Source organism: Xenopus tropicalis, chromosome 3 (assembly GCF_000004195.4).
Source record: "Xenopus tropicalis strain Nigerian chromosome 3, UCB_Xtro_10.0, whole genome shotgun sequence".
NCBI lineage: Eukaryota > Metazoa > Chordata > Amphibia > Anura > Pipidae > Xenopus > Xenopus tropicalis.
This window is the reverse complement of record NC_030679.2, coordinates 111,834,711-112,123,068: the sequence shown is the minus strand read 5'-3', so window position 1 is coordinate 112,123,068 and position 288,358 is coordinate 111,834,711. Positions and strand designations below refer to the sequence as shown.

The window sequence follows — 288,358 nt, the reverse complement described above, 5'->3', positions numbered from 1 at the left end:
CAATCTATACACTCACATACATACACTATATATACAACCACTAGTACTAACTGTAGATATTAGTATCACAATAGCCTTGGATATTCTGATTGATCAAGAACTCATCCAGGCCCCTCTTAAAGGCATCCATAAAGCTCCAAATAACGTGAAGACCCCATTTAACCAAATAATTGAATTGAAATCCATGCATGCTGAAAAAATTCACTCATCACTAGTCTTTAAATCATTTTGTTTATTTAGAAAAAAGGAAAAAATTGGATGACACTTTGTGTGTATGAAGAAAAAAGTAATGGTAAGAGATAAGGACACGGAAGGACACTTCATTTTAAAGCAATTTAAAGATTATCATCACATATATGGATGGCACAAACCCTTAAAATGCTATCACATATATGTGAGAATGCTCCAGCTTTTATGAACAGAACAATATAGAAAATCCTTTAATAGAAAAATGAAGAACGGTTTCTAATGGGAACTCCAAACTGAGGCAAATGCACCAAGATATAGTGCCAAAATGAAACAAGACAACCAATGCGAGTGCTTACCCTATCCAGCTTCTATATTGCCATCACCATGAATAATATAAAAATGAAAAGATGTAACTAACATCATTAATGATTTGAAAAGAAGGGGAAAAGCAAAGTGTGGCAATGGTGAAATATGTAAGCCCCCTTCCAAGGCCTGATTCAATAGTCACTCACATAACCAAGATGAAAATGGGTCAGAAAAGAAAAAGTTGAATAAATAAACACACAGATAACACAATATTGATGAACAGATGACATGTTATATATAAAAGACAGTTAATTCAAGCACTGAAATACTATCCATCATCTCCCTAATTACACCATAGAAGTGCAACAGAACAGACCAACAAATAAGATCTGCCCCCCAGATTGTTACTCTCACACATTGCAGTCTAAACAAATAGTAAGGGGTAATTTATCAACATTTAAATTCAATTTTTTCCACAATTCAAGGTTTTTGCTAGTGATGAGCAAGTCTGTCCCATTTTACATTGCCAAAAATTTCAAGAAACTGCTGAACAGCTGAAAAGTTTATGTAACAGAGCTACTGTGCATCTTATTAACCATGGCTTATTTGATGCGACCGCGATGTCAGGTAGGTGGCGGGGGCCCTTGCAGGGGGATTGGGGGGGCGCAGCGGTGGCCCCTGGGGGGGGTGCAGGTGATGCGGCCGGCAGGGGCACTTTTGGGGGTGCGAGGTCCCTGGGGCAGCAGTCCTGGTGGGCCCTGCGCCCCAGTCTGACCCTCTTCACAGTCAACAATAGGGTTAGTAAAAAAATCATCTCGTCACATGGCATTGGTCACCCATCCTAAACAGCAGGGTTACCTGCTTTGGTCCTCCAGTTGAAGTGGGAGTTTAAGGCTGATGTACTATGTAGAGATACCAAAATGCCTTGCCACTGACAACAATACAAATCGCTGGTGGAAAGGCCTACGCATAGCGCCCGTTTCCTGAAGTCATGCGAAGTTGCTTGCAGGAGGAAAACCGAAGCAATGCGTACAATGCGTGGGCATTAGTCGCAGAGAGTAGCAGAGATCTATCGTGAGTGACTAAAACCCTCCATGGGACATCAGCCTTAGGGGCAGATTTATTATGCTGTGTAAAAAATTCACCATATATCGCTGTGTAAAAAAACAGCGTAAAATCTGCAGAATTTACAAAAATAACAGTGTAAAATCTGGCGTTCAGATGGCGAACTTTTTTTTATCAAACTATAATTCCTACCCCCTCCCCCCTTTCCTTGGGACTTCCTTTTTGTAGATTTATTTAGTTGCAACTTGAGAAAGGCTGCCCAGAGAGCTGAATTTCTTGTGTAATAATAACACAATCCTTTGCTTTTAAAAAATACGTAAGTGCATTTATACAAGGGGGAATATTCCAAAGCTATATAATTACAGTGTAATGGTTTGGCTACTGATCTGGTTAACACTGCTAAACACATATAAAACATATATTATTCAATGCATATTCATTGTTCTATGTTTTACAGGTATGGCACCTGTTATTCAGAATATTTGGACCTAAGCTTTTGTGGGTAAGGGGTCCATACCTTAAAGGACAATGAAAGGTTAATATAAATTAAAAGTAAGTCTAAAGGCATTCTTTTTAAGTACTTACTGCATATCTAAATTCCCTGACCCCTGCTTGCTTCTCTGAGATATGGTGCTGGCAGCCTACAGCAGTGTGAAGACTCCAGTGACATCACTGAAATCTCTCTCCCCTTCCTGTAGGTGCCAGCGGCAGCCTTCCTATTCTCTGAGCATGTGTGTAACTTGATCCTGTCTCCTGTTCTGAGCTACACATGCCCACCAGCCAATCAGAAGCGGATCTGGCAGAGGGGAGGGGGGAGGGAATGAAACACATGTGCAGTATGAAGCAAGGAGGGAAAGGAAGGGAGAATACCTTTTTAGAGATGGCTGCCTGTTCTAGAAAATGTGAAGTAAGTGTGGCTGAGTAAATATTTGATTAGGTGAGCCAAAAGTGTGGCGTTTTTACTAAACAATAGGAGGACTATTGGGCAGTATGCTTTTTAGATTTTGACTTGCATTCTCCTTTAAGTCTAATGAAAAAAAAATAGGATTATTTTGCATCAAATAAGAATTCATTATATCATAGTTGGGATCAAGTACAATCTACTTTTTTATTATTACAAAGGAATTAGTAAATTATTTTTTAAAATGACAATTATTTGATTAAAATGGAGTCTATGGGAGATGGCCTTCCCATAATTTTGAGCTTTCTGGATATTGGGCTTCCAGATAGCAGATCCCATGCCTGTACCAGTAATAAGTACACACATATATTTAAAATAGGAGATTTTACAATTGCTAAGCCACTCTACCCCCATCAGGTTAAATGAGACCTGGTAGTGTTAAATAATTACCTCTGCCACATTTTTCCAAGACTGGCACCTCCCAGTTATATTGGGATTAGAGCAGGGATCCCCAACCTTTTATACCCGTGAGCCACAATCAAATTGAAAAACTGTTGGGGAGCAACACAAGCATGAAATAGGTTCCTGATGGTGCTAATAAGAGCAATAATTGGCTATTTAATAGCCCCTATGTAAACTGGCAGCCAACAGAAGGCTGTGTTTGGCATTATACTGGGTTTTTATGCAACCAAAATTTGGGTTGGGGAGCAACATGTTGCTCATGAGCCCCTGGTTGGGGATCACTGGATCACTGGATTGTTTTCTTACTGATTATGCACCTGGACAATTAACAGAGTATTAAGTATATATTATACTGTATGTTTTTCTGGAATCATGGCAGTTATTTACGGTATAATGATAAAAACTATATAGAGTTGGCATGGTAGGAAAATCAATACATGGGTGCAGGGAATTCTGGGAATGTAATTGTGACGGACCTTTCAAATGCTGGTTCTGCAGACATTTCCCCCAAATGCAATTTCTGGAGCACAGTGATCAAATTGAAACTTTGTTGCTGGCAGCTCTTTCTGTTACAGAGCCAGTGACTCTTCAGCACATGACGTGCGCAGCATCCAAGCATCTTCTAAACCTTTCTCGAAATTTGTGATGCATGATCAGATTTTAACCTTTGTTCCTTGAAATACTTATAGCAGGAAAATTGTGCTTTTTTCCCTCATTCGTCGCTTCAATATTGCTTCTCCTGCTAGCCGAATGTCACCTTTCTAACCACTGTTTTCTTTAGACACATTTCCTTTGTAATTACATGTCAATTATATATGTCGCTTCCCGATGTTAGATTCATTGTTAGGAAATTTAGCCTCACTTTTTGCACTACACTCTTTCATACACCTGACAAAGGATTCTTTTGTTGTCAAGTGTGCTCTATTATAAATCACACTTTATAGAATAGGAAATAAAGAATGCATCAACCAGTTTATAGGAAGCTACTCCATGAGCCTCTTATCTGGCTCTGTCTTCAGTTTATCTCTATGACTTTGCCAACCCTTCCTGTCTTCATTTGTCTTAGCCCAGTGGTTCTTACCCTTCCTAATGCCGTGACCCTTTAATACAGTTCCTCATGTTATGGTGACCCCCAACCATAAAATTATTTTCATTGCTACTTCATCTGTAATTTTGCTACTGTTATGAATCGTAATGTAAATATCTGATATGCAGTATGTATTTTCATTGTTACAAATTGAACATACTTAAAGCATAGTCAATAATCACAAAAACAATATGTAATTATAAATTGTGAAATATTTATTTCTAATTACAAATAAATGAAATTTTGTCTTGAAGCATGGTATAGCATGGGTAACAATCTTAATATAACAACAGTAAACTACATTGCGTAAAAAGCCAACGTCAGTGTGATTGTGATTGCAGCCAATCCCTCATATTGTCCCCATCTGTACCTGCGCCAGCACCCAACATATTGCCCCCGTCTGTACCTGCGCCAGCAGCAGCCAATCCCTCATATTGCCCCCGTCTGTACCTGCGCCAGCAGCAGTCAACCCCTGCATATTGCCCCCATCTGTACCTGTGCCAACAGCAGCCAATCCCTCATATTGCCCAATTTGCCCCCAATCTGTACATATGCTAGCAGGCAGCCAATCCAAATTGCGCCCAAAATCTGTATACTTTGCCTCCAAATCATATGTACCTGTGCCAGCAGCAGCAATCTAGGATTGCCCCCCCTTCCTGTACCAGCAGCCTGCAGCGTCAGAGAACTACCAGCCAGGTCCTGCTCGGGCTTCAGGTTTTCCCCGCACGGCGCAGCGCTTATGTCGCCTTGCTTGAATGACGCGCATCTGTAAGGTGCGTCACTGCCTACTACGCATGCCCACAGCGCCAACGTCAACACAGAGGTAAGTGCCTTTCATCAAAAGTTCCTGACCCTGTCACAACACCCTCAAATCTTTTTGTATACCTATATATGTTCCTGCTGCAATATAGATGCAATATTAGGTCTTCGGTCAAGATTCTGCTTTTTTTCGGCAGGATTGCGATTCAGCCGAATTCATGATCCTGGCCTGGATTTTTCCCAGTGTTCCGGCGGCCCAGTCCGACCCTGCACGGAAGTTGAACTTTTTTCACTGCAGTGCTGACAGTTAACCCTTCCAAAACCCAATTAGCATATCCTAATTAGGATTTGGATTTAGTTAGGCCGAATCCTTTACAAAGAATCCGGGGGATTTGTGCATCCCTATACATATATAAAAGCATTTAAAAATCCCAGCTGTCAATCATATATAGCCTGCCCTGCCTCCATGCCTTAGGCGGTGCAAACAATCACTTTCCCCCTCCCTCCTCACCATCTAATTGTGTAACCAGTGCATGGGCCCGGGCTCTAGGGCCCCCCATTCTGGTACATACACAAGGTATTGGGGTAATACAATCATTCTGCCTGCTTGCTGTGATTGTGAATTCCATGCCTGAAGGAGACAATATTTATATTATTTATATAGTTTATTTTGCTTGACAAGCACAATAGAAAATAATTTTGAATTATTTCCAAGGGTGACAGGTCCCCTTTAAGAATGCATGGTTTTACATACAGTGAAGGATTTATGAACCAAAAGGTACCCTCTTAAGGAATTCTTGTCCAAGAAAAACCACCCCACACTTTCCAGAGATACCTACTGAGTCAGCTGCAAAGCCCCTAGGTATTTAGGTGGCTTGCAAAGCTGGATAAATTATCACCACTTTGCTAGATCCAAGCCTGCAGCAAACCAGTTTCAAAGCCAATCAGCTACCAGTCAGTCCCATCCAAGTGGTTCAAGGGCTTCCCCATGGGGGCTGAGAGAATTTCCTTGTGGTGGTTGGTCTGTACCTTTGTGCCTATCTCCATAGCCTGTGAGTGAAATGTGAAAAGCTGAGGATACCTATAAGTAACTAGATCCTGCAATAATAGGTTGATGCTAATTTCTACAGTGGTTACAGGCATGTATAGGGTTAATTCTGATTATCAATTTCTACAGTAATGATTGGCATTTCCAGGGTTAATGCCGATTATCCATTTTCTGCAGTGATAACTGGCATTATAAATATAATTCAGCTTGCACTGACAAAAAAAAAAATACATACAATACATTTGGCCAAAAACAACACTATAGGCAAATGTGTCAAAACTGTAGACAAAAATGTAGGTAAAATAAAGGATTATATTGCAGTCCATATTGAATCCATTTTATTTAGTAAACATGTTGGCATGTATGAGGTTAATACTATGCCCTAAATCCATTTTTATGCAATGGCATTACTAGCATATGTGTGGTGAATGCAAAGCTTTAGAAGTAATGCACATACTGTATATATATATATATATTTGCAGGGGTTCCAACAAAACTTGAACTGATTTTTGCTGAGGCCAGACTTAAACCTAACTGGTGTTTTAGTCAGAAATACTGGTGCATAGGGTTAAGCTAGACAGGTCAGGTTTTTATATATCAATTAAGCAGTTGTTAGTATGTTGTGTAAAATGATAAGTATAAATCCAAAAGTAAGTATTAGTCTGGGGTGAAATAGGCCAGGAGAGGGCATACATTCCTTTGTTTCCAGCCTCTTTGCTTAAATGCATCAGTATCATCCATTATCTGTAAATTGTAGAATCATATGCCTAATATGCACTTTGGAGCAGAGCTGATACATACTGCCTCCACATCCCTTTAAGGCCGACCACATATAATATTTTCATTAGACCTCATATTTTGTTAAAATGGCCCTGGCCTCCATAGAGCAAACATTCCACCACCAACTGTGACTGAATTATCAGGCTAACCAATTGGAGTGCACTGAAAAGAATAATGAAAGTGCAGAGGGACTGGGGAGCTAGTGATATGCTAATGACCCCCCCGCTGCGCTTAAGGGGTTAACTCACCGGTTCAGCTTTCCCGCGCAGTACAGGGAGGTTGGGAAGTCTCACCCTTGGTTTATTTCCTGCCCCTCCTCTACCGCCTGGCTCTTTATCCCGCTCTGCGCTTCTCTCCCCCACTGCTGTGACCAGAGCCACATCTACCACCCTCCCACCCTGTTCTGACCTCAAATTGTCAATGTTTGTTAAATAAAAAAAATCTATATATATATATATATACATGCATATATAATCTATAAACCATGGTTCATTATACTTGTTGTAAACTTGTCACAGTATATGGCGGGTGATAGTCCTTGGCCAGTTAATTTCTGGTGTTAATTGATGGCTGTTATTTGCCCGCTGGGTTCGCAGTGGGTTTGCAGTAAATGTGGAAAAACAGTTGGCATGGACTAAGAAGGAAGTGTTTTTTCTAATAAAGCTGTGGCCGGCCTGCACCCCACTCATGTGTCCTTGGTGTTCTTTTTACTGGTTCAGTTAGATCATTTTCGGTAGGGGAGGGAATAAGTCTCCACAGTTCTTTCCTCCAGATAAAACTCCATAAAAACTAAACAGTCATGCAGGCACTCTGACAGAGTGCCCACAGCCCCATCACTTCCTGCCTCCACTCCTCTACTTCCCCCTAGAACCTAATTCTACGTTCTGCTTCCTTCCAGCTCAGTCATTTGCCTGCTATCCTTATGTGGCCTAAGAAAAGGCCCTATTCTCATCTGTATCTTTCTTTGTGCAAATCACACACCACACATAAGGGAATACAACTGCTTCTCAGAAAATTTAGTGGCACCAACTAACTAGACAAAAGAACACCATTTATTTTACAGCTTTTATCAGATAAGGAACGGAGGGAGGAAAGTATATTTGTATGGCACTTGTGTTTTTTGGGACTCAAATTGCTTTACAGCAATCAAGGCAGCCTGCTGGGACAGCAGGAAAGTAAAGGAGTTGTTTACCTTTACTTTAACTTTTAGCATGATGTAGAAAGAAATATTCTGAGGCAATTTGTAATTGGTCTTTATTGTGTGGTTTTTGAATTATTTAGCTTTTTGTTCAGCAGCCCTCAAGTTTGAAATTGTAACAGCTATCTGATTGCTCAGGTTCAAATTACCCTAGCAACCAAGCAGCGGTGTGAGTAAGACATTGAAATATAAATAGGAGAGGCCTGAATAGAAAGATACGTATTAAATATAACAATAAAATTGTAGCCTGACAAAGCAACTGTTTAGGGCTTTCAGGGTCAGTTACTCACATTTAAAAGCTGGAAAGAGTTAGAAGAACTCGTCAAATATTTCCAAAACTATCAAAAATAAATACTGAAGACCAGTTGAAAAGTTGCTAAGAATTGTTCAATTTATACCAAAAGTTAATTTGAAGGTAAATTACCACTTCAAGGATCACAAGCAGTTGCCACAGAGAATTAGTCTCTAGACTAAAGGTCCCCATACACTGGCCGATTATAGCTGCCGATATCGGTCCCTTGGACCGATTCGGCAGCTTATCGGCCCGTGTAGGGGCAGAACCGAGGGGCCTGCCCGACTGATATCTGGCCTGAAATTGGCCAGATATCGATCGGCCAGGTTAGAAAATCCAGTCGGATCGGGGACCGCATCGGCTCGTTGATGCGGTCCCCGAACCAACTGCCCCATTGCCGCGTGCAGAATTCGATCATTTGGCCCCAGGGCCCAGTCATTTATTAAAAGATCTGAATTGAAAATATACGAATGAAAAAAACCTCACATATTTCGTATTGTCGCACAAATGAATAAGTAAAAAAAAACCCCAGAAAACTCTAAACCAGGAAGCCAAGAAAGTTTCCAATTGTAAGAAGGACACCTGCCATTGATACTAAATGATCTCGACAGGTTTTAGATGGCATATTTTTTTTGGATATATTGCAGCCTTGTCGCATAATAAATGGCAAAAAATGTTTTTTTGCCACAACAAAAGCATAGTTTTGTGTAAAAAATTATTAAGCGTGAAAAAAAATTGGAATGTTAGTAAATGCCCCTTAACAGTCTATAGCAAAGGCACGTAAAATATATCCGTGCCTTGAACTGATATCAGGAGCAGAAGAAGTTACTTTGCTCCAATCTGTGTTGGCAGTAAAGAGTTACAGCAAAAAAAACTGTTAATTGATATAAGCTATTGGCACCACTCAACAGAACACACATTAAGATTTCTAAATGAATATAGAGTAATTAGAATTATTTATAGATACATATCTGTAATTAAAGATGGATAAAAAAAGACCAAATACCTTCTGAAAAGTACATTTTTTTGTATTGTTATATACAGTAATTTACAGTAACTGTGATTAAAGATAATACTACTCATTTACAGGTAGGCAGTAGGTGCAAAATTGCTCCAGTGCAGTTACCAACCGGCAATTAACTTTGATTTGTCTATTGCAGTTAGAATAATTAAAGCAAGTCATTGGTTGCTATAGGTTACCTCACCGGTGCTGTTTTGCTAAGACAACACCAACATTTATTTTCTTGTTTTTGGTCTTGCATATTTTCACTCCTTGATAAGCTTGCAAGAGAAATAATGTGGCAAACCCAACTCAACCCAGAATTCTGAAAACCACCCTAAAACCACTTACAAGACACAGCAAAAACTTGCAACTTTTGATTTAGTTGGCACACATACTGTAGGCAGCATTGCCCCAGTCATATTCCCTTGAGTTATTCCTTGGGAAACACTAGGACTTATGCACGTGGCTGGCTATTGACAAGATGGCCACAGTACATTATTGTGCAGACTACCACCTTGCAATAAGTGTTTACAATACCTAATTAATGTATGGCTCCTTTGTATGTATGTATAGCTGTACAGTCTTACAGAATACAAAATTACACACAGGGAGGACAAGTGATATAATAAATAAATACAATAAATACATATCTAGTATAAATAAATTTAAAGCAACTGGACTTGTTTGGTAATGGATTAGTGTTTTAGCTGTCGCTTGTGAAAGAAAGGGGCGTATCTTGGCAATATTGCGGAGGAAAAAGCTGCAGGTTTTGGCAGTGTTATTAATATGGTTAGAGAAGGAGAGGGACTGGTCAAAATTAACCCCAAGGCAGCGTGCAGAATTTACAGGGTTGATGGTCATGCCATCAATAGTAATGGTGAAAGGAGGAGGAGGGCCAGGTTTGGGCGGGAAGACCATGAGCTCTGTTTTAGCGAGGTTAAGTTTGAGCTGGCGTCGGTTCATCCAGGAGGAGATAGCCAGGAGGCAGTTACCAATCTGGGATTATCCAAGTAAAGTTTTCTTAGGCACAGTTCATATCTATCCCATTCTGCTTAAAATGAAACAGCTGCTGTGATGCTAAGATTTGGGGTGGTGCAAAGACCTGATATATTGGAGACACTGTTTATGTCCTGATCCCAGTTACTGCTTCTTTGCCCTGCCCCAAAGGCAAGCTTGAAGGCTGAATGTTCAGTTCAACAGCCACTTGAGGGCGCTGCTGGTATCCAGGGCTGTCACTGCTGGGAGGAAAGCTGAGCAACTAGAGTAGAGAGTAGCAACAGATCTAGAAGTTCTACTCCTGGTCTCTGACAGAGTAAACAGGTTTTATGTGGAGGACAAAGACGTACTGACAAGTTCCAGTAAAAATAAGTTGCGCAATGCAGAATGATTCACACAGAGAACATTTTGAATTTGCATTCGCAAAATTACAGGTAACAGTATTTTTGCGCAAAAAAAAAACCTGCAGTGGCCACGCTCACACAAACACCTTCTGTATGTCACTTGCCAGCCATGTGTGCAATGCTGAATTCACAAGAAAAGGAAAGAGGAGCATAGCAGTGCAATATTTAAGCATTTAGGGGAAAATATATATACAAAACAACCATATGTGAATTATTATAAGCTGCACAAACTTTATAAATGACCCCCAATGTGATAACTAAGTAAGTATTTTTTGAGACTCCCCCCCCCCCAAATACAGTCTTCTGCAGTGAGCCAATATACCTGCTTCCTCTACCAACTTGCTGCAACGTTGTGCTTCACCCGAATATTCTCTTTTCTTCTAAACACAGCAAGATGTATGTATGACTGTAGAACGACGGCAGGGAAATTGGTTGCCCTTGTGGCTCTGGTAGGAAAAAATACAGATTGCAAGCAAATTACTCAGCTGCCAATATCTATTTATATTTTGTACATCTCCATTCACCCCATTTGTGTGAAGGAGTTTAAGGTGGAGGGGGTTCAATAAAATTCTGGATTTAAGTGCAACTGATTCATTTCATCTAGATTTTTTTTATTGTGTTACATGTTGTACTAAAACACCAGATGCTTAAAATAGTCATATGGGTATGTATACACATTTTGTTCATTATTACCATGCAAAATATTAAAATATAAGATGTTATCTTACATGATGATCTTATAACAGAGGTTAGGGAATCAAGCATTTTAGTGTTTTTTTGGAGGTTAAATATTTAAAATGCACAGAGATGGGAAGAGAGGTCTCACCGCAGGGATGTCACCTCAGCTGAATTATAAGTCACTCTGAGGTCTATTCATCATTGGCAAGGTCTCATTTAGCCTCAGGAATTTAATCAAATATTTCATTATGCCAGTTTTCATATGAAACTTTTCATACAGCCTGGTAGCCTTCACAGTAAGATTTTTCCCATCTGCCAGTCATTTTATTATATATATATATATATATAGCATGATAGGGGACTGGCAAACGTTGAAATCACATCATGATGGTGAAAACAAAAGATTTGATTATTCATAGACTTTAGAGTGCCGGTCCCCTATCTTGCTAGTTTATTTTTTAGTTTATTTTAACCAGCGTCCTGGCAGTTAACTACATTTTTAGGGTTGTGCTCCTCTTTGCACCTGTGTGTATATATATATGTAGGGATCCCCAAGATTTGGGGCCCCTAGGATGGGTTCTCCTTAGACAGGCACTAGAGGGTGGCCTTAGGGAATTGGACACCTAAAAGTGGTCCTGGATGTTTTTCTGCTGAAAGGGAGTTTCCCCTGCATTTCTCACCAGCAACCACTAGATGGGGTGCTGGGATATATAAAGGGATGCAGCCATGTGCTGGGAGACATTTTGTTAGTCCAGAGAGTGCACAGGTAGTGTGCACTCCTGGCACAGTTAATAGATAGCAGTTTCTATATAAGAGGACATTCTAGGAGTGTCATGTAGGACACCAGAGGTTAGAATGGGCAGACATCGCCCCTCCAGGAGTGGTAGCGAGGTTAAGACCTCCCAGCATTACATCTGCTGGAGTGCAGGGACACAAGTGGCTAGGTAGGTGGACAAGGTCCCCATTAGTCCAGGAGGCCGGATCTGAGGGTGCCTTATGTGAGTACCGGTGTGGGTCCCTGGGGTGTAACGTCCTAGCGGAGTACCGGGGGAACTCTATGAGAGAGTGTCTCTGCCGTGAGTACCTGGGAGAGCACCCAGAGGGGAGCATATGTCGGGAGTACCGTAGGGTATGCCAACAGGAAAAGGTTCTCAATGAGAAGTAAGGAGTATATGCCCTGCACTGTGTATGATTGATATGCCGCTCCTGGAGAGGTTTCTGCCTAATAAACCATTTCATCTGCTTTACTCATACCACTGTGTTGTGAGATCTATCCAGCCCAGAGGACCACTACCAGCTGGTAAGGAATAACCCCAGGGTGGGGTACATCTGCCAGGAGTACGTGGGTCCCAAGAGGGGCATAACAAGCTATTAAGTTCCCAGGGGGTGGATTATAGTTCCACAACACTATCCCTGGGTGGAGGCACGCCAAATAGGGGAGAATCCCTTGTAAACCCCCATAGTAAGCGGGGGCTCAGGACTCCTGTAGCGCCAAGTATAGTGCTCCAGCAGGTAGTGCCACACAAGCGTTTAATAAGTGGGCTACATTTGGAGGCACTGCTGAGATCGTTTTGAGAACTACCTCAATATGTCTGGAAACAGTGAGAGCGGTAGCGAGGGCCCAGAGTCCCTACCGGAGAGACCCATGGAAGGCATGATGTGTGACGGAGGTTACCGCTACATATGGCTGGGGTCTTTCACGGAAAATTCCACCTCCAAAAGGGGAGCCGGTAATGGTGCCCCTGTGCGGGGAGTGTGGAGCCGAAGCATTTCAGGCCTTGACTGTAGCACTAGGGCGCTGTACCTGATGTGGCCACCGGTGCTGGATGGGTCCCCTGAGAGAGGAGCGGGTCAGCAAGGAGCCGAGTGCAGCTATGGCGCTGATGCCCAGGCGGCGTATCGGTAAGCTGGGAACCGCACCATTAGTCACCCGAGCTAGGGGGACCAGCAGTGTCACAGCTGTGATTGACTGAGTTAAAGGGGAAGTAGCACCTACAGTTTTGGTGTACCCCCCAGGAGGGACTTGTGTTCTCCCAAGAAGGGACTGTTGGGGGATGGGAGAAGGATACCCACACCACAGCCAACCGGCTGGTTGGGAAGCAAGGACTGCTCCTGTTTGACTCCCGGAGGGGAGCTTTTTGTGTTGGCCATGGAGGATGCCAGGCCCAAAGTTGACCCAGGAGGGTCCATCAGTCTACAGAGGACTGATCAAAGTACCCACCCGTTGGTGGAAGGTATCCAAGGGTGCTGATCACCTTGGGACATGGACTCCCTCAAGGAGAGGTGGAGATATGAATGATTGAAAATGTTTATGTGTTTACTATTTCCTTGCAGGCAACCCATTGTACCCTTGGCAGACCTCAGGAGAGGCTGTTGAAGTGTGATGTGAACAATATGGTAAAAGTATTGTGTAAGGTATTTGGGTTGTGATGGGATGTGTCAGCCAGGAGGTGACAATTTTTCAGCAGGGGGAGAATGTAGGGATCCCCAAGATTTGGGGCCCCTAGGATGGGTTCTCCTTAGACAGGCACTAGAGGGTGGCCTTAGGGAATTGGACACCTAAAAGTGGTCCTGGATGTTTTTCTGCTGAAAGGGAGTTTCCCCTGCATTTCTCACCAGCAACCACTAGATGGGGTGCTGGGATATATAAAGGGATGCAGCCATGTGCTGGGAGACATTTTGTTAGTCCAGAGAGTGCACAGGTAGTGTGCACTCCTGGCACAGTTAATAGATAGCAGTTTCTATATAAGAGGACATTCTAGGAGTGTCATGTAGGACACCAGAGGTTAGAATGGGCAGACATCGCCCCTCCAGGAGTGGTAGCGAGGTTAAGACCTCCCAGCATTACATCTGCTGGAGTGCAGGGACACAAGTGGCTAGGTAGGTGGACAAGGTCCCCATTAGTCCAGGAGGCCGGATCTGAGGGTGCCTTATGTGAGTACCGGTGTGGGTCCCTGGGGTGTAACGTCCTAGCGGAGTACCGGGGGAACTCTATGAGAGAGTGTCTCTGCCGTGAGTACCTGGGAGAGCACCCAGAGGGGAGCATATGTCGGGAGTACCGTAGGGTATGCCAACAGGAAAAGGTTCTCAATGAGAAGTAAGGAGTATATGCCCTGCACTGTGTATGATTGATATGCCGCTCCTGGAGAGGTTTCTGCCTAATAAACCATTTCATCTGCTTTACTCATACCACTGTGTTGTGAGATCTATCCAGCCCAGAGGACCACTACCAGCTGGTAAGGAATAACCCCAGGGTGGGGTACATCTGCCAGGAGTACGTGGGTCCCAAGAGGGGCATAACAAGCTATTAAGTTCCCAGGGGGTGGATTATAGTTCCACAACACTATCCCTGGGTGGAGGCACGCCAAATAGGGGAGAATCCCTTGTAAACCCCCATAGTAAGCGGGGGCTCAGGACTCCTGTAGCGCCAAGTATAGTGCTCCAGCAGGTAGTGCCACACAAGCGTTTAATAAGTGGGCTACATATATATATATATATATATATATATATATATATAGCAAGAACAAACGGATCACACCCTAGCTAAAAAATATAAAGCAAGAAAATGAGCTGCACTCACCAGGACTTGGCAAAAATATAATAAGTTTATTTAAGAAAAGAGATCTCTTTTCTTAAATAAACTTATTATATTTTTGCCAAGTCCTGGTGAGTGCAGCTCATTTTCTTGCTATATATATATATATATATATACTGTATATATATATATATATATATATATATACTGTATATAAAAACCAGTAGTAGAAATGTAGTACTGCAAATGTTGTCATCGCCCTCTGGTCTGAGAGGTGACAGTGGAGGTCCCTTGAAAATATGATAATCTACAGTGATAAATAAACAATATGCACTATATGCATTTTTACTGTACAGCGCTGCATACATGAGTAGCGATTTATAAATACAGATATACATACATATTGTCTATGTACATGAGTACATTACCATGACAGGATATTATACAGCACTGAATTACTTATAGATGCTGTGTGTCTATGTGTGTGTTATTTTGTAAATAAAACAATGCACTTAGAAAACACATTTTCTGTTCTCAGAATTGTTTGCCAATATTGAAAATAACAGCAAAGTGACAGGCATAAAGATACACAGATCAAAACAGTGTAAAGACTTTGGAAATGTATCCTATACAACGCAAACACATGAATGCTGGGGGCCTGGGGACTTTCAATAATTTGGCGCACCATATTTTGTCTAATAAAAAATAGTATAAACATTCTTTTCCCTCCAATAATGATTGTATAAAGAATTATATCTTAGGGTAAAGCACAAACTGTGAGAAATTTAATTAAAATGGAGTCTATGTGAGAGAGCCTTCCTGTAATTTGGAGCTCTCTGGATAATGGTTTTCCTAATAATGGATCCCATACCTGTATTCCATTTCAAATAAAGGTACAGTATTTGTCTTAATGCAGTATGGAGAAAATCATTCTTAACCTTTTGCAAGCCAATATTTTGCTAGTGACCTCTGTACATAGTATTAAGGGTACAGGTAAACTATATGAAAACATTTCCATTGGCAGTAAAATTATAATAATATCTAGGACAGCAACTAAGTGTTAAACTTTAACTAAACACGTCTTATTTTTGGGATCCCAGGAATATCTAGGAAATTATCTAGACATCTACAACAAATGTTAGCACAGCTGCCTGTGGTCCCCCTTAGGGTAATACCACACAAAGCACCCAAAATAACCCAATGTTACATTTCCCTTAAAAGACCAACCTGCCTAGTTTTACAGTCTGCCACAGACCAAAACATTGTGTCTTTCACTCTGTTTAAATGTGTACCAACCTGACCAAAAAGCCCCTGCATGAGAAGCTTGGTCTTGCTCTTATTTTTTTATTATTATTTGATAGAATTCTCCCATCACATGTTCTATACAAAGCAGTAAAGCTGCAGTTTTTGCAAGGACCCTAACCTAGTCCTGTTAGGGTCCCATAGTATGGTGAATACTCCTCCTTTCTCCTGTATACATTTGTGACAAGCTATGCTTCCACAGGGCAGTGTAATGAAAGTGGTTTGTACCAGGTCTAGTAACCTAGCTGTTTTTTTGCTTTCAAACAGGTGATGAGTAAATGCTAATCGCTGTTATGGCTAACTGGTTGCTATGGGTTACTAGACATTGAGGGAGTTGATTAATATGATTTACCTATCCATAGTAAAGTAACTCTAGTCTTGTAAATCCCTCATGGAGCAGGTTTTGTGACTTTTTTAATTACCTCAAAAAAGTAACAAGTTGTGATTGCTGGAGTCATGATATTATGATTTCCCCCTTCTTTTACATGAGCAGTGCCAAGTTGATTTATTTTAATGTGGAGACGCACTCATTGTCTTTCATTGGCACCTGTCATTAAGTTTTAGTAGTCAAAACATTTATTAGTTAAAAGGCAACTAGAGTTAATGGAAAAGAATCACTAATTATTATATAAATTGGTATATCCTTTTGCCTTTTGGTAAGCTATTCTTTTTTTTTTGTTATTCAGTCTAAATTCATAAAGAGATACTTGGGGGTTTTTTGTCGCCCACGTTTTTGTTTTGTCGGCCACGCCTATTTTTTGCCACCGGCACTTTTTTTGATGCGACCGTGCCCAATATTGACGCAATCGCACCTTTTTTTACGTGCCCAATTTGACGCCCAACAAAAAAATTTCCGAGCGACTAATTTTTTTGCGCCAAATTTTCACAGAAGTTTCGTGAAACAATCCGCTAATTGCCGAAATGCGGAAATTCACTGCGAATCCATGCCTGGCGAAAAAATTTGCTCATCACTAGTTATATATCAACATTGGCCTTTTTTTACCTACAGCTGATTGAAAAAACCCATTTACTGGTTGGTTGTTTTACATTACCTATCTGATTCCCCTGTAGATTGTAAGCTCTCTTGTAGATTGTAAGCTCTTTTGGGCAGGGTTCTCTTCACCTCTTGTATCGGTTATTGATTGCTTTATATGTTACTCTGTATGTCCAATGTATGAAACCCACTTATTGTACAGCGCTGCGGAATATGTTGGCGCTTTATAAATAAATGTTAATAATAATAATAATAATAATAATAATAATAATATTCCACTATGGGGGGCTGCCATATTTGTGCAACAGTAGTCCATTTACATTAGAAGTTATAACTGAGAGGGACAGGTTTAGGAACTTCAAGTAACAGTTACTTACAAATGCATACCTATCAGTAAAAAGTTTTAATGTTTTAATGTACATTCATATTTTGAAGATAGTTTTTTGGTGACGGTATCACTTTATGGAAACATTCCGGGGCTCATTTATTAGCAGTGGGCAAATCTGCACTGCAGTAACATATAGTTTATTGTGGTATTATAATTACACTCTACTGAACATGCCTTAAGCAATATCCAACAAAGGTTTGTCACTCAGTAAGCTACATGTATGCTTATTGGTGCGGCCACTCAAATTGAGGGTTTGCACTCCTAGGGGTTTACTATAGAATTACTGGTGTCCCTTGGTTGCTAAATAATATTTTGTGACTATTTAATGGGTAAATATTGCCTACAATTAAAATAGAAGAAGCATTCATTCCTAGTGGCCCTAAAGATTTAGGGACTACTGTGATGGTTATACAGGTATAGGACCTGTTATCCAGAATATTTGGGGCCTGGGGTTCTCCAGTCTTTCCATAATTTGGATATCCATACATTTGAGTCTCCTGAAAAATCATTAAAACACTAATTAAATCCAATAGGATGGTTTTGCCTTCAATAAAGCTAATTATATTTTTGTTAGGTTCAAGTACAAGGTACTGTTTTATTATAACAGAGAACAAGGAAATAATTTTCGTAATTTGGAACTTTCTGTATAATGAGTGTCAGGATAATGTATCCTATATCTGTATGAGCAAATATTGTTGAAGGGACTTATTTTTTTCTAAGGGGTCAGCAAACATATAACCATTATGTTTTCTTTTGTTCTGGTTACTTTACGATCTCTCTCTTTCTAGACTTATAATTTCTTGAGTTTTACAATAGCCCTATGAACAATGTCCTTGCCTAAGTAGCAGCCCATCTACATAAATAAAGGTTGGAGGAACGAATGCAGAGTGTATACAAATCCTCTTAGCAGCTATACACATTTTCACTGCCTAATTGCTTAGAATTAAATAGCTGGTAACAAAGAAAATTACAATGATCAAAGTGCATTTACAGAGTTTGGTAGGCAGTGCCTTTGAAAGTTCTGCATCATTTCTGGACCATATGATGGATTTATTTACAAATGCCTATTGCTACTTATTGTTGGGGCAGGTTTTGAATATGTATGGTTATTTCTGAGTACCCTGTACATAATAGTGGGGCTTTATTTAGACAGTAGATAATAGATAGCTGAACACATCAATGCTGATAGCAAATGCTCTGTAATAAAACTGGAAATATAACTGAAGTCTTTAATATAAAAAAAATGCATAATTTTTTCTTTGTGTGGAAAAAATATTGCATGTTTTATAGTTTGCCCCTATGTGCACTGTATGTAATATAAGTTCCTTCCAAAAACCTTATTGCGCCAAAAATAACACCACTTTCAATGCTATGGGGCAGATTTACTAATGTATGTATGTATAACTTTATTTATAAAGCGCCACAAGGGTACGCAGCGCTGTACAATCTTACAGAATACAAAATTACACACAGGGAGGACAAGTGATATAATAAATACAATAAATATATATATATATAAGTGCCATGTGGTATGAGATACAGTAGGAAGGAGGTCCCTGCCCCGTAGAGCTTACAATCTGAATCCCGAAAGGGAAAAAATCACATTGGAAACGAAAACTTTTTCGTCGCCCTCGCGTATTTGTATTTGTTGCGACTTTTTCGGTGCCGTTGCGATTTTTTTGTATAGCGCGATATTAAACGCCGGAAAAAACAATCCGATTTTTTCACAACGGCGATGAAAAAGTAGCAGAAAATATACGAAAAAGCGATGGCGACGAAAAAATTGCGGGACATAGGAAAAAGTCGTGACGGTGCCGAAAAAGTCGCACAAATACCGATCATTACGAAAAAAACGCGTTCGGATGCTTTTGCTCCGTTCGTGGATTAGTAAATCTGCCCCTATGTGTAATTAAAATTCAGAATGTATAATAAAGAGTATTACATTGCAGTGTTGCATTTTTATTTTTGGAAGGATTTTAAAGTTTTATTAAATGCCAGAACTTCTGCTGATGGCGAAGGCCTTTCACAGCTACTATCCAATAATGACATAGTTACTTATTCAAGCAGAACTCTCTCAGTTTGGAGGATCGTATTAAACCACCAAGTTCAGCACTGTTTGTACTTAAAAATGAAGGCACAAAAAGTGTGGGTCAGCAAGGAATGCTTACACCCCTTTAGCCTCAAAGGGGGGAATTCAATTAGAAATGTAACCCTGTGCAGTTCTGTTCCAGCAAGAAGATCCAACTGTCACTCTAACATCATGGTACCTTTCTTGTCTCCCTTCCTCCACATTGCCGGTCCCAAATGTATTATCTTTTTTTAATATAGTTAGATATTTAGGCATGTTCAGAAATTCTATGCTCATTTACAAATGACCTTTATCAGGACTTCTGCAACTTTCATGTCATAAGGATATTTCCTTTGATCATATTTAAACCATATTACATCCAGTTGCATTGGAAACAATTTTACCAATATTCATGTAATTAACTATCTCCTTTAATTCGCAGATTTAACTTGCAGTGCACAGGATAGCAATTTCATCTCTGAAGGAAGGTGCTAAGGTTTTACTGTTGGACTGTACAGTAGGAGGGATTGGGAAAGCATTATATGTTCACCCCAGACCAATATAAAAGGCTTTGGTGTGTCTTTTTCCTCCTTGAGTATTTTTTTTTAATAAAATCTTTATCAGATTTGGATGGCCTCTTGCAGTCAGTGCCCTAAGGGACACTGGGAAAAAATCCCACTGGGCCCCTCCACACATGGCCCCCTGCTAGCCCAGGATCTGCAGGGCAGAGCAGAGGTATGCTGCTATGCTGAGTTGCAATGAACAGAAGAAAGGTGCCCATGACAGTAGGGAGTGGTGCATACCCCAGTCTGACGCTGGTCGGAGTGATGTAACTAGATGTTACAAGACCCCACATTTTAATTTCGGCCCCCAAAATATTTTTTTGAAATTGCACAATAATTAGGGCCTCACTGGGACCTCGGCATTCCTGGGCCTCCTCTGCATTTATGCCACTGCCTGCTCTATAGGGCAATATAAAAACCAAAACTGAAAGACTGAAAATATCCTGTTACAGTAAGTCCCTGAGGTCTCCCTGCCACTGACACCTTTTCCTTTCACATGAATCGTTAGAAGCCATCACCTGGTACAGGCGTTTTGAAGGAGAACCGCAGAAATCTAAAATGCCTATGTTCCATTAACCTAAACTGCTTAATAACTGGCATCTGGATTGCTTTTTTTATTATCTTGTGTTGTAACCCCATTACAGTTAAAAAAGGGCTTTGTATGCCTTTTCTTTTCAAAAGATTTATTAGGCACCTGAGCAAGTGTGAGCCAGAATAAGTTGCTCTAGAATTATTTAGTGAAGGCCACCATGGCTACTGCATTCATACGTATAAACCCAGATATGGCAATCTACACATATGCATTTTACTGAATATGTAGAGAACAAAAGTTATATGAGACAGTCTTTGAGTCATACAGTAAAGTTGGCCATATATGCAAAAATTACAATCTTTCCCACGGCTGTTGGTCGTAGGAAAGATCATTCATCTACTCTACTAACATCAAGAGCTGAATCAGTCAGATATGAAGGTAAAAATAAAGGAATTAGTACCCCTATCTGACAATTCAGCATTAACATTACTAAGTTTGAGCACCTTCAAAAGTGCCCACTCAAAATTTTCAGTCCGGCCCGATTAACGAAAAGCGACCTATATCCAAGGTTTCTACCAATATTGGTCGCCTCTTTTTCCACCATACACGCACTTCGTTTCATACAGAAATATTGGTGGGTGTATGACCACCTTGAGTTTGTTTGACTTTAAAAGCAACACTTTTTCATTTATACATTAAATATTTGTCAAGCTTTGCCATGAACTATTGTGAATTAGTGAAAACATCAGTGGTTACTTTGTGAAAAGTGAAAGGCAAAGTTTTGGGCCTTTTATCAAGCCTTTATTGAGCCAGAACAAACCTTTTCCATTGATTTGTATTACTGAACCCTGGCAAAGGGTACAGATTGCACCGGTGAGGGGAGAGATGGTGCTGTAAAAAGACTTTCCCACTATGTAGCATACTACGACCAGTTCTACCTGTTAACAGTCCTATGTACTGCTATTAATTTTCATTTATGACCAACTGTGAGTATAAAATGTACATGCGTAGCTACTTAGATGAGAATGGTATATATATTTTCCTCACTGGTTCAAAGCAACTCAGCAAAAACACACTTACAATACCACCGGCACAGCTGAACAGAGATTGTCTGCCATCCTTGCCCTCATATCTCAGATGTGTTATTTTACAGCAGAGAATATTACAAATGAATGACATTTAATGGGATATATACAACTTGTTAATCTCTGGGGACTGGAACATTAGGGGATAACCTCTGCCACGCAGATGATCACATTTTTCCTTTCATTAATTAAACTGGCATTATATTTCTTACAATGTATTTAAGATGCCAGTGGATGTCAAAAAAGGATATTTGAATGACTTTTAGAATATGAAAATATTTATCCTAAATGGAATTTCAAATAATGAAATGTAGATAAGCTGTTTGAGCCTGTAGCATATGATGTCTCTTAGTTAATTGCCACTGAAAGACCCTACCCAATCTAGTGACCTTTTCATTTTGTCATGCAACCACTTGTTTCCAGATAAGATAGAATCCCAACTGGAAATCTGACAGCCTGGTAAGGTACAGTAGCAAGGCAGCGGTCATATTCTGCCAAAAGCTGAGTACTTAGAGTAGATAGAGACTCCAGAAAGAAGTGTTTCCCTTTTGAATGGCCACCTACAGTATAAGATCCAGTTGAGACAAGACTCTATCCAAAATTTCCAGGGTTCAGGTTTAGGCATTCATAAACCTCCAACTATAAAGTGAGGAAAAGTTGCTTCAATATCATTTGTGCTCCTTTTATAAACTTTACTGTGTGTCCAAGAATTAAAGGGGTGGTTCATCAATTAGGTAACTTTTAGTATGTAATTTCGGGCACCAAAGTGGTTTACGGAGGGTGCCTTGGACTGTGGGGACATGCTGGGAGCAGTGAGGACCCCTGGGAACTACTACGTGGGAGTACAGGATTGGTGGAAGGTTTTGGGAGAGATAGTAGATAAAAGAGGAGATGCTTACCCACCTTTTCCCTCACATCACGGGCACCTGGAGCGCTGTGCATACACCTGGCACCCAGTAATGGCGACTGATCAACCCACCCACCCACCCCCTTGTTTCCTTTTTGTTTCTGGTTAAAAGTACATACTGTTTATTGTTTCTTGCACAATTATCTTGTTTTATACTATTTGTTTATGGATACTTAGTTTACACACACTGTGGGTGGGTATTTTTTTTTCATTTGCTCCTTGCCCTTTCGGGTATGTTGTAAGAGACTGTACTGTTGCGGTTGCGGTGGCTGGCATATGGGCGTATACTATTTTGGTTGTTATGGGGCAAGGACGTTTACCAGTTTAATCATTCTATAAAGCTGTGGCCGACCTCCACCCACTAAAAAAAAACAGAGTCTTGATTTTTCCTTTTAATCTATTTAGTATGATCACTTATATATGTGACTACCTCTCCACAGTCTAGAATGTCCAGTTCCTAGCAACTTTGAAATTGCTCTTCATTGGTTATTTTAATTAGTTTTTGAATGTTTTGCCTTTTCTCACTTTTCTACCTATTCAGCCCTTCTCATACTCATATACCAGTCTCTCATTCAAACCACTGCCAGGTTGCTAGGGAAAATAGCAACCAGAGAGTTACTTAAATACCAAACTGGAGTGATGTTGAGCAAATCTTAATAACTGAAAAATCTTTAAAAAAGAAAAATGAAGACCAAATGCAAATTGCCTCAGAATATTACTGTCTACATCATACTAAAAGTTAATTTAACGGCAAACTACCCCTGTAAGTGAGTCAGGGAAATCTAACTATGCAGGATTAAATTTATGGCAATAGCAGAAGGGTTGTTTTCTGTAGCACACATTTAAGAATGTTTAAGAAATATAGACTTGGATTGTGTTAAAACTGTGTGGAAGTTCCTTCAGGCTGCACGAATGCTGGAATTTACGCCATTATTTTGCACAACCTGCTGTAAGCCATCATAGTCAATGAAGTATTCAAGCAAGGCAAAAATTCTGGGATAAGAATTACTGTTATAAAAAGTTAATGCCAAGCACCAATTTTACATAACATTTTTCAAGTGGGCACGGCTTTTTATGACAGAATGCTCCACATACACCTAAAATTAGCACCAGGGTCGGGGGTGCAGGGCCCACCAGGGCTGCCAGGGGCCCCACACCCCCCAAGGTGCCCCCACCGGCTGCCTCACCGGCACCCCCGCCACGCCCCCATGCCGCCCTCCTGACGTCCTCCCCTGAGCACGCGTAAGTGAAATGCGTCAGGGGAGGACATCGGCGCCCAGGGAAAGCAGTAACAGGAATCGTGTCTGGCCCAGTCGGGCACTGATTAACACACAAATTTATAAATTGGAAGGATTTACATGGTCTGTTAGTTGCCCCATTTCCTTTGGAGTTGAGCTCATTAGTCATCCCACAGATATATTATAAAAGGTTCCCTTTCCTAAAACCAGGAGACAAAAAGACAGGAAGGATCCTGGAGATCCATACCCTTGTGTATTATAAGGGAGCCTAATATTACATGGGGAGGCCCATTTATCAAAATTAATTTTCAAATGCAAAGTAATTTATTAACAGCGTTTTTTTTTTTTTTTAAAAAAAAAAGCACAAACAAAAAAAACAGAAAAATGTGAAAACCGCAACTTTTTTGTTTTGTTGCACAAATGTAATCAGCAAAAATCCCTGAAAACCTCTAACACCACAAAGCAAAGAAAGATTAGTCATTTCAAAAAGGACAGGTGCCATTGACTTCTGCATGAACTTTACAGCTTTAAGATGTTGTATTTTTACTTTCGGATCTCTTGTAGTTTTGACGCATAATAACTGGCAAGACAAATCACGTTTTTTTTGCATAACAATCATATTTTTGCGCAAACAGATAAGAATCATGAAAAAAACAACAGCCATTAGTAAATTGCCCACATAGTTGTATGCTTTACGAAGAAGGGCCACTATCTTTACATGTATTAAAATAGTCAACAGGCAAGTGCAAAATGGTGACACACATGCTCATTAATCTAAACTATAATTAAAACTATATGCCCTACTGAACCCGGAGGCCCCCAATTGTCATAGTGACAGATATAATGTCAGAGGTCCCCAACCTTTCTTACTCATGAACCACACTCAGATATAAAAAGACTTGGAGAGCAACATGAGCATTATAAAAGTTCATGGAGGTGCCAAATAAGGGCTGTGATTGGCTATTAGGCAGCCTCTATGCACACTATCAGCTTACAGGGGGCTTTATTTGGTAGTAAATCTTGTTTTTATTCAACCAAAACTTGCTACCAAGTCAGGAATTCAAAAAAACTACCTGGTTTGGGGGCACTGAGAGCAACATCCAAGGGGTTGGGGAGCAACATGTAGTTGAATGGTTGCCAATTTGTGCAAATTTATAGAAGAATATTGTAGCAGTACATTGTACTGTAAATACTATATTGTTAAGATGTCAGCTCAAAAGCAGATTGTGCCACCAATGCAGCCAGGTCACCCTTAGTAAGGCCTTGGCATGTTATATTTCACAGAGTACCAATGGGTCAACTTTAACCCTTCATGTGTCTGTTCCATCATCGTGCATTAACCTCCCCACCAAGTGCTGTTATTCAGTTAATTCCAAGCTCGCTGGTACAGTCACCCTTCGGAGTACTTGAGTTCTCATATTTTTATTCAGTTATTAGCAAAACTGTGCAGATGGCATTTGGACGATACTAGAAGCTTTAGCTCAGCAGTAGCTGGAGAGGGTTGACTTTGGAGTTCCCCGCTTTATAGTAATTTTTCATGCATAATTCAGTTTGCACTGCAAACACAATGAGGCTTTGAATATATACATTGTATTTGCAACTCATAAATAGAGAGTTTTTAAGTAGAACTTCTAAAAAATTGAAAAGGACTTTTAAATTGGAGTCTGGAAAGTAATTGTCAGTATTACACTTGAAGTGGGTGCTGAAAGAATATAAAGTTTGTTTATGTAACATTTTGAAGGAATAAGAAGTGTGTTATTAATAACAGAGGATTACATTAAACGCTGAAACACTTTGCTCTCAAAGGCCTATGTTGGCTAATGATGGCTACTCCATAGGAGGACAAGGGTTACATTACACTCCTTGCAGTATGGATGGAGGAGGCAAATATCTTTATTTCTTCAGTATTTCTATATTGTTGCCCATTAAATGTTTCACATTGATGCCACTCTTGGTTTTTGTGAAAAATACCAGTTATGTTATTTTGAGCAAAAATCTCAGCAATGGTCAGTAGAACAAAACTGACAACTTTTGACAGTAGATTGACTATATGGGGCACTCTGGGATTATGTTTGGGGTATGACCCTTGTCTGTTAGCCTTGAGGTTAGTATAGCCCTAATTGGTATGATTTCTTAGCTTAGGATCCTGCCTGTACATTACCCTTTATTTATTTCACTTTATATGATCCTGTCTCTTACATGATTTGTAAATAGGAAAGACTAGTGTTCTATTTTGGATAATATACAATGTTGGTTGGCCAAATCTAAAGAATCTATTATATGTTTAAACAGAACAATGCTTAGCTGCAGCGCCAAACTAAGCCGCCCAGGCATCCTAGCCAACTTAGACAGCCCCCATTGACGTCTTCATGACCTTTTTAGAGGGCATATTTTTATATTTGCAACTTTGTAATAATAAATGGCAAAAAATTATTTTTTTGTGAAATAATTGTGTTTTTAGCTAAAAAAAAAAAAAAAAACCCAACATGAATATTGGGGAAATAAATGTATGACCATTGGTTATTCTGCCCATTTTTGACAAATGGGTGGGTTATAAGTCAAAAGGAATTGAAGAGCTGAAATTAGAACAGTCTAATTTCTTCAGGAAAATCTAAAAACATTCTTTTGTGTTTTCAAATACAGTATATATATATATATATAAATATATATTTCTGTACATATGTATTCCAGAATATAAGATCAGATAGGCGAATTTGCTCTTTTCTGTGCCTGGTACCTATTGATAGAGATCTGTTCGGATGGGGAAAGGGCATTGCTGTCTGATCACTATATTGCCCATAGTGTATAAGAACTTGGCACCGCCAACATGCAATGCACCACAAAGCCCAAACATCACATCCTCACGTGCTGGGGAGTAGAAAGTGAGAGCTAGAAGCCAATTGTTGAAGTCTATGTAGATTTAGTAAAAGATCAAAGTTTATTAAAGCTTGTTTTTTTTTCCCTATTTGAGATTTTTTTGCTCTAAAAATCATGAATTTAATTAATGGTTAAAAAAAACATGAATTTTCAATATTTATTAAGAGTGTAAAACATTGGCATCTAAAAGCTTCAGAGATCATGCAGAAGTCAATGGAGCTGTCCTAGGCGAAATTGTATCTATTTAATAAAAAATGTTAAAGGAACAGTAACACTAAAAAATGAAAGAGCTTTAAAGTAATAAAAATATAATGCGCTGTTGCCCTGCACTGGTAAAACTGGTGTGTTTGCTACAGTAACACTACTATAATTTATATAATAAGCTGCTGTGTAGCCACGGGGGCAGCCATTCAAGCTGGAAAAAAGGAGAAAAGGCACAGGTTACATAGCAGATAACAGATAAGTTCTGTACAATACAATAGTGTTTTATCTTTTATCTGCTATGTGCCTGTGCCTTTTCTCCTTTGAATGGCTGCCTCCATGGCTACATAACAGCTTATTTATATAAATTATAGTAGACTTTCTGAAGTAAACACACAACTTTTACCAGTGCAGGGCACTAGCACATTATATTTTAATTACTTTTATACACTTTCATTTTTTGTTGTTACTGTTCCTTTAAGGTTATTTGAAGTAGAAAAAAAAAATACAAACACAAATCCAAGCTTTGATAACCCCCTTAGGGTTCATTTTCTTCAAACAATCCAGAGGCTGCTGTAAAGTACATGTAATATATACAGTATTAGCAATCCCTTTCATATAGAATTTTAGAATTTTTATATTCTTCCTAAACAGACGAAGCCAAGAATAGAATAAGCAAGTAATACTGAAATAGATTGTTCCGTTCAGTTAAATTTTTCCAAAGCCGTTTGTACTATATAACTAAGAATGGTTTATATTATATCTGGTATTGATTTACAGGAAACAATATCCTGCTTTATAATTAAAACCAAACAGACAATTGCCTCCCCTTTCATTTTATGCCACTGGCCTAGAAAAATAATAGTAATAAAATAATAAATCAGTAAAAATGTTTTCAGGAGGAGGGGGTCAGGTTTAATATAAATACTTAATCTGCTGGAGATGGCAAGTTTATTGGTAAAAAACAGCAAAAGTTTAATAATGCCATGTAAATCGGTGAAGCTGCGGATGGCATTCTATAATATGGCTTTGCAGCAATGTTCCATGGCTTGCTGGTAGTGTTGAGCAAATCTGTCCTGTTTCGATTTGCGGGAAAATTCGCAAAACGGCAAAAAATCCGTGAAACACATTTGTTGTTTAGGTGACCGTGCCTATTTTGACGCGACTGCTCCTATTTTGATGTGACCACGCCCAATTTGATGCACAATTAATTTTTCCAGGGCAAATTTTCGCTGAAGTTTCACAAAACAATTCGCCAATGCCGAAATGCAGAAATTTCGGTGAGAATGCATGTCTGGCTAAAAAATTCACTCATCACTACTTAGGGGCACCTTTACTAAGATGCGCTTTTTTCCAGCCTTGAAACGAGATAAAATTTGAAGTAACCACGATAATTTCTGTAGTTCTAAAACATCTCGACGATGCTTTTATCATTCGTACGAAAATATTGCAATTGCGTTCTGAAAGTCACAAAATTTTTGTGCCGAAAGTTCGTAAAACAGTTCTGGCTTTGAAACCTTCCATGTCTGGCTTTGGTAACCTTCCATAGGACTCAATGGCACTCGACAGATCAAACCTGGTGAAAAGATAGTCCTGATGAAAGTGTAACCAAAGCGTTAACAAATTCCGAAATGTTCATATTCTTTGCACAAAATACGATTTTTCGTGGCAATTTACCGAAAACCACGAAAAACTCATGGAATTTTAACTAAATTTTCACATACATTCCGAAATGTTCTATAATTTAGAAAAAATACATATTTATCTGAAAATTGTTGAGTAAATGGGCCCCCAAGTGTTATAGAACCCTTTACACTTTGTCATAGGGCACAGCATAATATAGGTAAGAGTCAGAAATCCATTATACTGTAGGTGACCGAGGTATTCCAAATGCCTCCTATCCAGTGCCGCTGATAGGGATTTGTACTTGATTCAGCAAAAGCACTTAAGTATTCAGATGTAATAAACATTCTGTGTTTTTTCCTTCATATACAGATTATATCAAACAGGTCTTTACTTGTCAGTTTTTCTTGTTTTAGGTTACTTGTAACTTGTTTATTAAAGATTACTGGAAGGACGGAAGGATTCCTAACAATTTAATCAACAACACTTTTCTGACTGTTAGGAAACAATTTCAGACTGTAGGAGAGTGTTAATGAATTGACTCATTTATCAAAGCAGATAGATGTGTCAGTTCTGAAAATTAAGTTTGGCTGCTTTTAAAATATTGTGAAACCATTTTAAAAATCAGGACAGTTTTGAAATATTAATGGGGGAATTTAATGAAAAATTTCTATTTGTGTCTGTATGTTACCCACCCACCTAGATTGTAAGCTCTATGGAGCAGACCCTCCTTTCTCTTGTCTCTTTGACACTAAGGGGCAGATTGTTCAAAATGTGAGTTTAGAGCTCAATACATAAAAACTCACCCATGTTCTATTCATTCCTATGGGATTTTTAGAAGGGTATTTATCAATGGGTGAAATTTAGAACTCACAATTTGATAAATAAGCTTCTAAGAATCCCATAGGAATAAATAGAACATGGGTGAGTTTTTATGTATTGAGCTCTAAACTCTCATTTTGATAAATCTGCCCCTAAGAGGCTCATTTACTTTTTTGCTCTAAAACACTATTCATTGTGTTATAAACGCAAATTTTTCACCAGTTATTAAGGGGGCATTTACCAACATTTGATTTTTTTCATGATTCGTATTGTTTGTGCGAAAATACAACTTTGTCACGGACACCCCCCACAATTTTTTCACAATATATTATTCAACAAAACCATAACAAATCCAAAAGCAAAAATATGCCATCTAAACCTGTCAAGATCATGTAGAAGTCAATGGCAGATATAATGGCAGATGTCCCTTTTACAACTGGAAGATCTTTCTTTGCTTTGTGGTTTTAGAGGTTTCCAGGGTTTTTGACATTTGCATTTCTGCAACATTTCAAAAAAAGTTGGGTTTTTTCCCATTTTTTTGTCTATTTTCTTTCTTACTTTTTACATTTGGATCTTTTGATAAATGACTGACATTCATGGAAATGAGTTTAATCGTGTCTTCAAAAACCTTTAAAACTACAAAAATGTTGATAACCGAGCAGAGAAAACTCATTTTAGAATTTATGCCACATAGAACTGACTTATGTAGGATATTAGTATGGGGTGTTGATAAAGACAATCAGGCTTAAATCTGCAAACACAGTGGATAACTTTCACTTTTTCCTGCAATGAATTGTGTGTAAAACCACTTTCATTAAAGGTATTTGCACTCTTCTCACTTCCGTATAGTGGCTCTCAGTGCCACTTAGTGCTTCCCGCCTTCCATTCCAAATCACGTTCCCCTATTGATGCAGGGGGAATTGCTGCCACCTCCTGACCAGGCGGTAGCTCCAGAGTCCCCTTTACACCCTGCATTAATAGGTACAGTACACTTGCGCCTACAGAAACGGGTGCAGACGTCACAAGCCAAACAACATATATTATGTCAGATGGACTTTTATGCAGTAAGAGTGATTGTGCTTGAAATGAGATGCAAAAGTGACTTCTATATCTTTATAATAACAGTTGACCAGCCTCAACCTGGAGAAATGTCTTCATTCTTGTGCTCTTCGTACATTGACAAATATTCACTGGAGACATTTTACTTAGGCAAAAGATGTGAATTTAGACCAGTACAAAGAGTGCAAGTGCAAAGGTTTACAGCACCCGTAATCCAGAATGCTTGGAAGCTGAGGATTCTACTAAACATTAAATAAACCCAATAGGCTTGTTTTGCCCCCAATAAGGATTAATTATATCTGAGTCAGGATCAATACAAGGCACTGTTGTATCATTACAGAGAAAGGGGAAATCAATTGGCCTTCCTGTAATTTGGAACTTTCTGGATAACAGGTTTCCAGATAGTGTAACCTATACCTGTATTGACAAAGACAGTCAGCAAACTAAATACACATGCAGATACTGCAGTAAAAAATGTAATTGCAGATTAATTGCAGATTAGATTTATGAAACATCTACTACAGTGGGAAAGAGTCTATTAGTCAATTGCTTTGCAAGAATAGCTGCTAGACAGGAGAGATTAGAACCTCCTTCTGGTTAAACGGTGGGGAAATTATGTTTTGAATACATAACTACCTTACTGGATACACAAATTAATATAATATGGCATATCTTTATAGACAGGTGATTGATTGAAAGATTATTACACTTGTTTTATCTTCCATTTGACACTTTAATAGCGTACATATTTACTTCTGTCCTTTTCTTATACGGTAATTACTGTATTTTCTCCCCTTCTCTCTTTCCTTTTTTCTTAACAGACTTTATAAAATGCTGTTGTTACATTTCTCACATTCTTCTTATTGGTAACATTGTATTACTTTATTATTAGATCCCCCTTAAAAGTGCTGAATCTATATTGTATAGAAATAAGATTGAAGATCCATTACTGTAACTAAATCCTGATTTAATTGCTTTATGAATGTGCTTGCAAATGTTGGTTATCATTGAATTAATATAATGAAAGAGCTGAACACAGTTTGACTCAAAGGTCACATTCTAATTCCTGTGAGGGAAAAAAATCTTTATGCTCGTGTATCACATTCGGCAGAAAGAGTTTCTGCCATCTAATTAGGAACCCAGAAAAGTGTAACAAGCCCCACTATTTGGAGATCAAATAATCATGGATAGCTGCTGGGCATGCAGTTGCGCCTATATCTGTACAGGGAGTGCCGGCATCATCACTCTTCAATATCAATGGATGCCTGACACATAAAGACATGTTTATACAAATGAATATATGAGGGTTCCCATTAGCTCTTGTTATCTAAACTCTTTCCTGTGCCCCCTCATATATACAAATAAAGGTATCAGCTGTCTTCTGATATTCAGGAGAAAACTCAGAGCCTTGTTAGTACAACCTTTAATCATCAAGGGCTTGTGTAGAAAACACACAGATCCATCCATACACACATTTCATAATGCTCTATTGACTGCAAGATGATTCTGAATAATGCACAGTAAATTGCTCCTAAGAGGTAAACCTCCACTTATGTGTTGCCTTGTATTCATCTGTGAAATATCACCAGGCCATGAATAGATGTGCCTCACCATGTAATGGATCTTGTTCTAAGTGTTTCATTTACTAGGAGGGTGCCTATGAATTTCATTTTAAATATCTTGCACTTGGGATCCATTAGGGACGTGATTCAGCTATAAACAGAGTGAACCCACGGATATAACTATCACCAGATAATAGTAATCTTGGGTTTTATGGGGAAAGCTATGCAGTGTGAGCTTATTGTATAGGTTAAATGAATAAACCAAAGATAAAAACAAATAAACAGGATCAGTACATGCCCTGCCCAGATTAATGCAACTTGCTCCTAACTGACCTCCTTAACGTTAACTTTTCCTTACTTCAGTCCATCTTTTAATTGTGCTGTTAGATAGAACAGTATCCTCCACCTCTCTATCCAACAATAACATGCAAGATATTCTTATGATTTTCAAAGCCCTCCATTTTTCTGTACCTCTACATTCCTTCACTTGTGTCTTTCATTGCTGGCTGACTTCTAAATACCTCTTGAAGCCACCACCTGGCCATACCACCCACTTCCACCACTGCTTCCTGCTTGCACCTTTCTATCTTATTCCTCAACTTTAGAATTCCACCCCTGAATTTTTCTGTAGAGGATTCTCCATCAAAACTAAATTTAAAGACTTCCTCTTGAAACACTGGAATATTATGATTCAGTCAATTTCTAGGCTATGCCTCCTTTACTGTAGTGTAAATTCCATTACTTATTACCCTCCTATAGTCATGAGCGTTTGGATTTGACGAACCGCGGTTTTTTTGACGCTACTGCAACTTTTTCCTCTCTCTGCAAATTTTTGTTGTGACTAATTTTTGTGGCAGTTTTGCAAAAAAAATCACCAGTGGCAAAATGCAGAATTTTGATGCAAATCCATGCCTGGTGAAAAAATTAATCACTACCCTCCTATTTCTAAATAAAAATGCTTTCCCTTTATTTTGTTTGACAAATTAAGGGAGCAGCGGAGCCAATGGTATGGCATCATAGCTCTGCCTATTGATATAACATGCCCCCTTTTGCAGACCCTCCCTCAGCCCTTGCCTGTAAAATAATTATAAAAGGTGGCAACCCTACTACCAAGAAATATTGAAATTGCTAACAAATTAGAGTCTTGCTGGCCTCCTACACTCCTTGGTCCCCCTGCAACTGCAGGGTCTGCCTCCTCTGTAGTTCAATAATGTTCAGTGCAGAGATCCGCCAATTTAAGGGTCTTGAAACATTTCAAAGTGACAAGGCACAATGGAAGGTGCTAACAAATCTCATATGAAATATAATAATGATATCTACAATAGTTAGAATGTGCGATAGTAAAGCCTTGATAATAATGCATTAAACATGATTTTATTTGAGTAGAGCAAGACAGCTTATACAGATATTAATGGCAAAAATACATGTCCCAAATATTTAATGAATGATATTTAATAGCGAGCATGTAACAGCAATGCCAAATGGAGCTGATTATAGCTCATTTTGGGAGGAAATCTAGCATAATGAGTATACTGTAAGTCAAGGTAATTGCAAACCTTTATAATATGCTTTGAAAATCTCACATAAAGGTCGAGAACACTATCTTTTTAACTGCTAATCAAAGAAAAATAAATTAGACAATATTTCGCAACTAATTCTTATAAAATCAGAGGGTGAAACAGGCCTACTACTGCATGTGTTTTTCCTCTGATCAGTGCTGGGCCAAAGGTTTTATATGCCCTAGGCAGGATTAATTTGTACCCATCCACCCGCTGCTTGTTACTAACCACCGCAGATTGCTGCTTATTAACCACCACTGGCATCAGTATTAAAACATGGAGCTATTAGCGCATTAGAAGAGGTGCTGGGGGGGGCGGGGGCGGTGAGACTGAAGGAATATTAAGATAAAAACTGGAAATGCTTACCTGAGCTTAAAGTATTATAAAAAGTATTATTGTACTTTAGAAGAGGTGATGGGCTATTGTGTATTATATCCCATAAATAAATATCCCACTCTGTAATAGATTTACAGTTAAATCATTCAGCCTATGGGAGGACAATAGGGGGGAGCTGGAGGATGTTAGGGAGGATGCTGCGGGGGAGCTGAAGGATGCTGGGGAGGAGGATGCTGGGGAGGAGGCTGCGGCGGAGCTGAAGGATGCTGGGGAGGAGGCTGCGGGGGAGCTGAAGGATGCTGGGGAGGTTGCTGTGGGGGAGCTGAAGGATGCTGGGGAGGTTGCTGCGGGGGAGCTGAAGGATGCTGGGGAGGTTGCTGCGGGGGAGCTGAAGGATGCTGGGGAGGATGTTGCGGGGGATCTGAAGGATGCTGGGGAGGATGCTGTGGGGGAGCTGAAGGATGTTGAGGAGGATGCTAGGGGGTAGCTGAAGGTTGTTTGGGAGAATGCTAGGGGGGAGCTGGAGGATGCTGGGGAGGATGCTGCAGGGGAGCTGGAGGATGCTGGGGAAGATGCTAGGAGGGAGCTGGAGGATTCTGGGAGGGAGCTGGAGGATGCTGGGGGGAACTGGAGGATGCTGCAGTGGGGAGTGGCTCATAGGGGACACTGGGGGTCCCTGCCCTGGCACCAATGCAAAACGTAACCCCTGGCTAGTGGCTACCAATGTTTTAGGGGGGCCCTGGCTACCAATGACTGTGTGTCCTTTGTACTGATGGGAGGGGTCACTGGGGGAGGGGCCATTGGGGGACGGGGCATAGGAGGAGGGGGCCCAGAAAATTTTGTTGTGAGGGGCCCTGTGATTTCTGATGGCGGCCCTGCTTCAAGATACTGGGAAGATCTACGGTGAGTGTCAGAGTTGTGACCTATGCAGTGAGGAGAGAAGCCCAGCTGTATTGGTATTATTGTGCAAGCTGATTAATCAGGCAGTGAGGGATAATTCCTATCAATGTGCTACTTATGTATCCTATGTCTGTACTCTACTAGAAGAATGATGAGAGTATTTTCATTGTGCGGAGAAGCAAAACAGCAGGTTTGACTTTCTCCACTAACGGTGACCAGAATAATGGCATAATCCATAATGCCGGTTTCCTACATTAACCCAATGTCATTTGCTTTCAACATGTCCGCTTTTTAAATGCAGTGCCCCAAGCAAATAGTCACTGGGATCCTATCTAGAAATAGTATTTATGGAGGGAAAAAGGGGAATCTAACAGCAGGGGAACTTTTCATTTTGCGTGTAAAACATAAGAGGGTAATAAAGGCACAGATGGCTTATGATATAAAAAAATAAACGTACATTGTATTCAGCAATGAAAATAAATATTTCTTTATAAATGAAGGATTTTTCAGACAACATATTGGATATTAAATACTATGCCATTAAAAAAAATAAAGTATTAGGATTACATAAACAGAAAACTGGTTATATCTAAAACAAATGAATGTTGTCATGCTGCATTTAATGTGCTAAAGGATAAAAGGATGTACAGTAGCAGATAACACTTATCAAAATCAAATATTGTATGCTTTAAAAAAGGATGGCAAGAAATAAAGGGGCTCATTTATTTAAGGGGTAGTCTATCCTGGATAATTTTTTAGAATTGCCCAGGTGCAAACGCCTTCACCAGATGTTGCTGTATGTCAGGGATAAGCAATCATGGATGATTTGGCTTTAGCACGTCTGGTGAAGAATTGTGCAACAAGAGTGGTGGTTTGCCTATGGGCTCCTGTCACTTCCACATCTACAAATGCACCAATCATTTGGAGGAAATAGTACTGGCAGATTAAATTTTCAGCTTAGAGAGACCACCAGTAACCCGATATTCTGAAAATATAATGAAAACCTTAACCCAGCTGGCACAAACATTCATAGCTTAATTCTGCTGTCTGAGCAGTTTGCATGTTTTTAGCTCCACGTGTCATAACAAGGCAATTAGCATCCAAATATTGCTCTACTTTCATAAATGAGCCCTCATGAGTAATGGGTTATGTTGATACTACACTTCATAAATATAATAAAACATATGGTTCACTGGTGTAACTAGAAGCTATTGGCCATCACAACATAATGGTTTTAGAACTCACATCCATGAAACATTGGTAGAATTGTACTGATACTTATATGTTTTGAAGTTGCTCATCAGTCAAGACCCAAAGGGACCAACTCTCATTAGACAGCACTCCAGTGTACTATTAAAATGCGCTATTTGCAGTATGTGGCAATGAGCAATATTTCAAGCAAAAAAGGCTTATAACATTGCTCTGTGCCATATTTTGCAATTAAAGTGAGCTACAGTACAGAAGCTAACCTTGTATTTGTTTTCATAATTCTAGCTACAGTAGAAGAATAAAAGCTAACTAGTCACAGTGGGATACTGCATTTCTATAAAATCTCAGTCCTGTCCTATATACAGTATATACAATTAACCTGATTATTTACACTGTTGGCACTACTTCTCTGGGCACCCCCTCCCGAGAAATCCCGAGTATAATAGGCTTGGTTCAGGTCTCGACTGACCAAGTTACTAGGACAAAGATAACATGGGGGCACACTCTATAGCAGGGGTCCCCAACCTTTCTTACTCATGAGCCACAGTCAAATGTAAAAAGACATGCAGAGCAACACAAGCATCATAAAGGTTCATGGATGAGCCAAATAAGGGCTAAGATTGGCTATTAGGCAGCCTCTATGCACACTATCAGCTTACAGGGGCTTTATTTGGTAGTAAATCTTGCTTTTATTCAACCAAAACTTTCCCCAAGTCAGGAATTCAAAAATAACTACCTGGTTTGGGGGCACTGAGAGCAACATCCAAGGGGTTGGTGAGCAACATGTTACCCCCGAGCCACTGGTTGGGGATCACTGCTCTATAGCCTCCTCACTTGCAGAACAAATAAATTGTAATTGAACAATACTGCAGTGTAAACCTAAAATGCCTGCCCTAGGGCTTATGTATAAGGATAGTATTGTTTACTCAGGTTCCTTTTGTTTGTATTTGCACTTCATTTATGAGCTGTTCTAGGTAGTTTAATAGTTAAACAATGTGTCCAGAAAAAAGGTAATTGCAAAGGCTATTAAACAATGTTCTAGAATGCTGATCAGTCTCTTTCCTAAGGCAACGTCATTGAGTCGAGCTGCAATTTGCACAGCAGTGCATGTTCTGCACTTTTCAAGTTTAATAAATGCCTTTCAATTTGTCTAATGGGATAGGAAGAAGAGGATTTGCAGATAATTAAATCATTAATTAACATCTCAGCATCAGCTAATCTCCACAAATAAAGCAAAGCTAATCCTAGAATACAACATGCTATAACATACAACCTTTCAGCAGTTTTTATATTCAGTACTATATAGGTGAATATGATCAGGTTTCCATATTTTGACAATGTATAATATCCCATGAGGCTAGATTTAATTAGGTGTGCTAGTTTTTCTCTCATGACCTAATTTTGTTCAGAAGAAGGAGAAAAAACTATTTGTGAGGTCTGTTCAACAGTGAATATATTTCTTTATCTCACTTTCTGCTCCATTAGAAATATAATATCTTGTAATTAACATATTAAACCCAGGATGAAATTTTTTTTGCTAACGGTTTCATATGGAAAAGCATGCTTAGAAACTCGCAACCTATACCTATAACACTGGAACAGGTATACAAAATCCATCTCTCTCTGGACCAAACTTTTACATGTGGTAGGTTTCTGAAACTATGGTCTAACTATAGATTGATCAGTATTTCAAGAGCTTTGGCTATGCAGACCACTTGTTGATTTATGAAGAACTTTCCTTGGCTATATCCTCTAATGCAGAATTATACTCATGTGCTTTACTTTTGAAGGCCAGACAAAATAGTAAATCCTTCCATAGGTATTTATTGTACAACTGCCAGTGGAATGTCTGGTGTCTATCTAGATAACTAGAATAGCACAAAGCTAACCAATGAAGTACATTTAAATTAAGCTTACTAAGAAACTCCAAATATCCAAATATGCAGATTGAATGCAAGGATCAGTCTGTATATAATGGGATATCCAAAGAGCTTGTATCAACCTACGGTATGGTCATACTATCCTTACCAAAGTACCTTTCTTTGACAAAGGCAGCTCCTGATAGTGGCTTACTATTAGTGGGGCCCAATCAGGTCTCACTGGAGATCATAACCTATCTCATGGATAGAGCATACACTATAGGGCAGTGATCCACAACCAGTGGCTCAATAGCAACATGTTGCTCCCCAACCCCTTGGATGTTGCTCCCAGTGGCCTCAAAGCAGGTGCTCATTTTTGAATTTTTGGTAAGGAGGCAAGTTTTGGTTGCATAAAAACCAAGTATGCTGCCAAACAGAGCCTTCTGTAGGCTACCAGTCAACATAGGGGCTATTAAGTAGCCAATTACAGCTCTTATTGACACCTCCAGAAACCTTTTTCATGCTTGTGTTGCTCCCCAACACTTTTTCCATTTAAACGTGGCTCATGTAGTATAAAAGGTTGGGGATCCCTCCTATAGGGCATGTGTATAGTATCCACGATAAAGATCAAAAAAACCTCATCAAGAAGATTCCCTTGTTTCCCTTCATATGTATAATATATTGTTAATGTATCACAGATATATATATATAAATTTAGAGGCATCCATGGTGCACCATTGTAGAAGATAAAAAATCTGTTTCGGGTCTCCTGGCCATTCACTTGTACAAGCTCTGGTCCTCGTGTGTATATATATATATATATATATGCTACAGATGCAGCCAGCATGTTTTCACATTTTGTCTTACCATGTCCAGACACCATTTTTTGAGTGGTTAATCCGACTTCTAGATGGTACAAGAGTGCAAAGACTTGCCTGCAAAATACAATAGACCATGCACCTGTTGGATGCTTCTGTATATGACATTTACTGAACACTTTGCAAAAAAGTGTATTGCAGGATCGTGATGTGTCCTATCAAGTTTGAACACATCTATTGAACATAATTCTGGGATCCCAGCAGTCAAAGATACAGCCACTGTATACGTAATCAGTACCCTTTAATAAAGACTTTTCATTTTCAAGACTGCAGCTGGATCCTTGCATGAATGATGACGTTGGCAGGTCCAATATTGTGGCCCCAATCTTAAAAGACAGCAGGAATTTATCTGGAGCGATCTATTCAAAGTAAGTGGTTTCCAGCAAGATAAATATAGCATTTCATTAGGTGCGAGGGCGATCTATTATATGGCCACGTTTCATTAGTGGAGCTTTGCTCATCCTTTGAGACCTACTGGAAATCATGTTCTGCTATGACATCATTTATTTCATATATATAACTATTCTAATGACCACATTCTGTTAGCCTATTACATTTTCAGGTTATTGATTTAGTGGAGATACCTAAATGATACGTAAATGAGAAGGCAACAGAACATTTATCTTAAATAAATTAGTGCTACAGTGGATAAATATACTTGATAGGCTGTTACCATGAGGACTTAAGATTGAAATTTTATACTAGGGTTTTAACTTTATTTCTTTAAACTGATCTATATCAAATTAAAAAAAAATGTTGATACTGTCGTAGTTATACTCCTATAATTCTCCAGGGATATAAGGTTCTCACCCACAATGAGTAAGTTACTATTGGACTTGAATAAATGCTTACTCAAATCGAGCCTGGCCCCGAAGTTCCCCCTGGGCCTGACTATAAAATTCCAATATCTACAGATACCACTCTAAACACACGCTCAGTGCTGTATGTTATATATAATAAGCCTGTAATAAAATTTGCAGATATGATTTTATCACTGCAGTATTAAGTAATGATTGATATTGTTTGATAAAAGTATTTTTCATTCCCACTACTGGTAGCATCCTGAAAAAAGCAAGGTGGATTCTTAGGCCTAGGCCCTTTTTCCAGTTATATACTTGTAGCACACTTGTGAGTGTTGGCTTTAAGAGAGATGAATGTGTGTGTATTTGAGCCGTATATAGATTGTGTAGGCCCCTGGATTGGCAAAGCAAGTGTGCAACTTCCTGGAGTTCTCAGTCTCTCTCCACACGTGTTAGCTTTACTCCTGTACCTCACAGGCTCCAGTTGGTGTGTAGGAGGGAATCACCAATCAGGTGTTTGTCACTAGTAGCTGTGGTAAAATAACCAGGACCACCAAATTGATAGAGTAAATATACTTTTTGTTTTTTGAGCAAAATGTTGTTATGTCCTTTGATATAATGATATGGGAAAGTTAAGTCTGTAAGATGGAGCACAACATGTTTTGTTTGAATCATTAATAAAGTTGAATAAGAAAGGAATAACTCCAGAAGGAAGTGGAGGGGAAGCAGCCATTCTGGCGGTGCTAGAGACAGGGTAAGAAGCTTGGGTTCTTGGGTAATTGTGTGTTAGCCACGAGTGTATATAAAGTGTTGAAATAGTAAAGTTATGATCTGGTTAAGAACCAAGCTATCCATATATTCTTCTTGAACTTTAAATGTCAATTCAGTCTTCTCTTTGGACTAACCCTATGTGTGGCTTTTTAGTTAATTTTGAGAAAAGCCCTTGGTTACCCACATACACACAACCAAAGCCACCACTTACGTAACCTCATTTTCTTTGAATGAGTAACATGCTATATATATGTATATATACTGTGTGTATATATATATATATATATATATAAAAACGACAGTAAAATAAACTGATTTTAGTAGTTCATTAAAACTACATTTGGCCACCACATTACTGGCGGTTGCATGCTCTACGCACATATGTAGAACTGGGGCGCGCATAGATTTTTTCTTTTCATAAATATTCTTTTTTATGTGTTCAGGAGGGATAAAGGGAGATAAAATGCCACCTTAAGATACCAAATACTGTGTTTACCCTTTGTACAGCTTAAAAATCCTATTTAGCTGTTGCTACAGTGTATGTTTTATCCCACTTTATTTCCAGCAATGCCCAAGTTTCAAATAAATCTCATATTCCTTTTGTCTCCTTTCTCCTAAAATGACTTTTGAAAATGGAGGATCCACTGACCAGTTTGCATCAAAAATTTCCGAGGTCATCCCAGACAAGTACCAAAAGATATTTCCTTCAGACAAGAGATCCTTGAGGCTTTTTCGTGCCGCTTTCAGCTAATCTGTGTGCATTTATTTGCTATGGCCTTTAGTTCCATTATTTACTTCTTGTCACTCAATAATGTTCCAAAAACCGTTTGAAAATCTTGAACAAGAAATGTTTTGTTGAGCACTTTGGCATTTCCCTTCAAAACTCAGCAGCATGATTGTCTCTGAGCAACACTGCAGGAACATCAACAGAAAGAAGTTTCACAGTGATGTATACAATAAATTGACAGCAGTATAACAATACATGCCACGTCTGTAAAATGAATCTTCCTAGGAAGCATGAAACTAAGCTCATGTAATTCATAATGATGCTTAAAGAACATTTTTAATCTGTCTTGTTTATTTCATTTGCCTGTAATTATGTTCAGTCTTGGTTTGACATGTGCATATCCAGGGCCACTCAGTGCTGAATTTAGATGGAAACTTTTTGCTCTTGGATAAAAAAAAATGTAAATTGCTGCTGAAGAGTTCACAAATTTAAAAGGTGAAATTGCTAAAGTGTACATTAGGAGTTCTTGCAATCAGTAAACATTGTTGCACAAAAATATACTCTATTTAAATCAGTTGTTTACTTTCATTAAGGTTTGAACCAAAACTGACTTTATTGCAGGCTTCTCAGAATGCAGACCAGAGCAGACTGGCAGTGTTGGACTGGGGTGCCAAGGGCCCACCAGAAACTTTAGACCTTAGGCCCACTCTGCAGACTACCCTTCCTTCCATTTTCACTCACTTTCTTTGATTTCTTAATTACTTCTTTTTACTTACTATTATCTATCCTTACTTCCATTTATTCTGTTACTTCTCAAATAGAATTGGTAATGGCCATGGAAGAGGCATACAAGTCAAATGGTTGGGTGAGCAGAAGGAAGGGCCCACTGACCCCCGGGCCCACCGGGAGTTTTCCTGGTATCCTGGTGGGCCAGTCCGACACTGCAGACTGGAGTAAACTAACCAGGAAACTCTATAAGTTTCACGAGATTGAGTCACACACACTTTACACAGCGTATCATCCCTGAAGGCTCCAGGGCCCCTGTCTCCTTACAGTCCATGAGTTTCACCGAGCTGTCTCTTTATAGCTTTGCCACAAGGCTGCTGCCCTTATCCTACATACTCACAATCCCTATTTGATGTACAATCACCACTGGGGCTCTACCCCAAATACTGACTCCTCATTGGGACCCAAGCTGTCCTCATTACCCATCTAGATATCGTTACCAGAACAAGCCAGTTTAACCTTCTCTCCAAAAAAAAATCAGGAATTCAGACCCAAAGACCAAAATACTATGAAAAATAAACACTATAGTGTGTGGCATAAAGAGAGCACCCCCTAGTGATCTCTAAAGGAACAAAACAACTTAGAAAACATCTCAAATACCACTGAAAAATATACAAATTTATTTCAATCCATTAAAACCATAAGTAACCCCTTACAGATGCATGTTTCATGCTTACCCAGCATTAAATCATAGGCTGTGATTAAGTGGCTTATGATTAAGTGCTGGGTAAGCATGAAATACGTTAGGCCATGAGGGGTTACTTATGGTTTTAATGGATTGAAATACATTTTTTATATTTCTCAGTGGTATTTGAGACTTTTCTTAGCTAGTTTAACCTTCTACCTCTCTATCTTCCCTAGTAAGGAACCAGTGGCCCACATGTTTTAGCTGCTGACCTTATCAGGCTAAAAAAGGAAGCTCATGCTTTGCCTTAAATGGGCTCTACAGGTGGACTTGGTTCCACCTGCTGGCTGACCCTGCACATAGCTAACTATTTACATTGTTGGACCAATAAGACATTTTGCCGGGGGGGGGGGGGGGGGGGGGGTCCAACTATGGTATGCCAGTATTTTTTAAGGTTTGCTTTGTGATTTATTGTAAGTGCCATGTTTATTATTATATTATTACAAAGCAATGTGTTTCATAATAAAATATATTTACATAGCAAATTAGCCATTTAACATTTTAACATTTCTTTAGTCTATAAAGTGCGAATAAATACTGTCAAAATCTAACAAGGTGAGGGCAAAACGGCTTTACATTATTATATGCAGCTGGTATTTAATCTGAATTAGCAGCTCAACCACTGATAACAACAGGTGGCCACTAGCAAGGGCACCTACAATGCTTTCTGTGGCATGTGCCCAGGGTGTCCAGATATATATTATGCAAGTAGCGCACAGGGTGGTATTGTGGGGGGGGGGGAGCTGCCCAGTTTATATTTAGGAAATTTCTGCAATACCATAGGTTATTTTTAACATTCAAATGCATGCATTTTGGGTTAGGCAGGGCCATGAGAATTCTGGTAGCAGCTCTGGCTGAGTGCTCGGCTAGAGATTTATTTCCGCACTTACATATTCATGCAACATAAGCTGTAAGATTAACAGTGTTATTCACCAAAATGTCAGAAGATTTCCACCTTTTAATGTTAAGTAATACTCAAAACTCTATGCAGGTAGCAGAGGCTGCAATTATTTCTTGATGGGAATGAAATCCTATCCAGTGTTTAGTGTCATTAATGGGATAAATGAAAAGATGTGCCTCGTTCTCCAGGGAGAGCTCTGGATTCTCATGTGAAATTCCTTAATGAGAAGAATCTTTTGTTTCTAGCAAATTATTCCAAAAACGTGTGCTGCCCGCTTACTCCATAAAATTAGAAAACGAGATGAAAACATCACAGCTTCTGGTAGCTTAATTCTTTCTATACCTGGGGGGGCACATCTTGCATACAAAGGTAGATTTGCTCTGCAAGGTTGGCTTTTAACTCTTCATAAATAACTGGAGCCTTTGCAACAAGAATTCATCTACTAACGATTGATTTTCAGTTCTAGAACTGCAAATGTATGTGTAGGTAGGATTTATTTTTAAAAAACGGTGCTTATTTACTGCCATCACAAGTGATTATGGTTTTGTGATAACAGACCATTTCACTTTGATGCACAAATTGGTTGAAGCTGTTTGGAATTGGAGCTTTGTAGGAGCTAGACATCAAGCTGACTGTATTAATATCATGCCGTGTGAGTGATTTACTATTCTCATCTTTAACATCTGTTTGCCGGTAAGGTTTCTACATGGTTTGATACATTCCATGCAGGGAAACAGAAGCCTTTATTGCATGAATTTAAAGAAACTCATCCTCAAGTTGATTGTGTTCCAAACATTTGTAAACAGAATCCACTTTCAATGCTAGCAAACAAATAAGTAGAATGTATAGAGAAGTGAGTATGCGTTTGTTTTTCTGTTTGTTTTTTTAAATCATGTCAAATTCAGAATATAGCCATGGTGGTTGTTGAGGAGGTTTTGGTATAAATTTTGAAAAAAATGTTACATCCAGAACATAATATTAATCTAACAAAAAAACAGAAACGCGCATACTTTTTTTTGAGGGGGGGGCAAGGTTTGTCTAGTAACTCATAGTTACCATCACCAGTTAGTGTTTATTTCCTTAATGCAGAATGATAATTAACATTAAACATTTGATTGCTATGGCTGATTAGACCTAGACCTTTTACTACATTATGTCCTTTATATGGAAATGCAATAAACAAATGTTTACCTAATCAAACTCATTTAGTTTTTTGGCTCACCTTTTTCTTCTAGTAGATTTTTTCATTTACTCCCAGAAAACATTATGCTGCTCTCTCTCCTATATTATTTTGAGATTGTTATCCTAAACCCTATGATTCTCTTCTGTCTATTCTCCACCTGTCCTTCTCCACTATCCTGCTATGTCTGTTTCTTTCTTCTAAAGGTCCGAATCTTAAGATCCGAAGTGATTGAATCAGCCCTCTGTACATTCTCATTTATATATATATATATATAATTATTATTATTATTAGAGTTATTAGGCTGTATCTGTGCTAATGTATCCATGCACATTAAATGTATCTTCTCCTTGACGGCACTCACCACTCTCAGCTCGATATAATTCAAAAAATCCAAAAGAATTTTATTGCTCCACACTCACATTGACGCATTTCGATCCACCAGGGATCGTTGTCCCTGGTGGATCGAAACGCGTCGACGTGAGTGTGGAGCAATAAAATTCTTTTGGATTTTTTGAATTATATTGAGCTGTGAGTGCTTTCAACTGGCTACACATGCACATTATATGGATGTAAATGAGTGATTTACATGTCTCCGCCCATAATTCCTCAAGTGAGAGTTAAGGCCTCTTGTTTCTTGTTTTAAGTCTGTTCAAATGGTTTGCCATGAGGCATGTGTTGTATGCTTTAACATTTAGTAACAATATTAAATAAATATGTGGATTGATCCTTCCTACATATCCTCCTGTGCTCCTCTGAGTATAGTCTGAACAAGCAGACAGTGGAGAAGGACCTGAGGCAACTTTTCAAACTCACTAGACCTTTGGCACAATGCATCAAACTAACTAACTGTTATATTATTGTACTGTTTAGTTAATGTCTCTGTTCATGTCCCTTATACAGACTTTTTGGGAGATGTATCATGTATCTGATAGCAATTACTGATGTCAAGTAACACAAAATGCTCCCCACGTGAAGAGCTGTATTTCTGTAAATGAGAAGGTGAAGTCCTGGTGTGAAGGTTCTGTAACCATTTCAGCCAAATGGATAAGTGGAGCTGAAGCTGTTTCTGTTACAGCCTTGAGCATAGTGGATGCTGTTTCATTATTGATACTTTTTATTTGGGGTTGTGCATTTCTTTATCCTTTATGCAAGAAGAAAATTTTGAATAACAACAAAATAGTCCAATTGGGGAAAGTCCCTAAGAGCAATGACCTGGACACCAAATGTCTTTTAAAGGAAAAATGGCTTTTAATAATTTGGCACAAGTATATGAAAAATAGGCAGTTTTTTGTGAAAACAAGTAAAATCCGCTGAAGCTGTTTTGGCTTTCGCCTAATCTGGAAAGTGCTGCAGTACCATAATCAAACCTGGATAGTTAAGAAAGGTATTTGTTCTGGCACACAACATATTTCATCTACAACATATTAATTCAGAAACTTTTAGTGCAATAACCAGAACAAATCCAACTTCATGAACAGTTACCCTTGGAGACCTCCAATTACCTGGTATAACCAGCAATTAGAGAATCAGTATTAATTCATGTTCAGATCCATTAAAAATTCATAAATGGTGTAGGGATCTAACTATGCTTTACCAGCAGGAGTTAAAATGGGACTTATTTATGAACGTCATGCAAATTTGCACCTGGGCAGTACAATGAACAATGAAAATAAACATTTGACTGGTTGTCATGGGTTACTGCCCAGTGTTTATAAATGACCCCCAATCAAGCTTCCTCAGGATGGCTGCTGGTTTCTTTGTGTCACATTGAGGTCACTCCCAGAGTAGCAGAGAGGAAGTAGAAAGTGAGAACATGAGGAGGTATGGATGCCACCTGCCCAGTATTTCTCTGCTAAAATACTAGTGAGGGCTGGGATTACAAATTTACTGGTAATGTATTTGGCAGTAAATTTGTAATTACCTGGCATTCCACCTCTAGCCAACCCCTATATGTCACTTCTAGGTTGGCCCCCTTCAGTCCTTTCCTCTGCTGCCTGCCCAGTTCACCGAATGTTTATTGGACCCAGTCTGTGTCGCTGGCCCACCCAGCTATGTCATTACCCCTCATTACATCATCACCACGGTACCTCATCACTCCGCCCCTCACAGTCCTGCCCTCCTCCAAATAGAAGTATTGGAAATATTTCAAGAAGAAAGGTAGCAATGATACAGTATGAGTGGGTGAGATCCCTGACTTGAAATGAGAGCATCTTGCAGGTGGTATTAAAGAATAAGTAAACCTTTTTTTCTATCAGTAAAATTACTCTAAACAGCTTACTCTAAACGGCTGTTTAGAGTTATTTTACTGATTGGAAAAAAAAAGGTTTACTTATTCTTTAACCTATACTTTTGCACAGGGGACTGACTTTATAAAACCTTAGAACAATTATTTCTGATCAGATGTTTTTCATGCTTGTATTGATTCCTCTGTTAATACACTGTTAATACACTGACTGTTAAACTGAATCTTCTGTGGATCCAGTACAAACCTTGCCCCGCCACCCAAAAAAAAATTACATATTGAGACAGAAAGAAAATTGTGTACTGGATCTCAATAAGTAAGGATAATTGTGATGCACAATCCCATATTTAGTGGAGACACCAGCGCTACATTCCGTTCTCTCAAAATAAGCAGAGGCTCAGGTCTGCAGTTACCTAACAGTGGTGCCATATCACCACCAGTGTTACAATCAAGTGCATTGAAAAATAACTATTAAATCAATAAACTATCATTGCAATAAGAAAATTGCAGGGGTAGCAAACAATTATACTAGAAAAAAACTGCACTGCATACTCAAGGTGAGGCCTTACCAAAGACCTTGAGACAGCACTTTATTTGCTTTAGTAGCCACTGAATGACATTGCCTGGAAGTAGATAACTTGTTATTTAGAAAAATCCCCAGGTCGTTCTCAATAAAGGATCCCCCCAACACACTTCCATTTAGTGTATAACTCACATTTATATTATTTATACCAAAGTGCATAAATTTGCACTTTTTAACATTGAACCTCATTTTTCATTATGCTGCCCAGTTTTCCAATGTTATCAAATTGTCAGCATCCTTTAAAATCAATTTAGTATCATCAGCAAAAATAGAAACAGTACTGTCTATGCCCACCTCCAGGTCATTAATAAACAAGTTAAAAAGCAAAGGCCCAAGGACTGACCCCTGCGGTACTCCACTAACCACACTGGCCCAATTAAAAAATGTTCCATTTACCACCACTCTTTGTACTCTATCCTTCAGCCAGTTCTCTATCCAATTACAAATATTATGTTCCAGGCCAAATTTATAAGATCGCTCTCAATGTCCTTTACAGGGTACGATTTCAATATGCCGTCCAAATCATAATAGTGGTATCAAATATTGTAATGATTAATTTTATATTATGCAATTCAGTGTAGGTACAAACACTAGGTACAACACTAAATAATAATTACGCTGTGAGATTCTGCACTCCAACTTCTTTAACACTGTTCAGTTCTGTCTCTTGTTGTTTTATAAACTGATGTTTAAAATTATAGCTAAACTCCACAATACCCACTCCTTGGCTCTCCATGACAGCTGCTCTGAGTCAGCTCTATGTAACCGGCTGCTTCTGGAACTGAATACTGTAAACCAGGGGCGTAACTACAGAGGAAGCAGACCCTGCAGTCGCTACTAGACTAGGGTTGCCACCTTTTATAATTATTTTACTGGCAGGGGCTGGTCCACAAAGGGGCATGTCATGATATAAACAGGCGGAGCTATGATGTCACAGGGGGTGGAGTCATAACATCCAGAGGGCACCATCCTGCCCTGAAGAATGGATCAGATGCAGATTTGGTAAGTATATGAGATAGGGAAGGGAATAAGGGGGTAGATTAGATAAATTAAGATAAATAGATAAATTAAGTGGCACACTTAAAATTTCTTTTTTTTAAAAAAAAAAAGATTCAAATAAACTTGTTTCCATGAATGTCTGAAAAAGTCAGCATTAGAAAAGTCACAGAAAAGTCGCGAAGACCCCGAATTGACTTTTTCAAATTGCCCCCTAAGGGTACAAACAATTTTTTTGTAAGAAGCACATATCAGTATATAAGTGGTTATGATGGTTCAGGTACATGGGCTGAAGGTTAAAGAGGTGTCAAATATATTTGCAATTAACCACTGCTTATTGTATATTTATGGAATAAGTTCTCCAGATATTTAGTGCTACAGCTGCATTTTTCTTCAGCGATTTCTCTCCTGCTCTTTGTACAACGGCAAATTTCCATATTTTATCAGTGGAGCTTGGCACATTTTTCAAGTATCATTGTTAATTTGGAATGCACGCTAGACAGGAAGCTTTTGGCAAACTCAGGAGAGAAATATATCCTTTTATTTTAGTTTTAACATGCAAAAATGTACTTTTAATGCCACTTTTACAAATGGCTTAAAAAACCCACGCAGCCAGACCTGCAATCTTTTCCCAGAGTCTGTGGAGTTGCTTAGGAAATATTACGTTTTCTGGAAAGCAAGATATGGTGAGTTCTGGGGTAAATCCTCACTTTGTCTTCTAGATTGTCCTGGCGATACAAACTATCCAAAGGTGGTTGAACTAAATAGTCAGAAAACTACTTCCCTTCTTTGATGAAGTGCAAGTAATTCCTGCCCTTCTCACTTGACAAAAGTAGTGGTCTACTACAGGTTTTCTGAACCATTTAAATACCTTCTTTACCTCCTCTATCAGTTTTTGTAATGTTTGCTGTATACACCCATCTGTATTATTATTATTATTATTAGTTTATGACAGATAAGCGCTTGCCAAATTACCTTTTAACAGCATCTGATTCCTCAGTTATTTTCTCCAGTGGAAGTAGAAAAGGGCTCTAGATAATTTCCTATATTATTTATGGTATAAATAAATTATATTCTTTATGGTATGTGGTTGCATGGCACATAATAATAAAAATAACTTGAAAAATAACATTGGTTATTGGAGTGCTTCATTCTCTCGTTTCCGCTCTTGTTGCCTTGGATTTTTACTGACAGCAAAAATATTATTAGCTATTGAGTTGTTTTGTTAAAGGCAACATACCACTGGGAATCATATATTTGTCAAAACATTAAGAAGGGCATGTAAGTAAATGGACCTATTATGGAAATTGACAGGTTTTTCTTCTAAAGACAGCTGTTATAAAAACTTTTATACAAAAAGATACAAATGTGTGCTTTTTTGAATATGTGTGTTTTTACATAATATGTGTCACCTGATCTCATTTTATTTGGGTTATAAGATTGCTCTACTTATTGGTCCACATTTTTGAGACATTATTTTATGTTACCATAAAAATAAGGTAAAATCAGATTTTAAAAAATCTAGGACCCTAAAGCAGGGGTTCCCAAACTGTGGGGCTGGCCCCCATGGGTACAACGGTACTTTAAGATTAAAGGCCACTAAGGGCTAGATTTGGCGCAAATGCCAAAAAGCAAAAAAAATCTGCTCTTCCGAAACACATAAACCCTCAGTTAAGGTGAACTGAAAACTGATAACCACTACCATGACATGAACATGTTTGATGTCTCTGCTACACATGTGAGGGTTCTACTTTACTTGCAAATAATGGTGTAACAGGAACTCACTTGGCCCAGAAAAATTTTTTTTCTTTCCACTCCACCTACCTTGAGGAAAATACCTAGTTTTCATTGAAACTTAACATTAATCAGGACCCCCACATTGTCCTTTATGTTATATGGAACCCACATAACTGTAACAACCAAACTGAAGTTCAGCTATCTCAATGTAGCCAGACTAAGGGGGAGCAACCACCTGATCTAACTTGCCCCTGTTCTTACAAATAATTGTATACTGTACTTCATTGAATCAGCAAACAAAATGACACTCCATTTGCAGTCTAATTATTGTCTAACAATCTTTCTGAGAAAGTGAGTTTGGTTATACCATTATGGAAGCATGCTGCACACATGTATTTCTAGCCTCAAGCCCATTTATAGTTGGATAAGTTATTCCCCATTACCTCCAGGGGAAAAGAACTGAATACAGGTGGTCTCATTGTAATATCTCAAAACCAAACTCTATAAAGACCTTGACTTTCTTAAATGTATATATTACCACCCAATAAAGAACACTTTATTTAATTTTTTTTATTTTTTATTTCTTGTGTATATGTATAGTTACTACTGAGTAAGAGAGATACATATCAAGGATGTCAAACGTGGGCATACTAACAAAATAAATAAAACCTAACAAAAAGAAATAGCAAAGAATACCAAATCTAGAAAGCAATGTTGGTGGACCTGTTACTGTATGAGACATCTTAGGTAAAAATATGGAAACAGGCATTGCATCATGGACATATCTTGAGAATGAGTATTATGGCTATGAGCAGATCAGGGGGCACTTGCTCCTAACAATTTTCTAAGGGATAAATCCAGACAAATTCCAGCTTTTCCATGTAGAGATCACAGAAATGAGTTTTTTCTTTAATGAGATGAGGCTTGTTAAGGGATCACATACAAAATTATGTAGTGGATGTAAGGCCACTCACCGCTCACGAGGGCTCCGGCGATGTCCGGGCGAACACACGCGCCCCACACCGGCGTCGCAATTGCCGCGGTCACGAGCGCGGTCACGCGCACGACTTTACGCGCGCGTGCACCGTAACGCACGCGCCTTGAAGCGCGCACGTACGCGCGTATTGACGCACGCTGCGCCGACGTATTAACGCACGCTGCGCCGGCGTATTGACGCAAGAAGGCCTTTAAAAGGTCAAAATAGCTAACCATCAGTGCTCGGTTATCTTACCAGCTATCTAGTGTTTATACTATTTGGAAACCTGTTTTTTGACCCTTGCCTGTTTCTTCGACCTGTGAACCTTGCTGCCTGCCTCGACCCGGACCCGTCTGACCACTCTTTTGCCTACTCCACGGTACTTTGTCTCTCGGCCTTCCAGCCTCTCTCCACTGCTGTGCTTCCTGTCTCATCTCCAGGTTAAGCCTCCAGCCTAGTGCGAGGTGCTTGCGGGTGTCATTCTCATCTGACCAGCTCGGCCTGACAGTGGAGAATGCCATTATGAGCAGTAATCAGCATGGCTTTATGAAGGACAGGTCATGTCAGACCAATTTAATTGCTTTTTATGATGAGGTAAGTAAGAAGCTGGACAGTGGGGATGCAGTAGATGTGATCTATTTGGATTTTGCCAAAGCATTTGATACCGTTCCCCACAAACGACTGCTTTCTAAACTAAGGTCTATTGGTCTTAGTGAAGTCGTTTGCACATGGATAGAAAACTGGCTACAGGATCGGGTACAGAGGGTGGTTGTTAATGGTACATTCTCTACTTGGAATAAGGTTCTCAGTGGGGTCCCTCAGGGTTCTGTACTGGGTCCACTTTTGTTTAATTTGTTCATAAATGACTTGGGGGAGGGTATTATGAGTAATTAGTGATGGGCGAAATGTTTCGCCAGGCATGGATTCGCGGCGAATTTCCGCATTTCGCCATTAGCGGATTGTTGCGCGAAACGGATGAAAAAATTCGCCGCGGAAAAATTCGCCGCACGTCCAAAAATTGTCGCCGGCGTAAAAAAAAAAAATTGTCGCGGGCGTCAAAAGAATAGCCGCGCGACAAAATAATAGCCGCGTGCGACAAAACAATAGCCACGCGACAAAATAACAGCCGCGTGCGACAAAACAATAGCCACGCGACAAAATAATAGCCGCGTGCGACGAAACAATAGCCGCGCGACAAAATAATAGCCGTGTGCGACGAAACAATAGCCGCGCGACAAAATAACAGGCGCGCGCGACGAAACAATAGCCGCGCGACAAAATAATAGCCGCGGGCGACTAAACAATAGCCGCGCGACAAAATAATAGCCGCGCGACAAAATAATAGCCGCGGGCGACGAAATAATAGCTGCGCGACAAAATAATAGCTGCGGGCGCCGAAACAATAGCCGCGCGACAAAATAATAGCCGCGGGCAACAAATTTTTTTTGTCGCACAACATTTTTGCCGTTTTGCGAATTTTTCGCCGTTTCGCGGATCTTTTTAAAGATTCGTGAATTTTTCGGCGAAGCGAAACGGAACAGATTCGCTCATCACTATGAGTAATGTATCAGTGTTTGCAGATGACACAAAACTCTGCAGACCAGTCAATTCTATCCAGGATGTGACATCCCTGCAGCAGGATCTTGACCAACTGGCAATCTGGGCAGCTAAGTGGCAGATGAGATTTAATGTGGATAAATGTAAGGTCATGCACCTGGGATGTAAAAATATGCAAGTCCCGTATACCCTTAATGGGACTGCACTAGGCAAATCCATAATGGAGAAGGACCTTGGAGTCCTTGTAGATAATAAACTTGGCTGTAGCAAGCAATGCCAGGCAGCAGCTGCAAGGGCAAACAAGGTTTTGAGCTGTATTAAAAGGGGCATAGATTCACGGGAGGAGGGGGTTATTCTTCCCCTTTCCAGAGCGCTGGTAAGGCCCCATCTAGAATATGCTGTTCAGTTTTGGTCTCCAGTGCTCAAACGGGACATTATTGAGTTAGAGAGGGTCCAGAGAAGGGCAACAAAGCTGGTAAAGGGTATGGAAAGTCTCAGTTATGAAGAAAGACTGGCCAAGTTGGGTCTGTTTACACTGGAGAAGAGGCGCTTAAGAGGTGACATGATAACTATGTATAAATATATAAGGGGATCATATAATAACCTTTCTAATGTTTTATTTACCAGTAGGTCCTTCCAACGGACACGAGGGCACCCACTCCGTTTAGAAGAAGGGAGGTTCCGTTTAAATATTCGGAAAGGATTTTTTACTGTGAGAGCTGTGAAGTTCTGGAATTCCCTCCCCGAATCAGTTGTACTGGCTGATACATTATATAGCTTTAAGATGGGGCTGGATGGATTCTTAGCAAGTGAGGGAATACAGGGTTATGGGAGATAGCTCTTAGTACAAGTTGATCCAGGCACTGGTCCGATTGCCATCTTGGAGTCGGGAAGGAATTTTTTCCCCTCTGCGGCAAATTAGAGAGGCTTCAGATGGTTTTTTTTGCCTTCCTCTGGATCAACTTGTAGTTAGGCAGGTTATATATAGGCATTATGGTTGAACGTGATGGACGTATGTCTTTTTTCAACCCAACTTACTATGTTACTATGAGGCAAATTAGCTTTCTTTCAGACTGTTGCTTGAGGCACCCGCCTGCTTTTCATTATATGATATCAGTAGTATCGGCTTGTAATAAGTCTAGATAGAACCAAGGGGGAGATTTAGTGTAAATGTGCAGGCAGCAATACGAGTGGGTATGCTCATTCAAAAAGATACATGTTATTGCGGAACTTTATTGCATTATATTATTGAATGGATTTAGATTATAACGGTTTATAGGCCTGTGGCAATATTCACTCTATTGAGACAAATTAACCAAAGCTTCTTGTATTACTTTCTAGCATTCTGAAGAGAAAGCAATCCCTACCATTTTTTGCGAAGTGCTAGGAGCAGAGATGAGCAGAGCGGTGTGTTACAATTGCAACTAATAAACAAAAGTGCTCCCTTCCTCAGAGCATTCTGCCTGCTGGTCTACATCTGAAGAAGCCAAAACTAAAATGTTTTGCTGTTCCTGTAATTCAAAATGTCATTATATTTATCACATAATACATAGTTTGAAGAAATGTTTGAGCTCTATCTTGAAAATGGCTCACGTCAATAAATAATTTGTCCACAATAGTTTTTCCAGTATTGAATCTGCCCACAATATATTTGATGCAATCTGTTTGCTTTTGTAGATGCCTAACAAGCCTTTCTGTGGTTACAAATTGTTCCATCTTAACTATTTATTAAACCAATCCCTCAGGGGAACAGAAATACATATTTTCAGCTGCTGCCTGGAGAATTGCCGTGCTGGTTTCACGTGCAGAGCCGTCTGCATTTTAAATACACATGTATATGTTCGGCAGCTTTTTGAAGGAACAGCATTTTCAAGACATCTAAGAAATGTCTGATGTAAGTTTCAAAGCAGCTACGGCAGTTAGATAAATCTAGGGTGCCAAGGGACTTCATTTTAAATGGGGTCAATAGGAATTTAAAATTGGTGGTATTTTTTCCAAGCTAATCAGGAAAAAAGCGACTGAAACCTCAGTGATGAAAAATCCGTAAACCAACCGTGCTAACTATATTGAAGAATTATAAATAGCATTTCAATAGGCCACTACTAAAAACAGCATTTGCTATCACATAGCCAAAAAAAAAGGTAACAAGCAGATACCAGTTTGTGATACTGCAAGCTTTACATGTCCCCTTAGTACCATTGGCCTCTGTTTAGTGGTGGAACCTGGAGGTGAATTTGGCATTGGCCTAGCCTGACTGGCTGGACTGAGATATGGAATAAAATGCATTTCTACATGTATGTATGTATGTATGTATGTATGCATATCTTTATTTATAAATCGCTACTTATGTACGCAGCGCTGTACAGTAGAATACATTAATACAAACAGGGGGTTATTAAGATAATAATAGATAAATACAAAGTATAACAATAAATACAGATAGATACAAGATAAATACAGTTGCAATAAGTTAAGAGTCAAAGACACAAGAGGATGGAGGTCCCTGCCCCGTAGAGCTTACAATCTACATTCGTTTTGATACAGCCAGTTTGACACAAACATCTGGACAAAATGTAGTAGTGAGATTGTTTTAGCTTACCTTAAAATGTTTTGCTATCCTGTTCCAATACATGTTCCTACTCCTTTATTAGCCTGATCCATGCCTAATCTCTTCCTACCTTGTACTTTTATCAGTGCCTACATTCTTTCCTGTTGTTTTGGAATGTTGCTGCCAGGCTATTGCTAGTCTTGCCTCTCTTCTACCCCACCCTAGTTTCCAGCTTTCTGGACATGTGGAGTTCTTGTAGGAGCTCTGAGAATTGAGTGCTTGGCAGCACCTGGCAGCAGAAGAGTAGGGATGTTGTTTCTAGCATTGGTGTGTGAATATCTCCTGTTTACTGCATCTAAATACAATTTGTCATCAGGCATATATTTTTCTGGGAGCAGTTATCTCCATGAGTATGGCATACCATTCTTCACTATGGTCAGTGGTAATCAGAATATGGACATTATTTTAATCTTATACATATATAAGGACCATGATACTATCATTAATTCCTTTCAATCCTCTATTATCACAGATTTCAGTGAGATATTTCAGTTAACTAACTTTTCACTCTGGTGTCCATTAAATCATTTATTTATAGTTTTAGATCCTACTTACATGATCTTGCAGCTGATAGGCTTTACTGCTGTTGAACATATAATCACTAGTGTGATGTAGAAGTGATAACATATTACACATATGAACCATTTATACATTTTCATATTGGAAAAGCATAAATTACTGCTCCCAAAGTGAGAAAGCCATAATATACTAAGGGGCACATTTACTAATCCACGAACGTCCGAAAAGCGTCCGAATGCGTTTTTTTCGTAATGATTGGTATTTTGCGATTTTTTCGTAAATTGTCACAACTTTTTCGTAGCCGTTACGACTCTTTCGTAAATTGTCGCGACTTTTTCGTAGCGTTATGACTTGCGCGAATTGTCGCGACTGTTTCGTAGCCGTCGCACCGAGTACGAAAGGTTCAGATTCATTCAAGCTTCAGTATCGTGATTTTCCTTGGGCCAGGTTGGAGCTGCAGAGTGCCATTGAGTCCTATGGGAGGCTTCCAAAATCATGCAAAGTCTGAAAGTTTTGCCCGCCGTTTACGAGCGCTCAACGAAAAAGTCGCGACAATATACGAGCAAATCCTAACGGCTATGAAAAAGTTGCGACAATATACGAGCAAATCGTAACGGCTACGAAAAAGTCGTAATGGCTATTTACAAAAAAGTCAGAACGGCGACGAAGAAATCGCAAAAAATACGAAAAAGTCGCAAAATGCTCGTTTCGCAATTTACAAAAAAGTTGTAACGGTGACGAAAACATCGCAAAAAATACAAAAAAGTTGCAAAATGTTTGTTTCCAATCCGAATTTTTCCCATTCGGATTCGTGGATTAGTAAATGTGCCCCTAAGTATACATACAACAACCAACCAGTCTAGTAGCCTTCTTGCTAAGATGGCCTTCATTGATTGATTATTGTTAATTTTCAAGACACACAAAAAAAAGTTTCATAGTACATCAAAACAGATTACAAACTTTTGAAATAAGCTGTGTGATAATAATAAGCTATGATCCCATATACTTACCTTTTATTTCCAACCATATCAAGTCCAATACAGTGCAAGCTCTATCAAACTGGCACAATACGGACGCACAAAATAGCAAGCGTCACAGCATGAAATCCGTCTGATTTTCAGAGCTGCATTTGGTTAATTAGCTATCTGATTACAATTTCAAGAGCTTTCTTTTCAAGCAGAATGACATAAGAGATCTGGAAACGACACAAGTGAAACGACACAACTTTATTTCTGTTTTTTGGAGAACATCATGATATTTATCATAATCAGTGGAAACATCTAGTGTTAGAAGAAAGTAGAGGGCTCTCTGGTGACATACAGTATTCATGGCATCGAATGCCCAGCACCTAATCAACTGCCTCATTAAATCTGATTCTGCGAGTCTACTAATGAAGAGAAAGCCATTGTCTCGCTCATGCTTATACTGGAAGGTCTATAATGAGGACATATTTTGCTTATCGTGCTGTAGCTCTGCTCCCTCATTATTGTTGTACCTTACAAATAAAAGATGAAAACTGGGTTAAATGTTAGGAAATATGTAATTCAGAAACTAAAAGACCATTTGTACTTGGTATTTGGACTGGGTAGAAACCTACATGGAAACAGGGCTTTTAGATGCAGAAAACTTGCCATTGAGCTTTCTAAAAACATTCTGTTTAATAATTTAAATCAGGAATTTTCTAGGCTCGGGCATTTGATCCTGTATTTCTCTGACTATTGCTACATCCTCTTTTGCATGAATACTGCTAGTATATACGAAGAAAATTAAAAGATTTATCAGACCTTGTGACCTTGAAGCTTGGTATATACTGTGCAATTATGTGACTTTTCAGTGTTGCCAGAAGAATCTATTAGAGTCATTACATTCTCTATGCCGAATTTCTCGAAAAATAAAATGAGAGGGCAACCTGCATAGATATAATCATAGATATAATCATAGACATGAGTCACTACTGGCAGAACCAACAAAAAAGTCATAAACAGAAAGAAATAGCAAAATTAAGCACACAAATTATGCTGTATTCTTCATTAAGTGCATTTTTAAGACCTGCAAGAAAATGGCATCTTTTTTGGTGCAAAAATATATATATATATATTTTTGTCACATGTTACCTACGCATTATACTGGCGCAGACTATAATATATGAAATCTTTATTCAGGTCCCGGGTTGGGGTAATGTTCTCCTGGCAAACCCAGATTTTTCTATCAGACTGCCAGATGGTAAAATATCATTTATCATTCCACAGTATGTGTTTCCACTGCTCCATAGTCCATTGGTGGTGATCTGCACGGGGCGATAGGTTTGCTAGCCTCTGATCAACCTAAGAACTTGTGATGACTTTGCCTCTAGAGATAGTTTGGAGTTTGGCAGTGAGTGTTTCAGCTTGGTGACATGTCATTTTACATGATTTCAATTTTGAAATCCTCGGATTCTAGAAACACAACAGGGATCAAAGGAGTGTTTGAAACGTCTTGTATGAAACTCTAAGGAGTTTAAAAAGGAAAGAGTCCACTACATTTCACCAATGGGAAACTCTTCAGATTTATTAATTCATATAGGATGTTAGGGGCTTATTTATCAATTAAACAGTACTTTGACTTTACAAACAGTAAATTAGAAGCTTTGTGTCAGAACCACCACAGTAGTAATAGAGTTTGAAACACATGGACTTAATAAAAATAAAGATTAAGCATCGACATTGCATTGACCTATTGGATATACCTTCACCTACACAACACGTAGAGGGACATTGGGTACTTTTTTTAGGCCACCACCCAGCTCACGATGAAACATGATGAAGGGAGAAGGAAAGTCACAATCACAGGGAAGTGCCTTCCAATGATTTTATTCACTTACCAGATACCCAGGTTAGTGCTCCTCTGTTACATAGTTACATAGGGTTGAAAAAAGACCATTGTCCATCAAGTTCAACCCATCCGAGTAAACCCAGCACACAACCTATACTAACCAATCTATACACTCACATACATAAACTATATATACAACCAGTAATACTAACTGTAGATATTAGTATCACAATAGCCTTGGATATTCCGCTTGTTCAAAAACTCATCCAGGCCCCTCTTAAAGGCATTAACAGAGTCTGCCATTACCACATCACTAGGAAGGGCATTCCACAGCCTCACTGCCCTCACCGTGAAAAACCACCTACGCTGCTTCAAATGGAAGCTCCTTTCCTCTAATCTATAGGGGTGACCTCTGGTGCGCTGATTGTTTTTATGGGAAAAAAGAACATCCCCCAACTGCCTATAATCCCCTCTAATGTACTTGTACAGAGCAATCATGTCCCCTCGCAAGCGCCTCTTTTCCAGAGAAAACAACCTCAACCTCGACAGCCTAACCTCATAGTTTAAATCTTCCATCCCCTTTACCAGTTTAGTTGCACGTCTCTGCACTCTCTCCAGCTCATTAATATCCTTCTTAAGGACTGGAGCCCAAAACTGCACCGCATACTCAAGGTGAGGCCTTACCAGGGACCTATAAAGAGGCAAAAATATGTCCTCATCCCTTGAGTCAATGCCCTTTTTTATACAAGACAGCACTTTATTTGCTGTAGTAGCCACAGAATGACACTGCCTGGAATTAGACAACTTGTGATCTACAAAAAACCCTAGATCCTTCTCCATTAAGGATGCCCCCAACACACTACCATTCAGTAGATAGTTCGCGTTTATATTATTCCTACCAAAGTGCATAACATTGAACCTCATTTTCCAGTTTGCTGCCCAGTTTTCCAATTTTGTCAAATCGCTCTGCAAAGCGGCAGCATCCTGCATGGAACTTATAGTTTTGCACAATTTAGTGTCATCAGCAAAAATAGAAACAGTACTCTCTATGCCCACCTCCAGGTCATTAATTTTAAAAAGCAAAGGACCAAGGACTGACCCCTGCGGTACTCCACTAACCACACTGGCCCAATTAGAAAATGTTCCATTTACAACCACTCTTTGTACTCTATCCTTCAGCCAGTTCTCTATCCAATTACAAATATTATGTTCTAGGCCAATATTCCTCAATTTGATCATTAACCTTCTGTGAGGTACTGTATCAAACGCTTTAGCAAAATCTAAGTAGATGACATCAACTGCCATTCCAGCATCAAGGTTCCTGCTCACCTCCTCATAAAAGGCAACTAAATTAGTCTGGCAAGATCTATTATGCATAAAACCATGCTGGCACAAACTAATAGTATTGTGAACTGCAATGTATTCAACTACCCTATCCCTTATTACCCCTTCCAGAAGCTTTCCTACTACTGATGTCAGACTAACAGGCCTATAGTTTTCAGGCTGAGAACGAGATCCCTTTTTAAATAACGGCACCACATTAGCAATCCGCCAGTCTCTCGGCACCATGCCAAACCTCAACGAATCCTGAAAAATTATGTGAAGAGGCTTGGCAATCACAGCGCTCAGCTCATTTAATACCCTGGGATGAATCCCATCCGGCCCTGGACCTTTGTTTACCTTTACATGTTCAAGTCTCTTTTGAATTTCCTCCTGAGTGACCCACGCGTCAGTAGCTAAATTACTAGCACTGGGTATATTAAAAGGGAAGCCTTCATTATCTGGCTCCTCAGATGTATAGACAGATGAAAAATAAAGAGTTCATAATTTCTGCTTTTTCCCCGTTCTCATCAACCAACGTACCTCCCCGTGATAATAAAGTTCCCACCCCTTCTTGCTTCATTTTTTTACTATTCACATAATTAAAAAATAATTTTGGATTCTTTTTACTCCTAGCTGCAATATCCCTTTCCATCTCTATTTTAGCTTGCCTGATAGCTTTTTTGCATGCTTTATTTGCTTCCTTGTACCTGATGAAAGTTTCCGCTGTCCCAGCTAACTTGAATGCTTTAAAAGCACGTTTTTTATTACCAACCTCGACCTTAACTCTTTTATTCAGCCATAAAGGTTTTGCTTTGCGATGCCTCTCCTTGCTTACAAGGGGGATATACTGTTGTGTATACTTGCAAAGCAATGTTTTAAAGATGTTCCATTTTCCTTCTGTGTCTAACCCCATGAAAAGCCTTTCCCAGTTGACACATTGCAGAGATGCCCTTAAACTGGCAAAGTCTGCACGTCTAAAATTGAGCGTTTTAGTTACTCCCTTATAGAGCTGTCTCTGTAGCATTATCTCAAAGGAGACCATGTTGTGATCACTGTTCCCCAAATGCTCACCCACACAAATGTTAGAGATAAGTTCAGTATTATTAGATATTACCAGGTCCAAAATAGACTCATTCCGAGTAGGTTCTTGAACCACCTGAAATAAAAAGTTGTCATTTAGCATGTTTACAAACCTACTAGCTTTTTCTGACTTAGCCACCCCATTACTCCAGTCAATGTCCGGATAATTAAAGTCCCCCATAATAACAACTTGACCCAATTTTGAAGCCTCCTCCATTTGCAAAAGTAGCTGGGACTCATCCCCCTCATCTATACGGGGTGGTTTATAGCATACACCAATGATCATTTTCTTTGTGACCTTCAGCCCTACTGAAATTTCTACCCAAAGAGATTCAACGTTTTCATTTGTAATGTCTTTATTACATGGCTTTAAATCTGACTTTACATAAAGACAAACCCCTCCACCCTTTTTAATCCCTCTGTCCCTCCTAAAAAGCGTATACCCATTTAAATTCACAGCCCAGTCACATTTTTCATCCCACCAGGTCTCAGTGATACCAATTAAGTCATAATTTTCAATACATGCAATAGCCTGCAGCTCCCCTATTTTTCCCGACAAGCTATGCGCATTAGCCAGCATGCAGCGGAGATTACTACTTCTTCCTCTGATGCTTACATTAGCTAAAGGACAGTTAGAGCTAAGGTGAAAATTAGTCTGTTTCCCTTGTAACAATGGAAGCTCCTTATCTGATAAACTATATGCCCCCCTCACTCCTCCCCCACAACCCTTTACTGGTCCCACTGCCCCATCTACACTAGCTCTCCCATAAGAATCTAGCTTACCAACCCCCCCCCCTTGTCTAGTTTAAACACTCCTCCAGCCTCTTAACCATTCTCTCCCCTAGCACAGTAGACCCCCTTCCATTGAGGTGCAATCCGTCAGGGCTGTATAGATTGTACCCCAAAGAAAAGTCAGCCCAGTGCTCTAGGAACCCAAACCCTTCCTTCCTACACCAAGACTTTAGCCACGCATTTAGCTCCCTAAGCTCCCGCTGTCTCCCTAAACTAGCACGCGGCACCAGCAAAATTTCCGAAAAAATGACATTGGAGGACCTTTGCTTAATTTTAGAGCCTAGATCCCTGAACTCACTCTTTAAGGTCCCCCACCTACCGTTCATTTTGTCGTTAGTACCGATATGTACCAAGACAGCCGGGTCATGCCCAGCCCCTCCCAATAATGTGTCGACCCGATCAACCACATGCCGAACCCTGGCACCAGGAAGACAGCAAACTGTCCGGTTGAAGCGATCCGCTCGACAGATTACCCTGTCCACTTTCCTAATGATTCTGCTCCTAGTTCTTCCAGCGAGCACCAGAGCGTGATCCTGTTCCTTTTTTCCTTACTTCTTTATGAGGATGCAGGTGAAAAGCCTAACTTTAATGGAAAAAAAAACAACTTTTTCACTTTACTGCGCATGCATTGGCCCAAGGGTGGTCCCAGAGATCCTTCTCCTTTAAATCCCTAAAAATCTGTCTAAATAAATCATTTTAAGCAGTATTAGATGAGTCCTTGCACTTCATTTGCATTTATCCTTGGTTAATAGTTGAAGCACCTTGTAAATAAAAATGTACAGTAGATAAGCAAGAGGTGTAGTTTGGTTCAAATGGGAAAAGGGAATGACTTTTTGGTGTAGGTATTGTGTGCAGATGCATATTTGCCACTTTCTCATTTTAGCAGCAAGTAAATGGAAGCTGGATACAGTGCCTCGTGGTCACAAATCAAGCTAGTGACGTGTCAAGGAGCTCACTGGAATTAAACCGCATTGTGCTGTTCCCAGGAGAGGGATCCACATACCTTTTCACAAATGAGGTTATTTTCAGACTTACTTGTAAAGCATCTGTGTAATGTCCAAGTTTGAGGATCAGTAACTCAGAAATCTAAAATGATTAATATGACCTGACATACTATTTCTGCCTATTCTTTCCTTGAAGTACTTGTTTATATGCAGCATGTTGGTTATGAGCTGAGCTCTGTACAGATATATTGTATCTATTGCCATATAGATGTCCTACTGGACCTATATGTTCAATAACATCTTAGACAAAGCATATTCGTGGAAGAACTAATAATAAAGAAAAATAGCCTGGTTTCTAGAAATGGTGCTGGATTTTCAAAAGTGCAGACTTTGTGAACATTATCTGTAAGGTGATTTTAGGGCACATTTATCTGCTGGTGCTCCTCACCCTTTTAGTTGACATTATTTAAGAACCATCAATGCTTCCAAAGTGCAAATTAATTTCAAAGTGAACCTCACTTGCTAATACAAGGGGTCATTTATGATCCTGGGGGGCACAAGTGCAAGAGAACTAAGGGTCAGCAGAACATCTACTTGCTTCCCTTCCGCCCACCCCTGTTGCAGTGAGCACTACCTAAGGCAGACAGTGCTTGATCATGGTGCATTCCACTGGGCTAAACACAGACAAAAATTTATGCTGTGTGACATCTAATGCTTGGATCTGTACAAAGCCTTTTTAAAGACACCAGGTGCTGTGTTGCTAAGTGATCCTTAGCTATGTGGTCTTACTAAGCTTACTTGTCATGTGGATTTCTCTGTTGCTGACTGACCTTGAGTTTTCTGTCCATCCACTGCCCACCTCCAGCTTGTCTAACCCTTTCTGGTGGTTATTGGCCTCTCTTTCTTTCTGCCACCTAACTCCTATTTGTAATCCCAGGAGGGAGCTCTGAGTAGTGGAAACTGTGAGAAGGACCATTTCTTCTCATCCAACTTCCATTTTGCTCCCATGCTAAAGCATTTGTTAAAAAATATTCCTAGCTGAATAAGTCGGTTTAAGCAATTTCTTAGTTCCTGCAAGTTTGAGGTTACCAGTTTTTTTATTCATGACCATCTTCTCAACATTTTTAATTGGCTAGACACTAACCCCTATATGTTATATAAGGCAGTAAGTTTGCCCAGGAGCAGTAACCCAAAGCAACCAATAAGATGTTTGCTTTTAAACAAGTGAACAGTAAATGCTACCAGCTGATTGGCTGCTATGGGTTACAGCTCCAGGGCAAACTTGGGCTTTTATTACATAACCCCAAAATTTATTTAGTATTTGAATACTGTGAGCTATAACCTTTAAAAGAAAACTATACCCCCAAATGAAAACCAATAGATAGCTTATATCATTAAGTGACCTGTTAAAGACTCCTTTCCTTTCCCTTGAGCCACCAATTAGTGATGGTCTGCATGCTCCCTCAGAGATCACATGACCAGAAATAATATAGTTCTAACTGGAACACAGGAAGAAGTGTGGGCTGATGGGTCCTAATATATCTGTGCCTTGGCTTGTTTGTGTGCACTGTGATTCCTATGATCCCAGGGCAGCATTAAGGTACTTCCTCATGACTGGTAAGTTGTTTTTGAACATGCATTAAATCTTGTTGCAAATGCACTAAGGAAGATCCTCACAGAATGACACATTCCTTACAGGTTGACTGCACGTGTATTGGCACTTTGGCATCTGCACTTTAGCTTAACACTAAAAACTTTTGCTTGGTGATGTGTCACACACCTTAATGGAGGAGCGAATGTAAAGTGACAGCTAACCTTTCAAGTCTATTTGGCTGATAGGTAGAGGTGCTAGTAAATAGTAGCAGTTAGATCGGCTGAGCAGCTCCCACAAAGCTGCACCAGGTTGGTATGAGGATGGCAGTAAAGTCTGGGTTCAGCAGTCAGCAGCCAGTATTTGCACCAAGGTTGGGTCAGGCATAAAATCAGCGGATTAGATAATCCAGCAACCATAAATATAGTGCTGAGGTAACTCACTGGTAAATAGCAGCTATATATATATATATATATAAATAAATAAGCAGATAAAGGGGCATATTTTTCATGCTGTGTAAAACGAATTTGCCAAAAAACGGCATACAAAGCTGTGTAAAATAAACGGAGAAGATAGCTGTCCGAATGCCAGATTTTACGGCGTTATTTTATGTAAGTTCCGGCAGAAGAAAAAATGTTTTTAAAAAATTACGCTGATTTTTACACGGTGAAACCTGTCGATGTGTGGCGAATTTTCTCACAGTTTTTTACACAGCATAATAAATATTCCCCAAAGTGTAGTACCCTAACAACCAGCTAACTATAACAGCCTCTTGCCTTTAACATGCTTTCTGTTGCTTTGTTAATAGGGACATTCTTTTCATGTGCAGGTTTTGTTGCATCAACATGGACAAATGGCATCCACAGAAATCCATTTTAGCTCTAATATCCGTACATGAGTTGTCCTCAAAGTCAGCAACCCGTGGGGATTAACAACTGTAAGTGTAAAGTTGGCAGCAACTATTGAATAATGTGTAGTGTACCCTATACTTCATGATAAAGGAAATTGGAAATGCCACTCTGAAATATTGTATTTGCCCCCTCATTTTACTACTTGGTGATAGAATTTTCTTTCTGTAGTTAGTGTGGATAAAATATAAGTGAAAAGCAAAATGTTCCAGAATTCCACATAAAAGAATTGCAAAATGCTTGAGTGTCATGGCCCAAAAATCTGGTAGTGCTTTTGAATCTTATTCTAGTATAAAAGTATCATTGGTTACAGATGCTGAAATAAACAAAGTAAATTAAAGTGCAGAATTGATATTGATATCCCATTTATGAAAAGTATAGACACATTTTCAGTTCTTTAATTAGTAAAAAGGTTGACAATAAAAAAAACACCAAAAATGGAAGTTTACATAAGGTTTGAGAAAGTGTTCCGAAACTTCTAAATGCTCAGATTGGAATCTTTGCTTTGACTCATTTGGGTTTCTTAAACATCTGTCTAAAACTTAAGGCAATGCATCTACTGTGCTAGCACTAAAACCAGTTTTAGGAAATGGAAGTTACATGAAATCACTGAACAAAGGCAGCATTAATAAAATATAGGTAAAACTACACCACAGGACCCACGACATCCAAGTGTATATTAGCTACCACTGCAAATGTCACCACAGGCAAACAAATTATTTTCAAGGAACAGCTGACACACAAATACATTGCCAAAGATGCCATGTATAATGTTTGCATACAAATAAACAGAACTTGCCAATAAAAAGAGTGAGGGTTTTATTCTATAGTCTGGTAGAGAGATATTAATTTGTTTAAAAATAAAATTGATAACCCAAGAACATATTGGACAAGTTCTTTGGACCATTGTAACCAAAATTGGACTGTTTGGCCAAAACCATACATGGTCAGGGTTGGACTGGGCTGGCGGGGTTCTGGAAAAAAGCCCGATCCCTGCTGGCACTCCCCTGGGTTGCTGATCTCCCTCTCCCAATGCACCCGAAGGTGACTATATTGCGCATTTGGCGGAGGAGTTGGGCAGGCAGCACAGGGCCCCAGGGGTGTGTGGGTGCCATGGCGGGGGCCCCTGGGGGGTATGGGGGCCCTTGAGCGGCAGCAATGATGAGCCTGGCACCACCAGTTCAACCCTGGAAATGATAAAGCAACTGATGAATTTACAGGGGTCAGATCTATTATTCATAATTTTTACTATTATTATTCTATGGGGTGTGGATTGGCATTGAACATGAGATATATTTCATAGTGCAGGAAAATGGATTACACGTGGAGGCTGGTTTATCAAAATTCAAGTTTGTGTAGTTTTAGAGGTTTTTTTCTACCACAGCTAAACTCACAATGAGAAAAGCATTAATGTTTCCATATTTATTAAAAAGCACAACAACAAAAAAAATGCAGGAAAAAAAGCAAAAATCTTTGAATAGTGAACTTTATATCATTTAAATGGCACAAATATCTCCCCAAAGTGAAAAGCGCCACAAAAATATTGCCTTGGACAATCCCATTGACTTCTACATGATCTCAACAGTCTTTAGATGGTGTATTTTTACATTCACATGTTTCATAGTTTTGATGCATAATAAATAGTAAATAATATGTGCTTTTTGCATGAAAAAATGTGAAAAAGAAAAAAAGAAACCCCACAAAGCACTGAAAAAATATACCGCCAGCCCCTTTAGTCCTGAACTAACTTTTCAATGATCAGTAAAGTAATGGGAGTATTTGAAACTGAAATGAGAGCTCATTTATGAACATACCATACAGCAAGCAAAGGGAAACCTAAACTTACTGCCAGCTTGAAGGTGCTGTAACTCTAGGGTTCTCTTGTTAATTGGCACAAATGTAATTGTACAATTCGGAACAGGAGGCAGGATGGATGTACTGGAGCTAAGCACAACTTTAGGAAAGTGCAAGGAGCATCTTTGGACACTAAGGGGCACATTTACTAATCCACGAATCTGAATCCGAATGGGAAAAATTTGGATTGGAAACAAACATTTTGGGACTTTTTTGTATTATTTGCGACTTGCACGAATTGTCGCGACTTTTTCGTAGCCGTTACGACTTGCGCGAATTGTCGCAACTTTTTCGTAGCCGTTACGATTTGCTCGTATATTGTCACGACTTTTTCGTATTGAGTGCTCGTAAACGGCGGGCAAAACTTTCAGACTTTGCATGATTTTGGAAGCCTCCCATAGGACTCAATGGCACTCTGCAGCTCCAACCTGGCCTAAGGAAAGTCACGATACTGAAGCTTGAATGAATCCGAAACTTTCGTACTTGGCACGACGGCTACGAAAAAGTCGCGACAATTCGCGCAAGTCGTAACGCTACGAAAAAGTCGCAACAATTTATGAAAACATCGTAACGACTACGAAAAAGTTGTGACAATTTATGAAAAAATCGCAAAATACTGATCATTACGAAAAAAAACGCATTCGGACGCTTTTCGGACATTCGTGGATTAGTGAATGTACCCCTAATACTTGAATGAATGGTGTCAATTTGCTCAACAACTATCCGCAACTGCAGTTGTAATTGTAAATGAGTCCTGTAGGTTTAAGGTGCCCAGCTTGGACCAACAGCCCTGGTGAGAGAGGGGATGCCCCTAGCAGATGGAAGTGCCTTGTGTGTGGGCATTTTCTTGAACTAAGAACAAATGTAATCCATGGGACCTGTAGGTTATTTGTGTTGCTGTATATCATGTGCACCTTGTTGGGACTCCTGTGCCTCTCTGAGGATGGACTGCCACTTTGTAAACAGAAATCCGTTGCACTTCCTATGGTGTATTGGGAACATGTGTGGAGAATATACTGTAGTAAAGCCCATATCCAGCACTATAGCTGATAAAAAGAACCAATCTCAGTTATAAATGGCCAGTCCGGGGAAAAAAAAAGCCCTAGCTTGCAATTCACTTCTTATGTAATATCATTTTTAAGAATGCCTATTCCTAGCAGCGGACTTTGGATCAGATAAAAAACTCATTTCTTGTAAGGTGCATTTCATATTGTCTTCTAGGCTCGTGGCACACAGGCATGTATTTATAACCTTCAGTTATAAAAGATACTTTTTGCTAAAGAGCTGCCCTTGTGTTGCATGTTTTCGATCAAAGACCAATTATAAGTAAACGTGAACATTTTTTCAGCATAAACTCCATTGTTTTATAACTATTTCTAATGATATAATATAATAATAATAATAATATATATTGAGTTAGCAGACACTCTCTTCAATGGTATGGAAAGCAGAATCCTTCCCAGGATTCCCTCTGCTTTGGAATTGACATGAAAACACAAGGTGGCTACTATAAAGATCTAGCAGAGACGTCTCCGGCATGGCAGGTGTTAAAAATAATAGAGCCGCCTCTAAAGCCCCTTAGTGCAAAGTGGGAAGTATTTGCATCAGTATCCCACTTTTATATTCTTCTGTTTCTGTAATTGCTCTACTTACGCTTGTCAAGTGTCAGAGCCTTGCAAGCTTTTCACATTGCAAGAAGTGGTATTAGGTGGGAGTGGTATTAGCTAAGTGTTTAGGTTGGCTAGACCGCTGTGCTCTTCATTAATACTGTAGGTAGTGTACCTACCCATTGCTGTTATTATGCCATACTGCACTTCTCAGCTCATTATGCTAACAGGTTGTGACTGTTCCTTCCACTTATGATCTGTCACCTTTGTATAATCTGCTCTACAGATCTCGGTTATACATCAAATACTGCTCTTTCAATTTGCAGGTAGTGTACGTAAAGCTCTTTATCAGGTCAGTTATTTATCTAATGAGAGGTAAAAAGGGAAAATCATGTGTCTGGCAAGGCTACGACTGTATTGCCTGGCAAAAGCTTTTAGCTACAGAAAAAAAAAAAACAGAAAGGTATCATATTAGCAATCTAACAAATACACGGGGGCAAGTTTATCAACCCTCAGTAATGATAGTTATCACTCAGTAAAACATGACCAGTGATTTCAGATGAAACAGTTTTATTTCTATGCTTAAACACAAGGAAATACATGTCAGATGGGTGTTAGTGCACAGTGCAGCTACCGAGCAGTACAACCCAATAGAGTAGAGAACTGCTTGACAATCGAACACAGTCTAAGGCATTCACACAGGTATCAGCTTTGATAAATGCATCAAAAGACAAATATTTTCTTGACAATCCAGAAAGTTCTGATAAATAGCAGATTCCCAGCATTAAATCTGTCCCAAAATTTGCATTCGGTCAGGCTAACTATACACAGTAGTTCATGTTAACTAGTTTGGGGATTACACCATGGTCCTAATACAATGTTAAATTACTGATCAAATGGGCACCAAGAAAACCTAAAAATTACAGCAGAAATCCATTCCACCATGTATAAACATTAAAAGCAGATTACCGTATATACTCGAGTATAAGCCAATCCGAATATAAGCCGAGGTACCTAATTTTACCTAAAACACGCCCCTAGCCACACCCCTAAAAAACACGTTGTTGCTTGCGACATTATTGCCCAGTATTTGCGACATGCGCACAAAAAGAACTGGCGGAACAAAAAAATGAACCAGCGCATTGTAACGCATGCACACGAAATGCAATTGCATGCGAGCAATTGTGTCAGTTTGTGAACTGCGATGCATTGATAAATGAGCCCCAGCGTATGTTCAGCACAAGCCCTATGCATTGCAATTGGGTTGAATGGGGGGGGGGGGGTTACTGCCCCCTTGCATTAGTCATGAAAGAGTGTGTACTTCTTCTATTTCTTCTTGCTTTGCTTTCCCAGGTATTAACATGTACTAACAAAATAGTTGATGATGAAAAAAGGAAAAAGCCATCAATTTTAAACCATCAGTGCACTTGCTGTTTCACAATAGCATTCATTACCCTTCATTAGTCTAAGATTGTCTAGCAAGAGATTTCCTTATCACTTCCCCAGCTTGTAAATGAAGGAACACTACATAAATGGAACATGGCCAACTAAACAAGCTGGTATGGAAACTCTACAGCTGCAGCAGGATGAAGTTTGCACATAACTGGTATCTATACAGTATATACAAATATAATGACTGCATTTCTATCTGCTACAGTATAGATTTTACTCTGTAGCCGCAGGAAAACTGAAGCATATTGTTGCCTTTAATCAATGGGAGGGTTTAACATAATGGCATAGACGATCTAGGAGCAGCTTTCTCAAAGTCAGAAGACACAGATATTCACATAATACTCATCAGCAAACTTGATTTTGGAAAATGCTTTGGAGTATATTGTGCAGAGTTTTCTCTTTTCCCTTGATAATTATATTTGTTGCCATAGCAATACAGAGTGAATTTTCCTTTGATTCTGGCTCTCTCCTGTGTGAGATCCAAACTGAATCTCTTAACTTTTGTATAAGCTGGTTCTTCGTACTCATTAAATTTATACCAGTTGTTACTGTAATAATTAGGATTGTTTATTTATAAAGGTCCAACATATTCTGCGGCACTATCCAAGCCATGTAATAATATACAGTGTAAGGAATTTCTTGTGTGTTTCTCATGTTGCCTGCCCTGCCTGTCGGGGAGTGAAAATGATTGAGCCCTCTTCCATATTCAGAACTCCTATGCTGATTTAAATAATCTAGCAAAAATATTAATCATAAAAAGAAATCATGGGGGTTTTGTACAAAAAAAAGTTTTTGTACAAAAAGAACATTATTTCAGCAAAATTGTGCCCACCAGCAACAGGCTAAAAAGATACAGGTGGCACAAAGTATACTTGCAGTTAGTGAACTGTGGCAACTTGAGCAGCATATGGGTAGCATGTAAGCATGTAAATACAAGTATCTCAGTTGTGCGTTTTTTAATGGAGATTGTCTGTTCCTGGCATAGATATGTTAAACGTAGAAAAAGGGCAGGCACTCCGGTATTTTAGGTGAAAAAAGCGATTGTTCAAGAGAAGTTTGAAGTAAAATCAGAAAATTTATTTAAGTTAACACATAATGCAATTAAGCCTAACGCGTTTCGTACCTTACGGTACTTAATCATTAGCCTATGATTAAGTACTGTAAGGTACGAAACTTCTCTTGAACAATCGCTTTTTTCACCTAAAATACCGGAGTGCCTGCCCTTTTTCTACGTTTTGCGATTATCCATGATGGCTCCCTTTGGCTGAAGGTCTGGGGCATGAGCACCTGGGCCCATCTATACTACGGGTGAGATACTTGTAATACTTATGAGCATATGTTTCATTCCTGTTTTCTATAGATATGTTAAATCAGATTTACCATGGTAAAAAGTTTTTCATAAAAAGCAACTTTGATCCATACTCACGGTTGTTCTGGGGGGGAACGGAGGAATTCATGACGAGGAGAACTGAACGCATGAACATTACCAGGGCCAAGCAGCCTGAAATATTTTTGACCATACATTATTGGCACAGACAATTCTGAAAAGACTGTTGGTATCCTTTTACTACAGTGTGATAGAGGGCAGTAGTGTTGTGTGTGGGCTGGGCCAATGGGTTTACGCAATCTAACACAAAGAACTTTGTCCTTACGCTCATACTCCCCATGACTTCCGTATGCTCTGATTCCTCCTTCTTGTTATAGCCATCACTTATTAATATTAATAATAATACTCCTGACTGTGTGCCGCTCGCAGCCTAGTATCATGTTGTCGCTTTATGTCTCTAACTGGTTGTCAGGGAGAAAAAAATACCTGAATTCACCACCAGGCGGCGCATGGTCTATGGCGTTTTCCATTGTGTTTTGCTGGCAAGTCGTCGCACTTTATCACCATCTAGAGGCAGGGCCCAACACCCAAAAAATGGTGTCTGGACATGGTGCGACAACATGTGAAAACTTGCTAGCTGCACTTCCAAATAGCGAAGGTCCATCCTTTGAAAAAAAGTACATGTACCCCATGTTCTAACTTATCACTAGCTGCACTGATTTCAGCCAAAAGGGGGCTACACTTCAAACTTTGAAAGGCTGGAGAAGGGGGTTATAAAGAAGGACATCTGCAAATCGGTGCCACTCTTCTACTTGAAAAACTGGTCTGCTATATGCTATTATTTGTACGTTTTGGAGTCAATACATGTTAATAATAAAAACCATGGTAAGGGTTTTGTTGTTTCCATTGTATTTCTCTTGACCCCCTTTTTTCTTAAACAGGATTGATTACATTTCCCTCTATGAAACCCCACTGAGCATTTTTGTTGGACTTTTTTTAAAATATTTCTTTGCAGGGGATAAAAGATGAACCAAGCTGCCAAAAAAACACAGTATAGATTCATATGGTTTTCCACAGAGCTAGGTAGAGACTGTATAGATTTGTACTCATGGTTCATTTGAATTCTGCACAATGCAGAAAACATTTGGGCGCGGGAAGCCTTAGAGGTGAAACATAAGAAAATACTCGGAACTTAAAATTCTGCTCCTTACTCTGTGAAACCATATACTTAAATACTTCAGGGTGCACACTAAGTAACAGGAGCTGGCCTAATTACCTTGTAGCTATAATTTATAATGAATCTCTGTGTAATTATATAAAATATGTTTCTCTGCCACAGGCTTTTATTAGTAATGAAACTCTATTACATTTCCATCTAAATGAAATCATTGCCATACGATTCTTGACTTTGAAGAGGGAAAATTATGCTTTTTTTTAAAAAAACTATGCCTGCAATTACTATTCACTAATCATGCAGGCCTTGCATAAAACCTGTGGGCAAAATTGATATTTAATTGATCTGAAATAACAACAGGAAGATTGCGCTCATAGAAAGGGCATATGGCACTAACCTCATTGCGGTTTTGCCTCCTACACCAGTTTAAGACGTCATATTTGGTAAAGTGATTTCTAGCATTAGCCAACCACAGAAAATAACCAGCAGCCGGCATTTATTGGTTGGTTTACAATATTCTGAAACAATTTTGTGAGCTAGTGACCAAAGGAATAGCAGAAAAGGAGTGTTTTGCCATTAATTTCTCCATAGTGGGTAATAGAAATTTAATCAGGGCCAGAACTAGTGGTGAGGGGGCGCTAGGCACGTACTGCCTCTTCCATAATCGGCCATTTTCATAACCTGATTGCTCTTGTCATAAAATATGTATCAACACAAACTGTTTTGCTTAAACCAGAACTCAGTTATTTATGTGAAAGATTTCATTCTCATTGGGAGACAGTTATTTGCAGTAGTTGCTTGTTTGACTCTTTAACAAGCCGTTTGCATTACATATTCAGCCTACAAGTCAGTTGTAGCAGTGTTAGCCATAGAACAAAACTAGAAAATATAGAGTAGGTGATACCTTTTATTGGCTAAGTAGATTAGAAGATGCAAGCCTAGAGGCATTAACTGAATCTGCCATCACAACGTCATCCCCCAGGGCATTCCCCAACCTCACTGCCCACAGCATGAAGAACCACCTACGCTGCTTCAAATGGAATTTCTGTTCCCCTAATCTAAAGGGGTGACCTCTGGTGCGCTGATTGTTTTTATGGGAAAAAAGATCCCCTGCTATCTGCCTATAATCCCCTCTAATGTACTTGTACAGAGTAATCATATCCCCTCGCAAGCGCCTTTTTCCCAGAGAAAACAACCCCAACCTCATAGTTTAATACCCACATCCCCTTTACCAGTTTAGTTGCACTCTCTCCAGCACATTAATATCCTTCTTAAGGACTGGAGCCCAAAACTGCACTATTAAGTGAGGCCTTACCAGGTAGCTATAAAGAGGCAAAATGAGGCTCCAATTACTTAATTTAATGCATTTTTAAATGCAACACAGCACTTTATTTTTTTTAGGTGCCACTGAATAACACTGCCTAGAGTTACACAGATTGTTATCCACTAAAATTCCCAAAGCCTTTACAATTAAAGGAACAGTAACCCCAAAAAATGAAAGTGTATAAAAATAATTAATATATAATGTACTGTTGCCCTGCACTGGTAAAAGTTGTGTGTTTGCTTCTTAAACACTACTACAGTTTATATAAATACCCTGCTGTGTAGCCATGGGGGCAGCCATTTAAATTGAAAAAAGGAGAAAAGGCACAGGTTACTAAGCAGATAACAGATAAGTAGCATAGATTCCCATTGTATTCTACACAGTTATCTGTTATCTTCTTATGTAACCTGTGCCTTTTCTCCTTTTTTCAATTTAAATGGCTGCCCCCATGGCTACACAGCAGGGTATTTATATAAACTGTAGTAGTGTTTAAGAAGCAAACACACAACTTTTACCAGTGCAGGGCAACAGTACATTATATATTAATTATTTTTATACACTTTCATTTTTTGGTGTTACTGTTCCTTTAAGGAAACCCCTAACACACTACCATTTAGTGCATAACTCGCATTCATGTTATTTTACCAAAGTGCACAACCTTGCATTTATCAGCGCTGAACCTCATTTGCCAGTTTGCGGCTCAGTTTCTCTGTTTTGTCAAATCACTCTGCAAAGTGGCAGAACGCTGTATGGAAATAGAAATAGTATTAGACCCCTGTGCTACTCCGCTACCAACACTGGTCCAATTGTAATCTATCCTTCAGCCAGTTTTCTATCCAAGTACAATTATTATTCTCTAGGCCAATATTCCTTAACCAGTAACCTTCTGTGTGGTACTTTATCAAATGCTTTAGTATACAGTAAGTGTTTAAACAACTGTCTTGTTTGAGCTGCAACCTGCCATCTGTATAAAATATGGTTCCCTCTTTATAGCCAATTTTACTGAGACTCGTGACTGTTTAAATAATATATTACATGCAGTGCGATATGGTTTAGTAATCTGTGCTAGTGTATAGCTTTAGTAATCTTGTACTGAAATTGCCAGTTGGAAGGCAGATACATCACAATACCTTGTAGTTGCTCAGTAAGCTATACTATATTATTTAAAGTAAAACAGTACATGCTGAAAAAACATAACCAGCAGATAATGTATATCCTAATAAATGATGTATACAAGAATCTTATAGCATATACATATCATTAAACACTATACCCCTAGGTGTGATTCATTGATCACCTGTCCGGAAATAATGCAGGTTCTAACTGTAGATTTTGCAGTGAAAGATACAACTCTATCCATTCATTGGCTGATATATCCTAGCATGTATGTGTGCCCTTGGTTTGTGTGAGAGCACAATGTGTCATACATAAAAAAAGGGACACCGTAATATCAATTTCACATACTACTGGAAAATGTGTTTTTCATGAAAAGACTTTATTTGTATGAAACAGTGTTTCAATATGGGCTGTTTTATGTGATATATTTTTACAGAGACCTGCAAGGTTTAGAGGTATAGCTTCCCTTAAGAGGTGCCATGTGGTACAAACCTAGCATCTTCTGTTAATATCATTTGACAATAAATTCTTAATTTTGTTTTATTCTGCCCTGAGCCACAACATCACTAGCCCACGGCATAGAGCGTTAATGTTTTATGTTGCCATGTAAGTGGTAATAAAGCCATTAATAATACTAGTTCCACGCAGGACAAGCATAAACTGTAAGATGAGTCTTAATTAGCCCTCTGGGTCCATTTACAAAGAGACAGCATTAAGCACAAGTCCAGTGAAGGTACATGGAATGCTTAAATAGAGCACAAGGGCTAGGCAGAATGTTATCACGGATAAACTTCTATAGTTATTCTGTACTGCTGTTCTCTAAACTGCACTTCCCCAGCTGTTAGAACAGTGTATTTGCAGCAGATGGAAAGATACCTGCAACCAGGGACACACAAAAAAATACTCATAATACTCTGTTTATCGGTTATTATCTCTGTTCTACAGAGCCTTTTCTTTCTTCCCTCCCCCTCTTGTTTTTCTAATTGTCCTTTCATCTCCGCTCCCCTTCATTAAGTCTCCTACCTTATTGCTTTTCTCTTCCTTTCCTAATCGCTTTCAGTTCCTTTCCAACTTCTGCCTTTTTTCCTAGTTTTTCCCTTCTGTCTCTCTACACCCACTTTTGTTTCTATTCAATATTTTATCAACCACCTTCTATTATTTATTTATTTATTGCTTGCTTAAAGGAGCTCTCCAGAACCTGGGCTGCTGTTACCTATATGTTGCCCTTTGGTGCACATATTAGTTGGATTAAACCCCTCAGCGCCTAGCTGTGTACAACTTTCAGGCAAAGGAGTTCATTTAATTGCACAAAGCTGCACTCTATGTTGGGCACGAAGGACACCATTCACAAGGTAGCTGCATCAATACACAATGCCCTACACCCCAAAAATATGCCCTCAGACCCAGGGTTAAACTCAAATGGGAAACCAGCGGCCTCCAGTTGGAACCAGACAACTGGTATGAAGTGGAGTAAAGCCTTTACCTGCCACTGGTAAGCACTAGAGATACACAAATTATTTTAAAAATGATACATCAAACTTATCTTACACCTAAAAGGCTATGATCTATGGGTTGGATTACTGTGGCACTCTACAGAGCTTATACAGTATCTTATTTGCTATGTAACTTGTGCCTTTTATTCTTTTTTTCCAGGTTGAAAGGCTGCCCATTCCTTTAACCATTCCCACACATATATTTTTTCAAATCTTTCCTCTCTCTTACTGTATATTCTTACTGTTTTACTACATAAGAAATAGGAGCCGCACAGAGGAGTTAACAGAGCTTGACCCATTTATAGATATTATAAAGACGCTATTGCTCCAAGTGGAATAGCCAATGCTCCCTTCGCATACACAAAAAGTATTTGGGAAGCTTGTGTTAGCAGAGTGAGAAATGAAGAAAATAGATGTCAATTTTATTTGCCATCATCACAAGTAAAAGTTTGTTTTAAATATGCTTGCACACAGAAACAGTTCTGTATACTGATCCGACAGTGTCACCAATGTGCTTGATATGCAGTAGCTAATAAGCGCATTCCTTGGCATTGCACACATTGTCATTTACTTACCTGTTGTAGGCAGATAATAAAGAGAGCCTAGTGCTCCAATCCCTATTGTGATTACGCAAGTGCCATAAAAATCATGTCATAGCAATGAATTCATAACGATTAAAACACAAGAACTCAAACAGGGGCATTTTTAAATTCAGTTTATTGCTTTACAAATGAAGCGCTTGAAAAATCAAGTAAATGTTAGGCCAAGGTGCTCCATTGAATTTGTACAAAGGAGAAAACAAATGAACAGACATCTTAATTAAAATCTAGCACCTAAACATGGAATGAGATCAATTCTTTCCTGACACCTTTGTAGTAACAAGTGGCCACTCTAAGCATAGTAATGATCTGTAGGAACCACAAAACTGCAGTAACTCCAATTAAGGTGAATGCATAGACGTGTTTGTTCCATTGTTGCAGTGTCTCCCGATAAAGTACATAGTCATCATTTGCTTTGATTAAGGGGGTTCTCTTGTTACATGAATCATTCAAAAGCTCATTTTTCAAACTTGCCACTCGATAACAAGAATGTCTCTGAGAGTGGAAATGAATGGGTGCCTAAAGCACAAAGAAGAATTTGTCCAGTAATGCAGAAGTCTTACTGTAAAGGAGATATGTATTTCCCTGGCTCTGTATCATGGGATTCTGGGCAGAAGATGGTTACTGTGAATGATCAAGTGCTGACCAGCACACTTTTTCCATTCTCAATCATGTCTCGTTGGGAGAAGCTTCAAGAAAAAGCTTTGGAATCATGGACCTTCGGCATCAATGAGTTAAGGTACCTATAGAATGTACTTATAGAATGGCACAGGAGCCTTATGCATAACATACATGGGGGGACTCTAATAACAGACACTACATTACATTGTAACCCCCAGAAACTAATCAGACATTTGCCTTTAAACAACAAACCATTAAATAATAATTGCTGATTGGTTGCTAAAGATTATTATAAGAGATCAAAAGCAGCACCATGCAAGATAACTTCTGGGCTAGTTGTTCATGACTTTTTAGTTAACCTTCAAGATCAGATTTAAGGGCATCTATAGAGGTTTATAGAATTATTATTAATATAATTTTTGATAATTATATTTTTTAGAAACAGAGCAATATGAATGTAAATAATTTTAACTGTTTATGCAATTGTCATTAATCTGTTTTACCCTACATTCTGCAGAATCCACAATTCAAAAGCCATACGGTATCTAAGCAGTGATAGAAATAAAACGTATTGTGAGAGCTGATTTTCATACACAGTAGTGCAATGCACAGTTGGCACCTTGTATTGAACCAGAACCATTTTATTGTGTTCCCTTTACTGCCATGGCAGCCATCAGCGTAATGGGCATGGGGTACTTTGGCTAAAATTACAATATGAGCCAGAGGGCACTGATGTTTTACCCATCTCAAATGTTGACAGTAAAATATTCACTGTGCGTTACTAAAAGAAGCCAGGTTATTAGCTCTTTGACATTCCATAGGGTATGCTGCACCTACAGCAGTGAGTACTGTACACTATTTGTCTGCAATATTTGATAAAGATCTGTTATTGAAATTTCACCCACCTTGGTTTTTATTTTTTTTAACTTCACTTCTTAAAATATGCATAAAAGGAAAATCTGTATAAAATGACCTTGCGTATCTCTAGCAGCCGGTAAACAGTTCTCAAGTCGCTTGAAATTCCACACACACATTTGACTGAACATCAAGAGAGCATATTTTCACAGAGATAAGTAAAGGACTGTTTTCAGTGCTTTATAACATAGGTGTGAAATGTGTGCCAATGCTGTAGATGTTATGCTTTCACATTACAATGTGGCCTTTGGAAAAAAAACGTTACATGGGAATGCCTAGTTCTGCCACGCTCACCATGGTAGCACTTAATGGGTTAATGGTTTTCTCTGCTATGTATTATGTCTAAAAAGCACCACTGCAATGACTGCTCAGAATGAGAGGAAACCATGATAATCTGCCAATGACTAGGAGGGACCATTTCCCTTCCCTGTTGGGTTTACAGAGTGGTTTGTCCCTCTCTACTTGTCTTCCATGTTGAAGTAAAAGGTTCTGGGTAGGTTAGAATATTTTGTCTGCTGATGCACCATGTTGACCAGTACATGGCACACTGGCAGATGGGAAGTGTACTTTTCAATATGAATAATAGGAAGGCAGCCTTCATCAGTTTGGCCCAGTGGACAAGATTGTAGTGTACCTGGTTGGCTCATGTATGACCACCTTTAGAGTTATTAAACTGCATGAGTGTGCTACACTGTAGGATAACTCAGAAAGGTGCCACATAGCAGACATAATGTAGAAGAAGAAGAAGCTGCTAGGCTATTCTGCCCTAGTGCACCATTAGAGCAGCAACTTGCAAGAGCAAGCAAAGTTTGGCACATAATAAGGAGAGATACTAAGGGCTAGTGGATCATGGTTCATGTGCAGGTAAGAAGAACAATGTAAATTCCTTGGGAAAAGACAAGTTTTTGAAATGAATGAAGCCATCAACTGGATATCCAGTCAACTTGGCATCCTTGTAACTTCCTGAAATCTACTACCAGAACTAAACAGGTTTTTTATGCTGTGGATCAAAGAATATTTGATGCTGGCACAGTAGATTCAATGTGCCAGTGCTGTTGATTCTACACATAAAATCCTATGGAATAACACGTGGCATAGACAAATGCTAACCTGTTATCATTGTCTGTATTAGGCAGCCTTCACGGTTTTACTATCATCTACATCAGTAACTACTGTCAGTGTGCACTTGACATCAGTTGGGATCCTATGACCACTAAATGCTAACGGCTGATTGGTGTAGATAGGTGACTACATTACCGTCTAAATCAAATCTAGGAGTACAGTCCTGCAAGGCTGGAAAGCTAACCATGGTAGCAGTTACTGAATAAAGCTGAAAAAGGGGTGAATATTTTACTATCAGTGTCCAGCTGGTAAACTTTGTTTCTATACATATTTTGACATGATTTTTGTAGTTCCATAATTTTTTTTAATACAGGTATGGGACCTGTCATGCAGAATGCTTGGGACCTGTGTTTTTCCGGATCAGGGATCTTTCCGCAATTTGGATTTCCATAACTTAAGTCTGCTAAAAATCATTTAAATATTGAATAAACCCAAAAGTTTGTTTTGCCTCCAATAAGGATTCATTATATCTTAGTTGGGATCAAGTACAATGTACTGTTTTATTATTACAGGGGGAAAGGGAAATCATTTTTAAAAATTAGAATTATTTGCTTATAATAGAGTTTATGGGAGATGTCCTTTCTGTAATTCGGAACTCTCTGGATAATAGGTTTCCGGATAAGGGATCCCATACTTGTACTGTCATATAAATTTAATATTATACTTTTTTTTACTTGAAGACAAGCATTTTATTGTAGTGGCCCAAACAAAAATGTCATAGTTTTGTATGAATATACAGCAGTAACAGTACTAAATAATAGCACCCTACCTTTTCATTAAACCCCTATAAACAAGAACATATATTTGTATATCTTACATTTTTTTATTGATTGATGATTGATAAATCTTCTGCTTTGTTGTGTTCTGTGGCTTGTACATACATTACTTTGAAAATAACTGTATTTATAAATAAGAAAATCATATTTTATAGAAACTGGACAGGAACTGAAATGTACATATACTATGGTACTAGCTCATAAAACATTTATTTTAAAAGCTAGGAAAATATAAATTTTTTTTAAACATATTGTGGTTACAGATATAGAAATGACATCAGTGTCTCCTACCCTAATTGACTGTAAGCTGGGCTTTCTAGTAAAGTAAATAGGCATTTTGGCCTACTGTACTTGCCACTCCACAAAAGCCAACCAGCCCACAGTTTTGGAGCCACAGGATTAGAGAAACAAATTGCTGTAATAGTAGCATGATGAGGTTTCCATTAAAAGTCACTGTGAGTCGGCGAAAGCTTTTTTTTACACCACGTACCATAAACCTCAATGGAGATAGAAGTTAGAAAGTGCTGGGGATTTATATCTGTGAGAATTCAGGACTGCACCACTGATTACATTCTTATGTTTGTGCCAGCATATAATGCTTTGATTCCATAAAATGGAGATAGCGGGGTCACCACTTAAACATCATGTTATCATCATTTTTTTTTCATTGCCACTAGCCTAATACAAAAAAATAGATTACAACAAAAACTGTTCAATTTTGCTTCAACTTTTCTAGCTTTACATGCATTCAGATGTCTCTGTCATTGTCTGAATCTTAACTACTACTCTAAAAGTAATGAAAAGACACATCAAGTGTATCCACTTCACCCAACCTCTCAACTTTGACTTGAGAATGCAGTTTGTCAGTAATGCTTTTTGAATTATAATTTGGAATCTACGAGGTACAGTAAATGTTACAGTGGGTAGTTTACTAACTCAGGTGCTAAATCACACCAGTGCAGTTGCCCATAGCAACCAACTAAATCTAAGTAGCTGTAGGCTGAATCAAACTAATAGCTTGCAGAGATTTGGCACATAAGGTTAAATGAATACAATTTGGCAGCTTTGGTCACCCTTTATATATATTTATAGTAAAAATGTATTCTTTAATACAAGAAGTTTAGATCTCTTACTACTGGTAATTCAACATTTCCATAATATCCTCTGTGTTCCTTGTTATGTGAGCATACATTCTACTTGCATTTTGTGCCCGACAGCTCTCATCCCTGCTCACTGCTCCCAATGTACTGTATGCACAAATTCCTGCCATTAACATTGCATTTAGGTGATGATAAAACTATTGATCTGTCAGCTTACAACTGTATTATTATTGTTATTTTTTATTCCTTTTCTTTATATTCAGTCACCCTCCTATACATATTCAATTCTCTCATTCAACAGAATGCCTGGTTCCTAAAGTAAACAAGACCCTAGTAACCAGATAGCTGATGAAATTCCAAACTGCAAAATGACTGTCCAAAACCTTTCTCCCTGGAAGCAATTTTCATCATGGGAGTAAGGTTTAGGAATGATGATAATGCTCAGTGCTGCTCCTGAACATCACTGAGCTCTACTAACCCACTGAACAGAATAACATCCTCAAATCAGGCAAACTCATTGTGATGAACTGACACAAGAAAATGTTAAAAACTTTCTTTCCAGACTTTCTAGAAAAATGTTCCTGTCTGTAAGGAAACTTGTGGAAAATGTTCCTAGTGATGAGCGAATCTTTCCCATTTAGTTCTCTGAAAAATTAGCAAAACCTAATACAAACTGCTGAAAAATTCGCAAAGCACTGAAAAATTCGCAAAATGCATTGAAGTCAATGGGTGCCGATTTTTCTTATGCGCCCAGCTTTATTTTCTCACTCCACAAAAATCCGCTCATCACAATTCCCCACTATGATATCTGATAAATCTTGGGGGCTGCCCCATAGTCACAGGCCATTATACAAGAAAAGCTATAAAGAGCTGTTACACATAACTGTAATTATTATTTTGAAGACTGATCTTTGCTCTTCAATTTTTTTTTCATTTGATAATGAACTAGATTTTCCATCTTCACCTGCCCAGCCTCTCTAGTTAGCAGCTGGTGGATATTGGTTGGGATTGTGGAGAATAGTTCTAGGGAAGCAATAACTGATACAAGATAAGCATTATTATTTACTGTTCTCATTATATTAATATTCCCTTAACTTCCTTATCTATTCTTTATAATAAGCATCTATGAAAAAATAGCATTAGTAGGATTCTCAATATTAAAAACCTCTGTTACTTCTTTGGTAACAAACACTTAAATCTGCAATAGATATTTTTCATTTATTAGTGCTAATTTGGGAAATATTTCCAATACCATATAATATACTGGTTTATGGAATCACTCTTGTGTGTGGCTACTTGGATAGAAAACTTTAGGATAAGACAGATATGCTGCCCAATAACAAACGCTGTCACAGGCATCAACCAATTGCCGACTACGGAACCAAACAGATGCAACCAGGCGCACTATTTACAACTAATCTTTATTACTTTATCATTTATATCAAGCATTTGTATTTTCAAGCATTCAGCAGGCACAAAGCCACTAACCCCTGAGGTAGATGCAGTGTCCATAAACAGATTTTTTAAGGGAAAAGAAACATACCATCTATGTCACATTATAAGCAAAATGGATGTCATCTATTTTGCTTCCAATAAATGCCTTTCAACGATTAATTTTTATAGATCCTCTGTAGTGATGAGCGAATCTGTTCCGTTTCGCTTCGCCGGAAAATTCGCAAATCTTTCAAAAGAAAAATTCGCAAAACAGCGAAAATGTTGTACGACAAAAAAATTGTCGCCCGCGGCTATTATTTTGTCACGCGGCTATTATTTTGTCGCGCGGCTATTGTTTCGTCGCCTGCGGCTATTATTTTGTCGCACGGCTATTGTTTCGTCGCCAGCGGCTATTGTTTCGTTGCGCGGCTATTAATTTGTCGCCCACAGCTATTATTTTGTCGTGCAGCTATTGTTTTGTCGCGCGGCTATTATTTCGTCGCCCGCGGCTATTATTTTGTCGCGCACTATTGTTTTGTCGCCCGCGACTATTCTTTTTATTACAGAGAAAAAGAAAATAATTAAAAAAAATTGAATTGGACTCTATAGGAGAGTGCCTTTCTATCATTCAGAGCTTGGGTTCCTGATAAAAATATTCCATACCTGTATTTTGTACTGTAAGAAACTTCACTTCATTAATAAAGACACATGGGGCTACTAGTAGCAGCTACTTGTCGTGGCTACTAAAATAGCCAATATTGATCATTTACTGATAATTGTCTCTACATGTGTTTTAGCGGAGGCAATTCTCAGTATTGTCTATGGCAGGGTATTTTCTGGAATCTAGTGGCCATTAAAAAGAAGCTGCTACTAGTAGCTCCATGTGTCTTCACCAGGAAAGGAGATAATAGGGACCCTCTCTAAACAGCATTTTTGGGTAGTGATGAGCGTATCTGTTGCGTTTCGCTTCAGCGAATCTTTTAAAAGATTTGCGAAACGCCACAAAATCCACAATATTTTGACGCGCATCAAGCAAAATGGTGTGAAATTTTTTTGACGTTCGTTACTTTCTTTTACGCATGCAACAATTTTTTGTAGCACAGTGAATTGCAACGAATTTTGTTGCCCGTTTAACTAAACAATCCGCCAATGGCGAAACACGAACATTCGCCATGAATCCATGCTTGCCAAATTATTTCGCCCATCACTATTTTTGGGTCCTGACCCCTTGGTAAAGAATCCCTGTATTATTTGTTCCTTTCTCGCTTACACAATGTTATTTGTACAAGTTAACTTTAATCAGGAACAGACACTTTCTTACAGATGTGGGTTTCTCTCCAATCTGCCAGAAGGTTTATTTTATATATTTATACTTTGCCAATCTGAAATATGTGTTTTGAGATCTGCGATGCTGATTACGCTGCCAGTTCAGAGCGCGCAGGGCAGATTTCTCAGAGTTTCTAAACTTAGCTGAGCTGCCTCAGTTTGTGAAGAGTTCAAATGAGGATGTTTTATCTCTTCCTCCCTGCAAAGAAAATCAAGATTGGTTTATGAGACGTTCAAGTGAGGCTGGTTTATCTCATCCCTGATGAAAGTATCAAGATTTTCAACCAAATCTCAGGAAGCATTTTTTAAAATAAAAATCCCGCACATCAAATCCCTATTTACCATTTCAAATCACGCCATTTTCGTAATGGAATGAAGCCATATTAATTTCCCTTTAAATGCATCAGTGGTCTTCCGTGTGATCTACTGACAGTTACGGTGTTCTAACTTACAGTGCAAGAAAATCATTTCCGCACCTAATTTTCATGTGTATAAAAACATAAACATTTTAAAAAATGATATGCTTTCATATTAGAAATACGGTAGTTATCGGATACATTAAATAAATAAACCATCTTTGAAAATGTACAGTTTGCAAAATACCAAATGAAACCAAACCATAATTCTCCGAAATTAAAAGTACAAAGATCATTACAGGTTAATACGAGCATTTTGTTACATTTTAATCAAAACCCTCTACTACCAATATTTAAGAACAGAGCGAGAGAGAGTTTAACCATATAAATATTTACTCTTAATTACATTCCTTTTGTTTTTGGGAAGGAAGGTAAAAAATAAAATCTGTGGTACATTTGGCCATAGATATTATTTGACCAAGCTGCGTACAATCAAAGCTTTTGGGCCCGTTTGGCACAATAGATTATGCTTTTTATAAAATGTAGTTTTCATATGAATCTAATATCCCAAAATGACCAAGCCTATTTTTCCAGTGGCACAAAGCAGTTTTACTAATGCTAAACACTGAAAACATTGCAAATGTTCCCAAATGGCTATATGAATTGTTCCTCTCTTTCATACATTTACTTGGATACATTACAGATGTAAGAACCACATGTACTCTATATGGCAACAAGTATGTGGACACCTCTTTTAATAAACAGCATTAGCTATTTAAGCCACAGCCAGGCTAACTGACATAGGGGCCAATATATACTGTACTACAGTGATATTCTTGAATTTAATGTGCTTCCTATTTTGAAGCAATAGTTTGGGGAATAATGGGAAAGGCTCTGCACAGATAATAGTACAGTGTACAAAGTACAGTACAGCTCATACAGAATTGGTTTGCTCAGATGGGAATGGAAGAAAAATGATGGGAACACTGATGGGTAGAATGCTGATAGTGAGCCCGGCCTGATCGCTAACATCAGTGGCCAACCTCACAAATGCTCTTATGCCTGAATGAAATGAGATATTAACAGCAAATGGAAAGCCTTCCCAGAAGAGCCAAAGCTGTTATTGCAAAAAAAAAGGAAGGAACCAATTCATGTTAATACCCTAGGTTTAAAAATGCCTTTTTTTGACAGGAAGGTGTCCACTTATATATATTGAGATATCTAAATCCTATCTAATCCAGTAAAATAAAGACATTAAGATAAACTTTTGGCTTATTTTCTCCTTCTGCACTAAATATATAACCATTATCATTCAGAAGCAGAGCAAAGTGATATCAGTACTGCTAGAGTAAGGAGTATGACGCAGACGTGTGCACATGAACGTTATCAGTGGTACAGCGTATGTTCTTCAGTATTAGATGTAGCCAGTCTTACCCTGAAATTATATTTAAGGACCAAACACCAACTCCACATTATGCGACTGGGCCAGCGCACACATTTTTTAGTGTTATAAGTTATCTTCTTAAATTATTAGTGGCATGGTATATTTTCATGGGCATGAATGGTACTAGAGCAAGAGTTCTCCCAGAAGTATATTTCAGGCTACCACATACAGACTCTGTTTACATTTGTTTTGGTGCTTTGCCAGGTGCAGAGGTGTGATGTAACCAGAAATATTTTTTTGGGATACCAATGGCAGCAACTGTATCTGTATAATGAGCCCATATATATGGTATATTTTAAATGCATGTTTTCCTTTACAGCAGTCTCAGTTTTGATGATATACCTTAAATTGGTATTAGTGAATATACCGGTACAAACCAACAAGCTGGAGATGTCTGAAAAACTGTCAATTCTTCTGCAATAAGTTTTTCATAACAAATCCCCCCATGAGTTTCCCAAATACCCAAATCCTATTGGGAAACATTAGCAGAGATGAATCTATAAATCACTGTCTTCTGTTTTTGTGCCAGTTAAAGGAGAAGGAAAGGCTAAGTCACTTGGGGGTACCAAAATGTTAGGCACCCCCAAGTGACTTTAATCCCTCATCTTTTACCCCAGGCTGGTGCCCCTGTTAGGAGAAAACAGCACCAGCCCGGGGTAGCTTCTGGGAGCGCTTCCTTCTTCCTTCTGTGTCAAAATCCCTGGGCTGGCGCATGCACATTAGAGTGAAAAGCTGACTTTTTTTGTTAAAGTTCGGCTTTTTACTCTACTGAGCATGAGCAAGTGCATGAAGAAAGAAGGAAGAGGAAACCACGCTCGCAGCTACCCCGGTTTTCTCCTAACAGGAGCACCAGCCCGGGGTACAAGGTAAGCGATTAAAGTCACTTGGGGGTGCCTAACATGTTGGCCTTTCCTTCTCCTTTAATGTCAGTTTGCCAGAACATTTTCTTGAATGTGAAATGAAATTCTGGAAAGGTTTGTAATAATATAATTGTTGGGCCTATGTGCTATAGACAATATGGAATCTAGAAGTGGCCTTTCTACACTGCAAAAGACATAATCAGGGTATAGGAGAAAGAAAACATGAAATGGTATAGAAAGTCATTATCCCTAAAACCAAGCTCTTCTGGGGTGTATTCAGCAGTGAACTCTTACTTTTACTCTTTGAAACATACAGTATGTCTCATCCAATACAAATGAATGCTAACCAATGGCAGATAGCTGTGATCAACTGATTTCTTGTGTGACTATATAACCACATTACTCATTTTAAGTCAACAATGATTAAAAAGAAAAAAATACAAGAATGTGGCACACATCATTGAGAAAGGACTCCTGGCAATAAAACATATCTAGAGTATAACTCACGTTCTGGTAGTAGAGGGTTGCAGTTAAATCCAAGACACTTGCACACACACACACACACACACAAAATTAACTGTGTTGTTTCATGTTTAGGAAGCCTCTAAGTTGAGTACAGTGTATTAGATTCTGGGTTGTCATTCACAGCAAAGAGAGAGCTGATATTGGACTTGCGTTCTTAGTGTGCCATTTTCCAGAAAAAAATTGTTAGCGCTTGTACCAATCAGAATGCAGTATTGCATAATGATACTAATTTATATACTGGTAACCCGCCAGCTTTGTTTGGCTTTATATCCACTTTTCTTCAAACATCTCAGCCTATTGAGCTCTACTTTTGAAACAGTCATCGTTGTCTGGAGCATTACCATTAGCATTACCATTGCTGTTGGAAGATCAGATGTTAAAGGCCTTAGTTACAATACATTTTTGTTAGTTTGCTAGGCCATTTTGTAGCTAATTCTGAACATCAAGGGCTGTCCAGGCTAAGTCTGATAGAAGCATATAATGTCTTTTTTTCCTTTAAAAAAGGAGAAAGCTCAAATGACACTATAGAATTAGTTCAGTCACCTACTACTATAAAACAGACTCCATATTTTCACACCATTCGTGGTCTTCAAGATTATATATGAATTTTGTCCTATGAGTTTTGTTTTGGGACACAGAGTCTTTCCCCAGGTTGTCCAGGGTGAGTGTAGAGGCAAAGAACTCACTTGCACTCAGTCCACCCTCGTGGTTTTTTATGTATCTTTTATAGTTTTTCCTCAGGCATTGCCATGTTGTGGTATACAAGATGAACGCTAATGATTTCAGTGTTATTGCAATGCTAACATACAAGTATCGGTACGCCACATTGTCATACAGTGCACATGCTCCTTGTGTTCCACAAAATGTGCTCCAGAAGAGGCACGTTGAATCAATTCCTGCTCCAAAGATCAGTGGTGGAGGAATAAACCCTGAAAAACAAAAGATAATGGCTTATATAAACAAAATATAGAAAAATCCACTTTTGACAATTTCTCACATTCTTTTCTTATAAGCACTTACTTTAAAGGGCACCTAGCACCCTCAAATTGTCTGCCCCGCCAGAGGTGTTGGCTAATAGAGCTTTCAATTCAGTTGAGGGAAAAAATAGCCCCCTTAACTATCACTGGCAAAACCTCCCTCACCTCTCACTTATCGCATTGTTTTTATGTCCCTATCGCTAACCTCCTGCTGCCTCCAACTGCGCATGAGCAAGCAGGTTTGTATCGGCGGTGAGACCCGAAGAGTCTTCAGTCAGTAAGAAGATGAATAATATTTCAATTGATGAAAAATATTGAAAAAATATTTCAATTACAAAAACAGCCTTATGCATTCTGTGCTTTATTAAAGGCTTGAAGTACAAAATGCCTAAGGCTATTTTTGTTTCTGATATGTTTTTGCAAAAAATGACTCTTTTCTTACAAGCCTGTTTGTGAGATCTGTGAGTGCCTATACATTCTTTAATGTAGGGATTACCTCCTCAAGCAGTAGGTCTGGGCCATAAACTCCAAACAGCTGACCAGCCACTTTCTAACTGGTTGTTATGAGTTACTAGAGCAAAAATGGTACCTGTGATAATATTACTTCTTGAAATCTGCATTGGCAAGGGATATTAAACTAACCTGCCTTCAACTGTTTTAGACAACAGTTCCTAATATCTGCCAAGGAGACTTGAGGGGAGTGTGGACGGCTGTAGACTATAATAGCAGGAGGGTTTCATGTCTGAACATCTTGTATGCTGCACCTCCAGCATTAGCTATTACAGTGGCCATATTTGAGTTTTGGTTTCTGTACTATTCCTTTTATTGTCAGAAATGAGAAAATCTTTCAAGAACTCACAAACTTAAATGATGCCATTTTGATAGTGGAAACATGAAATTGTATGGAACTCTCCTGGGATTGTATTCCTGCCTATGAGCGAGACTATTTGCCAGTAAGTGAACATCAGCTCAGCATGGTGCCTCATATCTTTCAATCAATTGAAATCCTGCATTATTAACATATTCGCTGCTGGAGGGGCTTGCAAGAGAAAGAGGCTGAATTCCAAGAAGCCTGCGGAGTGATTGCCTTTCCAAGCACCCTGCAGGAGTACAGCTATTGTGCTGGAATGTCAATTTCAGGAGATCGTATTAGATGTGCTGTGCCTGTGGCTCAGTGCTGGAAAGCAAAAGACAGCTGGTGATACAGTTTCTTAGCCATATGTACTCTGAACTTCATATAAAGAGAGAAATCAGAAACGAAAAATCCAAATTCAGAGTCCTAATTAATGCAAAAATGGTTTCCTTTCAAAATTCTGCTCTTTCAAAGACACAGGAAGCGCAGTTTTGCCTCCGGCTAAATAACAAGCGAACAGTATATGAGCAAAGTTTCATTCTTGTAAATAAATTAAGTAAACACAACAAATCAGATGATAATCTTCTATATATTCAGAAGTGAACCAGTTGTTGTAACTGCCAAATCGTGTTGTGCTTCCTGCAGTCAGCCCTGCCAGTCTTGTTATTAGCATGATTTGGATTAAGAGGGTGCTGGTTATGAGGGAAAACATAAACGTACAGATGCTTTTAGACTGAATCTGCAGTCTTTCATCTTAGTATAGATCTACTATACTTCTTCCTATGAATCTTATTTTCTGGTTAGTTTGCTGTAAATTGCTGGTGAGACAGAACAGCGTGTCAGATACTCTGCCTTCCCAGCAAGAGTCTATTCTGTTAAATGAGTGACTCCATACTGTAAATAATACAATACAGACAATTCAGTAACAACATTATATTAACCCTGCTTTTAACATAATTAAAGAGAACTGATAGCTGTTTTACTGTATATGCAGGGTCACCTTTCTTTTCATTTTCTAGCAATGTTTTGCAAGTGGTAGATGCCTATATTGATTAGTACCAAGAAATTACTCTTGAACACAGATTCTTTCTGACAAGAAAAGGGTCATTTTAAAAAAGCTAAACTACATAGGGTTTTTATTGCTTTAAAAAAACTATGCTACTGTACTAAACTACTGTAGTGTCCCATAAAAGACGTGGAAAAGCCTGCAGAGATGTCAAACCCCCTTAAAGGAGAGAAGGCCCTTTGGACTCTTATATGACCATCAGCCCCACTGGATCTGTGCAACCTGGAGGAACAATAACATCAAGGACTGCAGCTTATCAGCCTGTATATGTGGCTTGGCTACACATGGACTATCTGTGGGGCACTCTGGGTAAATCCTGCCACTTGGTGGCGCTAACTCTTTTAAACTTATGGCTTAAAATGGCACCAATATCTTGTGCTACTTACTGATTAAAATTACTAGAAAATTCTATTCCTATTCTATTCTATTCTAAGTTCTCTTGCCTGATAAATATACCATATTATGGTGTATGGGAAAAAAGGCCTGTTACAATATATTACATATTTTTTATGTTTCCATGTTCTTCAGCCTGCTCCGGGGAAGCATCAGCTAAATTATCATCCCCTTCCAACACGGATTCTGTATATATGTCCCTACCACCTGCTGGCGGCTCTGCGCTCACTCAGCAGCATGGCCAGATTTGATGAGCTTATCAAGCCTTTCCTGTCGTTCCATTTCATATTTCTTAACCCCCCCTTTTTGTGTCTTTTGACCTAATTAGCTTAGAAATAGTCTGTTGGTCTCATTATGAATATATAACATTTTTCATAAAAGATCAGTAAATGTAGAGATTAAAGCTTTGCATGATCCACACTGTGGGGGTTTTCACCAAGGTCATGCAATATTGCCAACCCATTTAATTATCTTAAATAACAGCCCATTAGGTCAATAACTTGAAAGTTTTAAATGTAATTTGGTATACAGTGATCCTGTATCAGAAAATTACGAACCAGGCCTTTGTATGGAGAGACCCTGCTCTTGCTTCTAACTTGTCTTCTTCCAGAAAATAATTGTTTCCTCTAAACATATAGGGCTGGATGTCATAAAAGACGCATTTGCTTCTTGCTGCCTCAGCAATGCCTTGGGGAAGTATTTGTCAAGATTTATAGCTAATAAACCCATGCTGATTAGCACTAATAATTTTTCAGTATGATCCTTGTCTGGCAAATGAGGGTGTTCATTCATAATTTCATATTTACTTTACATAAAGCCATTAATGTAATTGTAATGGCTATTAAAGAAATGGATACATATTTCATCTTTGGTTAAAAGCAATACAAAAGGGCCTAAAGTCTGCATAACTGTTTGTACCATTACATTATCATATCGGCTTGCAGAAATAAATCTGAACATTATTGCTCTTTTATAGTTTGTGAGAACATCACTGACACTGGATGGAAAAACCTGCAACGCTGAAATGAAACTTCTAAATGTGTTACCATAAATACTAATAAATGTGTTCTGTATTCATCCCTTTATACAAACGTCAGGTTTGTGAAATCTACATCTTTTGGCTGGACATTTATTACAAGGGGATGTAAACCCCCAATGCCCTCCATGTGTATCAGATGTAAAGAAGCAGAATCACAGAAGTTTTTAAGGCATTGTGGGAATTGGAAGCTTGGAGGGAAGCTGTCTACTGCTACATTGTTTCAATGCTTTATGTTGATTATGACAAAGATAAGTGCTGGAGGACCCACAACCTATTGCTTTGTAGTCGTTTGCAGTCCCCTCTGCCAAGGGGCATCATTACATGTGATAAACCTTTTATATCAGAAAACCGCATTAAATTATCTGCTGCCATAGGCGAAAATGGGTCTACTAAAGAGAGTAATAATGTATACCTTCTTTTCTTGACAGTTGCATTACCTCTCCCGACCTGATAGCTAAACATCCCCAAAAGGAATAAAGTTAAATGATATAAAGCATTTTTTCCAGCCAAGCTTCAGTGATTCTTTCTTTTTCTACTTTAATCCACTTGAGATTTTGATAGGAGATTCTCCCGGTTGGAGAAAACAGTGAGTGAGGCTTAGAAACCCTAATGTAAATATAACTATCTCATGCTACATCACCTTACTCTTATAGATAGGAAGTGCCCTGATGTCTTATGTTACTGGCTTGTGGTGACTGGTTGGCCTCCAATCAGGAGCTGAACATGGCAATTTAAATTTAATTAATCCCAAAGTAATATTAAGTAGAACCATGGAGAAGAAGTGGGGAAGCCACGCAAAGGTGATGGACAATTTAGGGCTATTATTCATAGCTCGGGTGACTACTAATTGCCCCCACTGCTCAGTGTTGCAAAACTGCCCGCCCCTGAGATACTAAAAATTGAGGGAATCAAAGCTCATGAAATTGCCCCTCCAGCTGTTGCCCTAGGGGAAAATGTGAGAAATACGCTACATAGAAAGAAGCAGTGAACTCATCTGTGTATAAACAAACTATGAGTGCAGATCAGCAACAAAATTATCAGAAGTTCAGGGGAATATTTCTAAAGCCGTGTAAAACATTTTATGATATAAAAAAAAGAGTTCATGTAAAATACATATCATGCCTTAGTTCACTGTAGTCAATGTGGCAAACTGAACTTGAATTTTATGGCTTTAAAATCTTGTGTAAAATTCTTTTACGTCAGATTTGTCAATTTGCTACAAACTAAAAAAAAAAAATCATTACACAGCATTATAAATGTATATAAAATAAATAGATACAAGTATGAGATCTGTCATCTGGAAACTCGGTAAAGCTCCAAATTACAGAAAGACTGCTCCCATAGACCCCATTTTAATCACGCAATTCACATTTTTAAAAATGATTTCCTTTTTCTCTGTAATAATAAAACAGTACATTGTACTAGGTCCCAACCAAGATATAATTAATCCTTATTGGAGGCAAAACAATCCTACTGGGTTCATTGAATGTTCAAATAACTTTTTTTAGCAGGCTTAAGGTGCAGACTTTAGATATGGAGATCTAAATTACTGAAAGACCCCTTATCCGGAAAGCCCTAGATCCCGATCATTCTGTATAACAGGCTCCATACTTGTACTGAGTATGCTGCACACTGTGTTTTTAAAGGAGAAGTTCAACTTAAAAATGCATCTTGTTATGATACAGAGAGTGGAAATATAGAACATTATGCAATTCATCATGTATTTTTTGTTTTAGAATTATTTGCATTTTTTGTTGTGCATCTGTCACGCTTGAAGAGTTATTTTTCTTACAGCTTGGTTACTCACAAAGAGTCTTTAGCAACATCGGCTAAACACATGAAGATACCTTCCCCCAAATAGCAACTAGAAATATCTTAAGGTGGCCACACACGTGGCGATTTTCGATCTTTTGTGCTACCAGGTCGTCCGAAAGATCGTTCCAATCCGCCACTAATGTTCAGGGCTGAAACGTCAGATATGGAGGCAGAAACAATAGGATTTCTACCTCCTTCTGCCGATTCAGCCCTGAAGGCAGATTTTGCTCAGGTGACTTCTATGGCACCGGATCAAAATCAGCAGCGATATCAGCAGCCGATATCCAATATCAGCAGCCTCCAACTTGCCATATGATATTATTGGTGCGTGTATGGCCAGCTTTAGACTGAGTGAGAAGCTAGCAAGTAGAAATCCATTGACTTCTTGATTTGATCAGGGAGAGGGATTATGTGGGGGTATCCCAGGCACTACACTATGGGGCACATTTACTAACCCACGAACGGGCCGAATGCGTCCGATTGCGTTTTTTTCGTAATGATCGGTATTTTGCGATTTTTCGGAAAATTGTCTCGACTTTTTCGTAGCCATTCCGAAAGTTGCACAAAATCTGGCGATTTTTTCGTAGCGTTAAAATTTGCACGAAAAGTCGCGCCTTTTTCGTAGCCATTCCGAAAGTTGCGCAAAATGTTGCGATTTTTTCGTAGCGTTAAAAAGTTGCGCCTTTTTCGCAGCTTTCGCGCCGAGTACGAAACATTCGGATTCATTCAAGCTTCAGTATGGTGACTTTTCTTGGGCCAGGTTGGAGCTGCAGGGTGCCATTGAGTCCTATGGGAGACTTTCCTTGGGCCAGGTTGGAGCTGCAGGGTGCCATTGAGTCCTATGGGAGACTTTCCTTGGGCCAGGTTGGAGCTGCAGAGTGCCATTGAGCCCTATGGGAGACTTTCCTTGGGCCGGGTTGGAGCTGCAGAGTGCCATTCAGCCCTATGGGAGACTTTCCTTGGGCCGGGTTGGAGCTGCAGAGTGCCATTGAGCCCTATGGGAGACTTTCCTTGGGCCAGGTTGGAGCTGCAGAGTGCCATTGAGCCCTATGGGAGACTTTCCTTGGGCCAGGTTGGAGCTGCAGAGTGCCATTGAGCCCTATGGGAGACTTTCCTTGGGCCAGGTTGGAGCTGCAGAGTGCCATTGAGCCCTATGGGAGACTTTCCTTGGGCCAGGTTGGAGCTGCAGGGTGCCATTGAGTCCTATGGGAGGCTTCCAAAATCATGCTAAGTCTGAAAGTTTCGCCCGCCACTAACGAGCGCTCAATACGAAAAAGTCGCGACAAGATACGAGCGAATCGTAATGGCTACGAAAAACTTGCGTTTTTTCGCGCAAGTCGTAATGGCTACGAAAAACTCGTGTTTTTTCGCGCAAATCGTATTGGTAACGAAAAAGTAAAAGTAGCGTCAATTTCCGAAAAGTCGTAAAGGCGCCGAAAAAAATCACAAAAAATACGAAAAAGTCGCAAAATTTTCGTTTTCCAATCGGAATTTTTCCAATCGAATTCGTGTCTTAGTAAATCAGCCCCAATGAGTGGTCTGAAGGTAAATGAAAGGGTGGAGGGAGCAGACAGTGTGGCCTAGCAAATTGAAGAGAATGTTGAATGGTTTGTTTTTTTTAACTTTCACTGGACCACACTCTATATTTTTCCAATGACGCTAATTAAAACACAAATACAATAAAATGACTGGAACAAAAAACAAAATAAATCCTAGCTGTGAAACTGATTTACAAACCATGCAGTATAGTCTGGCTGTATTTTTATAGGTATACATTTTGGGTGCTGAAGTTTTCCTTTAAGCTAGAAAATTGGCTGAATGGAAAAGTCATAATGAAGCTCAAAACTAGCTTGGGAATTTCTATACCCAATATCAGCGCCAGAAAAATACTTAATAACTATCCAAATGTGTGTGTTTTCTAGATAGGAATCATCTATCTGATCCCAACAGTTGGTGTTTTGCAAACATTAAAAGCCATTCAATCCCCTGTACCAGCAATTTCACACTTAACAAAAAAGAAATAAATATATAGCTATAAACCTCCTAACTGAGTCATCCAAAAAAATGCTTCTATTCCACAGCTCTCGCTAGCTGAACACTCTAACACGTCTGCCTTGACCTTGAGAACAAAAATGGCAGATCAAGAGAATAAACAAATGATATTCAAGATGGATTTGTGAATTCAGGGATACGTGCCATTAAACTTCCCAAGGCCCAGTAGGTAAGCTAATGGTACCACCTTCTAATGAATTTGTAGAAATGTCACTTGCAAAACACAAAGACAGGACATGTTTTATTGTCAGTTTAAAATGGTGTTAGTGCTATGAAAAAAAACATATGACAAAAGGAGAGAACAGTACATGAAATGCAGCAGGAGCAGAACCATTTCAGATACATTATCTATGGGAATAAAAGGCAGGCTCTCTAAAAACAAACAGTACAACCTTTGTTTCTAGAATTTGCTTTACGTTTATCACATAAAAATTGCCTCCCCCACCAGAGTTGTTGGCTAAGAAAGCCTGACTCCAGATGGGGAACCAATAGAATCCCTTTAAAGGAAATACCACTAGTGAGCACTCTGTCCCCTGCACTGGCGGCCATATTGGGGCACACACATGCACACAGTAATGGAGTGCCCCAAGTCGCCCATTATGCACATACGCGTGATGAGGATCAGTGGACCCGTCAGTTCACCCGAATGTTCATAATGAGTGCGCCGCTGCAATTGCTCATTATGTACCTCTAGAAGCTCCATCCCCATGAGGGAATTTTTGATTCAGTGCAAGATCCAGTGGAGGAAACATTTTTATGTCATAGGTGTACTTTAAAGGAGACATATAGTATAAATGAATAATCTTGAAGGCAATTATGAATAATATGTGGTGCTGGTTTCACTTTGGTTAATAATATCTGTAAAAATGGCCCCTTTATTGGAGCTCACTATAGATCCTACCAGGTCCCAGTCTATGTTTCAAATGAGGGGTGGGTGTGCCCTTACGGTCCCTGCCAGAAGCACAGTAGGAGGGGGATAGCCAATCATAGCAAAGCAAAGCACAAGCAAGGACAGGCTTCAGTTCCCTATCAGGTCAGCCTAGCTGCTGATTGGTTCCTATCGTACAGCTGAGTGCTGCAGGGCCCCCTAAACAGCCTGGAAAAGGAAGCAGCAGGAAGTGGCACAGATGGGTGGGACTAGTGGGGGTTTTGGAGAAATTTTAAATAAATCAGCCCGAAACACTACCACATTCCTTCTGTATATCTAGATGAGTACAATTTATTGACACGCTATTGTTTTTCACACAAAATGTCCCCTTTAAGTACTCTCCATATTACAGGTTCCTTAGCTTCCTCTAGACTCCTCCACTTGCCACTTATTGTGATCATTTGGCTTTTATCCAAGCTCTACTTAGTGCTTTTTGTTACATATAGGGGTAGCGTCTGAGTTACTATGAGCAGAGAATGTTTATGTTTTTTCCACAAAAATGAAGGCACCAATGCACCTTTTACAATTAGTTGTGCCCAGTGCTAGGCATAATAAGAATACTTTTACATAAAGGAGGCAGAATGAAGTAGACATTTAATCAAAATAATAATAACATAATGGCAAATATTATAAATCATTATCCCACCACTAACATAATCATTTACCATTAAGTATTGTTCTTGTGTGCAGTTTTTTTTTGTTTGCAGTAAATTATTTGTGATTAGCTTTTTTATAAGTCAATTATGGACCATCCTGAGCTACACAAAGTAATTCATATACTACCAGCTGAGGAAGATTGACTTACCTATCAAACGGAGAAGAAGGAATAGAACCCCCAGGGCATATGACTTCAGTTCAGGACTTACTGCCCTGTAAAAAGAAAAATGAGGTTGTGAGATAAAGACCAAGGGCTTGGGGGAGAGAGAAATTGGATGAAGGAGAGTATAAGGAAAAAATATGGCATAGAGAGATAAAAATCTCTTATAATGTTGCAGACATGAATGCCTTTTGGAGGAGCTTTAATATTACTCTCAAGGTCAACAGTGTATGTATGTGTATAGATGCAGTATATATATGTGCGTGGGTGTGTGTGCTATATATGCATGCAGGTTTATAAACATGTGCTGAGATTCATTTGTAGGGGTTGAAATAGATGAATTGTTGTCTTTATTCAACCCAAATTAACTATGTCTCTATGTAAAAAGAATGGATATGGAAGGGAGATGCAGTCATACACTGATTGCTATCACATCACCTTAATTAATGGGCCCTTCAGCCACACTTTGCTGCCAATCAGGGTGGGGCTGTAACCTCTTCAGAAATCATTATTGGGTTTTTAGCTGTGGCCGCCTTGTGTCTGAGAAATAATTATGCCTGGAGCTGCATAATAACGTCTGGAATTTAGTAGCATTGTAGCATTGTTAACACCAGATAATGGTGTCACTGGGAAAAAAAAAGTCATACATTATGTTTGGGGGTTGAGGAACGTCTGCATTGTTTTCTTATACTGAACTGGTGAGAAAACTGTTTATCGACATACATTACTGAGCCCTAGTAAGGTGCTTAGAATAATGAAAGGAATTATCCAGCTCAAGCTGAATCTAAATGCCTAGCCCTACTGCAAGGTCCTTAGTATGAGTTTCTGAAGGAGAATTCACATCAGATGCTTGGGTTAAAAATTGGGTTATAAATTACATTTATCAAAGCCACACCCTTAGCTGCCCATCAGTGCTAAGGCCTCTGACTGCCAATGATACAGTTGACGGTAAATGGAAATATGATGGCAGAGGTGGAAATAAAGTTATTAGATACATCTAATATAATAATTATAACAGTGATGCATGGGCTTACAGTCTGGACGAGTTGAAGTTGACATGAAATTGATAAAGTGCCACAGAGAAAAAGGTCTACAGCGCCAGCTACTGCCATACACAGAGCATTCCCATTAGTCTGAATGGGAAGTATATATTTAAAAAGTAACAATAAAGTTTATGTTAAATTAAGGGGTGTTGCACAGTATAATACTGTTTGATCCCTGAACCATTGCATGATTGAACGTTACACCCACCTCCATGCCCCAATACAACACAACATGATTTTTTTATATTTTAAATCTGCTTTTAACCTGAATTCCATAAAGAAATAATAACCCCCCCCCCCCAAAAAAAAATGTTGCATTTAAATTTGATTGGAATCCCACTGTTCCTTACTTGTAAACTAAGAAGAGTGGATGTATCGCCAGGGATTCTGGCTTAACTGAGCCACAATATGGGTGTTTTTTTTTATTTTTAAAGCGTTATTTGTTTCTTCAACTGGAGCTTGAAGCTTTAAGTTTAGTATTTCTGTCACAGATCTAATAAACCACAATATGATGAATGTATGTATAATGTCACAAAGCGAAATCTACTCAATAATCTCTACGATAAAGATGCAAGATAAGTAGCATTGCTCCGATAAGCACTTACTGGTGAATTCCCTCGCTTCTGTTATCAGGTTTCTGGCTATCTACTATGGACACCATCTACTTTAGAGGACTAAGGGGGGTGCAGTGGGAGTTTATGGAGGGTTTAGATCTGTAGATCCTTTCATATTTTACATATGCAAACACATCTAATGCAGTACGATGCTTCTAAAACCCTGAAATCCTGCATTAAACTCCCTTCAGTGCTGCCATTTCCATCATATAACACAGCATGTGGTTTGGGGAAATGTCAGCAAGAGGAAGCAGAGGATGTGCCTAATGTTTTACATTCTGCTGGTTTCTCCCGCAACAATTGTGCTTTGTCCTGCTACAAATCTCCTCTATTTTTAGCTAAGCAATGTAATTTCTTTCCACAACTATAAACCACAAATACCTTGCTGTGATTATTCCTTGTTTGCTACCAGCTGTTTGTGACACTGCTGCAAGCTAAACCCTAGCAGAATGTATTAAAAATATTTCTCTTTTCTTATGATACATCCACAGTACCTCCTTAAAAGTGCATTATACTGCCCTTTTAGCTAGGGGTGGGGAAGGATTGGCAATCAAGACTTATGTCACACAACCTGGCAGAAAATATCACAGTGTAGTGTGCCTGTGGGTTCTATAAACTAGTAAACCAAAAATATTGGCACCATTGCATTTTTTCTCTAAAATTAATTGATCAACTGGAAAATACATTTTGAAGTTGAGAAAATCAGGTCTGCACAATTTCTTGTTTCACTAATACGAGTACATGTTCTCTATTCAGAACTTTAAATATCCTTTCAAAAAATGAATGACAAAAGTATTGACAAACAAATAAATTAGGTTGAGGAGACTGCCTCATACAGACAAAAGCAAACAAAAGGAATTCTGGGAGTGAATTCCAAACTCTTAAAAAAATCCCATTTACATGGGTTTATCCTATAGGCTACAGCTCACCCACTGGGTTTGAAGCTGAAGCCAGGATAATAGCTGATCAGATTCCCAAAAGTATTGACACAAACTTAACATTTAGGGGCCCATTTACTAAGCAATTTTGAGATAATTTCGTATTTTTTCCAACTTTTTTCTAACTTATAGAACATTTCGAAATGTATGCGAAAAGTTTTTGTCGTGGTTTTCATTAAATTTACGCAAAAAAACATATTTTACGCAAAGAATACAAACATTTCGGAATTCGTTAATGCTTTGGTTACACTTTCCTTGGGGCTATCTTTTTGCAAGGTTTGATCTGAGTACCATTGAGTCCTATGGAAGGCGTCCAAAGCTAGACATGGAAGGCATCATGGTTACTTCGAAGCCCAGAAAAAAAATCGTATCTTTGTAAATGTGCCCCTTAGTAGGACACAATTTGGAAAGAAGAGCTGAAGTCAAGCCTTAAATGAGTTCTACATCTCTCTACTGACTCTTCTAACACAGACTACTCCAGTTCTCTCAGATTTAAAACATGCCTTCTCACAGCTGCAGTTTTCGGGTCTCTTGTTTAATGAAATTTAGATCTTGTCTCAGTGATAGATACCTCCAGTATTTAAACTCCAAAATTCCTTGGTATTCTCGGATTCAAGGGGCAGAAAAAGACATCACAGAATCTTCTTCAAGTGTGACTGTAGGGATGGTGTTTGTTTCTTTGAAGACTTTGATTTTTCCCCTATGCAAAGAGATGTGTACAGGACATTCACCTAAAAGAAGTGTGGCTTGCTCTGGTGTATTTAGCAAACTTCATTTGGGTTTTTATGTCTTCTTGGGTGTACTAGCATAGAGCCCCCTTTCATTCAGCCAGTGATGGATGGAGTAAGTTGAAGCAGTAGCACCTTATTTTTGAACATATGCTAGTCTGTCAGTTGAACAAGGTTCCTTTACTACAATTCAAACAATGTTTGATCAATTTTTGTTCTTGTGTCCACATCCAGGGAGCTTGGCTACAGTGCTATGGGCCCCTACTTAAAAACATGGCACGCAGCAGAACTGATGATGAAGATGTCGCCTTGAGATTGTCCATGATTTCTTACAACTTTCTGTCTCACCTCCTCAGCCAGTTCTCTGCTTTTGTCTTTCCTTTCTGCTCAGTGTGATGCACACACTCAATTCTAACTGGCTGGATGTGTGTTTGTTATACCGCAGGGACCGGCAACTCATCACCAGTGAATATACTAACAAATTAAAAAAAATCTGCTTGCAAAACCAAATCTTTTTTTACAGCTTTAAAAATTGGCATTCCTTTTGTTCCTCTCATTTTAGGATTTATGTTTTGAAAAAGATTTATTAATTATTTTATATTTACATATGTGAATTGCTTAGCATTGCTACTTTCAACATTTTTTTTTTGTGGTGCATTATTTGAAAAAAAGTGTAAAAGTACCTATATTTTTGGCTGTAACTGTTACTATAATAGGATCCAACATAATAGCTGCCTTTACAAAATGAAACTATTTGCTGAACTACACTGTGCAGTGTAAACTGAACATATATAAGTCTCTTATTGGCCGAATTAAATGTTTTCAAATATTTAATGCAGTGCAGATTTAGCGTTTATGAATGATACAGAATACATGGGGAATATAATGTATGTTATCAGGAGATACACATATAGTTACATGTATCAAAAGTGACTTGGGCAAATTTGTAAAGGGTCAGTTAACCAGAAACATGTAGAATATAATGTTGGATACCCAATTTAATTCTTACTGTAGCCTCGAGCCAATTTGCGCCCCCCCCTTAAAATATATCCTAAAACAAGGATTACATTATAACCTTCTCTAAGATGTAACCTTTTATTCCTATCTAATGATAAGACAGGAAATTAAAATCTATTTTCTTAGATAGGTTTCTGTCACTCAAAGTCTTTCTCCAATATACATGATAAACATTTCTAACAGCAAGGTACATGATCCTCCATCACCCTTATATATCTGGAAATTGCAAAGTATTGTGAATTTGGTAAGTGCAGCAATAATAATAATAACAGCAGCTATATAATACGACATGGCCTGCAGCGAATCAAATAGAAGCCATTGAAATCCTGAGTGAAATGTCAGCATGGAAGAGCTTTGAAGCACTGACAAGGCTTTGTCATTGCAAATCTCTATTGAATCAGCCCAGCTAACGTGGTCTGAAATATCGTGTGGGCAGGTATACACCATCCTTCATAAGAGGAGATTTGCAGAAGCTTACAGCATGAATGGGGAATATGTCAGCCCACAACGCCCATGTAATCATCTTTCTTCCCCTGGGACTTGGAAACAAATCAGTCTAGACTTTAGTTAATGATACTGGGCTGCCATTATGCAGCAAGTCACTAGGTATCAGCGCTAACTATTTCACTGCCAGAATCTGAATGGAAGGGTGTAGGTTGTGAATCTGTCTGGGTTTTAGAAGCATAAACTTAAAGCAGTTGTTTCTGCTAAATACTCAATGTTAATGTAATAATGTTGACATAATGCAAGGGATTCCTGCTTGCTTTTTGTTCCCCATGCCTCCTGTGTTATGTTCATCCAATCACCACTGGAGGCATTAATCACATTTTGTCTGGATAAGAACAGCTTTATAACTGCCATTCTGATGTTATCAACAACATATTGCTGGTAGGCAGGACTGACATTGTAGAATCCTCTTGAATTTGTAATTAAGGTTGGGCCATCTACTTTGGAGGGCTAGGGAATGCAATGGCATACATTCCAACATTTCAAAATCATAGGCAGCAGCAATTCAGTTGTAAGGGGGGAACCAAAAACTTAATGCATGAGAAGTACTACACTGCCATGTCATGTATGTACAAGTAAAAGCTGATGTTTTGGTTTTTAAACAAGCCCCTTTGAAAAACCCCATTACCCCGCACCTTGCCTACCCCTTGGAATGGACCAAAGCCAGGAAAAATGGTAAAAGAGAAGTATCATGTGGTCAGGCTCTGTAGCTGAATAGGGTTAGCAGCCTTTTTACTCTTCCAAATACCTTTATTATCACAATGCAGGTAACAGCAACATTTTGAGCCTAATTAACTCTTTATCAAGCTTTTTTACTCTTCTCATAGATGTTTTTTAGAGTATTAGTATGTCTGTAAGTGAGGCAGCGTTCTCTTTCTAACAAAGCACAAATACTACTGCAGTGTAAAAGGCAGGACCTTCTGACCTTATATTGTGGTATATTTATGCTTGCTTCTTTGTTTGTAATTAGTCTGTGTTTGTCCTTCTATTTTTATTTTCCCCAAGTTCACTTTGGGGTGATAGAGTCGGAGGGCTCTGTCCTATACCTGTCTTGTATAGGTAAAGATGGGACACCAGTCTTTAAGTTTCTGCTTAACGTAAAGGGATTCTGTTATGGTTTTTAATGTTGTAGTTTTTATTACTTAATAACTCTGTGTTCATTGCAAATTCATTCTACCATATATTCTTATACCGACAAATACGTTTTTTTATTAGATGGTATGAGGCAGTCACTTCAGGTCATTGTGCCTGGGCCTTGGGTGCTTTACTGTTAAGAGCTCTGGCACACGGGGAGATTAGTCGCCGATGGGATGGCAGGGGAAGGCAACTCGGGGAGATTAGTCGCCCGCGAACAGGGAGTTTTGCCGCGGGCGACTAATCTCCCCGTGTGCCAGAGCCCTAAGTGCTATTCTCATATTTGGAGCAGGGGAATATTTTTTAGCAATGCAGGTGTCAGGTAGCTGTTATCTTGCTACCTTCCCATTGTTCTGTGATTGGCTGCTGGGGGAGAAAGGGAGGGGGGTGGCACCTATACAACTTGCAGTGCAGCAGTAAAGCATGACTGAAGTTTATCAGAGCACAAGCCACATGGGGGCACCTGAAAAACTGAAACTATGTATGGCCACCTTGAGAACATATGGCCACCTTAAGAACATATCTAGACCTATGTCCAATTTCAACTTTAAATATAAAAAAATCTGTTTGCTTTTTAAAAAAAAATATATTACAATGCAGGATTCTGCTGGAGGAGCGCTATCTCCTATCTCACTAAAATCCCCATACAGTTTATTTCTATAAATAACTAAATAATGGTGGAATGGCCAATTTACCTTATATTATAAAACCTGATAATTGCTGTTAGGGATTGACTGAAACCCTGTATAAGCCTGAGGGAAGTGAAGATGTGAGTAGTATAAGGCTGTGTAAAAAACTTGCCTATACCTATAGCTAAGGCCCATTTCCCCATAACAACATATAAATTGCATATCGTACTATGGCAGCTACATGGCAGGTAGGGCAGTATATTTATTAACACATGATAAAGATGATAATGATGCTCACTGCTGCTGGTAATTGGTTTAGGAAAGAGGTTAAACGGATATGCTTGTTACTAGAGAACCCCTGCCTTAGCCAGAACACTGAACATATCCTTAGCATACTGTATATTACATTGCCTAACTCTATTGCTATATGTGTCTCCAGACACATTCCAGTTTTGTTTAGAGCGAAAAATTTGGCCACATTACTAACGTGCCTTTGCACAGGCAGACTGAGTTTTTGTTGTTTATGTCGCCTGATTATACCCCAAAGCTGAAACATTCCAAGTATTCCCAAGATTTGTTCATTTATCTGCCAAACTACAGTCTGCACTAGTCATGTAAAAATTAAACACTGTGCCTTTTTTGTAGCTGTCGGGGCTGAATTTGAGCGTGTTTATTTTTCAGCGCGTCCCACTGGGCTAGTGATTCATTTCAATCTTCTTGTAGCAATACACACAGCTGCGCAGAACTCAGCTTGCACAGCATTCTCCCGTCTGCTCGCCCCAGTCCCTTTTTATTAGTTCAATAGGTGACAGGCAAATGCAGAGACAGGAAAGGTCACACTTTGCATTTTAACATCCTACTCTGGGCCCTGGATTTTTTGGCCCTTCAGAGGAAAAGATTACCCTGAGAATGATCACATGAGACCCCACTAAAGTGGTCACCTAGGCCACTCGCTATGGTCAAGGACACTGGCAAAGACAAAGCGAAATGCATTTGTCTACAAATTTCAGATGTTGTAATTCAGAATTCCTGAGACTTTACAAATTAGAGATCAGGTCTAAAATGAGAGAATCCAGCTAAATTCTCTAAAACCGACCCACTATTTTATAACTAGTAAAAATCAAAACTACCAGACACTGATATAGACAGACAAATATATGACACTGGATATACAGTATATTCCCACTATGACCATTGTATATCGAACTAGAGGATAGTTTATTCTTTAGGGTGAAGACACATGGAGCTACTAGTAGCAGCTACTTTTCACGGCTACTAAAACAGACAATGCTGGTCATTTACTGATAAATGTCTCTCTGTGTGTTTTAGCAAAGGAAATTCTCAGTATTGTCTATGGCAGGGTATTTTCTGGAGTTTAGTAGCCATGAAAAAGTAGCTGCTACTAGTAGCTCTGTGTGTCTTCACCCTTAGGTTTAAAACTTAAGAGATAAGGCTCTGCCATGTCACTACACTATACAAGTAATAGACAAGTGATAACCATGCTTCCAGTAATCTTATGGAGCTACATTACTTTATATGAAAATAATATAAAAATACATTTCATAGCAGGACGGTGCTTTATTTTTCTTAAGCTACTCTCAAATATCTTTATCTTAAACTGTATCTCCTCTCAATTATCCAAATTAATCACACAGATAATAAGTACATCCAACTGGGCCACGTAGTTATCTGGCATGCCAAATGTTGTACATTATTCCTTATTCACTGCACAAGGGCATGAAACACATTGCAGACCATAAAAATACCTTTCATCACACAACTAGTAAAATCCATCTGATCCCTGGAATTTAACAAACCACACCGCATGTATATTAATAACACTGCAAATGTCTTGCATAAAATCCAAAGACACGGAGTAGCAGTTTCATCTTTTGCCTCCTTTGTGAATTCTTGATTTAGGAGAGCAATAAAAAGGCATTTAAATCAAATAATGCAGAGGCGGAGCTTCCCAATATTTCAATAAGCAGCACAGTGCATTTCCAAGGCAGAAGCCCAGCGGACACTTCAACAGCTTTGGCTTCTCACCTGATGAGAATGATAACTGACGGCGTCTGGGCCATAGCTCCTATCATGCTGCAGACGCACATGACACACAGGAATGTGAGAAAGGCCTCTTGACAACCAGGGCTGGGACATTTTCCAGGAACGACCGTGTTATTCTCCACAGGGACCGAAGAGAGACAGGAGCAGCCAGCCAGATTCTAAATGAAACACATAGTGCAGAGGTTATGCGCATGATTTATTATTTGCTACCTGGGCATGTATATTTGTTGCTGTCACTTGCAGGCAGTTTACCAAGTAAAGCTGTTGATTGCTAATGAAGTGCCCTGTACTCAAAGCCAATTAACCCCTTCTATTATTCTTTGTAGCCTTACTTCTAGTCCATGTAGCGCTTCTAAAGGCTAGGTGAATAAATATATTACTGTTATTGCCTTTATGCTCTCCCTATCCTGAGTAACAGCGGAAGAGCTTTAAACACCTCACTGCTTCCTGAATATAAAACCTGAAACCTGGCACTAAGCCTAAAATATTCTTCTAATTGTCCATTCACTATAAAAGCTTTCTGGGGGGCTGGCAATTGAAACCCATTACTTAAATCATGTGCTTCCTACCCCACAGAGGCACATTCTTTTCTCTAAGCCCTTTCATTTATCTATTTACAATAAGCAACCAACACGAAGGACTAATAAACTATCTTTCACTAAGCAATGAGCTGTTACCCTAAAAGTTCCGCAAGTCATTCCTTTCCTGCAGGAATGCATCATTGGGTAATGGGGCAGGGTGGCTTAATACTGACATTACTAATTGCCAATCACAATCCCAATGCAGCCGCATTCTCCACAGGGGAAGGAAGAACAAGTGCAGGGCTTAAGGACCTAGTAAATCAAGTGTTGTCCTTTCCAAGCCTTGAGGTTATCGAATGATATAGATTTGAAAGGGGACCTCCGCCCTAAGTCTTTGATGCATAATAAAAGAAAAGAATGTGATTCTAAGAAACTTTCTGATTTTAATTTAAAAAAGGCAATGGTTTTAAGGTTATTTCTAAATGTAACTGTTAATAAAAGCAGTGTCTGTCGGACTGTTCCCATTCTCTGCACCAATACACTTGTTCCAGGGGCGAGATGCTCCTATGAACTTCTAAATGCATTTCTAAATGCACTGTACTTACTGGATGTTTATAAGTAGCCTCTTGGTTGTTTTATAACCTTTTAATAAATTTATTGCACTACTGTAGATTTGGTTTTATCTCTTCATATGACCGTTACAGGATTTTAATGGAATATTGGAGTATCCCCTTCCTTAATGGCATTCTACTGAAATATTGGAGCGTCCCATCTCCCATTGGAGCTTATTGATGAGCCTTATGTTAAGAGTAGGCTGACACACTGTGTGGCTTGTGAAGGAGAATAACTACTGACATACATAGGGGAACTAGTTTTTATGGTACTGTCACTTTAAAATGAAAGTTTTTTCCTTTGGTAATGCACATGCACTATATTAAGGGTGCAAGCCAAGCCCATACACACATACTGCACTATATTTCACTTTTTGTGTGCTTTGTTGTAGCTTGTCTACAGTTTTACTAGACCTTGAGAAGACCTACTGTATGCAGTAAAGTACGACCATTTTGACCTATTACACCTACAGTAACCTTAAATTAACCACATATTAATAAATCTTGATGTACACTGCTTTTTTATCTTTAGAATGAGTGAATTAATTGTTCGCCTTATTTCTTGTTTCAAGATTTTATTTTTACAACTGACTATAATCTACATGGCAGGAAAACAGAGAAGTCTCCTGAAGTGCAAAAAGGATAATTACTTTAAGATCTGTAGAATAAAAGCATTCAGGTGGACGACTGCTTCTGTCCCACCATAATTATTGAGACATTCACCTTATATATAGTGCCAAACACTATGCTGCAATAAATACAGGGTTGGTCCATGTGTGGAGGCACCAGAAGGAGGTATTGGTTCAGGTGCTTTGTGAGCACAAGCTGGAATCTCTTATTTGAGGGCACAATAATAACTACTTGCTCTGACCAACTCTTGTTGGTGAGATATCAGTTGTCCTTTGAATTCTCTGCAGTTTGCTTTATTCAACAATTTGCTTATTCAAAATGTGACTGCAATGCAGGAAAGACAGCTCCTCACCCAAGGGCAATACTTCTGAAACCTTGCACCTTAGGGTGCTCTCCATTTCAAACTTGCCAGATTATAATTTAACATGATAAAAGCTGATAAATATACTAATGTCATACTGCTGCCATATAATCGTGTATTAAATAGTCACAAATCATTGAAATTCTGCAGGAAACCTATTGACATGTAAATGAAAAGCAGTGCTCTGCAGGACACACAGATAATCACCAGTGTCTTGCCATTACGATGTGATTGCAGAATTATTTGTAATAGGGTGATTTTATTTATCCTTTCAACTTCTTTACTGGCAACAAATGGAGTTTTACATCTGCCTTTATAAACATTATTTTTTAGCCTCTCTGTCTTCAGTATTAGTTTTATCGCTGATATTGGATACAAGAGTGAGATTTAGGAGAATAATGTCTTGAGATGGAAGAAATTTTCAACTTTAGCAGACTTTGGGTATAGCTATATAGCAGTTATACTCCGTCATCAGCACTCTAAAGGTGGCCATACATGGGCCATACGATTTCAGCTGCCGATATCGGTCCTTTAGACTGTACATCCTCCATACATCCTCCATTAAATGGGAGAACTGGACAATATTCCCTTAGTTTACTACTAAGTGAGACAAAGTCGCAATTTGCCATGCTTTGTCAACACAATTCCAGTGTAATTGTACCCATTGTAAATTAGTACAACTTTTTTTCACCTGTCTATTCAGCCCTGTACATACATAGACTGGCATATACCTAATGCTCAGCAACAGACTGGAGATCCTCACTAGTGATGGTTCAGCTTGGTAGGAGGAAAATAAAGCTCAAGACCCAAGTCCTACTCTACTATAATCCCTGGAATGCCCAAACCGGTCAGTCAGTGTTCCACCGGTGTCATTTTGATTTTCTACAGATTTTGAGAGCCATTTGAGGCAATTTTCTGCAAACCAATGTTTTTCTTTCTTTAGCTATATATTCCTCAAGAATCAAATCACCTTATAGCCTGCATAATCCATTTTAATGCAAATGCAGATATTTAATATACATCATAAAATGAAATGTTTCATTTAAAGACAGATGCATAATTATACAAGAAGCAGACAAAATTATTGCAAAGGACCCTGGAAATGTAAAAGGCCCACTCAGGATTTGTTTATGAATGAATGTCTTCATGCCAACATCTGGGGAGCACTAAAATTAGTTTGCTATGGGACCAGGTAAATTCTAGTTATGCCATTCTGTGAAAATTATAATAAAATGGCAAACAGAAACATTGGATATTCAGCAGATGGTCTCATTTCTCTTCCAGCTTTTGAAATTTAGAATTCATACCTATAAAACTTGTATTCACAAATGAAACAAAATTATTTCTCGGTTAAGCTGATAAATCTGACAGTAAACATGTTATCCTTCAGTTACATATCAAAATGAAGAATAAAAATGTTTAGACAAGACAAGGACAAGGACAAGACAGTTATCTACAAGTATTGAGTAATTAATTTGTTTGAGGCGAAACATTCACAAATAACATATACACCAGCCCCAGACTGGCAATCTGTGGATTCTGGCAAATGCCAGAGGGGCTGCTGTAAGATGCCACAGACAGTCACTGTGGGGCTGGTTGGGGGGCTGTTTGGGCCTCTGTGTAATTGACATACCAGGGCCTATTTTGAATCCCAGTCTGGGCCTGATTATTTGCAAGCAATGCCACATGAAGAGACATAAAGAAACTCCCCCATTGCATAGGAATCAGCTCAAAAACAAATGTGGATAAACTGCATCCCATAGTAAGACTGTCTATAAGTATTCTTTCCTTAAACACCTAATGAACAGCCTTGTTGGCCACTAGCTGTCGTTGTCGCATCAATTCTGCTAGCTGAATATTCTTGCCCCAGAGAATCTTTGAAATAATAAAAAGACCCTTACCCTTATTTTGTCTTATTTAATTCTACATCTAGAAGTCATACCCAGGTTATTGGGTATTGGGTTCCCTTGCCATGGAGAATGTCTCTGCTGATGGAAGAAATGTTACAGAAGAAGAAGGCACCTAACACTTAGAAGGTTTAAAAATTCATAGGGTTATCAAACCCCCTTCCTGTTCATATAAACTATATTAAAGGTTTGCAATTCTACTGCATGCAGCGTTTTCTCAATGTTTAATGAATATGCCCCTAAGCATGCTCTGCTTGTATTTTACTGTCATTGTAAGGAAATATTAATGGAAGTTAAAATTTAATGGCCCAATTTTAGGCTATGCCAAGAACTGCCGACTTCTTCAAAAGCAGAAAAACTAGGGATTGTCTGTTTCCGAGATGTGCCAGTATAGAATAAATTCAGTGTACTGTTCAATTCTTTAGCAAGCTCACTAATGAAAACCACTATCTACACTAGGTATATGCCAGGCCATAATGGAATATAGTGTGTCGATGAATGCAGATTCTTTAATGAATAGGAAATAAAAGAATTATCAGTAAATCAGCGTAGGTTTTATTCTCAGGTCTGTAATTCCCTCAGTAATAATGAGACATGGGTAGAAGGAAATTGCTTCCTTAGGCTAATGCTGTACTTGAAATGAGCTAGTTGTACTTCTGCACTTACAGGTTAGAAAGAGACATAATTCAAATTAGTGGGATTTCGGCCAAAAATTATACTGTGGACTGACCACAATAGTTTCGTTTCTTTCAATACTGTTTGCCTGTGGGTAGTAAAGCTGCCTTTTAATAAGAGTTTATAAAAATACAGTCAAATACATTTAAGCTCAATTAAAATTGAATCAATTTTAGTCTGAACAATTTACTGCTGTGCATGTAACCAGGTTTCCACATATTAGAATGCCACACACAAAGCAGTTGCAAAGAAACTGCCTCATTGCCAAATACATTGGTTCCATCTATGAATGTAAATAGGGTGCTATGTGTAACACAATAATGTGCACTAAAACAGTGGGACAAAATAAATCAAAATTAAACACTTACCCATATATCCCATATGTGGCTCTCCCATGTCATTGCTGGCACAATTGTGTGCAACTTTAAATCTGTCTCAACATTTTTTTGGTACAAAATGTTGAGCAGGAGTTCAATGGACCTAAATACACTAGAATTTTTGGGGAAATATACTGAACTTTGGGAAAGAAAATAGCGATAGAGCCTTCCTTTTCCACCTGTGCTATTGACAAATCTGTCAGCAATAAAAATGGATAACACGGCAGAACAATTGGATCGGTCAGTATCACAGGGGAATCTCAGTAGTTCAGTGGATCAGCTAGCAACAGTAGTGGGGGATAGGGGATTCATTTATATACAGGTATGAGACCTGTTATCCAGAATGCTAAGGGATCATAAGGGATCTCTGTTCGTAATTTGGATCTCCATACCTTAAGTCTACTAAGAAATTATTTACACATTAATTAAACCCAATAGGCTTGTTTTGCCTCCAATGAGGATTAAGTATATCTTAGTTGGGATCAAGTACAAGGTACTGTTTTATTATTACAGAGAATAAGAATATCAATTTTAAAAAATGTAATTATTTTATTCTGGATAATGGATTCTATACCTGTACAGTTTTCGAAGCACTTTGCAGAAAGGCAGCCAATACAGGAACATTTAGACGCAGATTTATTAAAATGTGAGATTACAGCTCACCACAGAAAATTCACCTACTTTCTGTTCATTCCTATGGGATACTTAAAAGTGTATTTATCAATGGGTGAAAGTTAGGCGGATGATTTTTTCTTTAGAGAGCTGTAATCTCACATTTTGATAAATCAGCCCTTTAAGTAAAACTTTGGTAGGGTCACAAGGAGTAGCACAGGAAATCCTCTAGCATAGGAGCCCACTTCAAACGCTGATCACATAACCTCAGATGAACACATTGGTGACATTGGTCACTACATACACCAACTTTTAGATGCCCTTTTATTAACATGGTTGTATAGTTTTTGAAAACCGCAACTAAACTCATTTCCACAAATGTCATTATCAAAAAATCCCTATTGAAAAAGCTTGAATGAAAAAAAGTAATGGAAAAAATGCGATAACTGTGACAAATACCGCAGTTTTTTCGTATTGTCATACAAAAGCCAGTGTCCGAAAACCCTAAAAACGTCTAAAACCACAAAGCAAAGAAAGATCTTCCAGCTGTAAAAGGGACATTATATCTGCCATTGACTTCTACATGAACTGGTTTTAGATGGCATTTTTTGCATTTGGCTTTGTTGTGATTTTGTTGCATATATATATATATATATATATATATATATACTGCAAAAATTGTGTTTTTTTTCTGTGTCAAAATTGGATTTTGGCGTAAAAAAACCTGAATGCCCCCCATAATATACTGGTTCCTTGGGGATATTTTTACAATAGCTAGGCTGATGAGTTCCAAACTGCACAAAAATACCAGCACAATAGGACTTCAATTTTTTGTGCAATTTAGAACGTGGTGGAGAGTGCCGAAGTCTCTCCAAGTACTGTGCACCAGGTGGAACAGAGTGGAAAGGCCAGGGTGTGCTGGTGAGTGTGGATTGGCATAAAATGAGGGGTTCACCATTTCTAGGGGAAACTTCATGGAAACGTTACAGCAAATGAAAAGTTTGATGGTGGCCCCCTGTCCTATCGCCATTTATTTAAACAGTCCTGCTGCCTCTGTTAGTCAATATCACAGGTGGATCGGTCAGTAACTATATTAGTCTGTTATTTTGAGTATAAAATATTAGTCAATCAATCAATCACACAGCTGAATGTGTGTCTTATCCATCTTTGCTGCACTGTTAGCACTGAGCACATATTTGAAAACCAATGCTCTGGATTATTTGTGGCCCAGATTTTTATCTGTATTGGTTTTGAGTTGTCTATGATCTTCTATCATAGGTGGCTATTCATTAATTACTGTTTAAAGGGATTATGTCATCTCTTGGGGACATTTGAAATTATTAAAATCCAAATAAAACATCATTGCTCAATGGGCACTAGCTTGGCAATTGTATTATATAGGCGCTTCTGTTAAGGATTCATATATGCCATTTGAATGAAACACTTGCACTCACCAAACACTCAGACAAAAATAATACTTTATCAGTGCAAATGACCAACATGTCCCTTCATCAGCAAATGGAATAAATGTTAAGATGTATATAACATAGACACATACTTCATGTACATGCTTTATTGCTGTGAGCTCACCATTTTCGTGCAGCCAGCAAAGCAAGCAGACAGATATGTGATTCCATCAGCACCACACACAGGAGTGAAGGAGTCAGTCTGGCACTCACAGTCAGTGTTGCAGGAAGCGTATCGCTCCACAGAGGCACCAGGGACAGAGCTAGATGAGAAGAACAAAGATATTGAATTTCATCATGTTTTAACTTAATACAGAAACAATGTACTGAAATGTTTTCATTAGTGATTTTAACTTTGGGGGGTTCTATAATTCATAAGGATCAATTTTGGCTTCACGGGAATTAATTAGGTTTTCTTTTCCACCAACTCAAACGATTGTCTTGAAATTGTCTTCTCTGAATTCTGTAGTGCGATCTGTGCTTTACATAGATGTAATGCAGAACCATTTTCTGTGTTAAAATTCTGCCATTTATTTTTGTCCTGTGCTTGGTCAGTCAACCCCACCTATATCACTCAGATATCTGTAAACCTGGTAGTCACCAGCCTTGTTAAATCTGCTTATGGCAACAGAACCAGGCCAGTAGTACTTGCACCCAAGGCAATATCACTTAGACCAGCTCTCTGTCAGCCCTCCCACCCCCATTCTGGTAATTCAACTTTGAACCTCACCCCAACTCTTGGTCCTCAGTCCCTCAGCCATTCAATCTGCACTGCTGACCTATTATGCATGCTCTTTTTCCCCACCACAGTTCTAAAGGCTTACCCCCAGTTCTAGCCCTGCATGTCAGCAACCTGACACTGATTCAGTTCTCTTAATAAGGGCATGTAGCCTTTTTTTATTTATGCTGAGTTTCTCCTGATGGATGTGGCCATTTAGGCGTTCCATGCCTGGCACTGCAACTGATTTCTATCTGCCCTGTGGACAAGAGGGGCGGGCAAAAAAGGTACATGCCTAGGGCACAACAGTGGTGGTCACTAGACCCGTACCTCTTCATCACCAACCCCTAGCCCTCCTAGCCTTAACCCACATCATCACCATATGTGTGAGCGGTTGAGGTAACTGTCCAGGTTGCCTAGGGTGCGTGGCCTGCCTGGCACTCACTATGGGTACGTGGGCGAACAGAATATACACTAATACTGAAAACAGAAAAATAAACCAAGTTTTATATTTTCTGCACTTAGTGTATTTGTCTGCTCCCATGAGTACAGACCCACAGGGCAGAAAGAAATTAATTACCACTCATGTTGCAGTGTGGCAGAACGCATAAAAGCAACTTAAAATGCCCATGGGTACACACCCTTAGTAGGTTTATAATAATTAAGGGGGCTCTTTTGAATCATTAGGGATTCATTATTCATCTCTGCCTAAGGATGCACTAATTTGATAAAATTATTTATGCTAACTTTAATTATAATAAATGCTTATTAATGTTTCAGAAGCCCTTCTTACACAAAGCTTTTTAAACTTTGTATGGTTTTATCTTGGAGGCTGTAGTAGCCTTAAAATTAGTTCAAGGGCCAGTAACACCAGGGAAAAGTACTTTTATATGGAAATGTCAGTGTTTATTTCTGAGATTTTATTCTGTTTTTATTCAAGCCCTTAATTGTGGCTAACAATGTTCTGTCTGTTTGCTGGGAAAACTAAACCCTCGCAAACAGATATCAGGCTTTACCCCCAAGAGACACTGAACAAAATGAGAAGACCACTGCAACTTGCTTTATAACACTACTATCATACTGCATATGGATTTTAAAGTGTAGTACTTGTTAAATAAAATCTACATGCACAAATATAGCAAAATGTGTACTTGCTTATGAAATCAGACTGTAATACCCTGCTTTATCCAAGGTATCCTCACACAAACAGAAACAATGGTACAGAAGGGGCTAAAGTAATATACATCCACCTACTTCCATTTGACAGAATGCTCTACAATGATGAGTAAGCGAGAACAGAGAGAAAGAACTATGTAACCTACATGTTTCCATAGGGAACAGTCACTCCAGCCACAGGGCCTGTGTCACATCCCAGGAAGAGAAAGGACACGTAACATGCCGTGGACACAAGGTTTACCAGCATGGCCATCCTGATAGCCCCCAAAGCAGACAAGCTTAGCTTTTTCACAAGAAGCCCACCAAGGAAAATGCCTAAGCAGGCACAGGGTATGGCTGTCATTCCTAAGAAAAAAGCAAAAACACCTTTGTATCATTTTTACATATCTCAAAGCACAATGCAAAGGCTATACACTGCTTGCATAAAGTTACATCTACATCTAAATATCCTGAGAATATTAAGTCATGTACTAATGCCACCACGCTAAAGCCATGCTTACACTGCAATGATCACAAGGGTATTTATTAGGGGTTAATGGCAAAGATAATCTAAAACAATTCTGCAATTCATAGTTATTTTTTGTGGTTTTGAAATGATTTAGCTTTTAGTTCAACAGTTTTTGGAATTTCAGCAGCTCTTTGGTTGCTAGGGTAGTGTTTGAATGACAAACTCGAAAATAAATAGGAAAGGGCCTAAATAGAGAGATACGTAACAAAAAGCTGCAATAGCAATACAATGTTAGCCTCACAGAGAAACAGGGTTTTTTTGGCTGCCAGGATTCATGACCCCCCATTTATAAACCTGGAAACAGACAAAACAGGCAAATAATTTAAAAAAATGAAGACTAATTAAAAGGTTGATAAGAAAAAACACAGAAAGCAATCAGATTATAATTACTATTCTGCTATATAAAAACAAGCAATTGCCCCCCTTGCCTGTTAAAAGATGCCCTTAGCCAGTGTTTCCCAACCAGAAGCTCATGAGTAACATGTTGCTTGCCAACCCTTTGATGTTGCTTCCTGTGGCCTCAAAGTAGGTGCTTATTTTTTAATTTCTGGCTTGGAGGCAAGTTTGGAGGCATGAAGAGCCTGCCAGGTCACATGGGGCTACCAAATAACCAATCACAGCCCTTACTGGTCACCCCCTAGGAACTTTTATGCTTGCGTTGTTACCCACGGGTAAAAAATGTTGGGGACCCCTGACCTTAGCTAGTGGAAGCTTTACTGCTTTATTAGTTATCACTGGCAGTGGTACTGGGGGAAGTAACCTATACTAGAACAGAAGGTTTACAAAAAAAAATTAGAACTAATAAAGATGAAATAATGGAAAATGAAAAATGCACAGAAGCTCTTTACTTATGCCAAATGTACTGGATGATGACTGTGGTCTGTATGTGAATGTTACACAAATGTTTGGCATAACTTTAATAGCAAAATAAAATTTTGAAGAAATTTCAACATAATCTGTATTTAAGAGATACTGTGCATGTTTCTATAACTGATAATACTGCAGCAATATCACTAGTAAAGAAGAGAGGTGCTATTTGTTTTTCTTTAAGCCCCACCGAAATTCTGTGACATGGTTTTATTTAACCAGAGCTCAGCGATCCGGTTCTGTCAGGCATGCCGGGCTGGGGGCATGCAATATTTCTAAAAGCTGGCATATAATTATGAACAGTACTCTAGGCTAGAGAAGGATGGCAGCACCCCAGCACAGCATGAATGAAATGCCTAAATTCTTCATGTTCTCATAAGTTGCGCCTGGTTGGAATGTTGGAGCTGTAAGTAACAAGGTGGGCTAAGGGTGTGTTGAAATAACTCTTTTACTAGTGATACTAACACAATGCTATCAGTTACAGGAATTTAATAACTTAATATAAAGATAAGGAGAATGGTTCATTACCATGTATAAATACAATGAGGGGTGTGGGGAGATCTTACCTAACAGCTGATTGGCAGAAGAAGTTGTCAGGTTAAACTGCTGCTCTAGGTATTTCCCCAGGAATGCTGCGAAGCCTGCAACCACTGCGATTTCCATGCAAGCTGCGAGAACGATGCAGGTAAACACAGGATTCGAAAGCAAATGCTTGGTCACTTTGGGAATCACTGAAAGAAAGAGCAGGGAGGTTGTTTGTTATTATATATTTCATAATGCTTATAGGCATACATTTACCCCTAATTGTGCAGTTTCAAAATAAAATTTCCCATTACACAGGTCATACAACATAATGGGAATCACTGAAAAGAAAGGGCAGGGAGGTTGTGGGGTGAAGCAACTTGTATTTTGCCCCACCTATTATTTTTGTTATCATATATTCCATAATGTTTATGGGCATACATTTAACACTAATTAAGCAGTTTCAAAATAAAAATTTCCATTACACAGGTCATAAAACATAATGGTGCTACTCTTGTGTGTGGTGGCCCTATGGGCAAATTTGCCCATAGGCAGTATCTTATGGCAACCAATCATGGTTTCTTCCACTGCCTCCAAAAACAAAAAACAATCCAAGGACAGGCCGAAAGTTACTTATAAAGAACCATGGCAAAGGAAAACAATACGCGTGCAGAAAAAGAGGTCCACAGAATTCTATAGACCAGTGATCCCCAACCAGTGGCTCGGGGGGCAACATGTTGCTCACCAACCCCTTGGATGTTGCTCTCCGTGCCCCAAACCAGGTAGTTATTTTTGAATTCCTGACTTGGGGGCAAGTTTTGGTTGAATAAACACAAGATTTACTACCAAATAAAGCCCCCTGTAAGCTGATAGTGTGCATAGAGGCTGCCTAATAGCAAAACTTAGCCCTTATTCATGCTTTATTGCTCACAAAAAAAACCATGCTTGCACTGATATTGAAGCTTTAGGGGCTTTCTGTGACAAGTGATTTCACTTATGGTTGCCATTTAATATTTATTAGAAATGTGGATAGCCACCAGCTAAAAGGAGCACCAGGGAATCCCTTTTTTTTAATCCACTTCCATTTTTCTTTTTGGAATATGATGGTAAAGGAACAGGGCTGAGCAGATTTTAAGCAGTGGGTTTCCCAGCATTAGGTGATGCAATAATAAGATATAACCACACTTCAGACCTGTGCAATGAAAAAGAAAATTAGCTAGAACGTGGTACCAGTAACTTGCAACTGTTACTCAGTGGGGTATATGTTATCACCGCTGTACTATATCCATATAAAAGCTCTGCTGAACGTCTTCACTAGCCTACTCTAATTATTTTCCATAGACTAAACACCCTATATACAATCATAGGCACAACAGGCTTTTCACACCATCAACTCCTAGCATCCAGTCAACTGGAACAAGAATTGGTGTATCCAAGGTTTTCTACCTCTGCACTGCACTCCCATATAAAATACCTGCTGTGGTAACCTAATTCCTTCCTGCGTATCTTAACCCCATTAGTCTTCAAGAGCCTAATCGTGCACATAAATTCTTAAGTGATTACTCAGAAACAAGGAATCTGGTTAATGGATCAGATATCAAATTTTCTACATCGGTAAACATCTTAATTATTTTAATCATAACACAGCTTGAAATGAAAGGCATCTTGTATTGCTTGCTCTGCTCTGTCTTAATAAGTGGGGACTAATTCCATGCAGAATTGAATGTTATAATCTATTCTATTTAACATTTATCTCAATGAAGTGTCAACAAGGCCTTTGAGGCATTCGGCTGAATATCAAGAACTTGGGATACATGGATGTCATCAGTGGAGGTTTCATATTATTTATATCTGGAACATCTTATATTTCCTTTTGAAATTCACCTACAGTATTAAGGGTCAGAAATAGAATTTGTACCATCTTCTAATTTTTACAACATCCATCATCTGTCATCTGTAGTAACAAGGTGAATATATTTGCAGTGATAAAGATAGAGCAGGACATCATATAAGATTTCATATCATATATATCACATCCTGAAGACGCATTTCCAGTTAAAGAAGGCCAAAGAAATGAGTGACTACTTAAGATATAAACAAAATGAAGGACATTGCTAGATCTCTATAGTTCCAAAGCAGTAAATTCTAGAAACTTGCTCCCTGGCATTATGAAGAACCATTACTGACTTAAAAAAACATATACTGTACCATGTCTAAAACTAATGGTTGGTGTTTTCTCCACTGGCACCAATAAAGCCTGATACCACCCTGTCAATGTAGTGAGTAACATTAATGGCACCTACCTGTCACTAAGCACAAGTGACAGACTTGGTCCCAACAATAAATACTGCCAATATCTGTGCCATGTGTGTAGTGACCAGGGGGTGCCATTGATGTCATTAGCTACAGGCATATGGCGGTACAGGTATAAGCGTTTTCTCTGCAACTTGGAGAAAAGTGTTACATAAGTCTAATTATGTTTTGTTATATATATTATATATATTATCTTTGTGCACAAATCAGGGACTGTCTAAAATACAGTAAACTACAGCCATGATACTTTTTGTTGTGTGCAACAGATGGAGCAACAACAGCAAAACATATTACACAGGGCAGAACATTATAACGCAATACTACAGCTACAGTATATTCTGCTTCTCCTCCAATATAGTAAGTAAAGCAATTCAAACACATTTACAATGATATCATGTTTCAGCATACATGTGAAACATTACCATTATGGAAAGTACAGGGTATACTATTTTAGTTGGGTATGCCATCTAGCCAGACTTGCCATTCTGTCCAATATTTGCTAAGATTGCTTCTTTTGATGAGAGACAGTTTTTCAGTAGCTCTCATGTCTGAGTTTAGCTTGGAAGTAGGCTCAGACTGGGATTCAAAGTAGGCCCTCGCATTTTAAATAAATAGAGGCCCAAACAGCCCCCACTAGGCCAATGAATAGTGACTGTCTATGGCATCTTCCAGCAGCCCCTTTGGCATTTGCCAGAATACACAGATTGCCAGTCTGGGCCTGTTGGGGAGTCAGTTGTACAGAGTTCTTGCACTTTAGTGTAATTGCCTTCAGACACTGCCTTGCCTCTTGGCAATCAATGCTCTGTATGAGTCTTTAATGCCAAAGTGGGGTCTGGTCTATGTTACACAACTGTGTCAGAATGTTAGATCAGTATCACTGCAGCCAGCAGAACCAGAGAGTATGCAAAATTTCAATACTGCAACATGCATGGGCACTGAAGCTTATTGGGTAATGCCTAGTACAATATGCTCTAAATTCTGTCTAATGCTCTAATTCTATGAGGCTGAAATCGGCATAGTCTCGTCTAACTGGCAAATAAAAAGCATTTAAAATTGTCAATAATGTTTTCCTAAATGAAGTTACAAAGGAGAATGTGAAGTTGTGTAGAGCACAATATCCCATTGTAACAATCAAAGATTTGCAATTGTTTTTCTTCGTGCAGTAGACTGATGAAAGCAAATTGCTGTTTGGTTGCTATGGGATAATGCACTGGTACAAAATTGCCCAGCTGCAAAAATAATTTACTAACACTAGATACATTTTCACAGCATCCAATTAGTAAGTAGCTTTGTTTAGTCACCTGCAGGAAGAATAATGAAAGCAAAAATGTGATTGGATTTCATGGGGTGCAAATTTGCTCACTGTTAGTAAATGAGCTTCAATGACTAAAATGTAAGCTTTAATGAGCAAAGCCCTGTTTATGTCTTTTAGTATATGAATGTTTTATGTATAAACCCTTCTGTTATACAGCTTTGTGAAATATATTGGTGCTTTCTAAATGCATGTTAATAATAATAATAATAATAATAATAATAGTAATAATATACAAAAACATTGTGTTACAAGAGCATTTTCCAAGTAATCCTAAGGCATAGAATACTTTTTCCAGGAAGCGAATAGTAAATGTACAAAATCTAATTCATAACATACTAGATATTACATCAAATAATAACAATAAAAACTACTTGGAAGCTTGCAGAAAAATAATCCGCTAATAGTTCCTGATTCAGCATCCAATCTTTGAAAACAGGGATACAGCTCTAATCTCCGGCTATATCTATATCAAGTAATAGACTTTCTCAGATCCTTGGGGTGCTACAGTAATGAGGATCCACACATCGTTTTACTGTCATCATCTAGAAATGGAAAAGTTATGAGCCAAACCCTCATTAGTCCCAGTGATACCCTGCTGTTACTGTGTCATTTGGTGGCTACCTGCTGACTAACCTTCAAAAAAACACCCAGTCTTATAACATGGAGCTAAATCTTCCTCGAATGTTTAAGATAAAATTAACAGATGAAAGAAAATACTGGACACAGTGTGCCCTAGTGGGACTGGCACGAGCTGTGTTCAGATTTTAGACCATTTCCTTGGTGAAGGTGACTGATTGCTTCTGTAAACACAGTTCTTTGTTGAAATTAGGTCATATTCTCAAATATCTGTTCAATTAATTCTTCTTTAGAACAGGGAATCATTACTATTACTGTGTTTACTTTTTTCCAACTAAGATTAAGATTAACTAAAGTATTATTCTTAAAAAATGTAAAATGATACTTATACCAGATACCGGTGCTCCTATCAGCAGAAAACTGCTCTTCCAACAAGCAGTAGCAAGTTAGGGGGTAGCCATTTTTGGCACCACCCCCCCCCCCACCACCAGTCATGGCAACTGTTAGGGAGTAGTGGTGGGCATAGGCCACCCTGTACTTACTGCCTACTGGGCTTGCCTTGTGCCCACCAGCGCTGTACTAGGTTGTGAGCACAGCCAGACCCTGGACACAGATGTTTTTAGAACAAGCACTAAGGAGTAGCTGTGGAGAATTCTTAATTATTTACATATAAAAAGGTTAGATAAAAATTGTTTGTATTTATATGGAGAACTGGTACTCATGATTGTACCTTTTGTGCTTTCTTAAGGAACTATGAAATATAAACAGAACCTGGCCACTGGTTCATCACTGGACACCAATCAATGAAAGAACAAGATTTAAATCCAGTGAAATCACGGAAACTTGCGCAGTTGTACGTTGCTTTGGGAAGTCCATGTCCCAGGGGCTCCCTCTGTGCCCACCAGTGACCCTTCATGGGCATAAAATGTAGAACAGTATAAATTGGTCACAAAGAGAATTTTCACTGTCACTATCATCCTCTTTCTCTCTTCCTTTACTTATTCCTTACAGTTCCCTGGGGGTTAGGACTTGGAAATTACAGGCTCCATTGTGTATTCTCGCAGTAGTTTAAACCTCAGTGGGAGTTAAACCTATCCTCCAAGACTGTGAAGCTGTATTTAACAGCAAGGGAAAAAAACAGGATAAAATAAGATTATAAATAAAATATGGTGAGACATTCCAGCCAAATATTTGCCTATCTATCAAACAATTATGAAATCCTTGTTGGGTTTTAGAAGACATTGTTTCATTTGTGTACTACAGTATTTCTATATAGTGTACTTGCTGCTACTCTGTAAGGTATCCCCGATTCAGACGCGCTTATTTTAATATGGGGTGAAAGAAAACTACGCTCTTGGTAACTTTTTCGAAAAGGTGTGGTAGGAAATAGGTGAGGTAACAAGGAATCAAGTTTTAAAAGTAAGGAAGATACAGAGGAGTGAAGTATTTTGTATTATTATCAATTTCTTGATAGATATACTGAACAGAAAACCTTGCACTACACAAATGAGCCCCAATAAGGGTAAAACCCTGATCAGTAGCTGCCCAGGCTATGCTTGAAACCCATCAAGGGTATTCCATGTAAATGGAAATTTTAGGTGTTCCTTCCCATGATTCTTTCTGCTTTGTATAGAAATCAGAGTGGGTCTCCTTACTCTAGATGCAAAATTGCAATTGCATATTTTTTCCCAGAGAAATTTGTGCAGATTTAAGTGGCTTAATCACAATCATTTTAAGTTGCTGCAACAAGAGATCTGCAGCTTTTTCCAGGATTTGTCACAGCCACAACACCATTGTGAGTAACCCACTGTTGAATGGAAAGGTAACACTTCCCATTGAGTTCTATGGCATCTCCACAAGTAGTAGTAGTTAGGCAGTGTAATTTCAGGACTCACTGAGACTGACACAGCGATTGGCCGATCACCAACATCATAGCCCCGCCCCCGTGATGTCACTGCTACACCTCTTCCCCACCCCCTGTGATGTCACCGCCTACCCCTTGCCCGGAAAAAAGAAGCCTGCAGAGGGGCAACCCTAGCAAGTAGGTAGGTAGAATGACAGGGCTAACAGAGTCTCATGGTACAACGCTCATCATTAAGCAAGAGGTTTTTCATCCTGCAGTGAGAAAGAGGGCACAAGTGCACTATTGCTCTTGCATGTGTACCCCCAGGGATTATAAATTACCTCCTTTTGTCTTACAAAGATAGCTTTAGCACTGAAAGCCTGCTATTAGCAATCTAAAGATGCCTGAAATGGTTAATGTTTTGGAAACCACTAAAATTAGTAGATTCTTGTTAACTGGAAAAAGTGCTCATAGCATCACTCAGAGTAAATGTACTTAATTTCTTTAGGTTAAGATGCCTAAGTGTAGTCAGCGCTGCTCAGTGCCGAAGTGTGTTTGTGTTGTTTTTCCCTTGGTGGGCACTTCCCTCTCAGCAGATCTGATTGTCTGGATAATGTATGAAATCAACAAAAGGAAATTCCAGGGCACATCAAATTGGCACTGAACCTTTAGAGAGATTTTTGAAAAAAGTCATTTATTGCTTTGCAACATATAATCTGCTTTGAATTACTTGGGCTCAAGGTGAAAACTGATGTGAAAAATCAGCTCAACCTGGCTCACCTCACATCAGCACCAAGAGCCATTAATAGCATGTATCAGGCAGCAGCTCAACTGCCATCTGTGGCGAAGCTCAATAAAATCATGGGGAAAGCAACATGTGCCCCCTACCTGTGACTCTCCAAACATCTCCATACCTTTGTCATAGCTCTGTTTGCTCTCATGTCCTGTGTATGTGGCTTTAATTTGGCATTGACACATTTATACCATGTGCGCCATTCAGCCAACGTGGAAGTGGATGGATGGTATTTATCATACAGAAAAATGGAAGAAAGGAAGAAGGAAGCTTAGAACTTTGGTAAAAACAGAAAATGTAGCTGGAGACATGGGTCCATGCCCATTCTAATTAGACACAAGGGAATCCATGAGAAATGAATTGCCAAGTCTGCAGCTTTTCAGGCTAAATTAAGCACAGATCCTCATCTATCACATAGATTTGGCTCTCCAGTGTCATTTATGGGCAGACTTTCACTGATTCACAGAGAATCTTGCAAATAGATTTACTCACATCTTGAGGCAATTACAGAAAAAGCTATTGGTATACTCCAGTAATAAACCCTTAAGCTCTAAGATAATAATATAAATTTTGTAAGTATATGGTGCCTTTAAATACCTCTAAGTTGCTGGAAACAAGAAGTGCCGTCCTCCGTTTCTGAGGAATGTCTGAGAACCCCATTACTAGGCTTGGGTCTCTCATATTCTGTGTCAGGCAACATGGTTTGCTCACTCTCCTCTGAGCGGTCAATGCGTGGGGAAAGGGACTGTGGGAAACCAAACATCAGGAGCGATGAAAAGAAGAGCAAGACACCACAGAGAAGGAAACCAGCCCACCAGGCTCCAATCCAGCGTGGGTCATCAGGCGTTATGTCCAGCTTACCTACAACAAAACAGACATTAAAGCGGGGACATATATTGAGGAAGCAGAAGAAGACTATCAGTTTGTACCATACAGGCCCAACACACTACACAATCATAGAACCTCACACTTTTCATGCTGGTACTTGTGCAGATCACAAAGCCTATGGATATTTTCTCTATTTACAAAAATTATTTGGTCAAAGATGGTCCCTTCTTGCCCTGCCCTTTGCAGACTGCAAGTGGGGTTAAACAGAGCCCTCAGTCACAATAATAGATGCATTGCAATTATATGAAACTTACTTGTGTCAGTAAGAAAGGCATCCACATAGATCTTAGTACAGAAGGAGCCCAAGATAAAACCACAGGCTGGTCCAAATACCAACATGGTGAAGAGTATTCCTAAATAAAAAAAGAAGAGAAAGAGTTTCATTAGGACATTCACTAAATCCAGATGCTGCTATAGTGATGTTTCTTCATGTAATCCTAATGATCGCCATCTAAGGTGATTACTGTGACGGGTATAGGACCTGCCGGACTGAGGACAATCAAATCAATGGGACAATCAAATCTGTCTAATCGACACCTGGACGATTTTCGGCCAGATCTCAATCGAAGAGGTCTATCGGGGGGGGGCCCATACATAGGCAGAGAAGCTGCCAAATTGGTTCAAAGGACTCAATTCAGCAGCTTAAATCTGCCTGTGTATAGCCTTTAGTCTAACAAGTCTGGTAGCAAAGATATTGGAATAAGATGATGATTAAGAAAATGTAGTGTTTTCAGACATTGATAACTGATATATGTAGCAGATACAGCATAAGGCTGCAGGGCTATCAAACGGAGACTATATGCTTCCTGCTGGGGGGGGGGGTGGACCCTGATAGATGTTGAAAGAGATACAGTTAATCTGTTACATGGACGCATGGAATATACCTGTATTTAGCAAAATCTTCAAACAGGTCTCTATGCTGCCCCCTTGTGTTCATTCATGCATCAGCACCTTTCTTACACAGTCTATACTTTTTACCTACAAATCAGCACCTGGGGCTTTCCAGCTTCTGTTAAACAGCATTTGCCAAAAGCTGGGTGTCATGGGCTGGGTGTCAACAGCTGGAGGGTCACAGCTTTGACTTGCCTGCTACTGATTAGATGAAACAAGACTGACTACAAAACACATTTGGGCTCATTTTCCTCAGCAAGTTCAGTGAGCAAACTAGAATTTCAAGCACAATCAAAGTGTTTTTTTCCCTAGAATTATGGCTTTATTGCAGACAGAAATGGGCGATTCTCTTGTCGCCTACCTCAGTTGTGTCTAGTTCACCAAAACTGATATAACTGTGCATGCACTTCGTAGTATATTGGGCACCAAATATTTTATAATTCTGTCTGGCATTATTTTTGGTATTTACTGGCTTTATTTCCAGTGTCCAGCATGCAAGTGACGATTCTTTTGGTGCAACTGATACAGGGCACAAAGGGAACCCTGGTGTTACAGCCTTGTCAGGAGGTGGCGTTAACTCCAGGGTTCCCCTGTGTCAATAAGGGCAGCAGCGCCTGATTTGAAACAGAAGGCAGGAAGGACCAATTGGCACTGATCACAACTACATAAGAGTGCAAGGAGCGGCCTTTAATTTAAGTGGTTTTAGGCACAACTGACTATGGGGGAGAGTGCAAGTTGCCCGCTGTGCATGTGGACTTACATGAGCCCTATAATCATTTATATTAATCATGGGATTGGTCCAGGAAATGGCCGGTATGGGCCAATAGCACACATTTGGACTTTAATGATTGGTTCTTTTGAATCTCTTTAGTACTGCCTATAGCTATTTCAGCATGGCCCTGGCTGGCAAATGATAGCTTCACTCCCAGCATATTGCATCCCTAGAAACCTGTAAATACAATTTGCTACTTGCCTTGTTTATTGTAACTGCGCCGCTGCCTTTAATTCCCCTTTTCTGCCGTTATTAAGCCCTACCTGACTGGCATGAAAATGCTATTGTTAACTAACAGAATGCATCGATTTCTTATGCAATTTAAAATAAATTGATTTGAATGAGCTTGAAGTATAGTGATAATCAGAGACAGGATTCCACTCTCCAGCCCTGAAATGATCAGTCCCAAGCTCTCTGGAATAGATTGTCATTATCATAATGCCAGGAGGGGGAAAGGAGCAATTTTCCCTGCTAACATTCGGCTCAGTCCCATTGCCCTTGGAAAGAGCAGCCGTAAACAAGCCGACATGCTGGGAACCTGTTTGTTGGGATCCACACAAAATGCCATGGTTACTTAATAAGGACACTTGTTGGGGGGATGTTGGGTATTGCTTTTCTCCTAAGCTAGCCTGTGTATAAGGGAATACAATAATCTGTAGCCATTCACAGTACTAGATAGTTTGCAGCTAGCAGCTTCCAGCCCAAAGTCCATCTTTTGCCTCAACATGCCAGGGGCTAGTAATGTTTGGATCAAAAAATATTGGACCCACACCCAGAGACGGCAACTCACTATACACTTGACTGCCCTTACTCTGAAGTCACCAGAGGGGGTGACGAGTGTGAGTATATTGTGCTGCCCCATTATTAGCAGGGCAATGAGCAGTGCAAATAGGTTGAGAAGTAGATGGCCTGGCAGCAAATTTGACCCATGTCCCATCTCTGGGGGAAATTGGTCAGCCTGACCTAGCCCACAGCTCCCACTATTTCTATGCCAACTCACACATCACTAGCAAGGGCTCTTCACTGTAAAAAATCTAGACAGAATATAAAGTACAGAACATAGTATTATAATATATATTATATTATATAAAGTGTCCCTCCTGTAACTGTAACCCAAAAGGTATTACTGGTGGGATACACCTAGGGGGTCACATTGAGATTTCTGAGTTTCATGAATTATACTGTACAGAGATCTCTAACTTCATTTTTGAATGGCTACGTTCTGCAGTACTGTAACCAAGACAGATGGGTAAGGGAGGCACTATAGAGATGGGAGGTAAGTAGAGGCACAAGTGAGATGGGTAAGGGAGACAATATAGAGATGGGGGGTAAGCAGAGACACAAGCGAGATGGGTAAGGGAGGCACTATAGAGATGGGGGGGTAAGCAGAGACACAAGAGAGATGGGTAAGGGAGGCACTATAGAGATGGGGGGTAAGCAGAGACACAAGAGAGATGGGTAAGGGAGGCACTATAGAGATGGGGGGGGTAAGCAGAGACACAAGAGAGATGGGTAAGGGAGACACTATAGAGATGGGGGGTAAGCAGAGACACAAGAGAGATGGGTAAGGGAGGCACTATAGAGATGGGGGGGGTAAGCAGAGACACAAGAGAGATGGGTAAGGGAGACACTATAGAGATGGGGGGTAAGCAGAGACACAAGAGAGATGGGTAAGGGAGACACTATAGAGATGGGGGGTAAGCAGAGGCACAAGAGAGATGGGTAAGGGTGGCACTATAGAGATGGGGGGGGTAAGCAGAGACACAAGAGAGATGGGTAAGGGAGACACTATAGAGATGGGGGGTAAGCAGAGACACAAGAGAGATGGGTAAGGGAGGCACTATAGAGATGGGGGGGTAAGCAGAGGCACAAGAGGGATGGGTAAGGGAGACACTATAGAGATGGGGGGTAAGCAGAGACACAAGAGAGATGGGTAAGGGAGGCACTATAGAGATGGAGGGTAAGCAGAGACACAAGAGAGATGGGTAAGGGAGACACTATAGAGATGGGGGGTAAGCAGAGACACAAGAGAGGTGGGTAAGGCAGGCACTATAGAGATGGGGGGTAAGCAGAGACACAAGAGAGGTGGGTAAGGCAGGCACTATAGAGATGGGGGGGGGGTAAGCAGAGACACAAGAGAGATGGGTAAGGGAGAGACTATAGAGATGGGGGGGGGGTAAGCAGAGGCACAAGAGAGATGAGTAAGGCAGACACTATAGAGATGGGGGGTAAGCAGAGACACAAGAGAGGTGGGTAAGGGAGGCACTATAGAGATGGGGGGGTAAGCAGAGGCACAAGAGGGATGGGTAAGGGTGGCACTATAGAGATGGGGGGGTAAGCAGAGGCACAAGAGAGATGAGTAAGGGAGGCACTATAGAGATGGGGGGGTAAGCAGAGGCACAAGAGGGATGGGTAAGGGTGGCACTATAGAGATGGGGGGGTAAGCAGAGGCACAAGAGAGATGAGTAAGGGAGGCACTATAGAGATGGGGGGTAAGCAGAGGCATAAGAGAGATGGGTAAGGGTGGCACTATAGAGATGGGGGGGGTAAGCAGAGGCACAAGAGAGATGAGTAAGGCAGACACTATAGAGATGGGGGGTAAGCAGAGACACAAGAGAGATGGGTGAGCAGTGGCACAAAAGAAAGGGTAGGCAGAGACACATGGACATGGCCCCTTCTGTTCCTACCCATCCCCTAGCTTGCACACCCAGTTAGGGATTGCTGATGGGTACAGGGTGCAAAAAGCATTGCCACCTGCCCAATATTTTACCAGCCTGCCAAGTAAAAATGTTGCTGGATCGCCAATTAATAGGGATAAAACATAAAAACATAGGAAGGCTGGCATTTTTTTCTCGGAAAGGCCTGCCCAATGGCAGTGTAAGGACAGGGCTTTTTGTTTTACATCTTGCCTGCATTTCTTATTTGTAGTTAGTTGTAGATCACAGCTATAACTGCAGGTGATATTTCCCCTTTACTCATCAAGGTTCTGCCATATGAACATACAGTGAAAATACCATTTGAGGGCCTCCCTGGCTGTCACTTTTGTTGTTATAAGAAGAAAAAAGAAAAGCAGGCACCCCAGATGAAAGCGTTGGCCACCACTAAGCAGGACTCCAGTTCATAATTACTTGGCCCACAAAGGGACAGACCACTTTGTTTCAGAAAATCCCAGAACCCAATGTTCAGCCCCAATTAGCTGCCTCTTTGTGCCCTGTCTGCTCTGCTTAGACCTGTGTGTTTGATTAATTAACTAATTGGAAATGGGATAACCTTCTCTGGAACATTACCACTGGGCCTCTCTTAGTATTTTTTTTTTTTTTTTTTTTTGCTAAATTATATTGGAGGAGCTTTATTATCTGAGAGGTGCCTATCATCCGTGAAATGAACAAAGCTTATTTACTGAAAGAGGCGCGCAGGCAGACAGTGTGAGGCTGGCACCACATAACAATTAGCAAGAGCAATGGGGTTATGTTATCACATATTTTTTCTCAAAGCAACAGCGCATGTTTCTGGGAGTCTGAGGTTACAAGTCACCTGGTGATGTGCTACCAAGTCTATTTAAGTCTCTCTTCAAAAAATGTATTTTTATCCAAATAAAGTGTAGCAGTAATACATAATAATATTTAATACATTTTCTACTAAATCTTGATAGTTACTAACTTACTTTATTATCATCATCATCACATATTTATATACATATTCATAAAGCCTCTATGTATTCTGCAGCCATGTACAGTAAATAGGTGTATGCATTGAACATACAGAATTACGTATAAAAATACATTTAAACATTAGGTAAAGGGGGCCATTTTCTTTAAATCCCTGGATTTGTGTTCTAAATGGATCTCCTGTATATAAAGAGAGGCCACTATATTTTTTTTTTGCCCACGTCTCCTAACCTAACACTAGCTAATTAAAGGGCAAATGCCCACATAGGGTGTTATTTAGGCCGGGGAGGCTTTTGTCTGTACCCTCCCCTTCTCCCCATAATTAGGCTTTCAGCCTTTGGACTTCCCATTGTCAATACAAAGGGCCAATGTTAGGGGTTGCTGCCATCTATTGACCAAATTAGGAAATTGCCATTTATATTTACAAATTATATTCTACCTACCAGGCCAAAAGGTTATTGGTGCCCAAGTCAAATACAGCTTCATCCCTGCCCTCCCATCTCCTCCATTCCGCTCAGTTTGCACATCAAACAAACCCCCACCCTGCCACCACTTGGTCTACATGGCTCCCCTTCATGCTTGCTGCTTGCTCAGTCCCTCTCCAAACCTCCCCCCCACCAACTGCACCCAAAACACATGCCTACCCCCAGTTCCAGCATTGCCTGACATAATGGGCAGCTATACTGTGGGGCTAAAAGGCAGAGTAATGATGTGGATATTAGTACATAAGCTCCTTTTCTTTCTTTCATGTTTCAATATGTATACATTTACTAAATAGCAGGAAATAATACGTGAGCTGTTCCCAATTTTGCACAAGGTAACATCAAGAGAAGGAAAGCCTCAGTTAATCCAGTACTGCACTGAGATGCCATCTGGACCCTGACTAATCTTAGTTCTACTGAGCATCGCCAGTGAAGGGCTGAGGAGCAAACTGATCAAATGAGCTGCTTAAAATTCAAGTTTCTTTGTGAGCCCCAGCCTTTCCTCGGCATCATTAGAATATCATACAAACTAAGCTCTTTTGATTTAAATCCATCCATATTCATAACTGAAAAGGCTGTGTCAACAGTGCACTTGCCGAAAGCTTCTCCTTATATAAAGGACAGTATTGATTAGAGATGCAGCTCGGCAGCCGGGTAATAATACATGGCACAATCCCTCTCATATTATCACCTATCGTACAACAATTAGCCGCAGTCCTGCCACCGCCTATCAAGATAGATCACTCTAGCAGGGCTCCTAACAGTCAGCAACAATGGGCACCTGTGTAAATGAAAAGCATATGTCACTGTTATGTGACAGCAAATGCTGCTCTGGGTAGAGAAACGTTGCACAAAGGAATTCTATTCTCTCTGCTAAAGCAATGGTATTATTGGCATTATTTTATGGTCATAGAGATCTTTAGGCGCCAACTAGGCACTGTCATCCAAGTACCCTTGGGCCAGCGTGTAGATTATTCTGCTTATTTCCAGGTTTATTTCTGGTCTATGTAATGAAAATGCAAGATCAAAGGACTCTGGCAACCAGAAGACTTTTTTTTTAAAAATGTCCCCCTTGCATTTCACAAAATGGTAATTTCTTTCCTTTCTCTAACAATCAGTAGCGTAACTATAGAGAAAGCAGAAGGTCTGCTGTTTCAATAGACACTCTCGTTGCTGAAGTCATGTGCCGCTTACTATTTGGTGCACATAACTTTGGCGAGTGGGTAGGGAAGGGGCCGTGGCTAGGTACCTGTGCACGCCAGGGGCCCAGTGCGTTATCGCTACACCACTGTCTAAAATCTTTCTTAATCCCTCTTTTACTAAATGTTAACCTAGTTATGTTCACACAATAGATCAAAATGGGCAAGCCACCAAGGGAACATGGCCTGATAACCATGAGAAGGAGGCAGGGCAACTAAGTTTTGATGCCAGTGAGGGTGAGATTTGGGGAGAATGGCTTTTCAGGGAGATTAGTCGCCCATGGTAACTGAAATTAACTGCAGCAACTAATCTCCCCATGGGCCATGAGCCTAAAAGCCCATTTGGGGTGCGATTTGGGGAAAACACATTTCCACTCGTCTATTTTATAGATATTCTTAGCACTATGGTTCACTGGCTGATACAAAAACGCTTTACGGTCCCCATACACTATAAGATCCGCTTGCTTGGCGATGTCGGCAAGCGAGCGGATCTTCTCCCGATATCCCCCACCTACGGGTGGGCGATATTGGGAGAATCCAGGGTAATGGCCCTGGGGCCAAACGATCGAATTACAACAACGGGCAATGGCAAAGTCGGTTCGGGGACCGCATCAACCAGCTGATGCGGTCCCCGATCCGACCAGATTTTCTAACCTGCCCGATCGAGATCTGGCCGATTTCAGGCCAGATCTCGGTCGGGCAGGCCTGTCGGGAGTGCCCATATGCGGGCCGATTAGCTGCCGAATCGGTCCAAGGGACCGATATCGGCAGCTACTATCGGCCCGTGTATGGGGACCTTAACTCTGTCTGTAACTTTGTGGTAAGGAATAGGGCCAAGATCGAACTGGGCACCGGGACACCTGGAAAAAACCTGGTAGCCCAGACCTGATCCCTGTTGCCGATTCCCCTGGCTACAGATGTCCTCACCTGACGTGTTTCACTTACGCACGCTCAGGGGAGGGCATCGGGCGGGTGGCAGGGGCCACTGCAGGTGGTTAAGGGTGTGTGGCAGGGGCCCTTGCGGGGGTGCGGGTGACACGGCTGGGGGGGGCACCTTAGGGGGTGTGGGGCCCCTGGGGCAGAAGCCCTTGTGGGCCCTGCACCCCACAGCCTGACTGAATAGGGCACCCAAAGCAAAGGCTTCCCCCCTCCAAAGGGGCTTAAATAGAAGAATTCTCCCAACCACTATGGCGAGAAAGCCTTTAGTTTGCTCAGAGCCTGTACAGAGACATAACAAAAACTATGACTAGTATAGTAATTTCCATATACTTGGTATTATATAAGAACATTTTTTAGAGGATACTGTCCCTTTAAAACAAGTTGTTCAGCCAATGCTGTAAATCAGCAATAAACTTTTAGCAGTTATGACACACAGATTTTAATTGGATCATTTGAGGGAGGGACGCTGAGACCCAGCACATGCAATACAGTAGGTCATAATAAACCTTCATTAGCATTGCTGTTAACAGGCTGCTAAAAGTACAAACTGTCAGCAACCGCCCTTTCTCTTTATGTCATATACGGCTCTCAGCATGGGGCAAGTTGATTTGCCTGTAGTAACTGCCTAGGCAATTTAGCCGTGCCAATTAAATCCTCGCCCAGGGGATTCACATTAAGTGTCAGCTGATGCACGCCAGTGAGGCTAAGCATTTACATCTAGGGTATCATATTCATTTAACTCACAAACTAGCGGCTGGCATGGTGCCTGGTACCATAACCTGTGTGGCACCTTACAGCAGTGACAGAGGCATTTTAGTAATTCAGCCTGAAGGAACTGCATGGTTTATCCACCGAGACCTGCTGCAGGGACATCCCAAGTGATTAATAAGAGATTAGCACTGTGGGGTTAAACAATGGGCTCTGATACGGGTTTAGGCATGTACCAATTTAATAGAATGTGCTTTCTGGGATGGGCCATTGCTATTCAGTATATTTTGTGCTGCTGAAACATTGCCTTATTTCCCCAACAGAGGGAGCAAAAGCTCCACATGTGTCTCATTCCATAATAAACATTATAAACAGTTCAAGCTGCTTGGTGCAAAACTGTCCCTTGACTGACAGCAGGGGATTACTGCTATTGCTGCAGCTAAAGGGTAGCCATTATAATTTATAATAATTACTATTATACACATCAGTGGCACCTAAGGGGTGAGAGTGTAATAGTAATAATTATAGCAATAACTATAATGGTTATCTGCCATTAATACAGGCTAATGACTGTGCTGATGTCATTTTGGTGCTTTCTTTCCACCTATGTTCACTTACAAAGAATCTGCGGAAATAATGGAATGTGAAGTTGCTAAAAATATGTATTATTTGCACAAAGAAAAGGTGCACTGATCTTTGAATGTGTGCTTGCTTTGATCTAGCACCTGATTTTATAAATAAATATATATATATATATACTGCTGAAGGACTCATGAAATATATATGTCAGATGATGCAATAACATAGTTTTCCCACCAGAGGGCACTCTAACATTAAAGAAAATGTAAAGCACGGGATTTATTTCATTAGATTGTCCAAAAAAGACTTTTCCAAATTGATTTAAATAGAAGCAGTAATTCTTCAGCCGATATATTTTTATTATATTATTATTAACAATGTGATTTCGGCAAAACAGATAAAACAAGACCCCGTGTCACATTAAAGGCTCATTTTATAGATGCAGAAAAACTATCTGGACTGAAAACAACGAATGAAATTCATTTAGTTAATTTTAAAAAACAGGCAAAGTGTCCTTCCATCTACTTAAACAGTTGTAGCCAATAATATAAGGGAAGCTACAGGTCCTCCACAATGCGCGTCCAGCTTTAATGGAACAGCATTTAAACAGTATGTGCCAAATACCAGTTCTTCATTCAGTACTTTGCCCATGGCTATTATATATGTTCTGTGTAATCTAGTGAAGTTAGAGCTGACTTAAAGGATTTAGGTATGTTTCAACCTAAGTAACTAAGTTTTATGTTAATGTTAGCAGGTATCTGATTGGTTGGTGTGAATTATTACACTGAAGCAAACACATAATTAGTAAGTAAGTAAGTAAGTAGGGGCTATGGTCTTTTTAGAACCCTGATGGTGCTTCCATGTTCATCCTGTGTGAATTTCCATTGTGCTACTACTCCCATGGACACACTGACATCAGTGGCATAACTACAGAGGGGCCTGGACCACGGGGTCTGCTTCCTCTATAGTCGCTCTGGTTACCGAAGTTATGTGTGCCTGCTGCTTAATATTTGCAGAGGACGTGCATAACTTCGCACATAAGAGCGGATGGGGAGGGGGCAGTGGCTAGCAGGGTTGCCAGGTTGACAGGTTTTCCACCAAATTGGGCAACTAATTTAAAGGTAAAAACTAAGTAAGCTGTCGAAAGATTTGTTGTTTCTGTTTTCCTGTGCCAGAGAAATGCAGTTCTCTCCTCTCTCCTGCTCCCCCTCCCTCAAGAATACTAATAACTAACTCCCCCCCTTTGGAATGTGGATCTGAGCCAATCAGCAGGAAGCTTCCTCATAGTCTTACAAACTGAGCATGTACACGGGTCTTGGTATCAGTGCAGGAGCGTGGCATCAAAAGAAACACAGGATTTCTTGTCTCCTTTTTTGTAAACATGTTCTTAGGGTATCTGACGTCCTCCCTCAGAAAAATCCTTCATTCCCGGGGCCAGAGTCTGCGCAGTTCTCTCCTTACTCCCCTCTCCTGCTACCCCCCACAAGAATGCTATGTACTTCGTCCCTTAGGAATGTGTAATCTGAGCTATAACAGCTAGAGTTATATAGCAAGAAGCTAAGACCAAGCTAAAATGGCAGCTGCAACCTTAAGCAAACAGAGAAAGCTTCTAGGGCTCTTTACTCAGGTATGGTAATGCTTTCTGCAAAATAAATATAGTGTTCTAGGTGGCACTAATGTGCCTAATCTATTGGAAGTAAAATGCCAAAATGACTTTCCTTCTCCTTTAAAGCTTAGGCAGGTTTCCAAATTTCAAACTTGCCAATGTACGGATTTGGGCTACTTTCTGGAGCCTTGGCAAGCTTCTACTTTAAAAACTAACTTTTTTCTTTCTCTAGTATATCTGGCATGCATTTCCCAGTGCATGTTGGGTAATGTAGTTTGTATTTAACAATTAGCCCACAGCCAAGGTTAATATAAAACTACATTACCCAGCATGCAGTGGGGCTGGTGTAGAAAGAAGTTCCCTTTTCTACTCTGCTTTGCTGCTGTTTCTAAACTGTCGGCCTCAACCTGTCTGCACTACAACCTGCTTCGTGCTCTATCTGGTATGAGATTGTACTACTACTTTGTACAGCGATGTGGGGGGCTGACATTGGCCAATTTCTGCATTTGATCTTTAATTCTCAGTATCTCTTAGGGTTTCTGACAGTTAAACACACCCATATGTATAGCATGTGTGGGGTCAATGCAATATTCTAAATTTCTGCTGCAAGATACCTCCCAACATAAGGCTTCTTTTATTGTTTACATTTATTTTTCACTGTGGATGTTGTGCTATTTTTGGGCTACTTTGAAGTGCTATTTGGCAAGTTTTGGGCTGGTATTGGAACTGACTTTGGTTGGTTTGGAACACTAGAACTGGCAACCGTGGTTGCTTGGTACCTGTGCATGCTGGGCCCCTCCAAAGATTATTTGCAGGAGGGGCCCGGTCCATTCTTGGTACACCACTGACTGGCACTAAGGTGGGTCACAGGAACCAGAATCTATCACATATATGCACAATGCAAAGGCAGGTATTTCTAGTAGTCAAATCAGCTGGAGCAAATAAACCTTTGGAACAGAATGAGAATATTAGGTCTGTTTTTTTCCTGAGTTCAAAATTAAAGCTCAAGTTTCTATGGGGATAAATAAGAAAAGCTGGCAGCTCTAGCGCAGATAACAGTAAAGCTGCTTGCCCCACATTTTGTGCGACTATGACTGCAGAAGGATTTCTGAGCAATTACAGAAATATCTTTAACATGCTGGGGGTCAGGGTTGGGCTGGCCTAGCAGTGCATCCCTGGTGGGCCCAGGCCCTAGTGGGCTCCATCCTAGGAGAATTCCCCTAAGCCCATTCTTATTTCTAACATTAATAGGCTTTCCAGCTTGCTTCATGAAATATTCCAGTTGTAAGAGGGGTGGGACAGAGAGGGATGAGGCAATGAATTAAAATACATTGCAAAACTGACCATGGGGCCTTGGCCTTGGTGAAATACTGGCCAGGTGGCATTCATATTTTACCTATAAAAAATCAATATCTAATTGCTGTAAGACTGGCCCAGGGAGTCAGGTTCTCAAGTGGGCTCTAGGACACCCAGTCTGACCCTGCAGGGGGTTATTTACAGCGGTGGAGTGAAGTAAAACTGGAGTATGAAAGACATACTGTACGTAGCATTTTAGATTGTCCTGATGCAGGGAGAGGTCAAAAAGTAATAGAACAGGCATAAACTGGGACTTAAGACCAGCAACTATACATCCAACAATCCTACCCATAACACGTAAAGTCCCCGTATTTTATTTTTATTATAGGATGCAAAGCACAACAAACAGGCAATCTGAATCAGTGAAGGGGGCTCATAAGAATAGGCCATGTCTAGTTCTTCCTTAGATACTAACCCCCCATCCTGTACTCCAGGTTCTTTCCATTTGGCTGAGAAAGGAACAGCTTGAAGGACTGATATTTCTTTTCTTTTCATAATATACTAACAGTGCATTCTGCTAAGATTATCTCCCACATCTACTGTAAATGCCTCATGCAGGCAAGTCCTAACTGCTTGTGTTTATATTACAGGCTGACTCCCTTCTGGTTTCAGTCATCAGAATAGAAAGAGACTTTGTGAAATATGAACAATTTATAATAACTGAGAGGAAGACTTCTAGGTAACCACCAGTAATGGAACCATTTATAGTGAAAGCAAAGTTCTAGCCCAGCACGAAGTGACAGGTTGTATTATTGAAAGCAAACAGAGAAGGGAGTGAGCCGGAGAGAGACTAGGTTACATCACCAATAAAGAATGGCATTTGTTGGTGCCAAAAATAGAGAACATGGCACCTGGCTTCATTTAGTGGTGTGTAAATCACTGCTACACACAAAGAGTGAAATATCTACAAGTGGGGAACAAAATATTACGGCACGGGGTATTTGTCATATGCAGCCACAGTGTGAGTCGATGTACAGTACAGACTGACTTACTTAGTTACATAGTTACATAGGGTTGAAAAAAGACCATTGTCCATCAAGTTCAACCCATCCGAGTAAACCCAGCACACAACCTATACTAACCAATCTATACACTCACATACATAAACTATAAATACAACCACTAGTACTAACTGTAGATATTAGTATCACAATAGCCTTGGATATTCTGCTTGTTCAAAAACTCATCCAGGCCCCTCTTAAAGGCATTAACAGAGTCTGCCATTACCACATCACTAGGAAGGGCATTCCCCAACCTCACTGCCCTCACCGTGAAAAACCACCTACGCTGCTTCAAATGGAAGCTCTGTTCCTCTAATCTATAGGGGTGACCTCTGGTGCGTTGATTGTTTTTATGGGAAAAAAGAACATCCCCCATCTGCCTATAATCCCCTCTAATGTACTTGTACAGAGTAATCATGTCCCCTCGCAAGTGCCTCTTTTCCAGAGAAAACAACCCCAACCTCGACAGTCTAACCTCATAGCTTAAATCTTCCATCCCCTTTACCAGTTTAGTTGCACGTCTCTGCACTCTCTCCAGCTCATTAATATCCCTCTTAAGGACTGGAGCCCAAAACTGCACTGCATACTCAAGGTGAGGCCTTACCAGGGACCTATAAAGAGGCAAAAATATGTTCTCATCCCTTGAGTCAATGCCCTTTTTTATACAAGACAGCACTTTATTTGCTGTAGTAGCCACAGAATGACACTGCCTGGAATTAGACAACTTGTGATCTACAAAAACCCCTAGATCCTTCTCCATTAAGGATGCCCCCAACACACTACCATTCAGTAGATAGTTCGCGTTTATATTATTCCTACCAAAGTACATAACTTTGCACTTGTCAACATTGAACCTCATTTTCCAGTTTGCTGCCCAGTTTTCCAATTTTGTCAAATCGCTCTGCAAAGCGGCAGCATCCTGCATGGAACTTATAGTTTTGCACAATTTTGTGTCATCAGCAAAAATAGAAACAGTACTCTCTATGACCACCTCCAAGTCATTAATAAACAAGTTAAAAAGCAAAGGACCAAGGACTGACCCCTGCGGTACTCCACTAACCACACTGGTCCAATTAGAAAATGTTCCATTTACCACCACTCTTTGTACTCTATCCTTCAGCCAGTTCTCTATCCAATTACAAATATTATGTTCTAGGCCAATATTCCTCAATTTGATCATTAACCTTCTGTGAGGTACTGTATCAAACGCTTTAGCAAAATCTAAGTAGATGACATCAACTGCCATTCCAGCATCAAGGTTCCTACTCACCTCCTCATAAAAGGCGACTAAATTAGTCTGGCAAGATCTGTTACGCATAATACCATGCTGGCACAAACTAATAGTATTGTGAACTGCAATGTATTCAACTATCCTATCCCTTATTACCCCTTCCAGAAGCTTTCCTACTACTGATGTCAGACTAACAGGCCTATAGTTTTTAGGCTGAGAACGAGATCCCTTTTTAAATAATGGCACCAAATTAGTAATTCGCCAGTCTCTCGGCACCATGCCAAACCTCAACGAATCCTGAAAAATTTTGTGAAGAGGCTTGGCAATCACAGCGCTCAGCTCATTTAATACCCTGGGGTGAATCCCATCCGGTCCTGGACTTATCCTTCTGTATGAACCAGCAATGGCCAACCAACCTTCCAAACACATCTGCTGGTCAGAGGATACATGGACATAGAAGAAAACCACTTACTGTATCAGTGTTGGCACACACTGAAAGAGAAAATATACTATATAAGCTTGGGATACATATTTGTCAGCCTGGAGCTAAGCCTTGACTGCAATAATGTTTGCACTCTGCCTAGTTAAGGGTTGCTTCTTGCTTCTACATAATAAATTAGTTCACATGAATGAATCAGTCTCTTAAAGTTGTAAGTGTAATATATCAATAAGAACTAACCCCCACATGGGTACATCCTTTCAACTCTCACTAAAATCACGTTTACTTGTCAGTATTTAATATTTTTCTTTAGGAAAACTATTTCACACACTATAGGTGTCATTTAACATTACCCCCAACACAAGGGCAAAGTTCCATCCACTTTTGCAAAGAAGACGCACCTGCAGTAGCCACAGCCTACTTGCACCAAGAAAATCAATAATTTGTGCCTGCAATGAAGCCACAATTATTGGAAAAAATGGTGCATTGTGTAGAAAGAATGGCCAATGTGCTCAAAACTGCACTTTGCACACTGGATCTAGGTAAGTGAATGCACCTTATAATGTTTGAGCACAATGGGGCACAAAATTACACCTTCATGCCACCCCCAGCCTGTCCCTTATAAAAACACTGCAGGAGGCAGAAAAGGGCTTGCTTTCTGACTTGCACCTTTTGGCGCTCACCCATGGAGCACTGTGTACCCTGGGCCCTGCACAACCCCCCAGTCCAGCCCTGTCACATTCCCCTGAGCTCCTCAAGGCCTATAATTGTGTATCCTGTGCGTGGGCATGAGGTCCCCTATTCTGGTGCATAGACAAGATTTTGGGATGATGCAAAGCTTATCTTGATAATATTCCACACAATGGCAACTGCCTCCTTGCTGTGATTTTGAATTCCATGATTAAAGGGAACAAAATTGAAATAATGTATATAGTGTAAGTAAATTCTATTTTGCTCAACTAACATGATTAAAAAAGGATTTGGAATGATTTCTTAGGGTGACAGGCCCCCTTTAATGGCATGGGTCAAAAATATGAACCCACTTTGGCATTGCACTGCAATGCTAGTCAATCATACCCAGGTAAAGGGCGTCCAATGCGATGCTATTGTTTTGACCACGTGCCATGTTGTTAGTAGTTAGCACAAACCTTTACATGCCATGCCACAGGCCCAATGGTGATATTAATCTAACTCGTCTAGGTTATTACTGATCGATCACAGACTATCCTCTATCCTCTGAGTTGTACAGTATTGAGTCGCCTCCCTTACCTTTACATTATGACACTGCAGAGACCTACGTGAGCACTTGCTTTGGCAATGCAAACAGCCGCGCTTTCCCGGCCCATTTCCTTCACTCCATGAAGCCAACCTGGAACAGGTGTGGAGGCAACACTGGATCATATTGCTTTATGTGCTACCTCAGTGAACTTATTGATGCAAAGGCAACTTAAAGTAAACCTGACAGATGTTCTAAAGTGCCTGTGGCTGTTAATTAATGAGGAGCAATACCGGAATAATTCATTTTAATGTTCAACATCTTTTCTGATGGGATCACAATTGTTCCTGGCATCCAGATGCGTCAAGTCGAAGGTAAAAAATGTGTTTACAAATCCACCACTGAACATGTAGTTAAATGTGAATAAAAGTCGGCTAATGTGTATTTAAAGGGGAACTCCCGCTTCCAAAACATTTTTTTAAAAACATATATCTATACTATACTATATATCACTGTAATCTGCTCCTTTAAAAAGTATAAATAAATACCATTTTTATATGCTGAATTCCAGCTGCAAAACAGGGGAGGAAAAACTAGACATACAGACAGCATGGAGAAACTAGATAATCCACAATGCATTGCACTGTAATGTTATCTTCCTTATTGACATGTGTGAGGACAGTTGATTAATGTGACATTTCTTTTATTCTCAAAGTAGTCATCCGGATAAGCAGGGGGTCAGGCTTAGGAAACTGTTCCAAACCATATAATTACTTTAAAAATCATGAAAATCTGCATATTTTTTAATCGATGTATACTGCAAAGTTGCTTGAAATCATATTTACGTTTCAAAAAGCTGTGTTTGTTGAGTTCCCCTTTAAAGTGTCTGGCATTCTTCCAGCCATTAAAGAGGGAAAAAATCCTAAGGCTGAAGTTCAGCATCAGATAAGGAGACACCAGCTTAACAATTTTCATCACTGCTGCAAATTACAGAGCCAATCAGACAACAGCAGTGGGGGAGGGAGGGGGGCTGCTGATATAAGAAGTCTCCATCTGTTGTTGATGCTGGAAGTCATAATGGAAGACTGAGGTAGGACCATAAATAATATGGCCGTGCAAGGGGTATCTTTTTTGTCACTGCCACTGAGGTCAACCGTGAATATCTTATACATGATCAAAATTATAACTATATCAAAATATATGAACACTGCACTGCAAGCAAAGCCTGAACTCATTCCAATGCCTCTAATCCAGCCAAAAGCAAATAACTATCCCAGCACGGAGAGAGGGGGAAGGCTACTGCTTTTGTACCTGAAGTGAAAATAGGGATAAAAGTTAAAATACCCCCCAACTCTGGGAGCACCCTTGTACTACAGTGCACACTGTTAACTTTTGGCATCTGCGCACCCCCAGAACGGCTCTTCCGCCTGTGTGGCCTGGGCTGGCTGGGTGATAATAAACTCTGCAGCCATTCGAGGACGACATATGCGAGCGCTGGCACTGCATCAATCTCAGCAGTAATTTATCGGCTGCTTGTTTTAATGTTTTGGAAATGGAGATTAATCTTTGCTATGAGAGAGCATTGCTGTATTAATGCGCAAGTGACAATGGCACAGTTATCTGCTGTGTTGAGTCATTTGAAAATAGATCACTCAAGTAAGATAGGAAATTCAGCCATGATTTGTTCCAGTTTAGCCATTAAATTGATTACTCTGATTTTTACAATGTTGCTCTTTTTAGTGCTGATCTGTTTAACACAGCTGAAGGGTTCTCCTTGCAAGGGGCTTTGTGATGCATTGCAGCAGGGATACGGTATTTGTACATAATATATTAGAGTGCTCACTCTGTATAAGTGGCGCAGCAGCTGTTGGATATCGCTACTGCTACACAAGTAGGGGTCCCAACACAAAAACGGCAGGTTTGTGAGCAAAGGTTACCTGATCACATGAAGGCCACAAGGGTAGCGCTGATTGCATTTCATTAACATGCAATCAGATTGTAATCACTGCAGCTCAGCAGTTTTCAATTATTAGATTTATTTGCTGGTTTTGTAAATGATATAGTAACCTTACCATCCCCTAACCCGGGCTACCTACAGGGGTTACCATTTTATTCTTTCCTTCCCTAAGTGCGTAAAGCATTATGCTTAAAGGCCAAGCTGCCACTCTCTCTTGTTCTCCAGGAGACTCTGGGATCTATATACTGGCAGAGCAGGGATATGCTTGGGGCATTATTGGCTTGGTTGACAAATAGCTAGTCATGACGCCAGCCTAGCTGACAATCTCCTGGAAATTGCTCCTAGGAGGTTGATGTCTATAAATATACATGCTATAAATAATCAAAAAATAATTAAGATATTTTTACAAGTGTCCTAATTAAAGATTGACTCTGGGAATACAAATTTGCAAAACAGTGGAGGTGGGAGAATGACTGATGATATAAATACGTAGATTACATTACAGACATTAACTAGCATCAGGCCTGGTCATCAGAACAATACAAACAAATTAGAAAGTGACTAAGATAATGAGTTATTTATAGCTTTAATATGGCTGCTGTTTAGAGAGACATTATTTGCGCTATTCTCTTCTGTGACCTTAACAGCACCACCTGACCATGAATCTACTGAGAAATAAGACAAAGATAGAGGAATGGAAGCTCAGTAAATTCATGGTGAGTGACAAAGGGATACACTGCAGTAATCTAGGGGGTAATTTATTAAAGCAAGATTCCATTCAATCTCAAAAGACTTTTATCTTTACAATAAAATAAAATATTTTTTTTTTGCATCTTCAGCAGTTTAATAAGCTTTACAACTTACTTATCCAGTCTGATAGTTACAATAATGTAGATATCATTCTTTGGACTAATCTACCTGATGCTGATCACCTGTTTTTACAGTAAACATTAAAGAGTAGGTTTATTATAAGAAGAGGCTTTTAAATTGGGGTTGAACAGGTTTGCAGAACATGAATCTAAGCAGCATTGCAATGTTTCCTGCATTAACTGATAACTGAGTAAATCAGAAGAGGACAAACAGAACAAGATCAATATGAACAGGCCAACATGGCTCTGTGACTGCACTTATCTTTGGTTTTAGGTAGAACTAATATAAAGCAACCTCTTTCTAAAGCAGCTGACAAATCTTATTATATCTAAGCCGAGCGAGAAGAGAGCTGCAGATCAACTAAAGGGAGAGTGACATACTTTCCCCAGCCTTGTAGAGAATCAAGCAAGTCACAATGGTAAGGTTTTCTTAACTATGCAACACAAAAAGGCACATTTTTTTACCCAAAAAATGATGCACTTTTGCCAATACAGGTATAGGACCTGTTATCCAGAATGCTCAGGACCTGAGGTTTTCTGGATAAGGGATCTTTCTGTAATTTTGATCTCCATAACTTAAGTCTGCTAAAATAAACCCAATAGGATTGTTTTGCCTCCAATAAGGAGTAATTATATCTTAGTTGGGATCACGTACAAGGTACTGTTTTATTACTAAATAATTAAAAAAATTACAATTATTTGCTTATAATGAAATCTAATTTTGTTTATAATGGAGTCTATGGGAGATGGCCTTTCTGTAATTCGGAACATCTGGATAATGGGGTTTCTGTATAAGGGATCTCATACCTGTATAAAATAACATATAGAACAACTTGCATGTTTTTAATACAATTAATTAACGCATGGCAAATGGTTGGCAAACCACATGCAAATTGTAGTGCTGTTATTTACCCTCAGTCAGTGTGTAGGCTTAAAGGAGAAGGAAAGGTTAAGTCACTTGGGGGTGCCAAAATGTTAGGCACCCCCAAGTGACTTAGAACGCCTACCTTGTACCCCGGGCTGGTGCCCCCGTACGGAGAGAACAGCACCAGCCCGGGGCAGCTGCCGGCGCTACCTGCTTCCTCCTCGCTTGCGCGCGCATGCGCAGTAGAGTGAAAAGCCGAACTTAAACATTAAAGTCGGCTTTTCACGGATTTCGGCAGCAGCGCGCAAAGGAAGGAGGAAGCGGTGTCTACAGGTGCCCCGGGCTGGTGCTGTTTTCTCCTAACGGGGGCACCAGCCCGGGGTACAAGGTAGGTCATGTAAGTCACTTGGGGGTGCCTAACATTTTGGCACCCCCAAGTGACTTAGCCTTTCCTTCTCCTTTAATACACAAAGAGGAGCAGCATGCTTGCTTGCTCTGCTTGTGTCCATACCTTTGGTTTGTTGTCCTGTAGCTTTTGCAGCTTCAACTTATGAATAAAAGTACCTTTGTTTAACTGTTAGAACAGTGTTCAAGCTCTTTATCAAGCTTGTACCATGTAGACTTGAAAAGGGTCATTTACAACTGAAAGTACAATGTGCAAAGTGCACTAGTGGATGCAATTGCCATGTGTTCTTTTTTACCCACAATGCATTATTTCTCCCTAATTCCAGCCTCACTGTGGTCACCGGTTGCATACCTCCCAACATTTGAAAAATACAAAGAGGGACAAAAAAAGATGCTGTGACCATGTCCATTTTTGTGGCCACACCCCCTAAATAACACTCCCATTTCACAAAATTTGGCAGGTTATTTAAAGTTTGAACACACTTCTGGGGATTTGGTGGTCTTGTTTTTTTATGTGTTATTACAGTTTTGCTAAAAAAGGTGAAATTGCCCTTTAAGCTGCAAGTTTCAGTCCCCCCAAGACACCTGTTTAGCTTATTAGTTACAAAAGTGCAGGTGTAGCTTGTTTCTTTTTCTAGGCTCGCTGCCAAAAGCTACTTTTTAAATTTAGTTTGAGAAACATTGTATCTTTTTTAGCATTCAGTGAAGATTCCGTGCAGGAGATCAAAGGGAAATAAGGGTCTGCAGGCTGAGCTTTTAAAATCGGGACTCTCCAGCAAAAATCAGGACAGTTGGGAGGTGTGGAGTTGTACCTGAAGCAAATAGCACCCAATGTGTCAAGATTGATGCAGTTGCACTAGCACTATAACATGCATCGGTCCCAACTGCACTGAAAAATTTCCAGATGGCGTCACTTCCAGCACTTGCTATAAAAAAGACAGTTTGTTTAGGGGCAAGTCTGGTGTATCTATTGACGCAGCCCGCACTGAAAAAGTGCAACTATAAAGAAGTCCAAGGATGGCCTTTGTGGCAAATACAATTTAAAGGGTAGTTTACCTTTAAGTTAACTTTTAGTATGTTATAGGATGGCTGATTCTTAGCAGCTTTTAACTTAGTTTTCATTTTTTATTTCTTACAGTTTTTAAATTGTTTAAATTGCCTTCTTCTTTTGATTCTTTCCAGCTTTCAAATAGGGGTCACTGACCGATACAGTCCATACATGCCCCGATTTGAGGAAAGGGCGGCAAATTTCGATGGGCGGCATGCAGCCCAATTGCTGTATTGCTAGGGAGCCGCACTGGAGACAACACTACCTGTTAGATTCCTCAGAACGGCTCCCTGTTTTCCTCTGGTTTGGGGGCGGATCCTTAAAAAGAAGGGACACTGCTCCTGTTCTGGTCGATAGATGATGGCAGCCGGTAGTTGTGGGGTTGCGGTGGCTGCCCCTCACCAAAAAATGATGGGATTTTTCTCACAATTGACTGTGGCCAGTTAAGCATCACTACAACTGCACAAAACTGTGCTATAACTGTTTAATGAAGGCACTGTTATTCATAAGTTATCTGTTTTGTGCAGGGCCCTCTTTACCTCTTGGATTGGATCTTCATTGTTTTGTATGTTTTCTTGTATGTTTAATGTATGCATTTATTGTACAGCGCTGCAGAATATGTCAACTAGATCTATATTTGATCTTGTGATATTTGGTGCCAATAGAAGATGTAAAGGAGTGCAGCTCTACACTCCAAAGGTTGTTGACAGAGTCCAGTTATGCTGCATGACCTTCCAGAACTTGTGTGACTAACGCTCTTCTGATATAGTGACCAGTGACCCGTAACAGAAGTGTAGGGAACCAAGGGGCATGACAGAGCCGTAGGGGTAAGCCACTCCCAGTTAGCAAGGGATTGGCTGTTTTTGAATGTGGAAGGCAAGGGATATAAATAGGAGTTTCCCGCTTCCTGTTCCATCTTAGGCAGTACAGGAAAACGCCCACCCTCCCTCCCTATACAGGTGAGTTGGTATTGAAGTTTTGTTGGCGGGGTGGTTGAGTCCGGGAACCAATGGTTGCACGGTGATTGGTGGTTGGCACGCTTGGCACCTCAGGGGTAAGGAGGTGTATCAGGAAGTGATTTTTTGTTGAGGAGTAGGTGGTTCCGGGATAGCATGGCAGCTGGCAGCGCTAATAGCGTTGTGCAGTTATTGGATTGTTGCGGTTGTTTGTTATACAAACGTTCAAGTTATGTTTATCATAAGTTCATGATATGTTTAGTATATTTTCACGTTATGTTTTGATATGTTTATCATATGTTCATGTATGTTTTCATGGTATGTTCTAAATTAAAACTTAATAATTAACTAAATTAAAAGTTAATAAATGTTCTGCAGCCCTTTTCATCCAAAACCGGTGTATGTGTAATTTGTATGGGATTCGAGGGATAGGAGGGGTGGTGTGGTAGGTTGTTTAAGAGGCGGGGCAAGTCCCAACGGTGCACCTGTCAAGGAACAATTTGATACAAACCCTGAACATTAAGCTAAGCTACACCAGATAAATGTATAAATGAATGCATCAGACAGTTTAGAATGTCTACCACCTGGAAAAAAGTGCAGGGGAAAATTCAGTTATTTCATATGTCAACACTGTTTGATTTTCCAGGCCTTGTGACAGGAGTCTGATTGACCAAGTCGACTGCTTATCAATTACTAGATAGGTTGCTGTTAACAGGAAATAATTCTAAAACGATTTGGAGCCTTACCTGTATTGTTGGACTGAATGGATGGGTATACATATAATATGAATAAGGTACAGTCCAGAAGGAAAATGTTTGGACCCATACAGTATCCGTGACACTATGGTTTACATTAGCAGGTATTTGTGAGTGTGGGGGTGAGGCAGGCCCACATTTTATACTAGTTTCACATTATAAATGTTACGCCAGATGAAAAAAACGTGTGGTGACAAAACACAGAATACTGCAGTAGACTGCCTCAAATTTTGGGCATTCAAAATATCTGGGAGGACTGTCAACAGCCCAAATGCTGTTGCATTTTGTTTCTAACAGATCACATGTCAGTTTGAATAATATTGTTTACCACAGCGTAATGAACCATATGTTATTTCTTTAGCCCACTGTTCTCTAGGAGAACAATGCTGCAGGCCATGCAAGTGTTTGGACACAACAGAGGCTCTTTCTCTTTGCACTGATGGATATGCCGATGTTCAACAAGAGGAATTTTATTTTAGTTTCCTGCACAGAAAAAAATTGTTTAAAATATATGAAGAGATATACAATGTTTTACCAGTATGATAAAAGGCCAGTAGCAAGAACCTTTATTATTATTATTATTATGGCAAATTAATAAACCTAAAACAAATTCAGCAGTGCTGTACAATAAATTGGTGTATACACTTTTAGCATACAAGAATACATAGAAAAACAACCAACAAAGGCAGAGGGCCCTGCCCAAAAGAGTTAGCTTCAGTTATTACATATTGAAAAACATTTGCTCTTATTGTAGTCTAGGTGCCATCAGAGGAATTTGGACAACAACAAAGAAAATATCCTTAATGGGTCAGTAAAATGTCACTATTCTATGTATCATGCTTGTTTGAAGCACAGTGAAATTTTAAAACCCAGATGCATGGATTTACACTGCTGAAATCATGAACAACGGAATGAACATTGTTCTATGTTCTGTGTACAAGAGAGGCCCAACCTGACTGGAACCAATGGCCACAAAGGAAAAAACAACACTTAACACATGCAGAGATTAAGGGACAGTAGTTGTATCAGTAAAATATTGGCTTAGGTTCAAGGGTGCATGAAAGAAACCAAAAGTCTCATTATGGTTCAGGGCTATTAGTCCCTTTCCTGGTAATCAAGTTATCAATCCCCTCCATAAGATGGGGATACCTAATCCTCCTACACTGTCAAGCCTATTTCTGAATGTGCTCAGCACTTTATTAAATAAACATCTTAATAATGTACTGAGCAGTATGTACCACCATAACTGAGTATAGGAAATTCATGGAAAGTCTGCGTCATTGCTTGAAATATCATAATGACTTAAACAAAAAGAAAGTTTCGTTTTCAAAAGATAAAGTTGTATAATAGCCGTGTATCTGACAAAGAAATGATCATATTCCAGATACTATGCTAAATCAAACTACAGTGTATGGGATTTTTAATAAATAGTCATAATGGACTGTCATAATAAGGTTTTTCAATTTAGCCTCAGGGTAGAATGATAAATTGAACCTGCCACATTCTATATACATTTTACTGAATAATTTTGAATGTGCTGGCAAGAAACAGTCTCTGTGCATGTCACCAGGTTTCAACATGCAAATGCTGCAAAAAATACCTTAATGTAAAGAATATATCATCTCTCTGTGGTTTTACATAAGATTTATTATTATGTTACCAAAGGTCTAAAAGGTGGGAATAGTATATACTCTGAAATATTTCCACATTCTGTATTACAGATATATTAATAAATTGATATAATTTAACACTGGAAATAATTAATATATATTTGTAGCATAGGTCATTTTACCTATGCTGCACCCCCTAGAGACTCAGGTTGCAGGGTATAATAAAATTGGTTCTGAATCTAATGCAAGTGTTTTATTAGTAAACCTTTATCAAACCCCATGATATGGCTGATAAAGGTAGCTAAAAAGTGTGACAAGTTGCCATAAAAGCCTTCTCACCTTATTACAAGTGAGAGTCAATGTAAATCTGAACTGTTTGGATAATAGGTTTCTGGATAACAGATCCCAAACCTGTATCTTTAATGCCTTAAAAAGTGGACTAAAGCTTCCCCATCATGTTTGTAAAGTTATCACTACAGCATATTTCATTTGAATAGTGGCCCCTCTTGAACCACATTAAGTAAGAAGAACTTTAGTCTTTGGCCAGTGTTAATAAGCCAGCGGGACGTGAAAGCCTTACTTATCCCTTATATCAAGTAAAATGAAAATTTCAAGTAATAAACACCATTACATGCTGTGTAAAAATAACACAGCACAAGCAATTTAGAGGCTTAAGTTTAATAACAAACAGGAGTTTAACAACGACTTAACAATGTTTTTAGAATAAAAATAGGGCCTGAGGGACCTCCTTGTTAGAGCTTTTATCCATCTAAAGGGGTGGATAAAAAATGATATGTCAATTATATGTAAAAGCCATATGGAACATTTGAAAATTATTTCCAGCGATACTTTATCAATGTGCCATATTGTCACATGACATTTGCTCTTCATGAGATGGTATTGGTCCAAGGCTAATAAATAGATGGCATGACAAGATGACAAGATTATGACAATCGTTTTGTATGATAAACCTGGGTTTTCAATAACTATATCATATAGAGTGAAAAAGAGATTTTGAGAATTTTTTTTTTGGCTATAGGAATTGTTAAATATTTATGAGCATATGGTCAGTTTTCTGGGCTATTTAAAGGAATTAAACATTTCTGCAGCGAGGAGTCAAAAGTAGGGACTGTCCCTGCAAATTAGGGAGATTTGGCAGTTGTGCAAGGGAAAGCTGTAAATACAGATGTGCTTGGTGTGCATAATCTACAATTACTGTGCAAAATGTTAGCAAGGCAGTGCTCCACTTAAAGGGCCAGCTCACTTTCACAAAATGTATTGTTGTCAAATAATACACCATAGGGTTGATTCAGTAAAGTGCGATAAGCGGTATTGCATGCTTTTTTGCGTTAAAATTGACGCAAAAAGCCATGCGATTCGCTAAAGTATTATCGTGTGCGTTAAGTCGCATATCGCATGTGCTAAATAACGCATGATCGCAAGGCGTTAATTTTAACGCATTGTGTTAATTCTTGCGCAGAAATAATACTAACGCATGATTCACAAACACATAGACGCGCTAAATATCGCATTAGTCTGTGCGAAAGTTAACACCTACTTGGGGCAGGCGGTGATTATAGAACAGTACAGTTCATGAGCTTTTGGCAACACAATATGGACTTTGCAGTGTGATTTATTCAAGTATGTGTTGGCCCTAGAGTGATGCATCCTCCAGTTTGCAGGGAACCATGTATGGCTAATATGGCGTGCGTTTTTTTGCGCACTGCATTAATTAGCACGCGATGCGTCAAATACCGCACAAAAATAGTCTTCGCAACTTAAATAACGCAAACAGCATTGCGTCTAAATTAACGGAAGTATCCTTTTAGTGAACCGTGCGTTAAGACACGAAAAATAAGAGGCGATAAAATTTTTAACGCATGTTTAAATAGCGCTCGTTTTAATGCACCTTAGTGAATCAACTCTCATGTCTTTCGATAGCTTTCTAGTTTTTACTGTTGCCCATTCATTTTAAGTGTTGTACTGGGTCTCCTAGGGCCCACCAGAGTACTGACACCTGGGGCCCACTTTCACACTAATTAGATATACAATAGATAGTGCCAAATGACATAAGTTTTTATATAAGCCCAAGTGAAAAAATCCCGGGCTGATGGGAAATCTCCTAGACTGAGGCCCACCAGGAGAATTCATGATAGGCCAGTCTTACCATGACCATTTTTGTAAAAATGAATATTAGTTTTATTTCCCACCAAACATATTTTCTAGTAGAAGCTCAGCAAGCCTGGACACTGCACTAAACTGTTACGATCTGATATACTAGTTACGTACAGTTGAATCCTAGTTTACATATGCCTATGCTATGCCTACTTCATTTTTCTAAGGTCACTTTGGCAATAGCTTTGACACCGATTTATTTCATGCCTTTAAGAGGGGCCTGGATGAGTTCTTGAACAAGCATAGTTTCCAAAGCTATTGTGATACTAATATCTACAGTTAGTATTAATGTTTGTATAATAATGATTGGTAATTATAGGTTGTATGTGCTGGGTTTACTTGGAAGGGTTGAACTTGATGGACTCTATGATATAAGAAGAGATTCATCAAATAACATACACTAAGGTAAGAGCAATCCACTACATCAAAATAATTATAATAAAAATATGTGTGACCATTCATACAGTGCTCACAGTGTTTTGATTACATGAATCTGGGCCTTGAAGGAGGAACCAAAATACTAAAAAAAAAAAATCCTTGGCTCATTTCCAGCTGGCAAAAGAGAAAAAATTTGTGAAGGTTTTATCTTGTTGAATGGTTAATAGAAAATAGATGACTTCCTGGTGATTGCTATATCTTTTATCCATTGTGACATTTGATTAGTGGGCTAAAGCTTTGTACAATACTTTCTAATGGGTGGATCGGTATCTGCTATGTACTTTGTGCTACAGTATGTGCCTTTTAATGTGCACGCAAACATGTACATGGATTGCATTCCACAACTGGGTATAACAATATCAAACATAAAAAGAAGGCCACTAAAAAGTATTTTATTTTATAAAGAAAAACCTCTGAAAGAAATACCTTTTTAACACTTTCACTTTGTCAGTTATCATTCAGCAATGTCTCACAATTCTACATACCTATGCCTATCAGGGCCCTTCTAGGTCAATGGCTATGCTTCAAAGTGAATTGCCTCGTTAAAGAAAAGAATAGAAGTCAAAAGACTCTTCAATAAATGCCTAAAGCAGCTTTTTGCTTCCCCTCAGGAACCCCTCGAAATGATGAGAACGTTGCTTTGTCTCGAGAACGATGCAGTGAACAACTAATGCGAATTACCAAGAACTATTGTTTATTGAAGTGACTCCTGTGCCAATGCCACTATCTATTTTAGCAAGTCAATAGATTTCTGTACGTTACATAGTAGAAAAGTGTTTAGTGTCTAGCTACTGATCAAAGCAGAACAATGTAGTATGATATCTTATGTCGGATAATTTCGAAAAAGTGCACAAAGTGCATCTTTATCTTACAGCTTAAGACTCTTCTTCAAGTATACCTGCATAATATCATGCATAAAGAATCTTTGCCCAAAAGCTTTCATTTTGCGGTCAACTAATTTAACCAGTAAAATGTATGACATTTTTATAGAAAAAAATAAGGAGGAGATTGCTTCACTTGAAAAGTCTAGTTTTTTATTTATATAAGTAAAAGATGTGGGTTAAAAGTGTCCCCATTAAAAAGAGAGATATTTTGGTTACAGGGGACTGTAAAGGTGCATGTTCCTTGATGTACACAATAAAGGGGTAAGCGATTCAGGGCCCACTCAGCAAATACACTTATAGATCAGCTCAAACGGGATATGGTACATAAATGTTCCTTTTTTAAAAGCTTTTAATATGATATAGACATTGATAGTCTGAGACAATTTGCAATTGGTCTTCTTGTTTTATTTTTCATGGTTTTTCAGTTATTTAGCTTTTGTCCAACAGCTCTCCATTTGTTATATTAGCAGCTATGTGGTTGCAAGGGTCTTAGTTACCCTGGCAGTCGGGCAGTGGTTTAAACGAGAGATGGGAATATGAATATTAGATAAGTTAACGATAACTAACTGGCTGCTTGGGTCAATGACCCCCATTTGAAAGCTGGAAAGAGGCAGAACAGAAAGGCAAATAATTAAAAAACAATAAAAAATAAATAATGAAAATCGGTTTAAAAAATTGCTAGAAATAGGTCATTCTATAACATACTAAAAGTATGTAAACCACAGCAGCTTGCCTCCAATCAGCTGGTACCCTATATGATGAAAGGATTTGGCTAAAACTGGACTTAGTTTGATATTTGTTTTGGGCAAGTAATTTAAAAGTGTGCTAAGAGATCACATTCAAGAGTATATTTTGGAAAATATTATAAGTAGTAATCAGCATGGCTTTCTGAAGGATAGATCATATCAAACAGATTTAATTGCAATTTAAGATAAAGTCAGTAGGAACTTGGACAGTGGGGTTTCAGGAGATGTAGATCTACTTGGGTTTTGCCAAAGTATTTGATACAAAGTCCTCATAAATACTGGCTTTCTAACTGTTGGTATTAGAGATGTTGCTTGTACATGAATAGAAAACTAGCTAAAGTATCATGTACAGCGAGTGCTTGTCAGTGATACATTGGTGTTGATAAATGTAACGTTATGCATTTGGGATTTAAAAATATGCAAGCAACATATACCCTTAATGAGACTAAGTTAAGAAAGCCCTTGATTGAGAAGGATTTTGGGATACATGTGGGTATTAACAAGCAATATCAGTCAGCAGCAGGAAAGACCAGCAAGGTATTAAAGGAGAAGGAAAGGCTAATAAAGAGTTAATCTCAAGCTGCAGGCATACCTTCGGTTCTCTCAATAGTGCCCTTAAGTCTCCCCATATTTCTCCCGTTCATATTTCTTCCTCATAGGAAAAAAACCCGATGAGCTCTGTAAAGAAAATTCCCATAATGCCTCGCTCCTGCACCAAGACCAAGACCCGTGTACATGCTCAGTTTGTAAGACTATGAGTCAGCTTCCTGCTGATTGGCGGGAAGGGGGGGGAGTGAGTTCTTAGTATTCTTGAGGGAAGGGGGAGCAGGAGAGGGGAGAGAGCTGCGTGTCTCTGGCACAGGAAACCAGAGACAACAAATCTTTTGACAGAGGACTCAGTGTAGCGTTTCTGTAAGTGCTTATGGTCGTATTTACATAGACCTTTTTGATAAAGCTTACTTAGTTTTTACCTTTCCTTCTGCTTTAAGATGTGAAAAGGGCATTTGAGGTGAGTGAAATTACATTTTCCCCACAACACTAGGAGAAATAGGGTAGAAGGGACACAATCCATTCTGGACTTTGCAGAAAAGCTGTATTTATTGTAAAGAAGCATCTGCATTTATATGATTTTGCCTCCAAAGAGCAAAAGGCAAATACAGAGAGATTCAGAAATAAATGTGAACACTGTGTATATATATGATATTTTTAAAGTGGAAAATGTAAATACTGTCCTATTATTTACTTAAGATAGAAATATGAAGAGATTCACAACTTCATGTGGTAAAAATGCAATTTTCTTACATCTCTAAAACCCCACAATCTCAAATACACATATGTTTTTGCGGTCTAAAGGCAAAGCCCAACACAAAACACACAGACAGACTTTAAATAAATCACTTCAGCTGTGATACAACATCTCTCAGCTTTGCTACTTAAGATGACATTTTCAAGTAGGATACGCTATATAGAGTGGATTATTTCTTCAATCATAAGATCTCAGGGGCTCTGCTTCTCTTTCACTTGTTGTTTGACGCAGAAACGAGATTGATGTAGCTTTAACAAACTTATACATACAGAGAGACTGCACGCTGCATAAACGGAGTTCTGCAAATGTCACACAATTTAGGATCTGAGACCTAAAAAAACACTCATGTTTCAGTCAGATAACCTGCAAATTAATTTCCCTAGGAATAAATGAATCTGATGTCATGAAATTGTTCATTATGAATTTGTAAGGCTCGCAGAATAAAGTTAATTAACCCAAGTGTCCTGAGCTACTTTAATATAATAACTCACACTCAATAATGGGCATACATAGCTGCCCTGATATGTCACTTACCTTTCTAAGCGTAGTGTGCCAGAAAGGCCCCTAGAAGAGAATAATTTGCTAATACATTGCTTATACAAAGATACTTTTCTGTTTTAAATTGTTGCCAGCAATCGGTAATGAAACAAAGTTTAGCCTGTAATAAGGGTTGATATAAAAAATGTAATTGAAGGTACGGTATATTTAGGCATCCCTGATGTAATCTCCCCAGCATGCACTGTTACTCCCTGATTCAGCTCTGTTTTAAAATCAGTCACCCATTTATACCCCTGATTCATACCAAATCTATCCCTATCTGCCAGCTCCCCCCTGAATAGCCAGCTTATGCCCCACTACAACCCCAAAACACTGCCCACTTGCAGAACTGCCTGTAATTTTCATCTGAAAAATGGCACCCTGTTATTAGAACAGAAATCCTGCTAAATCAAATAAATTTGTGGCTGTAAATTCAGGGACCAGTTTGACTGAAAGGTCTGTTACATGGATGAAGTGCTTTGCCATGGGGACCTGCAACTTAAACCACGACAGCTTGTCTCAGTACACCAAATATCAAAATGCACAGAAATGCTGCCTTGTCTTCATGCCTATACTGCACGTTTAACATTATATTCAGCTGTTCTTTCCAATCATTTCCAATTATCCTTCTGTTTTAATAATGGCAGATTTGATAACTGCTGGTGTGTGCTGTAAGTCTATAGCAGCAAGTAATTTAAACCATTCCTAGAGCTGTGCAGCTGCATTTTCCCAAGAAGACAACATGTTTTGTGTGTCATAAACCTTAAACACTTAAAGCAAAGGGTTCACAAAAAAGAATATTTACCCTTTATCAGAAAGACTGATTGTTAGTATTGCTGATTGGAAAGCCTTAAAACTCTGCTCTAAGGAGCAACAGACTTATAGGATAAGTGAATACCCCATAATCTTGTAGGCAATAATGAATAATATATAGTGCTGGTTTTACTTTGTGCTTAAAATTAATATTATCTTTAAAAATGGATAATTTATTGGAGCTGCCCGTAGATCTCTGGTCCCTGCCTGTGCTTCAAATGAGTAGTGGGCATAGCCTACCTATCCAAGCCAGAAGCACAGTAAGAGGGGAATAGCCAATCATGGCCCTGCAGTTAAGTAAGCAAAGGCAGGCTTCAGTTCTCTATCAGGTCAGCCTGGCTGCTTATTGTTTCATGTCCTACAGTGCAGTGTGCTGAGTGCCACCGACTAATCTGCACAACCAGGGAATGTTAGCAGGATGAGGAACAGATAGGCGGGACTAATAGGGTTTTGCAGAAATTGTCAATAAGTCTGCCAAAAACACCACTTATTTAAGCACTTCCCTTGTATATTTAAAAAATTATGATGCACTGGCACATTATTGTTTTTTACACAATATGTCCCCTTTAACAAAAAAAAAGAAGGTTTAACTTGTGATCATAGGGCCCCCTTAAAAACTTAGAGGAATCTGTGTAAAACTGTGCAGGTTCTTTGGCATTATGATATCAAGCAGTAATATTGTGATAAGTACAACTCCTAGACTGAGACTAAGCAGGAATCATGACTGTACCTGGATGATATAGTAGAAAATATGCTGCCGATGAAAACTGCGAGGTTAATGGAATAAATGTCAGCTGTAGGCACGCTGCCAAAGGCCTAGGTAAGGAGCTGTGAAACACATTAGATATGGCTGCTGCAACATGCTGATCCTAAAGGAAAACGTGCTGCCATGGATCTATTCAGTCCATTGCTGTCACATCATGAAAGTCCTCTGATGACATCTGTTCCTCATAGCACTTCCACACACAAGGCAACTGTGTGACTGATTTAAACACTTCAAAATGTAAAAGCTTTATATTTAGTGGCACATAAATAATTTAATTATCAAGTGCTGGTTAAACCCTTTATGTGCCACCTGCCATAGAATCTGCAGTGCTGCTATAAAAGTAACACTCAGTTGATGCCATAGGCGGAGGGTGGTTTTTTGTTTGGGGAGGCTAAAGATGGGCCATACATAGACTGACCTAAAGCGAAGGTGAACCTCCCAACTACCTCTTGTGGTTCCCACAGACTTCCAAGGAAACTGTACAAAAGTGACAAAAAATTATTTAATTTCAGCTCGTGATTCAGCATTTAGAACAGATACAGTATAGTACCTGTGGGAGTGGGAGGATACAGTATAGTACCTGTGGGAGTGGGATGATACAGTATAGTACATGTGGGAGTGGGATAATACAGTGCAGTACCTGTGGGAGTGGGATGATACAGTATAGTACCTGTGGGAGTGGGATGATACAGAATAGTACCTGTGGGAGTGGGATAATACAGTGCAGTACCTGTAGGAGTGGGATAATACAGTATAGTACCTGTGGGAGTGGGATAATACAGTGCAGTACCTGTGGGAGTGGGATGATACAGTATAGTACCTGTGGAAGTGGGATGATACAGAATAGTACCTGTGGGCGTGGGATAATACAGTATAGTGAAATAATTCCCGTTAGCCCTGAGTGCCAATTTGCTTTTTGTTTTCCTGTTGGTTTGTGTGAGGGTGCCGATCCCTCTGGCAATGTGCACCGGGCGGTCAAATTTGGAGAACTAGGGTGTGCGGTAAGGCCTCTGTTGTAACTATAATACAGTAAAGTACCTGTGGGAGTGGGATAATACAGTATAGTACCTGTGGGAGTGGGATGATACAGTATAGTACCTGTGGGAGTGGGATGATACAGTATAGTACCTGTGGGAGTGGGATGATACAGTATAGTGCCTGTGGGCGTGGGATGATACAGTATAGTACCTGTCGGAGTGGGATGATACAGTATAGTACCTGTGGGAGTGGGATGATACAGTATAGTACCTGTGGGCGTGGGATAATACAGTATAGTACCTGTGGGCGTGGGATAATACAGTATAGTACCTGTGGGAGTGGGATGATACAGTATAGTACCTGTGGGAGTGGGATGATACAGTATAGTACCTGTGGGAGTGGGATGATACAGTATAGTACCTGTGGGAGTGGGATAATACAGTATAGTACCTGTGGGAGTGGGATGATACAGTATAGTACCTGTGGGAGTGGGATGATACAGTATAGTACCTGTGGGAGTGGGATGATACAGTATAGTACCTGTGGACGTGGGATAATACAGTATAGTACTTGTGGGAGTGGGATGATACAGTATAGTACCTGTGGAAGTGGGATGATACAGTATAGTACCTGTGGGAGTGGGATGATACAGTATAGTACCTGTGGGAGTGGGATGATACAGTATAGTAGCTGTGGGAGTGGGAGGATACAGTATAGTGCCAGTGGGAGTGGGATGATACAGTATAGTACCTGTGGGAGTGGGAAGATACAGTATAGTACCTGTGGGAGTGGGATGATACAGTATAGTACCTGTGGGAGTGGGAGGATACAGTGCAATACCTATGGGAGTGGGATGATACAGTATAGTACCTGTGGGAGTGGGATGAGGATACAGTATAGTACCTGTGGGAGTGGGATGATACAGTATAGTACCTGTGGGAGTGGGAGGATACAGTGCAGTACCTATGGGAGTGGGATGATACAGTATAGTACCTGTGGGAGTGGGATGAGGATACAGTATAGTACCTGTGGGAGTGGGATAATACAATGCAGTACCTGTGGGAGTGGGATGATACAGTATAGTACCTGTGGGAGTGGGAGGATACAGTGCAGTACCTATGGGAGTGGGATGATACAGTATAGTACCTGTGGGAGTGGGATGAGGATACAGTATAGTACCTATGGGAGTGGGATAATACAATGCAGTACCTGTGGGAGTGGGATGATACAGTATAGTACCTGTGGAAGTGGAATGATACAGAATAATACATGTGGGCGTGGGATAATACAGTATAGTACCTGTGGGAGTGGGATGATACAGTATAGTACCTGTGGGAGTGGGAGGATACAGTATAGTGCCAGTGGGAGTGGGATGATACAGTATAGTACCTGTGGGAGTGGAAGGATGATACAGTATAGTACCTGTGGGAGTGGGATGATACAGTATAGTACCTGTGGGAGTGGGAGGATACAGTATAGTGCCAGTGGGATGATACAGTATAGTACCTGTGGGAGTGGAAGGATGATAAATAAAGTACCCGTGGGAGTGGAATGAAATCTGCAGCAAAAGTTCCGAGTTGGTGAGGTTCTTAGGTAAAGTTACAGCCTGTAGATCCGTTTTCATTTCTGCAGTGCCTTCAGTTTGTAATATCTCCGCAGCCCTGCCTACTTCTGTGCCTTGATTGGTCAGTTTTACTGTCAAGGGACCTGTGCTATTATTGAAGAAGCCACAAGAAGAAAAATCCAATCAGAGCAGAGCTAATTACAACAGAACCAGAGCTTGCAGGAATGGAAGAAGATTTCCCTGGTGTTAAAGGTTCCAGAGCCGTGCAGAAATGGACAAGTTTTTTTTAAGGTGCCAAGCAGGTCTGGGGAGGCTTAGCCTCCTAATCCGCCTTTGGTTGATGCCATAGATTCTATGTCTGGGTTTTTCTTTGAGCGATGCCATGCTTTGTGTTTATACGTTTTATGTAACAGTACCCTGTACAAGCCAACTTACTCACCCTCAGGGCCAGGTCAGAGCCCCAGCATGGCTCTTCTCCTATAACAGTGTTAAAGGAGCAGTAATACCAAAAAAATTAAAGTGTATAAAGTAATTAAAATATAATGTACTCCTTACCTGCACTAGTGAAAGATATGTTTTTGCTGTGTATCTATGGGGAAGCTATTCAAACTGAAATGGGGCTAAATGGCACAGATTACATAGTAGATAACAGATAAGCTCTGTAAAACACCATTGTATTCTACAGCATTACCTAAGAGAGTAGAGAGCCTACAGGTAGGGCCAAAAAGCCCTGTGAGTTTCCTGAATAGTAAGTATGCAGTAACAGATTCAAGGTTTGCACCAGATCATGTAAGCCTTAACATACAAATAGGGAACATTCCGTAGCATCTTCTGTTGTGTTTCTCATCTTTACAAAGAGAGAGTCAGGGGATTGGTGCAAACTGACAGGGGGGCAGGGGTATCAAAAAGTAAATTCACTGGTAATTTTCACATTCAATCATTTACTTTTGGTATGATGTAGGCCAGTGCTGTCCAACTTCTACGGTGCCGAGGGCCGAAATTTCTCTAGCATACATGGTGGAGGGCCGCTAATGGAAGCCAGTTTTGACCACTCCCCTTTTTGAAACCACACCCACTTCAAACCACACCCATTTTATCACAATGGTGGTAGCACAGCAAAATCCCAAATGCTTGGTCCTTACTGTGGGGATATCATTCATATGTGAAAGAATTATGTCATATTAAGATATACCCTTAAATTCCATATGCCTCCTCCTCCCCTGTGGATAGCAGAGCAACCCCCAGTACATAATTACACACCTTTGGGACCATTTAATGGCTATTTCCAACTGCTAACAAACTCCCACAACAAACCCCTGCCAGGTTCACCTCCCACAAGCAGCATAGGGCAAGCAGAGTATGGCACACACAGGCATGCACTCTGCCTGTCCTATGCTGTCTGTGTGTGCCATACTCTGCCTGTCCTAACCTGCCTGTATGTGCCATACTCTGCCTGCCCTACCCTTACTGTGTGTGCCATACTCTGCCTGCCCTAACCCTGCCTGTGTGTGCCATACTCTGCCTGCCCTACCCTTACTGTGTGTGCCATACTCTGCCTGCCCTACCCTGCCTGTGTGTGCCATACTCTGCCTGCCCTACCCTTACTGTGTGTGCCATACTCTGCCTGCCCTACCCTTACTGTGTGTGCCATACACTGCCTGCCCTACCCTTACTGTGTGTGCCATACTCTGCCTGCCCTACCCTTCCTGTGTGTGCCATACTCTGCCTGCCCTACCCTTCCTGTGTGTGCCATACTCTGCCTGCCCTATGCTGCCTGTGTGTGCCATACTCTGCCTGCCCTACCCTGACTGTGTGTGCCATACTCTGCCTGCCCTACCCTTCCTGTGTGCCATACCCTCCCTGACCTATGCTGCCTGTGTGTGCCATACTCTACCTGCCCTATGCTGGCTGTATGTGCCATACTCTGCCTACAGTACCTATGTCTGAGGTGTGAAGAAGTGAACAATGGGAGTGATTACAGTCTGAGCCTGAGGTGTGAACACTGCAGGGGTTGAACAATGCAGAAACTAAAAGGTGTGAAAAACACAGGGGATTACATTTTTAAACAATACAGAGGGATTACAGCCTGAATCTGAGGTGAGAACCATGCAGGGGGCCAGTTAATCTCAGTACTGATACCATTTAATGCTTACTCAAAGGTAAGTCATCAAAGCAGCCAGACAGGTGGGGGGCCACACAGAGGGGGGTCGCGGGCCGCCAGTTGGACAGCACTGATGTAGGCAATAGTATTCAGAGACCATTTTTTTATATATTTATTTAATTTGTTGATGTTTTTGCATAATCTTTTGCTCTGCAGTTAATTCCACGATACTGTCTAAATTACACTATTACACTGTCAGTAATGCTAGTGGTGAACTATCCCTTTAAGGACAGACTGCATTATAACATATTCCAAATGAGAGTTATACATATTTGCCACCTTTCTAATGTGCTTTATTGAGAAATTACTATAAAAAGCAAATACTGTAGTATAGGACAGACTTGTTAAAAGGGCAACTCTAGTCTATCAAGGTAGCACCACCTGCAAGGTTTTCTGGCTGAATTCCATTAGAAATCAGTGCTGACTGTGCAAATATGTTAGGTCTCGCTAGAAACAATTTTCACACAGAATTCATGTGGGGATTCAGTAGCAGAAAAATGTACAAAGTGCAAATAGTTTCATTATATTCTAAAATTGGTTAATTGGTAAAGGACAGCCCTGAAAAGTGTGACAGTGATAAAATGCTGCTGCTGCTGCAGCTTGTATGATAAAAATGTTATATGTATAGAGTTCAGTGTGAATCGATGGGCTTTTCTTACTTCTACTAGAACTACTATTAGAATTAAGGGGGAATTCACTAAATTGTTGAAATGAGGTGGGTACCCTCTTGGTACCGTTCTGTCTCATGGGCTCATATTTTTGGCTCTGAGCTTTGAATAGCAATCACAGTGGAGATGCAACAGATCAATATGGTTGATTACGGTGATGCTTATGTTTTCCAGGTTGAACAGAATTGGATTGATTTTTATGAACCCTATTCTTGCCAAAGAAGCTTTCAGGACATTGTTCAACAAAATATTCATTTGCTCCAACAGCCTGTGAGTTTAACTGCATTTAATTAAAAGAGAACGCGATGACATACTGCTTACCCTAAATATCCCTTTAGTAGGTTTTGGTTCCTTTCTGCTTTATTTCATACTCTATAGAGGGCTGAGCAAGCCCGTCGCCTATTACACACTATAAGCAGCATATAGTCCACTATCCACACAAATGCAGATAAGAAACTCATATGAACTGGTATGTTGCCTGAGGTTATTGGGATTTCAAAATGCTAAGCATGATGTCTTTCTTAAGGGGATAATATAACTGGTTTATAACCAGAGGTGAGGTACTATGATATTTCTTACATAAGAAGATGGATCTGTTTGTGCTGCAAATTGTTTTTATGTTGTTTAACAACATTATAAGTTATTAAAAAAATAACCAAGGGCTTTCTTTCATCTCTTTTTAATTAAGGCTGTAAAGTATGAGGGTATAAAGCTTGTTGTTTGTTAAGGCATACTGTATATGGGCTGCACTATGGTACATAGGTTAGCTCTGCTGCTAGATTCAATTGCAGCCAGAGCACTCTAGGAATTGTATTACATACTGTACATAAAATATATATACCAACATCAATACTAATTGTAGATTTTAGTATCACAATAGCCTTGGATACTATGCTTGTTTAAGAACTCATCCAGGAACTACATCACTAGAAAGGACATTCCACAACCTCACTGCCCTCACTGTGAAAAACCACTTAAGCTGCTTCAAATGGAAGCTCCGTTCCTCTCATCAAAAGGGGGGACCTCTGGTGCGCTGATCCTTTTCATGGGAAAAAAAGACATCCCCTATCTGTCTATAATCCCCTCTAATGTACTTGTACAGAGTAATCATGTCCCCTCGCAAGCACCATTGATCCCCTTTACCAGTTTAGTTGCACGTCTCTGTACTCTCTCTCTATACTTTTTAAAAGAAGAAAGAAAAGGATAAGTCACTTGGGGTGCCAAAATGTACCCTGGGCTGGTGCCCCTGTTAGGAGAAAACCGCACCAGCCCGGGGTACCTGCAGCGACTGTCTTCTGTTTCTTCTTCCATCTTTGCACATGCGCAGACCTATAAAGAGGCAGAATAGAATTGAGTCTTTTAAAAAGGAAGCCTTGATTAGCTGGTTCCTCAGTTATGTAGACAGATGAAAAATAATAGTTCAGAATTTCTGCTTTTTCCCTATTCTCATCAACCAACTGACTCTGGTAATAAGGATCCCACTGCTTCTTGCTTCATTTTTTTACAGTTGACTATTTAAAAAATAATTTTGGATTAATTTCACTCCTAGCTGCAATATCCCTTTCCATCTCTATTTTAGCTTGTCTGTTAGCTTTTTTGCATGCTTTATTTGCTTACTTGTACCTGATAAAAGTTTCACCTGTCCCAATAATATGTATTTGTTATATAATGGGGAGCTGCTATATTTCTTTCATTTGCTGAGCAAATCCACTTAGAACACTATGGCATTAACAGCAAACGAGTAGTAAAGTTATGCTGTGCTCATTCTTGCTATTAAAATGCGGTAAATTGCAAAATTGTAGATATTGTACATTTTAAAAACAGGGTCCGATTTACCTTAAAGGACAAGGCAACTCAAAATATAATTTTTTGCCTAATAAAAGAAACCAAAATTCTAAGCAGCTTTGCAATATACATTTTTTACAAGTTTGTAATGGTTTTTGAATTATTTGTATTTATAAATGCTATTAGAAGCAGTACTTGCCTGTCCTTTTCTATTCTCTGCCCTGGTGGCTCAGCCTGTTGAAACATTGTAACACAAGGCAACAGACTGACAGACCTGTATTGCTGGAGAAGCAAGACCTTTGCAACATTGTTTAAAATGTAACAACCAGGAGTTCAGCAAATGCTGCTTTCTCTAGCAATTACATTTACAAATAACATTTAAAGCACTACAAATTTTTAATTATTTCATATTGGAAAGTTGCTTAGAATTATGTTTTCTTCCATTATGCAAAACATTATTTTTGGGGTTGACATGCCCTTTAAATAATTTTCCAATGACCTCAGCAATCTATAGCATGCTCTTTTTCATTATATAATCGAACATGTTTCCATTGTGCTGGAACCGGATCATTAATTGGCCTGAAAATACTGAGCATGAGTTAAAAATGCATACAATTCATCAGTCCAAGTAACGACAGCAGTTGGGTACATTGAGAACAGAATAAAGCCCTAGGTTTTCTCTATGGATGCTGGAAATTAAAAGAACAAGGTATAAAGAATTAACACCAGGCAAAAATGTGTCTGAGAATTACTGTTGTGTCCTATAACAGAGAACAATTATGAGATATAGGTTTGACAAGCCAGATGCATGACTTATCAGACCTGTCACATAAAATGATGCAGAAAAATGCGTGTATATATATATATATATTCGCTCACCCCCACACTGGGAAAAAAAAATTGATACCGCATAGACTGACTTGTACCTCGGATCATGTCATCTATTGTGTTATGTGCCTGTGTGGCCTGTACTATATAGGAAAATGTGTTACATCTTACACGAATGAACAATCACAGATCAGTGATCTGTGCGGCTTTGGCTAATGGTGATTCTGACATTCCACTTGCGAGGCATTTTTTACAACAAAAACATTTGTTGCCCATGCTAAGGGCTATTTTGATTGATCATATTCCCCCTTTATTGCATGGTGGTGATCATTCTAAACTACTACTACAAAGGGAGGCTCAATGGATTCGAAGGTTGGATACCATTGCCCCTCGTGGGCTTAATGAAATGTTCTCGCTCTCTTGCTTTTTATGAATCTACCAGGATCACCATTGAAGTTCTATGTAGTTGACCAACTATAACTGCTTTTTATTGCTCCTTATTATGCCTGATCATGTTGTTATTGATTTTTGATGAATTGACTCCCCCGTTTTGATATTGTTGATGTTTTTAACCTTTTTTTTAATTTTTTTTTAACATTTTTTAGCTCACATACTTATAGACACATGTATCACTTTACTAATTTGACCCTTGTCTATGGGCGCACATTGATTCTTGTGACACTCTCACTCTGATATTTAGTATATTATATTATACCCTTCTCTAACCTTCCCATAACGGGAGATGGTTTGAGTATTTTTATCCCTCACTATCGGGTTATCCCCACCCTCTATTAGCCCCAATACTTATGTTGATATCATTGATGATTGTGTTTCTAAAAAAATCATGGGTTAATCTGTGTTACTGATGTAATTTATAAATTTTAAATATATTTATGTTGTGTGGGTAGGTGCTCCATATATTATGTTAAGAGAGAGTGGGGGTTTTAATTGTGATTTTTGATCACTTGAATTGATATAATACTTACAGACACTTGAATTGAGCATGTTAATTGATTGTGAGCACTGATTGGTTCACTTTGTATTTATGTATGCACTTCACTTCCTTTCCCTATCCTGATGACGATTCTGTGGGGGTTGAAACACGTAGATGTGATGATTGAATAAAGGGACTGTTTATATACCTATTGCCGTGAGTGCTCTCTACATATGTGCTATATATATATATATATATACAGGTATCGGACCCCTTATCCGGAAACCCGTTATCAAGAAAGCTCCGAATTATGGAAAGCCCGTCTCCCATAGACTCCATTATAAGCAACTAATTCAGAATTTTAAAACTGATTTCCTTTTTTTATGTAGAAATAAAACAGCACCTTGTAATTGATCCCAACTAAGATATAAATAATCCTTATTGGATGCAAAACAATCCTATTGGGTTTAATTAATGTTTTATTAATTTTTTAGTAGACTTAAGGTATGGAGATCCAAATTACAGAAAGACCCCTTATCCGGAATACCCTTGGTCCCGAGCATTCTGGATAATGGGTCCTATACCTGTATATATATATATAATCCGAAGATTAGGTACCACTCACACAGGACTTAGGCTTAATTTTAAGTGCTTTATTGAAGTGGCAGGACAACTGACATTTCGGCTGCAACACCAGCCTTTGTCAAAGTTACACAGTGAAATTTACAAGGACCTTATATATTGTGTTTGGCAGGAAGACAAACGGACAGTAACGTGGAAGTGTAGCACTCAATCATATCAAACGTGATAACATCAAAACCCAACCCCTAAGTGCAAACACACACATATCTCAATGTTACAAAATAAAAAATAAAAAGCTTACAAAAATGAGGTAAATAAAACATGTGAACAATAAAGGATAACGATTCTCCGAGTCACGGTTAGAACCCTTATGGTTTAACCAAAGTATAAATGTTCATATACCATCAAGTGCTATTACATAGTAACACAAACACAGTGTCAGGGGCGTTTAGCATCATGTAATGTGGCTAATGTTGTTCTAATAAATAAAAAATAAAATAATAAGGCGTGTGGTGAAGGGAATTAGCAAATTGATCAGTACATAGTGTTGCGCTATTCACATCTTATGCAGTAACTAATGTTGCCAACTGTAATCAAATACATATGTGGCAGCAAAGTAAAAATTAAGCGTAAAGTTACAATAGTATCATGTAACTAGTGGTTTTTATGTGTGGTATATTCATTGCCAGCAGCATATTACCCAGATATTAACTGGAGTAGTGATACTGCCTTAACAATCGATAGAAACATGTTTTTAAAGGGGATGTAAAAATCAAAATCTTAACTCAATGTTTATATATAGCCCAAAGATAGGAAAGCACTATAACAGATGTTGTTCTACATAAATCGGATGGCAAAGCAGTTAACACAGGGTTAAAACACTGCTAACTGGAGCTCTGTATTCCTCAGTGTCTGCAGCTGAATGTTTTACTTCCCTTTCTGTGCCTGACTTGCTCTTATTAGGAATTTTAATTAGGATTTTTATTAGGATTTTTCAAATCTGGTATAGGACAGTAACTGGCTGGTACAGAACAGTAAAAGTCTGGTTCCTAGCAGTCCCGTGGTTTTTCACATCAGGATGGTCACTGGCCGTGTAGCTTTCCAGGAGCCGTGATCAGAGCTCATTGCAGGGGATTAGCATAAGATCAAAAATGCAAAGGCTTCTAATTAAAAAATGGTAGAGAATTTTGAATCAGTTTAAATTAGAAATTTATTTTATTTGGTCTAAATAACTGACATGTGGATTATGATTTTTGACTATACATCCCCTTTAAACTTGCTGCATGGCACAGATTGCTGAGTACCCTGCCCCAATTTATGCTTTAATGCTTACTACAAATATGCCAGTAATACAGGTATGGACCCTGTTAGCCACACTGCATGAGACTTGGGTTTTTACAGATAAGAGGTCCATAATTTGGGTTTCCATAACTTACATCTAATAAAAAATTATTTAAACATTAGATCAGCGGTTCTCAACCTGGGGGTCGCGACCCCTTTGGGGGTCGAATGACCCTTTCACAGGGGTCGCGACAGTCCCGGTTTTTACAGCCCATCCCGCTGTCCCAGATTGTTCAATGAATGTCCCGCATTAAGGAAATGCAGAACATTCATTAAACAATCCAGGCCAGCGGGACTCGCTGGCTGCAGCCTACCGCTCCGGCTCCTTCTTCTTGGGCTCCCGCTTCTTATTCGGCTCCTCGTAAGGCGGCGACAGGTCCTTTTATAAGGTTGCGCCTGTGGGTGTGACGTCACACGTACGCACGGGCGCAACCTTATAAAAGGTCCTGTCGCCGCCTTACGAGGAGCCGAATAAGAAGCAGGAGCCCAAGAAGTCTATGGGGGAATTTTCTATTGCAGGTACTCTCTATGGGGGCAATTGGGGGGCTCTGTGTATGGGGGGGTACTGTGTATGGGGGGCACTGTATGGGGGACACTGTAAGGAGGGCTACTGTGTATGGGGGGGCTCTGTGTATGGGGGGGCTCTGTGTATGGGGGGGTTCTGTGTATGGGGGGCACTGTATGGGGGGACACTGTAAGGAGGGCTACTGTGTATGGGGGGGCTCTGTGTATGGGGGGCTCTGTGTATGGGGGGGTACTGTGTATGGGGGGCACTGTATGGGGGGACACTGTAAGGAGGGCTACTGTGTATGGGGGGGCTCTGTGTATGGGGGGGCTCTGTGTATGGGGGGGCTCTGTGTATGGAGGGCTACTGTGTATGGGGGGCACTGTGTATGGGGGCATTGTGTATGGGGACATTGTGTATGGAGGGTACTTTCTATGGGGGCTACTGTCTGTGGGGCAATTGAGGGCATGGTCTATGGGGGGGTACTGTTTATGTGGGCAAATGAGGCACTGTGTATGGGGGTGCTGTCTATTGGGCCATCGTGGGTACTATTTTAACTATTTTAAAAATGGGGTGTGACAATTGGGGCGTGGCCACAAAGTGGGCATGGTCAAAAAAAATGTATTAAAGGGTCGCGGCATTAGGAAGGTTGAGAACCACTGCATTAGATAAATCCAATAGGATCGTTTTTCCTCCAAAATAAAATGGGCTCTATGGGAAATGGCCTTTCCATAATTCTGAGCTTTCTGGAAAATAGGTTTCTGGATAACATATCCATACATATCCGTACCTAACATATCCGTACTCTCTTGAGTAATAGAGACAGTATTGTTTCATTGTCTCAATGTATAAAACAAACACACACTGGGTCAACCTTTAACAAAGCAAACATAACCACTTTAAGAAAAAGAGTTTAAAAAACCGACCTCTGGATAATACATTCTCTTCCAAACAAACAAATGTAAAATGATTAAGAGCCAGAAGGGAGCACTTAAAAGCTACAAATCAAAAGGAACAGATGCATCTTTCAGGATCTATGAATATAACAAGTGTTGATAAGCAGAATCAAAAAGACTAAAATAGAATATAAGAAACTGACTGGGGGACTAATTGCTTAAGTTGCAAAGACCAATACCCACCACAACGTAAGTATATAAACAGGAGGTGGAAGATATGTTGAAGCTGAGATGTGGCTCATTATAAAATGGAAATATTTTGGTTACAGGGGAATCTAAAAAACATGTGCTTAATAATAACGTTTGCTCAGTATAAACCATAGATGAGCTAGTGTTACAATGCTCAGAGAAAGTGTAGCTCAAATAAATTGTCAATGATTGTCACAGGGTACAGGGTACTTTAAATTGTAAACTGTAATTAGCAAGGTTTTTTAAAAACAGGTCATGTGAAAATTAGTGGTAGATGTCTAGTAGATGTAGTCTAATGTCTGTTGGTGTTTGTGGTGCTGTCTGAACATAGGTATAAAACTTGCTGAAACATAATGCACTGAAGGTAGTTGTTACTAGTGCATTCTAATTCTAATTTAGGGTTACTGTGCTCCAAAGCAAATTTAATTAAGGGTTCCAAAACATTGGTAACTTGATCCTATTCTACTTAAATATCTTAAAATTGCTCATTATTTAAGGCCTCTACTGGGCCCTCTACATTACTGTGCCCCCCTGCAAGCACAGGGTCTCCTTCCACTGTTGTTACACCCCTGATCTATTAATTAATGAATTGGAGAAGGGCATTGTAGAACAATCAATTGCATCCAGGATGTGTCTCCCTAAGCAGGAGGATCTTGACAAACTGTGGTTCTAAACAGTAAAGTGGCAGATGAGAGTCATTGAGTATAACTGTTATGCATTTGCGGTTGAAAAATATGCAAGCCAACTAAAACCTTATGAGACTAAACAAATAATGGAGAAGAAGCCATTTAGTAGGAGAAAGGTGATCTCGTCTTGAATTGTGATACAGGTTTTTATAGTGAAGCTGGGAAACTGTGGAATCTTCTTCCTATTTAACAATTCATTATCTGCACAGTGCAAATCATTAATCCCATATGTGATCTGCATTGGGGATTAATGATTTGGAAGGATGTTCATCTCCTAAAACCAGCTGACAACATTTGTACGAATTGACACATCTATCTGCTGTGATAACTGTGTCAATTCATTAACACTTTCCTTACTGCCAGTAACAAGAGACACAGTGTTTCATGAGACATAATGAATCGGAATAATTGCTCCCGCACTAAGTACCCCATTCAATTAATGTAACTTACTCAAATAGAGAAGACTTTTCTAATTGCTTTCTATTCATAGTATCCTTGAAATACTTACAGTATGTACAGTTGTTCAGGGGGGACTGACAATTCCTGGCAGAGATTCAAAAAGAGGGGCAGTCTATGTAAAATATGGACAGGTGAAAACTATTGGACTAGAATGAGAATACACAGGTTCTGATGCTTCTCAAAAGGCTAGAAGTAATGTTTTAATATTAGCCACAGGTACTTTACAATGGACCCATTAAATATACAGTATATCCAGTGACAATAATGACAATATTGGCTACACCGTCCTGAATAGAGCAATTGAAAAAGGAGTTACAAAGTGAAATCAAGCTTACAGTTCTAATGCTCTAATCAGGTCCAGGTATTTCAACTATGAGATTAATGGCTTCCCCCTTGCTTTCTCCCCTCCACTTACAAATAAATCAAAGCAGCTATTGGAATTCACGTATTGTTTTTTACAGTGTACTCTGATTTCTCCACACTGTGGCTGCTGCCCAGTAATTCACTAAACTGCTGGCTCACTAGAGAAGAAAATCTTAGAGATGACACTTTAATCGGCTCAGCCCTGATATTTGAGGGTTGCCGAGTGTAAAGCTAAATTGGGCCACAGATCTGTCACAGTCTCAAGATCAATACTCTCTTTATTTTTGTAGATGACTCAGCTTATGATCTGCCGAAATCACTTTACACTTCACAAGGTCATAAAAACCCCCAGACAGTATAGTGGCAGCTGCTCTCTTACTACATACTTTATATGAGTGCTCTCATTTCTACTTTTTTTAAATGTAAGTGTAACCCTTTCTTGCTTGTATTACCTTTATCAAGCTGTCTCAGGCACAACACAGTCACGTTTGCAACTATGGTTGCCACCTGTCTGGTTCTGTCCCAGACAGCACGGTTTTCCAGGTCAAAACTGCCTGCCCGATTTTCCTAGGACTTGCTGTGATTGACACAGCGATTGGCCAATTGGCAATCAATGTCATAGTCCTGCCCATATGATGCAACCCCCCCGTGACATCACTGGCCACCCCCACCCCTTGTCACATCACTGCATGCCCTCTGCCCAGAGATAAAAGCCCGAAGAGGTGGTAACCCTATTTGCAACCCTCTGTCTCAGCTGAACCTCTGCAATAGATGGAAGAAGAAATTAAGTCTGTTTGATAGTAGCACTCACTGTGATACTTGCTGAAAAAAATGCGCACCAGTGGTTCTTAACTAAAAGCAAAGCACCTTCTAAGTATATGTAATATGTTTGGTACAGTGGCAAACACAGAGCTCACTTAGGGGTTTTACCCACATGGCAGCCTTTGATGAAGCATCTAATAATGTGAAACACATCAGGAGGGAGATGCTTAGGCACCATGGAGCACTGAGGTACCTCTGTCCTATTGAGGTGTTTTTTTTCTTGGAATTTTGGATACACTTACATTTTTGTGCACCAAATATAGATTTCATGTGTTATATTGCCTTACATTTGTATTATAATATTAACCACATACTGTACCACAGGCACAGCTGTTCTTTCATCCAATGACCCAGATCCCCTTAAAGATACTCCAAGGGATTACACACAGATTTACCTGACACCTAACTGCTGAGTTCCTACACCTGGTAAGTAACTCCTGCAGAATTACCCCACACTAAATCTCCTTGGTGAGCCCAAACTGTTGTTTCCTACCTAGCCTAACCCTTCCTACCTAATCTGTCTAACCACCTAGGAGTGTGCTATTATAAACTTTCTTACTTGTGAGCCACAGTCAAATGTAAAAAGACACAAGCATCATAAAAGTTCATGGAGGTGCCAAATAAGGGCCTAAGATTGGCTATTAGGCAGCATCTATGCACACTATCAGCTTACAGGAGGATTTATTTGGTAGTAAATATTGTTTTTATTCAACCAAGTCGGGAATTCAAAAATAGCTACCTGGTTTGGAGGCACTGAGAGCAACATCCAAGGGGTTGGTGAACAACATGTTGCTCACGAGCCACTGGTTGGAGATCACTGAGCTACATCACGCACAGGGTCCCTTTTCGCAACTTCACCTCCGGCACCAGGAGGCCGAGACCAAGTGCTCCCACCCCTTAAATAAACTATGGACAGGAAACATTCACAATAACCCTGGGCCTATGGGAACACATGCGTCCTCAGGGCATAGGTCACCAGTAAGGCCATTAAACTCCTTTAGGTTTATCCAGCAATATTGTAAAAGGGAAGATATATTAACAGGCTATCTACTTAAACACAGCAATGTACTATTGAGATTACTATTACTAAATCAAAGAAGATTCAGTCCCTGTCTCTCTTCAGTGGAGGTACGAATCATAACTCTTGCCTTAAAAGAAAATGCCCTCTCTACTCCTAGCCTCTCTCTACTACTCTCTATCCCAGTGATGCCCAACCTGTGGCTCGGGGGCAACATGTTGCTCACCAACCCCTTGGATGTTGCTCTCAGTGCCCACAAACCAGGTAGTTATTTTTGAATTCCTGACTTGGTGGCAAGTTTTGGTTGAATAAAAACAAGATTTACTACCAAATAAAGCCTCCTGTAAGCTGATAGTGTGCATAGAGGCTACCTAAAAGCCAATCTTAGCCCTTATTTGGCACCTCAGTGATCTTTTATGATGCTTGTGTTGCTCTCCAAGTCTTTTTACATTTGACTGTGGCTCAAGAGTAAGAAAGGTTGGGGACCCCTACTCTATCAACTATAAAGTGGATTCTGGGAGGTACTTACTTCTGTCCTCTCAAGACAACTTCAGGCAACTTCGGGGCATCACAGTGACGCAAATTCCATCCCACCGGCGATTTACATTCTAGCCGGTGGGATGTCACAGGGTGACTAATCTCCCCATCTGCCACTGCCCTTATAGGGTTATGGCACACACTGCATTCTGATTGACCCTACAAGTGACTGGGAAGCACTCCAGGGTGTGTAACTGAAATTTTAGCTCCATTTTTTTTTATGCTATAGCCAAAAATATCATGGTTTATAACTAAGCTTTTTTATCTCTCTCACTGATAAATCATAGAGAAATAAATGATTTCAATGGCACATTATCGCCAAACAGCAGTGTTATAGATATTAATGAACAGGATAAAGGTTCAAAAAACCCAACCTAACATAGGTACATAGGGTCCACACAGGCAGTACTGCTGGGGTTAAATGTAGTTATTATGCTATAGTATAATGCACAGATCTCCATAGTTTCCTATGTAGGTAGCTGATCGTTGGATACAGCAATTTTATGACTAGACTTGAGTAAAATAATGACATTATGCAAAGCAGTATATGAATTTTTTGGCATAATAAAATCAATTTAATAAAATCCCTACTCATACTATGATGATAACTTACCCAGTTTACAGCAAATTATATGAAACAATAGATTATAGCACTGAAGCCACTTTATTCCCACTGAACTTGGCTATGTGCCACGCTAATGTTTCCCATTAAAAGCACTGCAATACTTGTCACTGTATATAGTTTATTACTTCATTTAATACTGCATCATTGTTAGAAATTCATTTCTTTGCAAGATCTTTAATACTACACCACTAAGCACCTATGAGCTTTACATTCACACCATTTTTTTTTTGCGACTCTACCAATGTCGTTTTTTATGACAAAAATGCACTCAATACACAGATTACATCATGGATTGTTCCACATAGCCACAGTTTTTGAAATTAAAAAAAAAATCAATTAACAAAACTGCTTTGATGGAAGCAGGATCAGTAAGATAGGATAAAATTAGCAAGTTAATTATTGCCATCCAGGTTTGCCAGCGTTGTATCATTTTCCCTGTCAATATAAATGATTCAGTGCTTCCAAAGCAAAGCCTACGCACTGCGATTACGAAGCAGATATTTATCAATAAATCACTAGCGCGTCTGTTTATCCTGACAAACCAGCACTCCAGCTAACCACTCCATACTCCCAACTAGCCTTTCTCTTCAATCAAAGAAATCTGCTCAATCTGTTAATGGATCAACTTGATGGATTTACACTGTTTCTCAATCTCACTAACTATACACTATGCACCAACATTCTGAAGCATGGTACCAAATTATTTTTAAACAATTGAATATTTAGCCAACCCTTTTGTTTAAACAACTTGGTATTTTTACAAAGGTAAATATTTCATAATACAGAAAATATGTTTCCTTATATTAGGATTTATAAAAAAAAATATGAAAAAATACATTTAAACAATGTTTAAAGGCTGCTTGCATTATCCTTAAAGACACAGGGGTCCACTGATCACAATTTGGTAACCAAGGTGACCATGCAGCTGTTGAGAATCAGATTTGGTTAAACCATGCCTCCCAAATGTACTGATTTTTGTGGGACAGTCACTCTTTTAACAGCTCAACCTGCAGTCCCGGATTCTTACTGAAAAGTCCCTCATTTCCCTTTAATCTCCTGCACTAAATGCTAAAAAATATACAAATTTAATCAAAAAGTAGCTTTTGGCAGAGAGCCCAGAAATCTTAACAAGCTTCACCTGCACTTAGATACATTGTTTCTCACACTTAATTAAATAAGTGGGCTTTTGGCAGAGAGCCAAGAAAGTTAACAAGCCACACCTGCACTTAGATACAAATGTAACTAATAAGCTAAACAGGTCTCTTAGGGGGAACTGAGATTTGCAGCTTAAAGGGCAATTACAGCTTTTTTAGCAAAACTGTAATAGAACATAACTTTAAATATCCTGGCATTTAGGGGGTGTGGTAGCAAAAATGGGCGTGGCTAAAAAATAGTTGATGTGCTGCACGTGGCATCTTATTTATTCTTATGGAAGGGGGGAGCATGGGGGGGGGAGAGGGAGAGAGGAGAGAACTGAGCAGACTCGTTCCCCAAAACTAAAGAAGCCCTGAAAGAGAGGAAGTCAGATACAGGAGAACATGTTCACATAAATGGAGACACGATTTCCAAATTAAAGTAAAACGCCCTTGCATCCAAAAATACCATTACTCTGTTAGGCTACAGTTGTATGTTTATCACTTTGTACTACTTATGTTTCCATTTAGGCCATTTCGTATTCATATTTCAGAAACCACTGCCTGGCTGATGTTAATTTAAAGGTGAACTACCCCTTGAAGCCCTGTCAATAAGGAAGATATCCAAAAGTAGTCACAAAGTCACTTTGTCACACTTATATGTTGTAAAAGTGAAGGCAGTGTCATGCTGATATCTATCCACACAGACACAAATTAGATCTATTTTACTGGGCTGTGGGGTACCACATAACTATTTTTCCAACCGACTGACGATCACTATATACACATTATAACTAACATCCAATACAGGAATGGGACCCGTTATCCGGAAACCCGTTATCCAGAAAGCTCCGAACTACGGAAAGCCTGTCTCCCATAGACTCCATTTTAATCAAATAATTCAGATTTTTAAAATTGATTTCCTTTTTCTCTGTAAAAATAAAACCATACCTTGTAATTGATCCCTACTAAGTTATAATTACTCCCTATTGGAGGCAAAGCAATCATATTGGGTTTAATTAATGTTTTATTGTTTTTTTTTTAGTAGACTTAAGGTATGAAGATCCAAATTACGGAAAGACCCCTTATCCGGAACACCCTTGGTCCCCTGCATTCTGGATAATGGGTCCTATACCTGTACAAGACACCTTACTTGTGAGTTGTAGCACATTTAAGGCATAATATATTGTTAAGAACTAGTGGAGAAAGATACACGTTGCAGAGTCTGGTTTGGCTTTATTATGAGTCTATACACCAAAAGAAAGCAAACGCTGGGAGTGATTACATTTTATGCATTTAAGGGCACTTACATTTACCTGGAACAGGGATCTTGAAACAAGCGCTGTTCAACAAACAAGAGGGACCTCTCACGCTGAAGTGATGCCCTGTGAGCATAATTATAATTCAAGCACCTCTCGGGACATTGCCTTGCTCTGCAGGGCAGCACTAATGACTGGCTTCATGCACAGCGGTTTCTGCCTTACTAAATATAAAAACTTGGCAACTTACTGTTTCTTCCTTTAAGTTACCTAGAGGTTGAACAATAACAGAAAAACATAACTGAGTGGGACTCTGATGGCACCACAGAGATGTTTTAACATTTTCTTTATAACAAAACCAATTTTAGATTGATCCAGTACCACTCAGCAGTTAGAAAGCTGACAACATTAAGTGCTCTTATTAGGCAAGAAATGTGTAAGTTTTGTTCTTTTTATTTCTTTGGGATGTTTTCCTTTTAATAAATGTCTTCTTTTAATAAATGTCTTCTTTGTGGTCCAGTTTTGAATGCCAGTCTGCTGTTCGCAATTGTTGTTTTACCCCCTTAAGCTGAAGGTTTAGGGCATGTGTGCCTGGACCCAATGTGTCTGTTGGTGAGTTTATATCTCTACTGGATGTTATTAAACAGAATTGACAGAAAACCACATCCACGTAACATAAATTCCAAGGTAATCAGATGCGCCTGTGCTAATTTGGATGGCACAGATAGAATGTGTGGAAGCAAAGATTGGCACTGTTCAAGGTGCAGCAGATGACAAACAAGTGGCTCACACAATAAGGGTGACACAAGGCATAGGGGATATAGTGTGCATAGTGTATGAATGGCACAACATAGTGGGAGGACAATATAATAATGTATGAACATTACAAAAAATACAGGTTTATCCTTATCGGCAAATGGAAAAAAAGTTTACTTTTTTCTGAGGCAGGAGACTTGATGTACCTACCTCCCCTTGCTTATCTATCCTACACTTGGATTTGGGCTGGATGGCCGGCAGTGCCAGAATTAGGTGTTCTGGCCTCCTAGACAAACCCAACACCCCATTGCCCCCAAACCTGACTGATCTTAGCCTTATCATTTTAAACTCCGCCTATTGCAAGAGCCAGAAAATGCTGCTGATAGGTATCACCTTAGAAATGTTTAAATGAAGTGCAGTGCAGTGACACCTATAAGCAGCATGTTCTGGCTCTTGTGATGGATCATGTTGCTTTTTAAAATGAAAAGCCTAAAACTAGTAAGGGCTGGGGGCATTGGGGGGTGTGTTAGGCTTGCCTAGGATGCATGTGGTTGTTCAAAATAAAACTTGGCTCAAAGGGGCATTATTCACACAGTGAGGCTCCAATGATCATGCACCCAATGCAGAGCCTTCCCCTACTTCCAGCCCTGATGTTCATTTAAAAACATTAAATTTATTTATCTTCTTGTTTAGGAGATCTCCAGTTTGGAATTTCAGCAGTTATCTAGTTGCTAGGATCCAATTTACCCTGGTTACCAGGCAGTGATTTGAAAGAGAGACTGGAAGATAATTAGTAGAAGGCCTTATTGGAAAGCAACTAAAAATTGTATCCTCCTGGAACAACAGATTTTTGGCTGCAGGTGTTAATAATCTGTAAGCAAGAAAGATGCAGAAGAAGTTACGTGGCAAGGTGGGGCCCATTAGAATGAAGGATAGCACCACAATGCACAGGGTAAGGGGATCAGCAGATGGTAAGAGCTCAGTTTACATCCTGTTTCTAAATATTATCAGCATTCACTAAATTAGCTTTTTAAACAAGGTTTATTATTTCTTCACTGCTGTTGAGAAAAGTTATAGCTAAAAAAATATTGCTCAGATGTTAGGAATTCATATGCAAAACCATTAAGCATCAAGGAAATTCTAAAAGGAACCTGCTGTGTGTCATTTTTCCACGATATAAATGGAAGCTGGCAGATTTTCATGTATTTTAAAATTGTAACGTGCTGCCGGAATGCATTACTGGAGCTGTCACAATATTGCCTTTCAATAATTTTCCTTAAAAACTAGCAATAAAATCTTCTACCCCTAAGTACTCTCATTTTCAATAGATAATGTAAATAAACACCAAGTAAAATGACTGAGCACAGGATAATTTACCAAACAGGGATTCATTTCAAAGGCCAGTGTATTCCTGGAGAGAGCTGGAAAGCATAGAGAAAGCGCTGAGGGACTGTGCAAGCGCTTAAACTCCGTGCGCTTAAGGAGTTAACTCACCCGGTCCCCCTTTCCCGCACAGAGCAGCGTATATAGAAAGGTCCCCTCCTTGGCTGCCTGTCCCCGCCTCTTCCGCTCATGTTCTCCCGCGCTGCTCTCCTGCTCGCACACTTCCGCAGACCCGCGCTGCATCTCCCTCCCACCCTGTTCTGAACTCAACTGGATAATTCAAAAACTATAAGGAATAAAAACTAAAAGATCAATTGAAAAGCTGGTAAGAATCAGCCATGCTATAGCATACTAAAAGTTAACTTAAAGATGAACTACCCCTTTAAGAGATACCACTCTCCCTCCCAGTTCCTTTTCCTCTCTGTAATGAACGATTCTCTGTACGCATCAGTATAAAAGCAGCAGAAGGGAGTTCATTATGCAGATTTGTCCTAGGAGATAGATATTAAACTCATAAAATTCATAAAATATATATAAACTCATAATACAGAGTTCATTATCCAGATACGTCTTGGGAGATAGAGCTCACTAGTCTCCCACAGTACCTCCACAGAGTACACTGTGAGGGAATTGTTGTAAGAAAGGCTTGTGCTCTGGGTAGACTAAGAATAATATAAATGAATAATATACAAGGCACAACTGGGCTTATATGTGAACACTGGGCAAATTTGCCAGCGGGCAGTGTAGCCCATCAGTGATTGGCCTTTTTTTTAGCTAGCTGCAGGTAGAACAATGAAAGCAAACTTGAGTATTTGCCATGGATTACTGCCTATTGGCACATTTATCAGTGTTGATAAATTCCCCCCATTATGGCATAATTCTTATTTTTCAGGTTAATATTAAAATATGTATTTAATGAACTCCCCATTACAACACAAGTTCTCTATTCTTTTCATTTACATGCAATTTAATGTCTAATCTTTTGTAAACTGTTAAATTACTGGCAATATGGTTAATATCAAAGGTGCTAGAACTATTAACTGTTCTTCCAGACTACATTCTATATTACTAATATATATATAGGACTGACTTTTGACAGACTGCTGATAGCCAGTATTTTTTCTTCCTCAGTTCTTGTCTGTGTATTATTTGGGCCTTACATAGTGTCTTGAAGAACAGATATCCACCTCCATCTCTGAAGAAACATCCCTGGCAAATTGGCCTGCCTGCAGAAAGCTGTGACAATTACTTCAGCCTTCGATATGCAGTTTCAGTGGAAGAATGTGCAGTGACCCATACCATAAGTAATATTACTATACAGAAAAATCTCTATAGCCATTAAATGAAAGTCGTGACCGTTGTATAATGTAACGCTAATTGCTTCTATTACAGGAATTCCAGTTCAAATACTTCAAAGGAAGAGGTTTTTGCTCTATTCAGGTGCTCAGTCCTTAGTGTAAGCCATGGATCTATTATGTTCAGACCAGTGATGATAAAAATCAATGTCTAATAAGGAGGAATGGGGTTTTCCTCTTGTCTTGAAAAGTGAGGGTTTTTACAATGAGGGCAAGATCAGGACACTACTGTGATGGATACTCTACCTCTTCTAGGGTTGCTGGGTTGATAGTGCCAAGATATTAGTCAGGTTTACTAGCAGAGGCTGTGCTGTTCAGATTAAGGTAAGACTATGGTGCATATTTATTTATGTATGGAAGAGTTCACCACAGTTCCCCAGAGGGAAACTCTGCATCTCTCACTTGTACAGGATATTTGTGTGTGTATTTTTAGAAGGGTGAAAACAGAGTAAACTCCACTTTAAACCTCCTAAATTCCAGGCAGTGTAATTCTTATATAAAAAAAGGCATTGACTCAAGGGATGAGAACATCATTTTGCCCCTTTATAGGTCCCTGGTAAGGCCTCACCTTGAGTATGCGGTGCAGTTTTGGGCTCCAGTCCTTAAAGGACAATGAAAGGTTAATATAAATTAAAAGTAAGTCTAAAGGCATTCTTTTTAAGTACTTACTGCATATCTAAATTCCCAGATCCCTGCTTGCTTCTCTGAGATATGGTGCTGTCAGCCTACAGCAGTGTGAAGCCTACAGTGACATCACTGAAATCTCTCTTCCCTTCCTGTAGGCTGCCAGCGGCAGTAGCCTTCCTATTCTCTGAGCATGTGTGTAACTTGATCCTGTCTCCTGTTCTGAGCTACACATACCCACCAGCCAATCAGAAGCGGATCTGGCAGAGGGGAGGGGGGGTAGGGAATGAAACACAAGTGCAGTATGAAGCAAGGAGGGAAAGAAAGGGAGAATACCTTTTTAGAGATGGCTGCCTGTTCTAGAAAATGTAAAGTAAGTGTGACTGAGTAAATATTTGATTAGGTGAGCCAAATGTGTGGCGTTTTTACTAAACAATAGGAGGAGTTTGGGCAGTATGCTTTTTAGATTTTGACTTGCATTCTCCTTTAAGAAGGGCATTAATGAGCTGGAGAGAGTGCAGAGACTGCAACTAAACTGGTAAAGGGGATGGAAGATTTAAGCTATGAGGTTAGACTGTCGAGGTTGAGGTTGTTTTCTCTGGAAAAGAGGCGCTTGCGAGGGGACATGATTACTCTGTACAAGTACATTAGAGGGGATTATAGGCAGTTGGGGGATGTTCTTTTTTCCCATAAAAACAATCAACGCACCAGAGGCCGCCCCTTTAGATTAGAGGAACGGAGCTTCCATTTGAAGCAGCGTAGGGGGTTTTTCACGGTGAGGGCAGTGAGGTTGGGGAATGCCCTTCCTAGTGATGTGGTAATGGCAGATTCTGTTAATGCCTTTAAGAGGGGCCTGGATGAGTTCTTGAACAATCAGAATATCCAAGGCTATTGTGATACTAATATCTACAGTTAGTACTAGTGGTTGTATATATAGTTTATGTATGTGAGTGTATAGATTGGTAGGTGTGGGTTGTGTGTGCTGGGTTTACTTGGATGGGTTGAACTTGATGGACTCTGGTCTTTTTTCAACCCTATGTAACTATGTAACTATGTAACTATGTCCACATATTCTCTACTTCAAGCATTCTCCACCAGATCAAATTTACATTCACTGGAACATGTATTTACATTTTAGTGCCCTTTCAAGGTTCTTAAAATTATAACTACCCTCTTGCAGGGCCGCTCCTGCCATAAAATAAGGTGAGAACTTTAAAAGCTGAATTTTGATTTTTTAAAAATGAAAATTAGGCTCTGCTAGTTCTGCAAGCGTAATAGTACTGATTTGTGAGGCAATCCTCTGGCTACGTCTAAAGGAGACCATACATGAGCAGATTTAAACTGCTAATGTGAGTCCTTCAGACCAATTTTGTCAGCTGATCTGACCGTGTATGGGGCCCTCCCATAGGCCTCCCGAATCGATATGAGGCCAAAAATTGGCCAGATGGCGATTGGCAGGTTTGATTTTTCTGTCAGATAAGGGACTGCATCAGCTCACTGATGTGGTCCTCGCACTAAGTTGGGAATATCGGTGAAAAGACCCTCTCGTTTGGCGGTTTGTTAACCAACAAACCACACCACCTCAGAGGAACAGTATATAATATATATAATACATGAATATCCTAAATGATATCCTTTAAATGGTGCTTAGTGATGTAATTAGTTATAATCAGTGCTTAGTGATGTAATTAGTTATAATCAGTGCTTAGTGATGTAATTTCTGCCATATTACTCACTTGAACTTGTGTATTATAATAAATAAAGTACCCCCTGTTGTAAAATGAGGATACTGGAAGTCACCTTGGATTTCCATGACCTGTATAAAAGAACTCGGCCTTAGGCCTTGTGCATTTACAGTATATGTTGATGGATAATTGAGCAGCTGGTGCTCACTTGGATTTGGGATGGTTCCCTAGTTACTTCAAATATTTCAGATCAAATGTTTAAACTAGCACAAGAGATGATATACAGATGCAATTGCAAAGTGCTAGTTTAAGTGCAAAATCTAGCTTGTATTGACACAAATCACAAAAGGTACTTGTAATGTGCTCCTTGTACCGTGCAGCTACTTGCTACTTGCAGAATATTAGCAGGGTTAGTTACAACTTATGCTTTTCCCCGCAGTGAGTTGCATCTAAAACCACTTAAGGCTAATGCCAGACGTGGCGTTTTTACGCTGCATATTTTCTAATTCTCCCGGCGGCTGAAAAACGCACAATATCATCATCCATAGAAATAACTTAAACAGTCTCGATGGAAAACACACTATGCGTAAATACGCTAGAAAACACGTTACCACGGACTTTTCATGCGTTTGCCGAAATACGCCGTTATTTGCACAGCAACCTATTCCTATGTGTACACAAAGGCAGCTGCCAGACATAGCGGAAATACGCAGCATTTTTTAGTATTTCGCACTATTAGCACCATGGGAAACGGGATTTGCTACGTCACCAGTACTAGGCTAAAAAGCCCCATAGTCAGGGGCTGTGTGGGTTGTGCTGCGTTTTTAGGCGGAGAAAATACGCAGCGTAAAAACGCCCCGTCTGGCATTAGCCTAAAGGTTGCATCCAAATTCTGCACACTTCTGTATAGTTGCGCTAATTGGCAATCAGTTTTTGCTGCCGTCCATTTCAAATTGAGCGCTGGTGCATCTACTAGAAAATTCGTTTTTTAAAAAAAACAGATTTTTAGGTGGCAAGCTTTTATTTTTTTTTTTACATGTTTTTTAAAAGAACATTTGACAGCAAGTCAGAGCAAAGGACTGCAAATTAACCAAGTCAGTTCAGGTACTCTGTTTCCATTTCTGCAGTTGATTTCTTTAGACCCAAACCTTGAGGGTTCATAAATCTGCCCTCAAATGTTAACACAATATCCCCAACTGCATACACTGCACAAGTCACAATTTCTGTTTATATAAGGTCTGTTTTAATTTAATACATATGCCTGAAAATACTATGATTATTACAAAAGAATTCAAAATATTTTGGAGCATTAATTAACATTAATCCCTAGGAATCCAGTTTAGAAAACCAAGCAGTCAGGAATATGCTGTCCATATGTAGGTGCGTGTGTTTGAGATGGTGGTGATTGCAGCTTTAACTGCCAAATACTTCCAAATGAGAGAGAAGCTATGGCTCATTGCACACATTTCCCTTTACTATTGTAGCAATGTTCAATCAATGAATGCTGTGCTTTGCCCCACTATTAGAAATAGCCGAAGGCCTGGTAAAATGCCTCTGGTTTGCTGTGAAACGCAGAAAATGCATATTACACAGGACCAACAAAATATGCAGTTAATTTCTTTCCCAATGTCTTGGTAGTAGAACAGGTACTTTTTTTCTTGGATGTCTTTTATGGGTCATTAGGCACATTGTTTGCTATGAGGTTATTTTTCTCTGCTATAATAAATATGGAATCTAAATATAAACATGGTTTCCAATAAGCTAGTATAGGAATGTATACGGATACAAGATGTTACTAGACTTACACTTTACAGTTTCCATTTCTAACAATAAAGTGGGTCCTATTGGAACACTTTGTTGCAGTCAAACTGCTGTAGCTCATTCTATACCCTTTTGCAGTAAAAATGTCATAGTGGATGTTATAGCTAACATTCAGCCATTCACTTCCCTGCAACAGCAAATGATTTATGTTTGTATACAGCAAATGCTTTACATGTGTTATTGTTTTGGCAAAATAGCAACGTTCTATGAGGCAACTAAGTAGTCAAAGATTCCATTTTACTGAGCTCTCTGTAAAAGGCCCCTCTGAGATGTTTATAGAAGCTTTCAATCAACAGTAACACCTTTTGTCTTCCGTCTGTGCTTGCCAGACAAGAATACTTGAACTCCTTGGACAAAGACTGCAATAAGGCATCTCAGGAGATCAGCAAGCATTACAGATAATGCCTGAGCACTGTGAGACTTCAATGTAATAAAACACTAATGTAGAAACATTCTATATACCAATCATTACTGCATCAGTAGGCACTGTGTCTAAAGGGAAATCACTGTATTCCCAGAACAAGGTATTTGCATCTTCTCATGTACCATGTTTATTTTTTTGCTTCCAAAAATACAGGATCCTCCTATATCTCAGCTGCCAATATGCTTCTTTTTGTTCATGTAATGTACAAATGTACAGAAATGCAGACAATACACTTCAGACTGATCAAACGCTATTCATGAATATATATTTAATGGCAATAATGTCTAACAGCCTCAGTAAATCTCTTTTCCCCCAGACACAGCGACACAGTTTCTGTATAGAGGAATTTTTATCTATGCACTTTATTCTTTCTCAACTCTTAAAGGAGAACTAGACCCTAAAAATGAATATGTCTAGAAATGCCAAATTTTATATACTGAACATTTCAGCCTAAAGGTTCAGAATCTCTATAGTATGATACAGGCCTTTAAAGTTGTCACAGGAGCATCTCCATCTTGGAAAGCTTGCAACACTCCTATGCTCAGTACGCTCTGAGCACCTGTTGAGAAGCTAAGCTTAGGGGCCGTTGCAAAATCATCAAGCAGAAAATAAGGTTTGCCTGTCATATAGGCTGATGCTGCAGGGCTGATTATAAAATCCTGAAGCTAACTGCTCTGGTTTTAGAGCTGCAATGTACTAATTATCTGCATTAATTACTAATTAGCCTTATATCATGATGTTTATATTCTGTATATATACAGTATATTGTGCATCAGTCTCTAAGCTCTGTAGCACAGAGCATGGGCAGTGAATCAGCAGAAAAGAAGATGGGGAGCTACTGGGGCATCTTTGGAGGCACAGATCTTCCCTGCTAAAGGGCTGTGGTTGCCTTGGGCCGGTACAGAAGCCCAAAACTTTATGTGCAAATTTACTACCCTACTTCTTTAGTTAAAGGAGAAGGAAAGGCTAATAAAGAGTTAATCTCAAAATGCAGGCATACCTTCAGTTGTCTCAATAGTGCCCTTAAGTCTCCCCGTATATATCTCCAGTTCAGATGATTAGAAGCAAAACAGGGAAAAAAAACGCTGAGCTGGGTAGAAAGATTCCCATAATGCATCGCTCTTTTCCAGGACTTGGAGACTTACTATTAAAGGCGGCGCATGTGCACAAGCAGGCACGCTCCCCCTAGCGTCTGGTTATGAGACGCTATTTGCTATTAGAAGCAGCAGCTGGGGCCATTACAGGACGCAGCCGGCAGGTGCAGGGGCGGAGAGGCAAGCGAGGAGAGGAGCGGGGATGAGAGGACGCAGGTACAGGGAGGGGGAGAGGTGAGCAGGGAGGCGAGCGGTGAGGAACGGTGTTGGCTGACAGGTGCTGGGGCAGAGAGGCAAGCGAGGAGAGGAGCAGGGATGAGAGGACGCAGGGAGGGGAGGGGAGAGGAGGGGAGAGGAGCGGTGAGGAACGGTGACAGCTGACAGGTGCTGGGGTGGAGAGGCAAGCGGGGAGGCTAGTGGAGTGCCATGTTTAAAACATGGCGGCGCAGACAAGGAGAAATAGTGTGTACTTCGGGAGGACCGTACTGGGCAAAAGAGCATTTTTAGAAGAAATGATTTCAGCGTTCAGGTAGGGGCAGGGGCCCTCTATTACATACTAAAAAATGAGTAAAACCCTTTCCTTCTCCTTTAAGCTTTAACTACAATTTTGTAGAGCGTATAAATTTGTTATTTAGGTAGGCAAAGTTATGCCTTAAGAAGATATAACCAGAATGTGCTACCTAGAAGCATGTCCATGCTTAAATACTGTATTTACCCAGCAGGTTGCTATCAACAGAAGTACTGCTGATTTCACCCTATAAGGACAGCAGTATGCAGGCAGAAAATAACTATTCACCCTATAAATTATCCTTGTATCCACTGATGCTATGCTTCTCATTACTTTGCTCTGGACCCCCACAGTTAGCAGTGTCTGTTATATTTTCAGCCTATTTGCCCCACCACCATGCAAATGTACTTAGAAAGATAAGGCAGGCATAGAAACCAGCAAAATGTACAAGTATGGGATCTGTTACCCAGAAACCCATTCTCCAGAAAGCTCCAAATGACAGAAAAGGCCATCTCTTATACATCCCATTTTCCAAAATAATTTAAAATCTTAAAAATAATTTATTTTTTTCTCTGTAATAATAAAACACTACCTTGTGCTTGATCCCAACTAAGATATAATTCATCCGTATAGGAGGCAAAATAGTCCTAATGATAAAATGATTTTTTAGTAGACTTTAAGGAGAAGGAAGGCATTTTACTGCCAATAGGTTTGCCACATAAATGCTACCTAGAACACTATATTTATTCTACAGAAAGCTTTACCACATCTGAGTAAAGAGCCTCCATTTGATTAAGCAGCTGCCATTTTAGCTTGGTCTTTAATTTCCTGCTGCACCTTTAGCTGTTGGTGGCTCACATCACCCATTCTGATGGGAGGTGAGTGAATTCTTTTGAATTCTTATAGGAGGAGGAAACAGGAGAAGGGACAGAGGAGAGAGCTGCACAGACTTGTGCCCCACAGCTGAAGGAGCGCTAAAGGGAAGAAGTCTGATACCGAAGAACATGTTTACAAAAAAGGAGTTTGAAAGAGAACTCAGTGCAGCTTTTTGTGAGTGGAGGGAGCAGAAGAAGGGAAAGATGCCGTACAATGCCGTTCTCTATGCAGTACAATGTAGTTCTAGGGCTCCACTATGCAGGTGTTACAAGTTGTGCAGGGACAAAGTGCCCCTTGCTATTATTTTTTTAAACTGCCAGCTATAAAGAGTGTACCAATAAAATTGTATATTTTACACAATGTCTTTCTATTAAATGTCAATAGCCAAAGTCAACTGTTATAGATTACTACTTGTTCTGAACATACCTTGATTGGTACTGTCAAAGTCTACCGTTACTAATATTTATCATTTACGGTATGACACAGCATGATCTGCATGACTATCTCTACTGGGAATAGGGAGATGAACAGAAAAGCAATGAGCGTCTGAAATTAGACAGTGGATTATGCAAGGATTATTATCCTTGACCTGGCTTTCTGCAAAGCAGACAGATTACACAAGTGTGTACACTGGTAAATAACACTAAGAGATCAATAGAAAGACCTCCCTCTGGTTGAACTAAAGAAGACTTCTTATAAACACTATTAAACACAGTATCTGTAGATTGTAAACTCTACTGAGCAAGCCCCTGCTGTTTACCTCCTGTATGAGTTTTGTATTTAATCTGAATAAAAGAATATATATATATATATATATATATATTTATAATGCACTCCTGTGCCAAGGCTCTCAGTCCATTTCATTTAAAATACAAGATTACATTGCAAAGCATAAAGGGTAATTTCAGTATTCATGGCAGGACATAAGATTCCTAAGGCTATAGGGTTCCCGTACATTGCAGACTTTGCATATCGATTGCTTGGATATTTCTTGCATAATACCCTATAGCAACACAGTAGCTGCAGTGACAGAATCAATGTACTTCTTACATGTTCTCTTATAAAAATCTTGCATCATAAATACAAAACTATAGCCAGTGTGGTTCTTAGATTTTTGGGTTTATTTGCAATCTATATCAATAGTTACTGGGTTCCACTAGCTACCATCTAAAACTACAAGGGCAAATCACGTGCATTTTTTGATTGGCCAACACTCTTTATTTTCAAATATTTTACTACGTAGAACCTGTCAACATTTATATTTAAAAAAGAAATCAGTGGGGAGTGGCCATGAAAATTAATGGGGTGCCTGTATAAGTTACATTTTCTTGTAAGGGGAAAAAAATCTACCCAGCTACTGCCAGAGACTACATCCGGCAGCGGGGTACCATGCACATCGTAGTGCATTACAAACATCATGCTCAAATGGACAAGACGGACCCATGCACATTTGCAGTTTAGAAGCTAGGGGGGCACACTTACGTGGCACCGGACCAAAATACAACACTGCCTACTGGGCAGATTTTTCAATGCTTGAATTCACTATTCAGGTTTTCTTGCTCTAAACCTCATTAAGTGGAATTTAGGTTTCCAATACATATCCAATATTTAGATTTATTAGAGTTTAAGAAAAGTTTCAAAAAATTAAAAAAATTCACCATCTAAAAGCTGGCTGAGTTCATGTTGAAGTTAATCGGAGAAAAATTCAATAGATTTTTGAAAGTCGGTAGACTCATTGAAGATGAAGAGTAGAATGTGATTGTGCTGTGTTTAATTTTTTTCACCGTTTTATGCAATTGCATTTTCAATATTAAAGCAGTTTAATAAATAAGTGTACATTCAAGTTAAAATTAAAATAAAGTTCATTTTTCACATTAGTTTTAACATCTACTATTATAATTAAATAGCGCAGACTGCTACTGATATCGACACATGGGCTGTAAAAGTGTTTTCTTACTACCGATCACAATAGTGATCTTGCAGTCCCAAGGCGGTGTTTAAGATTATGCTATAAAAGAACCTTACTATTCCCTTTAGTTTCTTTTTCAAAATAAGGTGCATTTCTCTTTGGTGGTGATTATGCCAGTTGAAGAGTTTCTCATGGGTTTAACTGGCCAATCAACACAGTTGATGAGGCAGTTCATCCATTAAAGTGAAAATTTGCCTTCATGGCTAAATTAACAAATTGTCAAAAAAGGTTGACATTAGAGATAGAAGAAGCAGTACAATCACGGCTGCATTTTATAATAATACAGCTCATTTAACAGCAAGCACACAGTTAGTGCTGTGAATCGGCCCTATTGGCTAGGAGATTTTAATGCCAAATCCCCAACCTGAATTCTGCTACCTCTATTCCATTTGACCTTCACAAAAACAAATTAGCCTACAGTCTACAAAATTTTCATTGCAATACATTTATTTTTCCGGTGTTGAAAACCTAATTGCAGTTCATCTGTCTATTTGTCTATGCATGTTCCTGTGGAGGAGATTCAAGGTTAGAGTGGAAAGTGAAAGACAATCCTAGAAAGCTTGTGAGAAATGCAGCTTCAGTTATTTCTATAAAACTATAGTAACAGGATTCTGTGATACAGACGTGTGTATTCTGAGCATTCAACCTTTGGCGGTGTAACATTCTATAACTGAAGCCAATACAGAGAGGGAATTCTCATGTATTGACAAGCAAAAGTACTCTTCATCCACATGATTAATAGGAAAGCTGTAATTCACTTCACTAATGGAGAAAAACCACAGCAGTTTATTTGATGTGCACTGCAGCATTATTCTTCAGGGATATGTTAGATATGGATCCTGGAAGGCATTTGTCCATCGGCAAATTGGGTAAATGTATTTGTGCGATATGCATTCACTTTTCATTGATGTGCTGTGTACCCAGTCTAATGCTAAATTTTTCATTGGGTTTATCAATAGTTAAATAGCAGTGAAGTTGCATGAATAAATGTCGGAAACATGGGAAGGCACAGCAAGGAAAAGTAAGATTGTAAAGGAGCATCTGTTCAAAGCATATAGAATCAGGGAATGAGTGTGTAACACCTATTTGGCTATAAAATGGCCAACCCAGGCTCGTAGCGTGCTGTAGAGCATGTGTTACATGCGACCTTAATGCACAGGAGTGGGCCTCCGCTACGTGGGAGGTATATAATGGAGCTGAGGGGTTGTTGAACTACAACTAGCTGCAGTAGTGTGGTGCAATAGATAGAAATGGACGCCAGAGGATTCTTATAAATGAACTGGATAGTACTTTATTTGTCCAAGACAAAGGTATTCAGGGTATTTCAATACTCACTTCATAAATGCAGAACAGTATGCAGTTATACAGATGATGTAATTCGGATCAATAGCAGAAGTATGATGTTCCCCTGTGTATCCCTTCTCATCAAGAGGGTTGGGCAGGTAGAACAACAACAGAGTGATAGATAGGAAAGCTCACCGGCATAGTCCCATGCTCTTTTGGAGGTTAGGGCAAGGCATATTTGCTAACCTATTTCCCTAGCACTTCTGTGTCCCTAATCTAAGGTCAGTAATGCCTGTTAGGAAGACTACTCCTTTGCTATTATCCTGGATGGAGCAAATGGCTGCTCTTTCTGTATAATTCTGTCTGAACTCACCACTTCTAGAGGGTGCTATGAAATATGCTGCTATACTGTCTTCTCCTCATTCACGGGGCCCTGTCCCCGACTTAATTTGGATGGATAGTGGCTTACTGGGCCGGATCTGAACCCAGGCTCGATGGAGCTCTGCTTCAGGTAGCAGATCAGCAGCCAAAGAGGAAAACACTTCCTTGTGCAAGACACTATATAGTCTGCCAAGGGGAGTGGTTAAATGAACTAAACCTGTAAGGGATAGCTTAAGAAACTGTAACCTGAGTATAGAGGGGTCTACCCTATAACAGTACAGATAAGGAAAAGTAGGGAAGTAAAGCCATAGGGAGCTTAACCCTATGGGTCCCTACAAGTGTGTACAGCATAATGTGAGGCGCATTTGTTGGAGGTCATATTCTATATTTTTGTGAATGGGGCAACAATAAAATGCTTAAAATGAATGTAGATGGAGTACATCAGGGCAAATAAGTATCTAAAAGCGAGGTGGGGTGCAGGAGGGTGCTAGTGGGCCGGTATGGGGGGGGGGGCACAGTGTTACTCTCTGTAATATGAGGCTCAACTTAATAGGGGGAGACAAAATGGTGGCTAAAGGTAATGCCCTTGAATTGTGTGTAAGCACAGCAGGTCATTCCAGTCACAGGACAATTTTTTTTTTTTACTTTAAATGAACTTTTAGTATAGGTAGAGATTGGTAGTCTGAGACAATTAGCCATTGGTCTTCATTTTCACTTTTCAGTTATTTAGCTTTTTGTATAGCAGCTCTCCTGTGTGGTATTTCAACAGCTGTTTAGTTGCTAAGGTCCAGTTTACCCTAGCAACCAGACAGTGGTTTGAACAGGAGATTGGAATATAAATAGGAGGGAAGCTGAACAGAAAGTTGAGTAATAAAAAGTACCAATAACAATAACATTGTAGCCTCACAGGACCAGGGTCGGTGACCCTCATTTGGAAGCTGAGAAGAGGCAGAAGAAGAAGACAAATAATTAAAAAATAACTTTGCAAAATAAATAATAAATACTGACTGCAAAGTGGGAATAGGATATTCTATAACATACTAAATGTCAGCTAAAAGGTAAACCACCCCTTTAATTGCTAGTTTAAGTCACCTCAGTTTAGAAAGGAATAAGCATAGCCTTACTTTCTGTTCTGCGACCTTGTAACATTCTATATTATAGATCCTATGATCTATAATATAGAGAATGCTACAAACTTTGAATACATTTTTGTTTTGCCATCAATGTGGATTAAGGCAGCTTAGTTACCATCAAGTTCAAAGCAGAGTTAATAAAAATGACGTGGACAAATTCAATTACTTAAAATGGACTGTAATTTTTAGTTTTCTACATCGACAACGAGTTTCTGGATAAGAGATCCCCTATTTGTATACACCACTGGCATTATGCATACTGCATTTTCATTCCATTTCATCAGCAATGTACAGTAAGGCCCACTGCAGCATCCTCAACTATTTCTAGACAAAAGTAAACTGTTATTTTCATACAGCAAAATCTGTCTTGATGCCTCTGCTGATCTTAATGCAATAAACCATGCTCCAATAAAGCAGGCTCTGAATGGTTCTTGATAGTTGTGGTTGGTCTCATTTATAGATCCTTCATGCTTTCAACATTCTAAGTCTGTCTTCCTTCCCTTTAAGCTGTTAGAAGCTCAAGCCTCTCATTTAAAGCAGACCTGTCACCCAGACACAAAAAATCCATTGCAAATTAAACATGAAAACTAATTTTTTTAGTTTTGTTTTATAAACATCCATATCTGTTATAAGGGTATTTTAAAATTAAAACTGTCAATCATATATTGCCTGCCTCTATGCCTCAAGCAAAGAGGTGGAGCAGGCTGTTACTTTCTCTTTCCATTGAGCACTTCCTAAATGTCACTGCACACCTCCAATTCCCTCTCACTCCACACCATCTATGATTGTGTAGCCTGGACATCAGGTCCCCCATTCAAGAAGGAAAGAAACAAAATTTAGAAAAATGTATATATAGTGTAAATAAAGTTTGTTTTGCTTGAAAAACACAATAAAAAATAATTTGGAATTATTTCTTAGGGTGACAGGTCCTCTTTAATTTGGCATTTGGTCAAGGCAGAGTAACACTAAAACTGTTCTCCCTGAATATGCTGAAACCTATTTATTAACTTGTGTAAAAAATGTATAATAACCCCAACAGATTATCACATTGAGCTGTATAAATGCCAGACATTGCTGCATAAAGTTTGCAAGGTGAAATTTTAATGTTTAAAGAAGTAGCTACTACTACAGGTATGGGACCAGTTATCCAGAATGCTTGGGACCTGGGGTTTTCTGGATAAGGGGTCTTTTTGTAATTCAGATCTTCTACATAAAGTCTACTAAAAAAAATTATTTAAAGAGTAATTAAACCCAATAGGATTGTTTTGCCTCCAATAAGGATTAATTATATCTTAGTTGTGTAACGTACTAGTTAGGCAGGAACCAGTGTGAGACCGCTAGATGGTACAGCAGTATCGGCAGAGTGCTTCACAAGTACAAGGTTCTGTTTTATTATTACAAAGAAAAAGGAAATCATTTTTAAAAATATGAATTATTTGATTAAAATGAAGTCTATGGGAGATGGCCTTTCCATAATTCAGAACTTTCTGGATAATGGGTTTCAGGATAAGGGGTCCGATACCTGTACTACTACTTTAGGGTATAAATTAAAGTTCCAGCTTTATAATTAGGCCCCAGTGTACAGTGTTACTTTTTGGGCCTATTTTTAAAGCTGCATAAAGTAATCTGCACCATAAAAAAGTGCTCAAAAGCGATGTAAAATAAATAGCATAATGCAGTGTATTTCTACTTATGGGTGATTTTATGTCTTGCATTGCAATCCCTGATATCATCCATTAAAAAGAACTAGTCACATTATTCATAGAGACTTTTTTAAGACATCCCAGTGCTGCGATTTACACTTTTATTTTACAAGACTTCAGGTTTGATGCAACCCATTCAAGTCAATAAAAAAAGAGTCAGTCAGCAACAAAATGATGGTGTTAAAAGCTTGGTAAAAATGTTTTTTAAAAAGTGCCTACGATGTACAGAACGACTGCTGAACTGTTGGATAGATACAGCCCTTCAAGTGATGCCCCCAGCCTACTCAAGTGCCCCACAGACTTATCTGTATGATGTGACTCTTGGGCAAACAGTATGTCAAATAACATGGCTCCGAATGTCAAAATTCCAAAACACAAAAAATACACAATTTATATATACTAAAAACAGTTAACCTATATCACAATGAGGTGCAATAATATAAATATACAATATTTGAATAAAATACCTAACACCCACATGTGTCACGGTACTGTTTTACTCTATAATACTATGTATATGGTAAATACTAAGTCCGTTTACAGAGAAATGTTTTAAATATTTACAAAATTGCTGTGTATGTTTCAGGCTCGTTCCTTTGCAGTAACTAAACAGTAAGCTGGTTATGTCCAGAAGCCATAAATATCAAATAGTTTGGCAGGCAAAAACCCTAAATCAATAAGTGACAACTGTAATTCTCTGTGCACTGCTGAACAATAATTACTAGTGCACTTTTTTTTCAAGGCTAAACATGCTAACTTCATTGATTTTCAAGAAAATATTTATTGTACAGGAAGTTCAAGTACTAGCGCTGCTGCTGAAATCTGCCACGCCACAGTTTCCCTTCCTGTCATTCTCCAACACTTTTATATGGCTCTTCCTCAGTAACACCCTCAGCCCTATTTTATTTCTCCTTTGGGGGCACTTTATTGTCTATGTTATTTCTCTGCACTGCCTGTAAGAGGCTCTAACAGGGGTGCGCTCCAGTCTGTCTCTTATTGATTATATACATTACTCTGTCTGTCTACCTACTAGACTGAAATGAAAAGTTTTAAGACTCAGAGAATGATGTAATATAATAGCTATTTTTAATTCACTTCTGTTAAGGCCACATTCTAAACCAGTGTGCAACACCGCAGGCTGAAAGCTGAACCTCAAACTTCATAATGCTTGCATTGTTTTCCTAGCACAGGCGTGGAGCTGCAGGTAATAACATCATTAACACATTGTTTTGTAAGAATTCTTTTGCAGACATGTTAACTCATCCTAATGTTCTGGGTGCCATCCCTGACTTAAACCCCCTTACCCAGTCGCCCAGAGTAAAAGGTCAGACACTCGCTGTCTGTAATTTGCAACCTGAAACCTAACCTCCAATGAAATGCATAGAAGTCACTCAATGTCTTATGATTTGTAAACAAAGCGGTGGAAGAGGGAGCACAGCAGATATGGGGAAGGGGTAGAATGGGGTGGAGCAGGGACAAGGCAGGTATGGCCAAGATGCATTCCAAGAACTAATAATTTTTAATAAATTTATAATGGAAAGTTGCTTAGAATTATGTTTTCTTTTATTAGGCATAAAGTTATTTTGGGGGTTGACATGTCCTTTAAGAAACACAGAATGAAAACCAATGCAATCTCGGTTTCCAAATTAAAATGTACCATCCCAGATGCTTCCTGTCCACTGACAAAACAGACAATGCCTATTGGCTGCAATGCCTATTGCCATCAATGAGGGTGTTCTCTGAGCAGATCATACTGCCAATCTAGATCTCCACATCTGAAGGTCATTCATTAGAAACCCTGTTCAAATGCAGAAACCCTGTTCATGCAGGAAGTCGCTACAGGGCAGTTGTGTACCTGTGAAATGGCCACATGACTTTGTGAACAATTAACAAGGCGACCATTAGTTGTCAGTGATCCGTAGTTTAAGTCAAATTCTAGTGGTGTCATAAATACAGCTCCCTCACAAATGAATCGTTGCAGTTATACTATCATTACACGGTTAAACTGGGTCCATTATTCTGTTTATACTTCAACACTGATTGCAACAATGGAGAAAATGCCAACTTTACAAAAAAAAACAATGTTTGGAGCATTAAAGAACCTGAAGTTAAATATTCTGCCTGGCTTTTCGTTTTAGATCTGTCTCTTCCATCTGTCACACAATTTATTAGAGAAAGGTCAGAAACGATTCATTGTCTGGCTTTGATAGCTATGGTCTCCAACTGATTTGCTGGCAAATATTGTCTGTAAATGTAGAAATATAATGTTGAGTGAACACCAAGGGTTCTGTTCCTGCAAATGGATGTAGGACATGTTATATTAGCTAAACGTTAGCACAAGGTTTCTGCTATACTGGCAGCTTGGACTGCTTTACAAATGGAATGTGCCTATTGTTAGTGTTCTATTCAAACATTTGCCTGAACAAAATAATGGAAACCCTCTTATTTAAGTATTGATTGGGCTTTAACTACCCACCACAATCCAGTAACTGACTATCCTGTGGCAATTCAACTGATGTTATTGATTAGGTTGCAGTTGGAATTTCACTGATCTCAATGGAATACCAATTTCCCTAAACAACTCTGAACTGATTGGGCAGCAATGTCCTCTATCAATTAGATAGCTAAATAGATATCAAACATATTGATTTGTTACTTTAAGCAATGGGTTAGCAGATGTATTGCAGTATTAGATCAACAGTAAATGACGACACTAGCTTTAGAAGACTATACAGTATAGCATCTATGTTTAAAACCTAGTTGCGACTATTTGTGATTTCCCTGTATGGCTGTAGCTCAGGGACCTTTACCTACACTAAAACTGGTCTTTGGCACTTCTTGCATATGGGGATAACTTTGGTTCATTTTTACATGTAGATCATGTTAGTGGTATAGTACTTATGGTCGATGAAGACACTGCTGGATAAAAAATGAGCAGCCGATTAGGGCCCAAATGAGAGAAAAATAAATCATTAATAGAGGGAAACTGTCAGAATTATAAAAAAAAAACCTAAACTGTAATGGATGATTGATAAGTTGACAAACTACCATGGGGACAAGGGGTATGACTGCTAGGGATTTTACATGGCCTGTAGCATCCCGTTTAAAAAAATATCAAAATAAAATAAAAATTTTCAGAACTGTACAATACTTGGAATGGGAGAGAAAGTACATCCTCAAAAATCATTCTTGCAGTAATGCATTACCTATCCCTGTTCTATAATGTTTCAAGCCTATTACTTAATTCCTGCCTATGTAAATTTGGTTTATATACAGATGTAGCAAACATACCAATGCACTTGGCTCATATGATTCACTTTGCCCCACTCTATCATTGAATTATAATTAGTCAATATCACATATTTATCCACTGAAAGTAATGATGTACCCTATTGTGAATAATATGTTCTTCTATGATATATATATATTTATTTTAAACAACGCTTGGAGGGTTACCACATCACCTCAGAGTGTAATAGTTAACAGGGATGCACACTTGCATGTGATATTTTTAAATCAGCATCCCTTCAATTCATTGCTACTATTCATTAAGCAGAGGTGCAATTATTTACACATAGGAAAACTATCACATTGCAACATGGTGTAAATTGTTTTTACAATGAAATTTATAGAGACCTTAAAATTGTCTATATACAAATTGCTGCATATCATAAATAAAATAACATGTTATGTTCTTGAATGATGATGGGCAGATACTGCACAGGCGAAAAGACCTGCTTTAGGGTTTTAAAGAATATGTACTATTTTGGATATGTTTAAAGGAAAATGAAAATATAAAAAGCAAAAAAGTTCCATGGTAAAGCTTTACCTTTAGTTTTACTTAAATGGATACTTAATTCTGTAAAGGGTGAAAATTCCACAGAAAGGACCTCTGACCACTCTGGTCTGAATGCCCCTTTATAAATACAGCTACAAACACAGCCATAAGGAATGACAAAACCACTGTGTTATGAAATTCTAGCATTCGGAAATCCCTTCTCCCACCTAGGGCTGCCACCTGGCTGGTATTCTACAGGCTTGGCCAGTAAAAATGATCCTTGATACCAATTTTAGTTTAATTGATGGGAAAAAGATAAAAATACAGGAAGGCTGGTATTTTTTTCCCAACTCTGTCTGCAAGAACACTTAATTTTAGGGACAGTGAGATTTGATATTAAAACTTTTTTCTTTCCAAATACCTTCAACTTGTTGCAGCGTTTAAAATTCTGGGTAAAACTACACCCTCAAAAGATAACACTCCTTGATTACTACAATCTATATGATAAATAAGCACAAGCAACCAGTAAATTATTGTAAATAAAGTAACTAGGAATGCCGTACTAATCTTATGTCTATGCTGTAAAAGGCTCTGTGGTCTGATCAGCTGTGGGTTCTGTCTGCAAAGTGCCCTCTTTTGTCTGTCAACAGTCTCCAAACTCCCACTATAAATTCCATAAAGAGCTTTTTGTTTTGTTTCTGTTTTGATTAAAGCAGTCCTCTGCATATAACAGATACTGTTTAAAGGCCATTTACATCAACAAACAAGGTTTTCAGGGCAACACACACATCATAATAACAGAGGGGGAACATTCAACCCAAGGCAACATAGCTTCAGATCTTTATATCCAGCAGGAAAGTAAACTATAAAGCAAATGTCAAATTATTCATATTCATGACTTAAATTATTAAGGCTTATGATTTGTTTGGGATACTTTACCTCCACCCAAAAAAATTTGGTGTGTGTGACAGGTGTGATGTTTCTTGATGTAGGCGAATTGGTACAGGTATGGGACCCATTATTCAGAATGCTTGTGACCTGGGGGTTTCCGGATAAGGGGTTTTTCCGTAATTCAGATCTCATACCTTAAGTCTACTAAAAAAAAATATTTAAACAGTAATTAAACCCAATAGGATTGTTTTGCCTCCAGTAAGGATTAATTATATCTCAGTTGGGATCAAGTGCAAGGTACTGTTTTATTATTACAAAGAAAAAGGAAATCAGTTTTAAAAATGTAAATAATTTGATCAAAATGGAGTCTATGGGAGATGGCCTTTCTGTAATTCGGAACTTTCTGGATAATGGGTTTCCAGATAAGCGGTCCAATACCTGTACCCACTTTCTTTCTCAATCTTTGAATTGCCAGTGGATCAGTGACTTTGACTGAATCACAGTTAACTGAATTTTCCCTATTTTACTGCCAAAAATGCAGTAAATCAATCTGCACCCACAGTGATATGCAGTGGTTCTAATATCACAATTTAGAAAACCTCTGTAAATACAAAAATGCCCTTTACACAGCTTGATATGATTACATAATCAGCCTAGTTGTTCAGCAAGACATACCTCCCACCCCGAAGAGTGCGGCCGCTGCTGACACGGGTGCTGCTTTATATTATTAAAGGCTTAGCGACAAGTAAAAATCTGCTTCTCTGATATTAACCATCTGTTACACAGTAGTGTTTGTTTGTACTGAATTAACTTCTAGACACATCACCAACATGTATGTCTACCTAACTGCATCTCTATAAAACTTGCCGCCAGTCACTGCCCTTCATAAAATCAATGTTAAAATGTGACTTTTTTTTCTCAGGGGCCTTGTATTCCAGCTGTGTCCCCTTTGCAGGTTGTACTAAAACACAAATGACACACTACAGGATAAAATGGCATGCCAAGAGATCATATCAGATCATATTTTATCCGTTTGACACCGATAAGAAGCACCATACCGCGCAGTCACCTTATCCAAGGTACATATACAGACACTGTATATGGTCCATGTAATCTCTCCTGGAAAAGATGCAAAGCAGACAAAGATGCACTTACCTTCCATTGGTACACTGGAGATCCCTAATAAAAGCCATCCCTGCTTAATTATATCTGTTAAAGGACAAGAAAAGGTAAAGTCACTGGGGGTTACCAATTTGTTAGGCATCCCCAAGTGACTTTAAGGGTTTACCCCATACTCTCGGCATGACTCCACTACTCTTCTACACTGCCTTAGGTACCAAGTTACTGTAATCCTCAATGGCAGGCCAGGTTTGGCATTTGGGACACACTATTTTTTTTAAACATTGCAGGTGTGTGTAGACCTGCTGCAGAGAATTGCTGGGAACATGGCAATGACAACTGTTCCCCTCTCACTCATACTCAATAACCACTAAATCCAGGAGCAGATTCAATATCTATAGCATTGTACAGGCAGCAAGACTGAACGAATCAACAGTCATTGTTCCAGGATAGTAGAACTATTTCAGGAATCAATGCCAGGCTGCCTTCCCCCAACCAGCACAGCATCCCTGCTCCCCAATCCCCACATCAACCTCCCCCTTCAGTTCACATAACCAATTCACAGCCACCACTCACAGCACAATGACACTCTCTACTTGCTTTGCCGTGTACATTGCCCCCCCCCCCCAGATGCACAAAAGGCACGTGCCTTTTTTGTCTAGTTCTGAACCTGTAGGCAATACAAAGAACAATGAGTTTGGTTCCCCTTTAAAGGAACAGTAACATCAAAAAATTTAAGTGTTTTTTAGTAATTAAAATACAATGTGCTGTTGCTCTGCAAAAAACTGGTGTTTTTGCTACAGAAAAGCTACTATATAAATAAGCTGCTGTGTAGCCATGGGGGCAGCCATTCAAGCTGGAAAAAAGGAGAAAAGGCACAGGTTACATAGCAGATAACTAGTAGATAAGCCCCATATAATGGGGGTTTATCTGTTATCTGCTAAGTAACCTGTGACTTTTCTCCTTTGAATGGCTGCCCCCATGGCTACACAGCAGCTTACTTATATAAACTATAGTAGTCTTTCTGAGGCAAACACACCAGTTGTAGCAATGCAGGGCAACAGTACATTATATTGTTATTACTTTTATACACTTTCATTTTTTGGTGTTACTGTTCCTTTAAGTATGAGTAGAGATTTCAGTATAATTTCAGTAATAATTTCAGTGTAATTTCATTATGAAAACTTTTAGTGAATACCTTTAGTATCCAAAATCTGAACAGGTTCCTTTACCTCATATCAATGTTACACATAAGTGAAAACATTTACAGCATACAGGAGTAATTTTTTATATCAAGAATTTTTAGTGTGTTCATCCTCATATGTCAGCTTAAATGGCAATCTGGCTGGCTCAACCACTAATAAGACAATACGAAATCTTTAATATCCCCCAAAAAATACAGGTCCCAATATAAATAATAGATGTCATCACTTTAATCACATTTTAGTAAATGTGTTAAGTTCTGTTATAATATTTTACCTCTAAAGGGTAAAATCCCCATCAAAAAGCAAATCATCCTTTGGTCCTTTTGTTGAAGAACCTCAATTCCTAGCATGACATTCCTCACATGGGGGAAGCTGGTAGTTGTCATGAACATCGTTTGCAGTGCTAAAGGCTGCCTTTCCTTCTATATTATTAAGGTCAGAAAACGCTGGCATGTGAATCTGTGAAATGTCCTTTATGCTATTAGCTCCTGTAAGCGTGGACAAATGGATTTCAGTGGCAACCATTATAAATGTACCAGCCCCCTGCCATTGAATTGCTGAGCTATCATCATTTTAGCAGGTCATACCCGAGCGATTATTATCACAAGATCCTTGCAGGGCAAAGCAATTTAATCTTATCACTGTCTGTCTGCAGACACCACAGAGGAGACACAATCCCTGGTGGCCATGTTTCTGTTAATACATACGTGAAGGCATGATGCTCATAATGTGTCTTATACAATTTTAGTGATGAAATAAGATACTGTAAACATTCTCCATTCCATTTCATTGTTTCACTTATTTTCAAGAGATCCCTTTGAGTCTGCTCTTTTTTATCAGTCTTGAATGTATTTTATCTTTTTTATTTAATTGCCTCTATGTGATACTTTAAGATAATTTGGCTGTTTTTATCTTTATCCCTTTTTGTTGCACATCTAACCATTTGCACAGTGAGTTTTATTTCTTATAGTCCCCATTAAGGATTCTGCTTGCTTTAAAAGGAAATCTCTAAGACACACTAAGGGGCACATTTACTAACCCACGAATGGGCCGAATGCGTCCGATTGCGTTTTTTTCATAATGATCTGTATTTTGCGATTTTTTCGGAAAATTGTCACGACTTTTTCGCGAATCACGAAAAAAGGCGCGACTTTTTGCGCAAGTTTTAACGCTACAAAAAAGGCGCGACTTTTCGCGCAAGTTTTAACGCTACGAAAAAATCGCCAGATTTTGCGCAACTTTCGGAATGGCTACGAAAAACTCGAGTTTTTTCGCGCAAATCGTATTGGTAACGAAAAAGTCGCGATAATTTCCGAAAAGTCGTAAAGTCGCCGAAAAAAATACGAAAAAGTCGCAAAATGTTCGTTTTCCAATCGGAATTTTTCCAATTCGGATTCGAATTCGTGTCTTAGTAAATCAGCCCCTAAGACTAACACTCCCTGTTCCTTTTATATATGTAATAAAAATATTTCAAGGGTGTGCTGAAATCTCTGCAGCCCCACATAAAGGGGAATATCCCAGGTGTCCCACCTCTTTCATGCCAAAGTCTGACAATCTTCTTTCTCACAGTTTAAACAATCGGAATACATTTGAGAATGCTGTACAGAAGCCCCAAAAGCTACTGCTTACCTGCAGATCTCTCACCAGAGATCCTCCCAGGGGAATATTGCAAGCAGTGCCAGAAATACTGGGGACATGCCAAGGTCCTGTCTATAGTGAAAGTTGTTGCCAGCACGGTCCCAAAAAGGCAGATAAGCAATGGAAGTAAAAATAAACTTTGCAGCACAGCCAATTGGTCTGATCCTCCTGGGGAAGTAAGAGGTCCCTTCATGGGGTACCTCCAAACTGCTATACCCAAACATTTCATCTAAGTTTGCTTGCACATATGTTTCTATTTAAGTGTATATATATTCCTATTTAAAGTACATTTTTGCTGTTCAATTTTAGTACTGCTGTGTTATTTAGAAATAATGGAAAAAAGTCAAGCTGGTTTTTGAGGTCAGTGATCCCGTTAACAACCGTTTTGCACAATGTCCTTAGTAAGCCTGCAAGAAATCCGACATTGGGAAGTGAAAGGACCCACAGAGTAATTCACCTCAAAACCTGCATGTCTCAGGCAATATTCAAGCCACAAGCCTTAAATACAGAGATACCCAAGATCTTTTCCAAGAGAGCTCCTGGTGTTGGCTGTATCTTCTAGGGAAGAGCTGCTAAGAATAAACACCAGAAATCTTGTGTGCTGTTACCTAGGGGTACCTACCCACAGGCTTGCCATGTAGTGCATTTCCATGCGCTTCTCTGCACAGCAATGCATGACTTAACTGATTTAATTCTGCCTGTAGATCTGTAAGCTTGCCATGCAGTATACAGTATGTTTATGCATTCCACCATACAGAAGCACGTGTTAACTGATTTCCTTCTGTAGTGCAAATTGTACCATTGCTATGGAACACTTGTATCCTTTCCACTGTACAGCAACACATGTATTAATAATTACATTCTGCACTGCAGGACTGGTGCCCCCTCCCATGAGAACAAACCTCAGCATGCCATAACAGGCTTTTGATAGTCCCTAATGAGTGGTAACATATAAGAGCTCATCAACAATGCATGGGTCAGGGTGCAAAACACTACAGCACCAGGAAGCAATTTTGTGCCCTTAGTGCTTTAGCACTAGCAGCAGGGAATTTAGTAAATAACCTTCATAGAGTGCAAGGTATCCTATCTGCGTCTGTGTCATTCACCTCACCTAGCTCTACAGGGCAGGGCAGGGACTTATGTCCTACTGTGTCTTTTGCATTTAATTGCTGAACAGATTCCAAGCACAAAATTAAATATTCTAAAGCCCAGAATAGAATTGTTCTACTGAGCACAGAAAAAAAGGACCTACTAAATGGATGGCTAGAGACTAGTTTCTACAACATTGTAGTGCAAAACATTTGCGTTATATATATCACTTGTGAAAACCAAGTATGTATGCTTGTATGTACATTGTTCTGGCCTCACTTAGCATAGCACTCTAAACCAATGCGTAGGCATTGCAGCTCCCTATGCTAAATGTATTGTGGGATGCTGGAAGGGCTTTAAATGCTTTCTCTTTTATTTCACTTCCATTTGGTATTTTAAAAAAGTTGTGTAAGTACAGATGGACCAAACCTTGGGTTGAAATACATTACCATGTCCCCTGTGCCAGTGCACTTAATTAGATCATTATCATTCCTTTTGTCGAGCGCTATTACATATTGTGAAGTTGTGCACCACATGCACCATATAATGTCACAACACAGCTCCATACATCCAAGCAGTGCTCTTGTCACAATGCCTGGTTTCATCTTCATTCTCTGTAATGTGAATGCAGTATAAGGAGTGAGTTCAGCACATCAAATCAGGTCAGTCTGACTAGTCAAATCACACTCACTCCCATTATTTCCTATGAGGATTGGATGGATTGAAGCTTGCTGTTTAGCACAGATCAATGCAACATCTTTATTCTGACTACCACTAAGGCAACACAGGATTTGTTTTGAGTCAAGACATTTCCCTGGCCCTCTGTAATCATAACAGATCTCACACCTAACACACAAGTGTACATAAGTCTTCCTTCTGCACTGCTACAGAAATAGATGGGCCAGATATTACTTGCTTTGCCAATACTTTTACATGTGTTCTGAGACCTACTGCTGCCTTCTACATGCAGGTAGGCTAATTGATTCTATTGAAACTGACAGTGTGTTTATATTTGTAACTGTGACAGGGAAATTAGATTGTATGATACTCTGGGGCATGGGTCACTTTGAATCAATGATCAATCTTTGTAATGCACTGCATAATATGTTGGCGTTATATAATGAAAGATACTAATTATTATGTTGAGCATTATACACAAAATTTTTAGTGAGTTAGGCCCCTAAGGCACATGTAGATCAATTGATTTGTCCAAGGCCACTAGGAAGTGGCACAGCAGTTACCATAAAAATCATTTTCAAAACAATAAAACTGTAAGACTCAATAACAAGAGTATAGTATAATAGAAGTTCAAGGTTATCAATTTCCAAGAAATTTATGGCAAACCTCAGCTGATTGACAGCACTTGGACACCAGCCAATAGTACAGTGATAGGCGCGCTGATCTTTTCCTTCTAGCCATGCTTCACTGTCTGTTTGCCACCAATTAACGACTCTTACAATCATGCCCTGCACAATCTGCTGTCACTTGGCTACATATCTCAGAGATGGAGAGGGGCGTGATTGCAAAAAACTTATCAACTGAAGGCAAAGTGACAGAGAAACTGGGGTAGACGAGAGAGGGAATGTTCAACAATCAAGCTGCTACTTTATTATTGGCTGGCCTTCAAGCTATGCCAAGCAGGGTGGTTGGCAGCAATCTAAATTGCAAGCCAGAGAAGAAAGAAGGAAGAAAGTAAGAAAAATATTAACACTTCGGTAATTACATTTATATCAGTGTTTTGACTGGGAACCACATTTAAATTGTGGTACAATGTAGAAATTGCTAATGTGCAATTGTTCTTAACAAATCATTTTATTCTCTAGGTCTCCAGATGTCATTTAATCTGTCCTCTGATCACCAAGTACATTATCAAGCTCACATTTAGATCCCCAGAACAAAATGTAACTTTGTAAGATGTACAACATATAGGATATCACCACTTACAAAGGGTTGCCATATTTCCTTTTTCATATTTAAGCTGCACTGCAACTGAAGACTTCAGTTTAAAAGATTGAAGTTTTCCATGTAACACCTATCTTAAAGGACATGTGAACCCCACACACAAAAATTTAATCAGTGAACAGCCTCTTTGAAATACCTGCCACACTGGTTGTCCAGAGGTTAATAGTAAGGCTGCAACATCTCCTTAATCACTTAGATTTCCTTCTCCTGTAACCCACTCGGACCCCACCCTCAGGAATTTGCTTTGACTTCTGGCTTGTGGGCATGCTCAGTTGTTCTAAATTCAGATTACTAAACATGCCCTCCAGTCTAGCAGCCAGTGAAAAGATGGCATTGCTGGTTCCCATAGAAACTCAGCTCTAGCTGTCTGCTTCAATTTTTTTCTCCTGAGCTCAACTTTACCATTACAGAACTTTTTTATCAGAGACAGTTCTGCCTGTGTAAGCCTGTATTCTTCATGAAATGTATGATGAATTGTGTGTGCTGTTTGCAGGTTTAAATGTATCTGAGGAAAAATGGCCACTGGGTGAAAGCTGCTATTTGCTTTAGAAAAATGTAATGGTGCTAGCAAACAGAGGGGATACAGTATATGCAGTACAAGTAATGCCATTTGGGTGGAGGAGACATGCTCAACTGATATACATTGTAGGCAAATGTAGGCTTTACATGTCTTTTAATACAACTAAAGGTTTTTTTTATACAGGCAGTGCAAAGCTCTTTGTTTCATTACCCAATTTGCATTATTTTTCCTATAAGTCCAATATCATTGTGGCACATGCTTATTTGATCCCACCACAACCTGCACCAATATGGACACACAAAGTAGCACCTGTGGGCTGAATTGCAGGCAGGTTGCAGCATTCTTCATTTGCATTCACATAGGGGCTGATTTACTAATCCACGAATCCGAATCCGAATGGGAGAAATTCGGATTGGAAAACGAACATTTTGCGACTTTTTCGTATTTTTTGCGACTTTTCCGTAGCCGTTACGACTTGCGCGAATTGTCGCGACTTTTCCATAGCCATTACAAATTTCGTGAATTGTCGCGACTTTTTCATAGCCATTATGACTTTCATGAATTGCCGCAACTTTTTCATTGGCAATTCAAAATTTCTTGAATTGTCGCGACTTTTTCATAGCCAGTACGACTTTCGCGAATTGTCGCGACTTTCGTATTGAGCGCTCGAAAAAGTCGCAAAATACCGATCATTACGAAAAAAATGCATTCGGGTGCTTTTCGGACGTTCGTGGATTAGTAAATGTGCCCCATAGTGTTACTTTCAAACTGCAGCAGTATTAAGAGCATTAGGGTCGAATTCAGCTTGCACAACCCACTAAGGAAGTCTGATGTGCTTGCTTTAATATGTACACTTGTGTGTCATTCATCAGTGCATGCTAGTAGCATGTTTAGGTGCAGGTAGCATCAATTCACAACATGCTGCATCCATTTTAACACTTCCTACATTTCCTTGTGTAAGTCGCGAGCCCTCTTGCCTTCTGATGAAGTGCCTGCTGAGGCCAAAGCAACATTATACCACATTTCCTTGTGTAAGTCGCGAGCCCTCTTGCCTTCTGATGAAGTGCATGCTGAGGCCAAAGCAACATTATACCACATGCAAGTACTATCTATTCAAGACTCCCTATTCCAGTCATTAAAAGTTGCTCCTTTTCATTCCCTTTACATGACAACTGCAAATTGTCACTCTTTTATCATCCCTATAGAAAAGGTGTCTGTAATAGCACAGCATTTTAAGTCTGACATATTCTAAAGCAGCAGTCTATATTACTTGTAATATAGGCATTGATTGACAACAGGAAATTGACTACTCATGCAATTTTCTATCTATAATTGCTTCCAAAGCTCAACCATTATACACACTAGAAGTTACAGGATAATCATTTTATGGAAAGCAGCTTGAATCTGATGGCATGTAATTATGCCCAGGCTATAGCAATGTAGAGGCATTTATCAAAGAATAAAATGGCAGTCTTTTATCTCATAATAAAATGTGCTACTGATCACTCATGTGTATGTAGCCTAAGTGCATATGGGGTTGCTTACAAGCCCTGCACATGTATTAAGCATAAACATGTGAATCCTACACAGCAGCTTATGAAATATCATGTCTGTATGCAAAATATTCATCTCCATGTGATAAAAGCCGGCAGCTCTTCTCTATTGAATGCTGTAGCATCACTGAGAAAATGCATCCCCCTTCCCCATCTGTAAATTTAATTGGCAGAGTAGTGATGCTACGTACAGAGTAAACAGCCACTAACAAGCTCATAATTACAATAATTTCCTATGCGAGGAACCACTGTAAAACTGATATATTGGAAGAGCTTCGCCTAACACTGCAAAGTCTGCGCTTCATTTTCAGAACTGCCAAATGTTTTCCTGCCTTGACAAAAAACGACAAAAAACAAAACAGGACAATGAAAAAACTACAAGGCACAAAGTAAACAACATATCTTTCCAAGATTTCTATTCTTCTATGCAACAAAGAAGTACGGTCCAGTGTCAAGCTGCCTGGCACCCTATAAAGCGACTTTCTGCTGTATTATCTGTTGCACCCTATAGGGGGCAGTTCCTAAAAAAGCTAAGTATTCCCTGTTATGAGTGTTATCGTCCGCTTCTTTCCATAAGTTGGATCTCCATACCTTAAGTCTACTAAAAAATTTAAACATTTATTATTGTGCTTTCCTATAATTCTAAACATTTTGAATAACAGGTTTCTGGATCCCATACCTGTACATTTTTTTCCAAAGTCCCAGCATAATTGTGCTGATGTTCCAAGAATACTAAACAGATAGGTACAAAATGCAGAACCAACACATAAAACTATGCCCTGCTTGAGAAGCATTTCACTTAGCTATAGTTGGAACCCAATATATTCTGGTATAAAAATGATCAGTGTGATGGTGTGATAATGCTCTGATCTCCATAACTAAACATTACAGCTATTTTATAAGGTCTGTAGTGCTGACCTGGCAACATTTTTGTTATGAAAAAACAGAACCATTCACAAATACATCACAAAGCTGGTATGTATATTGTGTAGATGTATTCTGTTTTTTATTCAACAGTATAGTGTTAATAACTCCTAGGTTGCAAAGAATGCAATTATGTTTTTCTCAACTGAGTGCAAAAGCACTAGTGTAAGCGCCAGAGGCAGAAGAAGGGGCCATTAGCAAGAAGTGAATAAATCAGAAATGACTACCTTGTAAACTAAAACTTCCAGCATCATCATAAAATTATACTAAAAGCACCGGTATCATTATATAATGTACTGTATAGAATCTAGATAAAGTAAGGGATTCTTAGCTAAGATACCAAACCACTTCACTGCACTATACATTCCCTATATTTCCCAGGGGAAGTCTGTCATCTGCTGGTTCTTACACACTAAAATAACTGTTATAATTCAGGTATATCTACAGACCACGCAGAGCACTTTGCTGCATTGTCACCACAAGAATCCATTCCAATGTCACTGAGTCCCCATTGTAGATATCTTTGTTCAACTGCACAGTCCAACTATATAACAACTTGTATAGTCGTGTAGTCTCCAAAAGTATAAAAAAGTGTATCCTATTATGGCTTCATATTACTCCTGTAGCCTTAAATTTCTAAAGGATATCCCTATATGGCATATATTATACATAATTTTACATTCCAGCACTCACTTAATATATTTAGCTTTCTAATTGCTTGAAAAACTACTGAAATAAAGCAGCATATAAAATAGTGTGTGTTTTCTGCATCTTACCATACCTATGTAAAGGGAAGAATCTTTCCTTCTCACATGGTCATCAATATAAGAAACTCCAAGGGGCTGTACAGGGGTAGCTCCAATCCCAAGTAGGACCTGTGCACCGATCAAAAGCAAGTACATCATGTTGGTGGTGGCTGTATTGCTGCAGATAATATCCGGGTCTGGAATTTCACCACTCGAAGTATCATTGATGCTACAAATGTCTCTTCCTTCTGCACCCCATCGGATCTCACCAGGTTCATATTTGTATTGATGAGTCAGAAATTCAGGAAGAGCTGAAAGAAGAGCTCCAAGGGCCATAACAATACCTCCGCATCCTATCAACCGTGGTCTGTGTCCCCTGGCACCAAAGTAACTAACAAACAATATGAGCGCTAAATTTCCAATCTCAAAGCTGCTGGCAATGACCCCAACATCTGCGCTCTGTAGGTTAAATCTCCGTTCCAGCGTTGTCAGCATACTGACCTGCAACAAAACAGAAGCATCTTAAATGAATACTGTAAAAGTAACATCAAGGGGAAGTTCACCTCTAACTTAACTTTTGAAAACTGTTTTTTTGGGGAGGCTACCAACAGAATGCTTTCCATTGGATAAGTTCTAAAACAATATATACAGGTATAGCAGCTGGTATCTTTTTGAGGAGTCTAAAGCTGTCCATTTATCAGGGTCACCAAGAAAGTGGACTTCTCTCTGATATTTCCACCTTGAGGCGGGCAATATCTGGCTGATCTGATAGTTTGGCCCTTAGGCCAATGTTTGCATTATAATTGCCGCCATACTAATGTGATCCTTATCCAAACAGAAAAAGTGAGCCCGCTCAATAGATATCTGGCTGATTTTCAGACACATATTGGTCTGGTAGGCCCATCTGCTGTCCCCATACACAGGTCAATAAGCTGCCTACTCTGTCCAACTTTTCCTTTTGAAGTGTGGTGGTCCATGTGAAGCGCATTAAGGATCAGCAGCAGTATATTGGTTTCAGTTGTACAATGATCTCAATTCCCTGTAATTTTGTATTGTATTGTATTGGCCACTATTTGTATTTTTTTATAATCTCTTTATTTAACTTTTTCAATAGATATACAAAATAAAAGCAGTATGGTCTGATGTTGTAAAACATTTGCATAACCAAAAAACTGGGTCAGTGAAGCTAAAGGACTTAGGTAGTACTGACCTATTCATGGTTACGGAGAGGGTTTAACCATTAGGGTATATGGCCCTTATAGTCTTGTGTAAGTTTTGTAACTCTTGGGGCACACAATTTATTCATAAAGACATCTGCAATATTATATGCCTTTTTCCTTTCATGATTATGAATATTGTGTGAATACTTGAATACAATACTATATATACTATATGAGTATTGTGGGAATACTATAGACACCATAGATTCAGCATAAATTTGGTTGATGTGCACTTATCTTTAAAGTAACATGGCACGGTGTGTTGCACTTGGCACTTTATTCCAAATAATTAAGGGTACTGCATCACAGTATCAATTTTGCTATTCCCTACAGAGATTTATTCGGCCTAGCTCACGTATGAGCACCTTAAACCTCCCTAAATCTTCAGTATTTTCTGCCTATAGTAGTAATATAATGAGCTGCCATCTCAGACATGAGTAACTCAGAAGCAGGGTTCATAATATAATATATTTTGTATTATATATACATGAATACAAGCTAAGAAAGCTTTATTAAATGCACTCACTCCTGCACATTCAATTCCTTCTTATGCCTGAGAACACAGGCAGCACAGATGCTAGAGAGAAGCAAATTATACAGATGTTTCAGCGCAGATTAACCTGTGCAGCCAACCCTTAGAATGTACATGCAGGTCAACGCTAAATTGTTCCTATGAGCAAGTAATCATAATAAAATAGCGTGACAATTTCCGCCATTTCTTTACATGCAGAAACAAAATAACCTCTGAACTGAATATGCACTTCTGTTAACAGAACACACACATATTCCCAGTAGATATTTCAATTAACATATTTGATTGCACGTTTCAACTTTCTATAAAATGTGTAAAAGGTATTTCCCTGCGGCACTATGGTGCTATCCAATAAGAGAAGCTGCCATTGCAAATTCTTACAGTTTCTCTATTTTCCAGTAAAGATGAAGAATTAGTCTTCTTAACTATCCAACAAAGAGAGGCTGCAGAACAGACCTTAACATTTATTATCACTGGACAGAATGGGATCTTAAAGTAATAATGCACACTTTTCTCCACTGCTTGAGAACTCAGTATCAATTGTTATAGAAGTTGCATGCACGTCCCACTATGCTCATATTAGAAGTATTTTGTTGCGTATAAGGATCAAAGTGGCTGGTCCCCTGAGATTAACTGTGCACCTGCTTCTTTCTGCATGCTAGCAGCATACAGTAGACATTCCCCTTCAGTTAGTCACATTTCCCAGGCCAGCCACAACTCTACAACTATAATATGCTAAATTTGGCACCTGTCAGGCATTAAACTGGCATATCTTTGGCAAACCCCGCTTTCAGCCTTCTGTTATACTACATTTTTGTAGGATATCTATAGGAATTTGTGAAACACGGCTATCATGCAATTTTTTTGACACATAATAATTTTGTTTGACACACGCGCCTTTTTTGACATGCTGCAAATTTTTTTCCGCAGATCCATGCCTACCGAAAAATTTCGCTCATCGCTACCCCTGAACAATGCAGGTCTCTATAAAAATATATTGCATAAAGCAGCTCATATATGAAACCCTGATGTATAAAAATAAATAATTTTCATAAAAATATCCTTTTTAGTAGTGCCATTGGGCAATCCTAAATAGAAAATTGCCATTTTAAGTGCTAAAGGCCGCCCCCTGGGATAATATGATTCATGGTGCACACAAACAAACCAAAAGCACACATACAGTACATGCTAGGTCACATCGGCCAATGAATGGACAAAGTTCTGCCTTTTGCTCCCACACTTCTTCCTGTTACAGTTAGAGCTGCATTGTTTCCTGTCAGGTAATCTCTGAGGGAGCACACAGCCCATCACTAAACAGTGGATCAAGGAAAAGGATGTAAAAGGGCAATATTTAAAGATTGTGTTTTTTTACTATAATATTCTCTAATTGGGCAAAAAAACGCAATCATGAATTTTTAAAACTTAGAAAGTGCATTTCAGATGTAATATGGGTTTATGTGCTGCAAACTAGGGCATGTCTTCGATGACACTATTGCCTCAACATCCTAGATTTATAAAGTATAAAGACTACTTTACTTAGAATACTGACAGCACTGGTTCTATGTGCCCGCCATTTACTGCAATCGCTCCTTTACTTGGGTATTTATTTTCCTATATAGCAGAACCCCCCCTCAAGTTTGATAACATGCTTTTTGATTTTAAAGGTAAAATTAATTACAGATATGGGACCTGCTATTCAGAATGTTTGGAACCTGGGGTTTTCCAGATAAGTGATCTTTCTGTATTTTGGATCTCCATAGCTTAAGCTTACTAAAAATAATGTTAACATTATATAAAACCTATATTGTTTCCATATTGTTTGGCCTCCAGTAAGGATTAAGTATATCTCAGTTAGGACCAAGGTACTGTTTTCTTTATTACAAATAAAAATAAAATTATTTTAAAAAATTCAAATTATTTATTTAAAATGAAGTCTATGAAATTCAGATTATATCTAGATAACGGGTTTCCGGATAACGGATCCCATACCTGTATTTCCTTGCTTAGCTTTTTTGTGTTTTTAACAGTATTTCTTATCTTGAATTTCTTTCTTAAGGTGGCCATACACGTGGCGATCTAACGATGTTTCGTGCGACCATCGGTCGCACGAAACATCGTCAGATCCGCCACACACCGTCAGGGCTGAAACAGCAGATAAGGAGGTAGAAACAATAGGATTTCTACCTCCTTCTGCCGATTCAGCCCTGACGGCAGATTTTGGTCAGGCGCCTTCTATGGCGCCCGATCAAAATTTTCTAACCTGGCCGATCGGCGAGTTGTCCGATATCAGCAGCTTCCTGCGATATCGGTCGACTCGCCGACATGCCATACACGCACCGAATATCGTACGAAACGAGGTTTCGTACGATAGTATCGGTGCGTGTATGGCCAGCTTTATTCTACATCATGCCAGTCTGTATCTTTTAGAAATACAGCCATTAAAAATAATAAGTTATATTAATATTACAATGATATAATAATGTATTAAGGGTTTAGCTTGAGTAGCACTGTTGTACCAAGGACCTGCAGTTCAGTAGCTTTAGGAAAGAACTGTTCAGAGATTGTAAATTCAGCCTTATTTCTCTGGTACCAATTCCATCTAACATCATATTAAATTTCAGTCATAAGGAGGAACAGCCATATGATAAAGCATAACCATTAACTTAAGCAGAAAATAATAAATCGTGAAGGGTGCTAGTAAATGTGAAATCTAGATTTGAAAAAGGGCAGACAAAAAGACAGACTGGTATACCTTATACTTTAATGATACTCAGTCTAAGATTAGCACTAGTCCGCAAGTACGGGTGTGGTGTCTTTTATCTGAAAAAACCATTATCCACAATGCTCAGAACACTACCAATGTGAATTAATTTTTCATTTAAAGAGCTTGCCAACCTGGAAAAAATAATGTGCGCCTAATGAAAGAAAACATAATTCTGAGTAACTTTTTAATATGCATTTTTTCAGTGCTTATTTGTAAAAAGAAAAATTAAACCCTAAATACGAATATGGCTAGAAATGCCATATTTTATACACCGAACATATTGTACCAGCCTAAAGTTCAGCATCTCTATAGTAGCAATGATCCAAGGCTTTAAGTGTTGTCACAGGAGCTCCCCATCTTGGATTCTATTAGAAGTGTCAGTGACACTGCACATGCTCAATGTGCGCTTAGAAGCTGGTGAGAAGCTAAGCTTAGGGGTCGTTGTAAATTATCAAGCAGAATATATAAGTTGATGCTACAGGGCTGATTACTGAATGCTGAAGCAACTTGCACTGGTTTCAGAGCTGCCATGTAATAATAATGTGTATTAATTTCAAATCAGCGTTATATCATGACATTTATATTCAATATATATATATATTGTGAGTTGGTCTCTAAGCTCAATAACTAAACACGGCACAGAACATGTGCAGTGAATCAGCAGAAAAGAAGATGGGGAACTACTGGGGCATCTTTGGGGGCACTTAGATCATAGCTGTGGTTGTCTTGGGCTGTTACAGAAGCCCAAAACATTTCTGCCCTTTAGTCAAGCTTTAGTCCTACTTTAATCATCTTACTTCTGTTACATTATTTTGAAGGTCAGCAACACCAATGTTTGCGTAATGACATCAGTGACGCCAACGTCATTATGCACGTCCCTTTGTCTGGGTTTATAACCTGGCAAAGGTGGCAACCCTACCCTAAAATTTCTTTCCGTCAACACGTACATTGTGCTACAAGTGCATGTTGTGAAACTACCCTGCATTTAGAAGCACAAAATGGGTCAATTCAGACTGAGCACATTTCCTGGGGTCCTTTTAGCTACAGTTTTTGTAGCTAAGTCTGCACTAAACCAAAAACAGCACTTACATTTTTTTCTCACAAAGCTGACAGTCTAGCCATCCATATAACCAAATATTTAGACCATGGACCTCAAAGATCCTGACTGAAATTTTTTTTTGCAATGTAAGATTTTGAGTCATTACGGCTAGTATAACACTTGGCGTTTTCTTTGCCACCATATTGACACAAGCCTAACAGGGTTAGTAGACAAAGATATGCTTACAAAGGCAAAGATTAGAACTTTGTTATTTTATTAAAACTGTATAAATCTATTAACTCACCAAGCTAAATTAGAAGTGTAGAAATAAATAAACGTACGTATTAAATAACGTAAATATACGTATTAAACAAACAAAGGGATATTTGGGGCTAACAGTATGCCTTTAATTAATATCAAGACATGAAATTGCAAATACCAAAAAATGCTTGGCAAACCTGTGTTTATAATGTCAGAGGCTGAGCAATTAGAAGTATTTATGATTGGAATACATTGCAGTGTTGATGATACTTATAATAAGATCAGTTGGCTTATTACATAAAGTCAAGTGGCTCTGAAATTGCTCCTCAAGATGCTCCATCTGACATCATTAGCGGTAAATGAATATAAGGATCTATTGACCTCTGCAGTGATGATGGCGTGCATGTTTTTCATGCAGTTTCTTCCTAATATGTTCACTAAAATGTTACAATTGCATAACTTTTAATTACTTAAAAATGTAAGAATCTAATAAAACATAGATTACAGAGTTGCAATTAAAACTTTTATTTTTTTAATACAGTTTTATTTTAGCATGTTTGTGCATTAATTATAAGTAATAGGAAGACAAGTGTCCTAATGCATATATCAACCTTAAGAATTGTATTAGTCCTCAAATATAATTAAAATCACTGCAGTCTTTGTTTTGCCAATTAAGCCATGGTTTGGGGGTTTAATGCACCAAAAAACCCTGGGTACTGAGCATTCCGTATAATACATAAGATCCTATACCTGTACCTTTATACATCTTTAATACAGGTATAGGATCTGTTTTCCTGAAACCTCCATTCATAACAGGTCCCATACCTGTAGTAACATCTTGATTTTTGTATTCATATGTCACTAGAAATGTATGCAACACCTTACCCAATAACTACAGGAAGCCCCCAAGTACAGGTGGCCACCAAAACTTACAAAAGAGGCTTTCCAGTGCCCCCCTACCAGGTGCATGCAAGGCAACAAAACATACATAACATATGTGTGAACGCTAAGGAGTGGCAAAGTAAGCATGGTAGAGCGTACAGGGCTAGCAACAGATAAAGCAAACATCCAAAATGTGAGGCAAACAGGAAGTCAAGGGGCTAGCAAACAGTAAAGGCAGGTGGCAAGCAGCACAAATGATAGAAGCACACACGGATCAAAACTGAAACAACAGAGAAGTCCCACCCAGGAAGTTTAGTGACAGAGACCTACAAAGGGAAGGGAGCTTCTGCCTAAATTAGCTTTACAAAGGCTGAGTAGAGGGAGGAGGGGGTGGAAAATAACATTCTGCACCTGGTGTCTAATGCTGACCATATCACTGTTAGGCAACACTACAAAACAATGCACGGCTTTCCTAACCCAGAAGTGAATGTAGGTACAATGCTGCATTTCCCAGGCACAGGCTGTGGCTGTGTAGTCAGTTACATTAAAGGAACAGTAACACCAAAAAATGAAAGTGTATAAAAGTAACTAAAATATAATGTGCTGCTGCCCTGCACTGGTAAAAGTTGTGTGTTTACTTCAGAAAGTCTACTATAATTTATATAAATAAGCTGCTATGTAGCCATGGAAGCAGCCATTCAAAGGAGAAAATGCACATAGCAGATAACAGATAAAACACTATTGTATTCTACAGAACTTATCTGTTATCTGCTATGTAACCTGTGCCTTTTCTCCTTTTTTCCAGCTTGAATGGTTGCCCCCGTGGCTACACAGCAGGTTATTATATAAATGATAGTAGTGTTACTGTAGCAAACACACCAGTTTTACCAGTGCAGGGCAACAGTGCATTATATTTTTATTACTTTAAAGCTCTTTTATTTTTTGGTGTTACTGTTCCTTTAATGCTACTGCCATTAAAAAGTCCAATTTGTTAAAGCTTTCTAATTTAAAAAGTCTGCTCTGAAGCAAGGTAGTGTATTATAAGGGGGGAATGTAATAAAAGTTGGTAATGGAAAAATTATTCGCAATGCAAAAATGTGTGCCTCTGAGCAAACAAATTTGCCTTTGCGCGAATTTAATATGGGCTTTGCGAACGCAGAAGCTGTTTAGTGACCACTCCCAACAGTGGAAGAAAGTTTGTGAATTTTATTGTTTACGACAGCATGCAGTGTATGTAATAAAACTCCTTAACCCTTTCACTGCCAGCCGTTTTGGACCAAAGTGGAACTTCTACTGCCAGACAGTTTTTGAACATTTTGCACTGTTTCACTTTAGGGGCTTTTCCTTGGGGGGACTTTTAGTTTACCCAGGAAAACGATATATTGTTTTTTTCAGGACAACCTAAGCTTTCAAAATATGGTGGAATTTTTGTGTAATTACAATTCTGTAACAAGATATAGGCTTCTAGATATCTAAAAAATGAAAAAAAATTATATTTTCCATAATATAAACACATACATCAGAAACAAAAAATATTTTATGCACAAAAATACAACTGATTTGGAAAGTCCCATGTCTCCTGAACATGCCAATACCAAATATATATAGTTTTATGGAGATTTCTCACTTGTATAGGTCAAAAACTCCCAGCAGTACACTACCAAATTTCCAAAGCACTGCTCCATAAAGCTGCATACTTTAGATTTCAAGGTCACAAATTCCACTAACATAAGGTTTATCCAAGAAAATTATACATTTTTAGAAAGAACAGATTCTGTGGAATCCAGAATAGGCACAACTGTCTGTCTACTCCAAACTATCAAGTCACAATGCTTTCCTAAAGTTATTGGTTTTTATCAAAATTTGTGAAATGTATTAAAAATTGCTTCAAAGCTTCCTGTCTATAGTATCTTATCTCCTACAGGTCATAAAGTAACCAGATAAAACACCCTAAATATGAACGCCAGGGGTCCACTGAACAGTTTGATGCCCAATTTGTATAGGTTTACTTAAGTATGTGGCATGTAGGGGCCCCAATGTGAACATACCCCCATGTGATCTATCATTTTTGTCATTCCAGCTTCTGCAAAATCAACACATTTACATCATATTGTGTGGGATAAAGCTACAAAAAAATACGCTTACCCCAGAAAGCCATATATTTTTGGAAAGTACACATTCCCCCGAATCTAAAATGGGTACCTATGTGTTTCTACTCCAAAGTACCAAGCCGCAAAGCATTTCTAAAGTTAGCAATTTTGATGACAATTCCAAAAATCCCCTCAGAGCTTCCACTTTGCAGCATCTTATCTCCCATATAGCATTAGGTACCAACATAAAACACCCTAAATTTGAACACCAGAGGTCCACTGAACAGTATGATGCCCAATATGTATAGGTTTACCTAAGTATGTGGCATGTAGGGGCCCCAATGTGAACATATACCATATGATCTGCCATTTTTGTCATTCCAGCTTCTGCAAAATCAACACATTTACATCATATTGTGTGGGATAAAGCTACAAAAAAATACGCTTACCCCAGAAAGCCATATATTTTTGGAAAGTACACATTCCCCCGAATCTAAAATGGGTACCTATGTGTTTCTACTCCAAAGTACCAAGCCGCAAAGCATTTCTAAAGTTAGCAATTTTGATGACAATTCCAAAAATCCCCTCAGAGCTTCCACTTTGCAGCATCTTATCTCCCATATAGCATTAGGTACCAACATAAAACACCCTAAATATGAACGCCAGGGGTCCACTGAACAGTATGATGCCCAATATGTATAGGTTTGCCTAAGTATGTGGCATGTAGGCGCCCCAATGTGAACATATACCATATGATCTGCCATTTCTGTCATTTCAGCTTCTGCAAAATCAACACATTTACATCATATTGTGTGGGATAAAGCTACAAAAAAGTATGCTCACCCCAGAAAGCCATATATTTTTGGAAAGTACACATTCCCCTAAATCTAAAATGGGTACCCATGTGTTTCTACTCCAAAGTACCAAGCTGCAAAGCATTTCTAAAGTTAGCAATTTTGATGACATTTCCAAAAATCCCCTCAAAGCTTCCAGTTTGCAGTATCTTATCTCCTACATAGCATTAGGTACCAAGATAAAACACCCTAAATATGAATGCCAGGGGTCCACTGAACAGTTTGATGCCCAATATGTATAGGTTTACCTAAGTATGTGGCATGTAGGGGCCCCAATGTGAACATACCCCCATATGATCTGTCATTTCAGCTCCTGCAAAATCAACACATTTACATCATATTGTGTGGGATAACGCTACAAAAAAGTACGCTTACCCCAGAAAGCCATATATTCTTGGAAAGTACACATTCCACCGAATCTAAAATGGGTACCTGTGTCTTTCTACTCCAAAGTACCAAGCCGCAAAGGTTTCCTAAGTTTGCTGATTTTTTCCAAAAATCACCTCAAACCTCCAATATGCATCATCTTATTTTCTATAGGTCATTATGTACCAAGATAAAACACCCAAAATATGAACCCCAGAGGTCTACTGAGCAGTTTGATGCCCACTGTACATAGGTTTATCAAAGCACATGGCACTTAGAGACCCCAAAATATACTTTGTGCACACTAATTTCATGGCTTACCTTTACCTAATTCATAAACACATGGCAGTTTTATGTGGGATAGAAACTGCAGAAATGTAGGGTAACACCTGAAAACCATATATTTTTGGAAAGTACACGTTCAGACAAATCCAACATGGGTAAAGAGTCCTTTCTACACCAAAGTACCAATCTGCAAAGTTTTCCTAAAGTTAGTGGTTTCTATGACATTTCAGAAAATCGCCTAAAAATGTTGCAATTTGCTGCATTTATCTCACACAATTTCTTGCATACAAAGGCAAATCACCCCAAATAGGAATATCAGAGGCCTACTGAACAGTTTGATGCCCTATATGCATAGATTTACCAAACTATGCGGAGTACAGCGGCACCCAAATAAAAATAGTGCATATGAATTTGCACATAAGACGCTCCGGCTCATGCAGTTTTTGCACCCGGTATGTGTATTATGTGCAATAAGACCCCCTAACAGTACAGAGACCCTATAAAATCATACATTTTCCGAAAGTACACATTCTGACAAAACAAATATGGGTAAATACGTCTTTCTACTGCAAACTACCAAACTACAAAGCTATGCTAAACAAAACGGTTTTTATGGCATTTCTGAAAATTGTCACAAAGCTTGCAGGTTACCTCATTATGTACCCCCCCATTTTGTAACGTATCAACATAAAACTTTCTAAATATTAATGCCAGGGGTCTACTGAACAGTTTGATGCCCTATATGCATATATTGGCCAAACTACGTGCCGTACAGGGGCACCCAAATAAAAATAGTGCATATGAATTTTCACATAAGATGCTTCGGCTCATGCAATTTTTGCACCCGGTATGTGTATTATGTGGCATAAGAACCCCTAACAGTACGAAGACCTTAGAAAGCCATATATTTTCTGAAAGTACACATTCTGACAAAACAAAAATGGGTAAATACATCTTTCTACTGCAAACTACCAAACTACAAAACTATGCTAAACAGAATGGTTTTTATAATATTTCTGAAAATCGTCACAAAGCTTGCATTTTGCCCCATTATGTACCCCCACAATTTGTAACATATAAACATAAAACACTCTAAATATGAACGCCAGGGGTCTACTGAACAGTTTGATGCCCTATATGCATTGATTTACCAAACTATGCGGAGTACAGCGGCACCCAAATGAAAATAGTGCATATGAATTTTCACAAATGACACTCCGGCTCATGCAGTTTTTGAACCCGGTATGTGTATTATGTGCAATAAGACCCCCTAACAGTACAGAGACCCTAGAAAACCATACATTTTCCGAAAGTACACATTCTGAAAAAACAAAAATGGGTAAATACAACTTTCTACTGCAAACTACCTAACTACAAAGCTATGCTAAACAGAACGGTTTTTATGGCATTTCTGAAAATCGTCACAAAGCTTGCATTTTACCCCATTATGTACCCCCCACATTTTGTAACGTATCAACATAAAACTTTCTAAATATGAACGCCAGGGGTCTACTGAACAGTTTGATGCCCTATATGCATATATTGGTCAAACTACGTGCCGTACAGGGGCACCCAAATAAAAATAGTGCATATGAATTTTCACATAAGACGCTCCAGCTCATGCAATTTTTGCACCCGGTATGTGTATTATGTGGCATAAGACCCCCTAACAGTACGAAGACCCTAGAAAACCATATATTTTCCGAAAGTACACATTCTGACAAAACAAAAATGGGTAAATAAAACTTTCTACTGCAAACTACCAAACTACAAAGCTATGCTAAACTGAACGGTTTATGTGACATTTCTGAAAATCGGCACAAAGCTTGCATGTTGCCCCATTATGTACCCCACATTTTGTAACGTACCAACATAAAACACTCTAAGTATGAACGCCAGGGGTCTACTGAACAGTTTGATGCCCAATATGCATAGATTTACCAAACTATGTGGGGTACACAGGATAGCAAATTGAAATACAGCAGACAAAATATCCATATGGCAAGAATAAAAATGATGCAGTAAAAAAAAAAAAAAAATTACAAAATTACATAAGTGTGTAAGTGTGTGTGTACGCATGGCAAAATGTGTTTTATGTGCATGTGTGTGCAAGCAAGTGTGAGTGTTGTGAAGGTGTGAACCCCCCAAAAAATGTAAGTGTGTGTAAGTGTAAGTATAAGTGTGTATTAGTGCAATATGTGTGTATATGTGTGTGTGTGTGTGTGTGTGTTTGTGGCACCTACCCCCTGTCAAGATGCTGGAGATCGCTGGTGGGAGACATCAGACCCAAGGACTGCAGCTTCTGCGACCAAAAATCCTAAGTGGGTGGCACAGGAAGTGAGGGGAGCAAAGGGAGGGAGCGCAGGAAGAAGGAAGAGAGCTGGCATTTCCTGTGGGGCCCCTGGACGATCGCGCCCCAGGGGCCACCACTTACCCCCCTCTGCTCGTTCTCTAGGGGGTTCTTTATCCTGCGATCGTTCTCTGCGCTCGGATTAAGCGTCGAGCGCAGAAAACGAGAGCAGGATAAAGAAAACGTTGCTCCTACGTGCGTGGCGCCTAACGCCTTTTAATGCCAGCACGTAGGAGCTACGTGCTTGGCGTTAAAAGGGTTAATGGACAAGTTGTTAAGTTCGCATTAAAATGTTCGCAATGCGCAATTAAAATTTGCAATGCAATAACAGTCTAATGAACAATATTACATTGCGATAAAAAAAAAAAACAATCTAAATTGTGCACATTTTTTTCCGTTTCGTACGATATTCGGTGCGTGTATGGCAAGTCGGCGAGTCTGCCGTCAGGGCTGAATCGGCAGAAGGAGGTAGAAATCCTATTGTTTCTACCTCCTTATCTGCCGTTTCAGCCCTGAAGGTTAGTGGCGGGTCTGACGATCTTTCGTGCGACCGATGGTCGCACAAAAGATCACAGATCGCCACGTGTGTGGCCACCATTATATGTCCTTCCTTTTCACTGTATTTTAGTTTGACTTGTATAGCACTATATTTATAAAAGGCACAGGTATGGGATCCCTTATCCGGAAACCCATTATCCAGAAAGCTCCGAATTACAGAAAGGCCATCTCCCATAGACTCAATTATAAGCAAACGATTCTAATTTGTAAAAATGATTTCCTTTTTCTCTGTAATAATAAAACAGTACATTGTACTCAATCCCAACTAAGATATAATTAATCCTTATTGGAGGCAATACAAGCCTATTGGGTTTTTCAATAATTAAATGATTTTTAGCAGACTTAAGTTATGGAGATTCAAATTACGGAAAGATCCCTTATCCGGAAAACCCCAAGTCCCGAGCATTCTGGATAACAGGTCCCATACCTGTACAGGCATATTAAAAACAACACGGCTGGCCTTCTTAAATAAAATTTTGTTTATAAGTAACTGCATTTGCAATAAGCCATAGGAAGTTTTGCTAAGGCAGAAATAAGATTAAAGACATCTAAATTGTAGGCCTCCATTTCTAAACTACAACTATGCACAATGGGCAAACAGCTGGCATCTGTTGATAAACTGGGGCCTGGACATACTTGGTTTACAAGAGATTACTAGTTTCATTTTACAACCAGAGCAGAAATTGTTTATAGCTGATAAAGTTCATAAGAACCCTACCCTCTGCTAGAGGTGTGCCAACTGGTATCACCAGTATTTTCAACAAGTGCCAGCCCGTGTACAGTAAGAAAGAAAATGAACATTGCCAGTGGCAGAAGCCTGGCACTTCCTGGGCTCTATTAACAGAACACAGCTTCTATCCCAAAATATACTTTCTGCTTCGTGTTTTTTATTTGTTTCTTGCCTCCCTGGTGGCATGATCAGTCCTCCTTGTACTCTACAGTGATGAAACGATGATATAGCTTCATACAGTAATAATAAACAGATATACAGAGGCTGTGATGTTTGTTTTAGGCTACTGGAAAATTTTAGCATTTTGCATTCTGTTTGGCTGGTTATCATAGTGAGCCATGTCATAAATATTGTGAATCTTCATCATAAAATTTACATGACTTAAATGCTTACCTAGGCAATGGTTTAATACAGGTGAAAGAACCAGATGCATGACTCAAAATTGATTCTCCGAACTCCTGATTAATTCAAGGGTAAATAAAGCCAAAATAAGAACTAGTCTATTGCTTAACCTTATGGTGTAGTTCTGCAGTACAAATTTAAAGTCCTTAGTTAGTGAGATGACAGACAATAATAAAAACATTTTACAGACCTCTTCTTGCAGTCTCATAACATAAGCATAAGGTACTACCACTAGATATCATGGAGTCTTTATTCTGGACCTGGTAAATGCAAGGGATCATCAATGTAAAATAATGATATTAAGGGTTAAATTATACTGGGTCAGTTGCTTAATGTGACCCATCTTGATATGCAGACCCCATGTATTCTTCCACTCTCTTGTGACAACATAAATTTAGTACAACTGTGCTCTGTTTGATAGTAGCAAGAACACTTAGTTATTGGGCCAAGATAGGTTTCCATCCATGGGGTGCTCATGACCACTGACATATGTTTGTATCTGTGCATTAAGAAACTGAAAGTTTCTGCAGGTTGCCACACCTTTGTAAAATTGCTAATGAGTGAAATGATTTTCCCTGTCCATGTTCCATAACCTCGGTTTGAATTCAGGACCAAACTGTAGTGTGATTGCATATTCATCCAGACACTGCCTCTCATCTATTATAACAAGTAATGTATAATCACCTCAGAGTTCCATGACCTGCATAGAGGCCTAGATAAGCAACAGGTAGTAATTTCATTATAATGATTCACCTACAAAACCTGTGACCACCTGTGGCCTGTATTATAAAGCCTGGGGCTATGGTTCAACAGATCATCTAACCTAACATTAATAGTAAATACCTGCTGTTGTTAACACTACCATGTATCTTTTTTAGAATTCACAATAACCAAGAATAAGCTGAAAATATATGCTTATAGCCTTTAATAGACACAAAAACTCCCCCCTGCGCCCCCCAAAAAAAGCTTTGATTTGACAGCCTGTATTCTGGATGGTGGAAGCAGTAATACTACTCCAAATATGCTCCCCCCTACCAAGTGGCAATCTGCACTAGAGACCTTTCCTGGTGTGGGTGGCCATATGGGGGGTGGGGGTGACACTCACGCAAGACTGAATAACAGGACAATCGCTCAGAATGTGCATACACATCAACCAGATTCCAGGTTATCAGCAAATTAAACAAGTGTTCTGTGCTCTAGGACACTCATTTAGTCTGCACATACACATGCCTAAGCATGGCTTCTGGGACTGTCAGTAGGTACCTGGTAAAGACAGTCATAATAATCTGGGGGGAAGAGAAATAGTACTCTTTTCCCCATTCAGAATGCATGCCTATCAGCCCACAGCTGTAGAGGGCAAACACATTTTTAGACACAATATCCTTTTAATGGCAATAGAACTGCTCACAATTACCATATATATTACTTATAATACACAAAAGTCATAAATATGCTGTAAAATATTTCCTTATAAACCTTGCTGAGTTGTGTCATTAATTCTCATCACTGCTTTGGGATGCCAGTTAAGGTAAATGACCGACAAAAATTTGTGAAAGCCTTGTACACTTACATGGCACATTATTCCTTATATAACATGTTTTTTAATGGAAACACAAGGAATATTTTTACAGGCTTATTGGTTATCTGGATTGTGAATGTTTTAGAGCAGAATTCACTCTACACTATATCATAATGTCATCAAAAGAGTAATGAAATAAATGAAATGAGAAATGTAATATATCATACATTGATTCTGCATTACCAGTCTTTCCTATTAGCATTACGTGGCCAAAGTAACACTGTTTCACCTTTAACCTTAAGGAATTTCTGAGGAACTGGTGCTGCTGTGTTGGGAGCCTGTGTGATCAAGAAGGTTAATGGAAGACACTCTCCCTGCAATAATGCACTATGGAGCAGCTGCTGTATATCACTTGCTCATGTTTCTGCACTATAATGGTTTTTTTGCATTACAGTTTGTATCAGATTTGCTTGAAGTTGTTTTGTTTAAATAATGACAAATAGATCCTCATAAGAGCATCATATTACTTTAATACATTGTACCTTCTGTTACATCCCCTGACCAGAAGAAACAAAGCAGCCATTGTTGCGGTTATTTTCATTCCTTGCTCATGCAAAATCATTTATGCTAGAGAGGAAGGGAAAAAACAGAGGTGGCCATCTGTCTAGAGAGTCCTAGAAACCTGTCAATGGTAGGAGCTTACAAAATGGGCTGCAGTGATGGAGTAGCACTTCCAAAACCTCCCAATGTAACACGTGTGAAGTGATTACAACGACTGGTTTCTGACAGACTGCTTGGCCAGTGACATATGTGCAGCAAGCAGGATCCAAATGCCACTCGCATTCTGTGCTGTGTATGCCTGTCTACAGAAAGAGATGTATGTTCTATATGAACTCTTTGAAAAGCATCTTGTTAGGAAATAAAAGACTTGGATGTGTCAGCCAGTTGTTAGCATTTTTCTTTTGCATTGCTCCTCATCTTATTACAAAGCAGCCCACAGTTTTACATTTAGGGCTCTGGCACACGGGGAGATTAGTCGCCTGCGACAAATCTCCCTTGTCACGGGCGACTAATCTCCCCGAGTTGCCACGACCCGCCATCCCACCGGCGAACATGTAAGTCGCCGGCGGGATGGCACACGTGGCGGCGCGATTTCCCGAAATCGCCGAAAAAGCCTCACGAGTCTTTTTCGGCAATTTCGGGAATTCGCGCCGCCGTGTGTGCCATCCCGCCGGCGACTTACATGTTCGCCGGTGGGATGGCGGGTCATGGCAACTCGGGGAGATTAGTCGCCCACGAACATGGAGTTTTGTCGCGGGCGACTAATTTCCCCTTGTGCCAGAGCCCTTAGCCAACTTGAATGCTATATATGAAGTGGATAATAACCATACCTGCCTTAATAACAGCCATAAATCTAAAGGGGAACTCTGGATTCTGAAGCAAAATGTGCTAAAGAGCCCACACAACACAGAAACACCTAATACAGTTTATGTATCACTGTTATCTGTTTCTGTTCCTCAGAAAGTATGAATATATCTATTTACATGGTGAAATCCAGATGCAAAACAGTTCTGCATCATTTGCATCATTTGACATCCTTGCAGTGGATAAGGGAATAAAATAGTGATATTACACTAACAATATGTAACAATACTCCACACCTTACAGACAAGCATGAAGGAACAACTCAACCCACGATGCATTGCACTGTGATGCTCCTTTCCTTATTGGCATCACGTGTGAAGGGGCATTCCCTGCATAACTTGCCCAAAAAAATTGGGTGCAGACATAATTTGCACGCCTGACAACATTATAAGAACAATTAATTACTGTTGGAATTCAAGTATACAGTATATATATATATATATATATATATATATATATATATATATATAAGATTGGAGTGACAGCACTCTCAGGCTTTTCACGAAGAAGTCACATAGTTTTAGTAAATAAATCTGAGGCTTTATTTAGTCCGACGTTTCAGCTTCTAACTGGAGGTACACTGATGAAAGCTCCAGTTAGAAGCTGAAACGTCGAACTAAATAAAGCCTCACATTTATTTACTGAAACTATGTGACTATGTGACTTCTTCGTGAAAAGCCTGCGAGTGCTGTCACTCCAATCTCGTATACCCACTCTCTCTGCACTGGAACCCAGGTATTATCTCTTCTTATGGTGTGCAGCTTGCCAGCAATTTGTATCTATATATATATTTATATATATACCCCTTAACAGTAAACACAAACAGGCAAATTTACGAACACTGATTAAGTTTGCACCAGGCCTGTAACCCCCCAGCAACCAATGAAACATTTGTTTTCTTGTTGTTCTCCCCACAGCTGACTAAAAAAGCAGCTCCTTCCTGGTTGCAAAAGTGTTAAATAGCTCTATAGTGTTGGTGCTGGTGTCAAGAAGATGGATAACCTTAAAAAAGAAGAAATCAGTGGGTTAAGAAATAAAGAAATGTGTGAAAAACAGCAAACAGGTGGTAGAGGAAGAAATATGGTTCAAGACTAGGATACAACTTAAATTTCAGGGATCAAATAGGTTAAAGGAACAGTAACACCAAAAAGGAAAATATTTTAAATTAATTAAAATATAATGTACTGTTGCCTGCACTGATAAAAGCTGGTAAAGGCTACTATAGTTTAAACAAACAAAGCTGCTGTGTAGCCACAGGGGCAGCCATTCAAGCTGGAAAAAAAGGAGAAAAGGCACAGGTTACATAGCAGAAAACAGATAAGCTCTGTAGAATTAAATAGAAATCTACAGAGCTTATCTGTTATCTGCTATGTAAGCTGTGTCTTTTCTCCTTTTCTCGATTTGATTGGCTGCCCCCATGGCTACACAGGAGCTTTGTTTATTTAAATTTTATATTAACAAAGCTGCTGTGTAGCCATGGGGGCAGCCATTTAAATCGAGAAAAGGCACATATAATAAACTAATATAGCACTAATACATGTAACTGCTCACCAGACACCAATCCATTTTGATTAGTTTTGGACTCCATTAATGATAGCACCCCGTATGTATTACTTTCACTTTTGCACCTCTTTTATCATTTCCTTCCAGGAAGTTATCAGTTTGCAGCCTTGTTTTTTGCATAGATACACCTCAAACATCCAGGCTAGTAATAAGGAAGGGGCTATTTTTTGCCTGCAGCTGTTGGAGAGGGCACTAGTCAGAAACCATTCCTATCAGGAGAGTTTTACAGGGTGCCCATCTGCCATCCTTTTATTCAATGTTTCCAAATGATGCTTATATTTCATGCCAAGAATATAAGTAATGGATAGACAGGTAATTAAAGCAAGCACTATTCACAAATTAAGGCTCAATTTTTAACTTGAAATGAAAAATCTTATTACTATAATGTGATTTGGATTTCAGCAATTGGTCCGAATCAGCTTTTGTAGTTAATTGATTTAGACTGCTTTTCTGGGATCTGTTGGGCTATCAGTCACATAGTCATACCTCCCAAACATCCCAATTTTCACAGGACAGTCCTGATTTTAACAGCCCGCAGTCCTGGATTCTTACTGGAAAGTCCTTCATTTCTCTTTGATCTCCTCCACTAATAAAACTTCTACCTGAAAAGAGTTGTTTTTTGTTAACAATAATGTGCCACCTTCAGGCAGGTCTTTAAAAACTCGACATGTACAAATGAAATTACCAAAACAACTTACTAGAAATCCTGCTGGTTATGTGGTTATGCAGGGAAATGTAACTTAAGCTGCAGGATACATGGCTACATGTCCATACGTCTATGTTTTATACATGCACATACTGTATTTATGTATGTACTGCACACAGACAACCATTTCCCTACCAAATTCCAAGAAGACTGCTAGTTCTGAAGCAATGCATCCTGATGTATCGTTCTGAGGCCAGTGCTATGCCAACAAGGAAAAGACTCATCTACACCTACATACTCATCTCATCTACAGCCTCCATCTGCCTTCCATTAAATGTCTGCAATTAGTAAATAATATGCATGGGGCCTGATTCACTAAAGGGCAATAAAACATGCGCTATTTTTATTGTGCGCTAAAAAAATTTTTGGCGATTTTTCGCACGATTCACTATAAGCATACTCGCGCTTTTTTACACGCGATATTGCATTCGTTATTTAACTCGCGAAAAGACTATTTCAATGCGGTATTTGCCGGTACATGCGCTAAATTACGCGAATAATCGCCGCATATGAATGGTAGCATAGAAATAGTGTATAAAAATTGTTGCCGCATATAAATGATGTATATAAATATTAGCCACATATAAATGGTATCATATAAATAGTAGATGCTTATAAATAGTAGCCACTAGTGATGAGCAAATGTGTTCTGGTTTCTTTAGTGAAAAATTAGCAAATCTTTCGAAAGATCCACGAAACGGCAAAAATGTTGTGCGGGCAAAAAAATTGTTGCTGTGACTATTATTTTTTGACACTTGTATCAATTTTTGCATGTGCGGTGAATTTTTGCGTGGCGAATTTTTTCATGCGTTTTGCCATTGGCGGATTGTTTTGCGAAACACATGAAAAAATCTGCCGCGAAAAAATTCAACGCACGTCCAAAACTTCGCTGCGAATCCATGCCTGGCGAAACATTTCATCACTTGTAGCCAAATAGAAATAGTTGCGCAAATGAACGCACGCCATGTTAGCCATACACGCCAATACTTGCAGAAAATTACTATATTAAAAATGAACCTTTCGCTGCAAACTGGTGGCTGCGTCACTCTAGGGGAAACACATACTTGAATAAATAACACTGTAAGTCCATATTTTATTGCAAAAAATCATTTACTGTACTTTTGTATAACGGTAAAACTAGTGCGAGAAATACCGCATGCGAAAATGGCGATTTTTCGCACACGATAATACTATGGTGAATCGCGCGCAAATTATTTTGCATTTTTTAACGCGAAAAAGCGTGCGATAATTTTTATCGCCCTTTAGTGAATCAGGCCCATAGTATCTTATCGCTTACTTAGTTTTTACCTTTCCTTCTCCTTTAAGTCTACTACATAATCATTTAAACATTAAATAGGATTATTTTGCCTCCAATAACGATTCATTATATCTTTGTTGAGATCACATACAATGTACTGTTTTATTATTACAGAGAACAAGGAAATCATTTTTTAAAATTAAAATAATTTGCTTATAATAGAGTATTTGGTAAATGGGCTTCCCGTAATTCAGAACTTTTTGGATAACAGGTTTCAGGGTAACAGACCCCCATACCTGTAAATGGCATTAAATGATACAGTGTTGGTTAATGTAACCATAACTTTCCCCTTAGCCCCCAGCATTCTGACACCATTAAAGACTTAAGGCTGATCTGTTGTGCTCTGAACAAGGACCACTTTTTTGTCATCATTGTTTCATTCAGACCAACAACATGGGTACAAAAAAAAGTTGGGTACAAAGATTTTTTTTTCAATTATCCTTCTTTATGGTGAGTAACACCCAAAAGAAAACTGAAAAATGAAACAGTAGTGACATTTGGGCTAAGATTACCACATAGCCCCTTTTATATCTATTTCCGTAACAAGGAAGGCTCCAATTATAAGTGGAATACTGCCCAGGTTATGAGTGCTCCTTTAATGGCAATATATGTACTTTCACATGTGTAATACTTTTCCTCGACACTTAGCATTCCTAGACAATCAGAATTTAGAGAAACAAAAACCTTGCATATGAACAGGAATAAAAAGCCATTCTGTTTAATTAAAACTTTACAATTACTTTATTCCCCTGAACATTCTGAGAGTAAGCGAGTGCAACCGTGTACTACACTATTAGTGTACATTGGATACAGATCCATGGGACTTGGCAATTAAGCCAAATCATTCAGAGCCACGGTTCAATCACAGTTTAGCCACCCCAGTGGAACATATACAGGTCCTTTTCAAAAAATTAGCATATTGTGATAAAGTTCATTATTTTCTGTAATGTACTGATAAACATTAGACTTTCATATATTTTAGATTCATTACACACAACTGAAGTAGTTCAAGCCTTTTCTTGTTTTAATATTGATGATTGTGGCATACAGCTCATGAAAACCCAAAATTCCTATCTCAAAAAATTAGCATATCATGAAAAGGTTCTCTAAACGAGCTATTAACCTAATCATCTGAATCAACAAATTAACTCTAAAAACCTGCAAAAGATTCCTGAGGCTTTTAAAAACTCCCAGCCTGGTTCATTACTCAAAACCGCAATCATGGGTAAGACTGCCGACCTGACTGCTGTCCAGAAGGCCATCATTGACACCCTCAAGCAAGAGGGTAAGACACAGAAAGAAATTTCTGAACAAATAGGCTGTTCCCAGAGTGCTGTATCAAGGCACCTCAGTGGGAAGTCTGTGGGAAGGAAAAAGTGTGGCAGAAAACGCTGCACAACGAGAAGAGGTGACTGGGCCCTGAGGAAGATTGTGGAGAAGGACCGATTCCTGACCTTGGGGGACCTGCGGAAGCAGTGGACTGAGTCTGGAGTAGAAACATCCAGAGCCACCGTGTACAGGCGCGTGCAGGAAATGGGCTACAGGTGCTGCATTCCCCAGGTCAAGCCACTTTTGAACCAGAAACAGCGGCAGAAGCGCCTGACCTGGGCTACAGAGAAGCAGCACTGGACTGTTGCTCAGTGGTCCAAAGTATGTCATTCGGAAATCAAGGTGCCAGAGTCTGGAGGAAGACTGGGGAGAGGGAAATGCCAAAATGCCTGAAGTCCAGTGTCAAGTACCCACAGTCAGTGATGGTCTGGGGTGCCATGTCAGCTGCTGGTGTTGGTCCACTGTGTTTTATCAAGGGCAGGGTCAATGCAGCTAGCTATCAGGAGATTTTGGAGCACTTCATGCTTCCATCTGCTGAAAAGCTTTATGGAGATGAAGATTTCATTTTTCAGCATGACCTGGCACCTGCTCACAGTGCCAAAACCACTGGTAAATGGTTTAATGACCATGGTATTACTGTGCTCAATTGGCCTGCCAACTCTCCTGACCTGAACCCCATAGAGAATCTGTGGGATATTGTGAAGAGAAAGTTGAGAGACACAAGACCCAACACTCTGGATGAGCTTAAGGCCGCTATTGAAGCATCCTGGGCCTCCATAACACCTGAGCAGTGCCACAGGCTGATTGCCTCCATGCCACGCCACATTGAAGCAGTCATTTCTGCAAAAGGATTCCCGACCAAGTATTGAGTGCATAACTGAACATAATTATTTGAAGGTTGACTTTTTTTGTATTAAAAACACTTTTCTTTTATTGGGCGGATGAAATATGCTAATTTTTTGAGATAGGAATTTTGGGTTTTCATGAGCTGTATGCCACAATCATCAATATTAAAACAAGAAAAGGCTTGAACTACTTCAGTTGTGTGTAATGAATCTAAAATATATGAAAGTCTAATGTTTATCAGTACATTACAGAAAATAATGAACTTTATCACAATATGCTAATTTTTTGAAAAGGACCTGTATAAGGAGATATAATTACACACATGTATAAGGGTCTGGTTGCCATTTGCCGTTTTTATGCACTGTCAGGTTTGATCTTTCTGGCCCTCATCTCTTTAATCGAGTTAAGTCTATTTCTTGTGTAGGTTCCAGTAATATTAATAATTAGACTTTCCTGCAAAGAGACACCATCTGTGTTATGAAATGATGACAATGTGGCTAAGTCGCAGATTTAATTAATCAATGAATCAGCAGACATATGTAGAGCAGTTACAAACATATCCTTGGGCAGACACACTGAAATGAGTTGTATTCTCTTTAATGCAGTGGCTTAGCCTCAGAATTTACTTTCCTAGATCTTAAAGGGAATGTAGTGCAGGTATGTGATCCCTTTTCCGGAAACCCGTTACCCAGAAAGTTTCGTATTATGTAATGGCCATCTCCCATAGACATCATTATAAGCAAATAATTCTAGTTTTTAAAAATGATTTCCTTTTTCTCTGTAATAATAAAACAGTACCTTGTACTTGATCACAACTAAGATATAATTACTCCTTTTTGGAGGCAAAACAATTCTATTGGGTTTATCCAATATTAAATGATTTTTAGCAAACTTAAGTTATGGAGATCCAAATTACAGAAATATGCCTTATCCGGAAAACCCCAGGCCCTGAGCCTTCTGGAAAACCATACCTGTAGTGACTTTACAAAAAATAATTCTACCCCCAAAACCTAATTAACATTACAGATTGGATAACAAAACCCCGAAGACCATAAAATATCAGAACATTACAATGACCCTAGTCTTTCTATGTAATAAATTGCAACACCAGCGCAACTTTAGGCTTCCCACAGCCAGACACACCTTTCTCCTACATGGACACATTAAAAATCCAACTAAAAGACTGACACAAACCATGGTGTAACCAATGGTGAATTGTGTACTTAACTTAAAATGTGTGTGACCACATGGGCAAGTTTGCAGGTGGCCCTGTGGAAATAAAGTTAGGCCACTCAACTCAAGTCATGCCGACCAATATTAAAGTTTCTTCACATTAGCATTGTTTTCTGTGCTGCCACCTGTACTGCTCAAGTGAGTGACACTCTCTAATCCAACTGTGTCATTCTGTAACCTTTAATGCATGCAAAGTCATTGTTTTGTTATAATATTATTGTAAGCCCAGCCTAACATACTGAAATTATATAAATAAGTGACTTTAGTAGTGTATGGCAGCAGTGCTAACTAATGCGCCACCATGTTGCACTTTTTACATAGTGGAGGTAAATAAACTGAAATGGGAAGAATGCTGGGACGCAGGTTTCCCTACAATGTACTATGGAGTCCTATATGCTGTCAATGCTAAAAACTCCCTGCATTTCAGTTCTTTTTAGTACATCCAAACTAACAGTAAACCTCCTCATTTTAACCCTTTTCTCAAATAAATATTCAAAAGTACAGCTGTGATAAACTCATGTTCTTGAACTTTGGCCAGTGTTGGAAAATAACCTATATATGATAATATCACTGTTTTTTGAAGAGCAGGCACTTTGTGTCCACACCACTTAATCATAGGCCTATGATTAAGTGTCTGTGAACAGGAAATGCGTAAGGCGATTGTGGTTCTCCAATACAACTATTTTTAATGAAGAACTCTGCCTGAAGATTTGCTCAATAAGTGCCTGCTATTCAAAAAATGGTGATAGCTGAAGGCTCAGGGTGGCACACCTGAACCTCTGTTCCTTTGTGGTGAGTTGTTGTACATATCCTACAATTTTGCACTATACATAACAATACAATGCCAGTCCAAAACTAGTAAAATAAGGCCAGCTGTGGTCTGAAAGAGGGCTGTCCAGCTGGAGGCCCTCAGGCCAGATATGGCCATCCAAATCATACATTTTAATACCCTTACCAGCACGCCCCAGCAAGTTTTCCACAGACCTCTTTGTATTTAGCCTATGGGATGGAAACTCATAGACAACAACCAAGTCAATGAAACCAAAAAGTTCTACTGAAGAACTGTGGAATTTATATAGAGTTTATTTATATTGGTTCAACAAAATGGCTTCAAAAAGATGGTGGCAACAAGGTAGAAGCTTCACTTTCCATCAAGCACTCATAATAGATAATTATAAACCCTCATTTTAGCCAGCTCTATATACATATAAATTTAGTAAGCCACAAATAAGGTTAATGCAGCCAGTCATTAGAAGGCAGCCAGAAACATCAACAGTGGTGATTTACTAAGGGTTTGTATGTTGGCACAGCTCCTGGCTACTCTTCAGCACATAAAGATTCACAGTATTAGAGTTGCACTAAACATTTTACTGGGTCAGCAAAGGCAATTTTAGAGAAGCACTGACTTTAACACAGCATATAGATTTTTACAAACCCATCTCACTTCTGAAGAGTTTTCATTTAATTTATCCTGTAAAAATGCAGATGTTGCTAAGTCTCTAATGTATCACCGGGGGAGCTAAAGAAATTAGCGATGCCACAAAAATAAAGCACACACACAATATTTTGTCCTATACTAAACCAATCCCAAATCCTTATTTGAACATTAAAATGAATATGAAAGTGCCACGGTTGTTAAGTAGCAACATTTATATGTGACCGTCAACATTTCAGCCGCTGTAGAAAAACAGAGTCATCTTCATTTATCCACTGCAATAAATGTAAATGGTTTACTTGCATAATAATATCACATCAAACAGTAGATGATACAGTGTGGGTTTATGTACCCTTAACCATGTAAACCCTTCTTTTCGGTACCATGTATAGTTGGGCACATCTCCCCCACCCAAACCACACCCTTTGTATTGCATATATCCCCTCCTTTTGCCAGCACCATCAAATTTTCCAAAACCAAAAGCAGCTTTCACCTGGTGGCCATTTTCCATCTCACACATCTTCAGTGACATTTACATCTGCAAACAGCACAAGTTCATGCAATATAGAATGCAGGCTTACATAGGCAGGACTTACTTTGATAAAAAGTTCTGCTTGGATTGGGCACTGTAATGGTTAAGCTGAGCTCAGGAGAAAAAGCTTAGGAGAAAAAACATGTTTCTCCAGCATAATGCACAACTAGAGCAGAGTTTTTATGGAAAACAACAGCGCCACCTCTTTATTGGCTGCTATACTGGTAGGTATGTTTGGTAGAGAAGAACTAAGCATGCTCAGTTAGCCAAGAGCCACAGTCAGGGATGGGACCAAGTGAGTTACAGGAGGAGAAGGAATCCCAAGTGAATAAGGGAATGCTGCAGCCTTACTATTACCTTTAAACAACAGAAGAAGCAGGTATTTAAAGATCTCTAAGAGGCTGTTCACCAATTCAGTTTTTCCAGGGGGTTTACACGTCCTTTTACTTTAAGTTAAAAGGATATCCAAAATCCCCAGAATTCTGACACTATTAAAGGCATAAGACTGCTCTGTTTGGCCATCTCTTCTGCAACCTAGCATGGCTCCAGACCAGAGGCAGCAAATGTGCCTTTTCGTGGCATCAGTTTCATTTAGAAAAACAAAGGAAACTAAGAGTGTTGGAACAATTAAAACATATTTTCCATCTTCCTTTATATAATTTCTGCAGACAGACTTATTACTTTATTTTTCAATTATAAACTGTTAAAGACCCCCAAGTGCTTGCATGCTTCCATAAAGTAACCATGTCTGAATATTCTTCTTATTCTTATTCTTCTTCTTGTTATTATTATTATTATTATTATTATTATTATTATTATTATTATATATTATTATTAAAATGTATTTATAAAAAGCCAACATATTCCGCAGCACTGTACATCAAATGGGTTGATACATTAGACATACAGAATAACACATACAGGAGGTGAAGAGGGTGCCCAACAGAGCTTACATTCTATTAGGAGAGGGGGTTGAGAAAAGTTCAGAGAATCCTGATCTATGCACAGTGCTAAACCAAGCAACCAATTACAGAAAAGGGTGCTTTTTCCTCTCCTGCTCTCATAACTAAATTATACAAAGCCCTTCCTGGGCAGTATAGTGCTGAGCTTTTTAGACAGAAGGAAACTGACCCAGCACTTTCCCCCATATGTATAAAAGGCACTACGTTTGCCCAGGAGCAGTAACCCAGAGCAACCAATTAGATGTTTGTTTTAAACAGGTGACCAGTAAATGCTATCTGCTGATTAGTTGCTAAGGGTTACTGCTCCTGGGCAAACTTAGTGCCCTAATCGTCATTGTAAATTCAAAATCCCTAACATAACCAGGACTGTTTCTTTGCCAGAGAATATATGTAAATAGGAATGATTACCGTACCAGAAAATATCTTCAACATATAACCATATTTTTTAAAGGGGATCTCCACTCAAATATTGTTTTTGCATAATGAATATAATTCTGTGCGACTTTCCAATGCACATTAATTAAAACATTTCAATGGTTTTGTAGTCTCTTCTCTGGCTCTTGAAACACTGTAGCTGAAGTGAGTTCTCCTTTGACAATCAGCTGGATTCTGCTACATTTAAAGAGTTAGAACCACTAGTGAGCAAAATAAAAACAGCCAGACAGACAATGGAGGGACTATTGGAGGGAGCAGGGAGTGTGAATGTGTTATGCCCCCCCTACCATGGTGCCTGATGGAATTCTGCCTATGCAGCTACAGTGCTGAAGTTGGGTAAGCACAATGGTGGGCAGTGCATGAGGGGTCCTGGGGCAAATTTTTCACTGGGACCCTTGTGGCACTATTTACATTACTGCAGGTAGCTATTGTTTTCAATAGCAAACACACATATATAATACATAAACGGCAACAATAATATAAATATTGTAAATGTGTAATGATCATATGTTGGAAAACTGCTAAGAACTGCATTTTCTTTCATTATACAATAAACAGTTTTTGAGTGGAGACACCTTTAAATGTGTTTGTTTTTTTGTGTATTTCTGACCTTGTAAGGAGAGTATTAACATCATCATTGGGACACAGTATTTATTTACGAGCCCTGGCTGGATGGTATTAAGCTATAAAATGACCGTATTTAGAACACAATATGCCGACACGTTTTTATTATTTAATCTTTGGATTTCTTGCTTTCCATGAATAAATAATGGCTATCCCTGTGTGCAGGAACAGCTTTCATTCTGCACTTTAAATTACATTTGCTCTCACCTAAAGCTGATGCATTTGGTGTAATGGTGCCAACAAATAAAGGCACAGCTGAACTGTAGTTTGGGGAAGGTACACATTCTTCCAAATCCATATGGCATTTCCTATAAACAATGGGATCATGAAATGAGACAAAAGGCTCCTCCAGCTGTTGGGATTTTTTAAACAAAAAAGAAAGTTGTACCTGTACTTCTGATATAGTATCCAGGAAGTGCCAGAGTTAGGGATCTTACAGACAGGGGATCAAATGAAGAAACACTCAAAGAGATATGGGGCCCAAGCAGTGCAGAGAGGAACCAAGCAAAAGCAGTCATTCCTATAAACCAAACATTTCCAAAGTACAGCCTTCTAGCTGTTGTTTCCCTGATTCATGTACCAGCGATATACTGTAGTTGCTAACATTTCAGAATAAGGTTCAGGGTCTATTTAGGCCTAGCCAGAATGCCAGATTAGACTCAGCTGGAGGGTGCCATCCCAATATAAATGCTACGCCAGATGGGTATTATTGCCAAGGGGCAAAAAATTCCCTGGACAGCGTAAATAAGTTAGGAACTGCCCCAGAAATACTATACCTGGCGGTTACACTAACAACTTTTAAAGTACAGGTATGGGGCCTGTTATCCAGAATGCTTAGGATCTGGGGTTATTCTGGATAACAGATCGTCCTGTAATTTGGATTACCATACTTTAAGTCTACTAAAAATCATTTAAACATCAATTAAACCCAATAATTGCCTCCAATAGTGATTAGTTATAACTTAGTTGGGATAAAATACAAGGTACTGTCTTAAAATTACAGAAATCATCTTTCAAAATTTAAATTATTTGATTAAGATAGAGCCTATGTGAGGCAGCCATTCTGTAGGTTTCTGGATAACAGATTTGCAGATAAAAGATCCTATACCTGTATAAAATATGCCTTTATCAACATTTCCCTGTAAAGGTTAAAAACCTTCTCTGGTGTCTCCAAAATCTCGGCCTGCAAACTTGTACAGCATCTGCTGCCATGCAGGGCTGAAAACTGGGATAAACAAACCATGGCTTATATGATAGAATCCAGTAATAAAAAAGCTCAGAAGCTATTCTCCTTCCAAATGACGTGACCGCAATGAACCATGTAACACATTTTTTTCACTTTTTTCACAGCACAACTGCCTGCCCAGCCAAAGGAACTGCTTGTGGCCATGGGTCTGACTAATAGCTGCAGCTAAATGTATGGAATGCCCTGTACCACGTGATATATTGATGTTAGATATACTGATGTCTGCTCCGCACACAGCAGCTGGGGCTGGTGCACTGAGCTGATAAGGATGACACAGACTTGGCTACAGAAAGCAACACAGATAGACATGATACTGCCTTTATTTTAGCAGCGCTACTAGCTTTGTTGGGACTTAAATTGTAAAGGGAGCTACTTACTAGAACACTAAACTTATTCTTAATTTTAAAAGGAATGTCTCATTTTTCTTTTGAAAACAGATAAAGTTATTTTGATGATTAATAAGAAGGCCTGCCATATTTGCGTTACTGCATTTACATACTGCGTTTAGGCTACAGGTGGTGGCTGTACTACAGGTATGGGACCTGTTATCCAGAATGCTTGCATTTTCATTTTCAAATAATTTTCCAACTGAGTAAAAGTTTTTAATAACGTATATAGGAAAATGTAATGTAACAAATGTCATTACTTAGGTGGACATCGCCTTTAATTTGCCCCTCGTTAATAACTGTATCATAAAGCATAAACTGGATGGATAGGCAGGATGTAAATGCTGAGTGAGACATTTATAGATGCTGCCACCAGCATCTCTGCCTACGTATGACAGCTATGTGACATGGCAAATTAAATGCTATCCCATAACCTATAGGTAAGTGATAAACACATGGGACATTAAATATTCATAGGTTTTTATTAAATATTTATACATTTAAGAATACATGTGCTGCATGTTTTAAAATTAGATTCATAGCCCATGGGAGTATCAGAGAGTAGCAGTAAATATTTTTAGTTATTTACTTTATAAAGTATATTCATTATCCCTAGCAAGGAGCAGAGGCAGAATAATGAAGATAGAAGGCTGATTTGTTGCAAAGTGCCTAGAGTTTTATTTAAAAGAGTTTTTAGTCCCTTTTTTACTAGAGTAAAATGTAAACACAACCCTGAAAGAGAATAGCAATGATATGAAACTGACGATGGACTGACGACCTAAAGCCCTAAATTCTTGTTTTCTTAACGTCAAAGTGGCAGTAGCCTGTATACTGGGACTCACAATGCTGCCATATATTGGGGGTTGTAATTCAATCTGTTAAAAGTCAGTGTCACTTTATGTTGGTGGCTACTGGAAGTCCCAGTGCAATAATATGTAGATGATTGCTGGGGGTCACAGTGCTTTACATGGTGGCAGTCACTATGTCACAGGGGTACTTTGCCTATGTGCCTGATAAAGCACAAAAGGGGGCACACTTACATACGTCTGTGGCCTACAACAGCCTATTTAACCCACAAACAGCAGTAGGTCAGCCTTACAAGAAGTGATTTATTGCCAACAGCACTGTCAACTTCTCAAGCAGCATGTTACTATCAGCAGCAATCCATCAGCTTACAAGCAGTGAGATGTTGCCTCCAGCAGTCAGCACTCTGCCCCACAAGCGGTATGTAAATTGCCTCCACCAGTAAAATATGTCTATGCCTTCAGCAATATACCAGCCCACAAGCACCGGAAGTAGAGAGTTAGTGGCTCCAGCAGTATGGCAATCCCACAGAAAGGCAGAAATTGCCTCTTGCAGTAGGTTGGTTCTACAAATAGAATGTAATTGCCTTCAGCAGTCTTTCTGACCCATAAGCAGCATGCTATAGCTAACAGCAGTATGTTAGCCCCCAAATAGTTTTAGTGCCTCCAGTGGTATGTCTGTCCCACAAGCTGCATACCATTATATTTGGCAGTCTGTCCAGCTAAACTTCTGTAGCATATCCAGTACAGGTATCGGACCCCTTATCCGGAAACCCATTATCCAGAAAGCTCCGAATTACAGAAAGCCTGTCTCCCATAGACTTCATTTTAATCAAATAATTCAAAATTTTAAAACTGATTTCCTTTTTCTATGTAGAAATAAAACAATACCTTGTAATTGATCCCAACTAAGATATAAATAATCCTTATTAGATGCAGAACAATCCTATTGGGTTTAATTAATGTTTTATTGATTTTTTAGTAGACTTAAGGTATGGAGATCCAAATTACGGAAAGACCCCTTATCCGGAATACTCTTGGTCCCGAGCATTCTGGATAATGGATCCTATACCTGTACTATGAAATGCACTTTGTAGCTAATGAGGAGGGGTCATAACAATAGAAAAATAATTAACAAACTAGTTTTCTTTCTCTGAAAAGCTAAAATATGGTACATCTTTTTATCCAAAAATGTATTTTAAAAAGTAACATAGTAAGTTCGGTTGAAAAAAGACACTTGGTTATCAAGTTCAACCTTAATGAAAAGTTGGGTGTGACCAAAATAAGGAAAGGTGTGGCTAGAAATGCTGCCCATACAGTAGTAGCACCAGTACCAGCACTGAATTGCTTCTGTGCCAATACCTGCAAATCAAAAGGGAACATAAAGCAGTGAGTGAATGGCAGATACATTACCATTTAAGCTCATAAGGAACAAGAAAAATCATAATGCAGAAATGTCAAACTTGCAACTACAACTCCCACCAGCCTTCAGAGGGCAGTATAAAACCAATACTAACTTTTAGGTGTGTATGTCTGAACACACATAATAATAATTATCCAAAGCATGAATCCCCCACAAAGATGCTGTCAAACAGTTACCCAAACCATATGTTAATTACAGTTTGGATCTGGCTGGCAGAGTATCAAGGATTCAGCTGAATACATATTTGTCAATAAGTTATATCAGTGGGTCCCAAACTGTGGGGCTCACCCCTGGATCTCTAAGAGAGTGATGGCAAGCTTGGGCAGTAATAAGGATAAAATTTGAGGTTGGTGGATATGTGTTGCCCTGAATCCCACTGCAATGACAGCAGGGCAACAGTTAAACCATTGCTTATAAATATGTCTAACTTGGTTACGTGCTAAGGGTGGCCCTGTTAAGGGTTGAGATTTGGGGTGATGGCTTATTTGCTGCCCTGGATACCATAAAACTATAGTATATTTATTATGATAGATATAGATATATATATATAAATATAGATAGAAGATAGATAGATAGACAGACACAAAGACATGTAAAGTTCTGCAAGCCTAGTATGGTATATAAGAGGAAGCGCAGAAGAATGACAGAGAAAGAAGTTTTTTTCCTTCCCTGTGAATGCACCTGATCTAGGGGAATGCTGGAATTATTCTGCAGCGCCTTTCATCTCCAAGAGCACTGCATTCTTTTCATCTTTTCCCTCCCCAGTTACACAGTTGTTGGCGGCTGCTGAACTTGATGCAACACAAATCCGAAGCCTGCTTTGCATTAGAGTGGCGTATCAGACGCCCCCTTCCATTCCCTACACGCTGCTGCCTTCACTTTGAAGCAGTGAAAATGTTTAGCCCTCAGGTGCATTGCTTGCTGCCGCAGCTTAGTCATTTGCTCCCAAGAAAGGCCGAATGCGCCAAGTGCCAGCCCTTGGATGTTATACATAACTTCATGTGTACTGTGGCATGGCAAGTCCTATACTGTACTGTACAGTACCAGCTAGAGCAAGAGTATCGCAACTAAACATGAGCATAGTACTATGACAGTGTGACCCCTTTTTCCTCTTTAAAGGACAAGCACTGCACTAGTGAGTAACACACTGCTGACTCTTCTGCAGTCAGACAGTTTAACCCTACAGCAGCAACACTGTGCAAGGAGCCTAAAGAGTTAACGTAGCAGGCTGGGGATTAAAAGGAACAGTAATATTATGTAAATGAATAATGCGGCATGGTTTCTCTTATACCCGCACTGAACAATGTGAGAGCATTTTAGCCCTGCTGTTCTAACATGCTGTAAGTAGAAATAAATGAGCCAGTGGCATGCTGTGCATAAACATACATTACTATAAATACTATAAAGCAACACTCCATCATCCTCTTACTCATACCCCCCAGCCCCCCAGCAGACTTGACAAGCAATTAGTGACAACCAAAAAGGGCTTATAAATATAAATATATATATATATATATATATATATATATATACATCATAGGTTTCTTCCCTGCATGGCAGTCTGCAGGGCTTCCCACATACATAAGTGGCAACTGCAGGCTGGCACAGAGTAGTGCAGTGTATGAAAGTGACAGTTGCAAGCCCCTTGCCAACCTTTGCTGGGAAGTCCCCTGTCTCCTTGGGCATCACTCTGTAACCTGAGCACAAGTATTAAGTATAGCGAGTGAAGGCAATGAGCTGGCCAGGCGGCCACCCTGCAGACGTGCCCAAGCTCCGGACATAAGTTAGGTGCCACTCACCAGGTAGGCTCCCACCGTGCCCTGCGCTAACATCAGTGCGCACTCGGACACCAGGAAGATCTTGATATTTAGGAAGCACGATGTCTTCTTTTTCTTCTTTTTCCTCTGCGCTTCATCCCCTTGGGGATCGCCGCTCCTTCCACTGGAGCTCCTGTTGGTTTTACCTGGCATCCTCCGTCCCTGGATGAGATTAAGCAGTGCCCAGGCTGGCACAAACCCTCTCTGCTGTCTCCACGGTTTAATGGGCTGAAGCTGATGTTGCTGCTGCTCCTCCTTCCTGTGCTGTCCTCTCTGCAATCGGCACAACTGCTCCAAGCCCCGGTGCCTGCTGCTGCCTCCTCACAACGGGACCGGCAAGTGGCGAGGGGAAGGGGGAGCGCAAATTGTCAGCTTCCACAGAACATACACACAGTATTGCTGGGCAAATGGCTGCAGGCCACACTTGCCTGCTCCTATTATTAACAGAACGCTCTCACCGCTGCCCTCTACTGGAGAGAAGGGCTTTCTCATGTTAGAAGTAGTAAAGCAGAATTCCTCTGTATGGAGCTGACATGCAGTATTACATAATCTCTCACTCTTATCCTTATTCTTATTCATACCCAGGCAGGTTAAAAGCAATATACAAACCCTTGCTTTTCTCTAAACTCATAGTTCTGAGAATGAAACAATGTAGAAGAAGCCAGCTAAAGGAGAACTAACATGCTGTATTGTTTCAAGAGTCAGAACCAGGACAAAAGGACAAGAAAATTAAATATAACTTTCAATTGCAACCAGAAATAACGTTAAAACCACTGAACATGTTTAATGGATGCATACTGCAATGTTGCTTAGAATTCATTTTTCCTTTATTTGAGATCTGGATGTTGGGGTTGGCTCTGGTGCGCCATCATTGGTAACTTGTTGCACTTTAACAGTGCAGCTTTGAATTGCATCTCAGATGCCAGCTCTATATAAGTACAGGTATAGAATCCCTTATCTGGAAACCCCATATACAGAAAGCTCAGAATTACATGATGGCTTCTCTCATAGACTACATTATAATTAAATTCGGGTCCTAAGCATTCTGGATAACAGGTCCCACACCTGTATTTTTGTTACTGTCCCATGTCTCACTGTCCATAAGTGAATTTCTCCATAATTAGATCAAATAACAATTTCTAGTACAGACACAGTCCTATTTATCTTTATGGCGTTGCATTTGAAGTATATAAAAAAATGCGCCAATCAGATTCACCAGGTTCAGTACCAGTTGGAGGAAACCAGAGAGTTAATAAATTTAATGAAATCTGCCTTCTTTGTAGCTTCAAAAGAAACACAGCTTTCTATAGATGGAAACTGTCTTTAGTTTTAGGAGCAGCCTTTCTTAGATTATCTGTACTGGAAATATGCCATGTCTCATGTGAAAAAAGAGCTGTTTAAAAAGATACTTTCAGTATAGCTCCCAACATTTACAATTAGAAAATCATGACATTTTATGCCACACCTTTAATCTAGCATGAAAACACCCAGTTACACCCAGGCATAACCTTGGATCCATCTGGATATTTAACATGATAATAATCAACACTGCATTATTCATTTTACAAGCATGCACTATAATATATGAATATATCTATATTATACTACATGAACAATTTGAATAACATAAACAAATAGCATTATGTATGGCAAGAATTGGACCAATATACACCAACGATATATATATAAAACATATAGGTTTCATATAACTGCGCCACTGTTTCATAGCTAGACTATGTATTATGTATAAGGGAAAGTGCTATCTACATTAGTAAGATATTGCATATATGAAAGTAATGAATTGGTGAATGCAACATAAATATAAACCTCATGCTAAATCCCCTTAATCTGACATTCCTGGCATGCATTAGCCAAAGCCACTTTCCTTTATTTGGGTATGAAGGGAGAACAGAATTTATGTTACATAGTAAAGGTATTTAAAAATAAATATATATATGGTATTGGTGAAATAGACCTGTAGTAATGGTATGTTTCTGCCTGTCCTTGCTACAGGGGACAAATCAGCTTCTGTTTTAAATCTCGGTATACAGTAGATTATATTTTAAGATATTATACTGCTGCTAATTTTATATAATTGCATACTGATATTGAAGACAACATACCTTCCAACTCTCCCTTATAAATAGTTACTGCAATGGAAAAAAAATGTATTGTGAAGGTGCAGGCTTAAATCTGTGCAGCCCCATATTAAATGTTTTCCTTCAAACATTTCGGTTTGAAGTGATAGAATTACAAAATACACCTGATGCAGGGTTTAAAGGGTAAACCCTTGTGTTTCATTTTGTACCCCCCCGCCAATTTTGCTACGGCATTGGGGGGGGGGGTAAGGGGTGAGGGGGGCTGGTGGTTGGAGGAATTCTTTGTCTGGATTTATTATATTCATTAAATAGAATTCAGCTTCCTGGAGGTGCCCTTGCAGCCATGGGGTAGTTGGGGGTGAGTTTGATTTCCAGGCCATCACTATAGGGCATTTCGCTGTAACAAAAAGGAATACCAGAATTGCTTGCTCTGTCCTTGAAGGGGTTGCTTCTGAGACCTGATTTAACAGGAAAATGAGGGGGTCCAATGGGATTATAAGTGCTAGGGTTTGATTAATAACCTCTGCTCACTTGGACCAAATTCAATATATGCAGGGGCATTGCCATACCAAATGTATATAGTTGGCAGGGGTTTGGTGCATTTGAGACAGATCTTATTTACTGTTGGGTTTATTAAGTGTTGTCTGTGGGGTGTCAAGTTCTGTGAATGTAACAGATTTGGATCATTTTATCCTTAATGCTTATCAGAAATTCAAGGTGATAGTATGGTTTCCGTTATTAGGGCTGGGACATCCTTAACCCATTTACAAATAGCTTGTCTTCGGGGGGTGAGAGAGGGGTGTTCAGTAGTCAGCAGAATTAGGAGATGGGCTTTGTAAGGTATCTTCCACTTGCATATAGATTGTAAGCTTTACGGGACAGGGACCTCCATGCTCTTGTGTCTTTGACTCTTAACTTGTTGCAGCTGTATTTATCTTGTATTTATCTGTATTTATTGTTATACTTTGTATTTATCTTTTATTATCTTAATAACCCCCTGTTTGTATTAATGTATTCTACTGTACAGCGCTGCGTACATAAGTAGCGCTTTATAAATAAAGATATACATACATACATACATACTTGCAAGGGCACAAAATCTAATTGTGTTTGGACAAGCTGGGTTTGGAGGGTATGGCGGATTTAAAGCTACCTAAATTACATAAGTACAAATAAGGGGTATTATTTCCAGTTTAATGGGCTGCCATCTTCTGCTGGCAATACCTGAAGCCTTGTAGGATAAATTGTCAATGACTTTCACAAACCGTATGTAAAGTGAAAGAATATTTGACTGATGTGTATAGCTCTGTACATTAAATTACTTTTTTCATTTTATAAGAGATTTATGTTTTAATATTTTGAGCATAGAAGCTGGGAACATAAGGGCAGCATAAGAAATTCTTTCTTTATCAAAAGCAGGGTTGATATATGGAAAAATTGTCGGATATGGTAACAAAGTAGGAAATACAATATGGCCATCTACTATAAAGTAGAAAAAAAAAACAGATGTACAGATACTGTTAAAATAAAGCAAAAAATAAAGTGATCAAAAATATACACAAGTATATACACACAAATAATACAGTATACAGTATATATGTTCCAACCGAGTCGCACTCCGTATATGTAGCATGCAGTCAATGTATAACAGCATCAGCGTGAGTACTTATCCAATTTGCCACATCTACGTGACGTTTCGGGAATACCACAATCCCTTTCTCAAGCGTGCTGCCGTGGCCATCTCACATCATATAACGCACATTTGTTTGAAGCTCCATGTATAAGCCGAAAACGGTAGTGACGTATTGGGTCACCGTGGAGACAGGACGCAAAGCCAAAGCATCGCATCTACACGGAAGCCAGCTCCTTTTTCATTGCCCCCGCCACTTGTCATTACACGGTGGGGGCAATGAAGTATCGCGTAGTCGCCGCCACCCTCCCCCCCGGAACTGCGCATGTGCGCTGAAACGCGAGGGGGGAAAAGTGCAGGGGCGAGGAGGCTGACCGGGTTGCCTAGGGCGCCTGGTTGGTTTGGCCCACCCCTGCCTGTAGGTTTGTTAACTCTTTTCTTACATGCGTTTTTACCATTTTGTATGTTAGGAGTGCTGAGACAGTCTAGGGGCAGATTCATCAAAGTACGGGTTTGAATCCCGAAATGGGTTAAATTCGGATCAGATACGATAATTTCTGATGATCGGAAATGTTGTGAAAATGCTTACAAAAAAATTGTAATAGTCACGATAATATCATATTGGCAATCTGAAGTCACAAAATTTTCGTATCTGAATGATCATAAATGGCGGAAAAACCTTTGATCTGACTGAATGCAAACTCCCCTGATCCTGGGACTCCGGAGAACGACTGCCTAGTCTGGTGAGACTTTGTTTTGTTGAATTTTTACTTTCAAACACAAAGCTGTGATACATTATTTTGCTGTGGGAAATAAAGCGCAGGCAGGAGCCTGATGATTTTGGTTGCAAACCAGAGTTGCCTGTCTCATCTGTGAAGCCCAGAGTCCCATCCGCTACCGGCTGCTACCTGCTAAATCCCCACAATATATATATATGACTGCAGTGGTAGTAACAGGCTGAGGCCAGCTTCTTAGATTATCATACTGCCACTGGGCCGGTCTGTCCTTGTTCCAGACAAATTAACAGTAACTTGTTTGTTTGCATTCTCCAAATATATTGCCCTGTTCTGTCAGCAAAATCTGAAAACGTGTCAAATTACGTGAGATGCAGCTTTGCAGAGATCCATTACATAAAGGAGAGTCCATATAAATGGCCAAGCTACATCATAGATATTTAGGAGCTGAGTGCAAGGATGGTGTTAAGTGTTGCATGTCCAGAAACAACCACATTTTATATGACTATATGTCATAGAAATGCATACTTTATGAAATGCATACTGTAAACTAAATACACACAATCTGCGTTTACGGGGTAGTTTATCTTATAGTTAACTTTTAGTATTTTATAGAATGACCTGTTCTTAGCACCTTTTCAAGTAGTCTTCATTTTTTATTGTTTTTTAATTATTTGCCTTAATCTTCCTGTCTCATTCCAGATTGTAAATGGGGGTCACAAAAAAAAAAAACAATCACTGTGTGAGGATATTTTAGGAGTTTTATTATTATTTGTATTATTATTATTATTATTATTGGTATTTTATTCATTATGATTCTATTCAGGTCCTCTCCAATTTATCTTCCAGACTCATTCAAACCACTGCAAGGTGTAGTGCAAGGGTAAACTGGACCTTAGCAAACCATATAACTGCTGAAATTGCAAACTATAGAGGTGCTGAACAAAAATATTTCCATTAGCTGGTTGTAACCTATCCCAAACTTTATCATAAGTTACAGTTCTAATTTAATGTTTATGTTTATTGGCCCAATATTTTAGCCTGCCATGATTACCATAAATAAATACCAGTGCTATATGAAGCAGAAGTGCTAATCCTTAGATATTGGGTGGAGGCCTCACTAAGTACAAACCGGATTCCAAAAAAGTTGGGACACTAAACAAATTGTGAATAAAAACTGAACACAATGATGTGGAGGTGCCAACTTCTAATATTTTATTCAGAATAGAACATAAATCACGGAACAAAAGTTTAAACTGAGAAAATGTACCATTTTAAGGGAAAAATATGTTGATTCAGAATTTCATGGTGTCAACAAATCCCAAAAAAGTTGGGACAAGTAGCAATAAGAGGCTGGAAAAAGTAAATTTGAGCATAACGAAAAGCTGGAAGACCAAATAACACTAATTAGGTCAATTGGCAACATGATTGGGTATAAAAAGAGCTTCTCAGAGTGTCAGTGTCTCTCAGAAGCCAAGATGGGTAGAGGATCACCAATTCCCACAATGTTGCGCAGAAAGATAGTGGAGCAATATCAGAAAGGTGTTACCCAGCGAAAAATTGCAAAGATTTTGCATCTATCATCATCTACTGTGCATAACATCATCCGAAGATTCAGAGAATCTGGAACAATCTCTGTGCGTAAGGGTCAAGGCCGTAAAACCATACTGGATGCCCGTGATCTCCGGGCCCTTAAACAACACTGCACCACAAACAGGAATGCTACTGTAAAGGAAATCACAGAATGGGTTCAGGAATACTTCCAGAAACTATTGTCAGTGAACACAATCCACCATGCCATCCGCCATTGCCAGCTGAAACTCTACAGTGCAAAGAAGAAGCCATTTCTAAGCAAGATCCGCAAGCTCATGTCATCCGGACCAAAGAGGACAAGGACAACCCAAGTTGTTATCAACACTCCGTTCAGAAGCCTGCATCTCTGATGGTATGGGGTTGCATGAGTGCGTGTGGCATGGGCAGCTTGCATGTCTGGAAAGGCAGCATCAATGCAGAAAAATATATTCAGGTTCTAGAACAACATATGCTCCCATCCAGACGTCATCTCTTTCAGGGAAGACCCTGCATTTTTCAACAAGATAATGCCAGACCACATTCTGCATCAATCACAACATCATGGCTGCGTAGGAGAAGGATCCGGGTACTGAAATGGCCAGTCTGCAGTCCAGATCTATCACCTATAGAGAACATTTGGCGCATCATAAAGAGGAAGGTGCGACAAAGAAGGCCCAAGACGATTGAACAGTTAGAGGCCTGTATTAGACAAGTATGGGAGAGCATTCCTATTCCTGAACTTGAGAAACTGGTCTCCTCGGTCCCCAGACGTCTGTTGAGTGTTGTAAAAAGAAGGGGAGAAAATGGCCTTGTCCCAACTTTTTTGGGATTTGTTGACACCATGAAATTCTGAATCAACATATTTTTCCCTTAAAATGGTACATTTTCTCAGTTTAAACTTTTGTTCCGTGATTTATGTTCTATTCTGAATAAAATATTAGAAGTTGGCACCTCCACATCATTGTGTTCAGTTTTTATTCACAATTTGTTTAGTGTCCCAACTTTTTTGGAATCCGGGTTGTACATAGAAATATTTATTTTTAATATTGGTATCCCAAACAATTAAACAGTAACAGTAAAACTGATATTTAAATGCATTTCATTGCTAGTCAGAGTAACAGTACAACATGCAAACCAATAGTGTATACATCCATCATCATAATTGCAAAGTACAGTATAAGGGTCCACATTATTTTACTTTATTGTTACACAGTAGCAGAGTCCATTCTATGCTCATTCAGATGTTAAACTATACATCTTTTCTACTGCTAGTGAGTCCTGGGAGTTTCCCTGGGAGTTGCATTTCTACCCTGATACGAAGAATTTCTATAAGATTCTTTCCTTGCTGTCACAGTTCTCTTCTGTGGGAGGCCCATGATACTTTAATCTCCTTACACCCCTCTATCTAAAGGCAGCTCTAAGTAAGGAGCAGAAACAAACAGGTAAGACCTGTGGTGGAAAGAAGAAATTGATGGTGAGATTGTCAGTTCTGTATGTTCCTTTGAATGTTGTGCCTACATCTTTCTCATGAAAGAAAAGATGGTGAAAACCTATTGTATTATTATAGGATACCAGGTTTTGAAGAAACACTGATTTACTGAATATATAGCAATGCTTTTATAAATCAATAGCAAAAGACTAACTCTAGCACAATATTTACTTATTGCATAAAGTTCCTAAAAAGATTTAATGTTCCAGAGTTCCAGAGATCATGCAGAATATGTGCTGTTGTATTTGTGGATTTGTCCATATTTCATTTTTTGTAGACCTGCCTGATATCATTTCCAGTTTAAATTTGTAGACATATATAGAAGGTGTTTATTGCAGCTTAGGTTGGCAGCTGGTGTAATACTGTACCTCTCCAGCTTCAAATGTGGACACAGTTTTGTGTACTGGCTCTCTTTATCCAGAATACTGAAATGTAATTCTGCTTGCATTATTTCTATAGCACCAACATATTCTGCACAGAGTTTTTAAAGGGGGCATTTTTAAAGTTTTTTCACAATTTGGATTTATTTGTGGTAAAAAAAAGACGCAGAACAAATGTTACGACTTTTCTAAAAGTTATTATGTGCCCGACAAGGCAAGGTGCCCCTGCTGCCATGTCACCCGCACCCCCCTAACCCCCTGCAGGGGCACCCGCCCAATGTCCTCCCCTGAGCGTGCGTAATGGAAACGTGTCAGGGGAGGCAAGGGGAACTGACAACAGGGATGGGGTCTGGGCCGACGACCCTGTGTGACAATTTTGAATCCGAATATACTCTATGGGGCCTATTTATTAAAGTACAATCTAGTCTGAATGGAAAGAAGCAAGAAGTCCTGGATGAGCAAGAAGTCCTTCAAGTAATAAATTGTCAGACGCTCCTATTAAAGCAATGTCTATAAATTGTTTGGAACAGTAATTGTCATTGCTCCAAGTGAGAGGAATCCAGAAGATTTATTACAATTGACAGACTCGCAGGTAATTCTTAGCCATAAAGCTGTGCAGTAACTACATTTGCGAGGCCACTGATTCTGAATGTAACAGAGGAAGGCTGGATGTTTATAAGGCTGGATTGTAGTGCAGCTTCATGTTCTATTCTTGTTTTATTTTTTATAATAATTTGCTTTATTATTAATGTAATATTTTTCAAAAACATAGGCATAGGGGCAGATTTACTAATCCACGAATCCACGATTTTCCTTATTTGTCGCAACTTTTTCAGCGCCGTCGCGATTTTATTGTATTTGGCGTGACTTTTTCGTCGTCGCAATTTCTTCGTATTGAGCAATTTTAAACAGGGGAAATAGCAATACCGATTTTTTCGCGTTGGCACCGAAAAAGTTGCGGAAAATATACGAAAAAGTCGCGACGGCGACGGAAAAAATGTGGGACATACGAAAAAGTCGCGACAGCGACGAAAAAGTCGCAAAAATACCGATCATTACGAAAAACGCGTTTGGACACTTTCGGTCCATTCATGGATTAGTAAATCTGCCCCATAGTGTTTTAAATGGCAAGATCCATATCACACACACACATACTGTCTATACATTAAACTGAATGAATACACAGTATGTTCACAAAATTGTCTTCATGTATAACACAGTTTAAGCAAAGTAATAAGAGCTTCATAGTTCACTCCCTGGCTAGTAACCTAAAAAGCAGCCCAGTAAATGCTACGTGTTCATTGGCTGCTGTGGATTACTTTACCTGGAGAAGGTATTGACCTTATTTTAACATTTCCAACCCAAAACAAAGGCACACTTTTTGCTCAGCTATAGGGAGATGCAGTGTGTCGGACATTAAAGAAAAAGTAAAACTTTTTTATTTAAATGTTTAAAATTACTCTGTACAGTCCCCAGAATAACATACCTTTCTCCCTGCGCCCTGATTTATTTAATTTCTCTATGTCAGGCAGTTCAACTACAGTTCTGTTATTGACTTCCTTGTCTAGCATCAAGCTCTGCCCCCTTTTGCTTTCTGAGCACTTCTCACTCTCCCTGACTATGATGACCTCAAAGAGGTGCCTACTGCATGTACAATATTGATTTTAATTGGAGCAGAGGCAGTGAGCATGCCCAGTAGGCACCTCTTTGAGGTCATCATAGTCGGAGAGAGAGTGAGAAGGAGTGCTCAGAATGCAAAAGTGGGCAGACCTTCACTAGACAATAAAAGGACTACTTATCCTGTAATAAGGGCAGAAGGTTAATGCAGGCAGAATAGGTATGTGCTCAGTGCTCCCTACCATTGTGCCCTAGGCATGTACCTCTTCTGTCTACTGTAAGTTCCAGCCCTGGCAGATGGGAGGTAGCATGGAGAAAAAAAGAAGGAATGAAATGATACTATCGTGAGCTGACATTTAAAAATTCCTACAATATAACGTGAGCCACAATATATATATATATATATATATATATACAAAGATACCTGACGATTAGAATAATCAGCAATGAATACACATTTTCAGCTCCTGTACCATGTTATAATTATTTCTATACCAGTGTTAACTTTCACATATGTAAATGAATATTCTTGAAACCAAGTAAAGGTCTGAGCTTTCAGTATGTCCTACTTGATTTCCCATTATCATTATCTTAATAAAATAATTTTGCCTTTCTCTGGATCAACACCCCTGAAATTAGCACACAGAGGGCTATTACATTTGTTCTCAGCCTAAATAACAGTGTAATTATTTTATAATAAGGCAAGCTCAAAGTTTACTGTATAATTAAAAAAATGTCATATGTAATTAAGGGTGTTTCTGCAGTCCATTTCATTTTGTTTTGTGTTGAATAATGTACAATTTAAAGGTGTACAACACTATCAGTAAAGAAAAACAACAAAATCAACAATGAAACATATAAACTAACAAGAATGCTGCAGTCAAAAATAGCCCATTCTCATTTAAAGGGATCCTCCAACCATAATGTAATTTTTGCATGGTAAATAAAAATATGATTTCAAGCATGATTCTAAATGTGATTCTTACTTTCCCATTTACATTAATAATTATTAGTAATGCAATTTCTATTGAAGTCTGTATCTGTCTACCTAGTGAAATCAGACAGGGCTCTCCCAAAGCGGGCTGAAAGCTAGTTAATTCATTTTAACAATGGAACAGTTTGTAGTTCAAGGGGGCATTTTTTTCACCCATCTCATTGGGTTAAATGTCTTAGGGTGTATGTGCCTAGGGGTCAATAATTTTTATTATACATTGACACTAATATATTAAACAACAACCACTATTTTCATTTTACTAGGTTTTTTGGTCGTGATTTGACTTGCTCATAATGTTTTAATTATTGCATACAGCTGCACAATTCCTTGGGTATATTACTGTGGTGTCTGATCCTCTGGACATATGGCAATGTCCTATAAAGCACACAATATAGGAAATGGAGACTGCACACATGAAAATTATGACTGGGAAGCTTATCCCATTTATTCTGCCAGTGAACTACACAAACTCATTACTATATTTAGCACATGCTTTTCATTGGTATCAGATACACATTTTCTTTTCTTGTATGTTTTACTTTGGCCTGAGTCTTATTCACCTCAACGATCTGTAATATTGAATAAAGAGGAGATACCACCAGTAAGAAATGGCTTAATATTTGAGTGGAGAATGATTTTATCCTGAACAAAGTATATCATTTCAGAACATCTCCTTGAATGTAAAGTCCAAGAGCTGCAATCAGATTTAAATGCAAAATAAGGTCTAATTGAAGAAGTGGTAAGACATAAATATCTAAGAAGTTTATTGATGCAGAGTCAATTTGTATTGCAGTATGCGATGATCCATTTTTATTGCTCCAACAATCACTTTCCATAGACAGGCTCTCAAGATTTACACCCCACTTTTGTCAGGTCTTAAGCAATAAAAAGAAGTTTAGATCATGTGCTAAGCAATGATATTTGATGCCAAATTATTATCATTGGGATTTCTAAACAACTGCCACTGGTATATTTATGTAATAAATAGGTTAAAGAGTTTAAGATATCAGGGTATAAACTACACTCTAAAGCTAATTAGGGGCTGGCATAGAAAACCAGGTGGCAGTGAGGGATGGACAGAAACATTTCTTTTTTTCAGATTAACATAGGGCCATACAATAGGGACAGTCAACCTCAGCTATTCATATTCTAACCCTTACTTTCCAAAGGGTCTTTAGACCTTATGGCTAGGGAGGGCCCCTTTCTATTAGTATTGTTGAAGCCTCGCTCAGGGTTTTATCAGAGCAATTTTCAGGGCAGGCTTAAGCGTGATGGCCACACAGCCATCCCCTAGGTCTGCAGGGCAGATTCCCAATTTATCCACTGCACCATCAAAATCCCAGATGAGAAAAAAAATATAAAAAGCATAAAAGAGAGACACACAGTTCATATTTTTTCTTTTATATTACCCCGCCCAGTGCAAAGGGACAGTATACTGGATACATGCAAAAGCCATTTATGTTTCTCTTACCCTTCAATTTGTTTTCACCTTCTTGCTTGTAATTGGATTTTTAAGGTCACAAGTACTGTTTCCAATGGTTTCATTTATTTCTTTTCATACCAAATATATTTAAAATACATTTTACATAAGTAATCGTTTTGAAATATTCCACTTTTACTAATGTTTGGAGCAAAGGAATCCTAAAAGGTGATTCTTGCTACTTATCGGCCAGCATTTTGTGTTAATTCTTTTTTTTAGCTGGAAAGTTCCGGCACGTCTTTGCATAATTTCCCTCTGCTCCAAAGAATTATTTCTTAATGAGATTGTTTTTTTTTTCATATATTATTGCATACACCCACCATCTGCGAATAATGTATCCACACTAATCCCCCTAGACTTAACACTGAAAAGAAAGCAGTAAGTGCTGTTTTGACTCATTTTTTGTGTTTTTGTGTGTTTAGATCTATAGATTAGATAGATTTTACACACCTCTGCTTTTAGTGTAAACATCTTCACTGATGCAAATAAGACAAAAGAATGAACTATCACTTAGTTTTATGAGAAGCAATTATCATCACAGAATAGTAGATGTTTAAAGAAAATGATACATTAAAATGGCAGTTGCCTTGGCAACAGAAAAGCTGTATGCTTGCTAACAATTTTTAGAATGAAATGTTTGGCTTTTCTTTAATTGCTAAATGGGAGAACAGTTATTAAAATGCTATTAGCCATAAATTAGGAAAAATTGGAAATAAGGTATTCTTTTTTACTATTATTGCAGCTGAAAAAGAATCGGACAACAGAGAAGTAGTAGGCTAAATCAGGGCAAGTTTATTAAATGATAAAAAGATACATTTGCCCAGGGCCCACCAGGAAAGGGAACCCACCAACAGACTTCATCTCGTATAACTTGTAATAGAGGCATCCCGAGAGATGGAAAACCCCTCATTTTAACCAACTAAACAAGCTCTACAGCATGTATTTTTGACTTATTCTTTTGTAACATATGTTCCTAAGGGATATTTCTAGCCAGATATCTTAACAGGAGATTTCATGATTGTTTATCCACTCTCATAGCTGTTCATTCAGGGTTGCACACACTAGGGAAGCATGTCTACTTTAGTGGGCCAAGGGAATTTCCTTATTGCCTGCCTTATTATTTTGAAGTTTATCTGCTTGAGGGTAGTTCTATCACAAATCCCTTGAGGCAGTTGAGGCTGCTAACCAGATCTTTGCCCTGGCCCACTGGTACCTTATCAGCAAAGGAAAGGTAAAAACTAAGTAAGCTTTATCAGAAAGGTCTATGTAAATACAGCCATAAGCACTCGCAGAAACGCTGCACTAAGTTCTCTGTCAAAAGAAACACAGGATTTCTTGTCTCCTTTTTTTGTAAACATTTTCTTAGGGTATCTGACTTCCTCCCTAAGAAAAATCCTTCACTCCCCGGTCCAGAGTCTATGTAGTTCTCTCCTCTCTCCTCTCCCCCCTCTCCTGCTCCCCCTCCCATTAGAATTTATAAAACTCTCTCCCCCCACCCTAAGAATGTGTAATCTGAACGGCTAAACTGCTAGCAGGAAGCTACGAAGAACAAAGTAAAATGACAGCTGCAATCTTAAACAAAAAGAAAAAAGCGTTCAGGGCTCTTTACTTAGGTATGGTAATGCCAGAATAAATATATTGTTCTAGGTGGCACTAATGTGGCGATTCTATTGGCAGTAAAATGCCAAAATGACTTTCCTTCTTCTTTAAAGTGGCCTTGGTCAGAATGACTGTATCATAAGAAGTACATCAAAAGAGACATATAAAACGCCAACCACACCAGCCATGCCAACTTTACGATTTTACGATTACCCCCTCCTCTCTAGAAACACACAAGCTTGCAGATCTCAAGGCTGACAAATCTTCTCACAGAATTATTGCAGCCAAATTAAAAGCACCAAAAAGTCAAGGCGCGACAAGGGCTCAAAGCCTATAATGTTTATGAACCTTCAGGTCCTTAATCATAGGCGCCAATACTGTCACATTATGCAAATAAATAGTATGCACTATATATCACATGTTAAGATCAGCTAATAGCATTTCTAATGTATAGAGAACAAATACCTTGAATTTACTAGAAACCATCTATATCCCATCTCTTATTTAACTTTTCGGCATTGTAGCATGAAAACCCAGAAGGCTTTACCATGGTTTAAAATTGCAAGCATATACCCTTTTCTAACAAAATAACTTTCTCCATCACTTCCATTAGAAAGTATTGTGTATTGTGTTTAGTTATGTGTATAGTATTGTGTTTAGTTTTTTTTAGTATTGTGTTTAGTTATTGAGGCCACATTTTGCCTCCCGGTGCATTACTAGAAGCACACCCAGCACCAAGTAATGTAAGAGAGTATACAATGGGGTAGTTGAGATGAGCCAGTGTACTGAACATAGGCTATAGACAACTGTAGAAAAAGTAAAATATGTTATTGAAAAGGAATCACAGTGAAACTCATAGATATGAGGCAATGTAATAAAAGTAATCAATGAGCAAAATAAGCATAACAGCAAAATTATTTCCTTATGCACAACATTTTATCTTTAACTGGGAAAGCATAGGGCTGAAGGTAATACTGATTTATTTTGCAGATTATATAAGTACAAACATGTAGGCCATAGGCTATGAAAAGCTGTTATAGGAGTCAGATAAAGGTTACATTGTAGCGGTGGAGGATGCAGACTGGCAAAAATCTGTCTCAAAGAGTAATCCAAACAGACAGAAAGGTGGCCTTGCATGTTATAATTGGAGTGTGCCTCGTCTCTTCCTTCACAAGTAGAAATCACTATTTATATGTACCGTGCCACCTGACTCACAGATGTTATTCGAGTTGAAATGATAAGAAAAATCTAACAACAAGGTAATCTGAAATATAATCTAAAATAGTTACTCGTGTTACAATGGTTAGTTTCATCCTTGTTACTGTAAGTGGGTTTTTTTGCAGCACTTATAGTTGCTGAGATGCTCTTTCTGCTGTTTGACAGGGAAAACATGAAGATAACAGCTGACTGTCAGTCCTAATGTTTGTATTTGTACCTGCAGATGTATTTAGGTTCTACTGAGAGGCATCAGTTGTGATTTATATGAAGAGATCTACTTAACAAGAGAATTCTAAATTACCTATTGCTGGCCTGATACAACATCCAGGTTAAGGTAGACCAGAGAAAATATGCTAGGAAAGGAAGCTCCCCTGTGTTTTTGAGAGTGTTCACTACATTTGGGAAAATCACCATAGGAATGGAAAAAATAAATCATTAGGATTAGATAATTAAAGGGAAACTAATACATAAAACATACACAGCTGACATGACATAACCTTTTATAGTAAGCATATTAAAATTAGCATTGTACCTTTAAATAGACTGGATAAAGGCATTTTTGTTTTGTTTGTGTGCCTACACATTAAGCTGAGTTTTACTCAGCTTATTTACAAGTGTAAATAATGTCTAGAACTGCGGCAGTAATGAACTACTGTTTGAAATGAAAGATGTTTGGAGGATAACAATTTTGCTTCCTACACCTGCCTTCCTATTACTTTTCTATGAGGCTTTTACTTTAAAAAAATACCCATTTCTGTCACAGTTGTCGCATTCTCATCCGAGCTCACTGTAGTTGGTAACCAATTTTTCCTATGATGGCTGCATGTAATCTACCAGTATTTTTTGTTGTTCCTTATAATTATTCTTTCACATAAAAATGCATCTAGATACTACATTATAATGAATTATACTCTAAATTCCAGGTATCTGAGCAGCCCACTTAAACATCTTAAACTGCACCCCCATATACACTGTGCCTAAAGATACTATAAAAAAAAAGCACAATCCGGACCTTAATGGCCTATCACTAATTTAGACATATGAAAAACAGTATTTCTAAAGAAGAAGAGGGGGTGATCACTAACAAAGCAGTTTTCACATGCTTATTATTTAAATTTGAAACATCACTCTTAAAATAACAATTAATTCTTGAGGTGCCTGCAAACACATTCCTATTAAATACTAGGGATGCACCGAATCCAGGATTTGGTTCGGGAATCCATGGTCCCGGCTGAACCCAATTTGAATCCTTAAATGTGACTTTCTGCCGCATAAACGCGGAGTTGTTTCTACACCTTCTGTGCCTTAGTTCACACAAGCAAATTAGTATTCCTTTTCAGTTCAGTATTCGGCCGAATCTTTTACAAAGGATTTGGGGTTCGGCCAAATCCCAAAATAGTGGGTTTGGTGTATCCTTACTAAATGCAGTAACAATTGTAACTGGTTTATAAAAAATAGTAGCAGCAACTGTGAAAAAAAATTCACAATATATTACAATGAGCATTTCAGATGTTGGTCACCCAGCTTGAAAACCTGTGGATTCAAACATCTCTAGAAACACTAAACATTTCCAGTGCACATTTTAAAAACTATGGAACGAGACGGGTTAAATGTAGATATAGCGTAAGTAGCCTTTGCATGGTTTAAGAGCAGGTGTGGATTAAGTGGTGTTCTATGGTGAGTACCTTTTTATTGCATTAATTACTATCTAATGGCATTTATATGAGTTTTATGCTTCATGTTTCATTTATGTGTTGAAGACACTAAATGAGCACTGTATAATTATAAATTATTGGGTGGTTTAAAATTACATGAGATTTTTAAAATGTAATAATGGTTGGGTCAGAGGGTTACGTGTGGGGACTGGGGGATATGTGAAACTTATGGTAAACTGACTGATTAAATGATTGATATAAACTGTATGAAGAGCAGAAGAGATGCATGTTCTTCGGATGAATTTACCTGGGACTATAGGCAAACTAATAAATATTTAGGGATGCGTAACCTAACCGAAAAAGAGAACAACTGCTATATATACATATACTGTATAATTATAAGGACTTCTCTGGAAAGCTTTGGTAGCCTCTACAAACGAAAATGTAACCTTCTTCCCTTGGCTGGAACTCACTATTGGCGAATTGTTTTACAACACTTCTGCAAAATTTTGCCGCAAAAAAATTCAAGTGGCGTAAAAAAAAAAAAAAGGCGTTATCGCATCAAAAAAAATGCATCCATTGGAAAAGTTGCACAGTACCTGCGTTTTACGAATTTTTCGCCGTTTTGTGAATTTTTTCACAAAAGACACAAGGGCTCATGTATGTCTACAAGTTCAGTTGTGGTCCCTGCACTTGCCCCGTAGTCAGTTGCAAGTAAAACCATTTTCATTAAAGGTACTTTTTGCACTAGGCTCTCCTCCTATTTGCAACCACAATGACACTGAAATTCTGGGGAAAAAATACTGCATTGTGGGTAAAAATTATGGTGATTGCCCTCAAAATTGCACTTTGCTCTCTGCACTTACGGAGACATTTGTGCTATTGTTTTAAGTTGCCACTCATCTGATTTGGAGGCATATCTTTAAAAGAACATTGTTTTATTGCTCTCATAAGCTTGCTCATGCTAGTTAAACTCCTCCTGGCAATAAATGTTAACAGTGATGTTGGATTTTATTTAATATTGAGTTTAAAGAATGTGTTAATGGATCAAGCTGATTGTCAGGAATTGGAATAAAAATGTGTAAAAAGAATTGGGAAGGCTTACCGTTAAGTAAAGTAACTTATACAGATAAAGTAACACATCTATTTATATATGTACTCTGGGGGCTGGTTAACAAAGAGAGGTGTTAAGTGATATGAGTAGTGCTATTAAGTTAATATGATATAATCGCTGTGATGTGTCACTATGTGATTTAAAAGAAGTTAATAAGCAGAGTACAGTGTATTCAATAATTCAAGATATTAAAGTATGTTTTTGATTCAGTTTTCTCCATTTCTTGTAAAAATATGCATTTCCTGTTTACTGGCACTGAAATACTGAAACACCAAACTCCCAAGTCCGTCTCCCTAACTAATCCTGCAATACATCTGAATCATTCAGACCTGCTTATTGACTCGATGATGATAAGTGTTAATGACAAGGTTACATTAAATTGCCTGTAACTTGATTGTTTGCTGTTTTAATAGCACAGTTGTTTATATTTCTAGTAAAGACTCATAGAAAGATCAATTGCGTACAAGCAGATACACTTAATTATTCCTTCTCTGGAATACAGACTGTAATCTTATAGCAACAGAAGTACCTTGGGGGATTATTTGTGCTGAAAGTTTATAGTAAACACCATTTCTAAGGGACACTGTATACAGCTTGTTAAACTTCCAGTCATATAAATAGGCTAATAGGTAACAGACATAAGACTGCAGAGAATACTTGTCCCTTTTAGAGGAATGGTTTATCATTAATATAGTATACTAATTAAAAATAATTTGAAAGCTTTGTAGAACTAAAAGCAGACCCGTCAAAGATACCAAAGAATCTACCCCCATGGGCTTCTCTAAGCACATTGCTCTGAAAATACCATGACAAATGATTACATCACATAGTACAATAAATGCATTTCTGTCTGCTGACATCACATAGCATTTTATATGACAGTCAGCTAGCTTGCATTAATAGAACTTTTTGGCTGTAGCAGCAAGGTCCCATAAAGGATTTTGTAGTAGTAATTTCTAATGAGTTTGTAACTAATCACTAGGAAATTAGCGTAATTATGATACTAGTGATGTAACAGTCTACAAGCCACAAGTTCAGTAACTCATGAAGCAGAGATAGCTTATACAGTATTTTGTTGTCTGTATCACCATTACATGAGTAGGTTCTCTGTCAGTTCTTAAAGAATACAATATCACTGAACTCCTGTATAATTTTCTCTGGTAGCACAGAAAGATTATTAAGCTGTTATAAACTAATGTTGTCCTGATGGGCCATTCCGGTTATACTCCTTTCTACATCTTTAAATATCTAAATTTTGCACTGGGAATGGTGGTTTCAATTGCTCCATCTTTCATAGTAACATAGTAAGTTAGGTTGAAAAAAGACATACTTCCATCACGGTTAACCACAATGCCTCTCTAATTTGCAGCAGAGGGGAAAAAAATCCTTCCTGATTCCAAGATGGCAATCGGACCAGTCCCTGGATCAACTAGTACTAAGAGCAATCTCCCATAACCCTGTATTCCCTCACTTGTACTGAGAGCTTTCTCCCATAACCCTGTATTCCCTCACTTGCTAAAAAGCCATCCAGCCCCTTCTTAAAGCTATACAGTATAATGTATCAGCCAGCACAACTGATTTGGAGAGAGAATGCCACATTCATGTGCCATGGATAATGAGAAATATCAGTGGACAATAGCCAATAGGAAAAAAGGAAATAATCACTTTAAAGAAAGTTCATTTCATCTTGTTAAGTCGGTGAGATAAATAGAATGCAGTGGAACTGAATTGAATGGAAGGTTCCATTATTAAGGAATGTTCAGACACTTTTAATGTTTAGTCTAATTGATTCTGGAAATTATATTTGACAAGAAATATTTCAGTATTTTAACTCATTATCTGTAAGTGCTTATAAAGGCTATACTTAAACCTTGGCATACTCAATATAGAAAAGAGACACTGCTTATAATAGTCTAAATTGGTGTAATTTTATAAAATCAGTTATCAATTTTTGTAGAGTATTCAAGACGATAGCAGACCGGTTACATAGAAAAAACAGAAGGAATAAATTGAACATAGTCAATCAAACCCAAAGAAAAACTAAGCCATTACTGAATAATACAGAACATGTATCTCAGCCTGTCATAACATTTTGTCTTAAACCACCAGAGATGTACTTCTCTGGAATTCTCATACACTCACACAGCCACTGTCATGTTAAAATTCAGTATATCTCTAAAAGACCCCCTAACTGCAAGATTACTGTACTTTACTGTGCTTGCCTGTGTGCTTACAGTAGGGTTTATTTTTCCACAAAACAAGTATGAAACCAGAAACATGCGCTGCCCTAGTTGTCATTAGAGCACAAATGCAGAGCTATGTTCAAGCCAAAAGAATAAAATTGTACCTGCAGTACAGTATTACCATTAAAAAGTGGGGCAGATGCCAGAGGTTGTACAAATGTAGCAATATTTTAGCTGAATATGTAAAAAAAGAACCAGGCAATTCCCTTGAAGGTCTGAAACTTCAACTGAATAAAACTTTTGAAAATGCTCCATTTATTTTTTGGTTATTCAAAATTAATTTCATGGTAGCATCGGGGCCATCATATTTGACTGACTTGCACCATAATGCTCATGAAATTCATATATATATATATATATATGTGTATATGTAAAAAATGCTGATGCACACCAGGAAAATTTAATCAAAAAAAGATACTTATTTTATTTAGATCAAAATAAAATAAGTATCTTTTTTTGATTAAATTTTCCTGGTGTGCATCAGCATTTTTTACATATTTTCATTGTTTATCTGATTTGCACCCAGGTTGTAATCTCTATAAGTGTGTGCCTCAACCTTTTTCTATATATATCTATATATATATACATTTCTGTGTTTTGCCATTGGCGTATTTTTTTTGACATGCGTCATTTCCACGTTTCGCAAATTTATCACGACTTCACAAATTTCAGAGTTTTGCAAATTTTTCGGCAAAGCAAAACGGGACAGATTCGATATGTCCGTACCGTACTGCAGTTTGATTTTTTTTGTGCTAAATTGCATGAATTCAAACTGGCCTTTCCAAAACTGGAATGTTCAATATGTATTAAGTGCAGGGTCAGACTGGGGGTGCAGGGCCCACAGAGGCTTCTGCCTCAGGGGCCCCTGCACCCCTCAATGGCCCCCGCCGCCTTCACACCCCCCCTGCAGGGGCCCCCAACACCTGTCCTCCCCCGAGCACACCTAAATTAAACTTACCTGAAGCATTGTGGGAGGGAGACCGGCAGATCAGTGGGGCGCCCTGCGGGGATTGAGTCTGGGCCACCAGGGCCCACCATGTTTTTTCCCAGTGGCCCAGACCAACGCTGATTAAGTGCAAAAATTTGAAAAGCTTGAAAATACAATTTTGCCATCTAAAGCTTGAGATGTTCATGCGGAAGTTATTTGGAGTTGTTCTAGGCAAAATGTAAACAATTTTTTCAATTTGAGAATTTTGTTTGACAGTATGTAGACCCAAGAATAGAAAACAAATTTGATGTATTTAAGTTTTTTCCCTGGTTTTATGTGATGGATTTTTTTCCATTCAAATTTTTTTTATAAATAAGCAAGTATTTGAGTAAAATTTCAAGTTTATTCAAATATTAAACATGAAAAAAATATTTTGAAAAATAAGTCTCCCTATCTGTTCTATTAAGAGCTAATTAAATCAATATTTGTTGCTGCTCACAGGATTCACATTGTTAAAGCTTCTCTGCAGCTGCCATACAACGCTGTTGTAATAAATTTACCGGTGCGGCGGGGCCGCCCGCCGCGCCGCCCGTCTTGCCGGCCTGCTGCTAGTGCGCGCGCCGCGCGCCTTCTTCCTATTTAAAGGCGCAGGCGCGCTGACGGATGACGTCATGACGCATGGCGCATGACGTCAGCGCGCAATGGCGCCAAATTTGAATTATTTAAGGGCCTTTCTTTTGCTACTCATTGCCCGTGATAGGTTTTTACTCCTGGTGCCTGTTTTGTGCTTTATGCGTCCTGTTGCTCCTGTTTTGACCCTGCCTGGCTTTGACGACTCTGATTTCTGTATCCTGATCCGTGCCTGTCCCTGACTACTGTTTCTGCCTCATCCTTCTGTTTGATTATCCGGTTTGACCCATTGCCTGCCTGACGATCCTAGTTATCTGCCCGCCTCGACCCAGCCTGTCTGACCACGTATTTGCCTACTCCTATCTGTACCGTGACCATTGGCCTTAAGACTTTCTACCGTCGTGCCCCATTGCTAGCCAGAACTCCTGCTCTGCACCTCTCGTATAAGTCCAGGTGGCATCCGAGTAGCTGAGGGCTCCTCCCAAAGCCAAAGGCGGTCACGCTACTGGTGAAGCACGAGCCGAGACCAGGGTGTTTGGCACTTGTTCTGGTATTGGGTGCCGACCGTGACATTATCACGGGCCATGGAAGACTATGGTCACAAAGCCGCTGCTGCTCCATCTGCCTCCTCCACCACTGAAGCGTTGCTGACCACCTTGCTTCAACGCCTAGAGGAACAGGAGCAGAAACAAAACTATCTCCTGCAGGGTTTCCATAATCTGACCCGTAAACTGGAGACCCCACAGCAGCGGCCCAGTTCTGGTTCTTCTCCTCCGGGAGGTTCTGCTAACTTGTGGGGTAAAACCATTAGGCCCCAAGAACCTAAGATTGCCTTCCCTGAAAAATTCTGTGGGGATCGATCCAAATTTTTTACATTTAAAGAGGCTTGTAAACTATATCTCAGTTTCTTTCCTCATTCATTCTCTACTGATGAGGAGAAAGTAAGATTTGTAATGACCCTCCTTCAAGGTGACCCTCAGATTTGGGCCCTCAGATTGTCCACCTCAGACCCAGCCCGTTCCTCCTTAGATAGTTTCTTTGACTCCATGGCGATTCTCTACGATGACCCGGATCGTGCATCCACTGCCGATGCCGCGATTCGTAGGCTTCGTCAGGGGAAACGGGATGTAGAGGTGTATTGTACTGAATTCCGTCGGTGGGCAGTAGAAACTGGCTGGAATGACATGGCCTTACGCAGCCAGTTTCGTATAGGCCTGTCTGAGTCTATCAAAGATAGTCTGGTCAACTACCCCCTGTCTTCTAACCTGGATGACCTCATGTCTTTAGCCATCCAGGTAGATAGGAGACAGAGGGAAAGAAGGGGTGAGAGGAATTCCTCTCTTCGTTCTAATTTTTTCAGCTCTTCCAAAGCTGTATCTAATTTTGAATGTGCTGGGCCCTCCGTACCTTTGCCTCAGGAAGAACCCATGCAATTGGGCATTTCTCACTTATCTCCTGAGGAAAAGGCTCGCAGGCGTACTCAAGGGTTGTGTATATACTGTGGGGAAAAAGGTCATTTCCTAAATCAATGTCTTAAGAGGCCGGGAAACTCCCAAGCCTAAATGGAGAAGGGGAGCTCCATTTGGGTGCAGGTGTTTTCTCTCCCCTATCTGCCTCTAGGATTTTGATTCCGGTCAAATTAACATGGCCCATGGGTTCGGTCAAGGTATCTGCTTTTGTAGACTCGGGGGCAGAGGGGAATTTTTTGGATGCTGCTTTTGCAGCCAAATTTGGTGTACCTTTACTTCCTTTAAGTGCCCCCATGAAAATCATGGCAGTAGATCAAAGACCTTTAGGATCAGGATTGGTTTCTGAGAAAACTTTGTCTCTTTCTCTGAGTATAAATTCTCATTGCGAAAAGCTAGCACTATTCATCATAAAGGGTGCCACCTCTCCGCTCATTTTAGGATTGCCGTGGCTCCAAGCTCATAACCCCACAATTGACTGGGCATCTGGGAAAATTATTCAGTGGGGACCTAACTGTAGGGGTTCGTGTATTTCCCCTATAATGGCAGTCACGTCCCTGGAGGGGTTACCTGCAGCTTATAATGACTATATTGATGTATTCTCAAAGAAAGCTGCCGAGACACTACCACCTCATAGGCATTATGACTGTCTAATTGACCTAATTCCCGGCTCTACTCCCCCCAGAGGCCCAGGCAATGAGAGAGTATATTTCTGAGAATCTAGAAAGAGGGTTCATTAGGCCCTCAAATTCCCCTGCCGGTGCTGGATTCTTTTTTGTGGGCAAGAAGGACGGAGGTCTTCGCCCATGTATTGACTATAGGGGGCTTAACAAGATTACTATTAAGAACCGCTATCCCCTTCCACTAATCTCTGAGCTCTTTGATCGCGTTAAGGGTGCTAGCATCTATACTAAACTTGATCTTAGAGGTGCTTACAATCTCATTCGTATCAGGGAAGGGGATGAGTGGAAAACCGCTTTTAACACAAGGGATGGCCACTACGAATATTTAGTTATGCCTTTTGGTCTTTGCAACGCTCCTGCAGTGTTCCAGGAATTTGTCAATGATATTTTCCGGGACCTACTAGGGGTGTTTGTAGTAGTCTACTTGGACGACATTCTAATTTTCTCCTCTAACCTAAGTGACCATCGTAGTCATGTTAAAGAGGTGTTACGAAGATTAAGGGAGAATAATTTGTACGCAAAACTCGAAAAATGCACCTTTGAGGTTAATTCCGTTCAGTTTTTGGGGTTCCATATTTCCAGTAAGGGTCTAGAAATGGATCCAGAGAAAGTAAGAGCTGTTCTTGACTGGACGCAACCTCTTTCCTTACGTGCTACCCAACGGTTTTTAGGTTTCGCCAACTATTATCGTCAGTTCATTAAGAATTTCTCCCTGATTGTGGCCCCTATCACTGACCTTACTAAGAAGGGAGCAGATCCTAGCTTGTGGTCCTCTGAAGCTGTGCAAGCATTTAATCTTCTTAAGAAAGAATTTGTGTCTGCCCCCATTCTCCGTCATCCAGATACTGCCCTCCCCTTCATTGTTGAGGTTGATGCCTCTGAGGTTGGGGCAGGGGCGGTTCTCTCTCAAAGGCACCCTTTAACTAGCAAACTGCATCCCTGTGCATTTTTCTCTAGAAAATTTTCCCCTTCTGAAGCCAACTACGATATTGGTAATAGAGAGCTGTTAGCAATTAAGTGGGCCTTTGAAGAATGGCGGCACTTACTGGAGGGGGCTAAAGATGCTGTGTCTGTGTTTACAGATCATAAAAATTTATTATATATTGAGTCGGCCAGACGGTTGAACCCTAGACAGGCTAGGTGGGCTCTATTCTTTTCCAGGTTTAATTTTTCTATCACTTATAGGCCTGGCTCTAAAAACACTAAAGCTGATGCACTCTCTAGGAGTTTTGAAGCTAATCCTCCTGACCCTAGGGAGTGCATACCCATTATCCCGGGTGAATTGATTGTGGCAGCTCTGGGGGTTGATCTCACCAACCTTTTGTCCACAGTTCAGTCTTCTGCCCCAGTTGGGACTCCCTCCGGGAGGCTATTTGTTCCTGAAAATCTCAGAGAACAGGTGTTAAAAGAAGCTCACGATTCCAAAATGGCGGGGCACCCTGGCATTGCCAAGACCGTGTCTCTCCTGTCTCGTAGTGTTTGGTGGCCCTCTCTCACTCGAGATGTCAAAGCCTTTGTTAATTCATGTTCTGTCTGTCAAAGATCTAAGTCTTCTAGAAACCTTTCACAGGGATTGTTAAGGTCACTGCCAATCCCTGACAGACCCTGGTCCCATCTTTCGATGGATTTTATTGTAGATCTTCCTCCGTCCCAAGGGAAAACTGTAATTTGGGTGGTAGTGGATAGGTTTAGTAAGATGAGCCACTTCATTCCCCTCCCACACCTCCCTTCCGCTAAATCCTTGGCTGATTTATTTGTGTCTAATATTTTCAAGTTGCATGGATTTCCGATTAACATTGTCTCTGATAGAGGAGTGCAATTTGTTTCTAAGTTTTGGCTAGCATTCTGTTCTCTGGTGGGGATTGAATTATCATTTTCCACCGCATATCACCCTCAGACTAATGGCCAAACTGAAAGAGTTAACCAGTCACTTGAACAATTCCTGAGGTGTTATGTGGCTAACAACCAGTCCTCTTGGGCGGAGCTATTACCCTGGGCAGAATTTGCATATAATAACGCCACTCACTCCTCTACTAGTCAGTCTCCTTTTTTCATTGTTAATGGTCTTCACCCAAAAGCATTTTCGTTTTCCGGTTTATTGTCGTCTGTGCCCTCTGTTAATTCCTCGATTAGTTTGTTTGCTAAGATTTGGTCTGATGTTCATGATTCTCTTTCTAAAGCCACCGCGAGCCAAAAGAAATCTGCTGACAGATCTCGCAGGGAGGCTCCCCACTATCAAGTTGGTGATTCTGTCTGGCTATCCACAAACAATATTAAGTTGAGAATCCCTTCTCTTAAGTTGGGGCCTAGATTCATTGGTCCTTATGCTATTACTGAGGTTATAAACCCCTCTTCTGTTCGTCTTAAGCTTCCGCAAACCTTTAAGATTTCTGATTCTTTACATGTTTCTCTTTTAAAGCCAGCTCCTCAGGTCCATGCATTACCGGTTCCTCCCCCAGTATTAGTTGACAGGCAGTCCGAGTTTGAGGTCCAGGAGCTTCTGGACTCTCGTGTGGTGCGTGGTCGGCTCCAGTATCTAGTCAGGTGGAAGGGTTATGACTCTGAAGAGAACTCTTGGGTCTCTGTAGATGACATCAAGGCTGATCGCCTTCGGAGGCAATTTCATGCCAAGTTTCCTGAGAAACCTGGGGGTCCTGGGGCCCCCCCTAGAGAGGGGGGTTATGTAATAAATTTACCGGTGCGGCGGGGAAGCCCGCCACGCTGCCATCGGCGGGGCCGCCCGCCGCGCCGCCCGTCTTGCCGGCCTGCTGCTAGTGCGCGCGCCGCGCGCCTTCTTCCTATTTAAAGGCGCAGGCGCGCTGACGGATGACGTCATGACGCATGGAGCATGACGTCAGCGCGCAATGGCGCCAAATTTGAATTATTTAAGGGCCTTTCTTTTGCTACTCATTGCCCGTGATAGGTTTTTACTCCTGGTGCCTGTTTTGTGCTTTATGCGTCCTGTTGCTCCTGTTTTGACCCTGCCTGGCTTTGACGACTCTGATTTCTGTATCCTGATCCGTGCCTGTCCCTGACTACTGTTTCTGCCTCATCCTTCTGTTTGATTATCCGGTTTGACCCATTGCCTGCCTGACGATTCTAGTTATCTGCCCGCCTCGACCCAGCCTGTCTGACCACGTATTTGCCTACTCCTATCTGTACCGTGACCATTGGCCTTAAGACTTTCTACCGTCGTGCCCCATTGCTAGCCAGAACTCCTGCTCTGCACCTCTCGTATAAGTCCAGGTGGCATCCGAGTAGCTGAGGGCTCCTCCCAAAGCCAAAGGCGGTCACGCTACTGGTGAAGCACGAGCCGAGACCAGGGTGTTTGGCACTTGTTCCGGTATTGGGTGCTGACCGTGACAGCTGTTTTTAAAATACAGAATTTTTTTCACATTGGTAAATACCTCCTTTCAGTTAAAAATACATATGGCCATGGTTCTGTCTATTTAGATTAGACCAAGGCAGGAAAATCTCAAAAAATACTGTATAGTGATGAAGAAAAAATATATAGTATGTCAATCTTTCCAAGGTAGTTCTACCGCACTCTGTAGCTACAGGCTATAGCATATATCATTCTGGAGTGCTTACTTGAATCTTCTTATAGCTGCTGTAAGTAATAAATGTATGTATTGATTATAGCCTGATGCATCTGGGATGGCTATGGAAAGGCGTTTGGTACCTAATGTATGAACCAGCCCAATCTAAGTGCCATCTAAGTGAATGAATGATCTAATCATATTAGGGGCCTATGGGGCAGAGGACCTCACTAATGGCCAAATAGGGGGATTTTTTTAAAATTGTCCAATAGATATACTTGTGATATCAGTAGGGCAGGCCTTTGTTCTGGCTCATTCATGGCCAGCAAGCTGTCGACTTGGCTCCGAGTGGTCAAATAAGCAGCTCCAGTACCGGAAACTTGTAAAAAAATTCTGTTATATAAACTACAAGCTCTATGTCGAAGCTAATACATATGTGGGGAGCAATGTGGGAAGCCCATATGAGACTCATGTGACTTTTAAGTGTGACCCATGCACCAAATGTAAAGCACTATGACCAAGGAACTATATATATCTGAAAACTAAAATAAAAGACAGACAGCTCAATAATTAAATGTACTCATAAGTGATCATGATGAACATAGATGCATTTGTGCTAGCCAAATATTCACAACTTATCTAAACATGGAAATTAACACATCATAAAAAATGTACTGAGCAAAAGTAATCTGTAGCAGTAGCAAACAGCCTTGAACGGTGCCACCCTAATATATGATCCACTATGTACTGAGTGTGGCCCAGTCTTAAAAATGGCAGAAAAGCTTTACGTTTGTACAGTGTGTGATGGGAAGTTTTCCCATCTTTAAGACTAGTATGTGAAATCTTTTGGCTGCTACACAGGACCCCCTGTTTAACCAATCCTACTGTACTGTTAAAAAAAGCATACAGAACTTCATAAAATTAGCAACAGTATAAAAGTATTTATAAACATCTTTTATAGAAAAACAGCCTGATATGCCAACCACATTAATTCTGCCTTTATATTCAACAGATGATAAACACTGGAACAGTACAACAGGACAAAGAGAAATCCTCTGTGACCAAGAATAATGAAGCAGTAAAATCTGCACAGAATTCGCTGAGACTGCACTCTATTTTAGAAGGCTTTGGCTTTGTCAGGTTCCCATTTTGTAAATAGACTTTGCCGGGGTAAAATAAAAGCTGAGTATTGCTTTCTATTACCTCCTAAAACGCCACAATAATTCTTGCTGTCAGGTTCAGACACAGAAGTCTTAAGCAATGTAATTAACATCTCACTGATTACAGTTTATAGCCAAACTACTTATTTTTAAAGGCTAAAGCTTTTTCACTCCTGACATTTTTCACCACAACGCATATTGAGTTTAATTCCATTCATACTCTCAATACTGTGTATTAAATCTCAGGATAGGCATAATCTTCTTATTATAAAAGGTCCTGATTATCTTTTTCTGCAGACACAAAAGGAAGAGACAGATAATTAAAGGGGCTGGCAGCTGGGCACAACTTCTAAGAAAGCTGCAAAAAAAGCAGTAGGCGCATAAAAATTACAATAACAGAACCAGCTTAGGGGCAGTAAAGTACAGGGGGTTTGTAGTTGCCTCATTTTATATGTGAATGAGACCATTTACTAACCATTGAAGTTTGTTTTTTTTCCCAATTCGGATTTTTAGGGCTAAAAGTCTGAGATTTATTAAGTGTCCAAACAGTTAAAAATCTAAATCAGACAATATGCCAGCTAAAACTTGCCGAGATCATGTAGACGTCAATGGCAGATATCCCTTCCCCATTCCTGGAGGATCTTTCTTTCCGTTGAAACTTTAGAGGTTTTCAGATTTTTGACGCTCACAACAAAAGGGAATTTTGCTCCACAACATAGTCAGTAGGTCTTAACAACCATCATTTCTTCTTCATGCAGTCACATAAAAGATTTCCAATCAAATATGCTCATCATGAAGATACACAATTGATCTGTCCAGGCAAGTAAACCACCAGGATAGTAGGAATGCTTCTTTGGTGTGACATTCATCAATACTTCTATACAACCAGTAGCATAACTACTGCAGAGTATGGGAATCTCAAAAACATGCCTGCGATTTCAGGAAAATGATCCTTTCAATAAAATTGCCATCTTCTGTTTTAATTACTGTTCTTTTAAATGGAGTGAGACAGAGGAAAAGAAATAGCCTGGCAGTGAAGATGATTTACGTAGGCCATTAGGATGCCAGTCTCATTGCTGCAGTAAGTAGAAAGCACCCAAGGTAGTCAAGTGTTGAATATCTGGCCCAGGAGAAACAATGACATCATCTGTTAATGTGCATATTGCAAAAAGCAAGGAAATATCCAGGTTGCTCAAGAACATTTAAAGGGACCCTTTTATCTGAATAAATGCCTTTGTTTCTTCAAGCAAAGGTCTAGATTTAATTCAATGAGAAAACTTTATTTTATAGTTTATCAAGTGAAAACTTATGGGCAAGATTCAATTTGAGGAGAAAAAACTCTTCTAATTCTGTTTTCCAGTTTTTTTTCCATAGCCTTCAATAGAGTTTTCATGTGACAGACAGTGAGATAAGTTTTTCTCATTGAATTGCATCTGGCTCTATGGGAAAAACGGAACTGAATTAGGAGCTAAGCTTTTCTTATCAAACTGAGTTTAGCCCTACACCCCACCCCCAGCTCATCTCCCCCTTTCTTCTTCTTCTTCCCCCTCTTGATCTTCTTTCTTCTCTTTTTAATTTTCTTAAAGGGATTGTTCCCTTATGTTGTTTAAATTTAAAAATGCAAAATAAAATCTCTTAAAAAATAAAAAAAAAAAAAAAACTGAGTTTAGCCCTATATGCACTTTGGACTGGATTATCTGGAAGCTACATTCTAGTGCCTTATTATATTGTTTGACTTATGTATAGTCATACATAGAGAAAAGGCTTGAGAATAGTTTAGATAAAATAGTCATAAATTGTGTTTTAGATATGTTTTAGAAAAGATTTTTTAATAAAACAAAGAACTTGGATATCTTGTTTTATTTAAAAAGGCTTTCTGTCTTGGTGACAGGTCCCCATTAAACCATACCACTGACACAGGTGTATAATTAAACACACAGCAAAAAACTTGTACTGAAGAACACAACAACTTTTAACAAGGTACCATCATAGAATGCCCAACGTCAGTTTGTCAGTCATCTTGTTAGAGCAGCTCAAGTCAATTGTAAGCGAAGTGACTGTGAAGCGAAAACGTTTTAGTTAACCCAAAACTGCAGTGCATACAAATTGCACTTTCTTAAGTGGAACAGCCACTGCTGAGGTCTAAATTCATTGGGAAGTTAAACAGACGTGCAGCTGCACACAAGACTAACAACACCTATGTATTGTAATAAGTGTTCTGTTTCATTTTCTGGCAGTGTTATTGACAAATGTGAGTTTTCTAAAAGAGAAACACATAATATTTTGGTGGAGGAAGACCATTGGCCTGGGTTTGCTTTTTGTGGTTTGGGCTGGGGCCCCTAATTCCTGTGAAAGTAAAATTGTGTATAGTACTTTATGGTAACAGTTTGGAGAAGACTCCTTTCTGTTTCAGCATGAAATTGCCAATATGCACAGTGAGGTCCATATAGAATTGGTTTCCTGAGGCACTATTGTAAGAACTTGACCTTTACATATCCCTGATCTCAACCTAACTGAATACTGGTGTGATGAATTGTCCAGCCTGCCCTTGAAGGGTTAACCTTTGGTCAGGGCACCCTTCAGCACATGAACTTAAAAAGGATTTAGGGAAATCTTGGTGATTGAGTTATTCAGTAGTGATGAGCTAATTTTTTAGCCAGTCATGGATATGCAGTGAATTTCCGCATTTCACCATTGGCGAATTGTTTTGCAAAACTTCAGAGAAAATTTGCTGCAGAAAAATTTGTCAAAAAAAGTCGGCAAAGCAAAATGGGACAGATTTGCTCATCACTATTATTCAGTAATAGTTTTAAGGATAGCAAATACATATATACCTCAAATATTATTCTAACTGATTTAAACTGGGCTTTCAGGTGTATCTAGGAATGCAAATGGCCATTCTTCCCAGTTCTCATACTAACTGACCTTCAGCCAGGCACCACTTTATGCCACCCAGAGGGACCAGTCGCATCATTTGGAATTATTGCCATATAATTATCAAAGAGTTAATGCAAAAGAGACCCAAATTTGCAGACATTTTCTAGTTGCTGGTTTGATGCTAGAAATTCCATCATTAAACATGTCTGCATATGAGGAAACTGTCGGCCAGATTAAAATGTAAACTGACAGGAGCCTGTTTTTACAAAATGGCAGATTTATCAAAGCTATTTAGAGTTTTAGAAATCTGTCAGTTTATCAGAACTGATTTGATTGCTTAGGACGGTTGCATTAATTTTAATGCAATGTTTGTCTCACTGTTACTATGAACTGGTGGTACTTTGCAAAGTAATTAGTAAATCAGAGCCCATCATTATATTTTACAAGAGGAATCTGATGTTACAATTCATAAAAAATTACAATCAGTAATAAATCTGTTTTCAGGGCCTACATATAAAATGTAGTCACTTGTAACTGGCCTTTACTTTCCTGTCTATTAATAACACTGGCATAAAGTATTTTTATGTCAAATATTGCCAGGTGGCAATCCTATCAGACAAGAAGGCTCATTTAACACTGTCAGTGTGCTAAGTTGTCATTCTGTCACTGGTGCTCAGTATTAGAACTACATTTGCTTGTAATTCTTGTGGCGCAAGTGTGCAGCTCCAGCTGTTGCAACCAACTGTGGGAACTAAATGAATAGCATCAATAAGTGCAATATTTGCATCCATTCCTCCATTTTACAGCAATGGCACTTATGGCTACTTTTGCACTCACCCATTATCAATATATCTATATACTGTATAAAGCTACAGATATATATATACATATTCCCCTTTTTTGCTATAGTTTATACAGGAGTGGGGGCCAGCTACATGTTGTAGCTCCCACCCTTCCATGCTACAGTCAGGTGATCCCAGTGGAGCCAATAAAAGGGCACCCATTTGGACATTTAAACTTGAAAGCAAGTAATTAGCAGGTAAGACTCTGTTTTGTTTAAAAAGGAGGGCATTTCGTATTAGTTTAATGCGCAGAATTTCTTAATGCCCTATGTATATTTATAGAGGACCTCTTGTCTCTGTGTATGTGAATTTTCTGGTTACGGCCTCATTGCCCCCAGTCAAACACAGGGGAGCAATGTGCAGTTCCATTCTGGGATAAAAATACAGATAAAATTCAGCACCTGTGTGAAATGTATAATGAAGCAGTAGAACTGTTAATTAATTAGATCAAAGTGAGTGTAGGACTGGGCAGACTGGGAAAGGCTTTGACATAGTTGCCGAACTTGAGGTATATTGCAATATACGGACAAACAATCCCGGTGTTGTTTAAAGAGGAAAGCATTTCTAAGTAGCTTAAAGCACAGAATGCCTTAATGTCATATATTTATTGATAATGGGTGAGTGCAGAGGATCTCATGTCTCCGTCTATGTGAATTTTGTGGCTGAAACCTCATTGCACTAATGGTTTAAAATTTAGTGGTAAGCACAACTTTCCCTTTTTGAGGCTACCTTTGTAAATTACCCCTATATGTCACCGCTTGAACTGGAAAAGTATACTAAGGTATGAAATACTTTTGCTGTACTTATTTATGCTTGATCAAAAAAACTGCTTTATTAAGGGAAAGAACCTTACAAATCAACATATAAAAATCTGAAGCAAAACAACCCACCTCTGACTCATCTTATTTTCTTGTACTGTACAAGCCAAAATATTGTTTACCTACCATCTCAGAGCTCTCTAGAGACATCTTTGTAGACAACCTCACAACAAGCCACTTGACAATATGTTTCTAAAACTGGTTGAGAGCAGCTGAAGAAAGAGAGATAGTTAATAACACATCCTTAACAAATCGTGCACACTGGAGTATTTCAGAGCTGTGACTGCATTGCCCTGGAAGGAATGAATGTCATTATTTTACCTTCACCCATTTGCTTCTGGCAGGCTTTTGCAGTAACAGAGCTGTAAGCCATCAAAATAAAACTAGGAGCCATAGGAATGATTTAATGTTTTCACCAAGAAATTGGAATGTACAGTACATCCCAAATTCCCTTAAGCATTAAATATCAGTTTCCAAATACCGCTAAAAGGGCTTGTGTAAAGTAAGGGGCTCCTATGAGATTGCCAGTGGCATTGTGGCCACTGAAGAAAAGACCAGATTGATGCCAAGCTCTTGATTGGTAATTTGTGGCATGTGTGTTTAGGCAAAAATGTTGTAATAATAAGAGGAAAATATGACAAGATGGTAAGAAAGGCAAAGCTATAAGTCAAAACAAATTTAATACAAAAAAACTTAACTGTGAAACCTAAGTAATTTATTCCTCAATATGTAAGAAGAAGAAAAGCAAACAAGTGTGAAAGTGAATGTTTTAATTTACTGTAAATCACAATAAATAAATAAAAAATAAATAAATCACAATAAAATACATTAAATATGCTGTATAACTTGTGTAGCACATGAAATATACAAACCGGATTCCAAAAAAGTTGGGAAACTAAACAAATTGTGAATAAAAACTGAACACAATGATGTGGAGGTGCCAACTTCTAATATTTTATTCAGAATAGAACATAAATCACGGAACAAAAGTTTAAACTGAGAAAATGTACCATTTTAAGGGAAAAATATGTTGATTCAGAATTTCATGGTGTCAACAAATCCCAAAAAAGTTGGGACAAGTAGCAATAAGAGGCTGGAAAAAGTAAATTTGAGCATAACGAAGAGCTGGAAGACCAAATAACACTAATTAGGTCAATTGGCAACATGATTGGGTATAAAAAGAGCTTCTCAGAGTGGCAGTGTCTCTCAGAAGCAAAGATGGGTAGAGGATTAGAGATGTAGCGAACTGTTCGCCGGAGAACTAATTCGCACGAAAATCGGGTGTTCGCAAGTTCGCAAGTTCGCGAACTTTTAGCGAAGTTCACAATTTTGGGTTCGCCTTAGCTGGAGCCAAATTTTGACCTCTCACCCCAGAGCCAGCAGATACATGGCAGCCAATCAGGCAGCTCTCCCTCCTGGACCACTCACTTCCATATATAAACCGAAGCCCAGCAGCCATTTTACATTCTGCCTGTGTGTGCTTGATGAGTTAGCATAGGGAGAGAGCTGTGCAGGGATTTGAGGGACAGTTTAGGTAGCTTTGCTGACTAGTAATCTACTTTCTACTGCTCTGTATGTAGCTGCTGTGGGCAGCTGTCCTGCTGATCATCTGCTATAACCCAATAGTCCTTGTAAGGACTGCTTTTATTTTCTGATTACTGTTACTCTAGTCTTCTTTTCATTGTGTACTGCAGCTCCGTCTGTGTGTGTTGGAGACAGGTGTGCTGCTCATAGTAGTGCAGCAGCACTAACCACACATTCACATCATTTTTTTTTATTTGTGTTTTTTTACTTTGCTACTGTAATTTATAGAGCCCAGTGCTATTAGTCTAGCTGTGTTGGGGACTGGTGTGCTGCTCCTAGTAGTTCACCACCAGCACCAACCAGAGATCACTTTTTTTTTATTATTAATTTCTGCCCTTTACAGCACAAAACGCAACGCTGTGTCAACAACGTATTTTTCGGAGAAATTTTTGCCCTTGATCCCCCTCCTGCATGCCACTGTCCAGGTCGTGGCACCCTTTAAACAACTTTAAAATCAGTTTTCTGGCCAGAAATGGCTTTTCTAGGTTTTCTAAGTTCGCCTTCCCATTGAAGTCTATGGGGTTCGCAAAGTTCGCACTTTTTGGTGGAAGTTCGCGAACGGGTTCGCACACTTTTTTTGTGAGGTTCGCTACATCTCTATAGAGGATCACCAATTCCCACAATGTTGCGCAGAAAGATAGTGGAGCAATATCAGAAAGGTGTTACCCAGCGAAAAATTGCAAAGATTTTGCATCTATCATCATCAACTGTGCATAACATCATCCGAAGATTCAGAGAATCTGGAACAATCTCTGTGCGTAAGGGTCAAGGCCGTAAAACCACACTGGATGCCGTGATCTCCGGGCCCTTAAACAACACTGCACCACAAACAGGAATGCTACTGTAAAGGAAATCACAGAATGGGCTCAGGAATACTTCCAGAAACCATTGTCAGTGAACACAATCCACCGTGCCATCCGCCGTTGCCAGCTGAAACTCTACAGTGCAAAGAAGAAGCCATTTCTAAGCAAGATCCACAAGCTCAGGTGTTTTCACTGGGCCAGGGATCATTTAAAATGGAGTGTGGCAAAATGGAAGACTGTTCTGTGGTCAGACGAGTCACGATTTGAAGTTCTTTTTGGAAATCTGGGACGCCATGTCATCCAGACCAAAGAGGACAAGGACAACCCAAGTTGTTATCAACGCTCCGTTCAGAAGCCTGCATCTCTGATGGTATGGGGTTGCATGAGTGCGTGTGGCATGGGCAGCTTGCATGTCTGGAAAGGCAGCATCAATGCAGAAAAATATTTTCAGGTTCTAGAACAACATATGCTCCCATCCAGACGTCATCTCTTTCAACAAGATAATGCCAGACCACATTCTGCATCAATCACAACATCATGGCTGCGTAGGAGAAGGATCCGGGTACTGAAATGGCCAGTCTGCAGTCTATATCTTTCACCTATAGAGAACATTTGGCGCATCATAAAGAGGAAGGTGCGACAAAGAAGGCCCAAGACGATTGAACAGTTAGAGGCCTGTATTAGACAAGAATGGGAGAGCATTCCTATTCCTAAACTTGAGAAACTGGTCTCCTCGGTCCCCAGACGTCTGTTGAGTGTTGTAAGAAGAAGGGGAGATGCTACACAGTGGTGAAAATGGCCTTGTCCCAACTTTTTTGGGACTTGTTGACACCATTAAATTCTGAATCAACATATTTTCTCCTTAAAATGGTACATTTTCTCAGTTTAAACTTTTGTTCCGTGATTTATGTTCTATTCTGAATAAAATATTAGAAGTTGGCACCTCCACATCATTGCATTCAGTTTTTATTCACAATTTGTTTAGTGTCCCAACTTTTTTGGAATCCGGGTTGTACAATAGAGAATAAGGTAACCAGAGATTCAGAGTGGAATCTGGGGACAGGGGTAAGAATGGTGTCAAGCAGGGCGTACCACTGCAAATTTTTGGGCCACCCCCATTGTGACAGACACCAATAAACTACTCCCCATTTTACAGATATACCCTCAGTAAATATATAAATCAATGCAGTGGCAGTACAATGTATAATACCCCCAGAACTCATAGCAGGATGGCAAAGGAATGTATCATACCCCCAGACAGTACTGACTAACTGGGGAAGCAGCAGGTCAGTAAGGAGCTAAGGTGATAATAAGCCAGAACTTTGTTTGTGTTCCAACACTATAGATGTGGGCTGTGTGGCAAGAATACCAGCCAGAAATGGCAAGGTTAAACATATAGGTACCCCTGTGACCATCTTTTTGAATAAACAATGCAAAGGCTGCTGTAGATTGTAAAGGAGGATTATGGTAGCCAACAGGAAGAGGGAGGAGGGCAAGATTTATTTTCAAAGCAGGACCTGACCTGGCTATTACTTTGATCCCTGCAACACTTCATGGAGTTCTCTCATGCCAGCACACTTAAATATATTAGGAGAGCTGCCATTTGTTTTGGCCTGCTCGGTGAGCACTGCTGCTGTCTTGCACATTCCTTTCCTCCATCCATAGCTCAAACCAGTTCTGTGCAGGAGAGGGGGTGGAGGGGGCATCAGATTATGGGAGAAACACTAAGCAGACCTGTTGTATGAAAAACATATACCAGTCCTTCGACACACAGTACTTCAGCTTACAAATTGCCCATTGAGGATGGGATTTTAGGTTTTACAGCGAATTAAATGTGGTGCTGCTTGTGGCTCCCTGATTGGCCAATTTGCACACTGAAGTCTTCAATGCAGAAGGACGTCCTAAGCTGGTTGCCTAAATGCCTGATTATCCAGGAGATTCGTAGTGGGCCTTTTTGCCACATGGGGACTGCCAATGGGGACAAATTGGCACAGGGACAGCAACTCTGTAACAAGGTAGATCCCCGGCGCTCGGGGACAGATGCCAACCTTAATAGGGAATTAAATATCTGACTTTTATTATATAACTTTAGGAAAAAAAGCTAAACCAGCACATTTTAGTAGTCAATGGAGCAAAAAAACAAAAGTAATAAAAGTTATACTGTGAAATAGGACATAATGAAACAGTGCTGTATAATGGAACTTTGGTTCATCTGGCCAGTAGTCACATGTAGTTCTAGTTTGGATTGCCTGTGCTAGAAGAAATGGGGTAAATAACAATAGTATCTGGCAGTCATAAGTATCTTCCTTCCTACTGGCTATACTGTGATAATTACAATGACACAGGTAAGAACCTTGCTATCTCTCAAGTTTTCAAAGTGCTATGCTAGGGAACTGGAAAGACGGGTTTCCTTAGGGAGACAAAGTTAGTTCATAATTTAAGGAGTCCGTTTACTGACTCAAATTTTTTTCCTCAATTAGGATTTTTAGTGCTAAAAGTCACAGAAAAAAGACGCCACAATTTGAATAAGTCAAGGTTTCTGAGTCTTTGTCTAGCACAGACTTTTCCTATTAGATTTTTTAGTAAATGTTAAACATTCAAGGAAATGAGTTTAGTTTAAAAATAAAAAACAATGAGAAATTATAGAGTTTTAATAAATATGCCCCTAAGTATATTTATACAGTAAACTAATGTGTTGTGCAACCTCATTCTGCTGAGAGAATATGAAGGAATCTAGGGGTCCATGGAATCACAGATGTTTAATTTGAAGGCTCTTTTTTTGTCCTTGTTGCTTGCTTTGGGCATGGGTTTCATAGATCAGTGGGGTAAAGCACTCATAGATAGACAAAGAACATTCCATTTGGAATTGGGTCATTCCTACTTGCATTGACACCAGTTACAAAGTGTATAAATGCTATTGCATTGACTCATTTATTGGTGTAGATAAGGAAACTGATTATCATGAATCTAATTTTGAGTACAACATTTGGTTGAAGTTTATTGAAGCCGCTTGCTGATTAATCAATCCTTCACTAAAAAACAGTTTGTCCTGCAGATTGAGATTCTTTTGCAATGCATGCATTTTGTTATGTCTGTGTTTTTTACCTAAACATCCTGGGAGCTCAGAGGTGGCAATAACCATTTATCCAATTAGCACACCAACATTTCTTTTATGACAATGTAGGTCTCTATAAAAATATATTGCATAAGACAGTTCATATATGAAACCCTGCTTCATCTAAATAAACCATTTTCATAAAAATATACTTTTTTTAGTAATATTTTCAACTGGATTATTCTTAATAGAAAACTGCCATTTTAAATTTGATGTGCCACCCCCATGGCATCAAATGAACACAAACAAGCCAAGGGCACACATACATGTTAGGTCACATGAGCCAATGAATGGACAAAGTTCTGTCTTTTATTCCCACACTTCTTGTTAGTTAGAGTTGCATTACATTACATTAAACATTGTTTAAAAATATATACAGGTACTTTTATTTTTTCATTTTAATTCTACTTAGAGAGTTCGAAAATATGGGTGGCTGGGAAGGTAATTGGAAGGCATGGGTCCACTAAGCTAATAAAGCACTTCATTCAAGCAAAAGGAATAAACATGGTATGTATGAGTGGGATAATTTTGGAGAATTCTCGATTTAAAAAGGATTTAGAGTGCTTTTTACCTTCAGCAATATAAAAGCAAAAAAAGCATGTAAAATTAAGTACATGTAAAATGTGGCATCTTGTGCTCCAATTAGGCTGATAATCCTTTTTTTTACTTATACAGACACTCTCCCTATCCTGACAAAATAGTGGTAACTACAATACAAGAAGGATGGAGAAAAGGGCAGTGGTCTAAAACATGTAGTGATGCAAAGTAACGTGTGCAGCAAAGGTTTGCTCTCTGGAGTCCTCCATCCATCTTACTAAAGATAGTAACCATCTCTTGGCTTTAGTGACACTGCCTTGTCCTGGCTCTCAGATTGTTCTTTCAGTGTCTCTTACAATGGAGAATCATCTTCTATCTTACCACTTTCAGTTGGGGTTCCTCAAGGCTCTGTCCTGGGCCCCTTATATTTCTTTCCCTCAGTTTAGCACGACTTCAGTGTGCTGCTAAATACAATAGCCTGTGTGTAGTATATTAATCTGTGCGTTTACCACTGGGAGTAATATAGAGGGCGCTGTGCTATACCTGCAGTAGTTTTATTTTCAGCGCCTGTTCTGCTAAGTCTTGTTCTCTCTCTATTGTACAACAGAGTTACACCCTGTGCTTACCACTGACCACTGTTTTAAGCTCCTATGGAACCTATGGTCTAGCAGAGTGTTTCCATATTGTATTTTTATAAAATACAAAGTAGATGGGGAAGGGCTACTAAAATGGTTAATGGTCTATTTAACAAAACATATCAAGACTATGTACAGTGTACAAAGGAGAGAGATTATTTAATTTATCAAGGAATTACTTTCTATAGAAAGTTGGAGGGATGAAACCAAGAAAAACATATTAAAGGAACAGTAACACCAAAAATGAAAGTTTTTAAAGTAAATGAAACATAGGGGAAGATTTACTAATCCACGAATACGAATCACGAATGGGAAAAATTTGGATTGGAAAGGAAAATTTCTGAAGATCGCAAATATCCTAGCTTACGAAAAAATCGTATTGCTCACGATAATATCGTATTGGCGATCCGAAAGTCAAGAAATTTTCGTACTGACCATTGTAAACAGCAGCAGAGCCTTTCCGAATTTTTCGTGCAGGTGCGCGAAAAAGTTATGCGAGCGCAAAAAAATCGGCAAGAATACGCTCGGAGCGTTCATATGAACTCTACGAGCGTTCGTGTCTTAGTGAATCTCCCCCATAATGTACTGTTGCCCTGCACTGGTACAACTGGTGTGTCTGCTACAGAAACACTACTAGTTTATATATATAACCTGCTATGTGGCCACGTGGGCAGCCATTTAAGCTGGAAAAAAGGAGAAAAGGCACAGGTTATATAGCAGATAACAGATAAACTCTGTAGAATACAATAGTGTTTTATCTGTTTTCTGCTATGTAACCTGTGTCTTTTCTTCTTTGAATGGCTGCCCCCATTGCTACACAGCAGTATTCTTTATATAAACTATAGTAATGTTTCTGAGGCAAACACACCAGTTGTACCAATGCAGGGCAACAGTACATTATATTGAAATTACTTTTATACACTTTAATTTTTTGGCGTTACTGTTCCTTTAACAAATATTGCAATAAATAAATAGAATGGCCTTCTTGTAGATGTGGTGGGGATCTCTTCAGTGAATTCAGATATCTATACATAAAGCAATCCAAGACCTTAGCATTAGAATGAAGCATTAATACCTAATCTGGGTCTCTTCCTACTTCTCTTCTGCATTGTATACAGAAGTTTTATGCCATTGAATGCAAATAAATTAGTCTCCATCACCCCCTTTAGAAATGTTTCCGTATTCATGTTTGTAATGGAAAAACTAAAAGGAATATTGAATATTTTCCTGGTAGTGCTACCCAGTGTTTATTTTTGTCCCATACACGATTTACCTTTTACTATCTCCCGAAGCCTTCATGTCAGTCTTAAGGTGGCCATACACGTTCAGATTTTAGTCTTCTTCCTACAAAAGTTTGGATATGAATCTTACATTTAAATACAACCAAATGTAATGTTTAAACTAATGTTTTAACTGCTCTGTATGCGCATTGGTGCTGGGTCTTGATTGGCTGTTATGGTTTACTCATTTGCCCATTTCTTTGCCAATGTACTCTTATTTATATTGCAGTTTATTGTATTCCCTATAACACAGTTTTCTTCTCATCAGTTCATACAAATATTGCTATCATACCATCTTTTTATTTGATGTCTTCTATCTGAATCCCATTTTCTGAACTATATTTGATTAAATTTCCCTCACAACAAAAAAAGATTACCCTTTCATTTACTAATCAATCTTCATTGAGAATGTAATTTACCTCTACATGCCTGCATGTCATGTATGCTCAGCTAAGGCCTGCCTTCTTAACACCTCGTCATAATTGTTCTGTCATGTCTGAAATCATTTTCTTCTGCTGAAATCAGAATCGGATTTTCTATTTTTAGCCCAAAGGCCAATCTTACTGTGGTTTTCCCTTACTCTGCCATTGTGGCATTCCACTGACTCCAACCCTTAATATGTAAATGGTAATTAAGTCTCTGTGCATAGACTAATGAAAATTGAAATACATTTTCATAATTATTTCTTTTATATTTCAAGAGTCATCCGTCAGCAGACTCGGCTGCAGCGTGATTCACTTCTTCCAGCAGATTGGTATGCTGTAATATCCTGGCCATTTCAGTATCTGGTTTATATGCATTTAGCTTGTACTCCCTATACCTTGTGGATTATTTACAGGGTTTGCACAGAAAGTTTTATAATATAAGATACAATCCCACCTGGTAATAACGGTTTGAGTACCTGATGGACTAATGCAACCCACTATAGATTCTGACACAATACACGTGAACTCTGAATCAGAACAACACATTGTATTAGTTCTCACCTTGATAAACTTATGATGATCTGTTGATTTAGATAAATTCCTTTATTTTATGTCATATTGGTGTCCATATAGTAAAAATTTAATCCAAAGGAAAGCACAAAAAAATCATAGTATTAATCAAATAAACACATTAAAAGAATGACCAAATAGTTGCCAAGAAAACATTCCTTTATTGGTAATAATAATTTTCTATATAGGATTTTTATATACTTTTTATTGCAGATAGTCATGGAAACAATCTTTTTTCAAAAACATTCATTACATTTAGATTCCATTTACCTAGTTATTAAGTTGTGTTGTCTACTATTGCATTTTATATGCTACAGAAACAAAAATATCAATTAAATAAGGCAAGCTGTAATATAAAGATGGCTGAAGTTAGACAGCATAATCTTGTAACACTGTGCTATAATAAACAGCATGAGAATGTACAGAAATAGAAAAATTACAGTATACCAAACATTTTAATGTGTCTATTTGTGTGAAATATATGGATTTATGCACAAGTAAAATGTGATTACAAATGATTTTCTTTGGCTCTCATCTTGGATACAAGGTACCATTTTTTTAAGATATAGGCGGATTTACTAAAACTCCCATATTAATTTATAAATCAATACAGAAAGTCAATATAAACAGCATCTAATATAAACTGTAAACTTTTTTGGATGTAATTCTACTTAGACTTTGGCAAAGCTTTGATAAAATGCCACATAAAAGTTAGCTTTGTTAACTAAGGTCTATTGGCCTTGGTAATAATGCTTGTTGGAAATTAAACTTACTAAGATTTACTAAAACTCTATTTTGTTTCATTTTCTTTTTTTTTTAAATTCTAATAAACTCATTTGCACGAATGTCTGCCATTTATCAAAAAGTCTGAACTAAAAAAAAGGCATGTGCGGGAAAAAGTCACAGAAAAGTTTTATTCAAATTTTTCATTAATCACTTGGGAAAGGACTTTAAAAGTAGTGCATGTGTATTTGTCCATGACACAAAACTATGCAGAACAATTCATTCCATATAGGTTGTTACAGCCTTGCAGGGGGATTTAGGCAAACTGACAATCTGGGCAGCAAATTGGCAGATAGGATGCAATGCGGACAAATGTAAGGTTATTTAATAGGGATTTAAAGATATAAAATATACAAAGGGGCCATAAAATAAACTCTATGATACTTTTTTTAGGTTAAAAGAAGGGAGCTTCCATCATTCAAAGAGTTTTTTTTTTACGATAGGAGCAGTGATGTTGTCAAATTTTCTCCCTCAAGTGGTTGTAGTAGAAGGTACATTAGATAGCTTCAAGAAAACATTTCAGAGAGAAATACAGGGTTAATGATATGAATTCTTAGGGCAGATTTATCGAAATGTAAGAGCTTAAACATAAAAACTCACATTTTCATAAATCTGCCCCTTAGCATGCAGTTGATCCAGGAACTGTTCTTCCTAAAGTGGTTGCTGTAGATAATTTCACTAAGGAATTGGAAGGCTTTTTAGCAAGTGAGAATATACAGGGCTTCTAAAAATAGCTGTTATTTCACAGTTGATCCAGGGACTGGTCCGATTGCTATCTCGGAGTCCTCTCCTCTGGATCAACTAGCCATTACACACACTCACTTACAAAACAAAGTTTGAACTTGATGAATGTGAGTATTTTTTTCAACCTACTATATTCAGAAGGGAATGTATGATTATTTACCTACTGTTTTCCCGCCTCTTGCTTCTATAAGGGTATTACTGGTTCATTTTGAAGTTTAAGTCCATTTATGATTCCCCAAAATGGGCAATATCTCGCTTCTTGGCTCTGTGACAATTACTGTAAAGTACTACCTTAAACTCATGTATAATGCACGGCAGTGCATATTTTAAAGAGAAAATCTACTGACAAACTCTTGAATAGGCGCTACTAAAAATGTGACATGTAAACTACAAAAAAAATCACACACTGCTGTTCATCCTTATTCTTACATACAGTAAGATCATATTGTCTCTCAGCCTACTGGCTACTATCTTCCTTAGTACATTTGCTGGCCTATCTTTTGTGTTGTATTAACCTAAAGGTGCCATACACCAGCTGTTACTCATTGGTGTTAGACTGATCGGCTTGTGGGCCAAACAGACAGATATTGTACCAGTGATTGTACAAAGTAAGGGCATTATTATATTGTTCTTTTCATTTGGGCTGGCAGCCCAAACATCAAGAACATGCAGAATGCACTGGCCAAGATGATACACCCAAAAGCAGGTGTGACAGTTAAATAGAACTTTTTAAAGCAAACACAATTCCCTAGGATTTCTTTAGATTATTTACTGCCTTTGCTACTTTAGGCATTTCAGAGTATTAAGCACAATTCTGCAGGTCCTTTCAGTTTACTAATTAATATATGACTACATAGGGGCTGATTTACTAACCCACGAATCCGACCCGAATTGGAAAAGTTCCGACTTGAAAACGAACATTTTGCGACTTTTTCGTATGTTTTGCGATTTTTTTCGGCTTCTTCACGAATTTTTCGTTACCAATACGATTTTTGCGTAAAAACGCGAGTTTTTCGTATCCATTACGAAAGTTGCGTAAAATCTGGCGCTTTTTTCGTAGCGTTAAAACTTGCGCAAAAAGTTGCGCTTTTTTCGTAGCGTTAAAACTTACGCGAAACTTTGCACCTTTTAAGTTTTAACGCTACGAAAAATGCGCAACTTTTCGCGTAAGTTTTAACGCTACGAAAAAAGCGCAACTTTTTACGCAACTTTCGTAATGGATACGAAAAACTCGCGTTTTTACGCAAAAATCGTATTGGTAACGAAAAATTCATAAAGAATCCGAAAAAATCGCAAAACATACGAAAAAATCGCAAAATACCAATCATTACGAAAAAAACGCAATCGGACTCATTTCGACCCGTTTGTGGGTAAGTAAATCAGCCCCCTAGTGTTCCTTGTTTTTCGTTTGCCTTTCTTCAGCAACTTCTGTTTAAAAGACACCAGTACAGTCTATTTTGTGATTTGTGAGTTCTAACTCCAGAAGTCAGAAACTCTCATAGAAACTAACATAGTTTCGTTATCCTTATACGATCTGCAATGTTAGATCTAACACATTCATTAATATTCATTTAGAAACAATTTTGTTTGCAGCAAAAAAGGAAGCGAATACTTTTCTCTGTATGACCCAAAATATCCAGTAATGAATTTTTTAGCATCTTGTAATGCTACTGGGAAAAATGATGAGCTTAAGGCGCGACTGAAGCATTTTATATTTGCAGCTAATTAACTTCATCATTAATAGTTTCAGGCACATTCCTCAGCATTTATTATCAGTGTAATGGATAAACCTTCTGGAAATTAACTTAAGCAGAAGAACTTGAAAGTGTTGGTAAGGGATAATCTTACTTTATTTGTAGGGCCAGGGTAAAGCAGACTGTGTGGGACTTCCCAATCCAATTACCTTTCATATGTTGTAGAACTATAAGTTTTAACTGTTGGGAGGGTAGAAGGAGTTACTTCAACGATCAAAAAGGCTGTAGGTTGGACAACAAATAAGTATTTACCCCACTATGCACAGTACCCAAGAGAGTCACTACTGCTTGGACAGTCCCAAAGACTGTTGTTCTTCCCACTACACAGCAATAAAGGGTTATTAGAAGCAACTGTGTACCTGCTTCTCAGTGAAAAATGCAAACATTAGGGCTAATCTATGATGCTAAAATAGGTTCACAAAGAGGGAATTAACCACACCTACTGTTGTTGGCTTGCTCTCCAGCAAGTGGCATTAGATTATAGGGCTGATG

General features: G+C 39.2%; 1 protein-coding gene across 1 annotated transcript; it reads right to left on the bottom strand.

Moving 5' to 3' along the window:
• Window positions 1-87,658: 87,658 nt before the first annotated feature.
• On the bottom strand, window positions 87,659-243,308 carry slco3a1 (solute carrier organic anion transporter family member 3A1). Its single transcript, XM_002933314.5, has 10 exons — window positions 242,852-243,308; window positions 208,970-209,435; window positions 125,158-125,256; window positions 124,613-124,876; window positions 117,220-117,384; window positions 115,425-115,623; window positions 113,509-113,647; window positions 106,207-106,382; window positions 97,539-97,603; window positions 87,659-88,539 (listed from the first exon to the last, which is right to left on the bottom strand). The coding sequence occupies exons 1-10, from the start codon at window positions 243,020-243,022 to the stop codon at window positions 88,160-88,162; spliced, it is 2,124 nt and encodes a 707-aa protein (XP_002933360.2). The 5' UTR covers window positions 243,023-243,308; the 3' UTR covers window positions 87,659-88,159.
• Window positions 243,309-288,358: the final 45,050 nt, after the last annotated feature.

What these genes read in the sequence shown, in the direction of transcription:
- slco3a1 (XM_002933314.5), bottom strand. Translation starts at nt 243,022, where the DNA reads ATGCCAGGTAAAACCAACAGGAGCTCCAGTGGAAGGAGCGGCGATCCC. An exon ending in ACTGTTCCCTATGGAAACAT is followed by an intron (nt 113,648 to 115,424) that starts GTAGGTTACATA and finishes CTTCTCATCTAG; the next exon opens with CTCTGTCCCTGGTGCCTCTG. An exon ending in TTGCTGGCTGCACGAAAATG is followed by an intron (nt 106,383 to 113,508) that starts GTGAGCTCACAG and finishes TGTTTCATTTAG; the next exon opens with AATCTGGCTGGCTGCTCCTG.